The 288,358-nt window shown below is 43.1% G+C and overlaps 7 protein-coding genes across 9 annotated transcripts in view; 1 reads left to right on the forward strand and 6 right to left on the reverse strand.

Annotated features, from left to right (window-relative positions):
• Nucleotides 1-73,819: 73,819 nt before the first annotated feature.
• Nucleotides 73,820-106,442, reverse strand: LOC311147925 (EF-hand domain-containing protein D2-like). Its single transcript, XM_084184770.1, has 4 exons — nucleotides 105,885-106,442; nucleotides 76,551-76,698; nucleotides 76,108-76,242; nucleotides 73,820-75,813 (listed from the first exon to the last, which is right to left on the reverse strand). Exons 1-4 carry the CDS (start codon nucleotides 106,178-106,180, stop codon nucleotides 75,682-75,684), a joined length of 711 nt encoding a protein of 236 aa, XP_084040896.1. The 5' UTR covers nucleotides 106,181-106,442; the 3' UTR covers nucleotides 73,820-75,681.
• Nucleotides 106,443-117,226: 10,784 nt separating this feature from the next.
• fhad1 (forkhead-associated (FHA) phosphopeptide binding domain 1) lies at nucleotides 117,227-166,556 on the reverse strand (the record flags this gene model as incomplete). The annotated part of the gene is made up of 28 exons (XM_084184760.1): nucleotides 117,227-117,400; nucleotides 118,560-118,640; nucleotides 119,583-119,751; nucleotides 121,881-122,107; nucleotides 122,558-122,653; nucleotides 123,749-123,828; nucleotides 124,206-124,356; nucleotides 126,297-126,423; nucleotides 126,794-126,953; nucleotides 127,651-127,757; nucleotides 129,202-129,316; nucleotides 144,143-144,425; nucleotides 144,895-144,981; nucleotides 145,177-145,275; nucleotides 145,781-145,851; nucleotides 146,170-146,353; nucleotides 146,637-146,789; nucleotides 147,110-147,196; nucleotides 147,363-147,452; nucleotides 147,872-147,976; nucleotides 148,092-148,163; nucleotides 149,224-149,354; nucleotides 149,453-149,576; nucleotides 159,991-160,218; nucleotides 165,108-165,205; nucleotides 165,408-165,675; nucleotides 165,901-166,107; nucleotides 166,461-166,556. The coding sequence occupies 28 exons, from the start codon at nucleotides 166,554-166,556 to the stop codon at nucleotides 117,227-117,229; spliced, it is 3,870 nt and encodes a 1,289-aa protein (XP_084040886.1).
• An 18,671-nt stretch (nucleotides 166,557-185,227) lies between these two features.
• On the reverse strand, nucleotides 185,228-188,002 carry ela2 (elastase 2). The gene is made up of 8 exons (XM_084184766.1): nucleotides 187,948-188,002; nucleotides 187,541-187,629; nucleotides 187,271-187,368; nucleotides 186,967-187,092; nucleotides 186,446-186,582; nucleotides 185,991-186,136; nucleotides 185,647-185,799; nucleotides 185,228-185,308 (listed from the first exon to the last, which is right to left on the reverse strand). The coding sequence occupies exons 1-8, from the start codon at nucleotides 187,982-187,984 to the stop codon at nucleotides 185,291-185,293; spliced, it is 804 nt and encodes a 267-aa protein (XP_084040892.1). The 5' UTR covers nucleotides 187,985-188,002; the 3' UTR covers nucleotides 185,228-185,290.
• A 4,733-nt stretch (nucleotides 188,003-192,735) lies between these two features.
• Nucleotides 192,736-195,719, forward strand: LOC311147922 (chymotrypsin-like elastase family member 2A). Its single transcript, XM_084184767.1, has 8 exons — nucleotides 192,736-192,822; nucleotides 193,147-193,235; nucleotides 193,585-193,682; nucleotides 193,965-194,084; nucleotides 194,390-194,526; nucleotides 194,768-194,913; nucleotides 195,157-195,309; nucleotides 195,632-195,719. Exons 1-8 carry the CDS (start codon nucleotides 192,783-192,785, stop codon nucleotides 195,647-195,649), a joined length of 801 nt encoding a protein of 266 aa, XP_084040893.1. The 5' UTR covers nucleotides 192,736-192,782; the 3' UTR covers nucleotides 195,650-195,719.
• Nucleotides 195,720-223,358: 27,639 nt separating this feature from the next.
• On the reverse strand, nucleotides 223,359-241,909 carry LOC311147924 (transmembrane protein 51-like). The gene is made up of 3 exons (XM_084184769.1): nucleotides 241,758-241,909; nucleotides 230,165-230,617; nucleotides 223,359-226,468 (listed from the first exon to the last, which is right to left on the reverse strand). Exons 2-3 carry the CDS (start codon nucleotides 230,545-230,547, stop codon nucleotides 226,087-226,089), a joined length of 765 nt encoding a protein of 254 aa, XP_084040895.1. The 5' UTR covers nucleotides 230,548-230,617; nucleotides 241,758-241,909; the 3' UTR covers nucleotides 223,359-226,086.
• Nucleotides 241,910-250,506: 8,597 nt separating this feature from the next.
• Nucleotides 250,507-255,110, reverse strand: LOC311147920 (kazrin-A-like). The gene is made up of 5 exons (XM_084184765.1): nucleotides 254,858-255,110; nucleotides 254,432-254,533; nucleotides 253,291-253,457; nucleotides 252,113-252,293; nucleotides 250,507-251,399 (listed from the first exon to the last, which is right to left on the reverse strand). The coding sequence occupies exons 1-5, from the start codon at nucleotides 255,068-255,070 to the stop codon at nucleotides 251,241-251,243; spliced, it is 822 nt and encodes a 273-aa protein (XP_084040891.1). The 5' UTR covers nucleotides 255,071-255,110; the 3' UTR covers nucleotides 250,507-251,240.
• A 20,193-nt stretch (nucleotides 255,111-275,303) lies between these two features.
• Nucleotides 275,304-288,358, reverse strand: part of LOC311147918 (kazrin-like) — a 196,225-nt gene continuing 183,170 nt past the window's right edge. Inside the window, exons 3-8 of one of the 3 annotated variants that reach the window (XM_084184762.1) lie at nucleotides 282,948-283,084; nucleotides 282,553-282,723; nucleotides 282,232-282,315; nucleotides 279,260-279,452; nucleotides 276,870-277,006; nucleotides 275,304-275,966 (exon numbers count right to left, since the gene is read on the reverse strand). In XM_084184762.1, the coding sequence (XP_084040888.1) occupies nucleotides 275,796-275,966; nucleotides 276,870-277,006; nucleotides 279,260-279,452; nucleotides 282,232-282,315; nucleotides 282,553-282,723; nucleotides 282,948-283,084 (893 nt within the window). In that variant the 3' untranslated portion in view covers nucleotides 275,304-275,795. The remainder of the gene's footprint in view (nucleotides 275,967-276,869; nucleotides 277,007-279,259; nucleotides 279,453-282,231; nucleotides 282,316-282,552; nucleotides 282,724-282,947; nucleotides 283,085-288,358) is intronic. The other 2 variants (XM_084184761.1, XM_084184763.1) reach the window with 2 other exon arrangements.

Genomic DNA, 288,358 nt, shown 5'->3' on the forward strand with positions numbered 1-288,358 from the left:
CCATAACGTCTCTGTTAAAGGGGGGTCCGGTGCGCTTGCGGTGGTCAGCTGAGGCGGACAGGGCATTTGGGAGACTGAAGGACCTGTTTACCTCGGCGCCGGTGTTGGCGCATCCGGATCCCTCTTTACCGTTCCAAGTAGAGGTGGACGCGTCAGAGGCCGGGATAGGGGCCGTTCTTTCCCAGCGTTCTGGCACTCCACCTAAACTCCGTCCCTGTGCGTTCTACTCTAAGAAGCTCAGTCCGGCGGAGCGGAATTATGACGTAGGAGACAGGGAGCTGTTAGCCGTGGTACAGGCCCTAAAGGTGTGGCGGCATTGGCTCGAGGGGGCTCAACACCCTTTCCTCATTCTAACTGACCATCGTAACCTGGAGTACATCCGGGCAGCTAGGAGACTGAATCCTCGCCAGGCTCGCTGGACTATGTTCCTAGCCCGGTTTGTGTTTAAGATCACATACATCCCTGGGTCCCAGAACGGGAAGGCAGATGCTCTGTCTCGGCGGTATGACGCAGAGGAGAGGTCAGTTGAGTCCACGCCCATACTACCGGAGTCTTGTCTGGTTGCTCCGGTGGTGTGGGAGGTTGATGGTGAGATCGAGCGGGCGTTACGCACCGACCCGAGTCCTCCACAGTGTCCTGTGGGTCGGACGTACGTTCCGCTCGAGGTACGCGATCGCCTCATTTGTTGGGCTCATACGTCCCCCTCCTCTGGCCATCCGGGTATCGGCCGGACAGTGCACTGCCTTAGCACGAAGTACTGGTGGCCAACGTTAGCTAGGGATGTGAGGATTTATGTCTCCTCCTGTTCGGTGTGTGCCCAGTGTAAGGCGCCCAGACATTTGCCCAGGGGTAAGTTACAACCCCTGCCTATTCCACAACGACCCTGGTCCCACCTCTCGGTGGATTTTGTTACCGACCTCCCCCCCTCACAGGGGAATACTACCATCCTGGTCGTTGTGGATCGGTTCTCTAAGGCCTGTCGTCTCCTTCCCATGCCGGGTCTACCCACTGCCCTACAGACCGCTGAGGCTCTGTTCACCCATGTCTTCCGGCATTACGGGGTACCCGAGGATATAGTGTCTGACCGAGGCCCCCAGTTCACCTCTAGAGTGTGGAGAGCATTTATGGAACGGTTGGGGGTTTCGGTAAGCCTTACCTCGGGGTACCACCCGGAGAGTAATGGGCAGGTTGAACGTGTCAACCAGGATGTGGGTAGGTTTCTGAGGTCATACTGTCAGGGCCGGCCGGAGGAGTGGGCGAGATATGTGCCCTGGGCCGAGATGGCACAGAACTCTCTTCGCCACTCCTCCACCCAACTAACCCCTTTTCAGTGTGTGTTAGGGTACCAGCCGGTGCTGGCACCATGGCATGAGAGCCAGATCGAGGCCCCCGCTGTGGATGAGTGGGTGCGGCGCTCGGAGGAGACGTGGGACGCTGCACACGTCCATCTGCAGCGTGCCATACGTCGACAGAAGACGAGCGCCGACCTACACCGCAGTGAGGGGCCAGTGTACGCACCTGGAGATCGAGTCTGGCTCTCAACCAGAAACCTGCCCCTCCGCCTGCCCTGCCGGAAGCTGGGTCGGCGGTTTGTGGGGCCATTTAAAGTACTGAGGAGATTGAACGAGGTGAGTTATAGGTTAGAACTACCTGTTGATTACAAAAATATTAACCCCTCGTTCCATGTGTCTCTCCTCAGGCCGGTGGTAGCTGGTCCACTCCAGGACTTTGAGATTGAGGAGACTCCTCCGCCCCCGTTGGACATCGAGGGGGCTCCGGCGTACACCGTGAGGTCCATCCTGGATTCTAGACGCCGGATGGGGGGTCTTCAATATCTCGTGGAGTGGGAGGGGTACGGCCCGGAGGAGCGGTGCTGGGTGCCAAGGAGGGACGTCTTAGACCAGTCCCTACTGACCGATTTCCATCGGGGTCATCCTGCGCGCCCTGCTCCGCGTCGTCCGGGTCGTCCCCGAGCTCCGGGTCGGCGCACGGCTGGAGCCGCGCGTCAAGGGGGGGGTACTGTCACGGTTTCGGCCGAGGCTGCTCCTCTTCCTTGTTCGGGCAGGCTTCGGCGGTCGTCGTTTCCGGAGTACTAGCTGCCACCGTTCTATGTTTCATGTTCTTTTGGTTTTGTCTGTTCATAACACCTGTCCCTTATTTGTGTCTTAATTGTTCCCTTATTTAGTTCGTGTGTTTGGGTCAGGTGTTATGCGTGATTGTTTGTTGTCAGACTGCCTCTGTATGGTCTATTTTCTCTCGTTGTTGGCTTGTCCCGAGAGTTCGCACTGCGTGCGCTTTTTCATGTGTATTTTCGCACTGTGTTGTGCGTAATTGTTTTGCGCCACCCGGTTGGGTAGGCGACTGTTTTGTTCACGTGTGGAACAGTAACATAAAAGACGGTTGAAGTCATCCTGGTTCCTGCGCTTGATTCCTTTCCACTCATCTACACACACCACTCTGACATCTATACTCTCTACACTCGCCAGTTTTAGCTTTAGCCAGCACCATCTTTAGATTAGCCTTAACGTCGGTAGCCCTGCCCCCTGGTAAACAGTGTATGATCGCTGGGTGATTCGTTTTAAGTCTAATACTGCGGGTAATGGAGTCGCCAATGACTAGGGTTTTCAATTTGTCAGAGCTAATGGTGGGAGCCTTCGGCGTCTCAGACCCCGTAACGGGAGGAGTAGAGACAAGAGAAGACTCAGACTCAGACTCCGACTCGCTACATAATGGGGAAAACCGGTTGAAGGTTTCTGTCGGCTGAATGAGCGACACCGGTTGAGCATTCCAACAGTATTTCCCTCCAGAAGCCATGAGAAAGTTGTCCGGCTGCGGGGACTGTGCGGGGGGATTTATACTAACGTTACTGTCTGTACTTACTGGTGGCACAGACGCTGTTTCTTCCTTTCCTACACTGAAATTACCCTTGCCTAACGATTGCGTCTGAAGCTGGGCTTGTAGCACAGCTATTCTCGCCGTAAGGCGATCGTTCTCCTGTATATTATGAGTACAGCGACTGCAATTAGAAGACATCATGTTAATGTTACTACTTAGCTTCGGCTGTTGAAGATGTTGACGAACCATGTCCAGATAAAGCGTCCGGAGTGAAAAAGTTGAATAAGGGAAAAAAGTTGCGATGGAAAAAAGGAAAATAAAGTAAAATTGGCAGCTAAAACGCACAGGAAAATGACTCTTCTGTCTCGGGATAAAACGTCCGGGGTGAAAAAGTTTAACAAAAAAAGATGAGTGAGGACAAAACTAAAAAGTTGGTAAATTTGTTGAACACAGAGATTGATTAAACGTTTATTAAAAGTAAAACGTGAATAGTTTGGCAGGTAGCCAAGTAGCAACAAACAGCACGGAGACAATGTGGAAGCGAGACGGAAGTCACGTGTCGATCTGAGAAGTCACGTGTATACTGAGATCATGTGACAAATCATGTGACACTTAGATTGCACACAGGTGGACTTTATTTAACTAATTATGTGACTTCTGAAGGTAATTGGTTGCATCTTATTTAGGGGCTTCATAGCAAAGGGGGTGAATACATATGCACGTACCACTTTTCCGTTATATTTTGTTCATTTCACTTCACCAATTTGGACTATTTTCCATTACATGAAATCCAAATAAAAATCCATTTAAATTACAGGTTGTAATGCAACAAAATAGGAAAAACGCCAAGGGGGATGAATACTTTTGCAAGGCACTGTATTTAAGCAAAACAACAGCTGAAGGTAGGCAACTTATTCAGCCTGACTGACTGTCATTTCAATGCTAGCATTAGCCCCGCTAGCTCGCGATTAGCATGAAGAAACTGAAAAGCTCACATAAAGCAAATTGGCCAGTGACAACCTTGTAAAACCTTTGCTAACATCTACAACATATCAGCTTTCGAACAGAGTAGACTTTAATGTGCACGTTCACTTAGTTCTTGGAATATTTACATTCCATCAAAACCTATTAGGGTAAAATAACAACTTCAGGCATATACCCAGTACTATGTACTACTGCTTCCAAGGAATAGGGTTCCCATTCCTTCAGCTTTATTTTCACACAATTGTGTCTTGCAGAAGGGAACCATGAAGAGGAGCTTGGAGTGGGCAAGGAGGAGGCTGATAAAGCAGCAGAGAAGACCTGATTCATCAAGTATCACAGTTAATTCTGGTGATTCTCACCTGGTTGGTATGCACAACATGGCAAGGTATGCAACATTAAGCCCAATCAAATATCCGATGTTATTAAAACATGTATCCCAATGTACGGTCGAGCAACGTTTAATGTCAGTTGTGTGTTAATGTTATGAACTACAAACAATCTATGGTTCTTGGAGTCAATGAATCAATTGAAAGTGACTACAATTAGAAATTATTTTAAAACCACTGTGCCAGTAAAGATTACAAAAAAAAGGAATCTGCTCTTATGGTTCTGTTAAAAAAAATTCTGACACTTCAATCCGACACTCTTGTTAATGTTTGACGTCAGGCAAAACGTCTTCAGCCACCGTAGGATGGAGAGCCGCTGGTTGGCATTTTTGACTGCAGTGTCTGTGTGGGTGTACCAGGAAAGGACATTAGAAGTTAGGTCCCCATGACATCGAAGCTTCTTACCATCTCCACTGCAGCCCAGTCGATATCGATTTAAAAAACTGGAACAATAGATATCGTGTAGCACATTGTAGCAAAAATTCACTGGAACAACTCCAGTTTGCCTATTGTCCCAACAAATTTGTCAATTATGCATTTTACATACATCAGAGTGCATTTTCTTTTATAGCTCTGCTTTCAACACCATCCTGACCCACAAACTGGTTAGCAGACTCAGGCCTCTGGGTGTAAACCCTGTAATAACACATTTTATTTTTTACATTATCACAAGAATGTGGATCCCCAGAATGGACCCAACACCTAAACATGCTGACAACACTACCATGGTACACCTGATCACTAGTGATCATGAGTACATGAAGGAGCTGTGGGACCTGACATAATGGTGATAGGACAACAACCCCAGCGTAAGCAAAACAAAGTGGATGGTGAGACTTAATGACCATTCTCCCATCTACTGTACACTGACATGGAGATGATCAGCAGCTTCAAGTTCCTGGGCACCCTGATATCATTTTCCGCCCAGAGTCACTTCACTCAAAAAGTCCCACCAGTGCTTCTCCACTACCCTTATCAACTTGCTGCACCATGACCTATGTACCAACAAACTGTCTGTTTTTATTGCCATAACACATGTAAATGAAATGTTGTCCATATTTACTGTAAGATGTATTTATGGTAACATTGCACATATTGTAATGCTCAGTTTACCCACTCTACTAAGAAATCATACATTTATTAAAATATTAAAGCTGCATTACTGTGTCAAATTGATTCTGGTTGGTTGTAATGTTTTTAAAAACTTTCACTACACAACTTTTTTTTGCTGATGGCCGATCCTCTCGGAAACTTTCATAATAGATAAATCCTTTTGGGACACATCGCCAATCAACATTGGCTGCAGTATTCCGAACTGTAGTAGGTAGTCATGCAATAAACATTTTGGATAATTCCCCTTAAATTAATTCCCTTTAAATGACACGAAATGTTGGTGACTGTAGAATTCCACTCTCCATTTTCTCCCTTAAAACAATTCTGCATGTATTTGCATGTATTTGCTTCCGGGAAGAAGCACCACCGTCTCCTGTCCCGGAAGCACCGCAGTCTCCTGTCCCGGGAAGCACCGCAGTCTCCTGTCCCGGGAAGCACCGCCGTCTCCTGTCCCGGGAAGCACCGCCATCTCCTGTCCCGGGAAGCAACGCCGTCTCCTGTCCCGGAAGCTCCTGTTGGTGTTGGTACTGTGCCTTCAACTTCTGAGTGTCTGGCAGCAAACAGGTCATGCATTGTAGTGTTTTGTAGTCTTTGCTGTGCAAGGCAAACCCTAACAAAAATGTGGAGAGGGGACTGGTGCATCTCAGTCCTTAAACCATGATGATTCCACTGGTTGCAGAATTCTGTTAAGTCTCTATTGATTCTCGGCAGGTACATGTAATGCAGAGCCCAGAGGTACATTGAATTGTCCACATCCACAATGCCCTCGCTCTCAAAGAAATTGAACAGGCCATGGTAAACATTGGTCATACCACGCCACAGGTCACCCCATAGTCTCTCAATCCGCTGATTGTGCGTGCTCCTTCCTCTCAGAGCACTGCCTCTCCCAGAGCCTCTGAAAATGTTCATGAACAAGCAGACAGTGTTGTTTTCTCCTCCATGGTCCGTCCTAATTCTGGAGGGAACGCCATATCTGGAGACAGCATTCATGAAGCAATCCATTACAGTACTGCTGCGATTGTTGCTGGAAACACAGAGAAACACAACGAGGCGGCTGTACCCATCAATGCCACCATGTATGACTATCCTCCACCTAAATCAGAAAATACAGCACTGGTTGATACAAAAGCTGAAGACACATTAAATATACAAACATCACCATCCTCCTTTACCACTTAAATGCAGCATCAGGTTCCTGCAGTATATAACAAAGCAGCAGACCCTCTAAAGCAGGGGTGTCAAAGTCAAATGGACGGAGGGCCAAATAAAAAATTTAGCTACAAGCCGAGGGCCGGACTGTTCGAATGTTCATTGAAAAATTTTTAAATGACGCATATAGTCTAGTGAACCTAATTGAACCTACTGAAAACCTAACAAATATATTCCAATATGATCAGATAAATAAAGCAATATTTTCTTATGGCTCTGTCAGTAATCTTTAATTTTCAACAGACACAAAAGACAAATTTCCTTTATATAAAAATCCCCATAACATGAACATTAAATGAAAGAAACCGGTATTCAAGGCACCATCAGTAGCCTATATTTTCTATTTTAGCAAAAGTGGGCTAAATTTACTTCAAAGAAAAAAACAATAATAGCAATTTTCTATCATCCACTCAACTGAAATATTTTTAAAATATAATTGGATTGAAATACAATAAAATAAAGTGCAAAAATCTATTAATCAAAAACAACACTTTGTTTAAGGAGAAGTAACATGCGGTGATTCAAACCTTTGGCTCTGATAAAGTTAACTGTGCGCGTGATGATGCTCATTACATGCTCCATTTTCAAGGCTTTACCGCACAACGCTTCCTGGTGTATGATACAATGATAAGCTGTCAGCTCACCTGTCGCGTTTTCCTCTTGCATCTTTTCCCGTATCTTCGCCACCAGTCCGCTCCTGTGTCCACACATCGCAGGTGCTCCGTCGGTTGTCAAACCCACGAGTTTTTCCCAAGGCAGCTCCATCTCATTTACACATCTTGACACCTCTTCATACAAATCATGCCCCGTAGTTGTGCCATGCATAGGACGTAAAGCCAAAAACTCCTCTGTCACGCTTAGGCTGGAGTCCACTCCGCGGATGAAAATTGACAACTGGGCAATGTCAGAAATGTCGGTGCTCTCATCCACAGCCAAGGAATATGCAATGAAATCTTTTCCCTTTTTCACAAGCTGCTCTTTTAGATTGATGGACAACTGGTCTACTCTCTCGGCAATGGTGTTTCTGCTCAGACTCACATTTAAAAAGAGTTGCCTTTTTTCTGGGCAAACTTCGTCACAAACTTTAATCATGCAGTTTTTGATGAAATCCCCCTCCGTAAATGGCCGGGCTGATTTAGCGATCTCTTCTGCCAAAATAAAACTGGCCTTGACAGCAGCCTGGCCTTGTGATTTGGCTTTTTTGAACAGAGCCTGTCGAGATTTGAGGCCTCGTTTTAATTCCTCTGCCTTTTGTAGCCTTTGTTCCATGTCCATATTCTTGTTTTTGTCCGCGTGTTTCGTTTCATAATGTCGTCTCAGATTATACTCTTTCAGTACCGCCACACTTTCTCCACACAGAAGACACACAGGTTTTCCAGCTACCTCCGTGAACATATACTCCGACTCCCACCTTGTTTGAAACCCCCGGTTCTCAGTGTCCACCTTCCGTTTTGCCATTTTTGATGGGTATCTGAAAGTTAATTTTACTGTGATGCTGACGACTGCTGTGCCAATAAATATTGAAATGAAGCAGCCTACTGCTCGGTGCGTCACCGTTGCATTGTGGGAAATGTAGTATTGGTGCGTGTAAAAGATCTGCGGGCTGCCGGCTTGCTGCGGTCTGCGGGCCGGTTCTAATAATAAATCAAGATCATCCCAGGGGCCGTAAAAAACCTTCTCGCGGGCCGGATGTGGCCCGCGGGCCTTGACTCTGACATATGTGCTCTAAAGGCTACAACAATGGTTTGTTCTAGACTGTTTCCTGCAGCGGAAGATATGTGATTACAATATCTTCTTCAATTGGAAAAATAACCACATTTATCTTGATAAGTCAAGAGGACAGACTCTCCTGTTGTTTACACTTAGGCACAAATACTTTGCTCCAACAGTTTTTACCTCAATATGAACATGTATGTTAATTTCATGATGCAGATATTCTATCAATCACAGAAGTAGCAGAAACACAATACAATAATTATTATCCACATGAGTGACATACGTATGGTATCAAGGGCCATTGCTTGCTAAACTGAACTGTTAGTTGTTGATGAACAATTTGAGATGTTACAATGTACAAATTCTCACCAGTGATATAGATAATTCTGTCTATCACAAAGATACATCTACCTTATCAGTTTGTGGTTTCCATCAAGGTGCCATAACGAGTTTGGTCCAGCAACACGGTATGACCTATGCAGCCTCTGTGACATGGCTCTGAGGGCAGCCGCCCTTGGGTTAACACAAAGCATGCTGTCCCTCACTCTGCGTCTCTGCACCCGGATTCCCAATGCCCTTAATTGTGCTCGAACAGCCTCCGGTCCAAGTTTGTTGTTCCCAGCCACCAAGTCCTTAATCTTTTCATCCAGAGCCAAGTCTGACATGTCAGGTGCATGTGACAGAGCCAGGGATGAGGTAATGTATATCATCATAGTAATTTTAAAGTCCTGTCTTGATTGTAGTCATTATAAATTGTTTGATTGGTAAGAAACTGGAAACCATATATCTAAAGTATTTGTAGTTTATAGCATTACTCCAAAGCACAACTGACCTTAGACAACATTTGACTGTCGATCGGGACACGTAGAATATCTGCCATCTGAGGCACACTAAAAGCACAGGACATCAGAAACCTCAGTTGCTCGAGTGATGGCATAACAAGGTGCACCTCTAGCTCCTCTCCAAGTCCGAGGAGCCCAGTAACCGGAACTGGCTGTAACAATAATACAACACCGTGTTTAGGCTACTTAATGTATTGTGACACCGCCCACCCCCCTCATTCCAACTGTCACAAATGGTGGCCAAGTAATGTTTTTATAATATTGGATTTTAAAGCCAAGACATAAATAGAAATGTTGACCAAGAACGAATACAATGGGCAGCAGGAGAAAGAAGAGTGTAAAAAAATCTACGGCCTATCAACATTACCTGGTTTGATTGTTCAACAGTATGCCCAACCACACCCACTACAGTGCTGCTTACCTGGTTGTGCATGCCAGCCAGAGGTACGAATCTCCTGAATGAACTGAGATACTTGATCAATTAGGTCATCTGCTGAAGCAACATTTATCAGCCTCCCCCTAGCCCACTCAAGGCTCCTCTGCATGGTTTCCATTCTGCAAGATGACACTTTTGTGAAAATAGAGACTATGGGACTGCGATTCCTGTTCAAACAGTGCCATAGTACTAACGTTAATGTTCCTGGTTTATGTCTGAAGTTGTTAATTTCTACATCATAGGCTTAGATGAAATATTAATATTTCAAAGGGTATTCAAAAGTAATATCTGTGCTGTTGGAAAGCTGATATGTTGTAGATATTAGCAACGTTTTTACAGGGTTGTCCTAGGTCAAATTAGCTTTATGTGAGCTTTGTAAATGTTTTCATGCTAATCGCGAGCTAGCGTGGCTAAGGCTAGATAACATTGACATTATAGCTAGCCAGCCAGCCTGCCTGAAGTTTTAGACCTTCAGCTGTTGTTTTGCCTAAAAATACAAAAACATGTTTGACGTCAGTACTCCTCGATAATAAGTCACTTTTATGTAGCTAGTCTTAAAGCATAGCCATGTCATGTTTCAGTGGCTGTAAAAGTTAACAATTTACATGTTTTTTCGAGCAGGACTGTAAAAATGTCACAAGACGGCGCCGTTCACTGCGGCTATGGCCGGGGTTTGAGGCTAAGGAACGTTAGCAAGCTAACTAGTAACTAATTTAGCAATCCAGCCATTTAAATACCAGCATTCATTAAAGTATATATATATATATATATATATATATATATATATATATATATATATACTACATTTACTAGCTACAGTGGGGAGAACAAGTATTTGATACACTGCTGATTTTGCAGGTTTTCCTACTTACAAAGCATGTAGAGGTCTGTAATTTTTATCATAGGTACACTTCAACTGTGAGAGACGGAATCTAAAACAAAAATCCAGAAAATCACATTGTATGATCTTTAAGTAATTAATTTGCATTTTATTGCATGACATAAGTATTTGATACATCAGAAAAGCAGAACTTAATATTTGGTACAGAAACTTTTGTTTGCAATTACAGAGATCATATGTTTCCTGTAGGTCTTGACCAGGTTTGCACACACTGCAGCAGGGATTTTGGCCCACTCCTCCATACAGACCTTCTCCAGATCCTTCAGGTTTCGGGGCTGTCGCTGGGCAATACAGACTTTCAGCTCCCTCCAAAGATTTTCTATTGGGTTCAGGTCTGGAGACTGGCTAGTCCACTCCAGGACCTTGAGATGCTTCTTACGGAGCCACTCCTTAGTTGCCCTGGCTGTGTGTTTCGGGTCGTTGTCATGCTGGAAGACCCAGCCACGACCCATCTTCAATGCTCTTACTGAGGGAAGGAGGTTGTTGGCCAAGATCTCGCGATACATGGCCCCATCCATCCTCCCCTCAATACGGTGCAGTCGTCCTGTCCCCTTTGCAGAAAAGCATCCCCAAAGAATGATGTTTCCACCTCCATGCTTCACGGTTGGGATGGTGTTCTTGGGGTTGTACTCATCCTTCTTCTTCCTCCAAACACAGCGAGTGGAGTTTAGACCAAAAAGCTCAATTTTTGTCTCATCAGACCACATGACCTTCCCCCATTCCTCCTCTGGATCATCCAGATGGTCATTGGCAAACTTCAGACGGGCCTGGACATGCGCTGGCTTGAGCAGGGGGACCTTGCGTGCGCTGCAGGATTTTAATCCATGACGGCGTAGTGTGTTACTAATGGTTTTCTTTGAGACTGTGGTCCCAGCTCTCTTCAGGTCATTGACCAGGTCCTGCCGTGTAGTTCTGGGCTGATCCCTCACCTTCCTCATGATCATTGATGCCCCACGAGGTGAGATCTTGCATGGAGCCCCAGACCGAGGGTGATTGACTATCATCTTGAACTTCTTCCATTTTCTAATAATTGCGCCAACAGTTGTTGCCTTCTCACCAAGCTGCTTGCCTATTGTCCTGTAGCCCATCCCAGCTTTGTGCAGGTCTACAATTTTATCCCTGATGTCCTTACACAGCTCTCTGGTCTTGGCCATTGTGGAGAGGTTGGAGTCTGTTTGATTGAGTGTGTGGACAGGTGTCTTTTATACAGGTAACGAGTTCAAACAGGTGCAGTTAATACAGGTAATGAGTGGAGAACAGTAGGGCTTCTTAAAGAAAAACTAACAGGTCTGTGAGAGCCGGAATTCTTACTGGTTGGTAGGTGATCAAATACTTATGTCATGCAATAAAATGCAAATTAATTACTTAAAAATCATACAATGTGATTTTCTGTATTTTTGTTTTAGATTCCGTCTCTCACAGTTGAAGTGTACCTATGATAAAAATTACAGACCTCTACATGCTTTGTAAGTAGGAAAACCTGCAAAATCGGCAGTGTATCAAATACATGTTCTCCCCACTGTACATATATAAAATTCTCCCTTGGCCTAATCAGACATACAATATTAGCGACACATAGGCCTAAGTTACTTGCACTGCTGTCTCAGTGTCTGAGCCTCCAACATAGCTTCATAGCCATAAACAGATCCGTCCTCTGTGTTAGTGTCACGCCCTGGCTCTGGGGACTCTTATATGTTGAGCCAGGGTGTGTAGGGTCTATGTTTTGTGTTCTATGTTCAGTTTCTAGTTCATGTGTTTTCTATGTTGGCCGGGGTGGTTCCCAATCAGAGGCAACGTGAATCAGCTGTTGCTTTTGTCTCTGATTGGGAACCATACTTAGGCAGCCTTTTGTGCACTTGTCATTTGTGGGATCTTGTTCCGTGTAGGTTTGTGTATGACCGAGGACTTCACGTTTCGTTTTGTTGTTTTGTTATTTGTATCGTGTTGCTAAGTACACTATTAAAGAGATGTACGCATATCACGCTGCGCCTTGGTCCACTCATTATGACGATTGTGACAGTTAGCTAGCTGATCAACTTTATGATTAAGTAATAATAGTATTTAAAAAGAATCAACATTGTTAACGTGGACTGAAGGGCATCAAGTCCAGGATTATCGGAGCGCATAAGCTGAGTGCAGTCATTTAGGGTCTGTTTGCAGCGGATAAGGAAGTTCCTTCTCGCCCTCTTCAATTGTGGTGTTGTTGCTTCAAACTGACTGTACACCGATTAATGAAATCTTTTTGAAAGGAGGACCTAGGGAAATTGGCAAGTAAAATTAACACATTAAAGAACGCCTTAAGTTAGCGTGTGTAGGTGTATATTTAGCAGCTGTAGGCGTTAATTTGACGTGTGCAGGACCGCTTGCAGCCATTTATTTAGCACATGTTGGACCGCCTGCAAGCACATTTGCACGCGCTTATTTGACGAGTGTAGGCACTAACTTAGCGCGTGAAGGTGTTAACTTAGCGGGTGAATGCGTTAATTTAGTGCCTGCACCTGCTTACTTTACAAGCATAGCATTAAAAAGATTGCGTTTTGACCACGTGCTTTATGAGCCTATCAGCGTTCCATAGTTGAGAGCGCTGCAGCAGGCAGCTGAGTTATGGAGAGAGAGCAGCATGCGAGCACATCTTGACAACTTTTTACCAGTTGTAGGTAGGCTATTTAGATTGGCCATTATGGAGACACCTAGCCTATTTCCAACCGTTTTTCCATAAAACATATTAACGCACTAGAACTTATACAGTGCCTTGCAAAACTATTCATCCCCCTTGGCGTTTTTCCTATTTTGTTGCATCACAACCTGTAATTGAAATAGATTTTTATTTGGATTTCATGTAATGGACATACACAAAATAGTCAAATTGGTGAAGTGGAATGAAAAAAGAACTTGTTCTGTGTGCAATCTAAGTGTCACATGATCTGTCACATGATCTCAGTTTATATACACCTGTTCTGAAAGGCCCCAGAGTCTGCAACATCACTAAGCAAGGGGCACCACCAAGCAAGCACCATGAAGAACAAGGAGCTCTCCAAACAGGTCAGGGACAAAGTTGTGGAGAAGTACAGATCAGGGTTGGGTTACAAAAAAATATCAGAAACTTTGAACATTCAACGGAGCACCATTAAATCCATTATTAAAAAATGAAAATAATATGGCACCACAACAAACCTGCCAAGAGAGGGCCGCCCACCAAAACTCATGGACCAGGCAAGGAGGGCATTAATCAGAGAGGCAACAAAGAGGACAAATATAACCCTGAAGGAGCTGCAAAGCTCCACAGCAGAGATTGGAGTATTTGTCCATAGGACCACATTAAGCCGTACAATCCACAGAGCTGGGCTTTATGGAAGAGTGTCCAGAAATAGTTATGCACGCTCAAGGTTTCTGTTTATTTGTCTTATTCGTTGTTTGTTTCACAAATTTCTTAATTTTTAATTTTCAAAGTGCTAGGCATGTTGTGTAAATCAAATGATACAAACCCCCAAAAAAATCAATTTTAATTCCAGGTTGTAAGGCAACAAAATAGGAAAAATGCCAAGGGGGGTGAATACTTTCGCAAGCCACTGTATAACGGCGAGAAAGCACTGGAAAACGACTTTAGGCGCACTAGAGCGCTTTAGATACATTCGCTCAGAGGTGGTTTAAAGAAAACTGCATTCTACTGTCAACGTTTCTTATGGAAAACTGTATCAAGGGAAGGGTTTTAAGCATGCTCAGTTCTTGGGTCTCCAGCCTGCTGCTGTGTGAGTGGAAATTTGAAATGGAAGTTAAGGAACTCCTTCGTGTGCTTCTGTTATGGGAGTAAGTCTACAATGAAACTGACATTAAATGTGGGGAATGATACATTTGCATCTGTTGGCCATCAAGTAGGCTATTAAATTCTATGCCATTGTAGGCTACTGTATAGACTATGATTTATACAATAAATATGTTAAAATGATACCACTGGAGTCATTGCAAATCAATATGTGCCACTTGTGAACCCTACCAGGAGCTGGCAAACAGATTTAATAAATAGCCTATAACTTCAGTTTGTTGTTGTAGCCTTGTGTTATTCTGCAATTATTAATGGCCATGTTTAGTTGTAAACATGTTGTAAGTTATCAATTGTGATCATGGTCACAGTTCTATCGCAAATGTATCATTCTCCACATTTAATGTCGGTTTCATTGTGGACTTTTCCCTAAAATTAGATGTTGTCCTATCAGGGTCTATAGGTGTCAAGGCGTGCTGTAGGTGCAGTGGCGGAATCAAATGCAGGACGCAGACTGATAATCCAATAGACTTGTATTGAGCCGAAACACGGCAAACGGACAACACTTGCCCGAAGGCGAAATACGCACGAAGGCGAAATGGAAAAAAACAGCGCACAAACAGGTGCGATAACTCCAGCGCAGTGGAGAGAAGCTCAACCGAGCGAAAACACGTCTGACAACAAACAATAATACACAACACCTGACACACACAACGGGAACTAAATAGGAAACTAATGACACTAACTGAAAACAGGTGTGACAACACTCAGACAAAAGCAAACGAATATGAAACATACAACGGTGGCAGCTAGTACTCCGGAGACAACGAACGCCGAAGCCTGCCCGAACAAGGGAGAGAGGCAGCCTCGGCCGAAACCGTGACAGTACCCCCCCCCTTGACGCGCGGCTCCAGACGTGCGCTGACTCCGGCCTCGGGGACGACCCGGAGGACGCGGAGCCGGGCGCGTCGGGTGCCCACGATGGAATTCCGTCAGGAGAGACGGGTCCAAAATGTCTCCCCTCGGCACCCAGCACCGCTCCTCCGGACCGTACCCCTCCCACTCCACTAGATACTGGAGACCCCCCATCCGACGTCTCGAATCCAAGATGGACCTCACGGAGTACGCCGGTGCCCCCTCGATGTCCAATGGGGGCGGAGGAGTCTCCCTGATCTCACTGTCTTGGAGTGGGCCAGCTACCACCGGCCTGAGAAGGGACACATGGAACGAGGGGTTAATACTTTTATATTCAACAGGTAGCTGTAATCTATAACACACCTCGTTCAACCTTCCCAGGACTTTAAATGGCCCTACAAACCGCCGACCCAGTTTCCGACAGGGCAGGCGGAGGGGCAGGTTCCTGGTAGAGAGCCAGACTCGATCACCAGGTGCGTACACCGGTCCCTCACTGCGGTGGAGATCAGCGCTCGCCTTATGACGTCGGAGGGCCCGCTGCAGGTGGACGTGTGCAGCGTTCCATGTCTCCTCCGAGCGCCTCGCCCACTCATCCACCGCAGGAGCCTCGATCTGGCTCTGCTGCCAGGGTGCCAGAACCGGCTGGTAACCTAACACACATTGGAAAGGGGTTAGGTTAGTGGAGGAATGGCGTAGGGAATTCTGGGCCATTTCGGCCCAGGGAACGTACCTTGCCCACTCCTCCGGCCGGTCCTGGCAGTATGTTCTAAGAAACCTGCCCACATCCTGGTTTACACATTCCACCTGCCCATTACTCTCCGGGTGGTAACCCGAGGTGAGGCTCACCGAGACCCCCAACCGCTCCATAAAGGCCCTCCAGACTCTGGAGGTAAATTGGGGACCCCGATCAGACACAATATCCTCGGGTACCCCGTAGTGCCGGAACACATGGGTGAATAGGGCTTCGGCAGTTTGCAGGGCGGTAGGAAGGCCCGGCATGGGGAGCAAACGACAGGCCTTAGAAAACCGGTCCACAACGACCAGTATAGTGGTATTCCCCTGTGAAGGAGGAAGGTCAGTAAGGAAATCCACCGAGAGGTGGGACCATGGTCGTTGTGGCATGGGCAGGGGTAGTAACTTACCCCTAGGCAGATGTCTAGGCGCCTTACACTGGGCGCACACCGAGCAGGAGGAAACATAAACCCTCACATCCCTTGCCAACGTGGGCCACCAGTACTTGGCACTAAGACAGTGCACTGTCCGGCCGATACCCGGATGTCCAGAGGAGGGTGACGTGTGAGCCCAATAGATCAATCGATCCCGAACCTCGAGCGGAACGTACTTCCGACCCTCCGGGCACTGTGGTGGACTAGGGTCGGTGCGTAACGCCCGCTCGAGTTCAGCATCGACCTCCCACACTACCGGTGCCACCAGACACGACTCCGGCAGTATGGGAGTGGGCTCCACGGACCTCTCCTCCGTGTCATACCGCCGAGACAGCGCATCTGCCTTACCATTCTGTGACCCAGGGATGTACGTGATATTAAAAGTAAACCTGGTCAAGAACATATTCCATCTTGCCTGGCGAGGGTTCAGCCTCCTCGCCGCCCGGATGTACTCCAGGTTACGGTGGTCCGTCAAAATGAGGAAAGGGTGTTGAGCCCCCTCAAGCCAGTGCCTCCACACCTTTAGGGCCTGTACCACGGCTAACAGCTCCCTGTCCCCTACGTCATAGTTCCGCTCCGCCGGACTGAGCTTCTTAGAATAAAAAGCACAGGGGCGGAGTTTAGGTGGCGCGCCAGACCGTTGTGAAAGCACGGCTCCTAGACCGGCCTCTGACGCGTCCACCTCTACCTGGAACGGCAAAGAGGGATCCGGATGCGCCAGCACCGGGGCCGAGGTAAACAGGTCCTTCAGCCTCCCAAACGCCCTGTCCGCCTCGGCCGACCACTGCAGACGCACCGGACCCCCCTTCAAAAGAGACGTGATGGGAGCTGCCACCTGTCCAAAACCCCGGATAAACCTCCGGTAGTAATTCGCAAACCCCAAAAACTGCTGCACCTCCTTCACAGTGGTTGGTGTTTGCCAATTACGCACGGCCGACACCCGGTCTACCTCCATCTTCACCCCTGACGCAGACAACTGATACCCCAAAAAGGAGACCGACTCCTGGAAAAACAGACACTTCTCTGCCTTCACATACAGGTCGTGCTCCACCAGCCTCCGCAACACTCTACGCACCAGGGCCACATGCTCGACACGGGTAGGCGAGTACACGAGAATGTCATCAATGTACACAACCACCCCCTGCCCCTGCATGTCCCTGAAGATCTCATCCACGAATGATTGGAAAACTGACGGAGCGTTCATCAACCCGTATGGCATGACCAGATACTCGTAATGGCCCGAGGTGGTACTAAAGGCTGTCTTCCATTCATCGCCCTCCCTGATGCGCACCAAGTTGTACGCGCTCCTGAGATCTAATTTAGTGAAGAAACGCGCCCCATGCAACGACTCAGTCATGGTCGCAATCAGCGGGAGTGGATAACTGTACTTCACCGTAATCTGATTGAGACCACGGTAATCGATGCACGGGCGCAAACCACCATCCTTTTTCTTCACAAAAAATAAACTCGAGGACGCAGGGGAAGTGGAAGGCCGTATGTATCCTTGTCTCAGAGATTCGTCTATGTAAGTCTCCATAGCTTTCTTCTCCTCTTGAGACAGAGGATACACATGGCTCCGTGGGAGCGCAGCTCCTGCCTGGAGGTCTATCGCACAATCTCCCTGCCTATGGGGCGGCAACTGCGTCGCCCTCGCCTTACTAAACGCAATAGCCAAATCCCCATACTCAGGGGGAACGTGCAATGCGGGCACCTGGTTTGGACTCTCCACCGAGGTAGCCCCTACGGAAACGCCCAAACATCTACCCACACACTGAGCAGACCACTCCATCAGAGCCCTCTCCTGCCACGAAATGGATGGGTTATGGGTACTCAACCAGGGCATGCCCAGCACCACCGGATACGCAGGAGAGTCAATCAGGAATAGCTGAATCATCTCCTGATGACCCCCCTGCGCACACATCCTAAGTGGCGCCGTGACCTCCCTGATCAAGCCCGTACCCAACGGACGGCTATCTAGGGCATGAACGGGGAAAGGAACATCAACAGGAAGAAGGGGAATCCCTAACGCTAAACAAAACTTTTTATCAATAAAATTCCCAGCCGCGCCTGAATCTACCAGCGCCTTATGCTGGGAATGAGGTGCTACCTGTGGAAACGCACAGGCATACAAAAATGTGCAACAGAGAGCTCTGGGTGAGTGGGGCGCCTACTCACATGGAGGGAATCCCCAGTGCGGGACCTGTCGTCCTCTCCCCTAGGAGGCCATCCCCAGCACCTAGCCGCGGTGTGTCCTCCCCGACCACAGTTGGTGCAAGGGATGGACCCCCTAGTAAGCCGACCCCTCCTCTCTCTAGCGCCAGCGCCCCCGAGCTCCATGGGGCACGGCTCGGAAGCGCTGGAGGGTGAAATGGACGGACCCCCCTCGGAACGCCCGCGGGTAGCTAGCAGGTTATCCAGCCTGATGGACATGTCGACCAACTGGTCGAACGTGAGGCTGGTGTCCCTACAGGCCAGCTCCCGACGGACGTCCTCTTGCAGACTACACCTGTAGTGATCGACGAGGGCCCGATCATTCCACCCTGCATCTGCCGCTAGAGTACGGAATTCGAGGGCGAACTCCTGAGCACTCCTCCTCCCCTGCCGGAGGAAGACCAGACGCTCCCCCGCCGCTTTCCCCTCCGGGGGATGGTCAAACACCGCCTTGAAGCGGCGGCAGAACTCGTTGTACGTGATGGTGTCCGCGTCGATCCTCCTCCACTCCGCGTTGGCCCATTCCAACGCCTTCCCGGACAGGCAGGAGATCAGGGCGGACACGCTCTCATGTCCCGAGGGCGCCGGATGCACGGTGGCCAGGTACAGCTCCACCTGGAGAAGGAAACCCTGGCACCCGGACGCGGTCCCCTCGTAAGCCCTCGGGAGTGAGAGTCGGACTCCTCGGGGTTCTGGTGCGGGACTAGGCTGACTGGCCGATGGTGCTGGCACGGAGGGTGGCGGTGGAGGCGTCCCCCAGCCTCGGATGGTGGTGATCACCTCCTGCAGTGCGGTCCCCATCTGCAGGATCTGGTCCCCTTGCTCCCGGACCCTGTCCTCCAGAGTCGCCTGGGCTGCTGCGGCTCCTGCTGATTCCATAGGTGGTGTATTATTCTGTCAAGGCGTGCTGTAGGTGCAGTGGCGGAATCAAATGCAGGACGCAGACTGATAATCCAATAGACTTGTATTGAGCCGAAACACGGCAAACGGACAACACTTGCCCGAAGGCGAAATACGCACGAAGGCGAAATGGAAAAAAACAGCGCACAAACAGGTGCGATAACTCCAGCGCAGTGGAGAGAAGCTCAACCGAGCGAAAACACGTCTGACAACAAACAATAATACACAACACCTGACACACACAACGGGAACTAAATAGGACACTAATGACACTAACTGAAAACAGGTGTGACAACACTCAGACAAAAGCAAACGAACATGAAACATACAACGGTGGCAGCTAGTACTCCGGAGACAACGAACGCCGAAGCCTGCCCGAACAAGGGAGAGAGGCAGCCTCGGCCGAAACCGTGACAATAGGCTACCTGCATCTGAACAAAAATATGAATGCAACATGTAAAGTCTGATCCCATGTTTCATGATCTGAAGTAAAAAGGTCCCAGAAATGTTCCATACACACAAAAAGCTTATTTCTCTCAAATGTACAACCCTGCTAGTGAGCCTTTCTCCTTTGCCAAGATAATACATCCACCTGACAGGTGTGGCATATCAAGAAGCTGATTAAACAGCATGATCATTACACAGGTGCACCTTGTGCTGAGGACAATAAAAGGCCACTCTAAAATGTGCAGTTTTGTCACACAACACAATGCCACAGATGTCTCAAGTTGGCATGCTGACTGCAGGAATGTCCACAAGAGCTGTTGCCTGAGAATTGAATGTTAATTGCTCTACCATAAGTTGTTTTAGAGAATTTGGCAGTACGTCCAACCGTACTAATAACCACAGACCACGTGTAACGACGCCAGCCCAGGACCTCCACATTCAGCTTCTTCATCTGCAGGATTGTCTCTAAGACCAGCCACCCGGACAGCTGATGAAACTGTGGGTTTGCACAACCGAAGAATATCTGCACAAACTATCAGAAACCGTCTCAGGGAAGCTCATCTGCGTGCTTCGTCGTCCTCTCCAGGGTCTTGACCTGACTGCAGTTCGGCGTCGTAACCGACTTGAGTGGGTTAATGCTCACTAGCACGCTGGAGAAGTGTGCTCTTCACGGATGAATCCCTGTTTCTGAGTGCAGACAGCGTGTATGGCGTCATGTGGGCTAGCGGTTTGCTTATGTCAACGTTGTGCATAGAGTGCCCCATGGTGGTGGTGGGGTTATGGTATGGGCAGGCATAAGCTACGGACAACAAACACAATTGCATTTTATCGATGGCAATTTGAAAGCACAGAGATACCGTGATGAGATCCTGAGGCCCATTGTCCTACCATTCATCTGTCGCCATCACCTCATGTTTCAGCATGGTAATGAAAAATGTATGCACTCACTAACTGTAAGTCACTCTGGATAAGAGCGTCTGCTAAATGACTAAAATGTAAAATGTAATGCACGGCCCCATGTTGCAAGGATCTGTACACAATTCCTGGAAGCTGAGAATGTCCCAGTTCTTCCATGGCCTGCATACTCACCAGACATGTCACCTACAGGATACTCTGGATTGACGTGTATGACAGCATTCCCGCCAATATCCAGCAACTTTGCACAGCCATTGAAGAGGAGTGGGACAACATTCCACAGGCCACAATCAACAGCCTGATCAACTCTATGCGAAGGAGATGTGTCGCGCTGCATGAGGCAAATGGCGCTCACACCAGATACTGACTGGTTTTCTGATCCACTACCCTACCTTTTTGTTAAGGTATCTGTAACCAACAGATGCATATCTGTATTCCCAGTCATGTGAAATCCATAGATTAGAGCCTAATGAATTTATTTCAATTGACTGATTTCCATATATGAACTGTAACTCAGCAAAAGCTTTGAAAACTGTTGCATGTTGCGTTTAAACTTTTGTTCAGTGTAGCTCAGCAAACCATGGAAAAGTTGAATTGCAATTATAAACCCAGATTTTAGTCAGTAGCCTATTCCTATTGAAATAGGAATAGGTATGCAGATATGCAGTTTATATTGGTTGGGAGTCTTAAAGGATGTCACGCCCTGACCTATAGAACTCTTGTTTGTTGAGTCAGGGTGTGGAAATCTATGTTAATTATTCTATGTTTAGGTTCTAGTTAGTCTATTTCTATGTTTGGCCGGGTATGATTCCCAATCAGAGGCAGCTGTCGCTCATTGTCTCTGATTGGGGATCATACTTCGGTAGCCTATTGCCTACTGTGTATTGTGGGATCTTGTTCCTGTTAGGCTGGTATGTGTATAGCCAGAGTACTTCACGTTACGTTGTTTCTCGTTTTGTTGTATGTTTATTTAGTTAATAAACATGTACGCTTTTCACGCTGCACCTTGGTCTGACCTGTCTCTCAACAAACGTGACAGAAGATCCCACCAAACGAGGACCAAGCAGCGTGGCCAGGAGCAGACACCCTGGACACAACGGGAGGCTACGTTGGTAGATGTCCTCCTCGGTTGGGGGAAAATCACAGAGGAGGAGGCCGTCCGTTACGGTAAGGCAATGAAGGAGGAAGCCCGGGTAGGAGAGGATCAACGGCGACATCAACGGTGCCGGCCGAAGAGGAAGCCCGAGAAGCAGCCCCAATACATTTTTTTTGGGGGGGGGCTCACGGGGTGGACGACGAGGCAGCAGGAGGCCGGGAAAGGGCTGACTATCGAAGAGGAGGCCGCTATTTTAGAGGTCCTCCAAGACCTGCGGATCGAGAGTCTGAGAGAGGAGGCCACCACGTTACGGGGCTGTTAGCTCAGAGGGAACAGGAGTTATCCGTTCAGAGGGAGGCGCTACAGGAGGCTCAAAGGGAGAAGGAAGTAGTGGAGGCACGGAGAGAGGAGCTAGTCAGGCAACAGAAGGAGCGTGTGTTCATTGAGGAACCTAGGTATGCGGAGATACGCACTGTGTCGCCAGTGCGCATTCACAGCCCAGTGCGTCCTGTGCCAGCGCCCCGCACGTGCCGTGCGAAAGTGGGCAACCAGCCAGGACGGGTTGTGCCAGCTCTAAGCTCCAGACCTCCAGTGCGCCTCCACAGGCCGGTACGGTAAGCCCCGTAAAAAAATAAGAACAATAATGTTGATAATGTAAATAGGTATTTTCACTGTGGTATAAAAATGGTATGGTATGTAGGTCCCCTGTAGCTCAGTTGGTAGAGCATGGCGCTTGCAACGCCAGGGTTGTGGGTTCGTTTACCACGGGGGTGGCCAGTATGAAAAATGTATGCACTCACTAACTGTAAGTCGCTCTGGATAAGAGCGTCTGCTAAATGACTAAAATGTATGAAGTGCTCGAGCTAATTCTATATGAAAAGGAAGATGTTGAGATAATGGGCATAATGCCAACCCAGAGATGGCGCTAGTGGGGCACCTATCTAGGATAGATAAACAGGTGCATTATGAGTGTCTGATTAGGATGTCGTGACCTGTAACATGTAATACCTGAGTAAAGGATTATGCTTGCATTTTACCAAACTCTCCGACGTGAGTTATGGACATACGCATATTAACACACGTTCCCTCAAAACTTGAGATATCTGTGGCATTGTGTTGTGTGACAAAACTGCACATTTTAGAGTGGCCTTTTATTGTCCCCAGCACAAGGTGCACCTATGTAATGATCATACTGTTTAATCAGCTTATTGATATGCCACACCTGTCAGGTGGATGGATTATCTTGGCAAATCAGAAATGCTCACAAACAGGAATGTAAACAAATATGTGCACAACATTTTAAAGAAATACGCTTTTTGTGCATATGGAACATTTCTGGGATCTTTTATTTCAGCTCATGAAAAATGGGACCAACACTTTACATGTTACGTTTATATTTTTGTTCAGTGTATGATGTGGCTGTGTAACGTATACACTAGGAGTCAGGAAGCAGGTGCAGAAGGTGAGTTTAATAATGAGAATAAGCAGATAAAGAAAACAGGAGAAGCATACTGAACGTAAACAAAACCAATACTGCCTGAAGACTGAGGCTACTAAGGACTAAATAAAGGGGAAGTAATCAATGTAATGATGAAGTCCTAGTGTGCATAACAATGAGGAGCAGGTGTGCGTAATGATGGTTGCCAGCTGTGCGTAATGTGGGTTGCCAGGTGTGCGTAATGTGAGTTGCCAGGACCGGTGGTTAATAGACAGGCGCCGGAGAGTGGGAACGGGAGTAGGTGTGACAGTGGTAGGTAGACCAGAGCGAGGGATAAAACTGCAAGATTTAGAGAATCTGTTAACAACGACCATAATAGTGGTAAAACCATCAGATCAGTAACAAGTCTATGAACAAATGTGACCAAGGCCACTAAGGCATGGGAAGGTTAAGTCGTTTCCCTGCTGGAGCGTGCCGGGGAGATTTGGATTGGATACATACGGTGCATGAGTTGACATAGTGGGCGATGTCCTGCGCCAAGGTGGGTCATCAGTATTTATCGGAGAGGGATTGGATGGTGTAGGTGATAACTGGGTGTCCAGTGGTGTGGGACGTGTGCCCAGGTCAACAGCCGATCTCTCACCCCCGTGGGGATGTAGATGTGCTCTGGAGGGCAGGTAACATGAGCGGGTTCCTTCTCCAGAGCCTGGCGGATGTCCACATCTATGTCCCAACACACAGGGCCAACGATACGAGAGGACAGATTGATAGGCTGGAGGGCACTCACAGGACCCTCCACCAATGTGGAACCACAGGGTGCGGGAAAGCAGAAAGAGGGAACTGGAGTAGGCATGACAGGCTGACCATGCTACTGATTTCTGTGTGTGTGTGCGTGCTTGCAAGTACAAAAAAACATGTTGACTCACCCTACTTGTAGAGAACCACCAATGCCATCCTCTTCTTTCATATTGCCGAAACGGTCTATGAATCAGTCATACAGTAGCCTATACTCTTTTAATTTTTGTTGTCATAGGCTCCTGGCTAAAATGCTTGATCACTAGCCTAACTTCCTTTCAGGGGCAACAATGAGCCAGCTAGTTAACATTAGCCTACTACATCTAGCTACATATTGAACTTCCGTCCTCTCAGGCAAGGGGCAGAATGTATGAATTTATGGTTGGATCAGAATCAACGTTATAATCATTGATTGGCCAGTACGGAGAATTAAGTAAAACCACAAGTGGGAAACTCGACTATCATCCCTCAGCTCTGACTTCTCCCACATGCTGACCTCTGACGTCATCTACTAAGGCAGGGGTGTCTAGAAAAATTACAACATTGTATTCAAGTCAATTATTAAATCTTTGGTCGTTGTGGGAAAGACGCATCCTTAAAACATTTGTAACAACTGCTTGTAGTTCTGAGCCAACCTGGATACTAAGGAGATCCTGAGGGAAATCGACCAGTATCAACAGCTTTATGCCTTGGAGGAACAACATATTCCATCGTGGAAAGATCCGGCTACCTCACAAAATAACTCTAACCCGACAAAAAAAAGAAAGACAGATTAATCTACAGACACGGACGATTTACTTACCATTGAAGTAGAGGATAGTGCTCTTGCTGGAATCCATGCAACACTTGAAAAGTTGTGTGAGGAGGTAGCAGGGCTGAGGGGGAGCTTGGAGTTTAGTCAGAGTGAAATTCTCACGCTCCAAGGAGAGAACAAGGCACTCACAGCCAAGGCAAAAACCCTCGATTCCAACATGGATTGTCTACTCAGGGAAAACAGGGTGATGAGGGAGTCGCTACTAGACATACAAACACGAAGCGTGCATGAAAATCTAATATTTTCTGGTATTCCTGAGGACACATCCAATAACCAGAGGGGGCGATCAGAGTTCATGCAATCTGCCTTGAAACTTCCTCTTGAGACTGTAAACAAGGTGGCTTTCCACCAAGTGTACAGACTTGGAGTTCGGAGCGACAAGACCAAGGGTTCCTGACCTATCATCGCAAAATTCTAACACTACCAACAAAAGGAGCTGATCAAGCAGGGGAAGGGAGCTTAAAGGGACCAAATTCGGTCTCAATTACCAATTTCCCCGGGAGATAAACGAATGTCGCAAGAGGCTGCATCCTGTACAGAGGCAAGAGGGAGAGGGGTAAGCGTGCCTTTCTCATTGTGGACAAACTCTTTATAGACGGACAGCTCTTCAGAGACAGCTCCATAACACGATGGCTGTACTAAATTCTACGGGGACGTCAGGTTACAGTAAAAAATTATGGGGACTGTAAAAATATCTGAACACTATGAAGTTGATATGCGCACACACGCACTCAAGTACACACTCGCTTACACATACGGACGCATACACACACACACATTTGATCTCTCTCTCTTTCTCTTCTCTTCTCTCCCTCTCTCCTCTTTCTCTCTATTGTCAAGAACCTTTCTATAATTTGTATATGTTTTTTGTTTGTCTATCTTTTGTATGTCTTTGTTTACAACAAGCAATGGGAAGATATCAGAACAAGGACATTGGGGAATAATAACATATTGTACGGGATACATTTGTACTGTAGTGAAGCCATCTCTATAGTAATGCAAGGTCTCTTTCATAATCATGTGAAACGTCAATTGCTATGGAAATGCTGGGATGTGTTTTTCTATGAAAATGATGTTTAATGTAATTATGATGCAACTATGATGGTGATACGATATGGATTACAATTATCATCTGGAATATTAAGGCTATACTCACGTCATGTTACACACAGACACAACCATGCAAATTGGCTGGGTTATTATTTATTTAGACATTGCACATTTGCTCACAGGCAGACAGGCAAGGGAATAAAACAAATGTTGCTAGAACCTGTTTCTTGATTTCTAAACATCAGACATTTGAAATCTCAAATTTTGACCATCATAGTACCTCTTATGGCAGTAACTTTACAAGCACTAATTATGGTCAATTTGACTGAGAATAGTATCTAGTTATGGTAAGGCGTGAAATAAGTATAGACAGTTATAATTGTAACAGGTTAGCAGATTATAAAAAAAGAAGATCAGTCTTTACGGGGCTAAAATAAAAGGAATATAACATATACTGTTTACAGGAAACTCACTCTACATCCTTAGATTAAGTTTTGTGGAAAAGGAATGGGGTTGTGAAATAATTTTCTGTCATAGACAAAGGAACTCAAAAGGTGTGATGATATTTTAAAAAAATCGATCTGAATGTGCAAATACTCAGGAATGATTCACAAGGAAGGTGGATCCTTTTGAATATGAAAGTGGATGAAAAACAGATTTGGCTCATGAATCTATATGGTCCAAATCAGGATGATATTTATAACAATTTATTGAACTTACAGGCAACAAACGATCAAATAATTATGGTGGGAGACTATAAAACAGTGTTAAGTAACTAAAGTGTGTAGCGGTAGGACGGAGTCAGGCGCAGGACACAGAGCTAGTAAACAATGTACTTTACTCGTGAAAATAAATGAACATAATCTCCACGTAGGGAGTACAAATCCCGCTCACCAGTCGATGACATCAAACATAGAACAAACACGCACACAACACAGTGGGAGCCAGAGGGTTAAATAAGGAACAAATCATGAACATAATGGGAACCAGGTGTGTACAATAAAGACAAAACAAGTAGAACACAGAAACATAGATCGGTGGCAGCTAGTACTCCGGTGACGACGAACGACGAACGCCGAAGCCTGCCCGAGCAAGGAGGAGGGGCAGCCTCGGCTGAATTCGTGACAGTACCCCCCCTTGACGCGCGGCTCCAGCCGTGCGCCAACACCGGCCTCGGGGATGGCCAGGAGGATGCGGAGCAGGGTGAGTCGGATGACGACGGTGGAAATCCCTCAACATGGAGGGATCGAGGATGTCCCTACTAGGGACCCAGCACTGTTCCTCCGGTGCGTACCCCTCCCACTCCACGAGATACTGCAGGCCCCCCACCCGACGCCTCGAATCCAAGATGGAACGGACCGAGTACGCCGGTGCCCCCTCGATGTCCAGTGGAGGAGGAACCTCCCGTACCTCAGACTCCAGGAGTGGACCAGCTACCACCGGCCTGAGGAGAGACACATGGAACGAGGGGTTAATACGGTAATCAGGAGGAAGCTATAACCTATAACAAACCTCGTTCAATCTCCTCAGGACTTTAAATGGCCCCACAAACCGCCGACCCAGCTTCCGGCAGGGCAGGCGAAGGGGAAGGTTTCGGGTCGAGAGCCAGACCCGGTCCCCCGGTGCATACACTGGGGCCTCACTGCGGTGGCGGTCGGCGCTCGCCTTCTGTCGCCTGATAGCCCGTTGCAGGCGTACATGGGCAGCGTTCCAGGTCTCCTCCGAGCGCCGAAACCATTCAGCCACCGCAGGTGCCTCGATCTGGCTCTGATGCCATGGTGCCAGGACCGGCTGATAACCTAATACACACTGAAATGGAGAAAGGTTAGTGGAGGAGTGGCGGAGGGAGTTTTGGGCCATCTCTGCCCAGGGGATGAAAACCGACCACTCCCCCAGCCGGTCCTGGCAATAGGACCGCAGAAACCTACCCTCATCCTGGTTTACTCTCTCCACCTGCCCATTACTCTCGGGGTGAAACCCTGAGGTCAGGCTGACCGAGACCTCCAGACGTTCCATGAACGCCCTCCAGACCCTTGAGGTGAACTGGGAACCCCGATCAGACATTATATCCTCAGGTATCCCGTAGTGCCGGAAGACGTGTGTAAATAGGGCCTCCGCAGTCTGTAGGGCCGTAGGGAGACCGGGCAAAGGAATGAGATGGCAGGACTTAGAAAACCGATCCACAATGACCAGGATCGTGGTGTTCCCTTGTGACTGGGGAAGGTCTGTAACGAAATCCACCGATAGGTGTGACCACGGCCGTTGTGGAACATGTAGGGGTTGTAATTTCCCTCTGGGCAGGTGTCTAGGTGCCTTGCACTGGGCGCACACCGAGCAGGAGGAAACATAAACCCTCACGTCCTTTGCTAAAGTGGGCCACCAGTACTTCCCACTAAGACAGTGCACTGTCCGACCGATGCCAGGATGACCAGAGGAGGGTGACGTGTGAGCCCAATAGATCAATCGATCGCGGACATCTAACGGAATGTACATACGACCCTCTAGACACTGGGGGGGAGTGGGCTCCGTACGTAACGCCCGCTCGATGTCCGCGTCAACCTCCCATACCACCGGTGTCACCAGACAAGAAGCCGGAAGTATGGGAGTGGGCTCCATGGACCTCTCCTCTGTGTCATACAGCAGGGACAAAGCGTCTGCCTTAACGTTCTGGGAACCTGGTCTGTAAGAAAGGGTGAACACAAAACGGTTGAAAAACATGGCCCACCTTGCCTGGCGAGGGTTCAGTCTCCTCGCCGCCCGGATGTACTCCAGATTGCGGTGGTCAGTCAAAATGAGGAAAGGGTGTTTAGCCCCCTCAAGCCAATGCCTCCACGCTTTCAGAGCCTGGACAACAGCTAACAGCTCCCGGTCCCCCACATCATAGTTGCGCTCCGCCGGGCTGAGCTTCTTCAAAAAGAAAGCACAGGGGCGGAGCTTTGGTGGCGTACCCGAGCGCTGAGACAGTACAGCTCCTATCCCAGCCTCGGACGCATCCACCTCTACTGTGAATGCCAAGGAGGGATCCGGATAAGCCAGCACAGGAGCTGAGGTAAACAGGGCCTTCAGGTGACCAAAAGCCCTTTCCGCCTCAGCTGACTACTGCAGTCGCACCGGTCCCCCCTTCAGCAAGGAGGTAATGGGAGCCGCTACCTGACCAAAGCCCCGGATAAACCTCCGGTAGTAGTTGGCAAACCCTAAGAATCGCTGCACCTCCTTAACCATGGTTGGAGTCGGCCAATTACGCACGGCCGAAATGCGGTCATTCTCCATCTCCACCCCTGACGCGAACAGGTGGTACCCTAGGAAGGAGACGGACTGTTGAAAGAACAGACATTTCTCCGCCTTGACGTACAGGTAATGTTCCAACAGTCGACCAAGCACCTTGCGCACCAGGGACACATGCTCGGCTTGTGTAGCGGAGTATATGAGAATGTCATCTATATACACCACTGCACCCTGTCCGTACAGGTCCCTGAAAATCTAATCGACAAAGGATTGGAAGACTGATGGAGCATTCATCAACCCGTACGGCATGACAAGGTACTCATAGTGCCCAGATGTGGTACTAAATGCCGTCTTCCACTCATTCCCCTCCCGGATACGCACCAGGTTGTACGTGCTCCTGAGATCCAATTTGGTGAAGAAGCGCACCCCGTGCAATGACTCCGTCACACTAGCAATGAGAGGTAGTGGATAACTGTACTTAACAGTGATCTGATTGAGACCGCGGTAGTCAATGCACGGGCGTAAACCTCCATCCTTCTTCTTCACAAAAAAGAAACTTGAGGAGGCAGGTGAAGTGGAAGGCCGAATGTATACCTGTCCCAGAGATTCGGAGACATATGTTTCCATAGCAGCCGTCTTTTCCTGTGACAGAGGATACACATGACTCCGGGGAAGTGCAGCGCCTATCTGGAGATTTATCGCACAATCCCCCTGTCGATGGGGTGGTAATTGAGAGCCAAATTGGCATATTCGGGGGGAATGTGCGTAGTGGAGACCTGGTTTGGACTTTCCACCATAGTTGCACCTATGGAAACACCTACACACCTCCCCGAGCACTGACGTGACCATCCCTTGAGAGCCCTCTGTTGCCATGAAATAGTGGGGTCATGAGTGGTTAACCAGGGAACCCCCAACACCACTGGAAACGCAGGAGAATCGATCAGAAAGAGACTAATTGTCTCCTCATGACCCTTCTGCGTTTTCATCCAGAGTGGAGCTGTGACCTCCCTAATCAGGCCTGACCCTAAAGGGTGACTATCTAAGGCATGTACAGGGAAGGGCACATCAACAGGAACAATAGGAATCCCTAATCTACGGGCAAATATACGATCAATAAAGTTCCCAGCTGCGCCTGAATCTACGAGCGCCTTATCCTGGGAATGCGGGGAAAACTCAGGAAATTCTATGTCAATACACGTGCGCAACAGGGAGCTCTGGGTGAGTCGGGTGCCTACTCACCTGGGAAGGTCCACCAGTGCTCTGCCTGCTGCCTTGACTCCCTGAGGACCCTCCCCAGGACCCTCCCCAGCACCGACCCTCTGCGGCCACAGTTGGTGCAGGAAACGGCCCCCCTTCCGGTCTCCCTGAGAGCAGCACCTCCGAGCTCCATCGGTGTAGGGTCGGTGGTGCTGGGGGATGGAATGGACGGACCCCGATCCGGACGTCCGCGGGTGGCCAACAGGTTCTCCAGCCTTATCGACAAATCCACCAGCTGGTCCAGGTTAAGGTTGGTGTCCCTGCAGGCCAACTCCCGACGAATGTACTCCCGTAGGCTGCATTGGTAGTGGTCAATCAGGGCCCTCTCATTCCATCCCACACTGGCTGCCAGGGTCCTGAAGTCCTGAGCGCTCCTCTTCCCCTGTCTGAGGTGGAACAGATGTTCCCCCGCTGCTCTCCCCTCCGGTGGATGATCAAATACCGCCCGGAAGCGGCGGGTGAAATCTAAATAGCGCACAGACGCCGCGTCTATTCCTCCCCACTCGGCGTTGGCCCACTCGCCGCAAACACGCACACAACACAGTAGGAGCCAGAGGGTTAAATAGGGAACAAATCTGCGCATGCTCTGAGGACTTGGCTAGGGATGCCATCTGGGCTTAAATGTCTTACTCACATCGGCCACGGAGAAGGAGAAACCACAGTCCTTGGTAGCGGGCCGCGTCGGTGGCACTGTATTATCCTCAAAGCGGAAGAAGAAGGTGTTTAGCTTGTCCGGAAGCAAGACATCGGTGTCTACGATGTGGCTGGTTTTCCTTTTGTAGTCCGTGATTGTCTGTAGACCCTGCCACATACGTCTCATGTCTGAGCCGTTGAATTGCGACTCCACTTTGTCCCTATACTGACGTTTTGCCTGTTTTTTATTAATTTGCGGAGGGAATAACTACACTGTTTGTATTCTGCCATATTCCCAGTCACCTTGCCATGGTTAAATGCGGTGGTTCGCACTTTCAGTTTTGCGCGACTGCTGCCATCGATCCACGGTTTCCGGTTACGGTAGGTTTTAATAGTCAGTGGGTACAACATTTTCTATACACTTCCTGATAAACTCAGTCACCGTATCAGTATATATACGTCAATATTATTCTCTGTAGCTACCCGGAACATATCCCAGTCCGCGTGATCAAAACAATCTTGAAGCGTGGATTCCGATTGGTCAGACCAGCGTTGAATAGTCCTTAGCACGGGTACTTCCTGTTTGAGTTTCTGCCTATAGGAAGGGAGGAGCAAAATGGAATCGTGGTCAGATTTTGCGAAAGGAGGGCGGAAGTGGGCCTTGTATGCATCCCGGAAGTTGGAGTAGCTTTGGTCGAGTGTTTTAGCAGCGCGAGTACTACAGTCGATGTGTTGATAGAACTTCGGCAGCCTTTTCCTCAAATTTGCTTTGTTAAAAGCCCCAGCTACAATAAATGCAGCCTCAGGATATGTGGTTTCCAGTTTGCATAAAGTCTAGTGAAGTTCTTTGAGGGCCGTCGTGGTATCGGCTTGAGGGGGGATATACATGGGCATGACTATAACTGAAGAAAATTATCTTGGGAGATTATGCGGTCTGCATTTGATTGTGAGGTATTCTAGGTTGGGTGAACAAAAGGACTTGAGTTCCTGTATGTTATCACAATTACACCATGAGTCGTTAATCATAAAACATACACCTCCACCCTTCTGCTTCCCGGATAAATATTTATTCCAGTCTGCGCGATGAACTGAGAACCCAACTGGCTGGCCCGACTCGGACAGTATATCCCAAGAGAGCCATGTTTCCGTGAAACAGAGTATGTTACAATCTCTGATGTCTCTCTCGAAAGAAACCCTCGCCCTGAGCTTGTCAACTTTATTATCCAGAGACTGAACATTAGCGAATAATATACTCAGAAGCGGTGGGTGGTGTGCACACCTAAGTCAGACTAGAAGACCGCTCCGAGTACCTCTCCTCCGGCGTTGTTTTGGGTTGGCCTCTGGAATCAGTTAAATTGCCCTGGGGGGTGCGAACAAAGGATCCGCTTTGGGATAGTCATATTCTTGGTCGTAATGCTGGTAGTGCTGGTGAGTTACCGCCGCTCTGATATCCAATAGTTCTTCCCGGCTGTACGTAATAACACAAACAATTTTCTGGGCTAATAACGTAAGAAATAATACATAAAAAACAAAATACTGCAACGTTTCCTAAGAGCTAGAAGCAAGGCAGCCCTCTCTGTTGGTGCCATTTTAAAGAACCGCAGCCCTCTCTGTCAGCGCCATTTTAGTCAAAGTCTACTGGACGACAATGGATGGAATATGGAGAAAAATGCACTAAATTCTTCCTGAATCTCCAACACAGGAACGCTACCAAAAATTATTTGTAGAAACTTGTTACTAAAGACAGTCATCTATGATTCTCAAAATTATATTTAAAAGAGGAAGCTAAATATTTTAAGCAGATGTTTTCTTTTCCGTCTCATCCTCACCCTTTGAATGACAATTACTGTAAGGAATTCTTTCCAAATAATAAAAAAAATTGAAAATTAACAAATGTACGAAAAGATCAGTGTGAAGGCCAAATTACAGAGGAATAACTTTTTGAGGCTATTCAATCCTTTCAGCTTGGAAAAACCCAAGGGCTTGATGGTATGCCGGTAGAGGTATATCAAGCCTTTTTTGATATACTCAAAGCTCCATTATTAGCTTGTTTTAACTACTCCTATGGAAATGGTAGTGTGTCAGGTACTCAGCAGGAAGGTATGATTTCACTATTATTAAAACAAGACCCAGATGGCAAATATACAGTTGAAGTCGGAAGTTTACATACACTTAGGTTGGAGTCATTAAAATACTTTTTCAACCACTCCACAAATGTCTTGTTAACAAACTATAGTTTTGGCAAGTCGGTTAGGACATCTACTTTGTGCATGATACAAGTCATTTTTCCAACAATTGTTTACAGACAGATTATTTCACTTATAATTCACTGTATCACAATTCCAGTGGGTCAGAAGTTTACATACACTAAGTTGACTGTGCCTTTAAACAGCTTGGAAAATTCCAGAAAATGATGTCATGGCTTTAGAAGCTTCTGATAGGATAATTGACATCATTTGAGTCAATTGGAGGTGTACCTGTGGATGTATTTCAAGGCCTACCTTCAAACTCAGTACCTCTTTGCTTGACATCATGGGAATATCAAAAGAAATCAGCCAAGACCTCAGAAAATAAATTGTAGATCTCCACAAGTCTGGTTCATCCTTGGGAGCAATTTCCAAACGCTTGAAGGTACCACATTCATCTGTACAAACAATAGTACGCAAGTATAAACACCATGGGACGACGCAGCCATCATACCGCTCAGGAAGGAGACGTTCTTTGGTGCGAAAAGTGCAAATCAATCCCAGAACAACAGCAAAGGACCTTGTGAAGATGCTGGAGGAAACAGGTACAAAAGTATCTGTATCCACAGTAAAACACGTCCTATATCGACATAACCTGAAAGGCCGCTCAGCAAGGAAGAAGCCACTGCTCCAAAACCGCCATAAAAAAGCCAGACTACGGTTTGCAACTGCACATGGGGACAAAGATTTTACTTTTTTGGAGAAATGTCCTCTGGTCTGATGAAACAAAAATAGAACTGTTTGGCCATAATAACCATTGTTATGTTTGGAGGAAAAAGGGGTACGCTTGCAAGCCGAAAAACACCATCCCAACTGTGAAGCACGGGGGTGGCAGGATCATGCTGTGGGGGTGCTTTGCTGCAGGAGGGACTGGTGCACTTCACAAAATAGATGGCACCAAATGGACAATGACCCCAAGCATACTTCTAAAGTTGTGGTAAAATGGCTTAAGGACAACAAAGTCAAGGTATTGGAGTGGCCATCACAAAGCCCTGACATCAATCCTATAGAACATTTGTGGGCAGATCTGAAAAAGCATGTGCGAGCAAGGAGGCCTACAAACCTGACTCCGTTACACCAGCTCTGTCAGGAGGAATGGACCAAAATTCACCCAACTTATTGTGGGAAGCTTGTGGAAGGCTACCCAAAATGTTTGACCAAAGTTAAACAATTTAAAGGCAATGCTACCAAATACTAATTGAGTGTATGTAAACTTCTGACCCACTGGGAATGTGATGAAAGAAATAAAAGCTGAAATAAATCATTCTCTCTACTATTATTCTGACATTTCGCATTCTTAAAATAAAGTGGTGATCCTAACTGACCTAAGACAGGGAATTTTTACTAGGATTAAATGTCAGGAATTGTGAAAAACAGAGTTTAAATGTATTTGGCTAAGGTGTATGTACACTTCCAACTTCAACTGTAAAGATCCAGTCTATCTAAAAAACTGGATGCCTCTTACACTTCAATGTTGTGATGCAAGAATACTAGCAAAATGCAGCGCACTCAGAATTAAAAAGGCTTTACCAGGTATTGTTCATCCTGTTCAGACAGGTTTTTTATATTGGAGATAATATACAGCAACTACTATAAATAATAGAACAACATGAAACATCTAAGAAGCCAGGCCCGGTATTTATAGTAGATTTTGAAACGCCTTTGATAAAGTAGGACTGGATTTTAGCTATATACAGCTAATATATGGCTAATTTAGGAAAGGGCCAATTTTAGCTACAGTGAGGGGAAAAGGTATTTGATCCCCTGCTGATTTTGTACGTTTGCCCACTGACAAAGAAATGATCAGTCTTTTACTTGAACAGTGAGAGACAGAATAACAACAAATAAATCCAGAAAAACATATGTCAAAAATGTTATAAATTGCATTTTAATGAGGGAAATAAGTATTTGACCCCCTCTCAATCAGAAAGATTTCTGGCTCCCATGTGTCTTTTATACAGGTAACGTGCTGAGATTAGGAGCACACTCTTAAAGGGAGTGCTCCTAATCTCAGTTTTTTACCTGTATAAAAGACACCTGTCCACAGAAGCAATCAATCAATCAAATTCCAATCTCTCCACCATGGCCAAGACCAAAGAGCTCTCCAAGGATGTCAGGGACAAGATTGTAGACCTACACAAGGCTGGAATTGGCCTGGGGCTCCATGCAAGATCTCACCTCGTGGAGTTTCAATGATCATGAGAACGGTGAGGAATCTGCCCAGAACTACATGGGAGGATCTTGTCAATGATCTCAAGGCAGCTGGGACCATAGTCACGAAGAAAACAATTGGTAACACACTACGCCGTGAAGGACTGAAATCCTGCAGCTTCCGCAAGGTCCCCCTGCTCAAGAAAGCACATATACAGGCCCGTCTGAAGTTTGCCAATGAACATCTGAATGATTCAGAGGAGAACTGGGTGAAAGTGTTGTGGTCAGATGAGACCAAAATCGAACTATTTGGCATCAACTCAACTCACCGTGTTTGGAGGAGGAGGAATGCTGCCTATGACCCCAAGAACGCCATCCCCACCATCAAACATGGAGGTGGAAACATTATGCTTTGGGGGTGTTTTTCTGCTAAGGGGACAGGACAACTTCACCGCATCAAAGGGACGATGGACGGGGCCATGTACCGTCAAATCTTGGGTGAGAACCTCCTTCCCTCAACCAGGGCATTGAAAATGGGTCGTGGATGAGTATTACAGCATGACAATGACCCAAAACACACGGCCAAGGCAATAAAGGAGTGGCTCAAGAAGAAGCACATTAAGGTCCTGGAGTGGCCTAGCCAGTCTCCAGACCTTAATCCCATAGAAAATCTGTGGAGGGAGCTGAAGGTTCGAGTTGCCAAACGTCAGGCTCGAAACCTTAATGACTTGGAGAAGTTCTGCAAAGAGGAGTGGGACAAAATCCCTCCTGAGATGTGTGCAAACCTCGTGGCCAACTATAAGAAACGTCTGACCTCTGTGATTGCCAACAGGGTTTTGCCACCAAGTACTAAGTCATGTTTTGCAAAGGAGTCAAATACTTATTTCCCTCATTAAAATGCAAATCAATTCATAACATTTATGACATGCGTTTTTCTGGATTTTTTTGTTGCTATTCTGTCTCTTACTGTTCAAATAAACCTACCATTAAAATTATAGACTGATCATGTCTTTGTCAGTGGGCAAACATACAAAATCAGCAGGGGATCAAATACTTTTTTCCCTCATTGTATGCCTGGATTTAAAAAAATTCGGTGAGTCTCTTATAAAATTTGTAAAAGTAATGTATAGCAATCCCAGGTGTGAAATAGTAAATAGCTGCTACTTCTCAGAGAGTTTTGAATTGTCAAGAGGAGTTAAACAAGGGTGTCCGCTGTCACCATATCTATTCGTTATGGCCATCGAAATGCTAGCTATTAAAATCAGATCAAATAACATTCGAGGATTAGAAATCCAAGGCTTAAAAAGAAAGGTGTCTATGTAGGCCGATGACTCAAGTTTTATATTAAGTCCGCAAGCTAGGTCCCTGCAATTTCTCATTGAAGATCTAGATAACTTTTCTGGGCTCTCTGGACTAAAACATAATTATGCTAAGTGTACAATAGTACGTATTGGCTCTTAAAAAAATACAACTTTTACATTACCCTGCAGTTTACCTATAAAATGGGCTGACGTTGAAGTAGACTTACTTGGTATTCACATGACAAAATATATAAATGAGCTCTCCACAATGAATTTCAATAGAAAACTAGTAAAAATAGACAATATCTTGCAACCATGGAGAGGCAAATACCTGTCTATTTATGGAAAAATTGCACTGATTAAAGCCTAAGTCATTTCTCCGTTTAATCACTTAATTATGGAGCTGCCTACTCCTGGTTTCATTTTTCAAATCATACGAGCAAAAAATATTTAGCTTTATCTGGGATGCTAAACCAGACAGGATAAAGCGTGGCTATCTATATAATGAATATGAACTGGGTGGGTTGAGATTATTAAATATAAAAGCACTAAACCTCTCTCTAAAAGCTTCACTTATACAAAAAATTTACTTGAACCCTAAATGGTTCTCAAGTAGATTACTAAGAAAAGCTCATCCATTGTTTAAAAATTGCCTTTTTGCCTTTGTGCAGATTGCCATGTCTCATTTTCGATTAATTGTATCTGTCTTTCAAACAAGCATTGCAGAGCTGGTTACAATTTCAATTTCATCCCCATGAAAAGATAGAACAAATATTACAACAAATATTATGGCTGAACTAAAATGTGCTGGTTGGATGTTTGAGCATGGAAAATATGTTTGAAAAGGTTATTTTGTTTTTAAATGATATTGTAAATTGGAATGGTAGAGTTATGTCTTTCAAGGAGTTATCAGAATTGTATGGAAAGGTATGCTCAATCCAAGATTACAATCAATTGATTACAGCATCACCCAAAAAATGGAGGAGGAAGATGGCAGCAGAAGGAGGTAGGGAACTGGTCTGTCTGCCCAATATAAAGGATCAAAACTGTAGGAGGAATACAAATAGCATAAATAGGAAAGTATACCAGTTTCATTTGAGGACCAGGATGTTGACAGCTGTGCCATACAGATTGCAAAATAGTTGGGAAGAGATTTTTGACGTACCGATTCCATGGTACAGGGTGTATGAGTTGATATATAAAGTGACGCAAGATTCAAGACTTCGTGCTTTTCAGCTAAAATTATTGTACATTTTGAATATTTGGGACATACAATCATCGCAGCTCTGTAGATTTTGTGGTGAGGATACAGAATCAATAGACCATTTGTTTTGGTATTGCCCTCAGGCAGCCTGTTTCTGGACTCACGTTCAGGAATGGCTGAAAAAGCATAACATTAATCTAAAATTGACCCTAGAAATAGCATTGTTGGGAGATCTGGAGAGACCTGGTCAGTCAATTACTAATACTCTTAGTCAAAGTATTTTTCTTCAACTCGCAATCTGTGGATTCTATTCGATTAGATAGATTAAAATGGTATGTTAAACAGCATAGTTGAAAGATATATGGTGTGTAGAAATCCGAAGAGGGTGGCCAGCGGGGTTTGGGATGTGGAATTGGAGACAAGTGGGAGTGGAGTTGCTGGGCGGGGGATAGAATGACGGTCAAAGATAAAAGTTAAAAAATAAAGTTAAAATAAAACAAAACAAAAAGTAAATTTGATGGAATTATTTTATATCTTATAAGGATTTATTTTTCTAGGGGGGGGAAGGGGGGTCGGATGGTTGAGGGTCAGCTCTCGGGGGAACTGTGGGAGGGATCTTGGAGGGCTGGCGGTTGGGAGCTTGGGCCGGTGGCTGATAGGTTGCTGGTTCGGGTCCCCGTTTTTTTGACCTTGTGGGAGATCTGTCGACGTGCCCTTGAGCAGGGTGTTGACCCTGGTTACTTCTGTGGGTCGCTCTGGATGGGAGTCTGTTAGATGACTTATGTAATGTTAATGTTGATTGTATGTTATAATATTCAATAAATCTCCATCCAGGACTAATTTAGGAGAGGTCAACAACTCAATGAGATGCAACAATTCAAGTTTTTTTCTGTCAATGACATTTGGATTTTGTTGTGATGTGATTGGTGTGAAGCCAAATCCAAACTGGCTTCCCTTGAAACTTGTTTTGGGTGTGCCAGGACCATTCACAGTTGAGCTTGCTTAGTTTAGCTCAACGCTGATTGGCTATTATTTAATTAAATGTTTTATCAAGGAAAGCCAAATGCTCGCTGGCTTCCCTTGCATTCAATCGCAGCAACAATATCATACTCTTTTTGACCAGACAGGATCAGATAGATGGGCTACACATACAGAGACAGAGGGGCACTGTTTCGCTCACTCGGATGCTTTCTCTTGTGAGATACATTCAGCCTCTTGTGAATTGAAGGAAAATTATGAAACACAGAGAGACAAAAGATACATGTGTATGTTTCTTTTTATTTTGTTCTTGGAATTCTTACCTGTCCAGTACAAGCAGATGGTGAAACATCTTCATGATGACATGGGTCATGTTGGAACAGAGAGAGTCCTCAGTCTGGCACGAGCAAGGTTCTACTGGCCATTTATGAAGAGAGACATTGAGGAATATGTAACCAGACGCTGCCGCTGTATCAAGCAAAAGAAGCCAGTCACACAGAGTACCGATGGGCATCATCACCACAAGTTCACCCCTAGAGGTAGTCTCTATCGACTCCATACATCTGGAGGCCAGCAGAGGAGGCTTCGAGTACATACTGGTCGTAATAGACCATTTCACGAAGAAATCGCACAATTGATCCAACCAAGAACAAGTCTGGAAGAACAGCAGCTGAAAATACATCCCAAGGTTCGGATAATCTCCAAGTTGCACCACGATCAAGGTCAAGAGTTTGAGAATGAAATCTTCAAAACACTGCCGCAAATGACAGGAGAGGGTCACTCAAGGACATCTCCCTATCACCCTCAGGGTAACCCGGCCAAAAGATTAAATAGGACCCTACTTCAGATGCTGAGAACGCTTGAGGAAAAGAAGGAGGACAGGTTGAAAGAGCATCCTCCACAAGTTGTACATGCCTACAACTGCACCAGACATGAAGCGACTGGATACTCACCTTTCTACTTACTGTATGGTCGCCAACTGCACCTACCTGTAGACTTGTTGTTTGGCCTGGCAACAGGAGAGGAGTCATGCACACCTAAGGTTATGCTGAAAAGTGGGCTGAAAGAATGACCGAAGCATACAGAATTGTGTCCGAGAACAGCAAACAGTCAAGTGCAAGAGGCAAAAAGTACTACGACCATCACTTGAGGGGAGTGGTTCTGCAACCCGGCGATAGAGTCCTCGTTTGAAACTTGAGCGAGAGAGGTGGTCCTGGAAAGTTAAGATCATACTGGGAAAGGACAATATATGTAATGAAAGAGCAAGAGTGACAACCCAGTGTACAAAGTCTGTCCAGAGACCGGTGGGAACAAGACCCGTGCCTTACACCGGAATCTCCTGCACCTAGTCAACAACTTAACTGTAGACTTACCGCCGCAGCCCACACAGACAAACCCACCTAAAGAGAAAAGGGGAAAAAGCATAAACAAAAGAGCTGAACAAGAGAGAGAGAGCTGACCCAAAACAGTGATACAACAGACTCAGACGACGAAGGCTCAGGAGCACATTACTGGCTGAGAATACCTGCAAGAAAAGAGCAAAGAATAGACAATGTGAGACTTACCTGTGATCCTCAGAGAAATCCAGCCCATGTAGGACCCACACAAGACAATGTACCTACCCGAGTTGTTGCAACCAAAATAGAAATCCGAAGACCAGAAGACTCTGAAGGAGAACAAGAAGAGGAATACTTACCTGCTGAACCAATACGGTCAGACACAGAAGATGGAACTGGACGAAGAACACCGGTAGAAGAGAGAAGACACATAGTGAGCCCCCAACTAGTTAACACTCCGGTTGAACAGGCTAAGAGGTCCACACGTGAGAGAAGGCCTGCACAGATGCTCACTTACCGGACGCTAGGTCAGCCATTCTACCAGCCACACACCTCAATCAACACTGTAGAGGTTTATGGGGTACCACCTACGACAGTCTGGGGAATTACACCTTACCACATTGCACAGCCCTACTAAACCCTACCTTACCCCACACTAGTACCTTACCATATTGCCACTTATGTATTAGGAAAGCAATAAATAATCTAAAGTGAAGCACTTATACTTGAGATGTAAATAAGGGTTAAACGTCAGGAGCCATTTTCTTTTTGTCAGGGAGCGTGTGACACACACATATATGTATGGTCATATTTTTTATGTTTTATTTTGTTTGTTATTTTATGGGGACATCCCTTGTAACCATTTCTAGGCCTTCCAGGTATTTGCATTTAAAGTAATGTATATGATTGCTGCCGCTAGGGGAGATGTGACGTCAATGGGGAGTGTTAGTTAGATTGTGAGGTCTTGGAGGTTTCTTCTTCAATCTTGGAGAATACCTACCACTGAACACTACTAACGTTTCTCCATCTCGTCATTTTACCCTGTTGATTCAGGTACAGTGGGGGAAAAAGTATTTAGTCAGCCACCAATTGTGCAAGTTCTCCCACTTAAAAAGATGAGAGAGGCCTGTAATTTTCATCATAGGTACACGTCAACTATGACAGACAAATTGAGAAAAAGAAATCCAGAAAATAACATTGTAGGATTTGTTATGAATTTATTTGCAAATTATGGTGGAAAATAAGTATTTGGTCACCTACAAACAAGCAAGATTTGTGGCTCTCACAGACCTGTAACTTCTTCTTTAAGAGGCTCCTCTGTCCTCCACTCGTTACATGTATTAATGGCACCTGTTTGAACTTGTTATCAGTATAAAAGACACCTGTCCACAACCTCAAACAGTCACACTCCAAACTCCACTATGGCCAAGACCAAAGAGCTGTCAAAGGACACCAGAAACAAAATTGTAGACCTGCACCAGGCTGGGAAGACTGAATCTGCAATAGGTAAGCAGCTTGGTTTGAAGAAATCAACTGTGGGAGCAATTATTAGGAAATGGAAGACATACAAGACCACTGATAATCTCTCTCGATCTGGGGCTCCACGCAAGATCTCACCCCGTGGGGTCAAAATGATCACAAGAACGGTGAGCAAAAATCCCAGAACCACACAGGGGGACCTAGTGAATGACCTGCAGAGAGCTGGGACCAAAGTAACAAAGCCTACCATCAGTAACACACTACGTCGCCAGGGACTCAAATCCTGCAGTGCCAGACGTGTCCCCCTGCTTAAGCCAGTAGATGTCCAGGCCCGTCTGAAGTTTACTAGAGTGCATTTGGATGATCCAGAAGAGGATTGGGAGAATGTCATATGGTCAGATGAAACCAAAATATAACTTTTTGGTAAAAACTCAACTCGTCGTGTTTGGAGGACAAAGAATGCTGAGTTGCATCCAATGAACACCATACCTACTGTGAAGCATGGGGGTGGAAACATCATGCTTTGGGGCTGTTTTTCTGCAAAGGGACCAGGACGACTGATCCGTGTAAAGGAAAAAATGAATGGGGCCATGTATCGTGAGATTTTGAGTGAAAACCTCCTTCCATCAGCAAGGGCATTGAAGATGAAATGTGGCTGGGTCTTTCAGCATGACAATGATCCCAAACACACCGCCCGGGCAACAAAGGAGTGGCTTCGTAAGAAGCATTTCAAGGTCCTGGAGTGGCCTAGCCAGTCTCCAGATCTCAACCCCATAGAAAATCTTTGGAGGGAGTTGAAAGTCCGTGTTGCCAAGCGACAGCCCCAAACCATCACTGCTCTAAAGGAGATCTGCATGGAGGAATGGGCCAAAATACCAGCAACAGTGTGTGAAAACCTTGTGAAGACTTACAGAAAACGTTTGACCTGTGTCATTGCCAACAAAGGGTATATAACAAAGTATTGAGAAACTTTTGTTATTGACCAAATACTTATTTTCCACCATAATTTGCAAATAAATTCATTAAAAATCCTACAATGTGATTTTCTGGAATTTTTTTCTCTTTTTGTCTGTCATAGTTGACGTGTACCTATGATGAAAATTACAGGCCTCTCTCATCTTTTTAAGTGGGAGAACTTGCACAATTGGTGGCTGACTAAATACTTTTTGATAACAAGTTCAAACAGGTGCCATTAATACAGGTAACGAGTGGAGGACAGAGGAGCCTCTTAAAGAAGAAGTTACAGGTCTGTGAGAGCCAGAAATCTTGCTTGTTTGTAGGTGACCAAATACTTATTTTCCACCATAATTTGCAAATAAATTCATAAAAAATCCTACAATGTGATTTTCTGGATTTTTTTTTCTCATTTTGTCTGTCATAGTTGACGTGTACCTATGATGAAAATTACACAATTGGTGGCTGACTAAATACTTTTTTTCCCCACTGTATTTGCATGAAAATAGCGTTTAACAGTTCGCAAGCTTGATGCTAACTAAATATAGCTTGGCTAAGCACTATTTAGGCTAGTTGGTTTCAGTCAATGTTATTTTACATGTCAGTGGTTTATAATGTAATGGTTGTAGCATTGTTTCACGCATTGTTTCACAAAGGCCTCCAGTAATTTATAGATTTTTCAAAATTGACAGTGATAGTACGGTGAGTTATATACAGTGGGGAGAACAAGTATTTGATACACTGCCGATTTTTCAGGTTTTCCTACTTACAAAGCATGTAGAGGTCTGTAATTTTTATCATAAGTACACTTCAACTGCGAGAGACGGAATCTAAAACAAAAATCCAGAAAATCACATTGTATGATTTTTAAGTAATTAATTTGCATTTTATTGCATGACATAAGTATTTGATACATCAGAAAAGCAGAACTTAATATTTGGTACAGAAACCATTGTTTGCAATTACAGAGATCATACGTTTCCTGTAGGTCTTGACCAGGTTTGCACACACTGCAGCAGGGATTTTGGCCCACTCCTCCATACAGACCTTCTCCAGATCCTTCAGGTTTCGGGGCTGTCGCTGGGCAATACGGACTTTCAGCTCCCTCCAAAGATTTTCTATTGGGTTCAGGTCTGGAGACTGGCTAGGCCACTTCAGGACCTTGAGATGCTTCTTACGGAGCCACTCCTTAGTTGCCCTGGCTGTGTGTTTCGGGTTATTGTCATGCTGGAAGACCCAGCCACGACCCATCTTCAATGCTCTTACTGAGGGAAGGAGGTTGTTGGCCAAGATCTCGCGATACATGGCCCCATCCATCCTCCCCTCAATACGGAACAGTCGTCCTGTCCCCTTTGCAGAAAAGCATCCCCAAAGAATGATGTTTCCACCTCCATGATTCACGGTTGGGATGGTGTTCCTGGGGTTGTACTCATCCTTCTTCTTCCTCCAAACACGGCGTGTGGAGTTTAGACCAAAAAGCTATATTTTTCTCATCAGACCACATTACCTTCTCCCATTCCTCCTCTGGATCATCCAGATGGTCATTGGCAAACTTCAGACGGGACATGCGCTGGCTTGAGCAGGGGGACCTTGCGTGCGCTGAAGGATTTTAATCCATGACCGCGTAGTGTGTTACTAATGGTTTTATTTGAGACTGTGGTCCCAGCTCTCTTCAGGTCATTGACCAGGTCCTGCCGTGTAGTTCTGGGCTGATCCCTCAACTTCCTCATGATCATTGATGCCCCACGAGGTGAGATCTTGCATGGAGCCCCAGACCGAGGGTGATTGACCGTCATCTTGAACTTCTTCCATTTTCTAATAATTGCGCCAACAGTTGTTGCCTTCTCACCAAGCTGCTTGCTTGTTGTCCTGTAGCCCATCCCAGCCTTGTGCAGGTCTACAATTGTATCCCTGATGTCCTTACACAGCTCTCTGGTCTTGGCCATTGTGGAGAGGTTGGAGTCTGTTTGATTGAGTGTGTGGACAGGTGTCTTTTATACAGGTAACGAGTTCAAACAGGTGCAGTTAATACAGGTAATGAGTGGAGAACAGGAGGGCTTCTTAAAGAAAAACTAACAGGTCTGTGAGAGACGGAATTCTTACTGGTTGGTAGGTGATCAAATACTTATGTCATGCAATAAAATGCACATTAATTACTTAAAAATCATACAATGTGATTTTCTGGATTTTTGTTTTAGATTCCGTCTCTCACAGTTGAAGTTTACCTATGATACAAATGACAGACCTCTACATGCTTTGTAAGTAGGAAAACCTGGAAAATCGGCAGTGTATCAAATACTTGTTCTCCCCACTGTATAATGTGAATGTGTAGAAGTACGGTGATAGTTTTTGAACCTGAGACTTTTTTATTTTTTTTATACTGGAATATGAAATGTGAAGAAGAAATACTACGATAGAGTTGTAATGGATAATTGATTTTGACAACAAAAAAAAGATGAACAAAAGTGAACAATATTTTAATACATCTTGGAGAATGCCTACTACTGAACACTACTAACGTTTCTCCGTCTCATCATTTTACCCTGTTAATTCAGGTATATTATCTGCTGACCACGTCTCAGTCCGAGGCGTGTAACATCAACGCTGGTTGGCTATTTTTTAAATACTTTTTTTGTCAAGGGAGGCCTGATGCTCTCTCGCTCGGCTGCTTTCTCCTGTGAGATACATTTAGTCTCTTGCGAATTGAAGGAAAATTATCAAACTAAAGATAAATTATTTAATAAAACAAATATATATATTGGTACATTTTTTTGGGGGAAGCCTGGCTTCCCTTGGCATACATGAATACACACCACTGAACATGGTGAGATTGTAGACTCCTAAATTGATAGTGCAGTTTGTTTAGCCGATTTTACTGCTAACTAGCAACTTTACATGCTGATAGTGTCTTTGGTATTATTGTGTGTCGCTACACATAGAGAGAGCATAGCATTGTAGATTTTGTAGTTGAGTGGAGCTACAACAGATTTCCACAACGATTTTCCATGTTGCTACCAACCTTATTATAACGCCAAAATGAAACATTTGTTCACAACAAAATGTGGTTCTCACATTAGTGTTATTTAACACTATAAATGAAAGGAATTAGTTGTTTAGGGTGGAATTTTCCTTTAATAATAAAGCACAATTGCCTGAAAATAGCCTAACATTAGTTTTTTGAAGTTCGTCCAAGGCTTTCTTGCACAGAGACTGAGATCCTCTGTCCAACTTTCATCACTCAAACTCTCCTGTGGGATATATCTATAGTTATGCGCAAACAGTATTTATTTACAATTATAAACTGGGTGGTTTGAGCCCTGAATGCTGATTGGTTGAATGCTGTGGTATATCAGACTGTATACCACGGGTATGACAAAAAATGACTTTTTACTGTTCTAATTACGTTGGTAACCAGTTTATAATAGCAATAAGGCACCTCAGGGGTTTGTGGTATACAGTATGGCCAATATACCACGGCTAAGGGCTGTGTCCTAAGAACAGCCCGTAGCCATGGTATATTCGCCATATACCACACCTCCTTGGGCATTATTGCTTAATCATAGCAGTAAAAAATCGACATCCATTGATGGAAAATTATCTGGTGAGTTTAATAAGGGCAAATTATATTTTCTCTTGCGACATATTAATTATTGATGGAAAACCAAATTTTGCTTCATAGCTTACGTCGTTACAAATTACGTCGATATTCCCTCTTAATTCGCTCAATAATGTTATGGAAAACAGGTTTATTGAATACATGTGGCAACTTATCCCTTGCTGCAATTTTTTGGGGGGGAAAGTTTTCAGGCCTTGTGGGCGGATTTTGAGAGATCATTGGGCTAGAAATTTTAGCAAGACCTGGCAACTCTGCCATTCACTACCAAATAGGTGATGAGAGGAAGCCCAGTGGCAGGCAAGTGGGAGAAGATGGCGCAAGATGGATTTTGGCCAACATTCTGCACATTTTCTCATCTATGAAACATTTCATCTCAGGTCAGGGAGGTGACCAAGAACCCGATGGTCATTCTGACAGAGCTCTAGAGTTCCTCTGTGGAGATGGAAGAACCTTCCAGAAGGACAACAATCTCTGCAGCACTCCACCAATCAGGCCTTTATGGTAGAGTGGCCAGACAGAAGACACTCCTCAGTAAAAGGCACATGATAGCCCACTTGGAGATTGCCAAAAGGCACCTGAAGACTCTCAGACCATGAGAAACAAGATTCTCTGGTCTGATGAAACCAAGACTGAACTCTTTGGCTTGAATGCCAAGTGTCACATCTGGAGGAAACCTGGCACCATCCCTATGGTGAAGCATGGTGATGGCAGCATCATCCTGTGGGGATGTTTTTCAGAGGCAGGGACTGGGAGACTTGTCAGGATTGAGGCAAAGATGAATGGAGCAAAGTACAGAGAGATCCTTGATGAAAACCTGCTCCAAAGCGCTCAGGACCTCAGACTGGGGCGAAGGTTCACCTTCCAACAGGACAACGACCCTAAGCACACAGCCAAGACAACGCAGGAGTGGCTTCGGGACAAGTCTCTGAATGTCCTTGAGTGGCCCAGCCAGAGCCCAGACTTCAACATGATCAAACATCTCTGGAGAGACCTGAAAATAGCTGTGCAGCAACGCTCCCAATCCAACCTGACAGCGCTTGAGAGGATCTTCAGAGAAGAATGGGAGAAACTCCCCAAATACAGGTGTGCCAAGCTTGTAGCGTCATACCCAAGATGACTCGAGGCTGTAATCACTGCCAAAGGTGCTTCAACAAAGTACTGAGTAAAAGGGTCTGAATACTTATGTAAATGTCATATTTCCGTTTTTTATTTGTAATACATTTTCAAAAATTGATAAAACCCAGTTTTTGCTTTGTCATTATGGGGTATTGTGTGTAGATTGATGAGGAGAAAAAACGATTTAATCAATTTTAGAATAAGGCTGTAACGTAACAAAATGTGGTCAAGAGGTCTGAATACTTTCCGAATGCACTGTATATAATCATTAACCAGATTACCTCAGATACCAGACTTAGATGATTGATATCTCAGTTCTAGAATGTTGTCATTGATGAAAATTAACCTACAAATCCATTGATATTCAGAATTTACTTTGTTTAGACATCCAGCCAGTATTGTAGTTGCATGACCAGAGACAAATCTTCAAAGGCACAGTATTTATTTATTCGGAATGGTACATGCATTCACACAGTCTTGATTTATAGGATCCTTCCCACTATATGATTAATATGTCAAGTGATAAAATCCCAAGTTATCAATTAAAAGTTTATGGAAAAACTGCACTTGTCCTCATATGAAAATTACAATTGATTAAATATTCTACAGCTGTAATATCATCAATCAAATCCAACTTTATTTATATATCACATTTCTTACAACAAATGCATTTCAAGGTGTTCAAAGTCATGCATTGAAAGGCATGTGGCACTTCACATCCTTCCTCTTGGCAGATCTCAATAGGTGACCAGCAGTGGCGGTCGGTGTCGTTTAAGATGAGGGAGGACGATTATTCTTATTATGAGCATGGCCTTATTTCTATTACAGCATATTGGATGACTGTCATTCATATTCCATTCACCCAGTTCAATGTAACATCGATAGGTTTAGACTACTACATGATACTCAAATTTTCCCAATACTCATCACGAGGTTGCTACATCCTAGCCTATGAATGAAAGTTTACAACGTAGGTGCACACAGGTCGAGAGACACATTTGAGGTGACAGACAGTGACATTCAATACCGCCTTGCACACTCTTGCCTGCATCTAGCTGATATAGGGTGTAATCATTAGTCCAACAGTTACAAACGAGAGTTTCTTTTGGACAAATTCAGGTATGTTTATCCCTATTTTGTTCCGTTTGCTTACGTTTAAGAATCGTTTTAACAGAATCGGTGTAATGATCACACATAAACACAGTTCACTTTCATAGCAGCCACGTTGTATTCCTTCTCGCATCTGCACACTCTCCTCCTCTCACCTTTTCCCTTCACTTGTGGACTTCAATGCACAACACATCAGCTGTCTGTGACCAGGCGAAAACAACTTTCCAAGCCAAACCATATAATAACCACTAACCGCTACACACAGCCTACATTGTTGTCACCATATTAGCTAAAGTAACGTCATAGTCAACATAGCTAATAGAACTAACACGTTAGTAAACCCACTACAATCATGCAGTACAGTGAGTCAGTAAACAGTTTAGCAGTTAGATCCGCGGGCCCCGGTGGCAATAAAAGTACAACCAAAAGCTTACCTTGACCTGGAAGAGTTCCAGTGTTGGATAGTCATAACCAGCTAGCTAACATAGCATCCCTCTGTTTGAGCTGGGTGTTTGAGTAGGCTAAACTAGCTAGCTGCAGTTGCTAGCAAATTGAAAGTGAAAAAATCTGACGAAATATAGCTCTCTCTCTTGCTTCTCATTTTTGAAGAAATTAATTTGTTCAGAACAGTTCAACTATTGTCTTTCTCTCTCTCTCTCTTTGAGTCAACTGCTCATCCTTTGATTGGGTGGACAACGTGTCAGTTCATGCTGCAAGAGCTCTGATAGGTTGGAGGACGTCCTCTGGAAGTCATAATTACTGTGTAAGTCTATGGAAGGGGGAGAGAACCATGAGCCTCCTAGGTTTTGTATTGAAGTCAATGTACCCAGCTACACCATGGTGCTACCCTACAGAGTGCTGTTGAGGCTACTGTAGACCTTCATTGCAAAACAGTGTGTTTTAATCAATTATTTGGTGACGTGAATATATACAGTTGAAGTCGGAAGTTTACATACACCTTAGCCAAATACATTTAAACTCTGTTTTTCACAATTCCTGACATTTAATCCTAGTAAAAATTCCCTGTCTTAGGTCAGTTAGGATCACCACTTTATTTTAAGAATGTGAAATGTCAGAATAATAATAGAGAGAATGATTTATTTCAGCTTTTATTTCTTTCATCACATTCCCAGTGGATCAGAAGTTTACATACACTCAATTAGTATTTGGTAGCATTGCCTATAAATTGTTTAACTTGGGTCAAACATTTCAGGTAGCCTTCCACTATCTTCCCACAATAAGTTGGGTGAATTTTGGCCCATTCCTCCTGACAGAGCTGGTGTAACTAAGTCAGGTTTGTAGGCCTTCTTTCTCGCACACGCTTTTTCAGTTCTGCCAACAAATGTTCTATAGGATTGAGGTCAGGGCTTTGTGATGGCCACTCCAATACCTTGACTTTGTTGTCCTTAAGCCATTTTGCCACAACTTTAGAAGTATGCTTGGGGTCATTGTCCATTTGGAAGACCCATTTGCGACCAAGCTTTAATTTCCTGACTGATGTCTTGATGTTGCTTTAATATATCCACATAATGTTCCTTCCTCATGATGCCATATATTTTGTGAAGTGCACCAGTCCCTCCTGCAGCAAAGCACCCCCACAGCATGATGCTGTCACCCCCTTTCTTCACGGTTGAGATGGTGTTCTTCGGCTTGCAAGCGACCCCCTTTTTCCTCCAAACATAACGATGGTCATTATGGCCAAACAGTTCTATTGTTGTTTCATCAGACCAGAGGACATTCCTCCAAAAAGTATGATCTTTGTCCCCAAGTGCAGTTGCAAACCGTAGGTTGTCTTTTTTTTATGGCGGTTTTGGAGCAGTGGCTTCTTCCTTGCTGAGCGGCCTTTCAGGTTATGTCGATATAGGACTTGTTTTACTGTGGATATTGATACTTTTGTACCTGTTTCCTCCAGCATCTTCACAAGGTCCTTTGCTGTTGTTCTGGGATTGATTTGCACTTTTCGCACCAAAGTACGTTCATCTCTAGGAGACAGAACGCGTCTCCTTCCTGAGCGTTATGACGGCTGCGTGGTCCCATGGTGTTTATAATTGCGTACTGTTGTTTGTATAGATGAACGTGGTACCTTCAGGCCTTTTGGAATTGCTCCCGAGGATGAACCAGACTTGTGGAGGTCTACAATTTCTTTTCAGAGGTCTTGGCTGATTTCTTTTGATTTTCCCATGATGTCAAGCAAAGAGGCACTGAGTGTTAAGGTAGGCCTTGAAATCCACAGGTACACCTCCAATTGACTCAAATGATGTCAATTATCCTATCAGAAGCTTCTAAAGCCATGACATCATTTTCTGGAATTTTCCAAGCTGTTTAAAGGCACAGTCAACTTAGTGTATGTAAACTTCTGACCCACTGGAATTGTGATACAGTGAATTATAAGTGAAATAATCTGTCTGTAAACAATTGATGGAAAAATTACTTGTGTCATGCACAAAGTAGATGTCCTAACCGACTTGCCAAAACTATAGTTTGTTAACAAGAAATTTGTGGAGTGGTTGAAAAACGAGTTTTAATTACTCTAACCTAAGTGTATGTAAACTTCCGACTTCAACTGTATATATTTAACTTTTTTAATGTTTCACTATTTTTATGAAATTCACTGAGGATGATGGTCCCCCACTTCCTCCTCTGAGGAGCCTCCACTTGTTGATAGGTGAAAAGCAACTTGACAGGTGAAAAGCAATATGGTGGAAACCTACCCAGGCCCTGTCACTAATGTGATCATCCAGACCAGGAGAAGAGAAGGGCTGGGTGTATTAAGTAGGAACCAAACGGAAGCAAACTGAAGCCAACAAAACATTGAGGGTCCTACGGTCCTACCAAAAATGATTGTTTCCGTTGCAAAAAGTAAATGGTTTTTCTATGGTGTATGACTAACAAATACACCCCTGGGTGAAGGGTACTCACCTTCCAAGCTACAGAAAGTAACGATAAACACACAATAAGCACACAGCTAGAGAGGAAGGGAGCTGGGAGTCATTAAAGGAAGAAGACAACACTAACAAGATGCACAAAGCTAGTTGGACATAAAGAGCCCAAGACAAGGAACACACACAGCTAGAGAAAAAGGAGACACAATGCCATCAGTTGAAGATGCATTTACTAAAATGAAAAGGAAACATCCTATTTTCCTGGAATAATGCTGATGACACACACAGCCAACATGAAAAGAGGAACATCAATGCTAAGCCTGCAAGACAAAAGCGTCCTCATAGAGCAGGGTTCCCCAACTGGCGGCGCGTGGGTGGTATTATTTGGCCCCCCAAGTTTTCTGAGCAAGAAAACCCACCCACTTATATTTATTTTATTTTATTTTATTGTTGGACATAAAAGACTGTAAAAATACCAAGAAATCAGCTCCAAGTGATTTTCATTTTGGAAATCTGTTCCCAAGTATTCCCACGCATAATAGACATATCTGATCATATACAAATGTAAGCAAGGTTTGAAATTATTTATGTTTTAATCAAATATGTTATCTGTTTGGGCTTCTTACGTTTAATTTGGAGTCTACAAATTATTGTAATTCTGTTCAAGAAAAAATCTGGCTGCGGCTGAATCTAGTTGATGATCCCTGTCAGAGAACAGCGGACATGTGTGTACCCATACCACAGTGTGTATGTTTAGTTATTTGCACTCATTCAGGATAACCCTTAGGAAAAGTATGGTGTATGACTGGTTAATCAAAACATCACGCACACACACACACAACACACTGCACTGAAATAGGAGAGGTATTACTGAGGTGAGATGTTCCAATCCTATCCTGCAACATACCATTTTTCAGGCCCTTTTTTTCACAGCTAACCCCCACACACACTTTGTTTAGTGGTTGCTGTATATTGTCTGTACGTTTAGGTCTGATTACTTTAGTAAACTGCTATATATTTTAGCAAGCACACTCATGAAAAACTTAGGCTGAACTATGCCTCTGAAAAATAAACTGTGCCTCAAACTCGGCCGGGACATACTTTCAATGGTGCTATCCCACTTCTGATACCGTTGTAGTTAATTGGGTGGTATGCGGACCGGGACTCAAACCCTGGTCCCTGTGACTGCCATTCCAAAACCTTAGCCATTATACCAAGAGTCAAGCCAACATTATTAAAAGGCTAAAAGCTCCTTGGGGGTAAAAAATAATTCCTGCTCGCTTGCCTCAATTTTCAAGAAATTAAATCCGTTAGTAAATCAACTTTGTATTGCTTCAATGTATATAACAAGTTGGTGACGGTGGTAACATTTACTGTATTTGTTGACGGTGGTAACATTTACTGTATATAATGTCAAAGTCGCGTCAATTCAAATCTGGTATTAGGAACAAAAGAGGTCAACACGACTTCTAAGATATACTAGTTATTTTAATTAATGCAAAAACCTTCAATGGTAAATATGATGTTTCGTATATACGGGCTCTCTGAGATACCTCGCAGGGCACCCCAGAGAACTAATCCATTGTTCCATGTTCTTGCTCAAATACTCTGACAGAGAGAATTTCCCACTTCTCTGCTGGCCAATTAGAGTAAAGACTTGAGCGTGGTTTAAACTTACTCAGCCAATCCGTTGATGCATCTCTGTTACCAGGCATATGTCCATATCATAACAACCTGTCATAGTGAGAAGAGCCAGCTCCCTTAGACATCATTCCTACGTCCAAGGAAGGTTCACAGATCACAAAGAACCAGTATAGTCTAGCATTTGGAGACACAAATCCTTATCTCACTTTACCCCCTAAAACAGCTCTTCACATCAATCACAGCCTGCCAGGTGTCACAACCTACATTAGCCCAGTCAATAATGCATTCTTTCTAAGTTAGTCATCCCATCAATCCAATTATTTAGAAAATAGAACCCAACAATAACATGTTTTTGACATGGTGGTGACATGTACATAACTTCTTGGTCACAGTGGTGACATGAAGATCAGTGGCGTTTAAGATGAGGAAGGATGATTTTTTTCATGACCAGGCGAAAAAAACTTTCCAAGCCAAACCGCTACACACAGCCTACATCGTTGTCACCATATTAGCTAAAGTAACGTCATAGTCAGCATAGCTAATAGAACTAACGCGTTAATAAACCCGTTACAATCATGCAATAACATTACAGTGTACAGTCAGTAAGCAGTTACACCGGTGGCCCCCAGGGGCAATAAATTAGTAAAACCAAAAGCTTACCTTGACTTGGAAGAGTTACAGTGTTGTGTTGGATAGTCATAGCCAGCTAGCTAACATAACATCCATCTGATTGAGCAGGGTGTTTCAGTAGGGTAAACTAGCTAGCTGCATTTGCTAGCTAAGTAAGTGAAACTGAAAGTAAAAAAAAAAAAGAAATCTCTCTCTCTATTTCTCTCTTGCTTCTGTGATGGAACATTTTTATGTTGGTGCTTTTCTATTTTATACATTTCTGTGTTCTATGTTTGTGCTTTTCTAATAACCGTTTTCTGTGTTCATGCAAGTGAGTGATTCAACGAACCCTCACTATCAGTATCTGCAATTTAGCAGTATGCCCAGACCCTTGTTTTGATATCTCAGTTTCAAGGTCTCAGCTTAGAGAAGAAACCTTGTGAGGTATTGGTCTGTCACATGCATGACCCAGTATTGGTCGGTCACATGAATGAAGCAAACGTTAATGATGAATGAATTATGAATAAGCTAAATCATGCAAATATGACTTGTTTGCAGTATATAAGAGAACTAATGGGACTGCCTGTTAGAGCTTCTGACAGATGTTCACTATAGTGCATTAAGTTTGTTGGAACCTCTCCACCGCACTGACAATAAACAATGATTCATTTAAGATTGCCTTCAAGTGTCCCTGTTTAAGAATTTCCACTACATTTCTCCTTCATTTTGGAAGAAATTAATTTGTTAAACTGTTAAACTACTGTCTTTCTCTCTCTTTGAGTCAACTACTCACCACATTTAATGCACTGCAGTGCTAGCTAGCTGTAGCTTATGCTTTCAGTACTAGATATATTTTCTGATCCTTTGATTGGGTGGACAACATGTCAGTTCATGCTACAAGAGCTCTGATAGGTTGGAGGACGTCCTCCAGAAGTTGTCATAATTACTGTGTAAGTCTATGGAAGGGGGTGAGAACCATGAGCCTCCTAGGTTTTGTATTGAAGTCAATGTACCCAGAGGAGGACGGAAGCTAGCTGTCCTCCGGCTATACCATGGAGCTACCCTACAGAGTGCTGTTGAGGCTACTGTAGACCTTCTTTGCAAAATAGTGTGTTTTAATCAATATATATTTTTTTCGAACAGAGTCAGTCAACACAGTAGCCATTGTGTGCCGGGTGTAGCACGAAGCTAGCTAGCTAGCCGTTCTTCAAACAAAGTCAACACAGTGGCCATTTTCTAGCTACCCAACATGACCAGCTAACTGTACGGTAGTAGCTAATTACAATATACTTGTCCTAGCTAGCCAACGTTGAATCATTGCTGCGTCATGAAAGGAACTTGACACAGACACGAATGATCTGTTTAGTGTGTTATCACACTATTGGTGGTTTGTTGTGACCAAGTGTTTGTGCTAAACTGTGTGTTACTGGATGCTAGCATGCTAGTTAGCTAGTTAACACACTATTGGTGGTTTGTTGTGACCAAGTGTTGGTGCTTAACTGTGTGTTAAACTGTGTGTTATTGGATGCTAGCATGCTAGTCAGCTATGGTGTCATAGTTAGCTAGCTGAATAAAGTGGGTTGAGTCTATTCCTTTAAACATTGAACAACTGTGGTTCACAACAATTCTGATTTCTAAAGGTGGAAGTTGGGAGAGTTTTTGTTCGGGTGGTTCAGTGAAACAATTTTAGTTTCTGAGGTAGAAGTTTTTGGTGAGGGAGGCCCCCCTCTCTCCTCTCCCAGATGCTTAGCTCATTTCATTCCGATCTCCTCTGCATTTTTGTAGCCATTTGCTACAGCCTGTCAACTATGCCTCTGCCTATCCCTGTTCTCTCCTCTCTGCACAGGCTACACAAACAACGCACCACACCGCGCGGCTGCTGCCTCTCTAACCTGGTGGTCCCTGCACGCACCCCTCACCTGGAGTTCCAGGTCGCAGGCAGCCTCTGGAACTGCCGTTCTGCTGCCAACAAAGCTGACTTCATCCCAGCCTATGCCAACCTCCAGTCCCTCGACTTCCTGGCGCTGACGGAAACATGGATCACCACTGAAAACACGGCTACTCCTACTGCTCTCTCCTCGTCTGACCATGTGTTCTCGCATACCCCGAGAGCATCTGGTCAGAGGGGTGGTGGTACAGGAATCCTCATCTCTCCCAAGTGGACATTCTCAATTTTTCCCCTAACCCATCTGTCTATCTCCTCATTTGAATTCCATGCTGTCACAGTCACTAGCCCATTTAAGCTTAATATCCTTGTCATCTATCGCCCTCCAGGTTCCCTTGGAGAGTTCATCAATGAGCTTGACGCCTTGATAAGTTCCTTTCCTGAGGATGGCTCACCCCTCACAGTTTTGGGGGATTTCAACCTCCCTATGTCCACGTTTGACTCATTTCTCTCTGCCTCCTTCTTTCCACTCCTCTCCTCTTTTGACCTCACCCTCTCACCGTCCCCCCCTACTCACAAGGCAGGCAATACGCTTGACCTCATCTTCACTAGATGCTGCTCCTCTACTAATCTCACTGCAACTCCCCTCCATGTCTCCGACCACTACTTTGTTTCCTTTTCTCTCTCGCTCTCCTCCCACACTACTCACTCTGCCCCTACACAGATGGTAATGCGCCGCCGCAACCTTCGCTCTCTCTCTCCCACTACTCTCTCCTCTTCCATCCTATCATCTCTTCCCTCTGCTCAATCCTTCTCCCTCCAATCTCCTGATTCTGCCTCCTCAACCCTCCTCTCCTCCCTTTCTGCATCCTTTGACTCTCTGTGTCCCCTATCCTCCCGGCCGGCTCGGTCCTCCCCTCCAGCTCCGTGGCTTGATGACTCACTGCGAGCTCACAGAACAGAGCTCCGGGCAGCGGAGCGGAAATGGAAGAAAACTAAACTCCCTACCGACCTGGCATCTTTTCACTCCCTCCTCTCTACATTTTCTTCATCTGTTTCTGCTGCTAAGGCCACCTTCTACCACTCTAAATTCCAAGCATCTGCCTCTAACCCTAGGAAGCTCTTTGCCACATTTTCCTCCCTCCTGAATCCCCCCCCCCCCCCCCCCCCCCCCCCCTCCTCTCTCTCTGTGGATGACTTCGTCAACCACTTTGAAAAGAAGGTTGACGACATCCGATCCTCGTTTGTTAAGTCTAATGACACTGCTGGTCCTGCTCACACTGCCCTACCCTATGCTTTGACTTCTTTCTCCCCTCTCTCTCCAGATAAAATCCTGCGACTTGTGACTGCAGGCCGCCCAACAACCTGCCCGCTTGACCCCATCCCCTCCTCCCTTCTCCAGACCATCTCCGGTGACCTTCTCCCCTACCTCACCTCGCTGATCAACTCATCCTTGACCGCCGGCCATGTCCCTTCCGTCTTCAAGAGAGCGAGAGTTGCTCCCCTTCTCAAAAAACCAACACTCGACCCCACTGATGTCAACAACTACAGACCAGTATCCCTTCTCTCTTTTCTTAACCAAAACTATTGAGCGTGCCGTCTTTAGCCAACTCTCTTGCTATCTCTCTCAGAATGACCTTCTTGATCCAAACCAATCAGGTTTCAGGACTGGTCATTCAACTGAGACTGCTCTTCTCTGTGTCACGGAGACTCTCCACACTGCTAAAGCTAACTCTCTCTCCTCTGCTCTTGTCCTTCTAGACCTGTCTGCTGCCTTTGATACTGTGAACCATCAGATCCTCCTCTCCACCCTCTCCGAGCTGGGCATCTCCGGCGCGGCTCACTCCTGGATTGCGTCCTACCTGACCGGTCGCTCCTACCAAGTGGCGTGGCGAGAAGCTGTCTCCGCACCACGTGCTCTCACCACTGGTGTCCCCCAAGGCTCAGTTCTAGGCCCTCTCCTTTTCTCCCTATACACCAAGTCACTTGGCTCTGTCATATCCTCACATGGTCTCTCCTATCATTGCTACGCTGACGATACACAACTAATCTTCTCCTTTCCCCCTTCTGATAACCAGGTGGCGAATCGCATCTCTGCATGTCTGGCAGACATATCAGTATGGATGACGGATCACCACCTCAAGCTGAACCCTGGCAAGACGGAGCTGCTCTTCCTCCCGGGGAAGGACTGCCCGTTCCATGATCTCGCCATCACGGTTGACAACTCCGCTGTGTCCTCCTCCCAGAGTGCGAAGAGCCTAGGCGTGACCCTGGACAACACCCTGTCGTTCTCCGCCAACATCAAGGCGGTGACCCGCTCCTGCAGGTTCATGCTCTACAACATTCGGAGAGTACGACCCTGCCTTACACAGGAAGCGGCACAGGTCCTAATCCAGGCACTTGTCATCTCCCGTCTGGACTACTGCAACTCGCTGTTGGCTGGCCTCCCTGCCTGTGCCATTAAACCCCTACAACTCATCCAGAATGCCGCAGCCCGTCTGGTGTTCAACCTTCCCAAGTTCTCTCACGTCACCCCCCTCCTCCGCACACTCCACTGGCTTCCAGTTGAAGCTCGCATCCGCTACAAGACCATGGTGCTTGCCTATGGAGCAGTGAGGGGAACGGCACCTCTGTACCTTCAGGCTCTGATCAGTCCCTACACCCAAACGAGGGCATTGCGCTCATCCACCTCTGGCCTGCTGGCTCCCCTTCCTCTGCGGAAGCATAGTTCCCGCTCAGCCCAGTCAAAACTGTTCGCTGCTCTGGCACCCCAATGGTGGAACAATCTCCCTCACGACGCCAGGACAGCGGAGTCACTCACCACCTTCCGGAGACATTTGAAACCCCACCTCTTTAAGGAATACCTGGGATAGGATAAAGGAATCCTTCTACCCCCCCCCCCCCCCCAATTGTAAAGTGGTTATTCCACTGGCTATAGGGTGAACGCACCAATTTGTGAGTCGCTCTGGCTAAGAGCGTCTGCTAAATGACGTTAATGTGCCCTTGAGCAAGGCACTTAACCCTAATTGCTCCTGTAAGTCGCTCTGGATAAGAGCGTCTGCTAAATGACTAAAATGTAAATGTAAATGTAAAATTTGGTGATGTGATTATATTTAGTATAGTTCTATCAAAAAAAAATATTTTTATGAAATTCACTGAGGAGGATGGTCCTCCCCATCCTACTCTGAGGAGCCTCCACTGAGTGAGAGACAGTTCATCACTTCCAGCAGATCTCCTTGCTGAGGGTGGCGTTGATCATGCACTGCTTCTCGTGGGGTGTCTAAAACATGGGGAAAAGGGGACATAAAGTAAACATTTCGATGCAGCTACAAATTCAATGTTGTACACTATATTGTATCATATTTGATGAGTTTCTAACCTGTCAGTCCACAGGCTCGATGTGCTGTAGTCTCCACAACTGGACGCTCATGCTCGGATCACACTGGCACAGGATGTCCATGCACCTGATTGTCTGAGGGATGCACTCCTGTTGGACTGGAAAACAAAGAGACATTTGGTCAGTGGTAGGTCTTTTTCAATGCTGTATCCCCATCTTTATCTGGACAGAAAACTCATTGTTTATCATAACACAAACACACCTTGGACAATGTGACAAGTGGTCCCTCAACACCCAGTCTTAAGTCATGAGAACCATACACAAATATGGCAAAAATACTGTGCAGATATATCTACAAATTCATTGTTGAATCACATTTGATAAGTTACTGACCTGTCCTTCCACAGGCTTGATCTGCTGTAGTCTCTACAACTGGACGCTTGCGCTCGGATCACACTGGCACAGGATGTCCAAGACCGATGGCCTGAGGGATGCACTCCTGTTGGACTGGAAAACAAAGACACATTTGTTCAATGCCGTATCAACATCTTTATCTGGACATTGTTTATCATAACACAAACCCACCTTGGACAATGTGACAAGTGGTCCCTCAACACCCAATCCTCATACCTCATTGTTTGTTCTTGTTTCCCAATCAACAGTCTGGATCTTCCTCTTCTGTCATGGTGGATGAGCTACCTTTTCTGGTAAATACAAGGCCATTTCTCTTTCCTACTGGAAAATGGCAGTTGTTTCCGGTCTGCCCATCTGAAAGACAAAAAAAAGTTCATTTTACTAGCTAGCTAAGTTGATTACTAAAATGGTAACATTTATATTAAAATACCATAACTCACAGACTTGACTATAGTAACGGTAAAATAGACTGGGCTTTGGTCTATCTGCACATCTAAAATCCTACTATGTGGATGGGACATTTCTGCTGGGATGGAGGAATTATCTGGAATTCTCAACTAGATGATCAGGACAGTCTAGGGTACCATTTGCCCAAAGAGGTGAAGTATCGCGATGAGCTATATGACTGTACTTCTGATTCTAATTCTCAAGAGGAAAGTTAAAACCCTCAGCCATGAGGTCACTGAGGAGGACCAACAGTGATAGGGGGATCGTCTGAAAGGGACTGACATGCAGGGATGGAACATAAGGATTTGGGGTACTGGCCAGCAGACCAGGATTTCTACTAGCCCGGTAAACATTCAGGTCCTAAATCTTTGCCATGCGATGTTTTTAATGGCAACATTTCACTGCTGTGTCAGGCTAGTTTGGCACATTGTCTACTAGCCCAGTCTGAAAAGTACTAGCCTCAGGCTAGCTTAATTACCATCCCTGCTGACATGTACAGTATGTATAGGTGTAAGGTCACAAGGTATCAGCATGTATGATAAACAGAGTAGCAGCAGCGTAAATGAAGATTGTATGTGTGTGCGTATGTAGACTCAGTATAAATGTGTGTTCATGTTATGTGTGTGTTGGAGTGTCAGTGTGCGTGAGTGTGTAGAGTCCTGTGTGTGTGCATGAATAAAAAATAAATACAAGGGTCAACTCAGATAGTCCATGTAGCCATTTTGTTAGCTATTTAGCAGTCTTATGGCTTCAGGATAGAAACGGTTCAGGAGCCTGCTGGTGTCAGACTTTATGCACCAGCACCGCTTGCCGTGCGGAAGCAGAGAGAACGGTCTATGGCGTAGGTGGCTGGAGTCTTTAACAATTTTCCGGGGCTTCCTTTCACACTACCTGATATAGAGATACTGGATGTCAGGGAGCTCGGCCCCAGTGATGTACTGGAATGTCCGCACCACCCTCTGTAGCGCCATGTGATGGAGGGCAGTGCTGTTGCCATACCAGGCGGTGATGCAGCCAGTCAAGATGCTCTCAATAGTGCAGCTGTAGAACTTTTTGAGGATTTGAGGGCCCATGCCAAACTTTTTCAACCTCCTAAAGGGGAAGAGGCGCTGTCAACTGTGCGCGTGTGGACCATTTTAAGTCCTTAGTGATTTGGACCCCGAGGAACCCGCTACATGCAGCCCCGTCGATGTGGATGCGCCTGCGCCCTGGAATACCGTCCGGCCCCGTGGCCTTGCAAGTGTTGACCTGATTAAAGACCTTACTCACGTTGGCCTCGGAGAGCAAAATGGATCACCCAGTCCTCTAGTTCAGTGGGGAACCTCATGCATGGTATGGTGTTGTTATTGTTGAAGCGTGCATAAAATGCGTTGAGTTCATCTGGCAAAGGCATCATTAGGCAGATCACATTTTTCACATTTTAGTCATTTAGCAGACACTCTTATCCAGAGCGACTTACAGTTAGTGAGTGCATACATTTTCATACTGGCCCCCCGTGGGAATCGAACCCACAACCCTGGCGTTGCAAGTGCCATGCTCTACCAACTGAGCTACACGGGACCGCCACGGCTGGATCTTCCTTTGTAATCCGTAATGGACTGTAGCCCCTGCCACATGCGACTGTGTAATATGATTCCACTTTATTCCTATATTGTCCTTTTGTTCGTTTGATGACTCTGCGGAGGCCGTAGCTGGACTTCTTGTACTTGTTCCTGTCCTCAGACGTAGCCTCAGGGTTGTCTGCCCTGTAATAACATGTTCAGTTACTTAAGACATTGGCACGAACCTAGGTTGTGCATTTAGCTTTCGAGAAAATGAAAGCTGTGATATGTAACTTTTTCGGCGCCCAACCAAATTCACATAGTGAGTTATAGATCTGTCATTCGCATTGAAAGCAAGTCTAAGAAGCGGTAGATATGTTCTATGTGCGCTATTTCTATTCAACCTGTTTAGTTTTTTTAGTGTTTTACTTTCGGTTTGGTACACCAGCTTCAAACAGCTGAAAATACAATATTTTTGGTTATGGAAAATATATTTCACAAAGGTTTAGATGGTACAATGATTATTTAAGCTATACTTGCTTCTTTTGTCACATAAATGTAAATTATGCGAACTACTATAATTTTTGCAACCAGGAAATGGCGGAGCGATTTCTGCATATTGCACCTTTGAGTAGACTGGAACTGACCATAAAAAAAAAAGGTAAACGGCCAGAGTGAACTGTCTTCATTTATCCTCCATCTTTGTCTGCTTCACAAGCGTTCTAAGAAGTCTCTGTGTTGCACCTCTGGGTTTAGAAACGTTTATAGTAGGCCTAGGCTAAACCAATAACATCAGCATATCCCCCCCAAGGTCTGATAATGGACATTCTGTTTGGTAAACCTGCCTTCCTATACTGTAGCCACCACCATTATGGTATGACAAATAACATTTGAAGGCATAACATTATCCAGGCAGCATACATGACATTGAAAATCAGCATTTAACTATGAATAAAGAAAGGCTACTCAATGCATCAAGGAGCTTAGTTCCTACAGTCTAAATTTCAATGACTTCTAACTAATACAAACTTGTATCTTTATTTATTTAGCTTACAAGGTATGTCTATTGTCTACAGTATCAAATGCCAACACACTGTATACTGTAATTGCAATGCTTTAGAAACATCAGATGCATAACTACAGGGCTATTCAAAAGCATTTAAAACACTGTTATGTACTGTAGAATAAGTGAACACAGTTCATTATTTATTTGAATAAAGAAACACAAAATATACCATTATTTAGGAACATAAGTTACTTAATTCATTAACTTATGCATAATATAGCACCTGCCGTGCTTTACAACAACATTTTCATTTGTCTGACATGGGAAAAAGCTAACAGCCCCAGTTTTTTCCCCATCTGACTGAAAAAGACTGATAGAGACACTTGCCTAAACTCACAATACTGATATTGGCTAATTTGAGCTCCACAGCAAAAAGACAAGAAAAGGGTATTGTATACATGATCAAACTCAAAGGACAACATCTACAACTGTCTTTTTTCTACTGCATTTTCCTCCATTCTAAAGTACCCTTTTATATCCACAATTGACTGAATACTGTCCTGAGTCCTAACATCACAACCATAGATCCAGACCCTTTTGACTGACCCATTGAACAGCAATATAGTTTTTTTATTCCCCCACTGCTAGTTCAAATGAGAACATTTGTCAATGTTTGTCCTTGGTTTAAAATATTTCCATGTTCATGGTATCCTTATGCCTTCAAATCGAACCAGTGATATTGTTTGAGTTTCTGACTCTGCACACAAACGCAGTATTGTCAATGTGTGGGACATTAGACGTGGAAGGAAGCCATTTTGGAGAAGTTGGGAGAGAGTCAATGCTGATTCATGTCCTTTCCCAGGCAACATACAGTACAACAGTCTATTCTGTGTCTGTCAGTCTATTCCAAGTCCATCCACACAACTAACTCAAGAGTTTGTGGCCTTGTGGAAAGCCTGGATCTTCTTCAGGTTCTGTCGGACTCTGACAAACTCCAACAGCTGGGCCTCCTCCTGCACTCTCTCCCCTTCGTGCTTCTCCCTCTGTCAGACAGGAGAAATGGAAACAGCACCGGTATAGCATATCAATTCAAACTTTATTTAAAGTTGTCCATAGCATTTTACTGAAAGATCGAGACAAGATGCATTTTGTGTCCGTTTTGTGTTATGAACTATGTTAGACATGAGTTGGAAGCTGTGTCAGGCTCGTGTTCATCAGGGCACACAACGGAAAACGTTTGACATTTTTTGCAATGTGTTACGAAACCAATAACTAGCCTACTGACTTAGCTGCACTCGTTATGTTTAGGGGTCTTAGGCATGGTCTGCATGGTCTGTAACCTGATTTGATGTGTGCATAAAGGTGAAAAGTAAGCATATGCTACCAGGTGTTGAATGCAGTGGAGGCTACTGAGGGGAGGACGGCTCAGAATAATGGCTGTAACGGAGCAATTGGAATGGAATCAAACACATGGAAACCATGCGTTTGATGTATTTGAGACCATTCCACTTATTCCGGGCCAGCTCAGTCATGACTCCCATGGTCGGCCAGTCCAAGCAGAGTATTATTTGTTCAGATGGTGACAAAACATAAATATGTACAAAAAGGAAAAAACACTAGAGGCATGCCAAAAACTAAAGGTAATGCAAAACAAATAGAGGCAGGCTGAGAGGCTTCCTGCCACCTCTCTCACACTGAGTCACAATCGTCTTGATTGGCCCCACCTGTTGTGCTTATGAAGGCTTCCTGGCAGAGCACAGCCCTTGACCTGGTTGGTGCTGGGATGGAGTTTGGAAGTGTATCCTGGTAGTGTTTTGCCTACCTGTGTGCTAAAATTAAACTACCCCCCATACCATAACAAATGGAAAATGTATGTTTCTTATTGGACAAGTACATGTAGTCCTTCCCTGTTTCAGTCTGCTTTCTTCCATTTGTTTATTAATGAACATGACCCAGGTGTGGGCTGTGTGAGATGGGATAGGCTACCGTAGCGTTCCCCACTCACCTCAGTGTTTTTCTGCTGGCGTTTCAGAAGCACTTCCTCCAGCGGAGTCCTGGCCTGGTCTCCCTCCTCTTTCTGAGTCTGCTCCTTCTTACGCCTCTCAAGCACCTGCTGCAGCTCAGGCTTACTGCACAGGGCCTTACCCCTGGGCCCATAGACGGAGAGAGGGGGAGGGAGCGAAGGAGGTGGGGAGAAAAGGAGAGAGAGGAAGGGGAGAGGGAAGGGAAAGGAGGAGGAGATAGGGAAAAGGAGGTGACGTTTTAATAACGTTTGAAGGCTAGGTTTTATGGGCATTATGACACCTCCACTGTCGGGCTCTATTGTCCCTTTTCAGTCAAAACAGGTAACCTAGGAAGAATTAAGTGGGTGTACCCAGAGTCCTTAATACACATAATGTATATTAGTGGCTTGGGGTGTACCTAATGGGTTCATTTTGGAGTGTTAAATACAGTAGTATGTGGCTAGGTACATCATCAAGTGCTTGACTTGAGGATTTGCTAGGCCTATTGGCAATGGTGGAGAAATTATCCAATGGTCATACAGTGCGGTGAAAATGTATTTAACCCGTTCTGATTTTCTCTATTTTTGCATATTTCTTACACTGAATGTTATCAGATCTTCAACTTAAACCTAATATTAGATCAAGGGAACCTGAGTGAAAAAATAACACAACATTTGGATACTTACATGTCTTTCATTTATTGAATAAACAAAGTTATGCCCCCTTACACTCAATAACTGATTGTGCCACCTTTAGCTGCAATGACAGCAACCAAACGCTTCCTGTAGTTGTTGATCAGTCTCACATCACTGTGGAGGAAGTTTGGCCCACTCTTCCATGTAGAACTGCTTTAACTCAGCGATATTTGTGGGTTTTCGAGCATGAACTGCTCGTTTCAGGTCCTGCTTGAGGCAGAATTCATGGTTTTTTCAATGATGGAAAGTCACCCAGGTCCTGAGGCAGCAAAGCATCGCCTAACCATAAACTACCACCACCATGCTTGACAGTTGGTATGAGGTTCTTACTGCAAAATGCAGTGTTTGGGTTTCATCAGACATAACGGGACCCATGTCGTCCAAAAAGTAGACTCAAGACTCCTGGAAGAATCTTCTATATACAGATGAGTCAAAAGTGGAACTTTTTGGACGACATGGGTCCCATTATGTCTGGCAAAAAACAAACACTGCATTCCGCAGTAAGAATCTAATACCAATGGTCAAGCAAGGTGGTGACAGTGTGTTGCTTTAGGGATGCTTTGCTGCCTCAGGACCTGGATGGCTTGCCATCATTGAAGAAACCATGAATTCTGCTCTGTATCAGATCATTTTAAAGGAGAATGTCAGGCAATCTGTGCGTGAACTGAAGCTGAAGCGCAGCTGGGTCATGCAGAAAGAAGATAATCCAAAACACACAAGCAAGTCTATATCAGAAGGGCTGAAAAGCAACACATTTTAAGTTTTGTAATGGCTGAGTCAAAGTCCAGACCTAAACCCGTTTGAGATGTTGTGGCAGGACCTGAAATGAGCAGTTCTGCATGGAAGAAAAATTCCTCCACAGCGATGTGAGAGACTGATCAACAACTACAGGAAGCATTTGGTTGCAGTCATTGCAGCTAAAGGTGGCACAACCAGTTGAGTGTAAGGGGGCAATTACTTTTTCACACAGGGGCATTGGGTGTTGCATAACTTTGTTTATAAAATAAATGAAATAATTATCCAAATGTTGTGCTATTTGTTCACTCAGGTTCCCTTTATCAAATATTAGGTCTTGTTTGAAGATACAAAAAATATTCAGTGTCAAAAATATGCAAAAACAGAGAAAGTCAGAAAGGGGCAAATACTTTTTTACGGCACTGCACTTGAGTAAAAGTAAAGATACCTTAATCGAAAATGTAAAAGTGAAAGTCACCCAGTAAAATACTACTTGAGTAAATATGCTTAAAGATGCACTATGCAGAAATCACTCCGCCATTTCCAGGTTGCTAAAATTCTAATAGTTCACCTGATTTCAGTTTATGTGACAAAACAAACAAGTATAGTGCAGAGAATCATTGTACCTTCTAAACCGCTGTGAAATATATTTTCCATAACCAAAAATATTGTATTTCCAGCTGTTTGAAGCTAGTGTACAAAATCAATAGTAAAAGACGCAAAAATGAAACTTAAGAACTGTCACGCCCTGACTCTGGGGACTCGTATTTGTTGAGTCAGGGTGTGTATTTTTCTGTGTGGTATGTTCTATGTTGCATTTTCTATGTTTAGATCTAGATCGTGTAGATCTAGGTTGGCCGGTGTGGTTCCCAATCAGAGGCAGCTGTAGCTCGTTGTCTCTGATTGGGGACCATACTTAGGTAGCCTATTGGCACTAGTGGGTTGTGGGATCTTGTTCCGTGTGAGGTATGTTGTTTTTCTACCTTGGACTTCACGTTTCGTTTCATTTGTTGTTTTGTCGTGGCGTTTATTCAATATAAATAAACATGTATGCATATCACGCTGCGCCTTGGTCCGTCCCGTCTGTAAACGAACGTGACAGAAGATCCCACTAGACCTGGACCAAGCAGTGTGCCGAGGAGGAGCAGAGAGGATGGACTTGGCAGGAGATGAGAGAGGATCTGGCAAGAAAGAGGGAGGCCCTGATCAGGGTGGAGAGGCAATCCCCCAAAAATTTTTTGGGGGGGCACACGGTGTGGACGACGAGGCAGCAGGAGGCCGCGACAGGGCGGATCCGCTGGTTAGTAGAGGAGGCCACCAGATTACGGGGGCCATTGGTTCAGAGGGAGCAGAAGGAAAGTGTAGAGGCACGGCGAGAGGAGCTGGTTAGGCAGCAGAAGGAGCGGGGGTTAATGAAGGAACCCAGTCCCACTCCTCGCACCAATCAAGTGGTGCGTGTCGCCAGTCCGGTCCGGCCCGTTCCTGCTCCCCGCACTAAGCCAGTGGTGCGGGTTCCCAGTAGGCCCGGCCCGTTCCTGCCCCTCGCACCAAGCCAGTGGTGCGCGTCGCCAGCCCGGCCCGGCCTGTTCCTGCCCCTCGCACCAAGCCAGTGGTGCGCGTCGCCAGCCCGGCCCGGCCTGTTCCTGCCCCTCGCACCAAGCCAGTGGTGCGCGTCGCCAGCCCAGCCCGGCCTGTTCCTGCCCCTCACACCAAGCCAGTGGTGCGCGTCGCCAGCCTGGGCCGGCCTGTTCCTGCCCCTCGCACCAAGCCAGTGGTGCGCGTCGACAGCCCGGCCCGGCCTGTTCCTGCTCCCCGCACCAGGCCAGTGGTGCGCGTCGCCAGTCCAGTACGGCCCGTTCCTGCTCCCCGCACCAAGCCAGTGGTGCGTGTGTCCAGTCCGGCACGGCCCGTGCCTGTTCCACCGGTGCCTGGTCCGGCACCGGTCAGCTGCTCCACTCCGGAGCCAGAGCAGTCCGCTCCACCGGGTTCCAGTCCAGATCCGGTCAGCGGCTCCACTCCGGAGCCAGAGCAGTCCGCTTCACCGGTGCCCAGTCCAGCTCCGGTCAGCGGCTCCAGTCTGGAGCTTGTGCAGTCCGCTCCACCGGTGCCCGGTCCAGCTCCGGTCAGCGGCTCCAGTCCAGACCCAGACGTCAGCCCCTCTTCAGGTTCGGGGTCTCCTACACCAGGGTCCAGACAGGGCTTGGTACTTCGTGGGAGGAAGGAGAGGGGAAGCAGCGCGCCGAGGTCCAGACCAGACCAGGGGCGCAACAGGGAGGCGGAGAGTAAGTGATCGTCACGCCCTGAGCCGGATCCGCCTCCGAGGCGGAATGCCCACCTGGCCCCTACCCTGTTATGTTTATGTTGTGCGGTCGGAGTCCGCACCTTTGGGGTGTATTTTTCTGTGTGGTATGTTCTATGTTGCATTTTCTATGTTTAGATCTAGATCGTGTAGATCTATGTTGGCCGGTGTGGTTCCCAATCAGAGGCAGCTGTAGCTCGTTGTCTCTGATTGGGGACCATACTTAGGTAGCCTATTGGCACTAGTGGGTTGTGGGATCTTGTTCCGTGTGAGGTATGTTGTTTGTCTACCTTGGACTTCACGTTTCGTTTCATTTGTTGTTTTGTCGTGGTGTTTATTCAATATAAATAAACATGTATGCATATCACGCTGCGCCTTGGTCTGTTCCGTCTGTAAACGAGCGTGACAAGAACGGGAAGCATAGAAATATTGCACATAGAACAGATATACCGCTTCTTAGACATGCTTTCAATGAGAATGACAGATCTATAACATATCTATGTGAATTCGTTCGGGTCGCCCAAAAAGTAACATATTGCAGCTTTAAGTATCAAAACTAAAAGTAAATGCTATAAATCATTTCAAATTCTTTATATTAAGCGAACCAGACGGCACAATTTTCTAGTTTTCTTTTTAATTTACGGATAGCCAGGGGCACACTCCAACACTCAGACATCATTTACAAATGAAATATTTGTGTTTAGTGGGTCCGCCAGATCAGAGGCAGTTGGGATAAGTGTGTGAATTGGACCATTTTCCTGTTATGCTAAGCATTCGAAATGTAATGAGTACTTTTGGGTGTCAGGAAAAATGTATGGGAGTAAAAAGTACATCATGTATTTAGGATTAAAAGTCAATGTTGTCAAAAATATAAATAAAGTATTTTTACTAAGGTACTTTACACCACTGCCTATTAGTGATGGAAAAACAGTGGAGAGGTTTGAGGTACACTCAGAAATAGGAACAAGAGTTTTCATGACCAAATAACCTAACCTTTTGATGATTCAAATGTATGTAGCAAACAATTGTTACTCATGGCGATTAAGGTTTCACTTTCACAAATCATTCGCACCAATGGCATAGTGACTGATTCAAGCTTTACAGTATTTGATATCAAGATGGTCACGTTGGGTGGGGTCAGGTCAGCCATTGTTTAAGACAATATCACTTTACTCTGGTTTGGGCTCCCCGTGGCCTAGAAAGAAACAGAGCACCATAGAGGGTATACTATTGCAGTCTGTGAGATTCCGTCATTCATATTTGATGAATCAACCATGGGAGAAGGGATACTCAGGTGAAAGGTAGTGTAGCTCTGCTTTCTAGAGGTTACCGAATAAGGCACCAAATGGAAGAAAATAGAGTGAAACAGGGAGGGACTATTACCTGAACTTGTCCAATAAGAAACGGTTGTTTTCATTTTCTGTTCCAAAGCTTTTTGCTACAGTGTGCCCTAATGACAGTTTGTATTTTTTATTATTTTTACCTTTATTTAACTAGGCAAGTCAGTTAAGAACAAATTCTTATTTACAATGATGGCCTACACCGGCCAAACCCGGATGACGCTGGGCCAATTGTGCGCCGCCCTATGGGACTCCCAATCATGGCCGGTTGTGATTCAGCCTGGAATCAAACCAGGGGGTCTATAGTGACACCTCAAGCACTGAGATGCAGTGCCTTCGACCGCTGCGCCACTCGGGAGCCCGAGTATAAGGAAGGGGCTTATGAACTCCCCTCATATCTATGGTGGTCCCTACTTTTTGTGGGCTAGCAGCAGTTCCTTATGCAGCTCATGATGGGTCCTGGAGGCTTTGATAGGGTTGGCCTGTGGCCCCGAGGGGCCCTCGGCAGAGCTGCTGCGGTTGAACTCTGCTTTGACGCCATTATCTGGAAAATACAGTACAGACAATGTCAACATCCATTCATTTCTGACTAAACTATGACCATATCATGTGCTCTGCTGAAGAGGCAGGGGAAATGGAATTAATGGAATGGAATCAAACGTGGTTTCCATTTGTTTGATGTGTTTGATACCGTTCCATTGATTCCATTCCAGCAATTACAATGAGCTAGTCTTACTATAGCTCCTCCCACCAGCCTCCAATGGTGCCCTGTTATAGTATACCTGTTGAAATGTAAATGTTCAATAGAAATACATGCACATGTGCTGTTTGTATACACATGTACAGTAGCAAGATTGTGTGAAGCAGAAACATTTCACTGATGTGTGATGTACAACCTGAGTATACCCGATACAGCTTTGAGTTTGTAGAATCCAAACAAAAGATGTAGAAATAGTATAGGGAAAAACTGACCTCTGTTGTTGTGGTAGTGGGTGTGTGAATGGGCGTTGTGGTTCAGCGTTCTGGTCCTGAGGCCAAGGTTGGGCGTTCTCGGAAGGGCCGGGGGGTGGGGGGGCACGTTGTGGCTATTGCGGTGAGACGGGGCGCCGTTGGACATCTTGGCCGGAGGGCTTTGGTGCAGGTCAGCGGCTCTGGCGGGGCAATGGGGGTCGGAGCTCACAGGGTGGGGCGTGTCTGTGGACACGGCTCTCAGGGCGCGCACAGGCTTGAGGGAGGACAGCACCTGAGATTTTGCTCGCAGCCACAGCTCCTGCTGCATTCTGGTACCCTGCGGGAGGTCCGTTTGGGGGAGGGGTGATGATAGGTGGATACAGAGAGGAGAGACAGATTGAAATGATAGCGGGGGAGAGGAGATAGGGTATCCCTAAAGCGTAAATCAATAATTCATTCAATCCAGGGGGCAAATGCATTACCCATTCAAATGGATGGTTAGGAAAGAAGGAAAACAGTGGCACTGAGATGACTCTGATGAATGAGATATGATGACAATATTGGCATCAACTGATTATAAAAGGAGAAGAGCATGAAAGGGAGAGGATAAAATCTGAGGTAGCCCACTGGGCAAAAACTTGTTGAATCAATGTTGTTTCCACGTCATAATAAAAATAAAAATAAATCTATGTGATGCGTTGAATCAATGTGGAAAACTGATTGGATTCGCTGAAGACATTTATATTGGGTCTTGAGTCTGATAATTATCTGTACAAAACAGTTCATCTGATAATACCTGTGGAATATAAAAATACTTGCTTGATATGTTTTCCAGTTTCTTGAAATACTTATTCCTTTTCCATTTTAGTAGATGCTCTTATCCAGAGCACCTTATGGTAGTGAGTGCATACATATTCATACTTTTTCGTACTGGTCCCCCATGGGAATCAAACCCACAACCCTAGCATTGCAAGCGCCACGCTCTATCAACTGAGGCACATCATCACATCAGATCATCACAAACCACTTGATGTCTCTTACAATTCCAACTATTGAATCCTGCAAGATACTGTTCTTAATTATACAACTACCTTTTTTTGCCAAAGCAGATGCTATATCGGCCGCTAATACTAGTAAAGGCCCAGTGCACAACTTGTGTTCTTTTTTTCCTTCTGATTTTTCCAGGGGTGCTGCAGCACCCTCAGCACCCTTACTTCCAGCGGATATGCATTTTCTGTTTTCACTTTAGTGAATCTAAACTAGATGTTGAAATGTGATCTGTGCCCAGTGGGATAAATCAAATCTATTGAGTCAGTGAGTGAGGATTTAGATATATTTACACAACTATTTTAAATCAATTGTAAAAATACATTTTTTTTAAATAATATTCTAAGCCTGATCACAACTGGCTGCCAACATCAACAACATCTCAATTCAAACACAAGGACAGTTGTCTATAGTACAATGCATTGTGCAATGCATACACAAACGTATACATTTGTCAAACCTGCATGAATTTTTGTTGTATAGATCTAACAATTGTAGATATTTTGGTAAACATTCCGAACATAGCAACAGAGTAATCACTCAGTAAGTAAATTATTTATTTTGTATACAAAGGTAAAGTAATGGGTTATGACAAAATACTATTCACAAACGTGACTTTCAACCCATTGCAGGACTGCTTTTTCAACACTTGCTAGTTCTAACAATTTGTTGCATCCTTGGCCATTTTTAGCATTTGCTTGAATTTACAACAACCTTGATTACACACCAATGATTTAACAACCAACAAAAACAAAAACAGACCAGAACTTGTGCACAAGTTCCTAGAACTAACTACTCTAGAAAGAGGCTGAATAGTTAATTCCCACCTACCTGAACTGTGCCACTGCTTCATGAAGAACCTCTCGTCTGAAAACAGTAACCATCACCTCTACCTGATTGACAACGATACTATCGAGTGTGCAGTCACCCGAGAGCAGTGAACATGCTACTCTCATTTACCAAACTGCCCTCAAACTGCACATCCTCATTGTCGACACACGAGGGCACTGTTTCACTCAAGCTTTGGTTAGAACGGTGTAATTAAACAATGACAGACAATTAATTTGGAAGGATAAAGGCTGTGACATGACAGGTGTTTAAGTATACAAGTATGAAGCATTTTTACTGTGGAAATGCAAAGTTGGTCCACTCTAAAATCCACTGTAACAGAGAGAATAGATTGCAGATCATATGGTGTTGAATAAAATGTCAAATTCAAAAAGGTTATTTCAATCTCACTGGATTAGAGAATAGCAAGTCCTACACTAACCACAAAGTGAAAATAACACACAAGTAACCACGTTTCAAATGTGTTTTTTTTATTGCCACAAGAATAATCATACATTTTAGTAAGAAAATCTAAAATAAAAAGGTGTATTATAGAATAGCCACATATTTTATCATCATCAGCCTACAAGACAATGTAATAACTTTCATCACAATGTAAAACAGATTAATTTTGATGATGCCTGCAAGTAAAATCACAAACAAAGGATCTGGAAAAATGGAACCTTGAAAAAAGTAGGACAGATCTAAGCGACAGACAAAAACCTGGTGAAAAATATTCAAATATCCAAACTCCTCCAACTTTTCAAACCGAGTCTGGGTCTTAACATGAAGCCTTTGAAGACTGCCATTTAAAGTCAGAGACACAGAAGCATGTGGATGTTTCCCTGCCCTACTGTTACCTCACAGCTGCTGTATTATCATTACAGCCCGACAGAGAGGAGCTAACGTATGGTACAATGTAGCATTACTTTACTATATTGTACCCTGAGCATCACCAGTTCATCATGCTAAATCTAAATCTCCTATTACATGGTCAATAGACTGATTTCCTCGAATGTAATAAAGACAACATTTAAATCCCTGACTTGACAGTGGAATGGTAGGTAGACAACATAAACATTTGGCACAATTTCCCCTGGTAATGATGAAGAAGACAGAAGAAATCAAGACGTGGGAGAAAAAGAAAAAAGAAGAGGAATGACAATAGAGAGAATGACAGAAACAAGTGTGGTCTCCACCGTGTTTCCACTGCACCCTGGCTTGGTCCCAGAACTGTTTAAAAGTGTATTAGGCAACTCCTATTGTGAAGGTTATCCAGCTCATGCTTATCTGGGACCAGGCTTGTTCCACCCCACTTTTTCACTCCGTCAGAACAGGGTGAAGGTACATCCGAAGAGGAGGAGTGACGTAGCGCGAGAATGCATCATGGAATCACATCTCTAGTCTAGTTCACAGGACAGAATAGGACACAGAGCATGGACAAAACTGCATGTCCAATGAACTGTGGAAGAAACCTACAGGTTTTCACTATTGACAACATCTAAAGACATTTGACACAGAATCACTGTTCACAAACTAGTCTCCACATCGGAAAATAAACACTTTTTTCTTAAATCACTCACAGAATTACAACTGGCCAAAACGCCCATCACCAGGAAGTGGAGTAACCAGTGGATACACCATTTTTATTTATTTTTACCAGGAGACCCGCTTGTGGACAACACCCATAATGCAGAACATGTCACAGAACCCCTCACCATACAAAACTAAAAGCATTTTTGTAAATGTATATTGTCATGAAAAAATATTGTATTCTTTATGTACAACCTCTCAGTTGTACTGTGATGTGCTGCCAGATATCACCCGTTAATACCCCTTTATTAACACTACATTGGAAGCTCGCAAACGTATGCTGAAAACGTACAACCATTTCCCTCATTTTATGTTAAACTCTCATTCTGCTCCTTTTTAAAGTAGCTAGGTTGAGTTAAAATGCATTACATTTCCTGGACGGGGGCTAACATGAATGATATGACCAAATAGACTACTTTCTACCACTGTCCAATAAATCGATTAATACATTTGAATTTAGTCTACAGCTGCATTTGCATTAAACAAGGTTTAATTGAAGCATATCAAAGCTCTGTTTTAAGTCAACCCTTTGAAAAGGCCAAATTGATTGCATATCTCAAACTATATTCCAAAACGATAATAGATAGCCATTTACTATACTACAGAGCATTAGAGTGCCACACACTTCATATTGCAACCTCAGTCTATAGTTCAAAGGTGAAGTTATGCATCACTACAGAAAGCATATTTTCACCTCAGAGTTTTGCCATGTGCTCAAAGGGTTGGGGTCTAGTTGACAGCTTGTTGCTTTGAGCAAACGTTTATTTGATGTCAAGTGCATGAATTTACTTAGTTCCATATGCAAAGCTTTGACAATATGGGATTGCTGGATACCGACTGGTCACACATTCGGTTTTACAGCAGGAGCTGGGTGTGAGCAGGGGTGAGTGGTCGACCATTGTTTCAGAAACCCTGTCCTCTAGTATCCCCCTGTATGTGTTGGTTTTGCAAGAAAACGAACTCGACCATCAATTGTCCTAAAAAACCAGACTAAACAGCAGAATGAACAAACATACACAGGGGTACCCCAGGACCAGGTAAATAAAAAGGTTCTCCACCACCATTTGCCTCCCCCCGCCCCCCGATCTACTCTTCTAGAATGGGATCGAGTGTCTGGAAAGAAGTGTGCACAGATGGATTTTCTCTTACACCATAGGTACAACTTTTGTGTCTTTGAGAAAGCGCTTCCTACAGGAAATTACATGTATAGCGCAAAATTGTCACTGGTACCAAGTAACACAATGGATTGGATAAGACCACTTCAGAACACACGTTCACAATTCAGATTCACTGGAATCAACAATAAGTAAATAACGTTCTGTTAAAATGCAATCCTAATTGTTCACAACATCACATTACTAAAAATGCATTCCTAGTTTCATTCACATTCCCCCAGTCACAACAGAAAACACAGAGCTAAAATCAAGACTGACGCTAGAGTGGCACATAACCGTATAATCTACAGGAGAGACATTGCATCACAGATCTATTCTCATCATGTGTCTCCAGCATGTATCCAATCCATTGTATCACAGTTTCTGGCATGGCTATGGCCTAAAATCAGTGCCGGACTGAGAAAGGAACAATGGAATATTAGTCTACTCAACATGACAAGAACAGTAAAACGGTCTCTGCACAACCCTGAATGTGTAGTTCTTTGTTACTTGTCAGGTCAAATCAATGGGGAAATCAGCAGAATAGAACTGCTCCTCTCTCAGGGACAGGGACTAACCCTAGACAGACTACCAGCAACTTGCATATTATGACCAGATTTCAAAATGGAGGCAGAAAGATCACTGGGACACTGACAAAGGGACAGACGGACAAACAGACAGACGGACAGTGGAGGTGGGACAGTTGGGGCTGTAGGAGAGCTGAGGAAGAGGTGGTTATTTGAAGGCCGACTGGAGGTTCTTGAAGGCGGCTTGCCGCTGCTTCTTCTCCTCTGCCTGCTTCTTCTTCTCCTCCTGCTCCTGCCGGATCTCCGCCTCGAATTGGCTGCCTGCATTGACGGCCGCCACCTGTGGAAGGGAGATTTATTACTACTGCTTCATTGTTATCATTTTTGGTTTTGCCTACCCTTCATTTAATCTTATAGGCCTACAAACATCACTAATCAACCAACGTATCAAGTCAATTCAATAAAGTGGTTGTATTTCTTCTTGTTTATTTATTGAAAAGGATCAACATGAATGAAAGGGCAGATAGAAGGGAAACAGTGTAGAAGAGCCATGAGAATGGGATTCTATCTCATGCTTGTGCTGAGGGCAGCGCACAACCAAACTCGGACATGGAGGAACAGAACTTGAACTCACTTTGGCTTCAAAGAAGGTCTTGGCTCCCTTTACTCCCTCAGTGGACACATCAATCTCTGATAGCCGAGCCAGAACACTGAGACCGCTGTCCTCTGCTAGCTCCCCTGCTGCCGACTTCCTGAAGATCAGGAGGAACTGGAGAGAGAGAGGGAGAGGGAGAGCGAGAGAGGACTGTCAGTGGAGTCAGACAAGAATCCATACAGGTTCTCTTTTTGTGATCACTGATCAATATTATTTTTTATATACATATACAAGCAGCAAAATGGATTGCATAAAAAACCCATAGAACAAAAGCAACATCACTAAACTTCATAAAACTTGACAGAGCTTGCACCACTCACTCATCTTCCACACAAATACAGGTGTTACAAGTTATAAGATACAATAGGAAGGGCGAGTGCTTGGTGCCATGTCGTTTCATTCTCGTCTCTGTTTTGTCTCACCTCTCTGAAGCTCAGCTTGTTGTCCAGGTCCTCGTCCACCTCCTTGATCATGTTCTTCAGGCCCAGGTGGGTCTGTGGTGCCTCCAGCTTCTCCATCATTAGCTTCAGCTCCATCAGGTCTATGAAGCCGTCCTTCCCCGCGTCATATCTGAACACATGCACAGAGAGAAAGACGGGTTAGCCTTAAAGCAGTTAGCCCGGCGTAGGTTAAATATGTGTTAAAGGTTTTGTATGATTTCAGCTAGTAGTTTTGAAAGTAGCGCTCACGAGCCAAAACGGGTCCCCCAAAATTGTGCACAATTGTGTACAACGTCATCAATTTCATGTGTTACATCTTATGTTTTATTTTTTTGCAATTCGTATGATATGTTACGAATTTCTAAGTACTTAAGATCCTGTTCAATCTCTTTAATTGACTTCACGTTAATTGACTTCACTTAATTGAAGCACGTTAACATGTTAAGTATTATGCACTGGAATTGGAGTGGTCGATTCCAAATGGCTGTCAATGGACTCAAATAGGTATTCATGGTTGAGCGTCATGCTATTGATGACCACTCGAGGGGGATAGAGCATAATAAAACAGAGCCTTTCATCTCAATCTGACCGCTTCCTTCTCCTGAGCAGTGCTTGCCTCGTCACTGTTCCTCTGAAGTTTCCCCATTTGTCAAATAGTGTTAGCCAAGCTACATGATAACAGAATCATCCTTGGGTGAGTTGCATATGTTGGGAAGCAGACCGTCTTAAAAAGGGGCATCTGCAGCTCAAACAACAAAGAAGCAGTCAGGCCCGCCATCTTTTTGGGTAAACAGCTTAGGGATGGGCCTGGAGAAATGTAACCAGTTTCGAATTCATAGACAGGGCTATGGATGCAAGGACTGACCGTCCATGATAGTTAAAACTATGATTTGAAGCTATGCAGTGTGTTTACAAACACTAGAGTTAGAGAGTTGAAATAAACTCATGGAGGCATTTATAAATTAAATTCTTCATGAATTAATTTTGAAATCCAAAAATTGATGTAGCAACTTCAGATTGCTCCTTTAAAAGAATGCATTTGACTTGGAAATCGTTTTTTGGGTAAAGCCCTAACTGAATATCCTTAAAATCAATAACAAAAAAAAGGATTATCTACTGGCTAATGGCATATATATGCAGATCTTGGCTACATTGTTAAAATCATATTTCAACTGTGTGTTAGTGGCCAGTGGTCAGCTGTGTCATTGGAGTAGCCAGCAGATCAGACCTGCTTGCTTACAGCTGCACTAGGGTCGGACAGCATTCCTGTGTATGTTAAGACACCGCGGAGCCGGGGCAAGATATGGCTCGGAAAACATACCTCAATCCAGGGATGAGAAATGAGTTGTACTCCGAATTGTCCCGTTATCCCAACTGCTACACTGAGAAGATCGAATGACTGCTAGTTATTCACACACGTATCTGCCCTCTCATTGGCTAGAATGGTCCCAACTGATCTCGCCACCTCCTTCCATCTTTGAGGACACATATTTCCATTGTTCTTGTCAACATAATACAAAATCTAACCTTGAAATCGAAAAAGAAAAACCAAAGCCACATACATAGGTTTGGTTTGCTGATAGCAGAATTCGGCTAGGCGAAGTGAACGTATGTGCTCACATACTCCCTTAAAATACCTTCGCTTGAAAAACGAGAAATATTACCGTTTGTCCCTCGAGACGCTGTAGTAATAAGTACACCTTCTCAAAATTGTCAGAATTAATCTAAGATAACTCAAGAAATCTGTAATAAATTGACGGTGTTGCAGAGGTCTTAGTCGCACAATTTTAATGGTTGCAGTATTTCTCAAGTGTAAAAATGTGCCTGAAACTTAGTTCTGTCGTTGAATGACAACAAACACCATTGAAGAATCTCTAGTTGACCAATCACCGACGAAGGAGCGTATACGTCGGCTACTGGACTTTGGACTTAAGTAAAAAAATAGTGTGCTCGAACAGCCCCCCAGAAAACGACCGAACCCCAAAAACGTTACAATTTCATCATAAAATATACAGTACCAGTCAAAGGTTTGGACACCTACTCATTCAAGGGATTTTCTTTATTTTTACTATTTTCTACATTGTCGAATAATAGTGAAGACATCAAAACTATGAAATAACACATATGGAATCATGTAGTAACCAAAAAAGTGTTAAACAAATATATTTTATTACTTGAGATTCTTCAAATAGCCATCCTTTGCCTTGATGACAGCTTTGCACACATGGCATTCTCTCAACCAGCTACACCTGGAATGCTTTTCCAACAGTCTTGAAGGAGTTCCCACATATGCTGAGCACTTGTTGGCTGTTTTTCCTTCACTCTGCGGTCCGACATCCCAAACCATCTCAATTGGGTTGAGGTCGGGGGATTGTGGAGGCCAGGTCATCTGATGCAGCACTCAATCACCCTCCTTCATAAAATAGCCCTTACACAGCCTGGAGGTGTGTTGGGTCATTGTCCTGTTGAAAAACAAATGATAGTCCCACTAAGCCCAAACCAGATGGGATGGCGTATCGCTGCAGAATGCTGTGGTAGCCATGCTGGTTAAGTGTGCCTTGAATTCTAAATAAAAATCACAGACAGTGTCACCAGCAAAGCACCACCACATCATAACACCTCCTCCTACATGCTTTACGGTGGGAACTACACATGCAGTTTCACAAAGACACGGCGGTTTGAACCAAAAATCTCAAATTTGGACTCCAGACCAAAGGACAAATTTCCACCGGTCTAACGTCCATTGCGCGTGTTTCTTGGCCCAAGAATGCTAATGCTAATGCTTCTTCTTCTTCTTCTTCTTCTTCTTCTTCTTCTTCTTCTTCTTCTTCTTCTTCTTCTTCTTCTTCTTCTTCTTCTTCTTCTTCTTCTTCTTCTTCTTCTTCTTCTTCTTCTTCTTCTTCTTCTTCTTCTTCTTCTTCTTCTTCTTCTTCTTCTTCTTCTTCTTCTTCTTCTCTCTTCTTCTTCTTCTTCTTCTTCTTCTTCTTCTTCTTCTTCTTCTTCTTCTTCTTCTTCTTCTTCTTCTTCTTCTTCTTCTTCTTCTTCTTCTTCTTCTTTCTTCTTTCTTCTTCTTCTTCTTCTTTCTTCTTCTTCTTCTTCTTCTCTTTCTTCTTCTTATTCTTCTTCTTCTTCTTCTTCTTCTTCTTCTTCTTCTTCTTCTTCTTCTTCTTCTTCTTCTTCTTCTTCTTCTTCTTCTTCTTCTTCTTCTTCTTCTTCTTCTTCTTCTTCTTCTTCTTCTTCTTCTTCTTCTTCTTCTTCTTCTTCTTCTTCTTCTTCTTCTTCTTCTTCTTCTTCTTCTTCTTCTTCTTCTTCTTCTTCTTCTTCTTCTTCTTCTTCTTCTTCTTCTTCTTCTTCTTCTTCTTCTTCTTCTTCTTCTTCTTCTTCTTCTTCTTCTTGGTGTCCTTTAGTAGTGGTTTCTTTGCAGCAATTCGACCATGAAGGCCTGCTTCACACAGTCCCTTCTGAACAGTTGATGTTAAGATGTCTGTTACTTGAACTCTATGAAGCATTTATTTGGGCTGCAATTTCTGAGGTTGGTAACTCTAATGAACTTATCCTCTGCAGCAGAGGTAACGCTGGGTCTTCCATTCCTGTGGCGGTCCTCATGAGAGCCAGTTTCATCATAGCGCTTGATGGTTTTTGCAACTGCACTTGAAGAAACTTTCAAAGTTCTTGAAATGTTCCGTATTGACTGACCTTCATGTCTTAAAGTAATGATGGACTGTCATTTCTCTTTGCTTATTTGAGCGGTTCTTGCCATAATATGGACTTGGTCTTTTACCAAATAGGGCTATCTTCTGTATACACCCCAACCTTGTCACAACACAACTGATTGGCTCAAACGCATTAAGGAAAGAAATTCCACAAATGAACTTTTAAGAAGGTTAATTGAAATGCATTCCAGGTGACTACCTCATGAAGCTGGTTGAGAGAATGCCAAGAGAGTGCAAAGCTGTCATCAAGGCAAAGGGTGGCTATTTAAAGAATCTCAAATACAACATATTTTGATTTGTTGAACACTTTTTTGGTTACTACATGATTCCATGTGTTATTTCATAGTTTTGATGTCTTCACTATTGTTCTACAAATGTAAAAAAATAGTAAAAATAAAGAAAAACCCTTGAATGAGTAGGTGTGTCCAAACTTTTGACTGGTAGTGTACGTGAACTCTTTAGACTGGGAAGCATACGGTAAGCTTTACAGTCACCATGCACACACTTTCAGTCTGCTGTCCGGTGATTTAGACCATGTTGAGTCACACTTTTACAGGAAGCGGTTCAACTAAGGAGGGGTGGGGTTGGTAATCTTACTCATACACATTTAAGACTAGACAAAGTATACCAAAGTTTCCCCACAAATAGGTCAGCCTATACAGCATATCAACCTCTGTGCAACAGAAAGAGCACCTGCTAAATTTTACCACTCCACCTGACCTTTTACCTTGTCTATGTAGGCTATGCAATCTTGTCTTATCATACCCTGCTGGCCTCTGCTGTGAGTTGTTATAGACAAGAGCAATTGCACAATGAGGAAATTGACAATTGAGACATGCTGCCAACTAAAAGTGCATTCTAACTAGATTTCAACTGTTAGATGACACACACAGAAAGAGACAGAAAGAGCTCGGACTAAACCAGCCTCCAAACAAAAAGGGGAGTTGGACAGGAGCTAGCTGTGTGTTTATCAGTACAGACAGCCTGGCACTGGCAGCCCCTCTGACCCAACGGCCCGAGAGAGGGGGGCCAGTGTACACTGCTGGGGAAACTCTGGGTCCAAGCCAAGACAGGGTGGGGATTGGCTGTGTGTGTGTGTGTGTGTGTGTGTGTGTGTGTGTCTAGGGGTGTGGGGTATGCGTGCAGTACAGTGTGTGTATGCGTGCAGTGTGCGAATCTGTGCTTTTTTGTATGTGAAGCCAGCAGCATACCACCCTGCATCCCACTGCTGGCTTTCCTCTGAAGCTAAGCAGGGTCGGTCCTGGTCAGACCAGATACTGCTGCTGGAAGTGGTGTTGGAGGGCCAGTAGGAGGCACTCTTCCTTCTGGTCTACAGAGATCCCAATGCCCCAGGGCAGTGAAGGGGATATTGCCCTGCGTAGGATGCCGTCTTTCGGATGAGACTTTAAAAACGGGTGTCCTGAATCTGTTTTTATTAAAAATCCCATTGCACTAGGGGTGGTAACCTCAGTGTCCTGTAGTGATGTGCAGTTCACGAACGATTCGTTCTTTTTAAAACAACTATTTTTACTGACTCGAGAGTCATGATTCGTTTTTTTGAGTGACTCGTTCGTTTGACCTGCTAGTGCTGGCCGCAATGAGTCCTACAGCAGGATTAATGCTGCGTTCAAAACAACTGGGAAATCGCTGACTTCCGACTTAAGTACGTTCGAGAAAACGATCTCCGACTGGCAAAAATCGATGAACGGTCATCCAACTCGGAATTCCAAGTTGGGAACTCGGGCCTCTTTGTAGAGCTCCGACTTTCCGACCTAAAGATAAGGGATGTCATGATTTGATCTCATTTTTTTCAGAGTAACCAGTTGTCTTGAAAGCACCATAATATACGCTCCTCTGGCTCCAGAGACGTGCTCCGACCACCAAGCACCAACTGTCTGTCATATGCGCGCAAGAAAATAGACCATGAGCATAGAGACGTCAAATACATGTTTAGAACTGATCATTGATTGCATGGTGCAAGAATTAATGCAATTCATTGAATATTGAATGTTATGATGGACACAGCTTTGTAGAATCAAAACATACACAGCCTCTGCTCAACAAACTCAAACTTGAGAACGAATCGTTTGGGGGGGGGGGGGGGGGCTGCAGTTCGAACGACATTGTGCTCATCACCCTCACAGCAGTCAAGCAATGCATTCCGCCAAGAGATGTTCACAATCTAGTCCGGTTGCGGCTACAACTAGACCTAATTTCAAATGTGTCAAGAAATACATTTATTTGTAGGCCTAGCAATCAAATTTACATTTTTAAAGCACACATTTACAAGTCTCAGTCACAAATGGCAGCTCCAATAAGCCCCCTATGGTTCAAAACATCTGAACGAGAGGCTTTTATAAATCATGACTCAAGTTTTCAGTTAATCTTTTGCCGGTAGGGGATTCTGCATGCTCTGGGCATTACAGACTCAAATTAACGAAATGAGTTGAAAGATTTGTTCTTTTGACTGAACAAGTCAAAGATCTGAGTCAGTAAAAAGAGCCAAACTTCCCATCACTAGTGTCCTGGCTAAATTCCTAACCTGGCCCCTTTCAAATCATGGCCACCTAAATCAACCCGATTCCCAATTGACATATCTCACTCCTCACCTCTCCACCATGAAAGCTTTTGTGTGGTGAGCATTCTGGCACAAAATGGTTGCCGTGCATCACCTAAGTAGGTGCTACACATTGGTGGTGGAAGAGGTGAGTTAGTATATCACTCTGTAAATATGTAAAAGCATTCTGAGCATCTACTGTAGGTGGAAAGGTGCTATATAAATGCAATCAATGCTGTGTGGACGTGTGTGTATATGTATGTGATTGTGTGTGTGCTTTGGGGAGCAGAGTGATGGAGGAAGCACTTCGGCTAAAGGATTGGCTTCCCGTTTCCCCTCGGTCATTATGTCTGAAACCACCTTCTCTACTCTCTCATGCTGAAGTGGTGTCACCATGGCAACGGCACCTTTTATTGAAGACCACAGCGGTCTGGGGTGAGGCCCTTGCAAACAAGTCATGCTTTATTTCTCCTTCCTCCTCCTCTTCCGCGCTCCTTCTGTAGCGTTAGCACCAACCCGCTAACTGCACATGAGAACAGTCATTGACAGAACTGCATTCATGTCTTTGGCTAACTGGGAGTCCTTCATTTCCATCATTCTTGGACTGTAGTGTAGACTACAATGTGAGTCGTGTCAGCAAATATTGATGACAGTTAGCCAATAGAGTCCCTCCAGAGTCGAAGATAACCTGGCTGCCTCATACAGCCGGTGAAGTGGAGGAAAGAGTGGCTTTACAGCAAAGACCCCCCCATCTCTCCAAGTGTTCACAGCCAGGACTGAAGTCCTGGGCCCGTATTCACAATGTGTCTCAGAGTGGAGTGCTGATCTAGGATACATTTTGCCTTATAATTCATAATAAGGTAGGCGGAGCCTGATCCTAGATCAGCACTCCTACTCTTAGACGCTTTGTGAATGGGCTCTGAAGTTAAGGTCTAACCACTGTTTTAATCCCGCATTCCATTGCAGCTCTGAACATTGGTGGGAAATGTCTTGAACACTACGGCAGTGATTTCAGAAACCAACGTCAGTGGCAGGACGTGCACAGCATGCAAACGCTTAACCCGGCCTGGATTCCATTCCTATTCTCATTAACAGGGTGTGTACCATGACAAGTTCCATTAAATAGCTGTGAGGCTGGTTAATGGGGTGTTTACTGTCATAGTTTACATTGATGAGGAAGCTGAAATGTGTAATTCTGTCGTAGAGGAACTAGTCTGTCGTGACTGCAGGCAGAGGTGAAAGAAGTCGGGGAGTACACAGATAGATACAAAGATAGATGATATCAGCCTCTTATTTCCTGTGACACCCCGCCCCTAACAGCTTGAATTATGGTCTTATTCTCAGAGAGAAAAATATCAAAACGCTTTCACGTTTGTGACTTTCCTCCTGAGAAAAGCACTTACAATTCTGCCTACGAGAGAGAGATGGTGTATTATAAATGGATAATTGTCTATTACTAGGTCAGGATGGGTGTAGCAGCATTGCACAGTACTGTAATTGGCACTGTTTAATCATTATCTCAAAATGACTGGGTTGTGGGAGTTCTACTATAGGCCTTGCACCTTTCAAGGAGGATAGCAATGGATGAAGGGAGTATTTGAACAGCACTATACAGTAGATTCCCCTTGTACAGATGTCCTATTATGGGGATTGGGGTTCGTTCAAAGGCCACTCTCATTAACTGACTGTAATAACTACCTTATTGCTATGTGCCTTATTGAGAAGACAGTCACAGACTGAGCTACGGGCTGACTTCTAGAGCCCTGGGAAGCATAGTCTGTCAAATTACATTTGTACCGATTTGAAGACCAAGGGCATCATCATTGCTCTGTCCGTACAGTATGATGTAATGACCTCTATACATAAGGGAAGGTCCATTTGGATCAGACAAAATGGCTCATCACTTGGAAGTTTTAGCTAACGGCAAGGACTTGAGTTGCTAGTACTGTTTTTGGGCCTGATTGTAGGGATTTGAAAGCATTATTTTCAGCTCACCGGAGACTAGCCTTGTTTGTGCCATGTAGTCAGGAATGTAAACAAAGATGTCTGCAGCTCACCTATAAATAATACTGCTATGAGCGAACAGACATTTCACTGCTCATTTTAGGACCTAATTGGATCACAAACTGCAGGGTAGCCTAAATAATTGGGGAAACCTAAAAGATATACCCGTTAGTACCTTGAAGGATGCACAAAGAGAACAATTGTCTCGTTCTTCTATCCCTTATCTCTGCCCTTTGCGCTCGGTTGCATCATACTCCCTCCCTCTGTTTCCTCCCTCTCGTCCACTCGAGGCAAAATCTGGCCCATCTTCATGGCACAGGAAACTTTCAGCATATTCTGTTACTCCCCTAAGGGGTGGCCCCAGTGAAAGCTAAACACTCGCTTATTACGCTCATCTCCAGAGACCCATTGCCTGTATTCACGAGAAATTCCTGTATAGGCTAACATTTCAGGTTTTTACATGTCCAGGTCTACTGCTTTCCCTCAACTCATCTGAACAGACATGTTCAGGTCCTTAACATTCCATACATGTCCATGCTTGTCCATCCTGTGTGAAACCTGCATCTAGCTAATTTATGAAAGTAGAGTAGACAGATGGGCTTAGATGACTCCTACAGTAAAAGTAAAGCCACATTTCATTTTGGGTGTAGGTTTGCTATTCGAGTTTCTTTGCTTAACAAAAGGATGAGGAGAGAATCAAAAGGTTGCTTGAGGTAAAACATTCCCAGTGAAACTAGAGGACTTTCCCCAACTCCCCACGGGAAATGGACTTCCTTTTGTCAGCAGGAGTTATCCTCTGAACTGTAGCCCAAGTTATGTATCTTCCATGATAAGTGAATCAGTCAAAATTCATTGAATGAGAACTTATTGGTCCAAATAGAACTTGGACTTTTGCCAATGCAAGCTGAGGAAACACCAGTAAAGGTGTGATGATGATGATGATGAGGTGGTTGAAGTATCATATGCTGATGATTTAAGCAATGAGCATCATTTTTCACTTGAATCTCAGGCCATGGCCTCTAATAAGACGTGTCTGAGCATTCAGGAAGGAACAATGTCCTTAGCAAAAGAGGAAGTGCAAATGGACCCAACTTCCTTAATCACAGTGGTGTATCTGGCAAATGTAGAAGCAGGAGGTAAGAATATCCCTATTTGGTCATGACGGACTCCCTCGTCTGCACTTGCAAACGTCAAAAGGTTAAGCCAACACCAGGGCTTCACAAAATGTCCACATTCCACCATTACCTTTCAGAGCTAAAAAATGACTAACAGAAGTTTACTACAGTGGGTACTATACTGTAGATGCCTCCAATAGAAATATCAGCCTATACATCTACACTCTTCTTATAGTTAGTTTTTATCTACACAGTTTACAACACAGAAACCTGAATTGCAGTGGAGCTTACATGAGATAAGAACATGAACGTTGGTCTCCAACTCAACCAAAGAAAGTTACACACCAATGACTTTATTGAGTTAAAAGTTTGCGGCAAAAATGTGAGGCTGTGAACACTGATGAGTTCATATGATTAGGTGTGTGACAAGAATGAGAAGTAAATAAGGGTGAACTGCACTGTGTCATTTACAATATGTGTGTTCCACATTGACCCGTGAGAGACCTGTAAGTCTCAGTGAAAGGGAAACGCTTTGGCGTGAGCTTGACACACTTAACACCCCTACTCCAATGAGTTGTGACAAACAGGGAAGCAGTAATCTCTTGGGTAAATCCAGGAAAATCCACAGACCCTGGGGAATGTTAATGTGTTGTTTCAACTCTTACTGCACTTGTTGGTTTAGATACAGAGAAAAAAATTGGCAAATTACATGAATGTTTCTTGCACCAGACAATAGCACATTGATGGCATAGGACCTATTCCTGGAAATGATAAAGCCATGTACATCTACAATAAGAAGGCCAAGTATCGCGTTGAGACTACACTCTAGCTGCTGCCACCTATGACATTCCCTTCTGATAGAGATTACAAGAAAAGCCTCTATCCACCATCTATCCAGGAAATATGCCTGTTCCTGAAGGTAGAGAAGTAGTGGCCAAATGAGTCCCAGTAAAAGGTGAGTATGAATTAGGGAAAGTTGCACAACTGAATGGATTCAACCAAAATGTGTCTTCAGCATTCAACCCAACCCCTCTGAAACAGAGAGGTGAGGGGGGATGCCTTAAATCGACGTTCACGGCGTCGGCTTCTGGGGAGCAGTTGTTGTGGGGGTTAACTGCCGTGCTCAAGGGCAGGCTCGGGGATACGAAAGAGCAACCTTTCAGTTACTGTCCCAACGCTTTAACCGCTAGGCTACCTGCTGCCCCTGGATAAGGCATGTCAGAGATATAAGTGTAGATGGAGCGGTGTGTGTGTGTTTGCATGGAGTAAGGTGGCGGCTTGTCTGGTAGTGTGAGGTGTGTGTGTCTGGGACTCTAATAAACCATGTTAACCTGGTTTAGGGGTCCTGCTCAGCCGGGCACTGGAGTGGGGTGGGGTTAAACCCTGGGCGAGCTGTGTAGGACAGATCGGCTGTCAGGGAGCCCATGGTAATCAACACGGCACACTCTCTTAGGAGAGGGGGGCCCAGGCCCATAAGACAGAACAGAGCCAAAGAGATACCAGTCAATCACAATGAACAAAACAGAGCTATTCAGACAAAAGATACCAGTTTGAATGAGCAGAGGCCAAAAAAAGCTTTAAAAGACAAGACTTTGAGCAGATATAGAGTTGTAATCTTGTGGTCTCCAGTCTCGAGAACACTCAAGACCATACAAAATGGGTGAAAGTCTGGATCTGGGCCTTGTTCAAATTCTAAATAACGTTGGACATTCTGGAGTAGAAGTTCTACAATCTACTTTTAAAAAGTACAGTAGCACTAATGCTTGCAACTTGGCATAAAACTAATCTGGAGAATTTTGTGGACAAAAACCAAAATAAACCCTTGTTAAGAGGGATTTGTTCCTTGTAAGGTTGTGAGATAAGGGGCTTTCTAATTAAACCGTCATAACACAGCAAATCAACCGGTCAGACACAGACGAATGCCAATGAAGAAACATAATAATCTCCATTCTTCTGCAAAACCATGGCCAAAATAATACAAGCCGCTTACAACTATCGGGCTACATAACAATCCAGTCACAAATTTACCTTCTAAAACTTTATTACGCCTTCCTACAAGTTCAGTCTGATTAGGTGAAGATATGCTGTACAGTATCGCACATTAGGAATGTGACAAAAATAGCTTTTTACCACCTGAGGAACATTGCCAAGGTGCGGCTGTTTCTCTCGCAGGCTGATACAGAGAGACTCATCCATACTTTTATTACAAGCAGGCTTGACTAGTGTAATGCTCTCCTGTCTGGTCAACCCAAGAAAGCCATTGGGCAACTGCAAACCATACAGAGTTCTGCAGCGTACTGACCAAGACCAGACGGAGAGTACACATTACACCGGTTTTAAGGTCTCTGCACTGGCTGCCTGTGAGTTTTAGAATTCATTTTAAGATTCTTCTATTGTTTTTAAATCAATCCACAATTGTGCACCCCAATACATGTCAGACATGCGTTTAGGTCCCTCAGGTCCTCTGGCACTGGCCTTTTAACTATCCCAAAGCCTAGGACCAAGAGGCATGGAGAGGCAGCCTTTAGTTATTATGCCCCCAGCCTGTGGAATAGCCTGCCAGAGAAACTGAGGGGGGCCGAAACTGTAGACATATTTAAAAGAGATCTTAAAACGCATATTTTTTTCCTTTTCCTTAGGGTGCTTTTTAGTCACCCAGTTTGTCATTCTTTTTTTAAATCTTATGTTTGTTGTGTAGTAAATATTTCACCTTTTATTTTCATTGTTAGTTGTTTTCCTGTGAAGCACATTGCGTTGCATTCCATGTCAGAAATGTGCTGTATAAATAAAACTTGATTTGATCTGTATAAATAAAGCTTGATTTGATCTGTATGAATAAAGCTTGAAGCAAGTAGTCTATGTACTTGCCTGCAAATAATTTATAATGAAGCCAAAGCAGCCTTGTATTTTTCTACTGAAACTGGCTTTCGATATCAATACTGTAGTCACAGTAAACCCATGTTCCCTGTGGCTAACCTACCTCAGTGTTATTCTGAAAATAACCAGTTCACCCACATCCTCCAAATATAGCCTCAATTAAATGCACACGTAGCAAAATGGAATGCCATAAATGGAATGAATTAGGCTTCCAATGAAATGAACTTCAATATAGTGACGATACATGGCCCATTTCTCTGGGGATATATACCCATGGTTGCAAACCAACTATTTTGCTCATGCAAAACCTTGGAATGCATGAAACACCTAAACCAAAATACATTGTAGGCCTAGTTTAAAAGGGTTGATTTGACTTTCAAGTGAGGAGCTTAGCTAGACCGTAAAGACTACAACATTGTGAGTTGATACAACACAAAACAAAAACTGAAACATATGGTGCAAGTCAAAACATAACTGTTACATGCTTCACTACGCCTAAACCAGCAGTTTACAGAGATCTACTTCATTCCAGGCCACTCCCTCCCTCTGTCTTCTCTCTGCCAATCTTCTTGAATCCTCTGGGCTTAGTCCCAGTTATGTTGCTAGACAACAGCTAACCGGAGCAGGCTTGGGGAAAAGCCTCTCACGCCACACTACAAGCCCAGTTATGACAGCACACGGCATGTCTGATTGACTAAGTGTGTATGCGTGTTAGAGCCCTGTACAGGAATTAATTTTAAGCCCTACCCATGCCCGCGACGTTCAGGCCAGATTGCTTCTGCCAAATTTAAAGATGAACTGATATGTAAAAAAAAAAGTTATGATTCTGATAACAAAATCTGACTACTGTGTGCCGCCATCTTGATAACGTGTCACTTGAATGGTTTGTCTGACAGGCAGCCCAGATTACAATGCATGTTAGTAGTTCTCATTGAGAAGGTTCATTTTTAGAACAATAAATAAATGAAAGTAAGAAGAAAGAATGATAAAATGACCAAAAAAAAAGATAACTGAAAGGTCGGCTAGCTAGCCAGCTAGTCCAAAACCATAGCAAGCTCAGCTATCATTGATGGATATTTAGCTAGCTACTGTAGGCTGATGAAGATTATCTCATAGAATCAAATAACATTTTATTGGTCGCATACACATATTTAACAGATGTTATTGCAGGTGTAGCGAAATGCTTGTGTTCCTAGCTCCAACAGTGCAGTAATATCTAATAATTAACAACAATACACACAAATCTAAAAAAGTTAAAGAATGGAATTAAGAAATATATAAATATAAGGAGTCCGGAGTGTGTGATATATCTAAATACATAATGGGATGTATAGACATTATGTAGAGATTACATACATACATACATACATACACATATATATACACACACACACACACACACACACACACACACACACACATTTCAGATCATCAAACAAATTTAAATATTAGTCAAAGATAACAAGTAAAACACAAAATGCAGTTTTGAAATGAAGGTTGTTATTATTAAGGGAAAACAAAACCCAAACCCACATGGCCCTGTGTGAAAAAGTGATTGCCCCCTACAACATAATAACTGGTTGGGCCACCCTTAGCAGCAACAACTGCAATCAAGCGTTTGCGATAACCTACAGCGCTGTGGAGGAATTTTGGCCCACTCATCTTTGCAGAATTGTTGTAATTCAGCCACATTGGAGGGTTTTCGAGCATGAACTGCATTTTTAAAGGTCATGCCACAGCATCTCAATAGGATTCAGGTCAGGACTTTGACTAGGCCACTCCAAAGTCTTCATTTTGTTTTTCTTCAGCCATTCAGAGGTGGACTTGCTGGTGTGTTTTGGATCATTGTCCTGCTGCAGAACCCAAGTTCTTCCAGGTCCTGACGCAGCAAAACAGGCCCAGACCATCACACTACCACCACCATATTTTACTGTTGATATGATGTTCTTTTTCTGAAATGCGGTGTTACTTTTATGCCAGATGTAAAATGGGACACACACACCTTCCAAAAAGTTTAACTTTTGTCTCGTCAGTCCACAGAGTACTTTCCCAAAGGTCTTGGGGATCATCAAGATGTTTTCTGGCAAAAATGAGATGAGCCTTAATGTTCTTTTTGCTCAGCAGTGGTTTTCATCTTGGAACTCTGCCATGCAGGCCATTTTTGCCCAGTCTCTTTCTTCTGGTGGAGTCATGAACACTGACCTTAACTGAGGCAAGTGAGGTCTGCAGCTCTTTGGACGTTGTTGTGGGGTCTTTTGTGACCTCTTGGATGAGTCGTCGCTGCGCTCTTGGGGTAATTTTGGGTCGGCCGGCCACTCCTGGGAAGGTTCACCACTGTTCCATGTTTTCGCCATTTGTGGATAATGGCTCTCACTGTGGTTCGCTGGAGTCCCAAAGCTTTAGAAATGGCTTTATAACCTTTTCCAGACTGATGGATCTCAAATACTTTCTTTCTCATTTGTTCCTGAATTTCTTTGGATCTCAGCATGATGTCTAGCTTTTGAGGATCGTTTGGTCTACTTCACTTTGTCAGGCAGGTCCTATTTAAGTGATTCCTTGATTGAGAACAGGTGTGGCAGTAATCAGGCCTGGGTGTGGCTAGAGGAATTTAACTCAGGTGTGATAAACCACAGTTGAGTTGTGTTATAACAGGGGGGGCAAACACTTTTTAACACAGGGCCATGTAGGTTTGGATTTTGTTTTCCCTTAATAATAACAACCTTCATTTCAAAACTGCATTTTGTGTTTACTTGTGTTATCTTTGACTAATATTTAAATTTGTTTGATGATCTGAAACATTTAAGTGTGACAAACATGCAAACAAATAACAAATCAGGAAGGGGGCAAACACTTTTTCACACCACTGTATATACACATCAATATTTGAACACGATGGCATTGACTACAATACACTATAATATACATATGAAATGAATAAAACAGTATGTAAACATTAACAAAACTTATAAGATCTCTTAAGCCTGTGTTTACCACAGACCTTATTGTCTGCGTTTATCCAAACACTGCACTAATTTTCCTCATCGGTATTGTCCAACGAACCATGGTGGATTTAGTGCCTACAAAAAGACGCCATTAACATTTCTCTATTAGCTGCTCGTCTGTCTGGCCCTCGCTGCTCACTATGCTGCATGCGCTCTGTGCATGGTACTGCTTGTGTGAGTATCAATAGCAACACCTCTGCTTGCTCTTCTGCTCAATGACGAGACAGAGTCCCCATATTGTTATTTATTTTGCTAATTTGCACCCCAGTATCTCTATTTGCACATCATCTTCTGCACATCTATCACTCCAGTGGTAATACTAAATTGTAATTATTTTGCACTATGGCCTATTTATTGCCTTTCCTTCATAACTTACTACATTTGCACACACTGTATATAGATTTTCTATTGTGTTTTTGACTGTACGTTTTGTTTATCCCATATGTAACTGTGTTAATAATAATAATAATAATAATAATAATAAGTGTTGTTTTTAAAATCGCACTGCTTTGCTTTATCTTGGCCAGGTCGCAGTTGTAAATGAGAACATGTTCTCAACTGGCTTACCTGGTTAAAATAGGTGAAATAAAATAAAAAATTAAAGTTAGCTGTAAACAAGCTACTTTTCGTCACTTTAAACTTTTTTCGGTAAAATAACCTCTCCTGTGGACTCGGACAATGCTAGTCTTTATTTGACGAGTTTGAAGCACTTTTGACACCATGATATGTACTGTGCAGAAGAGCACAAGCAAATGACTCAGCTTCAAAATGTTAATGATCAATTTAGTGATACCCGAGCCCTACCTGTACCCTAGTTATTGATGAAAAAAACAGGCCCTACCTGGCCCTAACCCAGTGAGGGAAAAAAGTATTTGATCCCCTGCTGATTTTGTACGTTTGCCCACTGACAAAGAAATGATCAGTCTATAATTTTAATGGTAGGTTTATTTGAACAGTGAGAGACAGAATAACAAAAAAATAAATCCAGAAAAACAAAAATGTTTGGCTCCCACAAAGATTTCTGGCTCCCAGGTGTCTTTTATACAGGTAACGAGCTGAGATTAGGAGCACACTCTTAAAAGGGAATGCTCCTAATCTCAGCTTGTTACCTGTATAAAAGATACCTGTCCACAGAAGCAATCAATCAGATTCCAAACTCTCCACCATGGCCAAGACCAAAGAGCTCTCCAAGGATGTCAGGGACAAGATTGTAGACCTACACAAGGCTGGAATGGGCTACAAGACCATCGCCAAGCAGCTTGGTGAGAAGGTGACAACAGTTGGTGCGATTATTCGCAAATAGAAGAAACACAAAATAACTGTCAATCTCCCTCGGCCTGGGGCTCCATGCAAGATCTCACCTCGTGGAGTTGCAATGATCATGAGAACGGTAAGGAATCAGCCCAGAGCTACACGGGTGGATCTTGTCAATGATCTCAAGGCAGCTGGGACCATAGTCACCAAGAAAACAATTGGTAACACACTACGCCGTGAAGGACTGAAATCCTGCAGCGCCCGCAAGGTCCCCCTGCTCAAGAAAGCACATATACAGGCCCGTCTGAAGTTTGCCAATGAACATCTGAATGATTCAGAGGAGAACTGTGTGAAAGTGTTGTGGTCAGATGAGACCAAAATCGAGCTCTTTGGCATCAACTCAACTCGCCGTGTTTGGAGGAGGAGGAATGCTGCCTATGACCCCAAGAACACCATCCCCATCAAACATGGAGGTGGAAACATTTACATTTACGTCATTTAGCAGACGCTCTTATCCAGAGCGACTTACAAATTGGTGCATTCACCCTATAGCCAGTGGGATAACCACTTTACAATTATTATTATTTTTTTTGGGGGGGGGGGGGGGGGGGGGGGGTGGAAGGATTACTTTATCCTATCCCAGGTATTCCTTAAAGAGGTGGGGTTTCAAATGTCTCCGGAAGGTGGTGAGTGACTCCGCTGTCCTGGCGTCGTGAGGGAGCTTGTTCCACCATTGGGGTGCCAGAGCAGCGAACAGTTTTGACTGGGCTGAGCGGGAACTATGCTTCCGCAGAGGAAGGGGAGCCAGCAGGACAGAGGTGGATGAACGCAATGCCCTCGTTTGGGTGTAGGGCCTGATCAGAGCCTGAAGGTACGGAGGTGCCGTTCCCCTCACAGCTCCATAGGCAAGCACCATGGTCTTGTAACAGATGCGAGCTTCAACTGGAAGCCAGTGGAGTGTGCGGAGGAGCGGGGTGACGTGAGAGAACTTGGGAAGGTTGAACACCAGACGGGCTGCGGCATTCTGGATGAGTTGTAGGGGTTTAATGGCACAGGCAGGGAGCCCAGCCAACAGCGAGTTGCAGTAATCCAGACGGGAGATGACAAGTGCCTGGATTAGGACCTGTGCCGCTTCCTGTGTAAGGCAGGGTCGTACTCTCCGAATGTTTATGCTTTGGGGGTGTTTTTCTGCTAAGGGGACAGGACAACTTCACCGCATCAAAGGGACGATGGACGGGGCCATGTACCATCAAATCTTGGGTGAGAACCTCCTTCCCTCAACCAGGGCATTGAAAATGGGTCGTGGATGGGTATCCAGCATGACAATGACCCAAAACACACGGCCAAGGCAACAAAGGAGTGGCTCAAGAAGAAGCACATTAAGGTCCTGGAGTGGCCTAGCCAGTCTCCAGACCTTAATCCCATAGAAAATATGTGGAGGGAGCAGAAGGTTTGAATTGCCAAACGTCAGCCTCGAAACCTTAATGACTTGGAGAAGATCTGCAAAGAGGAGTGGAACAAAATCCCTCCTGAGATGTGTGCAAACCTGGTGGCCAACTACAAGAAACGTCTGACCTCTGATTGCCAACAAGGGTTTTGCCACAAAGTACTAAGTCATGTTTTGCAGAGGGGTCAAATACTTATTTCCCTCATTAAAATGCAAATCAATTTATAACATTTTTGACATGCGTTATTCTGGATTTTTTTGTTGTTATTCTGTCTCTCACTGTTCAAATAAGACTGATCATGTCTTTGTCAGTGGGCAAACATACAAAATCAGCAGGGGATCAAATACTTTTTTCCCCTCACTGTATAATGTAGGGGCCCCTCGAGCTTGGGTCGGATAGCAGAGCTCTAATGCGTGTGAGAGGGAGCTGCTGCAGTCCGTGGAGAATTATGTAGAGTGGATTAACCTGAAACATAGCCCCATTGAACAAAAAAGCATGTGAAGCGATGACTTCACTAAGCCAGATTGTTATTGTCATGCTATTGGCTCCTAGTAGGATACAGTAAGGAGAAGAAAAAAAACACATCAGCCATAATCTTGGTCTCAAATCTGTACTATTGACTTGGAATGTAGAATAATGACTTTTGCTAAACAGCCTTGAGCATAACTGAAGGACGGTACATTTTTTGCCAGGTTTCTTCATGACAATCACGCTCCAACAACTCTATTTGACAAAAAACTCTATTTGACAAAACCAACCACAGCGGATGGAGAATTGAATTAACAAAAAACACTGAAATAACAGCACCATGTTGTCAGCTAATATTTTGGAAGCTATACAAAATGCATTTATTAATGTCTACATTTGTTTTGGCCACGTTTATTCTATTACAGACACCTTAATGCATACTTCTAAAGTATATTATGTGAGCTAAACATAAAAAATACAAAAATCCTTCAAGTATAATTTAAATGCATGTCATTTTGTCCTTGAAACATTTAAATGAAATAGTGTAGAGTGCCAATATGGCCGACCGGTGGCTTCAAAGGCTCTCATTGGCCAATACATAACATCAGCAATACAGGGTTTATCTACATTATTGTGCGGTGCCCACAGCTGCCAAGAAAGTCTCATACATTACCCATAGCCCTCAGGCTATGAGGCAACTGGGCCAGGTGATCAACATGCCAACTGTGAGGCCTTGAGTGCTCCACATTTTAAATGTTTTACATTTTAGTCATTTAGCAGACGCTCTTATCCAGAGCGACTTACAGTTAAGTGCATACATTTTTCATACTGGCCCCCCGTGGGAAACGAACCCACAACCCTGGCGTTGCAAGCGCCATGCTCTACCAACATGACATCACATCCCCCTCAATGACATCATGAAGCACATTAAAACATTGTATGATCCACAAAATATTTACTGTAGCTGCATTTTCATCTAAAAGGTACAAGACTGGCTAAGAGAAGTCTAAGTGGGGTTTTCGCCATACTGCTTTCACTTAGCCAGCCCTTTAAGAAGATCCACAAAGAGGGGAACTCGACAAGGGAATAGGGAAAAGATTACGTTTTTTGATTTAATTTCAGTGTTCTCTGTATCGCAGAGACCCTCTTTCGAGTGTCAAGTGACAGTGGGACTTCCGGCCAGATGCAAGCTCGGACGATAGTAGTAGGCTGGGTCAGGGTCATGGGAAACTGGAGAGCCCAGCTTAGCTTTGGCCTCCACTCTGCAGCAGCAGCAGCATCTGCTTTGAGTTCAACGAGGCAGTGCTCAGTCAGCCTCTAGTGTGACATGACGGGTGAAATGGAGCTGAAAAACAAACTGGGAAGTAGAGCAAGTGGCTCTTTATGGTTGGAGTTGAGACAAATGACTTGTAGTATTTTAGGTTTAGGCCTTGGAGGCTCTGTGAGACGGACATCCTTCACACCTTGATTTCGTAGCCAAGATAAAAACAATGTATTGAGGGAGGTTGATCATTAGCCAAGTTAAAATATTAAGGCATTCCTACACTGATAATACACTATTACACTGATAATAGGGCTGCCTTCATAACACGGACTCAGAGCATCACTACGGTGCGTTTTATCCAGTGTGGGTGGTGTAAGCACTGCACTGGTCCTGGATGAGTTTGGCATCCACTTCATAATGGTTAATGGTGGAATTAGAGTTGGGAACCTGATATGTCACCTGTTTCATACAGAATCGCCACCATGAACGTCAGAAGGCAGTACGAGACAGAGGTTTCTGGCTCCGATTCCCTTGGTGACAGATGTTCCATGTCACATCTGGAAATCGGATACGGGACAATCCATTTAGGGCAAGGGAGAATGTGTTTGGGTAATACGCTGGGAATGGCACATTCCTTTCTGGTACCGCCACTACCAGCTCTCCCCTCTCTGCCGGATGTCAGGGGATTAATGACCAGGTGACTAATTGTGTTGCTGTTAAGCACACCGATTGGATCAGCCCCGACGTGGTTACAGATAGATAATGTGAGTGGTTATTTTTAGCATGGGCAATGAAAGCGTAAGTAACATTGGCCTTTGGGATGGTATTGTGATGGTGGTGGCCAGGGCTGGACAGTTAGGAGCTGTGGGCATTGCACTTAGGATGCCATCAATCAACTATCTATTTTGCAGGGTACTCGGAGGGGGTATAGGAATGGCTAACCACCAAACCCTCTCCATCGTGAGAGACAGGGCAGAGTTTACATTGCCGTTGACAGGTTACGCCATTAATCATCTATGTGATAGTGTATAAGTGGGAGTTCAGCTTCTAAAATAAAAATAAATGTTATGCTGATGAAAGCAAGAATTCTTCAACAACTAACTACCATGTTAAAAGGAAAGCAAGAGGCAGGGATAAACATAAACAGTGGTCATGGAGAAGTACTGAAAATAAATAGGCCTATATCCCTAGACTCAAAAATAAGACATTTTGCTCCTCTGGATTGAAATAGGGTATATAGTTCCCAACTCCCATCAGCCAGACAAATGCTGCACTCCTTAACATCAATGGAAGTCTGGCTGTGGCACTTCAGGGTAGATAAGACCTGAAAATCATGACAGCCTAACCCTAACCCAATAACCTGCCAGCAAACCCCCTAACTGGGTTGTGTTCATTAGGGCATGGAACCGACAATGTTTTAAAATGTTTTCCAACAGAAAACGAAAATGAAGTCCTGGTAGTCCCTCCCCGTTTCAGTCAGTTTTCTTTGGTTTGGTGCGCAATGAACATGACCCTGGTGATTTTACTTCAGAGTGCTATACTACGTACGTGGTTTGAAAAGTTAGCGAGGTAACTTTGGTCAACTCAGAGTTCAACTCGGAATAACCGGTACCATGAAAGTAGCTCACTTTTTAGCCAGGTAAATATCTATGGCAACGAGAACTAACTTGCTCTGGGGAAGGCTAACTCAGGGCTAACTCCACTTATCTTGAATGAAATGTCTGAACTGCGAGTTGAGGACCAATGAAATCTGACTCCTTCCCTCTCACAAAGACTTGAGGAAGAAGACTGATTAAATATTTTATTAATCAAATGTTTTTTTGTTTGTTAGTCATGTTACAATACCTATTACATTACACATTTAGTAATGACAGAATGCATTTGAAACTTCACGCACAGTAAAACGTAATACAATTATTTTATCAATAGGAGTGAATGCATTGCACACCAAAGACGGCACTTCAACAAGCCTATTTCACATCATAGCCTGCTGAATTTGCAAGATAACCTTTTTCATTTTGATTTCGGCACAAATAAAAATGTGGCACTGACTCGCCCATGGATTGATGTTTCAGAATTGTCTCAGCGTTCAGCATTCGACTAGACACGTGCGACATGCACGCACAGTTACAAGCCTGCTAGAGTTAGCGGTAGCCGGACAAGCAATATCCACCATCGTAGTACGGATGAAGCCTGAGCAGGAATGTGAAGAGAACTGAAGCTGGCTAGCTTTAGAAAACCCTGAGTAGATCTAGATTTGATCGTAGTATACCCCTCAGGGAGGCTGTGAGTGAAGATGGGCTACATGAGATGGGAGGGAATTTGGTGAAGGGGTAGTATAAATAAACAGCATTAAGCTAATCTCTCTGGGGAGTTGGGAGGGACCCCCACTTAATGACGGGGGATAGAACCAGCAGGCCCTCTCCGAAAAGACAATAAGCTCCTCTTGTCTCATATGTGGCCACAGCAGGGGTACAGGACGAGACTCTATTAGATGAGCAAGAAGGTAACGCCAGCTAGACTCTTGTGATACAGTCCTGAGGCACAAAATGAAATGGTGATCCGATGCCAATGCAATGGATCATTAAGCAAGCAGCTTTCGTCCTCACCCCGCTCCTCCGCACACTCCACTGGCTTCCAGTTGAGGCTCGCATCTACTACAAGACCATGGTGCTTGCCTACGGAGCTGTGAGGGGAACGGCACCTCCTTACCTTCAGGCTCTGATCAGACCCTACACCCAAACGAGGGCGTTCATCCACCTCTGGCCTGCTAGCTCCCCTACCTCTACGGGAGCACAGTTCCCGCTCAGCCCAGTCAAAGCTATTCGCTGCTCTGGCACCCCAATGGTGGAACAGGTTCCCCCACAACGCCAGGACAGCGGAGTCACCGACCACCTTCCGGAGACACTTGAAACCCTACCTCTTTCAGGAATACCTGGAATAGTATAAAGTAATCCTTCTTACCCCACCCCCCGTAAAAAAAAAAAAAAAAAAAAGTGGGTTGTCCCACTGGCTATCATAAGTTGAATGCACCAATTTGTAAGTCGCTCTGGATAAGAGCGTCTGCTAAATAATGTAAATGTTTTGATTCGACAGTAGCTCGTCATGTGTCAACTGATTTTCTTTTTAAAAAGTAGACAGGCTTGGGAGGTTGCCTTTGGGTTCTATTGCTCCCCACTAGAAAAGGCCCCTAGGTGAAAAACTAGAAAGCTTTTTGGTTTGTCCAAATCTTGAAGCTTTGCACACTCATGGTATTCTCTCAACCAGCTTCATGAGGTAGTCACCTGGAATGCATTTCAATTAACAGGTGTGCCTTCTTAAAAGTTAATTTGCGGAATTAATGAGTTTGAGCCAATCAGTTGTGTTGTGACAAGGAAGGGAAGGGTATACAGAAGATAGCCCTATTTGGTAAAAGACCAAGTCCATATTATGGCAAGAACAGCTCAAATAAGCAAAGAGAAACGACAGTCCATCATTACTTTAAGACATGAAGGTCAGTCAATCCGGAAAATGTCTAGATCTTTGAAAGTTTCTTCAAGTGCAGTTGCAAAAAAAAATCAAGGGCTATGCTGAAACTGGCTCTCATGAGGACCGCCACAGGAATGGAAGACCCAGCGTTATCTCTGCTGCAGAGGATAAGTTCATTAGTCACCAGCCTCAGAAATTGCAGCCCAAATAAATGCTTCAGAGTTAAAGTAACAGACACATCTTAACATCAACTGTTCAGAGGGGACTGTGTGAATCAGGCCTTCATGGTTGAATTGCTGCAAAGAAACCACTACTAAAGGACACCAATAAGAAGGGACCTGCTTGGGCCAAGAAACACGCGCAATGGACATTAGACCGGTGGAAATCTGTCCTTTGGTCTGGAGTCCAAATTTGAGATTTTTGGTTACAACCGCCGTGTCTTTGTGAGACACGGTGTGGATGAACGGATGATCTCCGCATGTGTAGTTCCCACGGTAAAGCATGGCGGAGGTGGTGTTATGGTGTGGGGGTGCTTTGCTGGTGACACTGTCTGTGATTTATTTAGAATTCAAGGCACACTTAGCCAGCATGGCTACCACAGCATTCTGCAGTGATATGCCATCCCATCTGGTTTGGGCTTAGTGGGAGTATCATTTGTTTTTCAACAGGACAATGACCCAACACACCTCCAGACTGTGTAAGGGCTATTTTACCAAGAAGGAGAGTGATGGAGTGCTGCATCAGATGACCTGGTCTCCACAATCCCCCTACCTCAACCCAATTGAGATGGTTTGGGATGAGTTGGAAAGCAGAGTGAAGGAAATGCAGCCAACAAGTGCTCAGCATGTGGGAACTCCTTCAAGACTGTTGGAAAAGCATTCCAGGTGAAGCTGGTTGAGAGAATGCCAAGAGTGTGCAAAGCTGTCATCAAGGCAAAGGGTGGCTATTTGAAGAATCTCAAATATATTTTGATTTGTTTAACACTTTTTTTGGTTACTACACGATTCCATGTGTTATTTTATAGTGTTGATGTCTTCACTATTATTCTACAATGTAGAAAATAGTAAAAATAAAGAAAAACCCTTGAATGAGTAGGTGTGTCCAAACTTTTGACTGGTACTGTATATTGCTACAGCATTCTGACATATCTAACCATACCACCCATTGTTTCAGTACATTAGCTTCTCTACTGATATAACAGACAGTCTGCCAGACAGTATTTTTGCTGCCTGGCCATCTTTATCTGCTTACTCTCTGCTAGACAGGGAAGGGGGTTTAATACCATCTATCAATCTAGCGACCAGCCCAGCGTCATCTCCATAATCCCTACCAGATATGTGGACAGAACAGCAGCTCAGGGGTGTATTGAGGGACGTATAATACTCTGAATGTTTCATATAGAAATACCATGAATAGAGCTGATACGAGTCACTATTCTATCTGACAATAATTTATGTTCTACACAATACATTTCCATCTGAACATTCTGTATGCTAACGTTATGTCCATCTGAACAGACCCCAGGTCTCTGAGGCAGGTCCAGTGCTGGTTGGCTGTACTTTGACCACTGGTAGCCAATTCCCTGGATTGGTTGCTGGGCGGTATCAAAGTAATTATCACTGCTAAATAAGGTTGAGTTGATGCAACATAGGGTAGCCCAACAGTAGTAGGCTAAAAGGAAATGTAAGCTTATACCTTGCAACATTGTGGTTGATACAATGTGTTCCTGAGATTGTACAATGAACTGGTACTGTAGGCCAGTGAAAGCCTGCCTACTTTACAATACAATTAAGGTAAAAGCCTGCAGGCTCAATAAAAAAAACAAAAAAATGTCACTGGTGATTAAACATTTATCATGTGAGAATCAATAATGAATATGATTCAAAACAAAGGATATTAATTGTGTGTTTCGAGATGGATACCAATTATGTTGTTGTCACACTTAACAGCACAGGAAATACAATCACGGGTGTCGACTCCACCTGATAGGTAAGAAATTATAAGCTTTGTTTTGGCAAAGCTCTTGGAGTCAGTATAATCGTAACCTAGGGAAGTCAGAACAGCAGAGGGGCAATTCCACCGTAACCGAGTGATGCTGAGACTGATTGCAAAGTTAAACAAACCATACTCCTCTATGCACAAGGACTACTTTTAACAATTTCCACAGATAATTTACAAAAACACATTTCCTTGAAGAACAGTGCAGAGCAAAGTTTGTTAACAGAATGACTGTCTGTGCTGTTGGTGCCGTCATTCTGTTAGTAAACTTTGCATCTGAGTCTCTGAATCACTCCGTTATCGTGGAATTTCCCTGAGACATTTTACATGACAGACATGAAAGGAGAACCTCTATAAAAATCACCTGCCACACATTGAGCGCTGTAGGCCGTATAGAAAAACAGGAACTCAATTGAAGCCGTGAGTTGCATATACATGTTCTGTTCCTAACACTATCATTATCCCATCACAAAGGTTTATTGTTGTATATTGTCGATCAGATCATAATAAGGAGTGAAAAACAGACATTGTTCATTTCTATCTGAAATGTCAGCTGTTTGGCTACCACAAGAGAAGGCTTGGAAATAGTGATTGATGACGAATCAACAAAAAGGTTATCAATAGGGTCTTACAATACCACATAGGCCTAACTATATTGCAAGTACCAAGCAACACATACATTCTCATGTCATTCTGGTTCAGGTATCACCATGCTTGAGGCAACAATGTCAATTCCTGCACTATCAAAAAGTAACCATGTGTAATTAAGTCAAAGAGTTGTGTTAAAAGCTTAATATTTCAAAAGGTCCTATTAAGTTTGAATCAAAGGTACATGTGTACCTCGTCCAAGTGTTTTATCAGTCTTTTAAGGTCAAGGACAATGAAGTGGAATACAGGCAAATGTAGATAATGAGGGTGAATATAACCTATTGTACTGTATACAGCAACTACTGAGAGTGACAGCACACTGAGGACGTAAGAAGAATATCAGGTAGACATTGCATTGATTGGACTGAAAATACTGAGTACGTAATGAGTAGCTTACACTGAGTATTGGGTATCAAAGTGGTAAGTGCAAAGCATGTGACCTCTTAAAAGAGGTCAGGGCAGTATGCCAGGACTGAGTGAGTGTGCGTGTACCCCATGCTATCCAATGGATTCCCATACTGTGTCCCCTATAATACAATATCCTTTCTGCTCTCTAATATGCTGACAAGCCATAAGGTACAGTAACAATGTTATGGGCTCAATTATTTGCAAGTAGCTGTAAGTAACCTGAGTCTCTTAGAATTTAGAGTTTTGATTTACAGACCAATTCAATGGTGTCTGAAATGTAAACAAATAGGTGCTGGCCCAGCTCCATTGTAGCTATTAAGTCCTGACAGATCTTGTCAAGCACTGCTTAACCACACACACGTGCACAGACACACGCGAGCAGATACACACGCGAGCAGACAAGCAGAAACGCATGTACATGAGTGGAAGCCATTAGGATACAATGAAACATCAATAACAGGTATCATACAAAACCAGTTACTTGAATGTTTTGAGTAACAAATTAATGCCATTGACAGACCTGTGGCAGAGCTGTGAATTTGTTTTGCTGATTCAGCAGTAAGCACAATGGCAACTATGCATGAGGGCATTTCCATGTTAAAGGACCCCATGAGCACCAATGTGAAGTTCATAGGAACTTGTCAAATCTAGTGTCAAATGAAAGCAAAGAGTAATTTATTTATTTATTTATTAAGGCATATAAACATGTTTCAACCATTTCTTATCCTAAATATTTGGAATAAGCAAAACTTTGATTTCTGGTCAAACATGGAAAATGGGTATTGATAACATCTACCAGAAAAAGTCTTAAAAAGGCATTAGAATTTAGAAATACATAAACACACAATAATGTTGAGGTAAAGACCCCTGCCAACTAATAAACACATTTAATTTGGGGGAATGCATTTGCCTTCTGTAAGTTTAAGAAATATTTCCTAGTGGCTTGTCATTTTGTTACCAAAAATCTACATAATTTCTCTCCCTCATGAGGAGGGAGGGTTATGAAAGTTCACAGAATTAACAAGTAAAGGTAGACCTACCAATTAGTTAGTGTTTTTACTGATCCTTTTGTTTAGGAATTAATAGTAGTCACAAACCCCAGTAGAGTACAGTACAGTAAAGAAAAGTAGAGTATAGTACAGTACACATGAGTAGAGTACAGTATAGAGTAATATACTCTACTGTACGCTACTTTTCTTTACTGAGCTCTACTGGGCTGTGATGTCCAAACTTGTGAAAACAGGCGTCTATGATTGGTACAGATTTGGTCCGTTCCAGACCAACCAAATTTGGTCTTGTTTGGGGGCAGAGACATTAGAATAATAGCAAGTGTGTAGAATAATACCCAAAAATAAAAAAGAGGATATTACATTTTTCTACCTTTGTGTACCTATTCAGGATACATCACCATGAAGATAATGATATTCCTAATTATGCATTTCTGTATAGTACAGATCAGGGACCCATGTTATTATGTTCCTGTCATTAAGTCAAGGTGTCATAATAGCTGACACCCCATTCTTTCTTCAGACATCTTTTAATCTTAATTCCGAGTAGATATTTAACAGAGTTTCTGGAAAACATGGCCACAAACGGAGGGAGATTTTACTGTCATTCTGTTACCTAACTTTGCGTATGCACTGTTCCTCAAGTAAATGTGTTTTAGTAACATTTTCAGTGGTATTTGTTCAAAGTAGACTTCTGCATGTAGGTGTATGGTTTGTTAAACTTTGAAATCAATGGTTTATGTTTGGCATTAATTTAAATGTGAAAAAAGTATTTGCGTAATTACGTTCCCGTGGAATTGCCCATGGTCTGGTCCACTGTATTTTCCACAATAAGCCTACTACAGATTCCTGGGATAATACATTTGTAATCATGTCAATGGCATGAGTGATGAGACAGATTTTTCAGGTCCGATCTGACACTCATATCTCTTGACCAAGTTCTATTCTTGGAACAAGTTCTTCTTTCATCGCTGCTCATTTAACAAAGCGGCTGTTGTTGGTGTGGCCATGGGGAAGCAGAACTAAGTAGTGTGGGACGCTTCCTCTCCCCAAGTTCCCCCTGACTAGTGCACCAGCAACCCCTCTCCCAGACTGCCTAGTCTTTGTAAAGGACAATCTGTCATCGGGTTGGCACTGGGAAGTGGGAACCATCGCTTGAACAAGGGACTTTGGGCACCAACCCCAGAATGGCTTTGACCAAAATCCCCCTTGCCCGCCCTCCCCCTTTCAGCTCTCAACTCTCGGTTGGACATTTGTGTGTTTTTCTATTGGAATTAGTCTGACATAATTGGCGCGGCCACAACAGTACCAAGTACAACAGGGCTGAGAGGAAGGACTGTGTGTGTGTCAGCTCCATACTGCTTTGTGACAAACCCTTACTTACCCTTGTGACAATAAGAGGTATAGTAGAAATGCATGAGTAACCTTGTATCATAAAGGTATGTATATGATCATGTACAAGGTTATGCTATATATTGGCTTGATGCAAAGGTGTCAGATGGCATGTTTATACAGGTTTTTCACAATGTAAGGTTCATGCATGAACCAAAGTATGCTGATTGTTGAGACTAAATTAGTTAGCATGAGAAATAATGATACTATCACAATGACATCCTATACTATGTGCTTAGGCTGAGAGAGAGAGAGAGAGAGAGAGAGAGAGAGAGAGAGAGAGAGAGAGAGAGAGAGAGAGAGAGAGAGAGAGAGACTGGGTGGGGCAGCATTGACACAGCTCTATGAATTCATGAAACCTGTTCACATACACTTGTTCAGAGAATCATAGCTTGAGCTGTTTTAGAGTTTGGGTCACAAGATAACCTCTATATTTAACATAATCAAATTTGATTACATTAAATAGTATATTAAATAAAGACATTCAAGGGGAATTACCAATTGAACAGTGCATCGCTCAACAAGTGTCATGCTTGATTTGCCAATCAACATCTCATACCTGATTGGGAAAGTAATTGAGAGTGATTGATACACCATCATCCTTTGCCCATAAACTATAAATGCCATGACTCTCCCCTATGAACTCATCCTCAAGACAGTGCACTTCCAACATGCTACTAAACATGAACTCACTGTTTGAACATTCTCTCCATATCTTTGATTTGCTTCCTGGAGAATTCCTTGAACTCAGTGTAGGGATTGAAGACCTTCATGCTCGGCTGATGGTGTTCACCCACTCCGTCGTTCAACTCCCCACGCCGCATGAGTTTAGCGCCCAACTCAGAGTCTGCGTTCGCTGTGGCCGCCTTCTCCTCACCCGCACCGTTCTCATGTCCCTGATCACACTCATCAACCGCCACGGGTTCCTCGGCACCGTCTTCTATTTGCAGCCGACGGCTGAGCTTTGACGACAGCTCGTCTGTGGCCATTTTAATGTGTATTTCAAAAGCTGTTGTATTTAACTACAAAACAGATGAGACACCGAGAGCGCATACACCACGGCAATATCTGCGGTCCATAGGCATGCGTCTGTCTCCTGCGTGTTTATTCCTGTGCAGACAGTCAAAATGATGAACGATTCTGGAATGCAAATTATCGTGGAAAATATTAGAATCCTCTTCCAGCAAGCAAGGACAGTGCGCGATTGTACAGCGTCAGCGAGGCGCACGAATATCTCCACTGAGATACGCTGACAGCTAACTACGTATGTTGGCTTTCAACCCCGTCACCACGCCTTTTAAAGGGACGCGCATCACAAAAGTTTCAACGTCACCAAACGTAGATTTTTGCAAATGTATTGCATATTTCTGAGATATGTATCAAAAGCTCTTTACCGTTCACAGGGGTTTTCACCGTTTTGCCATAGTAGGCTATGATGACGGTGCGCCTACAAATAGAATTCCAGGACCCAATAAATATAAATATAGCCCATGCATTGGGTTAAGACCATAATCTTTACAATAATTATATTTTGTGCCAGGCAAGAACAGAATGGTTCACTTCAGACAGCCTACATTACTCACAATGTGTGTCCTAAATTCAGTTATACCTGTCCCACACAGGTGTTCAGAAAAATGTTTAATATGGGAACATTGTCTGACGCTTTACATGTACAGTTGAAGTCGGACGTGTACATACACCTTAGCCAAATACATTTAAACTCAGTTTTTCACAATTCCTGACATTTAATCCCAGTAAATATTCCCTGTCTTAGGTCAGTAAGAATCACCATTTTATTTTAAGAATGTGAAATGTCAGAATAATAGTAGAGGGAATGATTTATTTCAGCTTTTATTCTTTAATCACATTCCCAGTGGGTCAGAAGTTTACATACACTCAATTAGTATTTGGTAGCATTGCCTTGAAATTGTTTAACTTGGGTCAAACGTTTCGGGTAGCCTTCCACAAGCGTCCCACAATAAGTTGGGTGAATTTTGGCCCATTCCTGCTGACAGAGCTGGTGTAACTGAGTCAGGTTTGTAGGCCTCCTTGCTCGCACACGCTTTTTCAGTTCTGCCCACAAATGTTCTATAGGATTGAGGTCAGGGCTTTGTGATAGCCACTCCAATACCTTGACTTTGTTGTCCTTAAGTCATTTTGCCACAACTTTGGAAGTATGCTTGGGGTCATTGTCCATTTGGAAGACCCATTTGCGACAAAGCTTTAACTTCCTGACTGATATCTTGAGATGTTGCTTCAATATATCCACATTATTTTCCTTCCTCATGATGCCATCTATGTTGTGAAGTGCACCTGTCCCTCCTGCAGCAAAGCACCCCCACAGCATGATGCTGCCACCCCGTGCTTCACGGTTGGGATGGTGTTCTTCAGCTTGCAAGCCACCCCCTTTTCCTCCAAACATAACATTGGTCATTATGGCCAAACAGTTCTATTTTTGTTTCATCAGACCAGAGGACATTTCTCCAAAAAGTACGATCTTTGTCCGCATGTGCAGTTGCAAACCATAGTCTGGCTTTTTTACGGCGGTTTTGGAGCAATGTCTTCTTCCTTGCTGAGCGGCCTTTCAGGTTATGTCGATATAGGACTCGTTTTACTGTGGATATAGATACTTTTCTACCTGTTTCCTCCAGCATCTTCACAAGGTCCTTTGCTGTTGTTCTAGGATTGATTTGCACTTTTCGCACCAAAGTACGTTCATCTCCAGGAGACAGAATGCGTCTCCTTCATGAGCGGTATGATGGCTGCGTGGTCCCATGGTGTTTATACTTGCGTACTATTGTTTGTACAGATGAACGTGGTACCTTCAGGTGTTTGGAAATTGCTCCCAAGGATGAACCAGAGGTCTACAATTATTTTTCGGAGGCCTTGGCTGATTTATTTGGATTTTCCCATGATGTCAAGTAAAGAGGCACTAAGTTTGAGGGTAGGCCTTGAAATACATCCACAAGTACACCTCCAATTGACTCAAATTATGTCAATTAGCCTATCAGAAGCTTCTAAAGCCATGACATTATTTTCTTGAATTTTCCAAGCTGTTTAAAGGCACAGTCAACTTAGTGTATGTAAACTTCTGACCCACTGGAATTGTGATACAGTGAATTATAAGTGAAATAATCTGTCTGTAAACAATTTTTGGAAAAATGACTTGTTTCATGCACAAAGTAGATGTCCTAACAGACTTGCCAAAACTATAGTTTGTTAACAAGAAATTTGTGGAGTGGTTGAAAAACGAGTTTTAATGACTCCAACCTAAGTGTATGTAAACTTCCGACTTCAACTGTAGGTTGTATAGGTTATACATTTGAATTGTGTCATGGAATCACGACACCAGATTACTCTACTCTGTCTACTCTATTCATAAATGGCCAGCCAAAATGATCACTTAGTTTGAATACACTCACTTTTAGTAGTGTGCAAAACTCACTGCCCATAAACGTTCAAAGGTATACTTTTGAAATACTGCATAAAAATATAAACGCAACATGCAACAATTTCAACAATTTTACTGAGTTATAGTTCATATAAGCAAATCAGTCAATTGAAATAAATAAATTAGGCCTTAATCTATCAATTTCACATGACTGGGCAGGGATGCAGCCATGGGTGGGCCTGGGAGGGCATAGGCCCACCCACTTTGGAGCCAGGCCCACCCTCTGGGGAGCCAGGCACAGCCAATCAGAATTCGTTGTTCCCCACAAAAGGGCTTTATTACAGACAGAAATATTCCTCAGTTTCATCAGCTGTCCGGTTGGCTGGTCTCAGACGATCCCACAGGTGAAGAAGCCAGATGTGGAAGTCTTGGGCTGGCGTGGTTACACGTGGTCTGCGGTTGTGAGACCAGTTGGACGTACTGCCAAATTTTCTAAAACTACGTTGGAGGCGGCTTATAGTAGAGAAAATAACATTAAATTCTCTGGCAATAGCTCTGGTGGACATTCCTGCAGTCAACATGTTGGGGGGTTGGGGGGTGTAACAGATTAAAGAGTTAGCTGCACTGCCAACATGTGGGGGTATTGTAAATCTGTCTTTGAGGTTATAGTCAAAACTCTGTCTGGCAAGCATATTTAAATGACTCAATTACTTCCCCTCACTCCTTTCAAATAGTAGCCTAGATCTGCTACTCAGTAGCTCTGTACACAGAAAATCTGGTCTACATTTGTGCTCACAAGTGGAATTACGCATTTTAATGGTTCAGCAGATGTGGTGTTTTGTGCAGGTAACTAATTGAAACCCATAAGCAGACTGAGGTCACATTCCCCTGCTCAGACGTTGCATCCATCAACCAATGGTTGCATGCCACTTCATCAACTGTGTCGTTAACTGACATGTTGCTATAACATATGATGTGGTTAGCTGATACAATGTCTGGATAGGTATTTTAAGTAAGTTCTGTCAGGCGTCAGCCACGTCTGAGCAGAGGAACGCGCCCTGAGTCATGTGCTATGACTCACACATGGGAGGCTTGGCAGCTCTGACTCTCCTCTGTTTTCTATGAGGGAGGGGCTGCCTCAGCCAGCAACGCCCACTCTACCTGAGTCATACCATATATGGAGCGAGACGGGAGAGAATAGAGTTGTATTGCATTAGTGGAAACCAAGACTGTTCTCTGGGCAGGTCTGCCGGTTTTGACTAGCAGAAGTGACTTTTCGTAGTAGGTTAGGAGAATTAGCGTGGCAGGTTAGGAGAATTTGGTTAAGGTTAGGAAAAGGATTACGCTTAGCTAAAATGCAAAAATTGTCCCTGAACCGACTCAAACATATCTAGCTACATCCTGCCCTGAGAACGGTCTTGGTTTCAACTAATGCAATGCTGCAAGAAATAGAGAGGATTTCCGACAGAAGAAGGGGAGGTGGGAGGAAAGGTCAAAGCTCATCATACCATGGTATCAAAATCACTGTCGGATGAAAAAGGAATTTAGCCATTATGACCAAAAAGCAAGGAAGTTTTGAAATGTCTTTATTATAATATATTTATTAACAGCTTATAACATATTTAATCAAATTACAGTGATTGTCATTTAAACAATCTCTAAGTGCATCACAAAGAGATTAACAAACAAGTATAAGTACTGATTAAGCAAACAGGGATGAATACTATCAATAAATTGCGATAATAATCGTGATAATAAACGGGAAAACGATAATCATAAATCAACTGAATTAAAAAATTGATCCAAGTACCACAAGCAAATAGAATGAATACTGTATTCTCCATGACCCAGTGCAATAACAAACCTTATTTAATTTAAAACAGTAAAATAAAAACTAGACACAGTGATTAATGAACACAAAAGGCTGTGCATGTTCCTATATCTTTCCTCTAACAAAGCCTTTTCCATTCCTTCTGTCCAGCAACACTGCACTGGCACTCCCCAAAATCAATAATATCAAGGCACAGAGGAGCAACATGTTCAAAAAGATTAATGTAGGAGATTAATTTCTGCAGAGTACATTACACTCTTAGAAGTAAAGAAGCCTGGAAAAACATTTTGGGGTTCTACAAATTGGCACACAGAGGCAACCTTTACAGTTCAAATATGTTATTTGAGTAACCCCTGTGTAAAGGTTCAAACCAGAACCTTTTTGTGATGGGAGGGGTTACATTTTGTACCTTTTTACACTGAACAAAAATATAAATGCAACATGCAACAATTTCAAAGATTTTACTGAGTTACAGTTCATATAAGGAAATGAGGCCCTAATCTATGGATTTCACATGACTGGGAATACAGATACACTACCGTTCAAAAGTTTGGGGTCACTTAGAAATGTCCTTGTTTTCATTAAAATAACATAAAATTGATCAGACATACAGTGTAGACATTGTTAATGTTGTAAATGGCTATTGTAGCTGGAAACGGCTGATTTCTAATGGAATATCTACATAGGCGTACAGAGGCCCATTATCAGCAACCATCAGTCCTGTGTTCCAATGGCATGTTGTGTTTGCTAATCCAAGTTTATCATTTTAAAAGGCTAATTGATCATTAGAAAACCCTTTTGCAATTATGTTAGCACAGCTGAAAACTGTTGTGCTGATTAAAGAAGCAATACAACTGGCCTTCTTGAGACTAGTTGAGTATCTGGAGCATCAGCAATTGTGGGTTCGATAACAGGCTTCAAAATGGCCAGAAACAAATAACTTTCTTCTGAAACTCATCAGTCTATTCTTGTTCTGAGAAATGGAGGCTATTCCATGCGAGAAATTGCCAAGAAACGGGAGATCTCGTACAATGCTCTGTACTACTCCCTTCACAGAACAGCGCAAACTGGCTCTAACCAGAATAGAAAGAGGAGTGGGAGGCCCCGGTGCACAACTGAGCAAGAGGAAAAATACATTAGAATGTCTAGTTTGAGAAACAGACGCCTCACAGGTCAACTGGCAGCTTCATTAAATAGTACCCGCAAAACACCAGTCTCAACGTCAACAGTGAAGAGGCGACTCCGGGATACTGACCTTCTAGGCAGAGTTGCAAAGAAGTCCAGTGTCTGTGTTCTTTTGCCCATCTTAATCTTTCTTTTTTATTGGCCAGTCTGAGGTATGGCTTTTTCTTTGCAACTTTGGCCACTAAAAAGTACGGAAATGTAATTCCTGTTCATCATGTTAAGTTTGTACACTGCAAATTTGTATTTTCCTTGAATATTTATGCATATCACATATTCAAATATAATATTAATAATATTAACATTGCTGATTACATATAGTAATAAAGTGGTAACTATTCCAGCTTTGGGATTTGCATAGGCTCGAGGAACTCATACACCTCTGTAAGCCTAATTGAAGCTACAAAACTGTTAGTGTTCAACCTTAACATTTGATGACAATACAACAGGACACATGAACAGAAATGACATTTACTCCCACGGATGGCCTAAAAATATCTATCTGAAAGCCACACCCCTACTTAGCCACGTTTCCAGTACAGGGTTCCTCCAAGAACATTCTGCTACATTTAAACATGAAAGGTTCCTCCAAGAACCCCTCAACAAACCAAAGGTGCAAATATGAACCTTTGACTAGCAATGGTTCCTTGAGTATCTCTAGGGTTCTTTGAGTCAGCACTAATTAAATGGATATTAATAATATCTTAATTCAATGTTGATACAAATATATTGCTAATCATATCCTAATTCATTCATATTAGAAGAAATTACAGAAATGTTGGGTAATTTGGTGAATCTGATCAAATATCATGTAATTAAACCCTTATTACTAACATGAAATAAGACAATGTGGACACTATGCTGTTCGCTTTTTAAATGATATTTTCTCTAAAATATTTGTGTACTACAAACAAACAAAAGTGAACATGGATGTCCACTTGTCCTAACATAACACCTCACTTCTAACACACTCAGCAATGCAGACTGAAAACAGGAATAAGGGTCTGTACCTGTAGTATGCAGCAGTCTGGAAAGATACAGTAGCTGGTTCCCAAATGTTTTTGTATTGTGATGCATATACAGGAAAGTATTTAGAATGTCTCTTGACCAACCACAGTAATATTTCTAGCCAGCGCCCCTGACAGGTATACTGTCATATGTATACTTTATACTTATTTATACTGTCAGATGTACAGTTGAAGTCGGAAGTTTACATACACCTTACATACGCCAAATACATTTAAACTCAGTTTTTCACAATTCCTGACATTTAATACTAGTAAAAATTCCCTCTCTTAGGTCAGTTAGTATCACCATTTTATATTAAGAATGTGAAATGTCAGAATAATAGTAGAGAGAATTATTTATTTCAGCTTTTATTTATTTCATCACATTCCCAGTGGGTCAGAAGTTTACATACACTCAATTAGTATTTGGTAGCATTGTCTTTAAATTGTTTAACTTCGGTCAAACGTGGGGTAGCCTTCCACAAGCTTCCCACAATAAGTTGGGTGAATTTTGGCCCATTCCTCCTGACAGAGCTGGTGTAACGGAGTCAGGTTTGTAGGCCTCCTTGCTCGCACACGCTTTTTCAGTTCTGCCCACAAATGTTCTATAGGACTGAGGTCAGGGCTTTGTGATGGCCACTCCAATACCTTGACTTTGTTGTCCTTAAGCCATTTTGCCACAACTTTGGAAGTATGCTTGGGGTCATTGTCCATTTGGAAGACCCATTTGCGACCAAGCTTTAACTTCCTGACTGATGTCTTCATGATGCCATCTATTTTTTGAAGTGCACCAGTCCATCCTGCAGCAAAGCCCTCCCACAGCATAATGCTGGCACCCCCTGCTTCACGATTGGGATGGTGTTCTTCGGCTTGCAAGCATTCCCCTTTTTCCTCCAAACATAACGATGGTCATTATGGCCAAACAGTTCTATTTCTGTTTCATCAGACCAGAGGACATTTCTCCAAAAGGTACGATCTTTGTCCCCATGTGCAGTTGCAAACCGTAGTTTGTTTTTTTATGGCGGTTTTGGAGCAGTGGCTTCTTCCTTGCTGAGCGGCCTTTCAGGTTATGTCGACATAGGACTCGTTTTACTGTGGATATAGATACTTTTGTACCTGTTTCCTCCAGCATCTTCACAAGGTCCTTTGCTTTTGTTCTGGGATTGATTTGCACTTTTCGCACCAAAGTACGTTCATCTCTAGGAGACAGAACGTGTCTCCTTCCTGAGCGGTATGACGGCTGTGTGGTCCCATGGTGTTTATACTTGCGTACTATTGTTTGTACAGATGAACGTGGTACCTTCAGGCGTTTGGAAATTGCTCCCAAGGATGAATCAGACTTGTGGAGGACTACAAATTTTTTTCTGAGGTCTTGGCTGATTTCTTTTGATTTTCCCATGATGTCAAGTAAAGAGGCACTGAGTTTGAAGGTAGGCCTTGAAATACATCCACAGGTACACCTCCAGTTGACTGAAATTATTTAAATTACACCTCCCGAAAGGGCGCAGTGGTCTAAGGCAGTGGTCTAAGGCACTGCATCGCAGTCCTAGCTAGAGATCCTGGTTCGAATCCAGGCTCTGTCGTAGCCGGCCGCGACCGGGAGAACCATGTGGCAGCGCACAATTCGTCCAGGGTAGGGGAGGGAATGGCCGGCAGGGATGTAGCTCAGTTGGTAGAGCGTGGCGTTTGCAACGCCAGGGTTGTGGGTTCGATTCCCATGAGGGGCCAGTATGAAAAATAATGTATGCACTCACTTAATGTAAGTCGCTCTGGATAAGAGCGTCTGCTAAAAAAATAAAATTAGCCTATCAGAAGCTTCTAAAGCCATGACATCATTTTCTGGAACTTTCCAAGCTGTTTAAAGGCACAGTCAACTTAGTGTATGTAAACTTCTGACCCACTGGAATTGTGATACAGTGAATTATAAATGAAATAATCTGTCTGTAAACAATTGTTGGAAAAATTCCTTGTGTCACGCACAACTTGCCAAAACTATAGTTTGTTAACAAGAAATGTGTGGAGTGGTTGAAAAACAACTTTTAATGACTCCAACCTAACTGTATGTAAACTTCAGACTTCAACTGTAATTCAACTAAACCTCAATGCTTTTACAAACTCTGTGTGAATGAATATCCTACATTATAATAAAACATAACAGAATATTCCCGAGTGGCGCAGCGGTCTAAGGCACTGCATCTCAGTGCTTGAGGCGTCACTACAGACCCCCACTACAGACTCCCGTGATTGGGAGTCCCATAGGGCGGCGCACAATTGGCCCAGCGTCGTCCGGGTCTGGCCGGTGTAGGCCGTCATTGTAAATAAGAATTTGTTCTTAACTGACTTGCCTAGTTAAATTAAAATAAAAAGTAAATGAGCAGTGAGGAGAGCTCCAGCTTGACTCAGCACTGCTAATGGAAGCCACCGATACTGTGGGCGAGCTAGCTGTTTGCCAAAGCAATAGTGCAAACCAGGGGCACTCTGCTGATTATAAAAAGATTAAAGCCACAATCTGGTGTTTAGTTTCAGCCCAGATTGAACACACTGGAATCTGCACAGGGCCAATTAGCTGGTTGTGTCCACTCAGAAGGGGCTGACTGAGGAGGAGCAGTAATTGCTGAGGTCAACTCATATAATTAGCAACAACTCAACACAGCACTGTGGACTGCCAGCTGAAATCAAAGGCATACCAATGCCAGTGAGTGACATACTCATATTAAAAACAGACAGAATTGATCCTGATTAATGAAAGCAGACAAACTATAATGGCTTCTGGAGATGAATCAGTGTTTTTTCTGTAATGGTCCAGACAATAAAAACAAAAGTGCATAGAGTGACAAACATGTCTGAAAATCGTACCATCTGTTTGTATGCACTAAAATACAAAATCTGGGTCAGTGAGTGAGGAAGACAACAAGCTTTTTTAAGAGTAGCTCTCATTACCTCTTATGGCAGGGATCATCAACTAGATTCAGCCGTGGGCCAATTTTTTCTTGAGCGGACGGTCAGGGGGCCGGAACATGATTAGAAATCATTTGTAGACTGCAAATTGACCGCAAGAAGCCCAAACAGATATTTCACGAAAGCATAATAATTTCAAACCTTGCTTACATTTGTATACGATCACATATATATCTCTCTATTATGCGTGGGATTACTTTGGAACAGATTTCCTATATTAAAATCAATTAGAGCTGATTTGCTGGTGTTTTTACAGTCTTTAATGTTCAACAATAAAAAATAAAAATAAACCTTTTTTATTTTTATTGCTCAGAAAACCTGGGGGGCCAAATAACATCACTTGGGGGGCCGCCAGTTTGGGAACCCTGCCTTATGGGAATTTAGTCAAACAAATATAGAGAGAAACCAAACCATATACTGGCTCTATTATCTGTAGCATCTGCTTTATGTAGAACAATAATTAATTAATATCCTGAATAATAGATTTTGCATATGCACACATACACAATCCCATGCACAGAGACAGACTCACACATAGGCCTACTCACTCACACACAAACACGGACACTGCCATACGTCACAAACACGCACTCAAAACAACACACTGACGTGCATGCTCGCTCACGCTTGACCCTTTCACACCTTCCCACATACACATACGCACGTATACACACACAAACCACTCTCTCATCCTATGCTCACGTGACTGTGTTTGTGACGGTGTGTGCTGCTGTAAGCAAGAGAAGACTCTGATGATGAATAAATGAATCAGCTTTTCTCTCTGCCCACTGCGATAATGGACCGCAATAACCTCGAGGCATAGCGAGGAGGGAGGGAGGGAGGGGGGAGGTCTACTGCAGATAGGAGGAATAACACACTCCTTTTCCTTTGTATCCGCGGTTCAGGGGCATATTCCTGTTGTTAGTGTAGCACTCACACTCCCGAAATAGCCACTCAAATGGACGCCTTGGCCATTTTGTAATTGCTGAGATATCGCAATGACGTGTCAACCAAAATATTATACTGTATCGGCAGAAAAGTCTGTAGAAGAACGCAGAAACGTATTTGTATTGTTGTGCATAAAGACTGCCTCATTTGCCGTGGTGAATGGATGATCAAGAGTGGTGAAGTGATCTGACTAAAAGAATATAGCTGAGGCAGATATAGCCCAACATACTTTTTACATTCAAAGCTCAGAGGGAAGCTGAGAAAAGCTGCCTTTGAAACACACATCATTAACACCCACATGCTCATACATTGACTATTCCATCATCTCTACAGGGACATTCACTCATTACGATGTGGCGCAGAGCTATACAGTATGTAGAATATATGGCTCTGAGGTGTAATAATATGCAGCCACCAGCAGAAACTTCATCATGGCCAGCAGCAGCGGTACAGTATGCGTGATGCAATGAAATAGAATGACTTGAATGGGAACGTCAGTTCTAGTAATTCTAATTCTATGGTGTGATGCACACTAGCTGTGTTCGCTAGTCTCGTAGTGATGAGTGTCCTCTGCCGAGGTGCGGAAAAGCTCAACAGTGAGTGTCACTGTATTTGTAACAAAGAACGGTTGGATGTTCAAGTCAAAAGGACCCTTGAGCCAGTCTCCTTGCCCCTGGTGTTCAGTCACTCCAGTGTAGCGGGGCAGGAGCACAGTACATTAGGAGGGCTCTGTCAGTGGTGAGGCCTGTTGAGGCTGCTGCTGTACAATGGCCAGCTCCAGCTTGGAGGCCATCTTGCTAAACTCCTTCTTCCCCAGCTGCCTCTTCAGGGTCTCCACCTCGTACTCCCTCTTCTTCAGCCTCTCCAGCAGGCTGGACGTCTTCGCTGCCGCCTGTTCAGAAGAAGAATATTTAATTATCCATTTTTCTTACAGTCCATGGAAATGTGTCTTTGGCATTGGAAGACAGGGGCCCTGTTGGAATACCTTCAAAATGTAGCCTTCTTTTCTCATTAATCTGATTGGATAAGTGAAGGTATGGTTTCCACCCTACTGATTTCTCCAATCCAACCATTTCAGATCGGCCATAAGACACTCTGTACTTTATGCTGTCATAAGATTCAGATTCAGATTCAGAGCATGACGTTATGGTTGTCCCAGACAGCCATTCCAATTAAGGTCACACCGGGGGTTCCTCCTCCTTCCAAGGGACAATGTTTTATAGCTAATCTCATGCTATTCTATACATTTTGCCATGAGGCTGAGAGAACATTTCGCAGTTTTAAAGCTAATCTCCTGCTATTCTACACATTTTGCCCTGAGGCTGAGAGAAAATGTTGCAGTTTTAAAGCTAATAACAGGGGCTGCGGGGGTGTGTGCTACGCCTCTGTGTGTGTGTGTGAATTATTAATAGGTGACAGTGAGATTTCTATTGATCTTCAGTGTGGTTGACGGAACTCACACAGCCAGTGGTTGAGGTAATGAGGATCATCAAAAGAGATACAGCCTACTGGAGGTACAGTTCGATGGTTACGTTTACTTTAAACAATAAACTCAGAGTGATTTTTAGCTGCAAGTCAGAACCACCAATAATGTTTTGGGGTAGGACTGGATAGTAGAGACAATATAGGATGACTACAACTATGTTAAATAATCATTCATTAAATATCACAAAGTTCATCTGAAAGCCACTTCCTTGGAACAGAACCAAGCAGACAACATACGCTAGTAAATTGTAAATCTAGGATGTTTACGGTTTGTGGATTGAATCATGCATGACTAAAACAGTGACATCACTGCGTGTAGAGTGAGGGAAAGTATGTTGGGTGGAACAGTATCTGTCAGGAGAAGGATAGGAGCCCAGAATACAGCTAGGGCTTTATAACACCACTGGGTTTCATCTAATGGGTTTTCACAAAGTTACACAATGCAAACGTGTGTGGCTGTATTGTGTTTATATTGTCAAATTAAAAATCAAATTAAAAAATCAGTTGACACGAGTAGCAGAAGAATAGTGTGTCTGTTTGTCTATCCAGCTATGGCTCTGGCTCACCGTGTCGCCGGCCTCAGTACGGACACAGCTGTGAGAGGCTGTCTTCCCACTCCTCCTCTGGATTCTCTCCACACTCACTGCCTGTGGAGAGAAGAGAGAGAGGAGAGGGAGGTATGAGAGGGAGGGAAGTTAAGAAGGAATGAGGGAATAGAGGAGAAGAGAGGGGAGGGAGAAAAGGGAGGAGAGAAAACAAAGGCTGTGTTTAGACAGGCAGCCCAACTCTGATCATTTTTTCCACTAATTGGTTTTTGGACCAATCAGATCAGATCTTTTCACATCAGCTCTTTTTCAGCGCTGATCTGATTGGTCAAAAGACCAATTTATGAAACAAATATCAGAATTGGGCTGTCTGTCTAAATGCAGCCTTAATGACATGCCATAAAGATAGTGCTGTTAATATGAAGCTTATTAAGCTTATGCTGAATACTAGCTATATTATGCTGAAAACATGTTGCTCATACCAATCCTCACCCTGATTCATAGTGACACATTAAGATGAGTCCATCTTACTCATGGATATGGGATATTAAGCTTAAACACAAAGTGAGACCGAGGGGCCACAGTGTACCTTTTGATTACTGATCTGTTTACTTACATTATATTTACATTAACTGCACTATGCTAACAAATAACCAGAGAATGGCCACTATGATGACTGGAATCAAAATAGTTATTATTAACATGTTTGGCCACTCTAAAATCCACTTTAAAAGCATATTGCCTTTTGGCACATACAGTATATGCTGTTGAATAAAATGGCAGTTTTAAAATGTTAGTTCACAATCACACTGGATTAGGCCATGTCCCATACTACTCATACACAGAGTATAAAGACTTTTTAAAGTGTAAAGTTATGACTCCGTTCTACTAGGCTACTTCCTATACCTTATGGCTCTTTACGGCCCTGGTGTTAAGGCCTATCTCCTGGTCCAGCCTATTGTACGTCAAGGTGAATATGTGTTAAAAAACAAATCGTCCCCTGGGTTTGTTGAGTGTTTCACTCTGCTCTACTACTTCTTATACCTTACGGCTCTTTACGGCCCTGGTGTTTAGGTCTATCTCCTGTTCCAGACGGCTCTGGGTGCGGCGCAAGGCCTCGCGGAGCAGGGAGCTCTCCTGGCTCTCCGTCTCCAGCTCGGCCCTCAGCGTATCCAGACTGGCCTGGAGTTGCTGGCCCTCTGCCTGGCTCTCCCTGGGCGGGGGAGGGGAGGGAAGCAGAGGGGGAGGACAGATGTAATATAGACACTTATCAATGATCAAATAACCCTAACTACAATCCCGTTTCAAGTCACTTGAGGCAGGTGGGTTTTCTACTCAAATGAGTCAACACATTACGTAAACTCCAACCAATAAAAGTAGGTCAAATAAATAGTTGAATCTTTGTGTTGCTCCTACAGTAGCATTGCTCTTATAACTTAATAACTACAGTTGAAGTCGGAAGTTTACATACACTTAGGTTGGAGTCATTAAAACTAGTTTTTCAACCACTCCACAAATTTCTTGTTAACAAACTATAGTTTTGGCAAGTCGGTTAGGACATCTACTTTGTGCATGACACAAGTAATTTTTCCAACAATTGTTTACAGAAAGATTATTTCACTTAGAATTCACTGTATCACAATTCCAGTGGGTCAGAAGTTTACATACACTAAGTTGACTGTGTCTTTAAACAGCTTGGAAAATTCCAGAAAATGATGTCATGGCTTTAGAAGCTTCTGATAGGCTAATTGACATCATTTTAGTCAATTGGAGGTGTACCTGTGGATGTATTTCAAGGCCTACCTTCAAACTCAGTGCCTCTTTGCTTGACATCATGGGAAAATCAAAAGAAATCAGCCAAGACCGCAGAAAGATAATTGTAGTCCTCCACAAGTCTGGTTCATCCTTGGGAGCAATTTCCAAACACCTGAAGGTACCACGTTCATCTGTACAAACAATAGTACGCAAGTATAAACACCATGGGACCACGCAGCCGTCATACCGCTCAGGAAGGAGACTCGTTCTGTCTCCTAGAGATTAACGTACTTTGGTGCGAAAAGTGCAAATCAATCCCAGAACTACAGCAAAAGACCTTGTGAAGGTGTTGGAGTAAAATTATCTATATCCACAGTAAAACGAGTCCTATATCGACATAACCTGAAAGGCCGCTCAGCAAGGAAGAAGCCACTGCTCCAAAACCGCCATAAAAAAGACAGACTACAGTTTGCAACTGCACATTGGGACAAAGATCGTACTTTTTGGAGAAATGTCCTGTGGTCTGATGAAACAAAAATATAACTGTTTGGTCATAATGACCAATGTTATGTTTGGAGGAAAAGGGGGTGGCTTGCAAGCTGAAGAACACCATCCCAACCGTGAAGCACGGGGTGGCAGCATCATGCTGTGGGGGTGCTTTGCTGCAGGAGGGACAGGTGCACTTCACAACATAGATGGCATCATGAGGAAGGAAAATAATGTGGATATATTGAAGCAACATCTCAAGACATCAGTCAGGAAGTTAAAGCTTTGTCGCAAATGGGTCTTCCAAATGGACAATGACCCCAAGCATACTTCCAAAGTTGTGGCAAAATGGCTTAAGGAGAACAAAGTCAAGGTATTGGAGTGGCCATCACAAAGCCCTGACCTCAATCCTATAGAAAATTTGTGGGCAGAACTGAAAAAGCGTGTGCGAGCAAGGAGGCCTGTAAACCTGACTCAGTTACACCAGCTCTGTCAGGAGGAATGGGCCAAAATTCACCCAACCTATTGTGGGAAGCTTGTGGAAGGCTACCCGAAACGTTTGACCCAAGTTAAACAATTTCAAGGCAATGCTACCAAATACTAATTGAGTGTATGTAAACTTCTGACCCACTGGGAATGTGATGAAAGAAATAAAAGCTGAAATAAATAATTCTCTTTACAATTATTCTGACATTTCACATTCTTAAAATAAAGTGGTGATCCTAACTAACCTAAGATAGGAAATTTTGTATTATGATTAAATGTCAGGAATTGTGAAAAAAAGAGTTTAAATGTATTTGGCTAAGGTGTATGTAAACTTCCGACTTCAACTGTATTTAAGCAGCTAGTGGGTGACTGACACTGGTCCTCCTGTGTGTAGCTCAGTTGGTTAGAGCGTGGTGCTAGCAATGCCAAGTTCTTGGGTAAAGATTCTGTAGGGATTACATACACATTATAAAAATGTATGCACTCACTATACTATAAATTGCTTTGGATAAAAGTGTCTGCAAAGTGGCACATTTGTAGTAATGTCATGAAAATTCACTATTGAGGAAAGGGATCTATTTCAAGGCCCTGTATTCCCTTGGTTTACCTCCCTACCTGAGAGTAGTCATTTCTCTGTGTTGCTGCTGCAGTAGGGATTCCCTTCGCTGGGCCTGGCTGTGCTGTAGGGCCATGCGGCTCCGGAGCAGCTCCAAGTCTGCGTGACGCAAAGAATACAGACTGGCCCTCTCCTCCTGGGGCAGGTGCTGCAGCGACACACACCCCTGCAGCTGGCCCTCACTCAACTCCAGAGCCTCGCACAGCGCCCGTGCCAGATCCAGGTACTGAGTGCGAGAAAGAAAGAAAGAGAAAGAGAAAGAGAAAGAGAAAGAGAAAGAGAAAGAGAAAGAGAGAGAGAAAGAGAAAGAGAGAAAGAAAGAAAGCAAGAAAGAAAGCAAGAAAGAAAGCAAGAAAGAAAGCAAGAAAGAAAGAAAGCAAGAAAGCAAGAAAGCAAGAAAGCAAGAAAGCAAGAAAGCAAGAAAGCAAGAAAGAAAGAAAGAAAGAAAGAGACAGGGAGACAAAGACAGAATGAGAGGAGTAATTGATGATTAGTTGAATCAAGTAGGTGCTGGGCTAAGACAATAGCCTGCACACCCAGTAGCTCTCTAGGATTAGAATTGAAGAACACTGCAGCCCAGTCACCCATAGATGGCAATGGGGATACATTATGCTAAATGTCATATAGCTGTCATAGCCACCCACACTCCCCCCCCTGAAAGCATCCTTCCACTCACTGTCCTCTCGCTGAGGTCCAGGGCGTCTGATAGGTCCAGTCTGGCTGTGCGCTCCAGGGTCTCTTCCCCCAATGCTCCAGGGAGCGGCCAGCCACTCTAGATTGAAATGATCATATAACATATGACATTACACAATACTACGTTGATAATCATAGTCATCAACATTAAGAGGAATTTCGCAGCAGAGTGAGTATTGGGACGTGTTCATTGAGTGCATTTAACAAAAAAACGTTTTAATATGTTTTGCAATGGAAAAAGAAAATGAGCATTTCTTATTCGACAAGATCAGGTAGTCCCTTCCTGTTTTCATTGTGTTTTCTTCCATTTGGTGCCTAATGAACATAACCCTGGAGTATGGTTATGCAGGCTAATACAGGTGGTTAGTGTCTTACTGTAGATGTGGCCAGGCAACCTGATCTCAGAGCATTTCGTATTATTCGGTACGTAAATCCGACACTCGATTCAGGATGATATGTTACGTTTCATATGGCATGTATTAATTTGTGGGTGTCCATCACCCATTTCGTATGATATGTTACGAATTACAATTCATATTATATGTTAAGAATTTGCAAAACATACAATATGTCACGAATTTGAGAAACATTCAATACGTTAAGAATTCTAGCTAGGAGGCTAACGTTACCTAGCTGGCTAATGTTAGCTGGATAAGGGGTTATGGTTAAGTTTAGGAGTTAGGTTAAAGGGTTAAGGTTAGGGTTAGGGGAAGGGTTAGCTAAAAGAGTTAAGGTTAGGGGAAGGGTTAGCTAACATGTAGTTGCAAAGGGATGTAGCTCAGTTGGTAGAGCATGGCGTTTGCAACGCCAGGGTTGTGGGTTCGATTCCCACGGGGGGCCAGTATGAAAAAAAAAAAAGAATGTATGCACTAACTGTAAGTCGCTCTGGATAAGAGCGTCTGCTAAATGACTAAAAATGTAAATGTAAAAATGTAAGTAGCTAAAAAGTAGTAAGTAGTTGAAAAGTTGCTAATTAACTAAAATGCTAACGTTGTCCGTGATGCGATTCAAACTCGCAGCCTTTGGGTTGCTAGACATTCGCAATTTTGCCTTAAGTAACCATATTTCTTATGTAACCATACCAAACGTAACATCTCATACTAATATGAGTTCCCGGATGTACCTTTACTATGTTACGTTTAGTCTATGAGACCAGGCTGGGCCAGGTGCTTACCACTGCAGACTTCTGGGTGCTGAGTTTGCCCGCCTCATTCCCTGCTTGTTTCTTAGGTGCACCCTGCTGGGTGAAGCACTCTGAGGGAACAAACACTTACCCAAATCTCAGAGAAGAGGAACACTTTGGAGGACACAAAGTGTTATAATGTCTCCTAACTCATTAAATACATATAGAGAGAATGTACAGTGACATTGACCAAGGCATAGAGATAGGGAGCAGCACAAAAACGGCATATTTGAAAAAAATGATTTTCAAAGTGTTAGTCTTATCCCTACTTTTTCAGGGACCCCCTGAATGTTATCTGAGATAATCTGATATGGGGTCTTAGGGCCCCTGGTCACTGCCCTAATTGATCCTGCAATAGCCTTTGTCATGTTCAATTATATCACATGGGAGCAAAACATGCTGTTTGCAGGCTTTCTTTCTATATTCATAGAGTTTTGACCTTGCTTACTCAGGGGCCATGTTTGCTCCAAGGCTCCTATCCTGGCCCTCATCTCTGACAGAGCCTCCCTCTGATGCTGAATCACCTCCTCGTGTCGATAACCTCTGCACTTTGACCCCTGCTTGGCAAGCTCCCCAGGAGCGGTGACAGTGGCCATATCCTGGACACAAAGGGAAGAAAATGACGTTTGAATCATATTCATAACTCATGACAGGCACTTGAGTTTTTCCTCTGAGGGGTCTCGCTCAGGATATCACAGCTCGAAGGTAGAGGTGGGGGACAACACTAAGTGGACTCTGGGTGTAGTCAAAAAAGTCCATTGCCAGGAAGGAAGAGCTGGACGCATCACCAAATGATGGAGTATGTGTATAATGCTGAAGAGTGGTAAGTACAAAGTAGGAGGACGAGTTGAGCCCCTCACTCTGAAGAGAAGACCCCAAAGGTTCAGAATGCAGCTGGACTACGACAGTTGGGAGGTGTCCTTCTATGACTCCAAAGATATGACACCCATCTACACCCTGTTACAATTGATCACTCGTTTTTAGATAAAGCGATTCACACACAGGTGGCGACCGCATCTCACTAACAAATTATTCATTAAGAAAAATATCAATTTATATTTGTATCATGGCTATACATCCACAAATATTCCTTTATGCAATTAAGGTTTCAAATTTGTGTTTTGCACTCTTTATGCGCAAATCATTTGACTGCTGGCGTCTTGCAGGTTGAGATTATTTTTGGCTGTGCTTTATGAAAAGATTGAAGCTGTTACTAGACTATTACTTATGATTTCTTTATGATGCTTTGAGTGAAATCGAAGGAAATTATGTTGACTTGTCAAAATGCATAGAAATGCACCTCCATTGAGTTAAATGACTCAGTAGGTGTGTGACTTGAGCTCCATTCCAGCCAAGTGTCTTTGACTGCAGATCTGTGGTTGATCGTATGAAGCACACTCAGGGACACAACGCCTGTCATTGTGGTCTGTTGTGTGAGTCAGCAAGTTGGAATGCATCCCCTACTGACACAATGCAATGTTCACGATCCTCACTTCACTGTAGTGGGCCTATTGATTATAACACGGGTACTATAACAAGAGTCTGAATGGCTATGTTGTAGGTGTGAGTGAGTGAGTGACACACACACACACACACCACACACACACAGCGGTTGTGTAACAAACACAAGCCTAAATCATGTCTGGGCAGTATGAAGCTGTTGAGGCCCTCTATTTTCCATTTAGAGAGACAAACAGCAGATAAATGAGTGCCTTGGGGAATACAGAGGAGTTGTGCCATGTTGTACTGTACTGTTGTTACGGTTTACGACAAGGCGTTGCTTTACATGCGAGTGTGTTGTCAGGATGCGAGGCACATGTCATTAAACATTAGGATGTACAATGTCATATAATGTATCTCCTGCTTCTACAGTGTCCTGATAGGAGGGGGAACAGGAGATGGTCTCTTCCTCTAAAAATTGATTGTACTGAGTTAGAGGCGTGGTACCACAGCACGAGATCATTATCAGCAGAACCTGTTCAAACTGGCTTGTCTCTGAGGAAACAGAGGCAGCCGCCAGCATTTACTGAACCAGACAACTAAATATCAGACTTCTGTTTTTCAGTAACGTATTCAAGTGTATGTGTGGTGAATTTATGATGCTGCAGATTCATTTTATTCCTCCCTTGCTTTCAGTTGATCAATGTGGCTGGAGAGTGCAATACTCTTAATCTGGTCCCAGATCTGTTTGTCCTTTATAGGGTAGTCAACGCCTATGGTTGTTGTCTGGCATGATAACCACCGTATGAGTTGGCGAAACAGCACATACACATCTGGGACCAGGTTACAAACACCTGGTGTCCCTGGTCTAAATCTAAATCAGCCAGTTCACCAAAAGCCAGCAGACACAGCGGCCCTCGAGGACCAGAGCCGTACAGCACTGGCCCTGTATTCCTAAAGCATCTCAGAGTAGGGAGTACTAGGATCAGGTTCCCCCTTGTATTCACTCATTATAATCTAAAAGGCTAAACTGATCCTAAATCAGCACTCCTACTCTGAGACTCTTTGTGAATATGGGCCTTTATGTTATTCCACTCACCTTTGTGTGTGGTGGTATACAGGTGACAACAGAGTAGTGGACAGGCTGGGTCTGCTCTGGGTTTGTCCTCTGTTCCTTCATCTCTCGCTTTGCCCTGAGACGCTTCTCCAGGTCCACCTGACAAAGCCTGGTAGGACACAACACATTAGATCAAATCAAATCATAAAATGTACGATAGGATACAATGCATCAGCCCTTCGCTACATGCTGGCTGGCTGCTTGCTATCTTATTAATGACCCTAATACAGCTACTACAATATATTTAGTAATTATTTTGTACTTATGTAATTTCAAGGTAAATATATTATTTTAGCAAACATTTCATTATATCGTGGAGAGAAACCATGAGAGAGTTTAAATGTATTGGTACTTCACATTTGTACACATATTATATTACATTTGAGGATTCCACAATACAAATCCAATGTAACCGATGGGGATTGGTAACCTCACTCCTCAGCTTCAAATGTCTCCCCCCGCACCTACCTCAGACCTACCTCAATTCATCCCTCACTTTCTCAAGCTCCTCCCCTTTCTGCTCCACGAGTTGTGACATCAGCATTAGCTTCTGAGTGAGCGTGCTCAGTTGGACCCTCTGATCGACAACCAGAGCCTTAAGCTGCTCCAACTCTAGTTTCTGCTGCTCACTCAGCTCCCCTGCAGAATACACATAGTTAGGCATTCACACACACACACACACACACGCACACAATGCGAGACTGCTATATTATCAGACAAAAATGTGCTTCCGCTGAATGTGATCTGACATATACAGGTAACTGCCAAAATAAAGGAAACACCAACATAAAATGTTGGGCCACCACGAGCCAGAACAGCTTCAATGCACCTTGGCATAGATTCTACAAGTGTCTGTGACTCTATTGGAGGGATGCGACACCATTCTTCCACAAGAAATTCCATAAGTGGGTGTTTTGTTGATGGTGGTGGAAAATGCTGTCTCAGGAGCCGCTCCAGAATCTCCCATAAGCGTTCAATTTGGTTGAGATCTGGTGACTGAGACAGCCATGGCATATGGTTTACATTGTTTTCATGCTCATCAAACCATTCAGTGACCACTCGTGTCCATTGTCATCCTATGGGGGCATAGCCATGATAGCCGATGTAATGGCCATAATAGTGGCCGGCACAGCCTTTTTATTCATGACCCTAAGCATGATGAGATCTTCATTGCTTAATTAACCAAGGAACCACACCTGTGTGGAAGCACCTGCTTTCAATACACTTTGTATCCCTCATTTACTCAAGTGTTTCCATTATTTTGGCAGTTACCTGTATGTAATAAATGAGAAAACCATAATATACTGAAGGGATGGATCAACATGTGAGATTGCACCTGTCATGTCTGTTATCCTGGCATTGGCTGCAGCCAGGTCACGACTCAAAGCCACGATGAGGTCACCCTGGCTACATGTTTCCAGCTGAGACTGGGCCAAGTCTGCCCTGGAGATGAGAACAAGGAAAACTAGAGGAGGCTATTTTAGCTAACAAACTAGGTATTTGGAATGCTTGAACAAAAGTTAAATCTGCACACTGGTATAATGCTCCCTTAGTGTTTACTAGGACGTTCCGACCCCAAAATTCAGTAGAATGTTTGACCATGTTTAGCCTGATTAATCCACTTACTCATAATTCCACAGCTTCACTACGGACGCATGCACATGCACCCGCACACACACGCACACATACACAGTCTTGTACAACTAACCTTGTGGGGACACACAATTCAGTCCTATTCAAATCCTATTTTCCCTAACCCTAAACCTAACCCACACCCTTACTCTAACCCAAACCTGAAAACCTAACCTTAACCCTAACCCAAAACCTAACCCTAGCTCCTAACCCTAACCCTAAAACTAAACGTAGTTCCTAACCCTAAACCTAACACTAATTCTAACCTTAACCCTAAACCCCCTAGAGATAGCCTTTGACCTTGTGGGGACTAACAAAATGTCCCCAGTTGGTCAAATTTTTGTTTGTTTACTATTCTTTTGGGGACTTCTGGTCCCCACAAGTATAGTTAAACACGTCCACGCACGAACGCACGTACACACACACACACACAGAAACAAGGCATTCTATCACCATATTTGAAAGAGATAACTTTCTCTGTGCACACGTTCTTATGATGTAAATTCCTACTTCTAGAGAACTACATTGAATCAGGAGATATTTGACTGTGGTAATATGACCTTTTAAATTAGCTGTAAAAAATAAGTCTGCATGATCATTAATCTAAGATTTAGAAGACACATGCTGTACTGTAACTGTCCTATACTGTGTGTTCAGAAATGGACACCAGGGACTCTCATAGGCTTATCTTTAGCTGGAATGCAGTGGCACACATGGGATGGGTTAAGAAGACCTCAGATTACATTTAGGAATCAGTGCCTGGGCCTTCAGAAGTAATCCTCCGCTTGGTTTGAGACAAGAGGGTAGTTTCACAGACTGATCCCTATATGGATCATATATATGAGAGTCATTATATAAGAAAAGCATGAGTCATATATTTCTGGCCTCATGAATTATTCATGAGTAAAGCACAGTGTGAGTATGGGGATGTTTGCTGAGTGATGATGTCACTCCTTTGTGCAGGATGGAAACAGTGCTTGTTTAAGATGGCAAGAAATACCATGGTGTGAATACACTGAGACAACATCTAAAGTGAATAACCTTACATGAAGAAATGTGGAGGTTGCATAAATTATGATTTACAATCCAAACTGTTGATGTATTGCATCAAACTTACTATATAATGTGGTAAGGTCCCTCTAGTTAAATGTCAGTAATAGTCTGTGCCTATTGGCGAATGTTTCCACTATTTAGTCTCATCAATATTGAGGCCATCTAATTAGTTGAAAGAAAAACTCCAAAAAACCTTCTTTACCTGAGTGAAGTGATAATACCCTCCAGGGCTGCTACCTCTGGGGCCTGTTTAGTCTGTGTCTCCAGGGGACTGGTACTCCTCACGGGCCTACTACTCTCCAGACTCCCCTCCAACGCTGTGGAGAGTTATAATACATTATAAAGACTCATACATGGTTAAAACAAGTTATAAAGCATTACATCTGCATCCTGTAAGTATTTAAGTATCAGATTCTCTGGGTCTTTCCTGAAAAATAGACACCAGCTGGTCAGATTCAACGTTCACTGCAGCTCATCCAGAACCATCTGTACAGGATCACCACAAGGCTCGGTCATCTCGCCTGTGCTATTCACCCTGTACACAGACGACTGTAGGAGCTCGGACCCAGATATTATGTTCATGACACAGTAATAATGAACACAGGCAATCCAGAGGGGCGCCTCCAGGCTGAAATCGACAGGTTTCACTGTGGTGTAGTAGCCAGAACTACCTGGACCTCAATGCAACCAAAACCAAAGACCTGGTCATTGACTTCAGAAGAGACCAACCTACCATCCCAGCGCTGGAGGTTAACGGACAGATAATTAAACAAGGGGACGACTACAAATACCTAGGAACCATCATCAACAACAAGCTCTTCTTTAAAAGTAACACTGAACAAATTCCCTCAAAATGTCAACAACGCCTGTTCTTTCTACAGAAATTGAGGAAGTTTAATGTACATCAATCAATCCTCCAAGCATTTTATAATGCTTTAAAAAATCTATCCCAGCTTTTAATATTGTGGGGTGGTTTGGTGCTCTAGGGAACACAAGTCAGAACCCACTGAACAGGATAATACGAATCAGTGGGAAGGTCATTGGAGCAAGCCAGGAACCCCTCAGTGACATTTATAAAAAACGAGTGAGGAAGAAGGGGGAACAAATAGCCTTTGACATGACACACACACCATGACCAGTATAGCCCCCTACTCTCCGGGCACAGGTGTAGAGCTCTCCCATACAAACCCGAAGAGAGCAGCTTCTAGTTTTGTGCCAACATCCATCAAACTCCTCAACCCTCTCATTTTTCTTTGTATCTATGTGTATGTATAGCCTGTGATTGCATAGAATGCCTCTGATCCTTTATACAGCCTACCAGTTTTTGTGTTCTATGTTGTTATGTGTCCAGTAGCAGTGTGTGGGCAAAATAACCGGGGAAGCCAGAAAAAAAGCTGTGTGTTGTGATAATTGTGCTGTTTGCTCTATAACCTGTTAGTTCATATGCCTTGACACCGTGATATATAGCCCTAAGGCCCGAGACAATAAGAAGACACAGTGGCAGAATAAATTCAATCACACCTTTGTTTCATCACAAAACCGGAGAGCAACCTCTGTCTGGTGAAGTCAACAAAGCATATTGCATGTAACAAACAGTTACATGACCTACAGCATGGTCAAGCAAGTTAATGTTGACGACATTTTCGGACCACTAAACAACTATTGATTTAGAACCACGGAGAGTTTTCGCGAGTCGCAAAGAAAACAGGTGCTGCCTCCTCTATTTCAGCACCATTTCAACTTCAACATCATCAAATCACCTATACTTAGTCTAATACAGTGACAACTAAAAGATACCAAAAACAATTTAGTCCAATCAACGTAAGCTAAATATGATGTGGCTGTCCATGGTTCTGATTTCTGTGTGCCTGTGTGCGTGCACATTTGTGCAAGTAGAAAAAACATGTTGACTCACCAATGCCATCCTCCTCTCTTTCATGTTGACGAAACGGTCTATCACTCTTTTTTGTTGTCCAAGGCTACCTGGCTAAAATGCTTGCTCACTAGCTTAACTTCCATTCATGGGCAATGTTAGCTAGTTAACATTAGCCTTCTAAATCTAGCTACACATTGAACCTCCATCCTCTCAGGCCAGGGGCACAATGTATGAATTAATGGTTGGATCAGAATCGTTGTTATAATCATTGGCCAGTACGGAGAATTAAGTCAAACCACTAGTCCAAATCCCTATCTCCATCCATTTAATTTAGGAAAGGGCCAATTTTAGCTAGCTAGCTAGCCACCGGAGAACAACAACACAACAAGATGCAACAATTCAAGTTGTTTCTGTCAGTGATGAATGCTCTCAATGCAATTTGATAGGAGTGAAGCCAAATCCAAAACTGGCTTCCCTTGACACCTTTTCTGGTGCGCCAGGACCATTCACAGTTGTGCTCACTCAGTTTAGCTCAATGCTGATTGGCTATTATTTGTATTTTTTTATGTATCAATGGAGGCCAAATGCTCGCTGGCTTCCCTTGTATTCAATGCTACGGGCGGCAACAATGTCATACTCTTTTGGACCAGACAGAATCAGATAGATGGCCTACACATAAGGGCGCTGTTTCGCTCGCTTGGATGCTTTCTCAAGTGAGATACATTCAGCTTCTTGCGAATTGAAGGAAAATTATGAAACACAGAGAGACAAAATATTTATTATTATTATTATTATTATTTTTTATATGATTTGGGGAAGCCTGGCTTCCCCTGGCATCCATGAATACACACCACTGTATGTGTCTTGTATGTACCAATTCATCACCACACATGAAGCTCCCTTCCAGGAAATAAAAGTTATTTGCATAGAATTTTGAATAAGTAAAGTGTTACTGAGTTTATTTCACACCCAGTAACACCAAGTATGACTATGCATTGATCATACACTCTCTGGCATTTGAATATCTGTAACTGAGGAAAATATGTGCTTCTAGCATTGCTCTTTAGCGTTGCATTATATGTGACTGTCATCTAGTGACATACAATAGCACTACATTGCATTAAGCACACTACTGTGTCCAGTGCTGTTTAATTTAGACTAAACAGCACTGGGAATTGACCAACAGTGCCTTCAGAAAGTATTCATACCCCTTGACTTATTCCACATTTTGTTGTGTTACAGCCTGAATTCATATTTGATTCAATTGATTATTTTCTCACCCATCTACACACCATACCCCATAATGACAACGTGAATTTGTTTAGCAAATTTATTGAAAATAAAATACAGAAATATCTCATTTGCATCCAGTACCAGTCAAAAGTTTGGACACACCTACTTATTACAGGGTCTTTCTTTATTTTTACTATTTTCTACATTGTAGAATAATAGTGAAGACATCGAAACTATGAAATAACACATATGGAATCATGTAGTAACCAAAAAAGTGTTAAACAAATCAAAATATATTTTATATTTGAGATTCTTCAAATAGCCACCCTTTGCCTTGATGACAGCTTTGCACACTCTTGGCATTCTCTCAACCAGCTTCACGAGGTAGTCACCTGGAATGAATTTCAATTAACAGGTGTGCCTTCTTAAAAGTTAATTTGTGGAATTTCTTTCCTTCTTAATGCATTTGAGCCAATCAGTTGTTTTGTGACAAGGTGGGGGGGGGGGGGGGGGTATACAGAAGATAGCCCAATTTGCTTATTTGAGCTGTTCTTGACGTAATATGGACTTGGTCTGAAAGATTAATTTGTCTCCCAGTGTCTGTTGGAAAGCAGACTGAACAGGTTTTCAAGTAGTATTTTGCCTGTTGCTTAGCTCTATTCCGTTTATTTTTATCCCCAAAAAACTCCCAAGTCCTTGCCAATGACAAGCATAACATGATGCAGGCACCACCATGCCTGAAAATGTAAAGAGTGGTACTCAGTGATGTGTTGTGTTGGATTTGCCCCAAACATAATGTTTTGTATTCATGACATAAAGTTCATTTCTTAGCCATATTTTTTGCAATTTACTTTAGTGCTTTATTGCAAACCGGATGCATGTTTTGGAATATTTGTATTCTGTACAGGCTTCCTTCTTTTCACTCTGTCATTTAGCTAATAATTGTGGAGTAACTACAATGTTGTTGATCCATCCTCAGTTTTCTCCTATCACAGCCATTAAACTCTGCAACTGTTTTAAAGTCACCATTGGCCTCATGTTGAATTCCCTGAGTGGTTTCCTTTCTGTCCGGCAACTGAGTTAGGAAGGACGCCTGTATCTTTGTAGTGACTGGGTGTATTGATACCCCAGCCAAAGTGTAATTAATACAGTGAGGGAAAAAAGTATTTGATCCCCTGCTGATTTTTTACATTTGCTCACTGACAAAGAAATGATCATTCTATAATTTTAATGGTAGGTTTATTTGAACAGTGAGAGACAGAATAACAAAAAAAATAATCCAGAAAAACGCATTTCACAAATGTTATAAATTGATTTGCATTTTAATGAGGGAAATAGGTATTTGACCCCCTCTCAATCACAAAGATTTCTGGCTCCCAGGTGTCTTTTATACAGGTAACGAGCTGAGATTAGGAGCACACTCTTAAAGGGAATGCTCCTAATCTCAGCTTGTTACCTGTATAAAAGACACCTGTCCACAGAAGCAAACAATCAATCAGATTCCAAACTCTCCACCATGGCCAAGACCAAAGAGCTCTCCAAGGATGTCAGGGACAAGATTGTAGACCTACACAAGGCTGGAATGGGCTACAAGACAACAGTTGGTGCGATTATTCGCAAATGGAAGAAACACAAAATAACTGTCAATCTCCCTCGGCCTGGGGCTCCATGCAAGATCTCACCTCGTGGAGTTGCAACGATCATGAGAACGGTGAGGAATCAGCCCAGAACTACACGGGAGGATCTTGTCAATGATTTCAAGGCAGCTGGGACCATAGTCACCAAGAAAACAATTGGTAACACACTACGCCGTGAAGGACTGAAATCCTGCAGCGCCCGCAAGGTCCCCCTGCTCAAGAAAGCACATATACAAGCCCGTCTGAAGTTTGCCAATGAACATCTGAATGATTCAGAGGAGAACTGGGTGAAAGTGTTGTGGTCAGATGACACCAAAATGGAGCTCTTTGGCATCAACTCAACTCGCCGTGTCTGGAGGAGGAGGAATGCTGCCTATGACCCCAAGAACACCATCCCCACCATCAAACATGGAGGTGGAAACATTATGCTAAGGCAGGGGTGTCAAACGTACGGCCCGCGGGCCGGATCAGGCCCGCAAACGGGTTTAATCCGGCCCGCGAGATGATTTAGAAAATGAAAAAAAAAGAAACAATTTTTTTTTTTTTTTTAGGTATAAAAATGCGCTGCAATTTTTCAATAAAATAAACTGCTGTTCCAATTGCGTCCATGGGATGGCGCAATAGCAATTGTGTTAAGCAAGCAAACTGTTTATATCGGGGCAGTGCAAGTAGGTCAAGCACGTGCAGCCAATGAGCTACTTTGTTTTGCCCGCGATATTTATTACGGCTTCTACTTTTAACATTATGTGCTTTGGCACCCTCATTGCCCCAATATGTCTCTGTCAAAAATGAGAAAAGTGGACGCAGAGTGCAGAGTGTTCCAAGAAAAATGGTCATCCTATTTAATCACGGAATTGAATGGGAAAGCTGTATGTTTGGTGTGTTCAGAGCATGTTGCAGTGCTGAAAGAATATAACCTTCGTCGCCACTATGTGAGTCTTCATGCCGACAAATATGACAACTTTCAAGGACAGCGGAGATGAGAGAAGGTGAATGAACTGTTGGCGGGTCTGAAGAAACAGCAGTCTGTGTTTACTCACAGCCGAGACATCAGTGACGCTGCAGTGAAAGCTAGCTACCTCATTGCTAATGAAATCGCAGTGGCTTCAAAACCATTTAGTGAGGGTGAATTTGTAAAAACATGCATGATGAAGGCAGCGGAGATTGTGTGCCCTGAAAAGCGGCAGGCTTTTGCAAATATCAGCCTGACAAGAAACACAGTTGCAGACAGGATTTCCGATCTTTCAGTGGATTTGGACAGCCAGTTGAAGCAAAAAGTAAAGTCATTTATTGCGTTTTCGGTTGCAATTGATGAAAGCACGGACATTACAGATGTTGCACAACTGGCCATTTTTTCATCCGCGGAGTTGATGACACATTGACCGTCACCGAGGAGTTCGTGGAGTTGGTGCCGATGATATTTTTACCGCACTCGTCGGCGTGCTGGACAGGGTCGGAGTGGACTGGTCCCGCGCTGTCAGCCTGGCTACAGATGGTGCGCCCTCAATGATCGGGAAAAAAAGCAGGCGTTGTGACAAAGTTCAGAGAGAAAGTGCAATCTGCAAATGGAGGACGTGATTTTTTGACTTTTCACTGTATTTTGCACCAGGAGGCTTTGTGTTGCAAGTCATTAAAGATGGATAACGTCATGAAGGTGGTCATCCAAACTGTTAATTTCATCCGATCCAGAAGCCTGAATCACCGTCAGTTTGACAGCCTTCTCAGAGAGAAAGACCACATCTATGGCCTGCCATACCACACTGAGGTAAGATGGTTAAGCCGAGGTGCTGTGCTGAGGCGTTTCTTTGATTTACGAGAAGAAATTGAACAGTTCATGGAAGAAAAGGGCAAACCAGTGTTATAATTTCATTCCGCAGAATGGATGCCGGACCTTGCATTTATGGTGGATGTTACAGAGCACCTGAATAACTTGAACAAACAGCTGCAAGGGCGCAACAAAGTTGTCACGCAGTATTATGACAGCATACGTTCTTTCAAGTTGAAGCTGTCATTGTGGGAGACGCAACTTGCCGGTGGTGATGCAGCTCACTTCCCCTGTCTGAAAAATGTGTGCGCGACCCAACATGTGGCAGACATGAAGCGGTTCAAAGATAAAATAACTGGACTGTTACGGGAGTTTGAGCAACGCTTTCAGATTTATGTTTATATGTTTTTATGTTGATGTGCTATTGTTTTTAATTGATTTTATTTTATTTGTATATTTAACCTATTCTTGACTCGGTGGTTCTTGCACTTGTTTGGGGAACAGGATTTCATTATTTTTATCTACATTTCTGCCTGAGAAATGACACCCTGATATAGTTCTGTGATCTGTGATATACTTCTGTGAATCACTGAGGCTTTGTGTGTTATTTGTCCTCAGAACTTTCAAATAACTTGAGGTGTTTTATGATTAATAGTGATGTTGTGCTTTTGGACACTGTCCTCAGGCTCCAGCTTTATGTTTATATGTTTTTATGTTGATGTGCTATTGTTTTTAATTGATTTTATTTTATTTGTATATTTAACCTATTCTTGACTCTGTGGTTCTTGCACTTGTTTGGGGAACAGGATTTCATTATTTTTATCTACATTTCTGCCTGAGAAATGACACCCTGATATAGTTCTGTGATCTGTGAAACAGTTCTGTTAATCACTGAGGCATTGTGTGTTTGTGTGTTCTTTTTCTTTAGAAATTTCAAATAAACTTGACGTGTTTTATGATTAATAGTGATGTTGTGCTTGTACTATTTTGGACACACTGTCCTCAGGCTCCAGCTTTATGTTGTATGTTGATCGTATTAAAACAAAGAAAACAATCTGAAGTTGTTGTTTTTAAGTTATATATACCATGATTTTTCCGGTCCGGCCCACTTGGGAATAGATTTTCCTCCATGTGGCCCCTGAGCTAAAATGAGTTTGACACCCCTGTGCTAAGGGGTCAGCACAACTTCACCGCATCAAAGGGACGATGGACATGTACCGTCAAATCTTGGGTGAGAACCTCCTTCCCTCAGCCAGAGCATTGAAAATGGGTCGTGGATGGGTATTCCAGCATGACAATGACCCAAAACACACGGCCAAGGCAACAAAGGAGTGGCTCAAGAAGAAGCACATTAAGGTCCTGGAGTGGCCTAGCCAGTCTCCAGACCTTAATCCCATAGAAAATCTGTGGAGGGAGCTGAAGGTTCGAGTTGCCAAACGTCAGCCCCGAAACCTTAATGACTTGGAGAAGATCTGCAAAAAGGAGTGGGACAAAATCACTCCTGAGATGTGTGCAAACCTGGTGGCCAACTACAAGAAACGTCTGACCTCTGATTGCCAACAAGGGTTTTGCCACCAAGTACTAAGTCATGTTTTGCAGAGGGGTTGAATATTTAGCAGCTTTACATTTTTAATTAATTTGTAAACATTTCTAAAAACATAATTCCACTTTGACATTATGGGGTATTGTGTAGGTCAGTGACACAAAATCTCAGCTGTAACACAACAAAATGGAAAAAGTCAAGGGGTGTGAATACTTTCTGAAGGCACTGTATATGGATAGGGCTAAAACATTACATTGTGTCACGTCTCCTCCCGTTGCTCCCCTCCGGCGCTCTGATTCGCCGGTCTACTAAGCCACCGGTCTGAGGGCACCAACTCGGCAACACCGAAATGGAAACCCAACGCACCCTAATCACATTTTACATTTTTACATTTACATTTACGTAATTTGGCAGACGCTCTTATCCAGAGCGACTTACAAATTGGTCTCACAAACCATTCAGTGACCACTCGTGCCCTGTGGATGGGGGCATTGTCATCCTATGGCGCACCTGCACCTCATCATCTCATCACCAACCCTATATAGCCCTGGACTGTTCAGTGTTGTGTTGTGTGTGATTGTTAGTGTCATGTCGTGTACTCGCTCTTTGTTGTTCTCTTGCTCAGTGTTAAGTAAACCTTTACATTGTTGATTCCTGTGTCTGCATCCTGCCTCTTCGTATCCTCAGTACTCGTCACAGAATCACACACCAATCACGAAGATGGATGCAGCAGGTAATCCTCCTGGAGTTTCCCAGCGCCTCGACCAGCACCAGCAGCAGATTGCCCAGCTGAACGCCGCCGTGCAGGAAGTGCTCCAAACGCTGCATAAACTGACCATCGCTCTGGTTCCACCTCAGGGAGCGGTGAGTGCACCCAGTCCACCTCCTCCCGTGCTATCACCAACGTCTGAGGGACCCCTCGCCCTGCCGGAGCGCTATGACGGGAAAACAACAAAACGTAGAGGCTTCCTGCTACAGGTCTCACTGTATCTGGCGCATCAGCGTGGGGCATCTCCATCAGACCAAGCCAGGATAGCGCTGGTGATTTCGCTACTGAAGGGAAAGGCGCTGGATTGGGCCATGGCGATCTGGGAAGGAGGTGAGGCCGCCGCGCTTCCCTACTCCACCTTCCTCGCTCGGTTCAGGGCGGTATTCGATCATCCCACGGAGGGAAAGAACGGGCCCCTCGGAACGCCCCGGCAGGCAAACTAGTTCCTCTCCCAGTGCCTTAGCGACCTTGGTCACACCTGTCCATAGACTCCCACGTTCTGACGGCTTCACCACAGTCCTGGTGGTCGTAGATCGGTTCTCCAAATCATGCTGTTTTTTGCCACTAACTGGTCTTCCTTCTGCTCTCCAGGTCGCTGAGGTCCTGTTCCAACAGGTCTTCCGGTATTATGGACTTCCGGAGGACATCGTCTCGGACTGTGGCCCCCAATTCACCTCCTGAGTGTGGAAGGCTTTCCTGGAGAAGATCGGGGCCACAGCCAGCCTCACTTCCGGGTATAGGCCTCAGTCGAATGGGCAGGTGGAGCGCATGAACCAGGAGCTGGGGAGGTTTCTTCGTTTCCACTATCAGGACCGGCAGGGTGAGTGGGCGAGGTTTCTTCCCTGGGCAGAATATGCCCAGAACTCCCTCGTTCACTCCTCCATGGGGCTCACTCCCTTCTAGTGCGTCCTTGGACACCCAGCCAGGGCCGGACAGGTCTGGGACGCCGCCCATGTCCATCTCCAGAGGGCCATTCGTCGGCAGAAGGACCAAGCCGACCGCCACCGCAGTGAGGCCCCCGTATTCCAGCCTGGGGATCGTGTCTGGCTGTCCACTAAAAACCTCCCTCTCCGCCTGCCCTGCAAGAAACAGAGCCCCCGGTTTGTGGGGCCGTTTAAAGGTCCCCCGGCGGATAAATGAGGTATTGTACCGGCTGCTCCTTCCCCCTCACTACCGTGTCTCACCCACTTTTCATAAGTCTCTCCTCAGGCTGGTGGTTCCTGGTCCTCTGGTGGATGCCGTCCCCCAGGGTACACCCCCCCCCCACCCCCCCGCCCCGCCCCTGGACATTGACGGGAGTCCGGCGTATGCGGTGAGGTACTTGCTGGACTCCAGGTTCCGTGGGGGATGGCTCCGTTACCTGGTGGACTGGGAGGGGTATGGTCCTGAGGAGAGGAGCTGGGTTCCGGTTGGGGACGTTCTGGACCCCAACCTAATTTGGGACTTCCACCACCACCGGCGCCCTGACTGGCCCGCTCCTCGTCCTCGGGGTCGTCCTCCTGGTTGGTGATGTCCTGCGGCGGGAGCCGTTGCTCCCCTCCGGGACTCTGATTCACCGGACTACTGAGCCAAAAACATAATTCCACTTTGACATTATGGGGTATTGTGTAGGTCAGTGACACAAAATCTCAGCTGTAACACAACAAAATAGAAAAAGTCAAAGGGTGTGAATACTTTCTGAAGGCACTGTATATGGATAGGGCATTACACTGTGTCACGTCTCCTCCCGTTGCCCCCCTCCGGCACTCTCATTCGCCGGTCTACTGAGCCACCACCTCATCAACACCGGAATGGAAACCCAACGCACCCTAATCACCTCCAGCGCACCTGCACCTCATCATCTCATCACCACCCCTATATAGCCATGGACTGTTCAGTGTTGTGTTGTGTGTGATTGTTAGTGTCATGTTGTGTACTCGCTCTTTGTTGATCTCTTGCTCAGTGTTAAGTAAACCTTTACATTGTTGATTCCTGCGTCTGCGTCCTGCCTCTTTGTATCCTCAGTACTCGTCACACACTGGTGATTTTATGTACAGTTGAAGTCGGAAGTTTAAATACACCTTAGCCAAATACATTTAAACTCAGTTTTTCACAATTCCTGACATTTAATCCTAGTACAAAATTCCCTGTCTTAGGTCAGTTAGGTCAGTTTAAGAATGTGAAATGTCAGAATAATAGTAGAGAGAATGATTTATTTCAGATTTGATTTATTTCATCACATTCCCAGTGGGTCAGAAGTTTACATACACTCAATTAGTATTTGGTAGCATTGTCTTTAAATTGTTTAACTTCGGTCAAACGTGGGGTAGCCTTCCACAAGCTTCCCACAATAAGTTGGGTGAATTTTGGCCCATTCCTCCTGACAGAGCTGGTGTAACTGAGTCAGGTTTGTAAGCCTCCTTGCACACGCTTTTTCAGTTCAAATTTTCTATAGGATTGAGGGCTTTGTGATGGCCACTCCAATACCTTGACTTTGTTGTCCTTAAGCCATTTTGCCACAACTTTGGAAGTATGCTTGTGGTCATTGTCCATTTGGAAGACGCATTTCTGACCAAGCTTTAACTTCCTGACTGATGTCTTGAGATGTTGCTTCAATATATCCACATCATTTTCCTTCCTCATGATGCCATCTATTTTGTGAAGTGCACCAGTCCCTCCTGCAGCAAAGCACCCCCACAGCATGATGCTGCCACCCCTGTGGTTCACGGTTGGGATGGTGTTCTTCGGCTTGCAAGCCTTCCCCTTTTTCCTCCAAACATAACGATGGTCATTATGGCCAAACAGTTCTATTTTTGTGTCATCAGACCAGAGGACATTTCTCCAAAAAGTACGATCTTTGTCCCCATGTGCAGTTGCAAACCGTAGTCTGCCTTTTTAATGGCGGTTTTGGAGCAGTGGCTTCTTCCTTGCTGAGCGGCCTTTCAGGTTATGTTGATATCGGACTCGTTTTACTGTGGATATAGATACTTCTGTACCGGTTTCCTCCAGCATCTTCAGAAGGTCCTTTGCTGTTGTTCTGGGATTGATTTGCACTTTTCGCACCAAAGTACGTTCATCTCTAGGAGACAGAACGCGTCTCCTTCCTGAGCGGTTGTCACGCCCTGGCTCTGGGGACTCTTAAATGTTGAGCCAGGGTGTGGATTTTTCTATGTTTAGTTTTTCTATGTTTTCGTTCTAGATCGTTTTGATCTATGTTGGCCGGGGTGGTTCCCCATCAGAGGCAGCTGTAGCTCGTTGTCTCTGATTGGGGACCATATTTAGGCAGACTGTTTTGCACTAGTCTTTGTTGGATCTTGTTCCATAAGGTTTGTTTTGGTGTTAACCTAGGACTTCACGTATCGTTTGGTTTGTTGTTTTGATCGTGTGTTGAGTACAAATAAAATGTACGCTTATCACACTGCGCCTTGGTCCGTGTCTTCAGTTGACGACCGTGACAGAAGATCCCACCATAAGAGGACCAAGCAGCGTGCCCAGGAGGAGAAGATGGCGATGTCGCAGGTGGGCAAATGGTGGTCTTGGGAGGAGATCTTCGCGGGCAGAGGGCCATGGGCAAAGGTAAATGCCCAGGCAGACGACGGACACGCGAGAGGCAACCCCAAGACATTTTTTGGGGGGGGCACACGGCGTGGATGACGGGGCAGCAGGAGGCAGCTACAGGGCGAATCTGCGGACTAGGATAGGAGGCCACCAGGTTACGGGGGCTACTGGTCATGAGGGAGATGGAGAGTGTAGAGGCACGGCGAGAGGAACTAGATAGGCAGCAGAGGGAGCGGAGGTTTAGAAGGAAACCCAGTCCCGCTCCTCGCACCAAGCAAGTGGTGTGTGTCACCAGTCCGGTCCGGCCCGTTCCTGATTCCCGCACAAGGCCAGTGGTGTGTGTTCCCAGTACGGTCCGGCCCGTTCCTGCTCCCCGCACTAAGCCAGTGGTGCGCGTCGCCAGCCCGGTCCGGCCTGTTCCTGTCCCTCGCACCAAGCCAGTGGTGCGCGTTGCCAGCCCGGTCCGGCCCGTTCCTGCTCCCCGCACCAAGCCAGTGGTGCGCGTCGTCAGCCCGGTCCGGCCCGTTCCTGCTCCCCGCACCAAGCCAGTGGTGCGCGTCGTCAGCCCAGTCCGGCCCGTTCCTGCTCCCCGCACCAAGCCAGTGGTGCGCGTCGTCAGCCCGGTCCGGCCAGTTCCTGCTCCCCGCACCAAGCCAGTGGTGCGTGTGTCCAGTCCGGCACGGCCCGTGCCTGTTCCATCGGTGCCTGGCCAGAGCAATTCGTTCCATCGGTGCCTGGCCAGAGCAATTCGCTCCACCGGTGTCCAGTCCAGCTCCGGCCAGCGGGACCAGATCAGGGGCGCAACGGGGGGGTGTAGAGAGAGTGGTGGTCACGCCCGGAGCCGGATGGGGGGTACTGTCCGCGCCTTTGGGTGGGGGGTACTGTCACGCCCTGGCTCAGGGGACTCTTAAATGTTGAGCCAGGGTGTGGATTTTTCTATGTTTAGTTTTTCTATGTTTTCGTTCTAGATCGTTTTGGTCTATGTTGGCCGGGGTGGTTCCCAATCAGAGGCAGCTGTAGCTCGTTGTCTCTGATTGGGGTCCATATTTAGGCAGCCTGTTTTGCATTAGTCTTTGTGGGATCTTGTTCTGTAAGGTTTGTTTTGGTGTTAACCTAGGACTTCACGTATCGTTTGGTTTGTTGTTTTGATCGTGTGTTGAGTACAAATAAAATGTACGCTTTTTACGCTGCGCCTTGGTTCCACGAGTCTTCCTGTAACGATTGTGACAGCGGTATGATGGCTGCGTGGTCCCATGGTGTTCATTCTTGCGTACTATTGTTTGTACAGATGAACGTGGTACCTTCAGGCATTTGGAAATTGCTCGAAAGGATGAACCAGACTTGTGGAGGTCTACAATTGTTTTTCTGAGGTCTTGGCTGATTTCTTTTGATTTTCCCATGATGTCAAGCAAAGAGGCACTGAGTTTGAAGGTAGGCCTTGAAATACATCCACAGGTACACCTCCAATTGACTAAAATGATGTCAATTAGCCTATCAGAAGCTTCTAAAGCCATGACATAATTTTCTGGAATTTTCCAAGCTGTTTAAAGGCACAGTCAACTTAGTGTATGTAAACTTCTGACCCACTGGAATTGTGATACAGTGAATTATAAGTGAAATAACCTGTCTGCAAACAATTGTTGGAAAAATTACTTGTGTCATGCACAAAGTAGATGTCCTAACCGACTTGCCAAAACTATAGTTTGTTAACAAGAAATTTGTGGAGTGGTTGAAAAATGAGTTTTAATGACTCCAACCTAAGTGTATGTAAACTTCCGACTTCAACTGTACTTTATGCCGCATTTGTTGATAACGAAATCTGAAAATACTCTGGATACATTCAGTAACATGATACGAATAATCCTGGAAAATGTGGAGTAGGTGCAACGTAAGACAAAACAATTACTATGGGTTTGAGTGAGAGGACTAACTGGTGTCTCCAAGTGGCCACACACCTCTCCAAAGTGTGCACAGTTCCTAAGCAATTTCAATGCACTTTTATACTCAAAGATGTGTCTTCAACTAAAAGCACACTTGTAGTTGTTTTGTTTGGAACACAGCCCTGCATCCCCGCCATCACACAATTACTGTTGTTGTTTACACAATCCAAAAATGGCCCATTATAAATCACAGTCTGGGTCAGGTGGGCATCATTTAAAAGCTTGTTCTTTTGTCAACATCACGAGCTAAGTTATAAAATACAATCTTACAGTGCTAGACTTTCACAGGACAATTCAGAGAAACAGATCGTAATTTTGGTGTGCATAGAAAGGAGTCATGCGCGCATTCTTGCGTGTTCAGCTGCAAATTTTCTTTACTATACACAAACATAGGCTCATTCTGTTCAGAACAACCCAGGGTATGAGGCCATGTCATCTTGTAGCTGTACATCAAAACATAGTGATCATAAACGTTGACACTGTATATGACATGAGTTTTGTGATATGGAAATGTGAAGTGCACATTTGGACTCGGGTGTTTGGCTTGCTTGTATGACATCAAAGAGGTATTTATTATAATCCTCAACGTCGCATCTTTCAAAATACATTTAGTCCTCTTAATTTACAGCATTTCCTTCACTCAGAATTTGTTTGGGGTGCAAAAGTTGCCCAATTATCTGTTGTTAAAGCACAGAGATGCCCTGTATCCAGATGCCAATTTTTTTTGCCAGGCTTCTAGGGTTCTCCTATTCCAATGCCTGTGGGAACAAGACCAGCCAGACGGACAGACGGCCAGACAACCAGAGAGCCAGACAGTCCACTCCTGTGACCCCCCCTCCTCACCTCTCAGCTGTCCAATCAGCACTTCCCTCTCCTCCTCCACCTCCTGGGCTCTCTGTCTGCTCTGGACCCAGCGCTGCTCCAAGGCCACGATGGTGTGCGCATGCTGCCGCACCTGCTCCCTGTACTCAGCCTCCCAGACCCCGTAGCGCTCCCTCTCCTCCTCTGCTCCCTTCTCCAAGGCTTCCTTCACCTTATCCTGCCACTCCTCCTCCCTCCTGCCTGCCTCCTCCAGCCTGGTGCAGCACTCGGCCTCCTGGGTCTGCGCCTCCTGCTGCAGTGTAGTCTGGGAAATGAGAGAAATACGTAGAAAGAAAGGAGGATTGTAACATCTGTTTCCTGGTGGACCACTGTGTATGCTAGTTTTCAGTTTCAGTTGTTCTCCTAGTAGATTTATCTTTATGTATCTTTAGCACCAGCTAGTTGTTGTATTACTTGACTGCTTTAAGGGTGAATCCTTTGACAGCTTAATAACACACTGAGTTACAAAACAAACAGACTGATGGAACCAGCATCCACACTGTTCTCGAAGGACCTGTATTTTATTGTGTTACTTTTTATTTAATTTTTTACTTTATTTTGTAAATATTTTCTTAACTCTATTTCTTGAACTGCATTGTTGGTTAAGGACTTGTAAGTAAGTATTTCACGGTATGGTTGTATTCGGTACTGTTGTATTCGGCGCATGTGACAAATACAATTTGATTTGACTAGGAAAAATGTGTCAAAACCATCCCAGCACCTGGCCCCCTCACCTGGGCTTGTCTGAGTGCCTCCAACTCCCCATTCAGCTCCTCCAACTCCTTTTGCCTGGCCTCTTCTTCATGCTGTGCCACAGTCATCTACAATGGAAGTAAGGGGACATAAAGATGTACATCTTTTCCTGGATGTCAACAAAGCGTTGCTATTAAATCCACTTTCCCAGTCATGTACATGCATTTTTATGTCAGTTGTTAATAGATATGGAATGTGTGTGTGTCTATGTGTGCAAGTGTGTGTGAGTGCCCGCAAACGTGCATGTGTGTGTGGGAGCCAACCTGCTGTCTCTGCTGCACCAGCTCCTCTCTGGTAATGCTCAGAATCTCCTGCAGCTCTCTGGACTTTGCATCTCTCTCCTGGAGCTCCTCCAGGTCTACCTGCACCCCAGAAAAGACACAGTGACCATATGACCACTAAACAACCCTATCAGCCACATCATATTTGCAATCTTTCTATACATCACATTAAAACCACTGATGAGCAAATTAGGCCTTAAATAGGAAAACCAACCAATCAAACTCACTGGAAGTTTATTGATAATGAGAGTGATCTTCCATTGGGTTACACATACATCAATGATTGTCCCATTTGTATGAGGGTTCTGGGCCTATTTTCAAAAGTCTCAGAGTAGGAGTGCTGATATAAGATCAGTTGTGCCTTTCAAGATTACATGTAAGCTTATACGTACAGGGATAACCTGATCCCAGAGCTTCGCTCATACTCTGAGATGCTTTGTGTATACGGGGCCTGATGTCTGTTCTTACTGCATTTCCTTTTTTGAACATCTACTCCTGTTCTGTGTATGTGGCTTACAGAGCTGAACGTTCAGTGCAAAAAATTTTTCAGTACGGAGCAAAGTGATAGGGCACTAATTCTACCTACCTTCAGACGTTGAAGCTCCACTTTGTATCCCTGGTGCTCATTGACCAGGGTTCTGATGCCACTCAGGACTCCTGTGGGATACAAAAGGATATTAGATCATATGGACCCCTTTGTGATTTTAACCCATATATGGACCATAGTAGTACTCTAGTCCCCTAGTACCCATGTGTGTGTGTTAGTTAGTTCTCCCTTTAATAATTATCTCTTAATTTAAGATATGGATACGACTTTGCAATATTCCATTATTACAGTGTTTTTCATGCCTTGTCCTGCGACTTTCCAGGAACACTGGAACACTGCTTTACCACATAAATACATAATTGACTACGTAAAGATGTACAAATACAACAAACTAAACAAAATGTGAACAGCTAGATTTTTTAAATCACCTTCAGTGGGATGTGAAGCATCTATCCCAGCTTCCAGTAGGGCCTGGGTGGCACTATGAAGCAGTGGGAGCTGGGTAGCCATTATGGAGAGGACTGAAGCCTGGACCCAGGCCAGAGCTGGAGACACACTCTCCTCCTGTAGTGAGGTCATGGACTTCTCCAGGGCATTTGCCGAGCATGCCTCCTGTAATTGACTCTGATTGAGTGGACAAGTGTGTGTGTGTGCTATTTAGGATGTTTGGGTGAAAGTATCAAAGCAGCATCTCAATTTGCTAGGGGAACACTTGAGACAGACACGTTTCTTGACTGTCTGGTTGAGAGTTGACTTGTGTCACATTGTTGGCTATGCGTTGCATGTACCCTAATTTGTAAGCCACTCCGGATTTCAGCATCTTATAATTGACACATACACACTGTATGACTGTATATCCAAATGTAGGAGTATGCAAATGTCAGGGAGTGAATACCTGACAGGTCTCCAGCCTACTCTTCAGCCTCTCGGTGTCCTCTGCTGCCCTCTCCTGTTCAGTCCTGACCTCCTTCAGTTGTCCTTCCAGCTCCTCTACCTTATTCATCAGGCTCTCTCTCTCTCCTAGCAGCTCTGCCACCTGTTCTAATACCTACAAGGAGCAAAGGTCACAGCCAGTGGCTAAATTATGGATGACCACATTCCTTTGGCTAGCATAGCCATATAACACCCCAAGTAATTTGCGGATCTGTTTCCCCACATTTCTGGTCATCACAAACCATCATGGCCCAACCCAATGTTTTTCAATAAGACGAAAATGGAATTGGAATTCCAGTTTACTTCCTTGACTGAATTGAAATGTACCCCAACCCTGCAAATCTTCACAATATGTAGCTCTCTGGGACATTTTATATACTTTTATGTTATCAATCAGTCTCTTTTCTATACTGTCAACAGAGAGGTCCCACTAACCTGCTGGTCTGACAAGGCATCATGGGAAATGGAGTCAGAGGGTTCAGTGGGTAACATCATCAGCAGCTGGTCACGAAGGTGCTCAATCTGAGACTAAAAACACTATTTCACTCCCTCACTTCTCGCCATTTCAGTTTAAGTCAATCATATTCATGAAATCACACTTTAATTTCTATGAGGAAGGATATTTAAATTGATTTGCGTAATTATCTGGAACTAGAATTAGAGAGGCACTAGAATTATTTGATCTTACCTGTGCCTGCACCCGCTCCAGCTCAGCTTTGCTCTTCTCTTGCTGTGTGTGCCTCTCTGCCTCAGACTCCGCTAACATAGAAGCTTGCTCCTAGAGCACACCATGATAGGAGTCAATCTAGAGCTTTGGAACTACAGTGTATTCACATTTCACAAAAACTATCCCACTAGATCTAACTGCATCATATCCTCCCAATAATATGTTATATGTATCCAATCAATGTTCCTCGAAAAGGGACAAATCCTCACTTGAGATATGTACGCATAACTCAAAATTCACACCGACACATCAACATGATATACTGTATGTGAAACTTTAAATTACACGCACAGATCTCACGTTAGGATTTGTCCCTGTAAAAGCATTATATTTCTATACACTCTTATAAAAAAGGGTTCTAACTAGAACAATAGAAGCTTCTTCTCCTCTGCAAAGAACCCTCAAAATCCCATTCCACCTCACGATGCCGTAATTTTCCTAAACATAAAACCTTGACATGAAGTTCTAACCCCAATCTTCTTCTCCAGTCTGTTTTTTAGTGAGTCCCTCTCTGTTGTTTGGTGCTCCAGGAGCCTCTGCTTATCCCTCAAAGTAACCTCCAACCTCTCATTATTCTGCAGATAACATGAGAGGAGTAGGGAGGGAGGAAACAGAGTGAAATAGGGAGGTATGCATTCTTTATCTATTTACTTTGAAGAATCAAACATGGTCAGAGAAATGGATATCTACCTTCTTCAGTGTTATCACCTCATGTTCATGGTTGAGCAACTCCTCCTGGTGCTTCTTGATTATTTTGGAGAACTAGGGGACAGAAAGACAGAGAGAGAGGAGAGAAAAGCTGAAATGGGCAACAAAGGGCAAGTGGTTGATAGGAAAAGTGGTTAACAGGAAACCTTGAGGCAGATGGATGTCTGTGGCTTAAATATGGCAGACAGAACAGCAACACCTGCATAGCTATAGCACCCCTTATTTCCTTCAACTAGCAAAAGCTAATATGGTGGTAATTTATTTACAGTATTTCTCAGTTCAAGTAATGGGGCCTCACAAAAGATTCTGGTTTCGACACTAAATCATCTCTGCAATCATTCTCAAAGGACACGGATATCATTCAGCCATAGTAAAGTCTGTGGGGATCTAGATGTGATGACTAGCTTAGAAGGAATGCATTAATGATTAAACATAATGGGTTTGTACTGTACTGATATAAATTGTTTCACATAACAAGCTGTGATTCATGTGAGGAACGTTAGGGGGTAGGATGAGATAAGACTTGTATTTCTCACAGACACGAACACTGCCTCTTTGTGATCTGTGAACCGTCCAAGGACGTAGGTACAGGGGAACAGTGTCTATGGGTGATGACTCTACAGGTTGTGATGATAACAAACTTATGCCTGGCAACAGTGTGCAACAGTGGAGCGCCAAGGGCCTGGGACCAGCCTGTGCGCCAACGATTGGCTGAGTAAGTCTAAACCACGCTCAGTCTCTACTCTGATTGGCCAGCAGGGAGCGGGAACTATCTCTGTCAGAGTATTTTAAGAAGAACTCATAACAATGGCTTAGTTCCCTGAGTGCCCTGCGTGGTATTTCAGTGGACCCGTATATACGAACATCATATTTACCATTGAAGGTTTTGCATTAATTAAAATACTAGTCTATTTTAGAAGACGTGTATTGACCTCTTTTGTTCCTAATACCAGATTTGAATTGACGCAACTTAACAAGTCTTAAAATAATTGTAGTCTATAAAAGTTATTACATTTAATTACTTTAAAGTCAAAGGAAAATTAAGAATCTGGACAGAAATAACTGATAATATGAGATTCTGAGAAATATACTCAAAAACAAAAATAAGGGGGACCTTGGTGGCAGTAGCCCCCAGTTGGATGTCCTTGTGTCGGATGTCCTGCCGGAGTCTGTCCACCTCAGACGCCAGTTTCAGAGCCTGCTTCTCCCTCGAACTCAGGTCTCTCTGTAAGCTTCTTACCAGACCTAAATGGATACCACTTAGTCAGACTGACACTGAAATCCATGGGCACACAGGCATGCACATGCCACAAGCGCGTACACACACACACACACACACCAACCTGAGGCAGTGCTGCTTTCCCTCTTCAGTCTCTCCATCTGACCTCTTAGGTTGGACATCTTCAGGTCTCGCTCGGTGACAGTGTGCCTAAACACCTCACTGGAGCCCCTCTGCAGCTCTACCATCTAAACAAAGAATATGTTATAAAAAACAGACAGTCACTATTACAAACTCTCTATACCTCAATGATAACATTGTGGGAAAACTATTTTAGAATTGCACTTTAAGGCACTCCCAGAAACATAAAAAAATCATGTGACATCGTCTGGTGTTGCGGCGAGTACAGAGTTTGAAAATAAATGGCAAAAGGAACATTATTTCCTAGAAACAGAGAGATTTTTAAAGTGAGACTTCGACAGAAAATGCCACAAATCTCCCAAATTCACATACCAGAATACTGTTTGTCTGTCTGGGGCATGGGCTCAGGGAGAGAGTGAAAGGGTCAGAGAGAACGACATCACTCAACATGGTCACAGCGAAGGGCGCGAGAGCAGGGCCAGTGAGATCGAGATCGAGAGCCGAAGGACTGAAGCTACAGATACCACCTACAAACAGAAGAGTGGCCAGACCACCACCCCTGACATCTGGACTGAGCTGAAGGAGCTGAGAGACATGGTGCACAACATGGGATCAAGCACTCGTGGTGGAACAGAAGACTGAACTGCAATGCTCTATCATACTATCCAGGTCTGTGCCCAAACAGTTTGAGCTTCTACTTCTAAAAATCCACCTTTCCAGAAATAAGTCTCTCACTGTTGCCGCTTGCTACAGACCCCCCTCAGCCCCCAGCTGTGCCCTGGACACCATATGTGAATTGATTGCCCCCCATTTATCCTCAGAGTTCGTACTGCTTGGTGACCTAAATTGGGATATGCTTAATACCCCGGCCATCCTACAATCCAAATTAGATGCCCTCAACCTCACGCAAATTATCAACGAACCTACCAGGTACAACCCTAAATCCGTAAACATGGGTACCCTCATAGATATCATCCTGACTAACATACCCTCTAAATACACCTCAGCTGTCTTCAACCAGGATCTCAGCGATCACTGCCTTATTGCCTGCGTCCGTAACGGGTCCGCGGTCAAACGACCACCCCTCATCACTGTCAAACGCTCCCTAAAACACTTTAGCGAGCAGGCCTTCCTAATTGACCTGGCCCAGGTATCCTGGATGGATATAGATCTCATTCCGTCAGTAGAGGATGCCTGGTTGTTCTTTAAAAGTAATTTCCTCTCAATCTTAAATAAACATGCCCCATTCAAAAAATACAGAACTAAGAACCGATATAGCCCCTGGTTCTCCTCAGACTTGACTGCCCTTGACCAGCACAAAAACATCCTGTGGCGTACTGCATTAGCATCAAATAGCCCCCGCGATATGCAACTTTTCAGGGAAGTTAGGAACCAATATACACAAGCAGTCAGGAAAGCAAAGGCTAACTTTTTCAAACAGAAATTTGCATCCTGTAGCACTAACTTCAAAAAGTTTTGGGACACTGTAAAGTCCATGGAGAATAAGAGCACTTCCTCCCAGTTGCCCACTGCACTGAGGCTAGGAAACACTATCACCACCGATAAATCTACAATAATCGAGAATTTCAACAAGCATTTTGCTACAGCTGGCCATGCTTTCCATCTGGCTACCACTACCCCAGCCACCAACTCTGCACCCTCCGCTGCAACTTGCCCATGCTCCCCCCGCTTCTCCTTCACACAAATTCAGACAGCTGATGTTCTGAAAGAGCTGCAAAATCTGGACCCCTACAAATCAGCTGGGCTAGACAATCTGGACCCTTTCTTTCTAAAACTAGCCGCCGAAATTGTCGCAACCCCTATTACTAGTCTGTTCAACCTCTCTTTCATAACGTCTGAGATCCCCAGAGATTGGAAAGCTGCCGCGGTCATCCCCCTCTTCAAAGGGGGTGACACTCTAGATCCAAACTGCTACAGACCTATATCCATCCTGCCCTGCCTTTCGAAAGTATTTGAAAGCCAAGTTAACAAACAGATCACCGACCATTTCGAATACCACCGTACCTTCTCCGCTATGCAATCCGGTTTCCGAGCTGGTCATGGGTGCACTTCAGCCACACTCAAGGTCCTAAACGATATTATAACCGCGATTGATAATAGACAGTACTGTGCAGCCGTCTTCATCGACCTGGCCAAGGCTTTCGACTCTGTCAACCACCGCATTCTTATTGGCAGACTAAATAGCCTTGGTTTCTCAAATGACTGCCTCGCCTGGTTCACCAACTACTTCTCAGATAGAGTTCAGTGTGTCAAATCGGAGGGCCTGTTGTCTGGACCTATGGCAGTCTCTATGGGGGTGCCACAGGGTTCAATTCTTGGGCCGACACTTTTCTCTGTGTATATCAATGATGTCGCTCTTGCTGCTGGTGACTCTCAGATCCACCTCTACGCAGACGACACCATTTTGTATACATCTGGCCCTTCATTGGACACTGTGTTAACAAACCTCCAAACGAGCTTCAATGCCATACAACACTCCTTCAGTAGCCTCCAACTGCTCTTAAACACTAGTAAAACTAAATGCATGCTTTTCAATCGAACGCTGCTGGCACCCGCCCACCCGACTAGAATCACCACTCTCGACGGGTCTGACCTAGAGTATGTGGACAACTACAAATACCTAGGTGTCTGGTTAGACTGTAAACTCTCCTTCCAGACTCACATTAAGAATCTCCAATCCAAAGTTAAATCTAGAATCGGCTTCCTATTTCGCAACAAAGCCTCCTTCACTCATGCTGCCAAACATGCCCTCGTAAAACTGACTATCCTACCGATCCTTGACTTCGGCGATGTCATTTACAAAATAGCCTCCAACACTCTACTCAGCAAACTGGATGTAGTCTATCACAGTGCCATCCGTTTTGTCTCCAAAGCCCCATACACTACCCACCACTGTGACCTGTACGCTCTTGTTGGCTGGTCCTCACTACATGTTCGTTGTCAAACCCACTGGCTCCAGGCCATCTATAAATCACTGCTAGGCAAATCCCTGCCTTATCTTAGCTCATTGGTCACCATAGCAGCACCCACCCGTAGTCTGCGCTCCAGCAGGTATATCTCACTGGTCATTCCCAAAGCCAACACCTCCTTTGGCCGCCATTCCTTCCAGTTCTCTGCTGCCAATGACTGGAACGAATTGCAAAAATCTCTGAAGCTGGAGACTCTTACCTCCCTCACTAACTTTAAGCATCAGTTGTCAGAGCACCTTACCGATCACTGCACCTGTACACAGCCCATCTGAAATTAGCCCACCCAACTACCTCCTCCCTATATTGTTATTTATTTTGCTCTTTTGCACCCTAGTATCTCTATTTGCACAAAATCTCTTGCACATCTAGCATTCCAGTGTTAATACTATTGTAATTATTTTGCACTATAGCCTATTTATTGCTTTACCTCCATAACTTGCTACATTTGCACCACTGTATATATATTTTCTGTTGTATTTTTGACTTTATGTTTTCTTACCCCATATGTAACTCTGTGTTGTTTTTATCGCACTGCTTTGCTTTATCTTGGCCAGGTCGCAGTTGTAAATGAGAACTTGTTCTCAACTGGCTTACCTGGTTAAATAAAGGTGAAATAAATAAATTAAAAAATTTAAAAAATGCCAAAAAATACAAAGTAGACAAGCTAGAGAGAGAAAACGCAGGTAATGTCAGAAAATATGCCATTATGATCAATGAGAAAAATTGATGTAAACTGCATTTCTAAGTTTGTTAATAGATACCAATAGTAATATTTATATTGATAGTTTAGACTGTTGAATGAACTGATGCTTCTTTCCTTCCATGTTATTTCAGGTCAGAGTGACAGCCAGTGAGAGTGGGAACACAGGTAATAAAAATAACACATTGATACAATAAACTTCTATCCTATATTATTTTTGAACTGACGCAAGCCTTCAGTTCCCAGTCAAGGTTATCATAACATGAGCCGTTTAACTCAATTAAAGTTTCTGTTACAACAGCTTTGGAGGACAGACTGAGTGCCAGTGAGAAGGAGGTGGAAGAACTGAAGAGAGAGAATGTAGGTAATGAAAAAATGACACCCAGCAGCCAAATGCACAATGTTACTTTAGGCCTAATCAATAGGTTGATATTCAGTATAATGCACAATTTTGTTGAACTAATATTGAATTCACTTTTATTTTCAGTTCAAATTAGCAACTTGATGAATGAGTGATGGTTTGTGATACGCTAATGCTGATCCAATATCCAGACATGAATATACTGTTGGGTGGTGCTCCCGTTAAAATGGAGATAGCCTTCCACGGCATTGCCCATGCTGTTACAGAATAGCTGGATCATTCCATGAATAGAGTACATTTTGGGTAGTGTAACTTGGTCAAAATAAAGTATTCATTTCACCTAATTTTAACATTCTGTCATAAAGAGCACATGTTCAACTTCATAAAAAACATGTTCTCCCATCTCAAGGTGTAAAAAAATGGCTATAGTAATGCCATTAAAGTAACAGGGTTGACCATAACAGGGTTGAGGTATTCATCTTAAGTCAACCATAAATCCCCATGTGTTAGGGGGAATGGAAGCTTGTTGGTGAGACAGGGAGGGGCAATTGAATGCAAGCTTGTCACTTTAGATTTATTGTTAAAATATTTCTAGCCTATCTATCTATGGGTAACATGGTTGACGTGTGATGCTCGACACGTTCAGTTTTCCACCACAAAACACCAGAAAATTGCCAAAAACAGTAGAACCAGCTCACCTGCGTTTACACTATGATTTGACTATTATATGTTCAATGTTTCTTTTGAAATAATATTTAAAAAGGAATAGTTTCACCATATTAAAATGAGAGTTCGGTTCACGTAACAGGGTTGACCTTAAAATGAGGAACGGACAGAAATTAATCACTAATCATAAATTAATAATAATCTTCAGAAATGACTGTCAAAGCAAGAACATAACTAGGGCTTTACAATGACGGTGAAAACTTGAAGAAATCTTGGGGGTAAGTGGGTTACAATCTCCCTATAATTTGGAAAAACTGGGGACTTTAACAAGTCTTGATTCATATTAAAAATCAGATTTATTGAATTTTGCATACGGTCTATATTAAAGGGCACTACATTTAATATAACAGGCTTTTGAAATTCAATATTGGTGCACAATTTCTACTAAAATATCAAAGGGACAAAAAATTTACTCTATTCGTGTAATGACCCAGCCATCAAATGGCAAAGACAGGAGGTGTGCCCTCTAGCTTTTGTTACACTAGACAAAATGTAGGCAAGCTACATTGTTTATTTTTGTTTATGTTATTTACGTTTTCGACTTTCAAGTCTAGTAGCTAATTATTGTCTTTATGTTATTTCAGCCCTGGTGGCCAGAATGGCAGCCAGTGAGAGTGGGAAAAGAGGACGTTGATCTGGAATAACTCAACTGTTTTGTATCAGTGTGTCTTTTCATTCCGTTTTAGCCTTGGAGGCCAGACTGAGTGCCAGTGAGAGGGAAGTGGAAGAGCTGAAGAGAGCGAATGCAGGTAAACAGCAGGGTTGGGGTCAATTCGGAATTTCATAATTTAATTCAATTAATCCCAACTCAAAGAAATTCAACTGAGACATGAAAGTCTCATTCCTTTGACCCACTGGGCAGAGACAACATTTATTTTTCGTCTAGTTTTGATTTACATTTGGATGAGTTGTCAATTAACGTGAATTCAACATCAAATCAACAAAACATTTCACCATGTCATTGGATTTAGGTAAAAAGTTGTGTGAAAAAAATATGAAATTATTTTACGTTGATCATTTTTTTCAAATCCAATCAGTTTTCCACGTTGATTCAACGTCATCACATTGAATTGTTTGGTTGAAATGACGTGGAAACAATGTTGATTTAAACAGTTTTTGCCCAGTGGGAAATCAGCACAATCTACTTTTTCGGTTTTCCAGTATGAGGTATGGTGATATATGAATACATTTTGAGTTATCAGAGTTATCTCCCCTGTGTTCACAGACAGACCAAAGGTGGCCTTCTCTGTTGGTTTGACTAGGACTGTAGGACCATTCAATGTATTTATTTATTTATTTTTATTTATTTAACCTTTATTTAACCAAGTAGGCCAGTTGAGAACAAGTTCTCATTTACAACTGCGACCTGGCCAAGATAAAGCAGTGCGATAAAAACAACAACACAGAGTTACATATGGGGTAAAACAAAACATAAAGTCAAAAATACAACAGAAAATATATATACAGTGTGTGCAAATGTAGCAAGTTATGGAGGTAAGGCAATAAATAGGCTATAGTGCAAAATAATTACAATTAGTATTTACACTGGAATGATAGATGATGTGCAAATAGAGATACTGGGGTGCAAATGAGCAAAATAAATAACAATATGGGGATGAGGTAGTTGGGTGGGCTAATACTGACACTACACTGGTCTACAATACAATCATCACCATCATTGGCACAGCCTACAACCCAACTACAGGAACTGACCATGCTAATAAACATTGAATCAAGCTACAGTCCAGCATTACTAGTAGTATCTATGAGAGACGAAAAGTGCTGATCTCTCCCTGCTTCCCCTCTGATGCAGGTATCTTCACAGCACCAGTGAGAGGGGTCTACTACTTCAGATTCACTGCCTTTGACTACCGCTCTGATTACAACATGAGTGTTTACCTTTACCACAACGACCAGAAACAGATGAATAACTTTGATCAAAATGATGTGTGTCAAAGTTACATATCTAATGCATTGTCTCTAGAGCTGGAGCAGGGGGGTGTGGTCTACATGCATCTTCCCTCAGGGTGTGGGCTCTATGAAGGTACTATTTATAATCTTCACACCTTCAGTGAGGATGTCATTGCATCTGAGTCAGCACTGTCCCTAATAGATAGTCTACATCCTATTCTCACATATGCACCTTCATAATTCAGATGCTTGTTAAATGGTTTACGCAATACATTATATCTAAAATATATTTATCTAGCTACAGTACCAGCTGATCGGGGATTTCATTATTTAGATGATATTTTAATGGTTCAGCTTCACCGTCAGAAATAGATTCAAAACCTTGTTTCAAAACGAGCAACAGCAATCCTTTCAAGCAGCATGTGCATGGATACAGTCTCACTCTGTAGCAGTCAGAACTATTTTGGTTATTTTAGAAGAGGTATTAGTTACACTGAGCACATCAGAACTGTGTTTAATTGAATGTGGAATAATAGCCTGTCATTAGCTAGAAGTATAAGAAATCATCACATTTTTTCAATGCATGTTTTCAGAAAGGTCGCAGCAGAATCAAACTATTATTACCAGGGTACAGTGGCTTTCGAAAGTATTCACCCCCCTTGGCATTTTTCCTATTTTGTTGCCTTACAATCTGGAATTAAAATAGGTTTTTGTGGGGTTTGTATCATTTGATTTACACAACATGCCTACCACTTTGAAGATGCAAAATATTTTTTATTGTGAAACAAACAAGAAATAAGACAAAAACTAAAAACTTGAGCGTGCATAACTATGTCTCTATAAGCTTGGCACATCTAGCCACTGGGATTGTTGCCCATTCTTCAAGGCAAAACTGCTCCAGCTCCTTCAAGTTGGATGGGTTCCGCTGGTGTACAGCATTCTTTAAGTCATACCACAGATTCTCAATTGGATTGAGGTCTGGGCTTTGACTAGGCCATTCCAAGACATTTAAATGTTTCCCCTTAAACCACTCGAGTGTTGCTTTAGCAGTATGCTTAGGGTCATTGTCCTGCTGGAAGGCGAACCTCTATCCCAGTCTCAAATCTCTGCAAGACTGAAACAGGTTTCCCTCAAGAATTTCCCTGTATTTAGCGCCATCCATCGTTCCTTCAATTCTGACCAGTTTCCCAGTCCCTGCCGATGAAAAACATCCCCACAGCATGATGCTGCCACCACCATGCTTCACTGTGGTGAGAGGTGTTGAGTTTGCGCCAGACATAGTGTTTTCCTTGATGGCCAAAAAGCTCAATTTTAGTCTCATCTGACCAGAGTACCTTCTTCCATTTGTTTGGGGAGTCTCCCACATGCCTTTTGGCGAACACCAAACTTGTTTACTTATTTTTTTCTTTAAGCAATGGCTTTTTGTCTGGCCACTCTTCAGTAAAGCCCAGCTCTGTGGAGTGTACGGCTTTAAGTGGTCCTATGGACAGATACTCCAATCTCAGCTGTGGAGCCTTGCAGCTCCTTCAGGGTTATCTTTTGTCTCTTTGTTGCCTCTCTGATTAATGCCCTCCTTGCCTGGTCCGTGAGTTTTGGTGGGCAGCCCTCTCTTGGTAGGTTTGTTGTGGTACCATATTCTTTCCATTTTTTAATAATGGATTTAATGGCGCTCCGTGGGATGTTCAAAGTTTAGATATTTTTTTTATAACCCAACCCTGATCTGTACTTCTCCACAACTTTGTCCCTGATCTGTTTGGAGAGCTCCTTGTTCTTCATGGTGCCGCTTGCTTAGTGGTGTTGCAGACTCTGGGGCCTTTCAGAACAGGTGTATATATACTGAGATCATGTGACAGATCATGTGACACTTAGATTGCACACAGGTGGACTTTATTTAACTAATTATGTGACTGCTGAAGGTAATTGGTTGCACTAGATCTTATTTAGGGGCTTCATAGCAAAGGGGGTGAATACATATGCACGCACCACTTTTCCGTTATTTAGTTTTTATAAAAAAATTTAACAAGTTATTTATTTCATTTCACTTCACCAATTTGGACTATTTTGTGTATGTCCATTACATGAAATCCAAATAAAAATCAATTTAAAATTACAGGTTGTAATGCAACAAAATAGGAAAAACGCCAAGGGGGATGAATACTTTTGCAAGGCACTGTACACAACGAAAAATGAAAATGAGTGTTTCTTATTGGACAAGTCCAGGTTCTCCCTCCCTGTTTCAATTAATGTACTTTTGTTTGGTGCCTAATGAATACAGCCTTGGTATCAGTGTGCGGACAGTAGCTACAGTGCTTTCGGAAAGTATTCACACCCCTTAACTTTTCCCACATTTTGTTGTGTTACTGCCTGAATTTAAAATGGGATAAATTGAGATTTGTTGACACTGGCCTACACACAATACTCCATAATGTCAAAGTGGAATTATGTTTTTCGAAATGTTACAAATGATTTAAAAATGAAAAGCTCAAATGTATTGAGTCAATAAGTATTCAACCCCTTTGTTATGGCAAGCCTAAATAAGTTCAGGAGTAACAATGTGCTTAACAAGTCACATGATAAGATGCATGGACTCACTCTGTGTGCAATAATAGTGTTGAACATGATTTGTTAATGACTACCTCATCTCTGTACCCCACACATACAATTATCTCAGTCAAGCAGTGAATTTCAAGAACAGATTCAACCACAAAGACCAGGGAGGTTTTCCAATGGGGACACCTTTTGGTAGATGGGTAAAAAAAGCAGACATTGAATATCCCTTTGAGCATGGTGAAGTTATTAATTACACTTTGGATGGTGTATCAATAAACCCAGTCACTACAAAGATACAGGTGTCCTTCCTAACTCAGTTGCCAGAGAGGAAAGAAAGAGTTGAATGTATGTGATAGGGGAAAATTGAGGATGGATCAACAACATTATAGTTACTCCACAATACTAACCTAATTGACAAAGTGAAAAGAAGGAAGCCTGTTCAGGATAAAAATATTCAAAAACATGCATCCAATTTGCAACAAGGCACTAAAGTAATACTGCAAAACATTTGGCTAAGCAATTCACTTTTTGTCATGTATAAAAAGTGTTATGTTTGGGGCAAATCCAATACAACACATTACTAAGTACCACTCTCCATATTTTCAAGCATAGTGGTGGCTGCATCATGTCATAGGTATGCTTACAATTGTTAAGGACTGGGGAGTTTTTCAGGATAAAAAAGAAATGGAATGGAGCTAAGCATAGGAAAAATCCTAGCGGAAAACCTGGTTCAGTCTGCTTTCCACCGGACAGTGGGAGATTAATTCACGCTTCAGCAGGACAATAACCTAAAACACATGGCCAAATCTACATTGAAGTTGCTTACCAAGAAGACAGTGAATGTTCCTGACAAGCCGAGTTACAGTTTTGACTTAAATCTACTTGAAAATCTATGGCAAGACCTGGAAATGGTTGTCTAGCAATAATCAACAACCAATTTGACAGAGCTTGAAGAATTTTGAAAATAGTTATGAGCAAACGTTGCACAATCCAGGTGTGAAAAGCTCTTCGAGACTTACCCAGAAAGCTGTAATTGCTGCCAAGGCACTTCTACAAAGCATTGACTCATGGGTGTGAATACTTATGTAAATAAGATATTTCTGTAATTCATTTTCAATACATTTGCAAAGATGTTTTCACTTTCTCATTATGGGGTATTGTGTGTAGATTGTGTGTAGATGGGTAAGACAAAAAATTGATTTAATCCATTTGGAATTCAGGCTGTAACACAACAAAGTGTGGACTAAGTCAAATGGTGTGAATACTTTCTGAAGGCACTTTACCTGCTCCTTCAACCTTTCGATCTGCTCCCTCTTGTCGTTGATGTCCCTCTCCAGACTGAGCAGCCTATGTTTGATCTCCTGGTCGGTCTGCTGGCTCTGTGTCAGCTGGTGTCTCAGAGCTGACGTCTCATCCCTCATCCCTGCAATCACCCTGTCCTTCCTCTGGGACTCACTCTCAAACACAGCCAGCCTGCTGTTCTCGTCTCCCAGCCGAAGCAGCCTCTCCTCCTAGCCAGAGCACAAGGAAGGAAGAGAGTTGCTAGTGGGTAACCTGCTCTGGGTGTTCTTAACTTTTTTAACATAACGTCTCCACCATAATTTCCTATGACCGAACACGGCGCACACTGACACCAAGGCTTCTGGACATCAGAACAGCGGTCACTACCTCGATTTGCATGAAGATTTCTACTTCAACGAGTCAGCAGCTCTGGATATTCTGCTTACTCCGGATCAGGCCCTAATCCCCGGGACTCGAAAGAGGAAGCAGCGGCGAAAAAGAGGCAGGTATGGTAGCCTCCTAACGTGATTACGTCAGCCAACAAATATACCACAATTTTCCCCTGTTCTTTTGGCGAATGTGCAGCCACTGGAGAACCAACTAGATGAACTCCGTTCGAGACTATCCTATCAACGGGACCTGAAGAACTGTAATATTCTATGTTTCTCTGAGTCTTGGCTGAACAAGGACATGAATAATATACACTCACCGGACAGTTTATTAGGAACACCCATCTAGTACCGGGTCAGACCCCCCTTTGCCTCCAGAACAGCCGGAATTCTTCGGGGCATGGAAGTCAGAAACGTTCCACAGGGATGTTGGTCCATGCTGATGCAATGGCATCACGCAGTTGCTGCAGATTGGACAATGGTACACCACCGCCACCAGCCTGTATCATTGACACGAAGCAGGATGGGTCCATGGACTTATGTTGCTTATGCCACATCCTAACTCTGCCATCAGCATGATGCAACAGGGACCAGGATTCGTCTGACAAGGCAATGTTTTTCCATCCCTCAATTGTCCAGTGTTGGTGATTGCGTGCCCACTGGTGCTGCAACGTTATTTGTCTGTTTGTGGCCTGCTTGTTGCACGATTCTCGTCATTCTCATTCGATCTCTCTCATCAATCAAATAACATTCAGCTCAGACACCCCACAAGAAATGCCATCAGGGGTCTCTTCACAGTCCCCAAGTCTAAAACGAATTCACGGCAACACAGAGTTTACACAGCCATGATCTCATGGAACTCCCTTCCATCTCCAATTACTGAAGCAAACAGCAAAATTGCCTTTTAAAAAACGGATAAAAAAACAACTAATGGAACGACGGGGACTGTGAGGGGACACACACACAAACAAATGCACACACAGACTCACACATTATTGTATTGTTTGTATAATTTTTTTTTTGCATTGTTTGTATATCGTTGTATTTTAAATTTGTGTGACTTTCTTTGTCTATCAGTGTATCAGTGTTTTGTTACTTGTCATTTTTTGTGGATCCCAGGAAGAGTAGCTGCTGCTTCTGCAAAAGCTAATGGGGATCCATAAACAAATAAATAAACAAATAAGCTAAAGGCTAGAGCTGCCGCTTTCAAGGAGTGGGACACTAACCTGGACACTTATAAGAAATGCCGCTACAACCTCCGACGAGCCATCAAACAGGCAAAGCATCAATACAGGACTAAGATCGAATCCTACTATGCCGGTCAGATGTGGCAGGGATTGCAAACTATCACAGATTACAAAGGGAACCCAAACTGTGAGCTGCCCAGTGACGCCAGCCTACCAGACGTTCTAAATGCCTTCTATGCTCAGTTCGTTAGCAAGCAACACTGAACCATGCATGAGGGCACCAGCTGTTCAGGACGACTGTGTGATCTCACTCTCCATAGCCGATGTGAGTAAGACCTTTAAACAGGTTAGCTGGAGGTAGAAGCCTAAGTATTGTTGTCCTTTAGCTTACTCCAATTAAGGGAGGGGTGGTATGGTTAGGGGAGAATAATAAAGATACAGAGCAGAATTCATGGTTCCTTCTATTAAGGCAAGTCGTCCAGGTCCTGAGGCAGCAAAGCATCCCCAAACCATCACACCACCACCACCACGCTTGACCTTTGGTATGATGTTCTTACTGTGGAATGCAGTGTTTGGTTTTCGCCAGGCATAATGGGACCCATCTCGTCCAAAAAGTTGACTCAAGTTTGCCAAAAAGCACCTGGATGATCATCAAGACTCTTGGAAGAACGTTCTATGGACAGATGATTCAAAAGTATAACTTTTTGGACGACATGGTTCCAGTAATGCCTGGCGAAAACCAAACTCTGCATTCCACAGTAAGAACATCATACCAAAGGTCAAGCATGGTGGTGGTGGTGTGATGGTTAGGGGATGCTTTGCTGCCTCAGGACCTGGACGACTTGCCTTAATAGAAGGAACCATGAATTCTGCTCTGTATCAGAGAATTCTACAGGAGAATGTCAGACCATCCGTCTGTGAGCTGAAGCTGAAGCGCAGCTGGGTCATGCAGCAAGACAATGATCCAAAACACACAATCAAGTCTACATGAAAATTGCTAAAAAGCAACAAATTGGAAGTTTTGGAATGGCCTAGTCAAAGTCCAGACCTAATCCCAATTGAGATGTTGTGGCAGGACTTGAAATGAGCAGTTCATGCTTGAAAACCCACACGTCACGGAGTTAAAGCAGTTCTGCATGGAAGAGTGGGCCAAAATTCCTCCACAGCGACGTGAGAGACTGATCAACAACTACAGGAAGTATTTGGTTGGAGTCAATGCAGCTAAAGGTGGCACAACCAGTTATTGAGTGTAAGGGGGCAATTACTTTTTCACACAGGGGAATTGGGTGTTGCATAACTTTGTTTATGAAATAAATGAAATAAATATGTAATTGTTGTGTTATTTGTTCACTTATGTTCCCTTTATCTAATATTAGGTTTTGGTTGAAGATCTGATAACATTCAATATCACAAATATGCAAAAGTAGAGAAAATTAGAAAGGTGGCAAATACTTTTTCATAGCACTGTCTATATTGACAAAAAAAATATATGGGGGTTTGGAAATTATGTAGACAATTACATTTTTTATTTTATTTTACCTTTATTTAACTAGGCAAGTCAGTTAAGAACAAATTCATATTTACAATGACGGCCTACACCGGCCAAACCCGGACGACGCTAGGCCAATTGTGCGCCGCCCTATGGGACTCCCAATCACGGCCAGTTGTGATACAGCTTGGAATCGAACCAGGGGGTCTATAGTGACGCCTCACGCACTGAGATGCAGTGCCTTAGACCACTGCGCCACTCAGGAGCCCAACATTGATAGAAGCCACAATCTATCTGCAGTATTAAAGCTGATCTACCCCCTAATATATATATATATATATATATATATATATATATATATATATATTTTTTTTTTTTTTTTTTAAGGTTAGCGGGGCCAGATGGATTACCAGGATGCGTACTCAGGGCATGCGCTGATCAGCCGGCAATTGTCTTCACTGACATTTTCAACCTCTCCCTGATCTTGTCTGTAATAGCTACATGTTTCAAGCAGAACACCATAGTCCCTGTGCCCAAGGACGGCAAGGCAACCTGTCTAAATGACTATCACCTCGTAGGACACATCTGTAGCCATGAAATGTTTTGAAAGGCTGGTCATGGCTCACATCAATACCATCATCCCAGACACCCTGGACCCACTCCAATTTGCATACCGCCCCAACAGATCCACAGATAACGCAGATGATGCAATCTCTATTTACTCCACACTGCCATCTCCTACCTGGATAAGAGGAACACCTATGTGAGAACGTTGTTCATTGACTACACCATAGTGCCCTCCAAGCTCATCACTAAGGCTTGAACACCTCCCTCTGCAACTGGATCCTGGACTGGTGGTGAGGGTAGGCAACAACACATCCACCACGCTGACCGTCAACACGAGGGCCCCTCAGGGGTGTGTGCTTAGTCTCCTCCTGTACTCCCTGTTCCCCCACGACTGCGTGGACATGCACGACTCCAACACTATCATTAAGTTTGCTGACGACACGATGGCGGGAGGCCTGATTACCGACGACAATGAGGCAGCCTATAGGGATGAGGTCAGTGACCTGGCTGTGTGGTGCCAGGACAACAACCTTTCCCTCAATGTCAGCAAGACAAAGGAGCTGATCATGGAATACATGAAATGGAGGGCTGAGCACGCCCCCATCCACATTGACAGGGCTGTAGTGGAGTGGGTCGAGAGCTTCAAGTTCCTCAGTGTCCACATCTCTAAGGAATTAACATGGTCCACACACACACCAACACAGTCGTGAAGAAGGCACAACAATGCCTCTTCCCCCCCAGGAGGCTGAAAAGATTTGGCATGGGCCCTCAGATCCTCAAAAAGTTATACAGCTGCACCATTGAGAGCATCTTGACTGGCTGCATCACCGCTTGGTATGGCAACTATTTGGCATTCGACCGCAAGGCGCTACAGAGGGTAGTGCATCTGGCCCAGTACATTACTGGGGCTGAGCTCCCTGCCATCCAGGACCTCTATACCAGGCGGTGTCAGAGGAAGGCCCTAAAAATGGTCAAAGACTCCAGCCACCCAAGTCATAGACTGTTCTCTCTGCTACTGCACGGCAAGTGGTACCGATGCTTATAATCTATCATGTTGCCTAGTCACTTTACCCCTATCTATATGTACATATCTACCTCAATTACCTCGTACCCCAGCACATCGACTCGACCCCAGCACATCGACCCGTGTATAGCGAAGTTGTCGTTACTCATTGTGTATTTATGCCTTGTGTTATCTTTCTCTTATTTTTCCATTTTTCTCTCGTAAGCATTTCACTTATAGTCTACACCTGTTGTTTACAAAGCATCTGACAAATAACATTTGATTTGATTTTGTTAGTATGCTGTTTAGAGAGTTATTCAACATGTTTGGTAGTACAAGGCAAACAGGGAAAGGGCTGGATAAATGTAAACCAGAGACACATTTCTATTTTCACTGGGGGAACAAAGGCTTGGGTGAACTTCCACATTGGTATTTTATATAGTGGTTACACAATCACAAGACCACTAACAAGACAGATGCCCACCTTCTCCTGTAAGAGGTGCTGCATGGTCTGAGAACTTTGAGATGCCATTGCTCCGGTTCTCTGAGGGGGCCCGCTTCCTGTGTGTCCAGTCCAACTTCCTGCAAAAACCAAGAGTCTCATGTACAAGTGATGCATTTACACACACCTTCACCTATTGAAACCAACTCAAATGTAAACAGAGGTGCGTTCAATAAGGCATACTGTTCACAAACCTTAGCTAATATAGAGTATCTAACATGGCATCAAATGATTAGACCATGTACGTTGTGTGCTCAGTCAGATACAGTATAATTCAGTCACCTGGTCTGCATGAGGTTGTCCCTTGTTGTTCGGAGGGGTTGCTCTGCCCAGTCCGTTTGGCCCCCGCACTGGCTGGTCGAGCCCGGCTGGGGGGATGAGGGGTGACAGATGATCCCCCCCATACCCATGCAACAGGGACAGAAGTATTGCCAGGTAGTAGAGGGAGCTGGGAGGAGGGGGAGGAGGGAGACGGGGCGAGGGGGGGCTCCTCTTTCAGCTGCAGGGATTTCTGACAGGCTGTCCGGTTGTTCATGGGAGGGCAGGGGAGCTGGAGAGAGATAGAGAGATACATAGAGGCAGGTAGGCTGACACATACAACACCAATGAGGCCATGCAGTTTAACAACAGATTAACACCACTGACCAAATAGATAGGGAATAGTGATAGGTTTTAAAGCAAGCAAAGAGTGGATAACTTCTTACTGCAGCATTGGAAGATATCTAGTAGATAAGAAAGTATGGCCTATATGCACTACAGACTACATAAATCATACCATAGATGGGCTTTCTACAGCTAACTGGTAGGTGGAGCCTCCATAGCCAAAGTGCAGTTCATCGCCTGGGGTTAGACGCACGGCTGCATTGTGGATACGACAGTCGTTGACATAGGTACCATGGGCGGAGTTCAGGTCACTCAGGACAAAGCATGGCTCTGATTTGCTCCACTCGATAATGGCATGATGCTCCTCAACTCCTCCATTCTGTCAATCATGAGCATAAAGCAGTCAATATAATAGTAATTCTGTACAGAAGATCACATTTAAAAATTGATAAAGCCAGCACACGTATTCCAATACCAAGATAAGGACATATTTACTGTATTACTCAGTTCTATATTCTTCAATACAGATGACTATTATTATTATTATTATTATTACCAACATCAATACAGAGGGCTTTCCCACAATCAATCCAGTTTTGGCTGATAGGTGTGTGTCCCGGTAGCCTATCGTTATATTACATTATCGTTATATTATATAAAATAAAATAATAGCATTTTATGTTTTGTACAGACAGAAATTAGGAGTTTGAGGATGTAACATCATGACCTTACCTGTAAACATAAATCGCAATCCCTATGTGTTCCTACTGTAGTGGTTTCGGCCTGGAGTTTAAATACCCACCCCGTTGTTTTCAGGTAACCCCTCATATCCACCTGTAAAGCATTACCAAATGAATAATCTTACCACATATGCACGTAATAGCTCCCTAAAAAATGGACATGAGACGTGCACGTAATAGATCCCTAAAAAATGGACATGAGACGTGTCAGCAACTTCAACTTGGCAATGGCATATTTTGCTTGATAAGTACTGCGACTGTTTAACTTGACTTTGTTTTAAGATATGATTTGAATAAATGATACATTAACATGTTACAATATACAGTATTCTCCCATAAATTAAAGAGACAAACACGTTTTTGAGGCGTTTTTACAATCAAGTGTAAAGGTTTAAATGGAGTCCACCCAAAACAACGCGGGCAACAGTTCTATCCAACTTGAGAAAATATATTATTTTTGAGACACAATTTTTACTTTCCTTAAAACGAGGCAGACAGTCCGAAATGTATCCAATTCATTCAACAGTGGAGAACAAACATTGTAGCCTACAGGTTTGTACATAGAAATCAGCTTGACTTCGGATTGTATATCAGCGCCATGGAAACTATACTAGACTCCGCCCTTGGTCTATTTAACCATTTGTTGCATCTGATGGGTGACTTCGGGGAATCTTTAGTCTATGGAAAAAAACGAATTGCTGGAAAACATGTGGTTCATAAATCTATAATTCCTGGAGAAATGCATAGTAAAATGGTTGACAAAATCAATATTTGATAATTAAAGTAATACATATTTTATTCAAATACTGTAACATGAATCAAGAATATAAATATTTTTTTCAGTATGATTTATAATACATATATATTTTATAGTGCAGGGTTCCCCAACTGGCGGCTCACGGGACGAAAATGGTCTGCAGGTGATTTTATTTGGCCCCCAAAGTTTTGGACATAAAATACTGTAAAAACGCCAGAAAATCACCTCCAAATGATTTTTATTTCAAAATCTGTTCCAAAGTAATCCCACACATAATATGAGATCTTATAAAAATGTAAGCATATTATGTTTTAGTCCAAAATTATATCGGTTTAGGCTTCTTGTGGTGAATTTGCTGTCTACAAATGATTTGTAATTATGTTCCGGCCCCCTTACCATCCGCTCAAGAAAAAAATCTGCCCGCGGCTAAATCGAGTTGATGATCCCTGTAATAGTGTAACGAAAGTATACATAATTGCCCATTATTTTCTTCAAATAATATGTTTCCCTGTTGTGTTATTTTATCCTCACCTGTCTGTGCATATATGTGTGCAGAAGCACTTATCTAATGGCTGCCTAGGTAATCCAAAACCTCTCATAAGCAAAAAAAAATTTTGAAATAATTTAGTACATTCAAAAAGAACTGGGCCAAATATATGGCAAAGAAAAAAATTGCAGGCATTTACAATGCCTTCAGAAAGTATTCACACCCCTTGACTTTTTCCACATTTTGGTGTTTTACAGCCTGAATTTAAAATGTGTTAAATTTAGATTTTTGGTCACTGGCCTACATACAATACCCCATAATGTCAAAGTGGAATTATGTTTTCAAAATGTATACAAATGAATAAACATTTCAATCCCTTTGTTATGGCAAGCCTAAATAAGTTCAGGAGTAAAAATTTGCTTAACAAGTCACATAATATGTTGCATGGTGTCACGTACGTTAAGGAACGGGACGGACCAAGGTGCAGCGTGAACGGCGAACATGTTTATTAACTAATAAACACACGAAACAGTAACCAAAACAACAAACTTAACCGTGACGGTCCAAAGGCTAACACACAAGCCTAAACATGAACATAACAAAATCCCACAACGCAGGCAGGAAAACTGGTTGCCTAAGTATGATCCCCAATCAGAGACAACGAGCGACAGCTGCCTCTGATTGGGAACCACACCCGGCCAAACATAGAAATACAAACCTAGAATATATTCACACCCTGACCAAACTAGCTAGAGTTCTATAGGCCAGGGCGTGACACATGGACTCAATCTGTGTGCAATAATAGTGTTTAACATGATTTTGAATAACTACCTCACACATACAGATAATTGTAAGATCCTTCAGTTGAGCAGTGAATTTCAAACACAGATTCAACCACAAGAAGGGCACCTATTGGTAGACGGCTAAAGAAATAAAATAAAAAACAGACATTGAATATCCCTTTGAGCATGGTGAAGTTATTAATTATACTTTGGATGGTGTATCAATACACCCAGTCACTACAAAGATACAGGCATACTACCTAACTCAGTTCCCGGAGAGGAAGGAAACCGCTCAGGGATTTCACTATGAGGCCAATGGTGACCTTAAAACAGTTACAACGTTTAATGGCTCTGATAGGTGAAAACTGAGGATGGATGAACAAGATTGCAGTTACTCCACAATGGTAGCCTAATTGACAGAGTGAAAAGAAGGAAGCCTGTACAGAATACAAATATTCCAAAACATGCATCCTGTTTGCAACAAGGCACTAAAGTAATACTGCAAAAAATTTGCCAAAGCAATTAACTTTTTGTCCTGAATACAAAGTGTTATGTTTGGGGCAAATCCAATGCAACACATTAGTGGGTACCACTCTCCATATTTTCAAGCAGTGTGGTGGCTGCATCATGTTATGGGTATGCTTGTAATCGTTAAGGACTGGGGAGTTTTTCAGGATAAAAAAGAAATGGATTGGAGCGAAGCACAGGCAAAATCCTAGCGGGAAAAACCTGGTTCAGTCTGCATTCCACCAGACAGTGGGATATGAATTCATCCTTCAGCAGGACAATAACCTAAAACACAAGGCCAAATCTACATTGGAGTTGCTTACCAAGAAGACAGTGAATGTTCCTGACTGGCCGAGTTACAGTTTTGACTTAAATCTACTTGAAAATCAATGGCAAGACCTGACAATGGTAAGTAAAAATACGTGAAAGTACTGTAGTATCTGAGGAATTTATGACTTTGCTAGTGGTTTCAAGTGGTTTTAGAGGATGTTGACTAAGCTTAAAGGCTGCATTTGGGGAGTAGTTCTATAGGGGCACCCTAAAGCTGAGGAAGTCTGTTAGGTGGCCTCCTGGGATTGGTTGGTAGGAAAAACCACCCATATTATATTACATAGGGCATAGGATATAAATACCACAGTTAAGACAAAGGAGGACAGAATAATCATATTTGAGATGGGGCGATTATTCTCCAGATATCGGCAGATATCTGTAAATTGATGCTGGAATACTCTGATATAATAAACCTTTATAATCAAAGTACAGCGTCAGCGGATTTCCTTGTTCTCACAGCATAATTAGCAACGTTTTCTCGACACAACAAAATGGCGACGAGGTATTTGAAACGGAATTGCGTTTTTTCTCAGCGTTCCATTCATGGGCGCCGAGCTGACTTTCGCTCCGAAGTCCGGCAGATAAGGGTGAGTTTTCTCACCACTTTGGGCTCTGGTTAGTTTGTGTGTCTGTGTGCGTTGAATGAATGCACCGTTAAGAACTTGCGTGTGTGCGTTGTTGGTTATATGCTGTGGGATAGGAGTCCGTTCTAAATTTGTTTGCGCTGGTGAACAATGCAAAAAGGGGGGAGTGTCTATAGGGATATTTTGCTTGAATAAAATTCAAGAAGAATAGATTGAAAGGAATAAGGCCAGGGTAAATGTATACATATTAGAACCATTGCGAATCTATGGAAAGCCCTCTTAAGGAGGCGATCATTAGGATGGGCCAAAAATCCTAAAAACACGTTAGGTGTATTTAGGTAAGTCCAGGGGGCTTGAGGCTGTGGTATATATATTTGGTTGCAAATTACCTCTCAACATGTGGTTGACGAATTATATGATTGATGTGACTGCTCATTGAATTTCCGCGGACCTCGTGGTAGCAAAAATTTTGAACAAAGAAATTATACGGCGCAATGGAGGTAACATGCTACATGCTACATGATACATGCTACATGCTGCATGCTACCTTAGGGGTCCATAGGAATGGATTAAGCCTCTTAAACTGTGTGTAGAATAGAGTAGGATTTGTGTCCTATGGTTTGTGAGCTCTGTTAAGTGTTATTGTTTGTCTATGAGGTGTAAAAGAGAGGAAGTACAGCGGGAATGTCTACTTTCTGTTGTCTAGCTTGGAGAGAGCTGGGAGAGAGCTCCATCCACGCTGAAATCGTAGTGGTGTATGAACTACGCATGCACGTGATTTTATGACTCTAGAGTTACGTAGGGCAAATGTGCCACTGTGCTGCGGGGAGACGCAGACAAAGAGAGAGAAGATTTAGAGACTAATAGTGTATTCTGGTTGTTAAATCGGCTGTTGTTTAAAGATGAAACTGTTATCTTGAGACCTATCGAATTGATAGACTAGAGATATGTTGATGGATAAAAAATAATTAAATAAATAAAATAAAATGTTATTGAGCTATTTATACTATTCCTGAGTTAAGTTGTTTGCTTATTTCTTAGCGCGAATGTGACTAGAGGAATATTGAATGGTTGAAATAACTCAGTGAGTGCATAAACTACTAAATTATTGTCTGTTTCTTTGTTATTCTGTCATATGAGAGACGATAAGAAGGAGGAGAGAGAGAGAGAGAGAGAGATGAATTACTGACGTGTACATCACGCGACAGGGTGTGCTGCGACAGAGTCTGCTGCAACAGGATCAAGTCAAATCAAGGCCAGTACTGTTCTGTTTACAAAACTTACCTTCCCATACAGGATATTTTGTGTGCATAGCATATTTGATGTTATGACAATTTGACAGTGTCACACCCTGGCTCTGGGACTCATTATGTTGAGCCAGGGTGTGTTCATTCTATGTGTGTATTTCTATGTTGGCTAGAGTTACTCCCAATCAGAGGCAACGAGTGTCAGCTGTCGTTGGTTGTCTCTGATTGGGAGCCATATTTATACTGTCTATTTTCCCTTTGTGTTTGTGGGTTCTTGTTCCGTGTTCGGTCATTGATACCGTGGACTTCATGAGTCGTTTCTTGTTTTGTATTGTGTTTACACTTTAACTAATTAAAGTATGTTTGTTCATCACGCTGCGCCTTGGTCTCTCCCTGACGATCGTGACAGACAGGGACTTGGCAACAGACTGATCAATTGATGTAATTGCATATTGGAGTTTTTGTGCATGAGTGGGTTTGATTAGAGTTGTGTTGGGAATCGAGTACTGACATTATTCTGTAAATTAAGGTAATTGGGTGCTTATTAAGCAAGGGGTTTGTGAGTACTGTAGTGTTGCTGGATTAGAGGTCTTTATTTTTTGGATTGCTCTGAAGTTGACTACTTTCATTTACTTTCCTGATTGGATGTGGTAAGATTGCCAATAATCAATAATTTGGTAAAATAAAATAAAATAAAATGAATAAATAAATAAATTGATGAATAAATTAATTGATTAATTAATTAATTTAGGGGAAAATTTTTTAAAAAATAGGGAGGAAACCATAAGCTATATAGTCTAAAATAATAAAATAATTTACAATAAAGGAATATAAAAGAGTTGTTACAAGGGGGAAAAAGGACATCAGGACTATGAAAGTAATTACACCTGTTGATATAGTTGAAAATAGTAATCCTCCGTACTCCTGAGTGGCGCAGTGGTCTAATGCACTGCATCGCAGTGCTAACTGTGCCACTAGAGATCCTGGTTCGAATCCAGGCTCTGTCGCAGCCGGCCGCGACCGGGAGACTCATGGGCGGTGTACAATTGGCCCAGCGTCGTCCAGGGTAGGGGAGGGAATGGCCGGCAGGGATGTAGCTCAGTTGATAGAGCATGGCGTTTGCAACGCCAGGGTTGTGGGTTTGATTCCCACGGGGGGCCAGTATAAAAAAATATATATATGTATTCACTATGTAAGTCGCTCTGGATAAGAGCGTCTGCTAAATGACTAAAAATGTAAATGTTAATGGTATTGCAAGGTTATCTGGAAAAGGGAATAAAAGTTGGCCTGACATTGAACAACCATAGCTAGTGGAAGGGACTCTTAACCCTGACGTCATCAACATAATGAAAGTGCTTCTGTCAATTCATAAGGCAGATCAAAAGAAATGGAAAAAAGGGAACATCGTAAAGAGACAAAGAGAGCTGGGTGTTCTTAAGCTGTTTGAAAATGAAGGACAAAAACTGATAAAAGATACCAGCGATAAAAGAAACAAAGGTATAGAGAAAATTGTAAAAGCAGTGAAGGTGACAGAAAAACAAATGACAGAAGTCAGTACACCTTTCTCACATACGGATTCAGCAAAAAGACCCCCACCTTATGAGAAAGAAGTAGAGTTTAAGGACGTCTATCCTCAGCTTCCAGTGATCATTCAGGAGAGTGATTATTGCATCAGAGATTAAGATGAACGAATAATAGAGAGAGGACAAGCAGAAACGACCATAAAAATTAATCCAAACTCCAAAAGTAGGAAGAAAACGAGATGTCTGGAAACTAAGGGTGGAGTGAGGTTCAGGAGGATGGAACTTGAAGATGATGATGATGATCAGAGTGATTCAGAAGAGATCATGGGTGGATATGACTCTGTGATTAGAAGGAAGTTGGCAAGAGAGGAAGGAAGAAGGATACTAGAGATTCGATCTCTGAGGAAAGTGAAGATGGAGAAAGTGATAAAGATTTGGAGATTAAAGGTGCTTTATGTTCAAGAGGATTTTATCCAACAATGACTAGCACAGAAGAAATAGAAAGAGATATAGACCGATGCGTATCATGCCTGGATAAAGCGAATAATTTAGAAGAAGTAAGAGAACTGGAACAACAACTTGAGAAGCTGAAGATACAGAAGAAAAAACTGCTGAGAAAATAATCCCAAGAATTTGAGAAGAATAATACATTGAGGCCAAGGAAAGAGGGCACAAGTAAGAAGATGATGCAAGGTGATCATTCGAGGACAAAACTTAGAATATAAGCCTTTGAAGAATACCGATATGTCAACAACAAGAAAGAACAGGACCAAGAAACTCTCAGAAAACTCAATCAAATACAACTGGGGGGAGAATAAGAAGGAGAAGAAAAGCTTTGGTTATGAAGAATCAGTGTGCACTAAATCAACAATCACTGCCACAGCTTCAACTGAACAAGGTCAAATGCAATTGTACCAGCCACAACTAGTGGTACAAGTTGTTTCATATCCATAGATAGTTTCTGGAAAGAAATAATTTCAGAGGAAGATACAGGAGCAAGTGAAGATCATCTGGAGGACAGGTGAACCCTTATAGGGGCAAGGAGCAAGGATTCTAGGGGTGCCTAGAAGATCCGAAAGGGTGGTGTCAGCTGGTAGCATCAGGACCGGAAAAAAGATCCAACAATTGAGGTGAAAATAAACAATGGACTATGGGAAGTGATGGTGGATATTGGAGCTGCTTTTATCTGTGTTCAGCCTGAAGAGGTTACACATCTCACTATGTAAAATTAACTAAATTAGGATAGGGATTTGAGGGAGTAAAACAGCTGATTCCTCTTACGGAACCAATTGAGCTCTGCTATGAAAATAAATAAAAATTACAATACTCATACTGGTATCAGAACATACACCTATTGCATTGTTGGGAAGAGATGCATTGTGTAAGTTGAACTGTACAATAAGATGTACACCAGACGGCTGTCTGGTAGAAGATTATAAAGGAGTAGGTTTTTGGGAACCATATTGGCATGAAAAGGTTGATTATATCATAGGAAGGAGGACAATCTGTCTGAAAAATAATGTTTACAGGGGGTGACTGTTATTCTTGGTTAAATTCCTACACCAAGAGGTGAATAAGATGTCATACTAGGCTAAAAGATGCTCAGTCGTTTGCCAAGTCTGTGTGTAAAGAAGTCATAAGCAGGTGGGGACTACCCGATCACATATCCTAAAATTACTGGGAAAGGAATTTGTGGATAAATCAGTGAAATGGTTTTTTAAAAAGTTAGGAGAAAAGTCAGATTAAAAAAGTTAGGAAAACTAGGGTTGAAGGAACTCTAGGACAGTCAGCTAAGCTTCAATGTTAGTAGTAAGAGAGAGAGAACAGTGGTGAAGGGAAATTTGAGTTCAGTGGGAAGATAGATATGGTAGGAGTTTAGATCTGTTAGGAGCAGTTGCATTGAGAAAGTATGCGTTGCTGAATTATAAGAGAAGATTGAGGGTGATTGCAGTATCTATATTTACAATTCCCAGCAGGAAGATCAAGGTGATTATAAGTCTATTTTTTATAATCGACAGTTTGAAAGTGAGGGATTAGAGTTGGGACTGAGAGTTAATGTAGTGACACTAGTGGTGATAGATGGAAATACAAGTAAAGAGTTCAAAGCCTTAGGGAGAATGGATGAATTAACAACAATGACATCAACACTTCAGTCTATTATAACAACAGTGAGAAGCAATTCAACTCTTTCAACATTGACAGTTATTAAAGCTATAAATGTATCACATTTGATTACAAGGGAGCCAATCGCTCCAGCACCAAATTTGTTAGGAAAAGACTGTCATTAGGGTTAGGATGGGTGGTACAGCTCATCTTCCTTGTAGATGTGAGAGAAGGAATGTGTAGAGGTGAGATTCCTCCCACATGGAGAGATAATTATGGAGAAGAAGTGTTGTTATGAAGACTAGAAGTAGAAGCTGTGCCCCTAGTCAAAGGAAGTATATTTTGTACAACGATATGAAGTGGAAGAGGGTTATGAGTGATTGCTCATTTATTTTGCGTAATGTTACATGGAAAGATCAGGGAGAATGTATGTGTACTTATCTACTGCAAGCATTAAAATTTGTTCCGGTTAAGAATTATTGGTTAAAAGGCTATTTAACTCGTAAGGTGACGCTCATGATGGAAGATTTGAGGTCTGTTGAAGCTTCCACAGTCACCAATGGAGTTCAGGAGAAGTATATTAAAGTAGCCACTCCAACAGTAAATACTACACAGAGGATATCTGTAACTTTCCCACTGGAAATAGTTAAGGGTGTTAATACATCAACTAAAGCAACTATTTTAATAGTAACTTTGAAAGAGATTAATGGTACGACGGCAATAACAAATGTAGGAAATATGACACAGACACCAACAACAACTTTTCTGAAATTAAAGGATGTAGCAAGAGTGACTCAGGAGTTTATGATACGGATGGAGAGTGCTGTCAATGGTAGTAAGGATAGTGTTGAGATAGGAGAGCAGATGGTAGTAGAGAATGATGTAGATTCTTCTGAAATAGTGCAGAATACTATCATGGAGGTACAGGATGAGTTCTTTGATTTTAATGGAAGACAAGAAGATACATCTGATCAATACAGCTCGTTAGGGAAGAGAGAAACTAAATGGAAGGCATATGGATTTGATTTTTCTGTTTGGAAATTAAAGATGGATGGGCAGGTAGGAATCTTTAGTTCAAGGAGTTAACTCATTCTGTAAGATAAGTGAGGAATCTTGAGGGTAAATGTCTGTTGAGAATTCTAGCATAAGGAAAATGGGGTTGAATCTTAGAAGATAGCTAAACTTCTATCAAGTATGTGTCAATCTCACAATTTTGGTTGCCACTGTCAGTGAAAAGTAGAGGCCCATCTTGGCTTATCGCAATATTTCTAAATTAAATTGTGGGAAACAGTTTGGATAGCAAATGGCTATTGCTGTAGAGAGAAGACAATGAAAAGACTCATCTGTCTTTTAATCATCAAAATTCAACAGTAATTGAGCGAACAACAGTGGCCAAGATGGCGAAGTAGTGCAGTCCTGTTTCTGTCGTGTGTCTGTAAATAGCCTGTAAATACCCTGTTTTTTTGTATTTTTCGTACATATTTCCCTATCAGACTTTTCATCCTTCTACAAAATATACTTTCCTGCAACCCGCCTCACTCAATGTGGAACGGATTCTATTATTGACTTACCTTTTATCTAGAATCTAGAATCTCCAGTTGAAACTAGCTAGCCAGCTAACTAGCTACTTGCTATTAGCCACAGCTAGCGGTGTTTCACCCAGATCATTGGATTTTTTCCGCGGGATTAATTTTAATCACTGGACATTGATCACCGGATATTCGGCCAGTCTGCACAGCGCGTTATCGACCCAGAACATATCAGTTTTTCTGCCGGAATCACTGATTCACTGGACCTTTAACTCCGGATTCATCGCTACCAGCTGGCTACAACAACAACAAAACGGACGCTGTGGTCTGGCTAATCATCCCGAGCTAGGCCCATCTCCCGGCTATCTACCTCTCTATCAACCGGACGGGACCACCTAGTGTTGACACGGAGCCCCGCCGATCCTACACGACTGGTCTGCCGACGAAATCGTCTGATGTGGTTACGACGTTAACCACGAAGATTCCATCCATCTGCTAGCCCTGGCCCGTTAGCACACGTTATCCGTGGCCTCTTACTCACTAAACTGAACTAGCTACTGAACTAGCTACTTGCTATTAGCCACAGCTAGCGGTGTTGCACCCAGAATATTGGATTTTTTTCCGCGGGATTAATTTTTAATCACTGGACATTGATCACCGGATATTCGGCCAGTCTGCACAGCGCGTTATCGACCCAGAACATATCAGTTTTTCCGCCGGAATCACTGAATTCACTGGACCTTTAACTCCGGATTCATCGCTACCAGCTGGCTACAACAAAACGGACGTAGCACACGCTAGCCGTGGCCTCTTACTCACTAGCGCTTCACCACCAGACCTTATGATAACTCAGCTATACAGCTGATATCTGCTGGACTGTTCCTTTTTACGGTACTACATCCTGTTTATGTTTAGCCTCAGCCCAAACATGGTTAGTTTATTGTTGTTTCGGTTATTTCTAATTGTACTACATCACTGTAGACCCCCCAGCCTAGCTAAACCTGCCTTAGTTAGCTCCTTTGTCCCTCCGCCCTTACACTCAGAGACCGACTCAATTGATGCCTCTAGAGATACTATCTCTTTCATTGTTACCCAACGCTTAGGTTTACCTCCACTTTACTCATATCCTTCCATATCCTTGTCTGTACATAATGCCCTGAATCTTTTCTATAACACCCGGAAATCTGCCCCCTTTATTCTATGTACCCAACGCACTAGAAGACCAGTTCTTAAAGCCTTTAGCCGTATCCTTATTCTAGTCCTCCTCTGTTCCTCTGGTGATGTAGAGGCTAACCCAGGGCCTGTAGCCCCCAGTATCACTCCTACTCCCCAGGAGCTATCATTTGATGACTTCTGTAATCGCAAAAGTCTTGGTTTCTTGCACATAAATATCAGAAGTCTACTTCCTAAGTTTGAGTTATTCACTGCGTTAGCACACTCTGCCAACCCTGATGTTCTAGCAGTGTCTGAATCCTGGCTCAGGAAGGCCACCAAAAATTCTGAAATTTCCATCCCCAACTATAACATTTTCCGTCTAGATAGAACTGCCAAAGGGGGTGGAGTTGCAATCTACTGTAGAGATAGCCTGCAGAGCTCTATCATACTATCCAGGTCTGTGCCCAAACAGTTTGAGCTTCTACTTCTAAAAATCCACCTTTCCAGAAATAAGTCTCTCACTGTTGCCGCTTGCTACAGACCCCCCTCAGCCCCCAGCTGTGCCCTGGACACCATATGTGAATTGATTGCCCCCCATTTATCCTCTGAGTTTGTACTGCTTGGTGACCTAAATTGGGATATGCTTAATACCCCAGCCATCCTACAATCCAAGCTAGATGCCCTCAACCTCACGCAAATTATCAACGAACCTACCAGGTACAACCCTAAATCCTTAAACATGGGTACCCTCATAGATATCATCCTGACTAACATACCATCTAAATACACCTCAGCTGTCTTCAACCAGGATCTCAGCGATCACTGCCTTATTGCCTGCGTCCGTAACGGGTCTGCGGTCAAACGACCACCCCTCATCACTGTCAAACGCTCCCTAAAACACTTTAGCGAGGAGGCCTTCCTAATTGACCTGGCCCAGGTATCCTGGATGGATATAGATCTCATTCCGTCAGTAGAGGATGCCTGGTTGTTCCTTAAAAGTAATTTCCTCTCAATCTTAAATAAACATGCCCCATTCAAAAAATACAGAACTAAGAACCGATATAGCCCCTGGTTCTCCTCAGACTTGACTGCCCTTGACCAGCACAAAAACATCCTGTGGCGTACAGCATTAGCATCAAATAGCCCCCGCGATATGCAACTTTTCAGGGAAGTTAGGAACCAATATACACAAGCAGTCAGGAAAGCAAAGGCTAACTTTTTCAAACAGAAATTTGCATCCTGTAGCACTAACTCCAAAAAGTTTTGGGACACTGTAAAGTCCATGGAGAATAAGAGCACTTCCTCCCAGCTGCCCACTGCACTGAGGCTAGGAAACACTATCACCACCGATAAATCTACAATAATCGAGAATTTCAACAAGCATTTTGCTACAGCTGGCCATGCTTTCCATCTGGCTACCACTAACCCGGCCACCAACTCTGCACCCTCTGCTGCAACTTGCCCATGCCCCCCCCGCTTCTCCTTCACACAAATTCAGACAGCTGATGTTTTGAAAGCGCTGCAAAATCTGGACCCCTACAAATCAGCTGGGCTAGACAATCTGGACCCTTTCTTTCTAAAACTAGCCGCCGAAATTGTCGCAACCCCTATTACTAGTCTGTTCAACCTCTCTTTCATAACGTCTGAGATCCCCAGAGATTGGAAAGCTGCCGCGGTCATCCCCCTCTTCAAAGGGGGTGACACTCTAGATCCAAACTGCTACAGACCTATATCCATCCTGCCCTGCCTTTCGAAAGTATTCGAAAGCCAAGTTAACAAACAGATCACCGACCATTTCGAATACCACCGTACCTTCTCCGCTATGCAATCCGGTTTCCGAGCTGGTCACGGGTGCACTTCAGCCACGCTCAATGTCCTAAACGATATTATAACCACGATTGATAATAGACAGTACTGTGCAGCCGTCTTCATCGACCTGGCCAAGGCTTTCGACTCTGTCAACCACCGCATTCTTATTGGCAGACTAAATAGCCTTGGTTTCTCAAATGACTGCCTCGCCTGGTTCACCAACTACTTCTCAGATAGAGTTCAGTGTGTCAAATCGGAGGGCCTGTTGTCTGGACCTATGGCAGTCTCTATGGGGGTGCCACAGGGTTCAATTCTTGGGCCGACACTTTTCTCTGTGTATATCAATGATGTCGCTCTTGCTGCTGGTGACTCTCAGATCCACCTCTACGCAGACGACACCATTTTGTATACATCTGGCCCTTCATTGGACACTGTGTTAACAAACCTCCAAACGAGCTTCAATGCCATACAACAATCCTTCAGTAGCCTTCAACTGCTCTTAAACACTAGTAAAACTAAATGCATGCTTTTCAATCGAACGCTGCTAGCACCCGCCCACCCGACTAGAATCACCACTCTCGACGGGTCTGACCTAGAGTATGTGGACAACTACAAATATCTAGGTGTCTGGTTAGACTGTAAACTCAACTTCCAGACTCACATAAAGAATCTCCAATCCAAAGTTAAATCTAGAATCGGCTTCCTATTTCGCAACAAAGCCTCCTTCACTCATGCTGCCAAACATGCCCTCGTAAAACTGACTATCCTACCGATCCTTGACTTCGGCGATGTCATTTACAAAATAGCCTCCAACACTCTACTCAGCAAATTGGATGTAGTCTATCACAGTGCCATCCGTTTTGTCTCCAAAGCCCCATACACTACCCACCACTGTGACCTGTACGCTCTTGTTGGCTGGTCCTCACTACATGTTCGTCGTCAAACCCACTGGCTCCAGGCCATCTATAAATCACTGCTAGGCAAATCCCCGCCTTATCTTAGCTCATTGGTCACCATAGCAGCACCCACCCGTAGTCTGCGCTCCAGCAGGTATATCTCACTGGTCATTCCCAAAGCCAACACCTCCTTTGGCCGCCATTCCTTCCAGTTCTCTGCTGCCAATGACTGGAACGAATTGCAAAAATCTCTGAAGCTGGAGACTCTTATCTCCCTCAATAACTTTAAGCATCAGTTGTCAGAGCACCTTACCGATCACTGCACCTGTACACAGCCCATCTGAAATTAGCCCACCCAACTACCTCATCCCTATATTGTTATTTATTTTGCTCTTTTGCACCCCAGTATCTCTATTTGCACATCATCTCTTGCACATCTAGCATTCCAGTGTTAATACTATTGTAATTATTCTGCACTATAGCCTATTTATTGCCTTACCTCCATAACTTGCTACATTTGCACACACTGTATATATATTTTCTGTTGTATTTCTGACTTTATGTTTTTTTTACCCCATATGTAACTCTGTGTTGTTTTTATTGCACTACTTTGCTTTATCTTGGCCAGGTCGCAGTTGTAAATGAGAACCTGTTCTCAACTGGCTTACCTGGTTAAATAAAGGTGAAATAATAAAAAAAAAAAAAAAAAATGTTTTATAAGGGATGTTGTATCAGCAACAATCATTAAGAGAGAAAATAATGTAGTTGTGGAAACATTTGTTTAGGCCTAGGTTTAAGTGTTCTTGGTTAAATGAATTACCCTATGTGAATTTGTTAGATGGGAAGGTAAATCAGTTAACAGCGCTTCATGAAGCATTGGAGGTGAAACCAGTGAGGGCTAAAAGCTGTTTTTGTTCTAATAAAACATATGATGGAAAGGGGATGTTTAGGGGAATATCAGATTGTGATGATTATATGATGACTTTGGGTAAGCAGGAACATAAGGTTAGTAATTAGAAATATAATGTAACTTTTGAGGTTTAATTTAGTAAGGGGAGAAGTTTTTGCCTGGTAATGTGACTATTGGGAATTTTAGAGATATTTGGTGGGTTTGTGGTGATAAAGCGTATATATTCTTACCCTATGGATGGACAGGATGTTGTTACATGTTGAAGTTGAAGCTTCCATATGAGGCTTTTACCATTAAAAGAAGGGAAGCTCGGGGAAAGAGATAAATCTGATTCTGAAAGAGAGAAGTTTCATAGTCTGGGAAGCCTACCATTGGAGGATAAGTCTAAGAGAGAAGTGGGGATTTTTCCATGGTATGGTGTAAAATTTGGGAAGATAACATAGATAATATAACCTATAATTTGAAGGGTTTTGCGAATGAAACGATAAGAGGGTTTAACCTTCTGTCAAGACTCAAAGGAGTATTGATAGATAGATATCAATTTTGAATATCCGATCATTTTTCAAATGTTTTTAAATATTAGTGTGATTTTAGTATTTTGTTATGAATCAAAGGGGGGAAATGGTATGTGATTCATTTTATATATCATTTTATATTTTTAGTTGATATTGATGTTTTAATTTGAATGTGTTGTTTTGCAAAAGATACTGTTTGGTCTTTTCTTTTCTTCCAGAAACATATGGGGGAATATGTAGAGGGGATTCAAATACTCAAACAAGGACAGTATGAAGGAGAATATGAATGGACTGGAGGAAGTGGAACAAGGAAGGTGTGGAAATGTTCAGATTCCATCATCGACGTTGCATTGGAAGTTGACACTGCTGAGGAGATGAAGTGTAGTGGACTACATTCCAGTGTCTGCAATGATATATAGACATATTTGCATGTGTAATACATAATTTGTGTCATATTCTTTCTGTTAAATTTTTGTAGAATGATATTTGCTGTTATTGGGTACATGTGGGGATCTCAGATGTTTATGTTTATTTCGTGGATGCTTAGGGATATTGGGTCTAGGCAGGGATAGAGAGAATCCACAGGAGGGTCCGATGGGTCGACCAGCCTGAATGTGGACATTTTTGATTGTATTTTGTTTGCTGAGGCTTTCATGTGTATTCAAATTGCATCATAGTTTCAGATGCATTGATAAAGATTTATGAATTGATCTGGAGTATTTAGGTGGTTGCCTGGGGCAGAGGGGCCGTGAGAGAATTTTACTGTCTTAATTGATTGATGGATATTTGGAAAGAAGGCTGCCAGACAGGTTTTTCGCTCTCACACTCCATAGAGATTTGTTCATATTTCATAGAAATGTATTTACACTCCATAAAGATTTGTTCATATTTCATAGAAATGTATTTACACTCCATAGAAAAATGTGTTTTTGGTTTATTGTTAAAGATACTCAATAAGAGAAATTGTTACTTGTCATAATCCTATTCTTTTTGTTTTCGAGACTTAATTTGTCTCGAAGGGGGGAATATGTAGTATCTGAGGAATTTATGACTTTGCTAATGGTTTCAAGTGGTTTTAGAGGATGTTGACTAAGCTTAAAGGCTGCATTTGGGGAGTAGTTCTATAGGGGCACCCTAAAGCTGAGGAAGTCTGTTAGGTGGCCTCCTGGGATTGGTTGGTAGGAAAAATCACCCATATTATATTACATAGGGCATAGGATATAAATACCACAGTTAAGACAAAGGAGGACAGAATAATCATATTTGAGATGGGGCGATTATTCTCCAGATATCGGCAGATATCTGTAAATTGATGCTGGAATACTCTGATATAATAAACCTTTATAATCAAAGTACAGCGTCAGCGGATTTCCTTGTTCTCACAGCATAATTAGCAACGTTTTCTCGACACAACAGTACTAAGTAGGTTTTTTTGGGGTATCTGTACTTTACTTTACTATTTCGATTTTTTACAACTTTTACATTTACAGTACCAGTCAAAAGTTTGGACACACCTACCCTTTCAAGGGTTTTTCTTTACTTTTACTATTTTCTGCCAAGAGTGTGCAAAGCTGTCATCAAGGCAAATTGTGGCTATTTGAAGAATCTCAAATATAAAATACATTTTGATTTGTTTAACACTTTTTTGGTTACCACATTATTCCATATGTGTTATTTCATAGTTTTGATATCTTCACTATTATTCTACAGTGTAGAAAATAGTCAAAATAAAGAAAAACCCTGGAATGAGTAGGTGTGTCCAAACTTTTGACTGGTACTGTACATATGACGTGGAAGAAGGCTAGAGCTAGTCTTAGAGAGAAGACTAGAGCGAGGGCAAGTAACAGTTCCATGCCCTGCTGACAGCTGTCTGTAGGCATTTATAAGAGAATTATCTACGTGGTCTGCAGCCACTGATAATAGCACGAGATTCTATTCTATATGTATAGTGAAGATTCATATGGTCCATAGCAAGTAACGACTATTTGATGTGGTGGCTATTTGAAGAATCTCAAATATAAAATACATTTTGATTTGTTTAACACTTTTTTGGTTACTACATTATTCCATATGTGTTATTTCATAGTTTTGACATCTTCACTATTATTCTACAATGTAAAAATTAAATAAAGAAAAACCTTTGAATGAGTAGGAGATCCAAACTTTTTACTGGTAGTGTACTTCACTACATTCCTGAAGAAAATAATGTACTTTTTACTCCATACATTTCCCCTGACACCCAAAAGTACTCGTTACATTTTGAATGCTTAGCAGGACAGGACAATTGTCTAATTCACACACTTATCAAGAGAACATCCCCTCTCATCCCAACTGCCTCTGATCTGGAGGACTCACTAAATACATGATGTCTGTGTGTTGGAGTGTGCCCCTGGCTATACATAAACAAATTTAAAAAACAAGAAAATGGTGCCGTCTGGTTTGCTTAATATACGGAATTTGAAACTATTTCACTTTTACTTTTACTTTTAATACTTAAGTATATTTTTTTCAATTACAGTGACTTTTGATACTTAAGTATATTTAAAACCAAATACTTTTAGACTTTTACTCAAGTAAAACTTTACTTGAGTCATTTTCTATTAAGGTATCTTTACTTTTACTCAAGTATGACAATTGGGTACTTTTTCCACCACTGGGTATGCTTGTAATCATTAAGGACTGGGGAGTTTTTCAAGATAAAAAAGAAACTGAATGGAGCTAAGCACAGGCAAAATCCTAGAGGAAAACCTGGTTCAGTCTGCTTTCCATCAGACACTGGGAGATGAATTCATCCTTCAGCAGGACAGTAACCTAAAACACAAGGCCAAATCTACATTGGAGTTGTTTACCAAGAAGACAGTGAATGTTCCTGACTGGCCGAGTTACAGTTTTCTACTTGAAAATCTATGGCAATACTTGAAAATGGTTGTCTATCAATGATCAACAACCAATGTGACAGAGCTAGAAGAATATTGAAAAGAATAATGTGCAAATGTTGCACAATCCAGGTGTGGAAAGCTCTTCGTGGCTTACCCAGAAAGACTCACAGCTGTAATTGCTGGCAAAGGTGCTTCTACAAAGTATTGACTCAGGGCTATGAATAGTTATGTAAATGAGATATTTATGTGTTTCATTTTCAATCAATTTGCAAAAATGTCTGAAAACATGTTTTCACTTCATCATTATGGGGTTTTGTGTGTAGATGGGTGAGATAACATTTTTAATTGCATCAATTGTGAATTCAGGCTGTAACACAACAAAATGTGGAATAAGTCAAGGTATATGAATACTTTCTGAAGGCACTGTATATTGGAGCCATTAATGCAAGTGAGTAAGTTCCCTGCAAGATGTTGATACAGTAACTAAGATACAGTAATACAGTAATTTACACTGATACAGATACTGAAGTATTTTCAAACTGATCATCATTTTGATGACAAGGATGCAATTTGATGGCAAACGTTTCACGTTTCCTTTACTGTATTATGCAGATTTTTAGATGTTTTAAAAAAGAAATACTGACATTTCTTTATGGTACCAGAAACTATTCTACTTACGTTTCACAAAAACTTAGATTAATTTGGAAAACCATGGAGTTTTGAAAAAAGGAAACCAAAGAATGAGATATTTGCAATACATTTCTTTATTTAATGACAGCTTCCCACCACGATACAACCAGATCCACTCTTTAGTTGCTGGTCATCACCTGAAAAATAGAAAAATAAAAAAGAGACAAAGATTTACTTCATATGCCACAATGCAATAGGGAGTATACTTGCATACACTCCAAGGTGATAATTAAATATTACAAGTGTTTTTTTTCCATGGATAGGCTGTTCCAATATTCACACCAGCATACCACTTAAAATGCATACCCAATACATTGCTTCATTATAAATGTATATCTAGCTAGGTTTGGACACCACTTAAAATGCACAATACATTGCTTCAATCTGAGCAGTATGTAGCATTGATATTTTAGGGAATAAGTGTGGAAGTGTGGTGGGAAGGGATAGAGTGTTGAAGTGTTGGGTGTGCACTCACGTTGTTGATCCAGGAAATGTAGGCACTGACGCGGGTGAAGACGGAGGGCTTCTTGGGGTAGTTGCAGCCCATGCTGGAGCCGAAGCTCACCACACCGTGAACGTCCCAGGATCCATCAGAGTTCTGGCAGTTCAGGGGGCCACCGGAGTCTCCCTGCAGGGCAACAGAGTAACACATAACAGTGGTAAGCTCAGGACACTAGAGATTATATTCCAAAACAATTCCTTTCACAAAATAAAGTATCATTCTTTTTCCTCAAGTGGCATTTCTTAGCTCTAGCTCTGTTCATCACTCCACGATAGTGAAATGACAAAACATCAACAAGCTGTAGTAGCATGACTCACGTTGCAGCTAGCAAGGTCTCCATTACCACCAGCGCAGACCATGCTGCTTGTAACAAGGCTGCCCCACCAGTCGGGCTTGGTGCAGTTGGCATGGCTGACCACGGGCAGGAGGGCCTGCTGCAGTATGTCAGCGATGGGGCCTCCGGCTGAAGAGATTAACAAATTCAACAATCCGATTAGTGCCTCTATTGATTCTCATGAAATGTCAATAGTATCTTGAAGGATATGTTGGATGCTCAACGCTCTTTTACAAATACTAACTATATTCAAAATAACTACCATAATAATTAGCAATTGGTTCATCATCCTTACATTTGTTTTTATAAAGTTATTAGTAGTACGTCTGGGTTTGTGGACATTCATATACTTGCAAATGAGGATGAAAATAGGAAATAATATACATTGATATGAGAGAAAAGTGCAAGGGAAACTGATTCATGGTCAACATGACCTACTCCAGAGGCGTCCCCAGCCAGTGACGTAGCAGGGAGCATTGTGGGGCAGGACTGTGCCGGAGTCGGGCAGACAGGCAGCCATAATAGAGTCAGAGAAGGTGACAGGGCTCTGAAGCTTGATCAGGGCAATGTCGTTACTGCAGAAGACATGATGAGCCACCATATTACAGATTAGTACACAGTCATTAATCAATCACATTTATTTATAAAGCCCTTTTTACATCAGCAGATGTCACAAAGGTCAGGAAATGTTACTAATCTCATTCACTGAGGAAAAGGCAGCACTAATTTACTATCTCCAATTTCCAGTTAGAACATATCTAGGGAAATGTTTAATTATATCTGTACAATTGCATCCATCTGTATAAGAAACTTTGGACAACGCATAGCTATGAGAATTGATCATTCATACATAAATTATCTAACAGAAATAGTTAGAACATATTAGTATTTGAATGTAAACAGACATGGGGCCTACAAGGATCAATATTATTTGGGGTGGAAAAAAGTGAAAACCCCACCGGATTCTGTAGGAATCCCAGTTCTCATGGACGATGATCTTGGCGGGAGTAAGAGCCATGGAGCCCTCCTCGTTGTTGCTCTTCAGGTTGTGCTTGCCAAGGTACACCCTGTAGGTGTTGCGGCTGCTGTAAGGCCACAAGAGAACCCACACACAAAGGGTCAGGTCATAATGTTAAAAGTCCATAGATGATACAGTAAGTGAAGCAGTGGCGGCTGGTGCCTTAAAAAGTTGAGGAAGATGATGGAGGAATTTCATAAAATAAAAAGTTAATGGGATGACAATCTTGGACCCATTTGTTATACCTGATGCAGTGAGCAGCGGTCATGACCCACTGGCTGGAGATCAGAGTGGCGCCACAGGTGTGGTGGAAGTTGTCACCAGATTTGTACTGAAGAGACACCTGGAGAGAACAAAGAAACAAACATCAATGTATTTAAATTCAACACAATTCAAATAAGATTTAGTAAAGTGAATTTGAAGACAAATACTACTTTACTACTCCTTTAGGATGTCCAGGGCTTGTTAATAGAGAAGGAGTGATAATAAATGTAAAAATGTAAAGTGGAACCTACCTGCCAGGGCCAGCTGTTCTCACGGACATCATCTCCTCCGACCACCCTGGTGATGATAGGGGGGAAGGTGGGCAGCCCACATCCGTAGGCTGAGAAATAACGAGAAACACACTATACAATTACACTTTTGTATCCCTGACTTACTCATACATCATATTGTATGTCTGTTTATTTTGAAATAGTACATTTCTGCCAAAATGTGAACTTGTCTCTTCTGTATTTCATGTACACGATAACTGATATATTTCAACTTAAATCTGAGAGAATTTCTAAACGAAAACAAATAGGTGGTAATTTAAGATGGAATACAAAGTGGTATTATGTGTTCCCTAAAAGTAAGATAAGGTGAGGGAACAACATATTGTCAAATGTACAGCAAAATCTAAAATCTGGTCAGGATAGCTTACCACCAGCAACAAACAAAGCCAAGATCACGAACTTCATGACGACTGTTTCAGTGAATGTCAGCTCAACTTGCTCCCTTATATAGCTGAAGAGTAGTAGAAAAAACTGTCAGGGACATGTTGCACAACAACGTGTCTAAAACCAGCCAGGAAAACCTGGAAGAAAATCGACCTTGCAGTTAAACATCCAAAAACACATTATCTTCTCAACTGTGTTACCCAGGTTCTGTGAAATTCACAGTGTTGGAAAAGCTACTCTGAAAATATAGTTTACCAAGCTACCAATTACTTCACACTGGAAGAAGTTAAGCTACACTAAAGCTATCCTTAAGAAAAATATAGTTTACTTATTTAAAGTTACTTAGAAAAAAAAGAGTTCACTACTTCCAAACTACTTTATGAAAAAATATTAAATATAAATCTGAAATGTCATAGACTACAAATTGCAAGAACAGATCAATCTGTAGTCAGATGTTAACATAATGTGTGATTTAGCCTATTAAACACAAAAAGTGAGAATTAGGCAGACAAAAAGTGTTTGAAGTGAGATTTAGGACCTTATTCATTTAGTCAGGTCACCATGCAATGGCATATTAAAATGTATGAAACATTGTACTTTAAACGTGCAATTTGGGGAAACACATCAGATATTTACAGTATCTTCTTAAATTATTAGAAAACACATGTACATATACAATCAATATTTTCTATAAAAGTTTAATGTGGTTTTTCAGTGAAGTTCAAAGTTATGGACATCTCAGTGTTCTGAACGACCTCCATTCCTGACATGTTTGTACCTCTGAGGTCCTCCTACTGTATACAGTGGGGGAAAAAAGTATTTAGTCAGCCACCAATCGTGCAAGTTCTCCCACTTAAAAAGATGAGAGAGGCCTGTAATTTTCATCATAGGTACACGTCAACTATGACAGACAAAATGAGGGAAAAAAAATCCAGAAAATCACATTGTAGGATTTTTTATGAATTTATTTGCAAATTATGGTGGAAAATAAGTATTTGGTCAATAACAAACGTTTCTCAATACTTTGTTATATAGCCTTTCTTGGCAATGACACAGGTCAAACATTTTCTGTAAGTCTTCACAAGGTTTTCACACACTGTTGCTGGTATTTTGGCCCATTCCTCCATGCAGATCTCCTCTAGAGCAGTGATGTTTTGGGGCTGTCGCTGGGCAACACAGACTTTCAACTCCCTCCAAAGATTTTCTATGGGGTTGAGATCTGGAGACTGGCTAGGCCACTCCAGGACCTTGAAATGCTTCTTACGAAGCCACTCCTTCGTTGCCCGGGCGGTGTGTTTGGGATCATTGTCATGCTGAAAGACCCAGCCACGTTTCATCTTCAATGCCCTTGCTGATGGAAGGAGGTTTTCACTCAAAATCTCACGATACATGGCCCCATTCATTCTTTCCTATACACGGATCAGTCATCCTGGTCCCTTTGCAGAAAAACCCCAAAGCCCCAAAGCATGATGTTTCCACCCCCATGCTTCACAGTAGGTATGGTGTTCTTTGGATGCAACTCAGCATTCTTTGTCCTCCAAACACGACGAGTTGAGTTTTTACCAAAAAGTTCTATTTTGGTTTCATCTGACATTCTCCCAATCCTCTTCTGGATCATCCAAATGCACTCTAGCAAACTTCAGACGGGCCTGGACATGTACTGGCTTAAGCATGGGGACACGTCTGGCACTGCAGGATTTGAGTCCCTGGCGGCGTAGTGTGTTACTGATGGTAGGCTTTGTTACTTTGGTCCCAGCTCTCTGCAGGTCATTCACTAGGTCCCCCCGTGTGGTTCTGGGATTTTTGCTCACCGTTCTTGTGATCATTTTGACCCCACGGGGTGAGATCTTGCGTGGAGCCCCAGATCGATGGAGATTATCAGTGGTCTTGTATGTCTTCCATTTCCTAATAATTGCTCCCACAGTTGATTTCTTCAAACCAAGCTGCTTACCTATTGCAGATTCAGTCTTCCCAGCCTGGTGCAGGTCTACAATTTTGTTTCTGGTGTCCTTTGACAGCTCTTTGGTCTTGGCCATAGTGGAGTTTGGAGTGTGACTGTTTGAGGTTGTGGACAGGTGTCTTTTATACTGATAACAAGTTCAAACAGGTGCCATTAATACAGGTAACGAGTGGAGGACAGAGGAGCCTCTTAAAAGAAGTTGTTACAGGTCTGTGAGAGCCAGAAATCTTGCTTGTTTTTAGGTGACCAAATACTTATTTTCCACCATAATTTGCAAATAAATTCATTAAAAATCCTACAATGTGATTTTCTGGATTTTTTTCTCAATTTGTCTGTCATAGTTGACGTGTACATATGATGAAAATTACAGGCCTCTCTCATCTTTTTAAGTGGGAGAACTTGCACAATTGGTGGCTGACTAAATACTTTTTTCCCCCACTGTATGATCATGGAAAATGATGGCACAAATTCCATTGGATATTAACCAACATTGTTTTAATTATCATTAATAATGAATAATTATTAATGACATGTACATTTCATTAGGGTGGGCCCCATTCAACTATTTATCGGTTATCTAAGATAAGAATGTCTAGCATTATAAACTCATTAGTATCATATGCCTGTGTTCTGAAAAAACTATAAGGCAAAGCCAAAAAAAGTGATACTAGTCTAGAGATATAATGCAATAATATATATGCCATTCAGCAGACACATTTATCCAAAGCAACTTACAACAGTGAGTGCAAAAATATTCGTATTAGTGGCCCCAGCATGCATTGCTAGCACCATGAGATAAAGTGGAGTTGAACTTGTTTGTTGATCTGGGTTTGTTATATGACCCAGGGTGACCATGGTGGCCCCCTGAACCGTCAGACTGCCGATGGGGCCTGGGAGATCCACAGTGTGCTGAGCTTTGTCGATTTAGGTGATCACTGCAGCTACAACCGCAAGAGGCCCAAGTCAGTGCCTACATTGACTGGATCAACACTGTAAGTGCATTTAGCTCTGTTCACACTGGAGCACTGTTACTAAAACTATGGCCGAATGCTACCTCATGTTCACCATGATTTAGAGATGAAAATCACATGAATCACGCTGAGGGGAAGCATTATGTTTTTCTCTGTCATTTTTTTCCACAGATCATGGCCAACAACTAATGCAACACATTTACCTTCCCACAGTTGTGTCAAGTTGGCTGGATGACCTTTGGGTGGTGGACCATTCTTGATACACACGGGAAACTGTTGAGTGTGAAAAACCCAGCAGCATTGCAGTTCTTGACACACTCAAACCGGTGTGCCTGGCACCTACTACCATACCCCGTTCAAAGGCACTTAAATATTTTGTCTTGCCCATTCACCCTCTGAATGGCACACATACACAATCCATGTCTCAATTGTCTCAAGGCTTAAAAATCCTTCTTTAACCCGTCTTCTCCCCTTCATCTACACTGATTGAAGTGGATTTCACAAGTGACATCAATAAGGGATCATAGCTTTCACCTGGATTCACCTGGTCAGTCTATGTCATGGAAAGAGCAGGTGTTCCTAATGTTTTGTACACTCAATGTATAATGTACAGCCATTTTATTATTATTAGATACTTGGACATGTTTTGGTGAATTAAGTAGTGATGGGCGAAATCTAGTCTAGTCTAGTTTCATTAGAACGTGTTGAACCGTTTCACATGGCATTCTTGGTTGAACCTTTTGTTCTATTATTTACTGTAAGACAAAGGACACTATTTTAGTGGATAATCCAGTCTCCAACCACCCTCCAATTCTTACATGCCCATGAATGTAGTTTTAAAGCAAAAGGCTTTGCTAAACATTGGTTCAACACACATTCTATTACCCCACAGATAAGTATTTGGCCTTTGTGGCTTTTAAGTGACATCAATAAGGGATCATAGCTTTCACCTGGATTCACTCAGTGTATAGCTGGAGAATGGTATAGAAAAACTATTGGGACATTTGCATAACAACCTGTCTGGAAGCAGTTAGGAAAACTTTTTTTTTTTTAAATCAACCTTGCAGATAACCTTCTTCTCAACGGTGTTCCCCAGGTTCTGTGAAATTCACAGCTGTCATGGAAAAACTAATGTTGCCCAAGTTGACTCCTAAGGAACAGTTGTCTGTTAAAACAAATTGAGTCAAACAAATATTAACCAACATTATTAATTAGTATCATTAACTATATCTTTGTGTCTTGAACATTAAAAGAGTGGACAAAGAGAGGCAATACATATGAACACCGTCAGGAGCAGTGCTTTAGAATCTGCATCTGAAACTAAAATGTCAAGAGAAATGTGTATAAAAGGCTACTGGTCATTGGAAAGGGCTATCAGATGTTTTGGACCATAACATAGCTTCTCAATCAAGTATCAACTTTTTAAAGGCGTAGTCCAGGAATAAAATAAACAACATCCTTACACTAGCATACAATACAATTTGATTACATATTACCGTCACACTAAAATACAATATATTATTTTGATTGTGCGGTACCGTACTTACTTTATTTTATCTAGGTAATCATGCATTGGTAATCTACAATGCATGAAACATGCTTCTTTGAGAAGCTGTGAGAAAAGCTTGTCACTACACATATGTTCAATCCAAATATGTTTGTGTTAATATTACACTTCAAGGGGAGTGGAAAAAAGGGGGGTGGGCAATTTTATCAGTGAGGCTGGGCTAGCTGTCCTTAGCTTCACCCCCAGTTTGGTTTTCAGAGTGGGCTGGCTGATGGAACATTTCCCAGAATCTGTTTAATTTTTGTCTTACCTGTACCTCATATACAGTAGCCTACAGTATAAAGCATCCCTGGTGTGAACACACATTTTGAAGATACAAACATGATGAAATTTGTGGTCCTTGCTTGTCTGATTGCTGCTGGTAAGGATTATACTTAAGTGTTTTACTAATAAGAACAGAACACCATACAGTATCCTATTTCTCTTCCATCTTCAGTTAGAATATTGTCAGAATGCTAAATTGCTAAACCTATTGAAAGGCTTGTATAAAGTGACATTGCAAGTGAAATACATAAATGTGGATAGTGTATTCATTAAAAAAATAGTATTCATTTCTAACATAATCAAAATGACTGAAGTTCAAAATGTGACTCAACAGTGTATTGATACTATAGTAGTGCATGCTAGAGAACACCAGTAGACTGAGGTTATATATGAGAGTTTTGAGTGTGTTTGTGCCCTACAGTCTACGGGTGTGGCATGCCCACCTTCCCTCCTGTGGTGACACGAGTGGTGGGAGGGGAGGACGTCAGGCCCAACAGCTGGCCCTGGCAGGTACTTTACGTTAACTCAATGCAGAACATACATAGTGACTGTGATAAAGCTATCCAGTCCTCTCAGATCTGCATAAAGTACATAGGGGGAAGAGGCTAGGCATTGATTTGGAATTGGGCAGATTTAAACAATCATAACAGCAATGTATCAATACTAATCATAACTTGTCAGTCATCAACAATTGCTATCAAACATGTTCACAACCATGTTATATCTTCTGCAATCACTGATTCTGAATTCTCATTCTTATATCAGTGAGATAGAGATTTTACCACAATGAAACCTTAAAGTGTAGGGGGCTTCAAAATGGAGAAATACTAACTATTCTCTACTTTCCTTTGTGTTTAAGATCTCTCTCCAGTATGACAAGGATGGCGAGTGGAGACACACTTGTGGTGGAACTCTGATCTCCAGCGAGTGGGTCCTCACTGCTGCTCACTGCATCAGGTAAGAGAGAGGACAGTAGAATAATAATGTTCAAGAGAGGGGGCACTTGGTGGCAGTCATGATGAGCAGGAAATATAAAATGGGCCACAGTTATGTAATTCAACCTACAATAATAATGTAGTGCTTCAATTGAATATATATTTTTAGTATTTTCAACTGATATCAAGAGCATGCTAGAGAATCTAAGTTTGACAGATGATTTGAAGTTTGGTGAATTGGATATCCAGTGTCACTCCCTCTTACTGTGTTCTGTATCTGTTCTCCTCCGTTATCCTTGAGCAGTAGCAGGACCTACAGAGTGAACCTGGGAAAGCACAACCTGGCTGAGACTGAGGAGGGTTCTCTGGCTGTTGGTGTTGCCAAGATCGTCGTCCACGAGAAATGGAACCCCCTCTTCATCCGGTAAAACCAATGCTAACTTTGCTTTACAGTGGTACAGATTAACTAGACACACGGATGGTAAACAAGAGTAACACAGGAAAGATTGTAGTCTATGACTGAATAGAAAGTTCATTATTTTGGAATGCTTTCTTATGTAGGACTGTAGACTGTAGGGATTACATTTCACAATTTTGATTTGTAATACAGTGTAAAAACGTACACTACAACCTTAATAACTGATTTCACTTTTCAGTTAGCATACTTATGCTAACTGCTAATCAGAAGTCAACATACATCATGTTGATTGTTCTGTGTGTTTTCTGCAGTAATGACATTGCCCTGATCAAACTGGAAACTCCCGTCACCTTCACTGACTCCATCATGGCTGCATGTCTTCCCGAGGCTGGCTTCCTCCTGCCCCACAACGAGTCCTGCTATGTCACCGGTTGGGGACGCACCGTCAGTGAGTGACTGCACCTCTTGCACCATCCTCTCATCATGCAAATTCAAATGTGAACTTCAAACTAAGTGTTTGATGGAGATAGACATTGGGTTGTAAAACTGCAGCTAGTCATAAATGTTTAAACACCATTTCCTAAATCTGGGTGACGAGTGCTCTAAGTCTCTACTTAAAGAGTAGGACTTTAAAGAGAATATCTTTACCTGAGGTAACACGTTGTGTCGTGTTTTTCTTTCCTTAACAGCCGGAGGTGCCATCCCTGACATTCTGCAGCAGGCCCTCTTGCCCGTCGTTGACCACGCCACCTGCTCCCAGAATGACTGGTGGGGCTTCCAGGTGAAGGACACCATGGTGTGTGCTGGAGGAGATGGCATTGTGTCCGGATGCAACGTAAGTTCCATAGAGCACATTTGCAACAGTGCCCCATAACTATGTGATTATGGAAGGCACAAGCACATCATTGCAAAAAACACAATAATGAGTGTTCAAAAGTGATCAAAGTGACACTGGGTCATCCAACATGAAGAGAGGGCAACAAATGGCCCTAGGGCCGCAAGTTTTAGACCCCTAGTCTAGCGGAAGATAGTGCTGTACTGAACTTGTTTGAATTTCTGGTTTTGTCCTTTGACACAGGGTGACTCTGGTGGCCCCCTGAACTGCCAGAATGCTGATGGAGCCTGGGAGGTCCATGGTATTGTGAGCTTTGGCTCTGGGCTGAGTTGCAACTTCCCCAAGAAGCCTACTGTCTTCACCCAAGTCAGCTCCTACATGGACTGGATCAACACTGTAAGTGCATTCAGCTACACATTGGAACACTTTGCCTAGAGCTGTTATTCCACAACCAAACTTTTAGTCGACAACCAAATTTGAATCCACAATGATTTAGATGTAAAAGGTGCCATGGTAAAAATGTGTCTGCAAAACTTTCACAGAGCGAAAGAGAATTTGACAATTTTGTTGATATTTCGAGTCAAGCTGCATGATGTAACAATTAAGAGACTTTTAATCTTTGTTTACAGTATCTACAGTATAACTAGAGATGTTGGACAGTACACATGAATCAGGATGAGGGCACATCTAATGTTTTTCCTTCTCATATTTTCCACAGGCCATGATGAGCAACTAAGGCAACAGAGCTACTTGTTGGGAATCCACTATCACCATGTGGAAGTTCTGCTCGTAAATAAAACATAAAATAAGAATCGTGCTGTTGCTTGATTTAGTGAACAATGCTCATATGTCATACATTGGGAAGTTACAAAATAATAAGTACTACTACACTTGATACTGAGCCACAATTTTAAAGAAGTAACCTGAATCACACACTCAAACATGAACACATTTTTGATCAGCTGATGCAGATTTTTACCAATGAGCAATAATGGCTAAGAAACATCTTGATACAATAGAAGGTAAGCTATTTTCTCTCAAAGGAATGATTGTTATCGTCCTGTTGCCTATGACAAGAGACCATAACAGGGGGAGGAGCCATATCTGCCTGTATGAATAACTGAGCAACAAGTTAGTATAAGGCTGTGTATACAAGAAGAAAAGTTAACAAATCCTGTGATCCATAGTTTATTTTATAGTTTTCATTTATAGTCATCTTTAGGTTGCCTTGTGTGCTGTTTTTTAAAACACGTAAAGGATTGTGAGAGATTCTGCTTTGAGTAGCAATGGGAAAGTTCTGTCACCGAAAATGTGTTGTGTCCCTAGCCCCTTACATATGTGGTTTCCCGAATTGGCTGGTTGAGTTTCCCAGTACTGGTTAACTTTGGGTGACACACCAAACATACAGTACAGTATAAATACAGCCTTGATGTGAATACAAGGGGTGAAGATACAGGCATGATAGTGCTAAGGATTGTTTTACATTTCTGTTTTACATGCAATACAAAATAAGTGGAATATGGATCAACTACATTCAACTGAAGAAATAATCATTTCAAATGTACCAAATGTTAGATTGTTTTGAACAAATCCTACCCAATACATATGCATGTCTTAAAGTGAACTAAAATGTCAGAATATGTCTGAAGCAATAGTGAGACCAATTCCCAATTTCATATGTGGCTTTTAGCAAATAAAATTGACTGGAAAATATACAGTTGAAGTCGGAGGTTTACATACACTTAGGTTGGAGTCATTAAAACTCGTTTTTCAACCACTCCACACATTTCTTGTTAGCAAACTATAGTTTTGGCAAGTCGGTTAGGACATCTACTTTGTGCATGACACAAGTAATTTTTCCAACAATTGTTTACAGACAGATTATTTCACTTATAATTCACTGTATCACAATTCCAGTGGGTCAGAAGTTTACATACACTAAGTTGACTGTGCCTTTAAACAGGTTGGAAAATTCCAGAAAATGATGTCATGGCTTTAGAAGCTTCTGATAGGCTAATTGAAATCATTTGAGTCAATTGGAAGTGTACCTGTGGATGTATTTCAAGGCCTACCTTCAAACTCAGTGCCTCTTTGCTTGACATCATGGGGATCAAAGGAAATCATCAAATAAAAATTGTAGACCTCCACAAGTCTGGTTCATCCTTGGGATCAATTTAATTAATAAGTAAACAAAATCAAGACTTAAGACCACAGACACTTTCAAACACTTAATTCTGGGTTGTACAATCATTCTTGTAAAACCATGGCTTAAGACCTTTGCTTCATACAGTTACACATATGCTTCTACTAATACACGGATCACTCTCAAACAACGTTCTGCTTTCCCCATATTGCAAGGTTTAAAACAAAACAAACATGATAACTTTCTCGATATTGGAAGGCATTGTTTTAATTTTAGTCTACCCTAACAATGTTACTCTATATTTTTATTACCAATTTCTGTTGGATATTCACTTTCCGCTTCACACTTATTAAATGTCTATTATTTTAAGATTCATATGTAATGCTTTGGAGTGATCAATATGTATTAACTCGGCTGGCACTGTCTATCAGTCCCCTGTAGATGGCATGGTGCTCTGTCCATTATAAGTCTCTACCTAGCAAGTTAAACGGTTGAGTAGGTGAATACAGAAAATCATTGGTTCTATTTAACAGGGTATGGGGTTTATTTCTAAATGTATTAACAGGGTGGAGGAAATCTCATAAACGTTTATAAATCAAATCAACTCAAATTTTATTGGCCACATGCGCCGAATACAACAGGTGCAGACATTACAGTGAAATGCTTACTTACAGCCCTTAACCAACAGTGCATTTATTTTTTAACAAAAAAGTACAAATAAAACAACAACAAAAAAAGTGTTGAGAAAAAATGAGCAGAAGTAAAATAAAATAACAGTAGGGAGGCTATATATACAGGGGGGTACCGGTGCAGAGTCAATGTGCGGGGGCACCGGCTAGTTGAGGTAGTTGAAGTAATATGTACATGTGGGTAGAGTTAAAGTGACTATGCATAAATAATTAACAGAGTAGCAGCAGCGTAAAAGGATGGGGTGGGGGGGCAGTGCAAATAGTCTGGGTAGCCATGATTAGCTGTTCAGGAGTTTTATGGCTTGGGGGTAGAAGCTGTTGAGAAGTCTTTTGGACCTAGACTTGGCACTCCGGTACCGCTTGCCGTGCGGTAGCAGAGAGAACAGTCTATGACTAGGGTGGCTGGAGACTTTGACAATTTTGAGGGCCTTCCTCTGACACCGCCTGGTATAGAGGTCCTGGATGGCAGGAAGCTTGGCCCCAGTGATGTACTGGGCCGTACGCACTACCCTCTGTAGTGCCTTGCGGTCGGAGGCCAAGCAGTTGACATACCAGGCGGTGATGCAACCAGTCAGGATGCTCTCGATGGTGCAGCTGTAGAGTTTTTTGAGGATCTGAGGACCCATGCCAAATCTTTTCAGTCTCCTGAGGGGGAATAGGCTTTGTCGTGCCCTCTTCACGACTGTCTTGGTGTGTTTGGACCATGATAGTTCGTTGGTGATGTGGACACCAAGGAACTTGAAGCTCTCAACCTGTTCCACTACAGCCCCGTCGATGGGAATGGGGGCGTGCTCAGTCCTCTTTTTTTTCCTGTAGTCCACAATCATCTCCTTTGTCTTGGTCACGTTGAGGGAGAGGTTGTTATCCTGGCACCAAACGGCCAGGTCTCTGACCTCCTCCCTATAGGCTGTCTCATCGTTGTCGGTGATCAGGCCTACCACTGTTGTGTCGTCTGCAAACTTAATGATGGTGTTGGAGTCGTGCCTGGCCATGCAGTCATGGGTGAACAGGGAGTACAGGAGGGGACTGAGTACGCACCCCTGAGGGGCCCCCGTGTTGAGGATCAGTGTGGCAGATGTGTTGTTACCTACCCTTACCACCTGGGGGCGGCCAATCAGGAAGTCCAGGATCCAGTTGCAGAGGGAGGTGTTTAGTCCCAGGATCCTTAGCTTAGTGATGAGCTTTGAGGGCACTATGGTGTTGAATGCTGAGCTGTAGTCAATGAATATCATTCTCACGTAGGTGTTCCTCTTGTCCAGGTGGGAAAGGGCAGTGTGGAGTGCAATAGAGATTGCATCATCTGTGGATCTGTTGGGGCGGTATGCAAATTGGAGTGGGTCTAGGGTTTCTGGGATAATGCTGTTGATGTGAGCCATGACCAGCCTTTCAAAGCACTTCATGGCTACAGACGTCAGTGCTACGGGTCGGTAGTCATTTAGGCAGGTTATCTTAGAGTCCTTGGGCACGGGGACTATGGTGGTCTGCTTGAAACATGTTGGTATTACAGACTCAGTCAGGGACATGTTGAAAATGTCAGTGAAGACACTTGCCAGTTGGTCAGCACATGCTCGGAGTACACGTCCTGGTAATACGTCTGGCCCTGCGGCCTTGTGAATGTTGACCTGCTTAAAAGTCTTACTCACATCGGCTACGGAGAGCGTGATCACATAGTCATCCGGAACAGCTGGTGCTCTCATGCATGCTTCAGTGTTGCTTGCCTCGAAGCGAGCATAGAAGTGGTTTAGCTCGTCTGGAAGTCTTGTGTCACTGGGCAGCTCGCGGCTGTGCTTCCCTTTGTAGTCTGTAATAGTTTTCAAGCCCTGCCACATCCGACGAGCGTCAGAGCCAGTGTAGTACGATTCAATCTTAGTCCTGTATTGACTCTTTGCCTGTTTGATGGTTCGTCGGAGGGCATAGCGGGATTTCTTATAAGCGTCCGGGTTAGAGTCCCGCTCCTTGAAACCGGCAGCTCTACCCTTTAGCTCAGTGCGGATGTTTCCTGTAATCCATGGCTTCTGGTTGTGGTATGTACGTACGGTCACTGTGGGGACGACATCATCGATGCACTTATTGATGAAGCCAGTGACTGATGTGGTGTACTCCTCAATGCTATCTGAAGAATCCCGGAACATGTTCCAGTCTGTGCTAGCAAAACAGTCCTGTAGCTTAGCATCTGCGTCATCTGACCACTTTTTTATTAATCGAGTCACTGGTGCTTCCTGCTTTAGTTTTTGCTTATAAGCAGGAATCAGGAGGATAGAGTTATGGTCAGATTTGCCAAATGGAGGGCGAGAGAGAGCTTTGTATGCGTCTCTGTGTGTGGAGTAAAGGTGGTCTAGAGTTTTTTTTCCTCTGGTTGCACATTTAACATGCTGGTAGAAATTAGGTAGAACGGATTTTAGTTTCCCTGCATTAAAGTCCCCGGCCACTAGGAGTGCTGCATCTGGATGAGCGTTTTCCTGTTGATTTATGGCCTTATACAGCTCATTCAGTGCAATCTTAATGCCAGCATTGGTTTGTGGTGGTAAATAGACAGCTATGAAAAATATAGATGAAAACTCTCTTGGTAAATAGTGTGGTCTACAGCTTATCATAAGATACTCTACCTCAGGCGAGCAAAACCTCGAGACTTCCTTAGTATTTGATTTTGTGCACCAGCTGTTGTTTACAAATATACACAGACCGCCACCCCTTGTCTTACCGGAGTCAGCCGTTCTATCCTGCCGATGTAGTGTATAGCCCGCTAGCTGTATGTTATCCATGTCGTCGTTCAGCCACGACTCGGTGAAACATAAGATATTACACTTTTTAATGTCCCATTGGTAGGATAACCGTAATCTTAGGTCATCCAATTTGTTCTCCAATGATTGAAGATTGGCTAATAGGATTGATGGGAGCGGCAGTTTACTCGCTCGCCGTCGGATCCTTACAAGGCACCCCGACCTACGTCCATGATATCTCCGTCTCTTCCTCATGCGAATGACGGGGATTTGGGCCTTGTCGGGTGTCTGTAGGATATCCTTCGCGGCCGCCTCGTATTATGTTACTTTATCTCTAGTAACCCATTATACATTTGCGTTGCCCCACAAATTCCTCCTCTACACCAGTGTTCTACTCATACAGAGGTTTAAATATTCACTCATGTTCTATTTAACAGCATATTCGGAAATAGTCCTCTCTTCTTTCATATCTTCATATTCACTTTTCCCTATATACGTAACTACACTTTGGTATTCACATCCACACCACTCCAGGTGCATCCTATGCACCATATGTATCTTCAATGGTTCCCTAGCCTCCGAGAGACTATGTTACAGTGGTCCCAGACCACATAGAAAATTCCCAGAAATGCCTATAGACCGCTACTTCCTATATATTCAAAACAACAATAACACTCGTGCTATTATTAGTTGTCCCAGACTACGATGGCGGTGGTGGACGGAACCCCTAGACAACGTTGTTGATTTTTTTAAAACTCAGCTCACACAGAACTGGTTGGGGTATCCATTCAATCATCTTTCTCACTGGAGCTAGTCCCCTGACAGCTCTCATTCACTCTCTACTTAATAGCTAAATTTCAATCTCTTATTGTCACATTTCAATCAGCTTATTATCCAAATTTCATTCCTTTAAATCGGCTTATTATCAAATTTCAATCTCTTAATATCCACATTTCAATTAGCTTAATATCCAAATTTCAATATCTTATTATCCAAATTCCAATCAGCTTATTATCCAAATTTCAATCAGCTTAATATGTCATATCTCACAATCACACACTATTCCCAAACACACTCAGTAATCTCACTTATTACTCCATGTGCATCCTCAACGATTCTCCTGTCGTTACTTCCTATGGACCATATGAATCTTCACTATACATATAGAATAGAATCTTGTGCTATTATCAGTGGCTGCAGACCACATAGATAATTATCTTATAAATGCCTACAGACAGCTGTCAGCAGGGCATGGTACCGTTACTTGCCCTCGCTCTAGTCTTCTCTCTAAGACTAGCTCTAGCCTTCTTCCACGTCATATGTACAGTACCAGTCAAAAGTTTGGACACACCTACTCATTCCAGGGTTTTTCTTTATTTTGACTATTTTCTACACTGTAGAATAATAGTGAAGACATCAAAACTATGAAATAACACATATGGAATCATGTAGTAACCAACAAAATGTTAAACAAATCAAAATATATTTTATATTTGAGATTCTTCAAATAGCCACCCTTTGCCTTGATGACAGCTTTGCACACTTTTGACATTCTCTCAACCAGCTTCACCTGGAATGCTTTTCCAACAGTCTTGAAGGAGTTCCCACATACAGTGGGGAAAAAAGTATTTAGTCAGCCACCAATTGCGCATGTTCTCCCACTTAAAAAGATGAGAGAGGCCTGTAATTTTCACCATAGGTACACGTCAACTATGACAGACAAAATGAGGGGAAAAAATCCAGAAAATCACATTGTAGGATTTTTTATGAATTTATTTGCAAATTATGGTGGAAAATAAGTATTTGGTCAATAACAAAAGTTTCTCAATACTTTGTTATATACCCTTTGTTGGCAATGACACAGGTCAAACGTTTTCTGTAAGTCTTCACAAGGTTTTCACACACTGTTGCTGGTATTTTGGCTCATTCCTCCATGCAGATCTCCTCTAGAGCAGTGATGTTTTGGGGCTGTCGCTGGGCAACACGGACTTTCAACTCCCTCCAAAGATTTTCTATGGGGTTGAGATCTGGAGACTGGCTAGGCCACTCCAGGACCTTGAAATGCTTCTTACGAAGCCACTCCTTCGTTGCCCGGGCGGTGTGTTTGGGATCATTGTCATGCTGAAAGACCCAGCCACGTTTCATCTTCAATGCCCTTGCTAATGGAAGGAGGTTTTCACTCAAAATCTCACGATACATGGCCCCATTCATTCTTTCCTTTACACGGATCAGTCGTCCTGGTCCCTTTGCAGAAAAACAGCCCCAAAGCATGATGTTTCCACCCCATGCTTCACAGTAGGTATGGTGTTCTTTGGATGCAACTCAGCATTCTTTGTCCTCCAAACACGACGAGTTGAGTTTTTACCAAAAAGTTATATTTTGGTTTCATCTGACCATATGACATTCTCCCAAACCTCTTCTGGATCATCCAAATGCACTCTAGCAAACTTCAGACGGGCCTGGACATGTACTGGCTTAAGCAGGGGGACACGTCTGGCACTGCAGGATTTGAGTCCCTGGCTGCGTAGTGTGTTACTGATGGTAGGCTTTGTTACTTTGGTCCCAGCTCTCTGCAGGTCATTTACTAGGTCCCCCCGTGTGGTTCTGGGATTTTTGCTCACCGTTCTTGTGATCATTTTGACCCCACGGGGTGAGATCTTGCGTGGAGCCCCAGATCGAGGGAGATTATCAGTGGTCTTGTATTTCTTCCATTTCCTAATAATTGCTCCCACAGTTGATTTCTTAAAACCAAGCTGCTTACCTATTGCAGATTCAGTCTTCCCAGCCTGGTGCAGGTCTACAATTTTTGGTCTTGGCCATAGTGGAGTTTGGAGTGTGACTGTTTGAGGTTGTGGACAGGTGTCTTTTATACTGATAACAAGTTCAAACAGGTGCCATTAATACAGGTAACGAGTGGAGGACAGAGGAGCATCTTAAGGAAGTTGTTACAGGTCTGTGAGAGCCAGAAATCTTGCTTGTTTGTAGGTGACCAAATAATTATTTTCCACCATAATTTGCAAATAAATTCATAAAAATTCCTACAATGTGATTTTCTGGAAAACAAATGATATTCCCACTAAGCCCAAACCAGATGGGATGGCGTATCACTACAGAATGCTGTGGTAGCCATGCTGGTTAAGTGTGCCTTGAATTCTAAATAAAGCTCAGACAGTGTTACCAGCAAAGCACCACCACACCATAACACCTCCTCCTCCATTTCCACCGGTCTAACATCTATTGCTCGTGTTTCTTGGCCCAATTAGGTCTCTTCTTCTTATTTGTGTCCTTTAGTAGTGGTTTCTTTGCAGCAATTTGACCATGAAGGCCTGATTCTCACAGTCCCCTCTGAACAGTTGATGTTGAGATGTGTCTATGACTTGAACTCTGTGAAGCATTTATTTGGGCTGCAATTTCTGAGGCTGGTAATGCTAATTAACTTATTCTCTGCAGCAGAGGTAACTCTGAAATGTTCCGTATTGACTGACCTTCATGTCTTAAAGTAATGATGGACTGTTGTTTCTCTTTGCTTATTTGAGCTGTTCTTGCCATAATATGGACTTGGTCTTTTACCAAATAGGGCTATCTTCTGTATACCCCCCTACCTTGTCACAACACAACTGATTGGCTCAAATGCATTAAGAAGGAAAGATATTCCACAAATTAACTTTTAAAAAGGCACACCTGTTAATTGAAATGCATTCCAGGTGACTACCTCATGAAGCTGGTTGAGAGAATGCCAAGAGTGTGCAAAGCTGTCATCAAGGCAAAGGGTTGCTATTTGAAGAATTAGTTTAACACTTTTTTGGTTACTACATGATTCCATATGTGTTATTTCATAGTTTTGATGTCTTCACTATTATTCTACAGTGTAGAAAATAGTCAAAATAAAGAAAAACCCTGGAATGAGTACGTGAGTCCAAACTTTTGACTTTACAGTCGCCTTAGTCTACAGTATCTATACTCTCTACAGTTTCTATAGTCTCGCGTATCTATAGTCTCAGTGTCTATAGTGTCAGTAGTTTATATAATCATAAATGCTTTGGTCTCTATAGGCTCTATAGTCTTGCCGCTTCCCATACATATAGAATAACACCTTGTGCTATTATTTAAGACTAGTGGTACCCTCCTTCTACATCTTTATGTTTAGTTTTATTGGTTTTATATTTTTATTTAATTTTTCTACAAATTCATTTAAATTGACTAATTGAAATCAGTTGCTGTCCCTCTATTGTTCGCGGATGGTATCCTGAGTGGCGCAGTGGTCTAAGGCACTGCATCACAGTGCTAGCTGTGCCACTAGAGATCCTGGTTCGAATCCAGGCTCTGTCGCAGCCGGCCGCGACCGGGAGACTCATGGGCGGCGCACAATTGGCCCAGCGTCGTCCAGGGTAGGGGAGGGAATGGCCGGCAGGGATGTAGCTCAGTTGATAGAGCATGGCGTTTGCAATGCCAGGGTTGTGGGTTCGATTCCCACGGGGGGCCAGTATAAAAAAATATGTATTCACTAACTGTAAGTCGCTCTGGATAAGAGCGTCTGCTAAATGACTAAAATGTAAATGTAAATGATGTGTCTCCTCCTGGGCAGCTCACAGTAAGGGTCTGGGCGGGTCCTCGTCCTCTTTTGGTCAGACGGGAATTACCCTCACGCTTCATAAAATGACCCACCGGTTTTCCTCACAGAACCCCACTGGAAAGCTCCGCAGGCAGAATCAATAATCTCATTCGTGACGCCAAATTGTCGTGGAAATTCTACACAGGGAGTCAATCTTAAATGAATAATTCTTTATTATCAGTGCGCTGGAGAGGTTCCAACCAACTCAATGCACCAAGTACACATGTCGATCAGGAGCTCTCTTCTTTGGGGCAGTCCCGTTATCCCTTATATACTGGTACAGACACGTTACATAGGCATAGCTCATAGGGTTTGTTCCGGCATGTGTCTGGCACTGTCTCTTATCTTAACTTAAAGAACATATTATGGGAGTTCTGACAAATGGTCCTAAGGAGGAGTCATGTCGCCCCCCCGTCATATCTTTACCAAGCACAGGCAGGAACCAAGGATTATTTATGGCACTAAGACAATACGAACATTTTCACGGCTGTCTTTTCACAAGATCAACATTTCCGTCACACCTCCACTCTCTTTGTATTTACTGTTCACAGCCTACGGGTGTGGCCTTGTCACCTTTCCTCTGGTGGTGACACAAGTTATGGCGGGAGAGGACGCCAGACACAACAGCTGGCCCTAGCAGGTGAGAACTAGGCTAGATTCTATTCAGAAAACTGACATCCTTTCCTCGCCCAGTTGAGGAACTGAAAAAAAACTCTTCACCTTGCTTGGTAGGTGTTTAATCTCTCTTCCTGTAGTGTCTTATCTCTTATTACTTTATGGATATAATAAGGAAGACTCCAAATACAAGGATGTGAACTTGAGTTACACATTTACTGAAGTAGCTAGTTAGCAATACAAGAATAACGTGGCACAACACTACGCATGACCAAGGGCGCTCTGTCCTTAAAGGGGACATCAGTAATTAACAAAACATAACATTTTCTCCCTTGTACAATCAGAGTTCACTTTTACCAAACCACAACAACCCAACACATTTCACAGAACTTGTAGTCAATTTTGCTTATTTGATTTGAACTTGAACAGTCTTAGTTTTATTTATTTTTTTATCTAAGTTTGTCTGTCTGGTGGACGGTGACATCATTCTGGGTAGTGCCTTGGATTGTCTGGAGGCTCCTGCACATCCTCAGTGTGTGCTTGCTCCATTATAGCTTCCGCTATAGTAGCACCTTCATCTACATGTTCCCTTCTTTCAGCCTGGGGTCCCTGCACCACTCCACTGCCCTCTACAGCTGTGCCACTCCTAGGAGTTCTCTGTGCCTGTTCTCTCTCAGTTGTTGTGCTGTTTCCCATGGAATGCATTTGGTTAATGTGACGCCACCACATCATGTGTGGGCTCACTTGAAACTGGTAAGATCTGGGTTCCATTTGTACGGTCCCTCTTGTCCATTTCCCTCCCCTTCAGCAGCGGAAGGTAGTCTCGAGGTTAGACCATTGGGCCAATAACAAAAAGGTTGCTTGTTCGAATACCGGAGCCGACAAGGTGAAAAATCTGTCGCTGTGCCCTTGAGTAAGGCACTTAACCCTAATTACTCCATGGCCACTGTACAATGGTGACCCTGGCCGTGACCCCACTCTCAGCGGGTGTCTCAGGGGGAGTTGGGATATGCAATAAACACATTTCCATTACACACTTGTGTGTAACACGACAAATATAAGCACCCCCAAAATGATTATTATTCTGTAGTCTAGCACCATCACTTCCTATCCTGTTTGGAGATTGCGCTCACGGCCACCGGAGAGCATCTTTGCTTGTTTGTTCAGCACTTCATTACACCCGTTTGCTTCATGATGTCCAGCCATGTGTGGAGAGGCCGCCCGAACATCAGTGCTGCTGGGCTTTCATTTGTCGTGGCATGTGGGGTGTTTCAGTATGAGGCCAGGAACTTGATCAGTTTTGTTTGCAAAGTCCCTTCGTTTCATTTTGCTGCGCATAGTCCTTGCTTTAGGGTTTGCACAAAGCGTTCTGCCAGCCTATTGGTGGCAAGGTGGTACACAGCTGAGGTTGAGTGTTTGATTACGTTTACTGGCATGAATCGTGTAAACTTGTCACTTATGACAGCTTGTGCATTGTAGCTTACCAGTTGCAGAGGCAATCCGAAGCGTGCAAACGTTGTTCTGAGGCACTCTATAGTCTGAGCTGAGGTGGAGGAGTCAATGCAAAACACTTCTGGCCATTTGGAATGAGCATTAACTATGACCAGAAACATGTGCTTTTCAAAGGGGCCAGCGTAGTCCACAATAATTCTCTGCCATGGCTCTGTGGGCCATTCCCATGGGTGGACTTCGGCAGGAGCAGGCATGTGAAGGGTTTCCAAACATCCCCTACAGTTCTTTGCCATGTTTTCTATCTGTTGATCCAGACTGGGCCACCAGAAGTGGCTCCTCGCGAGCAGCTTCTATTTGACAATTCTGACATGCCCTTCATGTAGTTGCTGCAAAACCTGATGTTGGCATTACTGGGGTATCATGACTCTCATTCCCCACATCAGAGATCCTTGGTGCGTTGTAATTTTGTTTCTCCGCTGGAAATACTGTGCCAGCTACTTGCTGCCTGTAGCTGACCATCCTGACAGGGTCTAGGTGTATACTTTTGACAAAGTCACATCTTTCCTTGTTTCCCATTTGATAACTGTGCTTGACTTGAGATAAAAGGTATGGAAAATGTCCACTGCATCCACACTCCTTCGTTTTTCTTTTGTAGAGAAGGGCAGTCTGGACAATCAATCTGCGTTTGTGTGGAGGGTCATCGGCTTAAACTCAATGTCATACATACGACCGGCAAGGAACAAGGCGTAAAGCTGTAACCCGGCAGCTGTTATGGCCGGAATGCCTTTCTTTGGACTGAAAATGGAAAGCAACAGCTGGTGATCCATAACCAGCGAGAAACGCTTGACATACAGGTATGTGAGGAATTTCCTGACGCCCCACACCAGCACTTCTTTGTCAATTTGTGAGTAGTTATTCTCTGCATCATTCAATATTCGTGACGCAAAGGCCACTGGCCTCTCTGAGCCATCTTTCAGTGTGTGTGAAAGGACACTTCACTGGCAGTTTGGGGTCGTAATGCATCAGGACATGTTCAGATGTGAGGAGCTGTTTTGCCTCAAGAAACACATTTTCACACTGTGCTGTCCACTGCCATTTCCTTTTCTTTCCAGGAGCTGATTGAGAGGTTGTACTGCTGAAAGGTTTAGGAGGAATCTTCTGCAGTAATTGATCAGTCCAGTGAAAGATCTCACTTGTGTCACATTTTCTACTGTTGTGGTGCCTGAACCACTGCATCAATTTTGTCCTGTGTTTTGGGCAATCCATTGCGGTTGATTTCATGTCCACAGAAGACAATCTTGTCTTTGAAGAACTCACACTTCTGTAAGTTTGAATGTAGTCCGTACTCTTTCATTGTTATCAGGACCTCTTCCAGGTTAGCCAGGTGCTCTTTGTCTGTGCGGCCTGTTATGATCATGGCATCCAGGATACACTGGGTTCCTGGGATTCCTTGACAGATCTGGTCAATAGTTTGTTGCCAAATGGCTGGGGATGATGCAATGCCAAAAAACCAGGCGGTTATACCTGTATAAATCTTTGTGTGTGTTTATCGTCAGGTACGGTTTGGAGCTCTCTTCAACCGTTAGCTGCAGGTAAGCCTGTTTCAGTCGATTTTACTGACGTGTTTCCCACCAGCTAGTGCAGCAAAGATGTCATCCAGACGGGGCAGGGGGTATTGGTCCCCATGCAACATTGAATTCACAGTGACCTTGAAGTCCCCACACTTTCAAACAGACCTGTCTTTCTTTACATTGGGAACAATGAGTGTGGCACATTTGCTTCTGTCCACTTTCGTCAGGATCCCTGTATTTTTTTTATTTCACCTTTATTTAACCAGGTAAGCCAGTTGAGAACAAGTTCTCATTTACAACTGCGACCTGGCCAAGATAAAGCTATCCTGCAAGCGATAGATTTTCGCTTCCACCTTTGGTCTCAGGGACTATGGAACGGATCTGGCTTTGCAGAATTTTGGGGTTGCATTATCTCTCAGTGCGAGTTCGGCTGTTAAGCCTTTTAGTGTTCCCATCTGATCACTAAAAACTGTGTCGTATTTCTTCAGCAAGTGTTCCAGTGTTTGGTCTGTGCCTTTCTCTTTAAGCTGGGACGTGTGAAGCTTTTTCAAGTCACACCAGTTAAGCTTTATTTTGGACAGCCATTCCCTGCCAAATAATGGGGGACAAGTTCCAGGCACAACATACAGCCGTAACTGCTGTGTTTGCTCCCCATAACTCACTCTGACCTGCAACGCCCCCATTGATCTCAATCTCAGTCCTGAGTATGTCTTCAGCAACACATTTGTTTTCTTCAGCTTGATAGCCTTGATGTACTCGTTGTAGACAGTCGTGGAAATGATAGACACTGCATTTTGAGGGGTATGCTTTCGATTTCTGGTGTCACCCATTATGCTACTGCTGGGAGAAGTCACTGTGTTTAACTCCATTGTACCATGAATTGTTCTGCTAGTGCACAGACCCTTTCATTTTCTGTTTTCCTGTATTTTGCTCTGCATGCTCTTTTAATGTGCCCCTTCTATTGCATTTGTGACAAATTTTGTTTCTGAGTCCTCTGCAGTCCTCTGCTTTGTGGCACCTCTGGCACCCCTGTCGCATTTTTCGGCCACACGGGGGCGCTGTCGGCTGCGTGAAAACTTGTGCAGGAACATTCTGAAAGGAGGTCAGTATTTATTTTGCTTTGCAACTCAATTGCATCTTTGGTCGCGATTTCCATAGCTACAGTGAGATCTGTCTATGTGAGCAAACGTTTCTGAATGTGTTCATGTTTCAGTCCACAAACAAATCTAGCCCTTAATGTGTCATTTCAGTTTTTCTCTAAACTGGCAATGCCCGGACAGTTTCTTCAACTCTGCTACATACGTACTACAAACCTCTGGGTAAAAAAAACTATTCTCCTTGCTTGGTAGGTGTTTAATCTCTATTCCTGTAGTGTCTTAGCTCTTATTACTTTATGGATATAATAAGGAAGTAGCTAGTTGGCAATACAAGAATAATGTGGCGCATCACTGCGCATGACCAAGGGTGCTTGGTCCGTAAGGGGATATCAGTAATTAACAGAACATAACAATTCCTATATTATTATCAGTTCTCTTTCAATTATTCGTTTCAATATCTCACTGTTTGATTCACCGAATTTCTAAGTAGCTCAAAGAACCAATCATACACCTCTGATGAGGGAGCCCTGCAGTGAGATATCTCACTCACTCATAATATCAGAACCGGGGTTACGAAAGTAACCTTAAGTTATCAAGAAATGTAAGGGAGAATCTTATCTAAATGGAATCAAGCCCCTGCACTTCACACTTCAACTGAATCTCGACACTCATGACTAACTGTCACAAGAGACTAACTTCAACCTGACAGCAGAGATGCTAACTATCTGTCCTGTCCTCTGTATTCCAGATCTCTCTCCAGTACAATGACATTGGTGCGTGGAAACGTGTTTGGTGGCACTCTGATCAACATCATCATGGCTGCACACTGCATTATGTACTAAACACATCAACTCAAGCCATTCAACACTTTGGTGGCCTTACTTTGGTATCATAACATAAACACAACATTGTTCGCACATGTAATAGCCCTCAATAAAATTTGGTGTCAGTAGATGTTTGACTATTCAGTAGCTTAGCTGTGGTTGGTTACACTTGCACCCTATCCATCAAGAAAACATTAGCTCAGTTTAAATGAATGAATGAATAGAATGACCAATAACCTCCTAATGTGTGCTCTACTCTGTCAATATGCAGCAGTAGCAGGACCTACAGAGTGGAGTTGGGCAAGCACAACCTGAAAGAGACTGAGGAGGCCTCTGTGCCTATGGGCACCTCCAAGATCATCGTCCACGAGAGCTGGAACCCCATCCTCAGCCGGTAAAGTAACTGCTTCCCATTGGGAATTGGGCGAGCGACTTAATGCACACAACCAACAAATAAGATTGTTAACCAGTCAAGCTACAGTACATATCAGGTCTATCTACAGTGAGGGAAAAAAGTATTTGATCCCCTGCGTTTTGTACGTTTGCCCACTGACAAAGACATGATCAGTCTATAATGCTAATGGTAGGTTTATTTGAACAGTGAGAGACAGAATAACAACAAATAAAAACCTATGTCAAAAATGTTATAAATTGATTTGCATTTTAATGAGGGAAATAAGTATTTGACCCCCTCTCAATCAGAATGATTTCTGGCTCCCAGGTGTCTTTTATACAGGTAACGAGCTGAGAATAGGAGCACACTCTTAAAGGGAGTGCTCCTAATCTCAGCTTGTTACCTGTATAAAAGACACCTGTCCACAGAAGCAATCAATCAATCAGATTCCAAACTCTCCACCATGGCCAAGACCAAAGAGCTCTCCAAGGATGTCAGGGACAAGATTGTAGACCTACACAAGGCTGGAATGGGCTACAAGACCATCGCCAAGTAGCTTGGTGAGAAGGTGACAACAGTTGGTGCGATTATTCGCAAATGGAAGAAACACAAAAGACCTGTCAATCTCCCTCTGCCTGGGGCTCCATGCAAGATCTCACCTCGTGGAGTTGCAATGATCATGAGAACGGTGAGGAATCAGCCCAGAACTACACAGGAGGATCTTGTCAATGATCCCAAGGCAGCTGGGACCATAGTCACCAAGAAAACATTTGCTAACACACTACGCCGTGAAGGACTGAAATCCTGCAGCGCCCGCAAGGTTCCCCTGCTCAAGAAAGCACATATACAGGCCCGTCTGAAGTTTGCCAATGAACTTCTGAATGATTCAGAGGAGAACTGGGTGAAAGTGTTGTGGTCAGATGAGACCAAAATCGAGCTCTTTGCCATCAACTTAACTCGCCGTGTTTGGAGGAGGAGGAATGCTGCCTATGACCACAAGAACACCATCCCCACCGTCAAACATGGAGGTGGAAACATTATGCTTTGGGGGTGTTTTTCTGCTAAGGGGACAGGACAACTTCACCGCATCAAAGGGACGATAGACGGGCCATGTACCGTCAAATCTTGGGTGAGAACCTCCTTCCCTCAGCCAGGGCATTGAAAATTGGTTGTGGATGGGTATTCCTGCATGACAATGACCCAAAACACACGGCCAAGGCAACAAAGGAGTGGCTCAAGAAGAAGCACATTAAGGTCTTGGAGTGGCCTAGCCAGTCTCCAGACCTTAATCCCATAGAAAATCTGTGGAGGGAGCTGAAGGTTCGAGTTGCCCAACGTCAGCCTCGAAACCTGAGATGTGTGCAAACCTGGTGGCCAACTACAAGAAACGTCTGACCTCTGTGATTGCCAAGGGTTTTGCCACCAAGTACTAAGTCATGTTTTGCAGAGGGGTCAAATACTTATTTCCCTCATTAAAATGCAAATCAATTTATAACATTTTTGACATGCATTTTTCTGGATTTCTTTGTTGTTATTCTGTCTCTCACTGTTCAAATAAACCTACCATTAAAATTATAGACTGATCATGTCTTTGTCAGTGGGCAAACGTACTTTTTTCCCTCACTGTATGACCATGTGAATATTTCACTATGAAGAAACAGCAGTAATTCCAACCAAATACCAGCAGCAGTAGTTAGGTCACTGCACCAGTAAATACCAACAGTAACAATACAATCACAGCTAGCACACTAAATTACCAGACTTACTAAAGCTACTGTTAATTTTGGAAGGAGATAGCTGTCAGACTATACATCTTTATGTGTGTATTGGTAGCTCATTGGGGGTTCTCCCTGTGTGTCTTCTGCAGTAATGACGTTGCCCTGATCAAGTTGGAGACCCTGTTACCTTCACTGACTCCATCATGGCTGCCTGTCTTCCCGAGGCTGGCTTCACCCTGCCCCACAACGAGCCCTGCTATGTCACCGGTCTGGGACATCTCTACAGTGTGTCTGAACCTTCCTAATTTTGTCTATTATTTTCCTGTGTGGAAACCTGGTTACAGTGGGGGAAAAAAGTATTTAGTCAGCCACCAATTGTGCAAGTTCTCCCACTTAAAAAGATGAGAGAGGCCTGTAATTTTCATCATAGGTACACGTCAACTATGACAGACAATTTGAGAACAAAAATCCAGAAAATCACATTGTAGGATTTTTAATGAATTTATTTGCAAATTATGGTGGAAAATAAGTATTTGGTCACCTACAAACAAGCAAGATTTCTGGCTCTCACAGACCTGTAACTTCTTCTTTAAGAGGCTCCTCTGTCCTCCACTCGTTACCTGTATTAATGGCACCTGTTTGAACTTGTTATCAGTATAAAATACACCTGTCCACAACCTCAAACAGTCACACTCCAAACTCCACTATGGCCAAGACCAAAGAGCTGTCAAAGGACACCACAAACAAAATTGTAGACCTGCACCAGGCTGGGAAGACTGAATCTGCAATAGGTAAGCAGCTTGGTTTGAAGAAATCAACTGTGGGAGCAATTATTAGGAAATGGAAGACATACAAGACCACTGACAATCTCCCTCGATTTGGGGCTCCACGCAAGATCTCACCCCGTGGGGTCAAAATGATCACAAGAACGGTGAGCAAAAATCCCAGAACCATACGGGGGGACCTAGTGAACGACCTGCAGAGAGCTGGGACCAAAGTAACAAAGCCTACCATCAGTAACACACTACGCAGCCAGGGACTCAAATCCTGCAGTGCCAGACGTGTCCCCCTGCTTAAGCCAGTACATGTCCAGGCCCGTCTGAAGTTTGTTAGAGTGCATTTGGATGATCCAGAAGAGGATTGGGAGAATGTCATACGGTCAGATGAAACCAAAATAGAACTTTTTGGTAAAAACTCAACTCGTCGTGTTTGGAGGACAAAGAATGCTGGGTTGCATTCAAAGAACACCATACCTACTGTGAAGCATGGGGGTGGAAACATCATGCTTTGGGGCTGTTTTTCTGCAAAGGGACCAGGATGACTGATCCGTGTAAAGGAAAGAATGAATGGGGCCATGTATCGTGAGATTTTGAGTGAAAACCTCCTTCCATCAGCAAGGGCATTGAAGATTAAACGTGGCTGGGTCTTTCAGCATGATAATGATCCCAAACACACCGCCCGGGCAACGAAGGAGTGGCTTCGTAAGAAGCATTTCAAGGTCCTGGAGTGGCCTAGCCAGTCTCCAGATCTCAACCCCATAGAAAATCTTTGGAGGGAGTTAAAAGTCTGTGTTGCCCAGCGACAGCCCCAAAACATCACTGCTCTAGAGGAGATCTGCATGGAGGAATGGGCCAAAATACCAGCAACAGTGTGTGAAAACCTTGTGAAGACTTACAGAAAACGTTTGACCTGTGTCATTGCCAACAAAGGGTATATAACAAAGTATTGAGAAACTTTTGTTATTGACCAAATACTTATTTTCCACCATAATTTGCAAATAAATTCATAAAAAATCCTACAATGTGATTTTCTGGATTTTTTTTTCTCATTTTGTCTGTCATAGTTGACGTGTACCTATGATGAAAATTACAGGCTTCTCTCAACTTTTTAAGTGGGAGAACTTGCACAATTGGTGGCTGAATGAGAACAGCGCCGGAAGAAGATGGCTGCCGTTTTACAGCCCTCTAACCAATTGTACTATTATGTGTGTTTTTCCGCGTTATTTGTAATTTATTTTGTACATAATGTTTCTGCCATCGTCTCTTATAACCAAAGAGAGCTTCTGGATATCAGGACAGCGATTACTCACCTCGCGTTGGACGAACACTTTTTCTTCAACGAGGCGTTCGCGAAGGATATTCTACAGACTCCCGACAAGGCCCAGATCCCCGTCATTCGCGTGAGGAAGAGACGGAGATATCGTGGACGCAGATCCGGGTGCCTTGTAAGGATCCGACGGCGAACGAGTAAACTGCCTCTCCCATCAATCCTATTAGCCAACGTTCAAGCTTTGGAGAATAAAATGGACGATTTAAGATTACGGTTATCCTACCAACGGGACATTAAAAACTGTAATATCTTATGTTTCACGGAGTCGTGGCTGAACGACGACAATGATAACATTCAGCTAGCAGGCTATACGCTACATCGGCAGGACAGAACGGCAGACTCGGGTAAGACGAGGGGTGGCGGTCTCTGTATATTTGTAAACAACAGCTGGTGCACAAAATCAAATACTAAGGAAGTCTCAAGGTTTTGCTCGCCTGAGGTAGAGTATCTTATGATAAGCTGTAGACCACACTACTTAAGAAGAGAGTTTTCATCTATATTTTTCATAGCTGTCTATTTACCACCACAAACCAATGCTGGCATTAAGATTGCACTGAATGAGTTGTACAAGGCCATTAATCAACAGGAAAACGCTCATCCAGATGCAGCGCTCCTAGTAGCAGGGGACTTTAATGCAGGGAAACTTAAATCCGTTCTACCTAATTTCTACCAGCATGTTAAATGTGCAACCAGAGGGGAAAAAACTCTAGACCACCTTTACTCCACACACAGAGACGCATACAAAGCTCTCCCTCGCCCTCCATTTGGCAAATCTGACCATAACTCTATCCTCCTGATTCCTGCTTATAAGCAAAAACTGAAGCAGGAAGCACCAGTGATTTGGCTAATAAAAAAGTGGTCAGATGACGCAGATGCTAAGCTACAGGACTGTTTTGCTAGCACAGACTGGAACATGTTCCGGGATTCTTCAGACAGCATTGAGGAGTACACCACATCAGTCACTGGCTTCATCAATAAGTGCATCGATGATGTCGTCCCCACAGTGACCGTACGTACATACCCCAACCAGAAGCCATGGATTACAGGAAACATCCGCACTGAGCTAAAGGGTAGAGCTGCCGCTTTCAAGGAACGGGACTCTAACCCGGACGCTTATAAGAAATCCCGCTATGACCTCCGACGAACCATCAAAGAGGCAAAGAGTCAATACAGGTCTAAGATTGAATCATACTACACTGGCTCTGACGCTCGTCGGATGTGGCAGGGCTTGAAAACTATTACAGACTACAAAGGGAAGCACAGCCGCGAGCTGCCCAGTGACACAAGCCTACCAGACGAGCTAAACCACTTCTATGCTCGCTTCGAGGCAAGCAACACTGAAGCATGCATGAGAGCACCAGCTGTTCCGGACGACTATGTGATCACGCTCTCCGTAGCCGATGTGAGTAAGACTTTTAAGCAGGTCAACATTCACAAGGCCGCAGGGCCAGACGGATTACCAGGACGTGTACTCCGAGCATGTGCTGACCAACTGGCAAGTGTCTTCACTGACATTTTCAACATGTCCCTGACTGAGTCTGTAATACCAACATGTTTCAAGCAGACCACCATAGTCCCCGTGCCCAAGAACTCTAAGATAACCTGCCTAAATGACTACCGACCCGTGGCACTGACGTCTGTAGCCATGAAGTGCTTTGAAAGACTGGTCATGGCTCACATCAACAGCATAATCCCAGAAACCCTAGACCCACTCCAATTTGCATACCGCCCCAACAGATCCACAGATGATGCAATCTCTATCGCACTCCACACTGCCCTTTCCCACCTGGACAAGAGGAACACCTACGTGAGAATGCTATTCATTGACTACAGCTCAGCATTCAACACCATAGTGCCCTCAAAGCTCATCACTAAGCTAAGGATCCTGGGACTAAACACCTCCCTCTGCAACTGGATCCTGGACTTCCTGACGGGCCGCCCCCAGGTGGTAAGGGTAGGTAACAACACATCTGCCACACTGATCCTCAACACGGGGGCCCCTCAGGGGTGCGTGCTCAGTCCCCTCCTGTACTCTCTGTTCACCCATGACTGCATGGCCAGGCACGACTCCAACACCATCATTAAGTTTGCCGACGACACAACAGTGGTAGGCCTGATCACCGACAACGATGAGACAGCCTATAGGGAGGAGGTCAGAGATCTGGCCGTGTGGTGCCAGGACAACAACCTCTCCCTCAACGTGACCAAGACAAAGGAGATGATTGTGGACTACAGGAAAAAAAAGAGGACTGAGCACGCCCCCATTCTCATCGACGGGGCTGTAGTGGAACAGGTTGAGAGCTTCATGTTCCTTGGTGTCCACATCACCAACGAACTATCATGGTCCAAACACACCAAGACAGTCGTGAAGAGGGCACGACAAAGCCTATTCCCCCTCAGGAGACTAAAAAGATTTGGCATGGGTCCTCAGATCCTCAAAAAATTCTACAGCTGCACCATCGAGAGCATCCTGACTGGTTGCATCACCGCCTGGTATGGCAACTGCTTGGCCTCTGACCGCAAGGCACTACAGAGGGTAGTGCGTACGGCCCAGTACATCACAGGGGCAAAGCTCCCTGCCATCCAGGACCTCTATACCAGGCGGTGTCAGAGGAAGGCCCTCAAAATTGTCAAAGACTCCAGTCACCCTAGTCATAGACTGTTCTCTCTGCTACCGCACGGCAAGCGGTACCGGAGTGCCAAGTCTAGGTCCAAAAGACTTCTCAACAGCTTCTACCCCCAAGCCATAAGACTCCTGAACAGCTAATCATGGCTACCCGGACTATTTGCACTGCCCCCCCACCCCATACTTTTTACGCTGCTGCTACTCTGTTAAGTATTTATGCATAGTCACTTTAACTCTACCCACATGTACATATTACCTCAACTACCTCAACTAGCCGGTGCCCCCGCACATTGACTATGCAACGGTACCCCCCTGTATATATAGCCTCCCTACTGTCACTTTATTCTATTGTATATATAGCCTCCCTACTGTCACTTTATTTTTACTTCTGCTCTTTTTTTCTCAACACTTTTTTGTTGTTGTTTTATTCTTACTTTTTTGTTTAAAATAAATGCACTGTTGGTTAAGGGCTGTAAGTAAGCATTTCACTGTAATGTCTGCACCTGTTGTATTCGGCGCATGTGACCAATAAAATTTGATTTGATTTGATTAGACTAAATACTTTTTTCCCCCACTGTATATGTTTCCTGGCCCAACCCTGTGGGCATTATGGTTCAGAAACCCTTACCAGGGTATGGGTCAATTCCATATCAATTCAGGAAGTACACTGAAATTCCAATTCCACATTTTCCTAATTGAAACACATTGAAGAAAATCGAAATGGAACTGACCCGAGCCCTGGCTCTTACCTGAGCTTTTGTGATTCTGTTGTGATCCTCAGATGGAGGCCCCATCACTGACATCCTGCAGCAGGTCCTCGTGCCTGTCATTGACCATGCAAGCTATACACAGCCTAACTGGTGGAGGGCCCTGACCACTGACATGTTGGTCTGTGCTGGAGGAGGTGGCGTCGTAACAACCCTGTGTTCACCTTGAAAAAACGTTATGTCAAAAACATTAGAAAATAATTATAAATAAACATTTAACTGATGGAATATGCTGTTTTTAAGGGAATGGGGGTTGGGGGTAATTGTTTAAATTAAATTATTCAAGTGAAGCCAATAATATGGCCTCAATTCTACATTCAAAAGTAGCCCAACAACATTGAAACTTACCATATCTCAGTCCAATACCTTGAGTCATCTTGCACCTTGATTTCACCTAATGTAACTTTTCCATGATGACCCAGGGTGACTCTGGTGGCCTCCTGAACTGCCAGAACGCCGATGGCTCCTGGATTGGTCATGGTGTGCTGAGCGTCTGCTCTGGTCAGGGTTGTAACGTCTCACAGAAACACTACATCTTCACCAAAGTCATATCCCATATCGGCTGGATCAACACTGTAAGTGACCCCAGCTCCTTTTCACTGTGAACACACTTTATACTGTATGTCAAAAACATGTCAATAGGCAATATATTATAGTGCAAATGTCGATAACCAAATGAGAAAGCAACATGGAATAAATAAATGACCTGACCACGTATCATTGGTGTGTCACTTGTGATACAACATCCGTTTTTTTAATGTTCTCCACAGAACATGGTCAAAAACTGAAGAGATAAGTGGACTGAGATACCAATCAACAAAACTAACAAAGTCACAACATGCAGAGTCATTATCATTGTACAAGATTTCTGAACAAAACTCAAATCTATTGTGTTTGATGGCGCCGACCGAGATGGCGGCCTCGCGACTAGCTCTTAGAAAACTTTGCGGTATTTTTTTTTTTCATGTATTTTTTTTTACAGTATTAGCTCAGGAAATGTTTTGTGTCATTACATACAGCAGGGAAGAACTATTGGATATCAGAGCGGCGGTAACAGAACTACCAGCATTATGACCAGTAATACGACTTCCCCGAAGCAGATCCTTTGTGCACTCTCCCCAGAGCAATTGAACTGATTCCAGAGGCCAACCCAAAACATCGCCGGCGGAGGAGAGGCACTCGAGGCGTCCTGCTGGTTCGACTTAGGAGGCACGCACACCACCCACCGCTTCAGAGTATTTTACTCGCTAATGTTCAGTCTTTGGATAACAAAGTTGATGAGCTCAGGGCAAGGATTTCTTTCCAGAGAGACATCGGGGCCTGTAACATACTGTGTTTCACGGAAACATGGCTCTCTCGGGATACTCTGTTGAAATCGGTCCAGCCAGAGGGATTCTCAGTTCATCGTGCAGACAGAAATAAATATCTCTCCGGGAAGCAGAAGGGCGGAGATGTGTGTTTCATGATTAACGACTCATGGTGTAATTGTATTAACACACAGGAACTCAAGTCCTTTTGTTCACCCAACCTAGAATACCTCACAATCAAATGCCGATTATTATCTCCCAAGAGAATTTTCCTCCATTATAGCCACGGCTGTTTATATCCCCCCTCAAGCCGATACCACGATGACCCTCAAAGAACTTCACTGGCCTTTATGCAAACTGGAAACCACATATCCTGAGGCTGCATTTATTGTAGCTGGGGATTTTAACAAAGCAAATTTGAGGACTAGGCTGCTGAAGTTCTATCAACATATCGACTGTAATACTCGCGCTGCTAAAACACTCGACCACTGTTAATCAAACTTCCAGGATGCTTACAAGGCCACCCCCTGCCCTTCTTTCGGCAAATCTGACCATGACTCCATTTTGCTTCTCCCTTCCTATAGGCAGAAACTCAAACAGGAAGTACCCGTTCTAAGGACTATCCAATGCTGGTCTGACCAATTGGAATCCACGCTTCAGGATTGTTTTGATCACACTACGTTCCGGGTAGCTTGCGAAAATAATTTAGACGAATACACTGATATGGTAACTGAGTTTATCAGGAAGTGTATAGGAGATGTCGTACCCACTGTGACTATTAAAACCTAGCCTAACCAGAAACCGTTGCTAGATGGCAGCATTCGCACAAACCAATGCATTTAACCATGGCAAGTTGACCCAGGAATATGGCAGAATACAAACAGTGTAGTTATTCACTCCGCAAGGCAATCAAACAAGCAAAAACGTCAGTGTAGAGACAAAGTGGAGTCGCAATTCAACGGCTCAGGCACAAGACATATGTGGCAGGGTCTACAGCCAATCACGGACTACAAAAGGAAAACCAGCCACGTCGCCGAGACCGACGTCTTGCTTCCGGACAAGCTAAACACCTTCTTCGTCTGCTTTGAGGATAACACAGTGCCACGGACATGGCCTGCTACCAAGAACTGTGGGCTCTCCTTCTCCGTGGCCGACGTGAGTAAAACATTTAAACATGTTAACCCTCGCAAGGCTGCCGGCCCAGACGGCATCCCTAGCTGTGTCCTCAGAGCATGCGCAGACCAGCTGGCTGGTGTGTTTACGGGCATATTCAATCTCTCCCTATCCCAGTCTGCTGTTCCCACATGCTTCAAGATGGCCACCATTGTTCCTGTACCCAAGAAAGCAAAGGTAACTGAAGTAAACTACTATCGCCCCGTAGCACTCACCTCTGTCATCATGAAGTGCTTTGAGAGACTAGTCAAGGATCATATCACCTCTACCTTACCTGCCACCCTAGACCCACTTCAACGCCAACTGCACCGCCCGCAACCGCAAGGCTCTCCAGAGGGTGGTGCGGTCTGCCCAACGCATTACTGGGGGCAAACTACCCGCCCTCCAGGACACCTACAGCACCCAATGTCACAGGAAGGCCAAAAAGATCATCAAGGACATCAACCACCCGAGCCACTGCCTGTTCACCCCGCTATCATCCAGAAGGTGAGGTCAGTACAGGTGCATCAAAGCTGGGACCGAGAGACCGAAAAACTGCTTATATCTCAAGGCCATCAGACTGTTAAACAGCCATCACCAGCACTTTAGAGGCTACTGCCTATAGACATAGACTAGAAATCACTGGCCACTTTAAGAAATGGAACACTGGCCACTGTAATAATGTTGACATATCTTGCATTACTCATCTCATATGTATATACTGTATTCTATACTATTCTACTGTATCTTAGTCCATGCCGCTCTGACATCACTCGTCCATCTATGTATATATTCTTAATTAATTCCTTACTTAGATGTGTGTATTGGATGTATGTTGTGAAATTGTTAGATATTACTTGTTAGATATTTCTGAACTGTCAAAAGCATTTCGCTACACCCGCTATAACATCTGCTAAACACATGTACATGACCAATAAAATGTGGTTTTATTTTATTTGTCATTTCAGATACTGTGTCGGTCGTGTCAGCTCGAAAGGCATGTTAAATTATATTGATAACACATTTTGAATGTACGCAGTAGTAATGGTTTACAATGTTGTTCAAAAGTTATAGGGAAGTAATGGGTCACTTACGGTCTTTTGTTTTACATTTTCTCAATGAATGTGATTAAATATTAAAGGGATGCCAATAGGGCCAGGAGTACACTACCTGATCAAGAAATACTATGGTCCCTAATTATCAAATGTGTATTGAAAAGTTTACAGTACTCTACCACTAGAGGGAAGCAAGGTAAAATCTGTACATGTAAAAGCCAAACAGAAATCCTTATCTTGAGTTAAAGGCTCTCAGACACCAAAGTAATTCTGTTAACAGCGTTTAAGTACAGTAATGACTAACACAGGGTTTTATGGAACTTTTTAAAAGCCAGCGCTTTGAAAATTAGTGTCTTTCTCACAGAGAATGACCTTGAGAACACAACAAAGATTCAACACTGACAAGAGAAGAAGCCAACATTCTCATGCTTTGTTTCCTCTTCATCCAGCTTTACAGTAACCAAGAAAAGGTGAAGAGTATAGTGGAAAAGTACAGATATCCCCTAGCCTGGTCCACAATCTGTTTGTGCCGTCTTGTCAACTGGAAAGACAGCACAACTGGCAAGACAGCACAAAAAGATCTGGGACCAGGCTAGATACAGTGCCTTCAGAAAGTATTCATACCCCTTGACTTACTCCACATTTTGTTGTGTTACAGCCTGAATTCAAAATGGATGAAATATAATTTTTTCTCTCACTCATCTACACACAATACACCATAATGACAAAGTGAAACATGTTTTAAGAAATGTTTGCAAATGTATTCAAAATGAAATACATAAATATTTCATTTATATAAGTAATCACATCCCTGAGTCAATACTTTGTAGAAGCACCTTTGGCAGCGATTACAGCTGTGAGTTTTCCTGGGTAAGTCTAAGAGCTTTCAACACCTGGATTGTGCAACATTTGCACATTATTATTTTCAGAATTCTTCAAGTTCTGTCAAATTGGTTGTTGATCATTGCTAGTGTGTTTGAAATTCACTGCTCGACTAAGGGACCTTACAGATAATTGTATGTGTGGGGAACACAGATGAGGTAGTCATTAAAAAATCATGTTATACACTATTATTGCACACAGAGTGAGTCCACACAAGCTATTATGCGACTTGTTAAGCACATTTTTACTCCTCAACTTATTTAGGCTTGCCATAACAAAGGGGTTGAATACTTATTGACTCCAGACATTTCAGCTTTTCATTTTAAATTAATTTGTAAAAATGTCTACATGGGATATTGTGTGTAGGCCAGTGACATAAAATCTAAATGTAACCCATTTTAAATTCAGGCTGTAACAAAAAATGTGGAAAAAGTCAAGGGGTGTGAATACTTTCTGAAGGCACTGTATCACCTACATTATCTCAACCATATACATTGCAGGAAGTATGGCACTGGCATGCTTAATGATTTCCCAGAAACACATGTTAGCGTGGTTACTGAAAACCAGTAAGTCACAGGACCTATTTGCAATAAAACTGTGGTCTCAATACACTCAACTCCTTTAGTGTCCACAGAATGCAACATTCTGAACACCTCTTGAAGTCAAACATAAACAGACAGAACTCCTCCTACAAAAACATATTTTCACGATACATACAAAAGGGTATTTAGTCATACAAATCAATCATGTTGTTTACAAATAATGTATTTGAAATTATCTGAATTAAAGTTATACATACAGCTGGTTGAGAGAAAAGTCCATTGAACTCATGAACAGTGTTTCTGTTCCACATAAGAATATTCTTAAATGGACATTACACTCCAAAATCTAAGTTTGTCAGATGTTTAATGTGAAGATGGATCCATGTCCAACACCATTGATTGTATAGATACAGCTATATTCATCAATCCCAAATGAATGGAAAAGATGAGCACAATCTGTTTATGAATGGAAAAGATGAACACCATGGTGCTTATCTTGGTGCTGATCTGCTTATGAATGGAAAAGATGAGCACAATGGGCACAATGTTTCATTCATAAACAGATCAGCATCTCAGGTGCTCATATTTCCCATTCATTTGGTGTTGTGACATTATCGTTTGATCTACAAAACCAATGGCTCGGGATGTGTACGTTTCTTAACATAAGGCTCCTTTTGAGGTTTGAAAACATCTGACAAACTTTCATTTTAGAGTGAAGTGTCCTCTTAAGTACAGAACATGGTATGAACCACTGATTCCTCACAGCCAAAAATGGTCCCCCACACACACACACACACACACACACACACACAGACTGAGGTACATACAGCACTGCCTAGGCATGACAACTACAAATACCGTCAACAATATTGTAAGAACAACCTTTATTCAGAGCAGATACAAAATTGATATAAAACTAAATGTACATGACGCGCATGCTATTTTACATGTACAAACTGCACTGAACAAAAATATAAACGCACATGCAGCAATTTCAAAGATTTTACTGAGCTACAGTTCATATAAGGAAATCAGTTAATTGAAATAAATTAATTTGGCCCTAATCTATGTATTTCACATGACTGGGCAGGGGTGCAGCCATGGGTGGGCATAGGCCCACCCACTTGGGAGCCAGGCCCAGCCAATCAGAATGAGTTTTTACCCACAAAAGGGCTTTATTACAGACAGAAACACTCCTCAGCACCCCCTGCAGGCAGCATGACAATTGCACGCTCCCTCAAAACGTTACATCTAAGGCATTGTGCACATTTTAAAGTGGCCTTTTATTGTCCTCAGCACAAGGTGCACCTGTGTAATTACCATGCTGTTTAATCAGCTTCTTGATATGCCACACCTGTCAGGTGGATGGATTATCTTGGCAAAGGAGAAATGGTCACTAACAGGGATGCAAACAAATTTGTGCACAACATTTGAGAGAAATACGCTTTTTGTGCGTATGGAAAATGACTAGGATCTTTTATTTCAGCTCATGAAACATGGGACCATCACTTTACATATTGCTTTTATATTTTTGTTGAGTATAGTAATTTAGCAATTCAATTCTCCTTAAAAAAGCCTATTCTTGTTCTGTGTGCATAGGTATGCATTTTGTGAGCATTTGCTAGTTTATTAAGTGTTCACTTATGCAAAGAAGGCTACTGTTGTGTACAGTTTGTGTTCCCACCTAAAAGTAGTGAATAGTTGCTGAACAGGTTCATCAACATGACATCAGAAAATAGCATCCGTATGATAAGAAAATAACATTCTAGAATTCCAAACACTTAATGGATTCGCTAATTTCCATTCTCTCATAAGCATGAAACAGACAGACTAGAAAGATAAAGGCACTGAAGTCTTTTTGCTCCACTAAACAAAATGGGGTCAAACCATGGACACCAGAATTTCATTCTCTGAAAACAGTGCTGCCAGTCAAGGAGCTAGTGAAGATTAGTTCAAGAGTGATGAGTGAGTGAGCAATGGGTGCCATTATCCCAGCTCCCAGCTGCTCAGAGAAAGTCCCCCCTGTGTTCTCCTCTATTGAGCAAAAAAAAAAACAGCCAAGGAAAAGAGCTGGACTACACTACTGCCTTCAGAGCTCATCCCCATTTCACCATGACTACAGTGCAAAGGCTTCTAACTATCCATGAGCCTCGGTCTCTCTCTCTCTCGCTCTCTCAAGAGCCTTGGTCTCTCTCTCTCTCGCTCTCTCAATTGTCCTCTATTGACGAGCAACACAGGCAGCAACACACAAACACTGTCTGAGTAAGACGGCCATTGAGTCAGTCGCCAAATAACACCTCTCCCAAAATGTGAGGAGTAGCTGTCTAAGTTGCTGTACAGAATACAAAACTTAGACATGAATAATACTAATACATATAGCACACGTGGCTGACTGGACTGAGGATGAAGATGGAACTTTAAATAATATAGCAGACAGATGAACATAACAAAGTATGGTCAACTGCATACAAAGGAGATTTGGACCAGAGTAAGTATTTGTTGTAAAGTAACAAAGGCATCAAAGACAAAGCTGAGTATTTCCCCCAATAATATTGATCCTTTGAACCGAGCTTCAATGTCCCTGTAAGCTTCAATGTCCTTGTAAATCAGTCGGAACTCGGATGTGTTCCCTCTGTCCAGCAACATTAGTGTTGACCCAAAGTTCTAGTCAAATCCCAGTGCCCCACGTTTGGAACTGTGTTCACTGCCCTTGAGTTGCAGGTCTAAAGAAAAGTCCTCAGCCAGGTAGGCATGACAAGTGTCATCGAGATTATTTAGCCACGGATGCATGACAAGGGCCATCTGATCACATCTATAGTAGCACTGCACAACCAATCCACGCATAGTGGACCGCAGTGGCTGCAGTTGCCTGCTTTGAAACCTAGAAGGTGCCAAGTCTCAGAGCTCGGGCGCTTTATCCTCATACATTGGTGGTGGAGTGAGCGGCTCAATACTGATCCCTCCCGGTGGCTGAGAGTTATCCATAAAGAGCTTCTCCGATTTAATCCTCCGGATCTTAAGGGGAAGGAGCTTGAGACTTGTTCGCCCAGTGCGGCGGTTAGGAGCAGCAGCAGCGGAGGAGGCAGGGTTAGCGGAAGCGGGTGTCGTCTGGGTGACCTCTGACCCTTCCAGCTCAATCTGCACACCGTCCACCAGGTCGTCGTAAGAAGGCAGCTGGGAGGAGCTGTGGCGCAAGTTGCTCTGGCGTATGGGGTACTCGCCACTGCCTACCACTTCCTCGTAGCTGGGCACAGTGTACCTCTGGGCTCGATCCTCTGCCCTGTTGACATTCATACAGAAACACACAGACAGACATGAGTAACTATGCGCTTTCAGAATGGATTGTGTTTGTCTTCTATATTGTTGATACTGTGTACTGTAGGCTATGCAGTGTGTGCTGTTAAATACAGTCCTGATGGCTTTACATGGCTTTATTGCAACAGGTGCCCAAATAAAACAGGTTATGTGGGGTTTACGTCATGGGGCTTGAACTGAAAAGTTACTTAACAAAGCACTGCAGAGAAATTCAAAGAAGCACTAAAACATGGGTAAGCAATGTAAATAGCAAAGGACCAGTGTGGGTGCTGGCTTTTGCTCCAGCCAAAGCAAAGACATTCACATGATCGAACTAATCAACTAACCACAGTGAACAAAAATAAAACGCAACATGCAACAATTTCAAAGAATTTACTGAGTTACAGTTCATAAGGAAATGGGTCAATTTAAATACATTCATTAGATCCTAATCTATGTATGTCACATAACTGGGGAATACAGATATGAATCTGTTCGTCACAGATACCTTAAAAAAAGGAAGGGGCATGGATCAGAAAATCTGTCAGTATCTGGTGTGGCCACCATTTGCCTCATGCAGCGCGACACATCTCCTTCGCATAGAGTTGATCAAGTTGTTGATTGTGGCCTGTGGAATGTTGTCCCACTCCTCTTCAATGGCTGTGGGAAGTTGCTGGATATTGCCGGGAACTGGAACACGCTGTCATACACAGCCATCCAGAGCATCCCAAACATGCTCAATGGGTGACATGTCTGGTGAGTGTGCAGGCCATGGAAGAACTGGGACATTTTCAGCTTCCAGGAATTGTGTACAGATCCTTGCGACATGGGGCCGTGCATCATCATTCTGAAACATGAGGTGGTGGCGGCGGATGAATGGCACGACAATGGGCCTCAGGATCTCAACAAGATATCTCTGTGCATTCAAATTGCCATCGATAAAATGTGATTGTGTACGTTGTCTGTAGCTTATGCCTGCCCAAACCATAACCCCACCGTCCCCATGGGGCACTCTGTTCACAATGTTGACATCAGCAAACCACGCAGTCTGCCATCTGCCCGGTACAGTTGAAACTGGGATTCATCCGTGAAAAGCACACTTCTCCAGCATGCCAGTGGCCATCGAAGGTGAGCATTTGCCCACTGATGCCAAACTGCAGTCAGGTCAAGACCCCGGTGAGGATGACGAGCACGCAGATGAGCTACCCTGAGACGGTTTCTGACAGTTTGTGCAGAAATTCTTCGGTTGTGCAACCCCACAGTTTCATCAGCTGTCCGGGTAGCTGGTCTCAGATGATCCCACAGGTGAAGAAGCTGGATGTGGAGGTCCTGGGCTGGCGTGGTTACACGTGGTCTGTGGTTGTAAGGCCGGTTAGACGTACTGCCAAATTGTTTAAAACATTGTTGGAGGCGGCTTATGGTAGAGAAATTAACATTAAATTCTCTGGCAACATCTCTGGTGGACATTCCTGCAGTCAGCATGCCAATTGCAACCTCCCTCAACACTTGAGACATCTGTGGCACTGTGTTGTGTGACAAAACTGAACATTTAGTGGCCTTTTATTGTCCCCAGAACAAGGTGCACCTGTGTAATGATAATGCTGTTTAATCAGCTTCTTGATATGCCACACATGTCAGGTGGATGGATTATCTTGACAAAAGAGAAATGCTCACTAACAGGGATGTAAACAAATGTGTGCATTCGGAAAGTATTCAGACCCCTTCCCCTTTTCCACATTTTGTTACAGCCTTATTCTAAAAATGGATTAAATAAATACAAAAATCCTCAATCTACACACAATACCCGATAATGACAAAGTAAAAACAGTTTTTTTTGAAAATGTTGCAAATTTATATCAAATAAAAACCCCAGAAATACCTTATTTACATAAGTATTCAGACCTTTGCTATGAGGCTCGAAATTGAGCTCAGGTTCATCCTGTTTCATCCTTGAGATGTTTCTACAACTTGATTAGAGTCCACCTGTGGTAAATTCAATTGATTGGACATTATTTGGAAAGGCACACACCTGTCTATTTAAGTTCCCACAGTTGACAGTGCATGTCAGAGTAAAAACCAAGCCATGAGGTCGAAGAAATTGTCCGTAGAGCTCCAAGACAGGATTGTATCGAGGTACAGATCTGGGGAAGGGTACCAAAACATTTTTGCAGCATTGAAGGTCCCCAAGAACACAGTGGCCTCCATTATTATTAAAAGGAAAAAGTTTGGAACCACCACCTCTTCCTAGAGCTGGCTGCCTGGCCAAACTGAGCAATTGGGGGAGAAGGGCCTTGGTCAGGGAGGTGACCAAGAACCCGACGGTCACACTGACAGAGCTTCAGAGTTCCTCTGTGGAGATGGGAGAACATTCCAGAAGGATAACCATCTCTGCAGCACTCCACCAATCAGGCATTTATGGTAGAGTGGCCAGACGGAAGCCACCCCTCAGTAAAAGGCACATGACAGCCCGCTTGGAGTTTGTCAAAAGGCCCCTAAAGGACTCTCAGACCATGGAAGAAACCTGCCACCATCCCTACGGTGACGCATGGTGGTGGCAGCATCATGCTGTTGGGATGTTTTTCAGCAGCAGGGACAGGGAGACTTGTCAGGATCGAGGGAAAGATGAACGGCGCAAAGTATATAGAGATCCTTGATGAAAATCTGCTCCAGAGTGCTCAGGACCTCAGACTGGGGCGAGGTTTCACCTTCTAACAGGACAACGACCCTAAGCACACAGCCAAGACAACGCAGGAGTGGCTTCGGAACAAGTCTCTGAATGTCCTTGAGTGGCCAAGCCAGTGCCCGGACTTGAACCCGATCGAACATTTCTGGAGAGACCTGAAAATAGCTATGCAGCGACGCTCCCCATCCAACCTAACAGAGCTTGAGAGGATCTGCAGAGAAGAATGGGAGAAACTCCCCAAATATAGGTGTGCCAAGCTTGTAGCGTCATACCCAAGAAGACTTGAGGCTGTAATTACTGCCAAAGGTGCTTCAACAAAGAGTAAAGGGTCTGAATACTTATGTAAATGTGTTATTTCAGGTTTTATTTTTGCAAAGATTGATACAGACCTGTTTTTGCTTTGTTATTATGGAGTTTTGTGTGTAGATTGATGAGGGAAAAAACCAATTGTATCCATTTTTGTAAGGCTGTAACATAACATGTGGAAAAAGTCAAGGGGTCTGAATACTTTCAGAATGCACTGTAAATAAGGTTTGTATGTGTATGGAACATTTCTGGGATATTTTATTTCAGCTCATGAAACATGGGACAAACACTTTACATGTTGCGTTTATATTTTTGTTCAATGTAGTTGAATCAGCTGAACATGTGTTAGAGCATTGGCAGACACCAAAACCTGCTCCTATACACCAGCCCTCGTAGATTAAAGGGCAATATTCATCATCTCCAGCACCACCCCAACATCAATAAATATGAGAATGGCAAGTTTTTATTATGTTTTGTATTCAAAAAGATAGAAATAAGTGTTTCAGATGACATCATCCGGAAACACTGATGGCGTCATCTGGTGTGCATAATGCGATGTTAAACATCTAGGAGCAGTCAAAAGGTTAGTAAAGTAATAAAGAGATTGCCCACCCCTGCACTGAACCCTGAGAAAACAAACCTGCTGAGGTCATTAATTAGCTCAATAACTAACTCAGTAGCTACAGTACTCACATCTCTCCATCCTCCTCACTGGCAGCTACGTTGCCTGCCCCCAGAGCCTGGGCCTCTAGGAGCGCCTGCTGCTCCCGCTGCTTGTTCCTCATCCCCAGGCACAGGGACAGCAGGAGCATGGCCACCCCAGCCCCGACCAGCACAAAGGCCACCGATGAAGTCCTCCCCCTAGTGTCCGGTTTCGGGTTCCCTCCTCCGGTGCCACTGCTGTTGTTCCCGGCCATGTCGGAAGGCACCACAGTCCACACGATCATGACAATGCCCAGGGCCACCAGTCCCACCCCCAGGGCACACAAGGCATACTGAGAACCTGTGTTTCCGGGACTGTTGTTGTGGTTGCTGGCAACAGGGGTGTTCGGGGGCACCTCAACACTTGAGTGCATTTTCCCCAAAACGTAGGTCCACCTAGTGTTCAGCTAGGTCAGCTAGCTGCTTCACACCTGGGGTCAAAGACTGAGGAGAGAAACAGTCGATTAGGGCACAGATAGAACACTGATACAGTAAAGAGGTTAATCTGTGGGGTTAACAATAGCATTCCAATACAAATCCAAATATAAGAGTAAATGGGGAAAATGATGGCATAGATAGAGAATTGTTGTTCCAATTACTTCAACATAGGATAATTTAAAACATGAAAATTATCTGTGAAAAAAGCACACATTTACCCTACACCTCACAATAACAACGCATTTCACTATTCCCTTGCTTTTGAATTGGCTTCACTTTCAATAGATCATACAACTAGAGTTCACATGCTGGGTGGGCAATATGCCTTTCCTTTCCTACTTGAGTGAATTCCTTTGTTTAAGATGATGTGACTGCCTGCAGCTTCTGTCTCCTGAGAACATTAGCACCTACTTGACAGAGCCAATACTTACTGAGTTGGAAAACTCCATTATGCAGCCTTTTTATTAATAAGGTGTGTTTTTATGGCAATATTTTACAGCACAGACTCCCAGGTACAGGAACTTCTTGCACAATGTCAAGTTGTTTAGTAGAATTAAGATAAGGAATGCCATTCAAAGCCGTTTTACAGGAATTTTATTTGGAATATCACTTTTCTGGACATTGGATGAAGTCAGTATATTTTGAGGGGCTTTCATAAAAAATAGAATATTCACTCCAGGACTATTCACAGACTGTTGATAAACACTCTTCTCATCTTTATTTCAAAAATAGTACTGCCATATATGACAAATTCATTTCCGCATATATTTTCCAAAATAATCTTAGATAGAACACCATTTTCAAGATATAAAATGTTTCTGTAAAGTCTGAAGAACATCCCATAATAAGCACACAAAATGTAGTGAATGCACAATCTTCTGAAGCGAAGATAAGATACATTATTATCCATCACATCCACAACCGTTATGGATATCATAACGCTAAAAAAGGACACTGACAATGAAAAGACAAACCAATACTAGACCATGTAAAACCTTGATGAAAGTTAGCTTTACAGAGAATGTTTCAAGATGATCCGATGGAAGGTGCATGTCTTACAAAAACTTTTCCTAAAAAATTTAATGGATGTTACATTGCCTGTCCCAGTCTCCCCCCTCCCCCCCACCCTATATTTGACCTTCCCACGGTATTGCCCGAATATGGGTGCTCCTGTGTGTCTATCTTTACGAGAGCAAGAACAGTTACTCATAATAAAACCAGACATGCATTTTGCAACCCAAGTCACCAGTTTAGAAAAGCCATTTACCCTCATGACAATTACCTGCTTCAGTTAGCAGTTAGTTAACCATACTGTAAGTCCTTAATGGTTATGATCAGCAGTTATTCATTTTATAGGCCTAACCGCCAGCGGGACGAGCGGCGTTTTGCAATTTAAAACGGGATTTGCATCTCTTCCGGGTAGCCCCCATTCAGAGGACTCCTATAAGCCCTCGGCAAGCCATCTAGCCATGAGTTCATTTGAAAGACAATAGCAAGGAATTTTTCTAAATCACAAATATGGCCTGCTACCTTTCAGGTAACCATGGCCAGCCAGTGGCCGCAAGCTGTTTTTGTTGTTATTAAAACCTTCCATTTGTTGTGATTTATTTGCAAATTTAAAAACACAATACAACCACACGTGAACATAATGCATTTAAAATAATTGAGGATGACACAAATGTATATACTTAAAAATGTACAGTTTAAATAGATTAATGATATATTGATTATGCCCCAAAATAGCCTACATTTGCTAGTATGAAAATGTATGCACTCACTACTGTAAGTCGCTCTGGATAAGAGCGTCTGCTAAATAACTAAAATGTAAATTGATTTAATATAGGATATTATATTTGAGGAAATACAAACTGTTTCGTTCTAGGAAATAAAGGGTTTTGCTTTATTGAGAGATGCCAATCACTAAACCACCTCATCCACTTGAAGAAAAGTCTTGATCACTGTCATTAAGGGTGAAATTGTCCATTGTCATGAAACCAATTCTAGCCTATTAGGCCATTAATTCATAGCCTACATGTAAATGTCATTACTAAATTGCATTGCTTCAACCTATGTTCAAATCGAAGCCACATCCAATGTTGCAACTTGCAATGTAAGTAATTAAGCCTGCATTGCTAAACTGTTGGAATCCATTGCCATTTAATTGGGAGGATGTTAGCCTTTTGAACTGTGACCAATAATAGTGAGAGTAAAATCGATCTACCCACTTTTGAACCTCCTTTGACAAAGTAATGTTAATTGCGTTAAGGTTTTTGATATACAGTGGGGACAGAAATTATTGACAACCTTGTTAAAGATCAGAAATAATGACTGTATAAAATAATTGAAATACTACGCTATATTGCATGCAAAAAAAAAAAAGGGGGGGGGAAATTATATTATTTTATACTAATACAATTGCTTGGAGAAATACATTTTGTTTAACAAGTATACACTACCGGTCAAAAGTTTTAGAACACCTACTCATTCAAGGGTTTTTCTTTATTTTTACTATTTTCTACATTGTAGAATAATAGTGAAGACATCAAAACTATGAAATAACATATGGAATCATGTAGTAACCAAAAGAAGTGTTAAACTAATCAAAACATATTTTATATTTGAGATTCTTCAAATAGCCACCCTTTGCCTTGATGACAGCTTTGCACACTTTTGGCATTCTCTCAACCAGCTTCACCTGGAATGCTTTTCCAACAGTCTTGAAGGAGCTCCCACATATGCTGAGCACTTGTTGGTTGCTTTTCCTTCACTCTGTGGTCCGACTCATCCCAAACAATCTCAATTTGGTTTAGGTCGGGGGATTGTGGAGGGCAGGTCATCTGATGCAGTACTCCATCACTCTCCTTCTTGGTAAAATAGCCCTTACACAGCCTGGAGGTGTGTTGGATCATTGTCCTGTTGACAAACAAATTATTGTCCCACTAAGCCCAAACCAGATGGGATGGCGTATCGCTACAGAATGCTGTGGTAGCCATGCTGGTTAAGTGTGCCTTGAATTCTAAATAAATCACAGACAGTGTCACCAGCAAAGCACCCCCACACCATAACACTTTACGCTGGGAAATACACATGCGGAGATCATCCGTTCAACCACACCGCGTCTTACAAAGACACAGCGGTTGGAACCAAAAATCTCCAGTTTGGACTCCAGACCAAAGGACACATTTCCACCGGTCTAATGCCCATTGCTCGTGTTTCTTGGCCCAAGCAAGTCTCTTCTTATTATTGGTGTCCTTTAGTAGTGGTTTCTTTGCAGCAATTCAACCATGAAGGCCTGATTAACACAGTCTCCTCTGAACAGTTGATGGTGAGACGTGTCTGTTACTTGAACTCTGTGAAGAATTTATTTGGGCTGCAATTTCTGAGGCTGGTAACTCTAATGAACTTATCCTCTGCAGCAGAGGTAACTCTGGGTCTTCCATTCCTGTGGCGGTCCTCATGAGATCCAGTTTCATCATAGCGCTTGATGGTTTTTGCCACTGTACCATTGACTGACCTTCATGTCTTAAAGTAATGATGGACTGTCGTTTCTATTTGCTTACTTTAGCTATTCTTGCCATAATATGGACTTGGTCTTTTACCAAATAGGGCTATCTTCTGTATACCTCAAATATAAAATATATTCCGATTTGTTTAACACTTTTTTGGTTACTACTTGATTCCATGTGTTATTTCATAGATTTTATGTCTTCACTATTAGTCTACAATGTAGAAAATAGTAAAAATAAAGAAAAACCCTTGAATGAGTAGGTGTTCTAAAACTTTTGACCGGTAGTGTATTTCTTTCTTCTTCAAAAAATATCAGGGTCAAAATTATTGACACCCCTAAAGATTCTTATAAATAAATTAGTCAAAAGTTTAGTATTAGGTCCCATATTCCTAGCATACAATGACTACATTAGGCTTGGGACTAAAAACTTGTTTTGGTTGTGTTTCAGATTATTTTGTGCCCAATACAAATTAATTATGAATAAAGTATTGTATAATTTGAGTCACTTTTATTGTAAATAAGAAGATAATATGTTTCTAAACTCTTTTACATTAATGTGGATGCTACCATGATTACGGATAATCCTGAATGAATCGTGAATAATGATGAGTGACAAAGTTAGAGGGTCAAAGATCATACCCCCAAGACATGCTAACCTCGACTGTTATTAGTCATGGTGAGAGGTTAGCATGTCTTGGGGGTATGACTTTTGATACCCCCAAGTATCAAAAGCATACTGCATCCAAGAATAAAAAGCATAAAGCATCCAACAAGTTTGAAGAGTCACAAGCTTGATGCTAGAAATATGGGACCAAATACTAAACTTGGCAACTTTATTTATAAGACACTTTAGGGGTGTCGATAATATTGACTCTTTGAGAAAAAAAATTACTTGTCAAATTTTTTTGGGGGGAGCATACAATATAGCTCAGTATGAATTATTTACTTTATACAGTCATTATCTTTTTCAAGGGTGTCAATAATTTGGGACCCCAATGTAGGCTACAGTCTAGGATTCATACTCTCAATCCATCCAATAGAGAAATGCACACTACGAACAGTAGTTGGTGGCACATTTACGTTAGTTAGCTAGCTAGCAACATTGACTAAAGTTATATGTACATTCAAAAGAGAAAGAAACCCCTTTATTTATGTAATCTGGTGTGTCTTTCAATTAGGGCAATGGCCAGCCCGAGCATCGTATTCAACACAGCACCATGTGGATGATAGCCATGGAGGTATGTACAGTCGCTTAGCCCAGATGAGACCTTGCCTATCTGTTTTGTCTTACACAGTATTTACTTAATTTGAACGGAAGGTTATTGTTTCAAACAGGGCCAGGAGTGAGACACTACAACAGACCAACGGTGCCAAGTTTGGGCTGTAGAAATTAAGGTAAGAACATACCAACTTAAATGTAAATATCTGCCATCTTTACAGACTGTCATAATAAATGTATATAAATTATAGGGGGTGGGGGCGGGAAATATGTTTAAAATTGTGTCATTTCTAATACTTATCCTGCATTTAATAGCTTAGGTTTCTGGCTGTAAAGGGTGCCAAGGACCCATCTTGCAATTGCCAAAACCTGGACTGGGGCAAGGGATAAGCCCTGTTTCAGGGCCATGTTTCTGAAGACCATTCATCACAGTAAGTTTTGATAATATTAAAATGTGCTACACTTGTTTTCCCTACTTTTAAGTAAATTCTTAAACTCATGTGTAAGACCATGCGCGATTCAAATGTAACAAAATGTTATTTCTCTGTGTATAGGAGCAATTTGGAGGAACCCTGCAACCCGGGATGCCATGGATGAGGGGGTCCAGACTCAGGTCATCCGTTACCTGAAAGGGGCCTCGGATCGTGAAGGAGGGAGTAGGCTGCGCATAGGGGAGAGGGATCTGCTGCAGTGAGGTCAACATCAAGTCTTGGACCACCTGTCTCAAAGCCAGCCTCTAACCCCAAGCCACAAGACTGTTCCAACAGCTGAACCCTGGGCTTACTACTGCACTTACCATTTACTCATATTCTGTACACACTGAAATGACTTTAGTCTACCAGACCAATGAAATAGTTACATCACCTTACTGAACTACTAATGTACAGGGCCTTCGGAAAAGTATTCAGACCCCTTGACTTTTTCCACATTTTGTTACGTTACAGCCTTATTCTAAAATGGATTAAATAAATAAAAATATTTTTATGAAACCAAGATTGAACTCTTTGGCCTGAATGCCAAGCGTCACTTCTGGAGGAAACCTGGCACCATCCCTACGGTGAAGCATGGTGGTGTAGCTCAGTTGGTAGAGCATGGCGCCTGCAACGCCAGGGTTGTGGGTTCGATTCCCACGGGGGGCCAGTATGAAAATGTATGCACTCACTAACTGTAAGTCGCTCTGGATAAGAGCGTCTGCTAAATGACAAATGTAAAAAGTACAGTTGAAGTCAGATGTTTACATACACTTAGGTTGGAGATATTAAAACTCGTTTTTTCAACCACTCCACTAATTTCTTGTTAACAAACTATAGTTTTGGCAAGTCTGTTAGGACATCTACTTTGTGCATAACACAAATAATTTTTCTAACAATTGTTTACAGACAGATTATTTCACTTATAATTCACTGTATCACAATTCCAGTGGTCAGAAGTTTACATACACTAAGTTGACTGTGCCTTTAAACAGCTAGGAAAATTCCAGAAAATGATGTCATGGCTTTAGAAGCTTCTGATAGGCTAATTGACATAATTTGAGTCAATTGGAGGTGTACCTGTGGATGTATTTCAAGGCCTACCTTCAAACTCAGTGCCTCTTTGCTTGACATCATGGGAATATCAAAAGAAATCAGCCAAGACCTCAGAAAAAGAATTGTAGACCTCCACAAGTCTGGTTCATCCTTGGGAGCAATTTTCAAATGCCTGAAGGTACCACGTTCATCTGTACAAACAATAGTACCCAAGTATAAACACCATGGGACCACGCAGCCGTCATACCGCTCAGGAAGGAGACGCGTTCTGTCTCCTAGAGATGAACGTACTTTGGTGCGAAAAGTGCAAATCAATCCCAGAACAAAAGCAAAGGACCTTGTGAAGATGTTGGAGGAAACAGGTACAAAAGTATCTATATCCACAGTAAAACGAGTCCTATGTCGACATAACCTGAAAGGCTGCTCAGCAAGGAAGAAGCCACTGCTTCAAAACCGCCATAAAAAAGCCAGACTACGGTTTGCAACTGTACATGGGGACAAAGATCGTACTTTTTGGAGAAATGTCCTCTGGTCTGATGAAACAAAAATAGAACTGTTTGGCCATAATGACCATCGTTATGTTTGGAGGAAAAAGGATAAGGCTTGCAAGCCAAAGAACACCATCCCAACCGTGAAGCACGGGGGTGGCAGCATCATGCTGTGGGGGTGCTTTGCTGCAGGAGGGACTGGTGCACTTCATAAAATAGATGGCATCATGAGGAAGGAAAATTATATGGATATATTGAAGCAACATCTCAAGACATCAGTCAGGAAGTTAAAGCTTGGTTGCAAATGGATCTTCCAAATGGACAATGACCCCAAGCATACTTCCAAACTGTGGCAAAATGGCTTAAGGACAACAAAGTCAAGGTATTGGGCTCCCGAGTGGCGCAGCGGTCTAAGGCACTGCATTTCAGTGCTTGAGGCGTCACTACAGACCCCCTGGTTCGATTCCAGGCTGTATCACAACCGGCCGTGATTGGGAGTCCCGTAGGGCAGCGCACAATTGGCCCAGCGTCGTCCGGGTTTGGCCGGTGTAGGCCGTCATTGTAAATAAGAATTTGTTCTTAACTGACTTGCCTAGTTAAATAAAGGTAAAATAAAATAAAAAGTATTGGAGTGGCCATCACAAAGCCCTGACCTCAATCCTATAGAAAATGTGTGGGCAGAACTGAAAAAGCGTGTGCGAGCAACGAGGCCTACAAACCTGACTCAGTTACACCAGCTCTGTCAGGAGGAATGGGCCAAAATTCACCCAACTTATTGTGGGAAGCTTGTGGAAGGCTACCTGAAACATTTGACCCAAGTTAACCAATTTAAAGGCAATGCTACCAAATATTAATTGAGTTTATGTAAACTTCTGACCCACTGGGAATGTGATGAAAGAAATAAAAGCTGAAATAAATCACTCTCTACTATTATTCTGACATTTCACATTCTTAAAATAAAGTAGTGATCCTAACTGACCTAAGACAGGGAAGTTTTACTAGGATTAAATGTCAGGAACTGTGAAAAACTGAGTTTAAATGTATTTGGCTAAGGTGTATGTAAAATTTCGACTTCAACTGTAAAATGTTTTTCAGCAGCAGGGACTGGGAGACTAGTCAGGATTGAGGCAAAGATGAACGGAGCAAAGTACAGAGCGAGCCTTGATGAAAACCTGCTCCAGAGAACTCAGGACCTCAGACTGGGGCGAAGGTTCACCTTCCAACAGGACAACAACCCTATGCACACAGCCAAGACAATGCAGGAGTGGCTTTGGGACAAGTCTCTGAATGTGAGACTTGAGTGGCCCAGCCAGAGCCCGGACTTGAACCCGATCGAACATCTCTGGAGAGACCTGAAAATAGCTGTGAAGCAACGCTCCCCATCCAACTTGACATAGCTTGAGAGGATCTGCAGAGAAGAATGGGAGAAACTCCCCAAATACAGGTGTGCCAAGCTTGTAGCGTCATACCCATGAAGACTCGAGGCTGTAATCGCTGTCAAAGGTGCTTCAGCAATGTACTGAGTAAAGGGTCTGAATACTTACGTAAATGTGATATTTCCGTTTTTTAGCAAACATATCTAAAATCCGGTTTTCGCTTTGTCATTATGGGGTATTGTGTGTAGATTGATGAGGGGAAAAAACAATTTAATCAATTTTAGAATAAGGTCGTTACGTAACAAAATGTGGAAAAAGTCAAGAGGTCTGAATACTTTCTGAAGGCACTCTATACTTCCATTCATTTTTTCAACTGGTACCGGGGGACCTTCAGACGAGTTTTGTGAGGCCTGTGGGCGTCCTAGAGCAAAACAACCGACATGTACGTGTTTGTGAGTCTCACCTTTTCACAGAGGGGTCATATTAGTGTGTAGCCCAAACTGTTCGGACACTACAGACAGAAGTTGTCAGATCAACTTCAGACAAGACCCAAGACGCTTGTGGGGGTCATAGAGCAAAACGAAGAACACCATCGTGTTTGTGAGAGTCTCATCTTTCATCATAGTTTGAAGGCCAAACCGGTCGGACGCTACAGATGATTTTGCGAGGAGACTGATTTTCGGGATGTCTCATGGTCTGACAAACACCACTCTAGCTCTGTCACCTTTCACCGCAGATGCGGAAGTGCGATACATTTCTTATGGGGGGCGCAGACATCGACTTTAGGGGGTTCAAGTGACATCAATAAGGGATCATAGCTTTCACCTGGATTCACCTGGCCAGTCTAAGTCATGGAAAAGTTCAAAATGTTTTGTACACTCAGTGTATAAGAGGTGACTGGGAGTAGGCATGACACTGGCTTCACGCTGAAAAAGCGTCTTGCCCCCAACTGGCAGCCAGTTCCGGTCGGGAGAAGGGCGGCTGGGCTGTGTGAGGAAAACGGCACTTGAACAGCAGGAGCATGGCTGCCGCGTGACAATACGGCCTATTGTGGGTGCCCCGTGAGTTAGGCTGATGGGCAAAAAAGCTGTCGCACAGCACTCTATTGCTCTGGTTGGACGTCTGCCTGCCGAGTCCTCATTGCTATCATCTAAAAGTAACTTCATTGAGTTACAGAGTAATTTTTTTATATGCTTTAGGATGATTTAGAAATGACTTGGCGCGAAAATGAAAAGAGGGACCTTACATCAAAACCTCATCATAGTGAGGATATTAATAGTGAGATGTCCAATGCCATTTTGTTTCAATATTTCATTTATTTGATTAAAATAAGATACCCAGACTTCAGCTTTTAAGAGTTAATTAATCATCCACATTACCTAACTTTGCTTTTTTGTGTCAGCAATTGGACATTGTTCTTCGGGGGGGTTAGTTACCCCACATTACCCTATGCATGCTCTGATACCTGCAATCTGACAGATTACAAATTGCTATGGCCAGCATGTCAGCAAAATAATACTTTTGTGTGTATGTCTGGACTTGCTGAGAGAGAGAGAGAGAGAGAGAGAGAGAGAGAGAGAGAGAGAGAGAGAGAGAGAGAGAGAGAGAGAGAGAGAGAGAGAGAGAGAGAGAGAGGAACAATTGATATACAGTACCAGTCAAAAGTTTGACACAGCTACTCATTCCAGGGTTTTTCTTTATTTTTACTATTTTCTACATTGTAGAATAATAGTGAAGACATCAAAACCATGAAATAACACATATGTCACAACACAACTGATTGGCTCAAACGCATTAAGAAGGAAAGGAATTCCACATATTAACTTTTAAGAAGGCACACCTGTTAATTGAAATGCATTCCAAGGTGACTATCTCATGAAGCTGGTTCAGAGAATGCCAAGAGTGTGTAAAGCTGTTATCAAGGCAAAGGGTGGCTATTTGAAGAATATATTTTGATTTGTTTAACACTTTTTTTCAATTCTACATGATTCCATAGTTTTGATGTCTACACTATTATTCTACAATGTAACAAATAGTAAAAATAAAGAAAAACCCTTGAATGAGTAGGTGTGTCCAAACTTTTGATTGGTAGTGTAGAATTACTAGGACACTGAAGAATGTGTGGTATGACCAACACCCCACCCCACACTGTACAACTAGGCCTAAAAGTAATTTCCTTGAACAGTCAATGTGTAACCTAGCCTCTTACATCTGGCTGGTTGTACACGGTTATGTGTAACCCAAAGTTGCACAAAACTGTGCCACAATGACATAAGGAAAATACTTCGAATAACTTTAAAAGGCTTGTTGCAATTTCAGAATACCATTTCAGGTGTCTACTCTCAGCATCTTAAAATGTTCAGAACTCTATTGCCAGCCCATTGGGAACTGTTAAATATAACTGTCCCCACGTTTGTGTAAATAAAAGTGTGTGTGTGTGAAAGAGATGGAACGAAAAAGTTAGTCTCCTTTGCAACTGTATTCGATTTGTTCTGTTTTTTACAGAATTACATTTTGGCAGACATTTGAGGTAGCATTGATTTTGTCAACCTCTGAAGTTCTCTATCCATTACGACTTGTATGTCTTTCTAAAGATGTGTAGAAGTTAGAACCAAACAAAGAACAGAAGTAGCCGACACATGAATGTAGTGCCCTGTTGACGTTGAGAAGTAGGCGTATGGAAGAGAAGTGTGATGAAATTATAAAGTATTTAGGCACAGACAGCCACATTCCAGGGCATTGATAGACCACAAAAAAAATCTGTTGAGAGAGGTAATCTATAGTCTAGTGTAGTAATGTGTATAGACGCCACATTTTCCTAAATTAGATACTTAGCCCAGCTATAACGCTGGTTACACAGCCGTGTGTTCTGAAAACAAAGAAATTAATCCATACTATTCTCGTTCTAATATTGAGACTATAGCCTACTACTACGCTAAGTATGAATCAAAGGTACTGAACGGAGAAAAACCAAGGTTTGTAAAAATGAAGACAATATCATGCAATGGGTGGAAGATAGACGCCCTTACCTTTGCATGTTGACGATACATTCCAAAGTGTTTTCTTTCTTCGAAGTTGTTCACCCGCGATCAAGGGAATTACTGTATGTCAAGCCACATTTCTAACCAGAAACTTTCTTCGACGGACCTAGACGAATTAGCTGGACACGTCACGAAAACAATGCGCGCGCTTCAATGGGGCAGAAGGCGGTGTGCCAGATCGCTGGCAACATTGGACGGATTCGATTATGCTGAACCGCGGGGCACTGGTCTATGGCCCGTAATGTGAACGACGGAAGAGCGCTTTTCTCAAATGAACAGAAATCTGCGTCGCTCAGTCATGTTGTCAAAAGGCAGCGTGGTGCATCGTCCAGAAACTTACAACCTACAACCTCTTTACCATAAAATATAGACTATGTTTGAATTTTCAAACGAGGTTTCATTGGGAAGGCAGATAAAGCTGGTATAGCAATCACTTTTTCATGGGAAAACACAGAATCCTACTCATTACTAAACGTGCTTAGTTATATCACTTTAGTTCTGAGCCGACTTCGCAAAGTGGGGCACCTGGCTCACGCTTGGGAGGCAGCGCGGTTCCAAGTCGGATGCAATCAACTTTCAGTCAGTGCAAAACACGCTTACACGGCCGCCCGATCGAGATTAATCGAGCCCCCTCACTGACAATAAACTACCATGTGGGGAATCGGAAGTGGCTCGTTTCAGCTAGTTTTGTCTTGTTCTATATATAAACAAAAATAATAATACAAAAATCTTGTTATTGATACCATGTCTTGTTTTGAGGTGTTTTGACTGATGTCACGTCTATGCTAATATGGCTAAAATTCTCTAACTAGCTAACCAACAAAGGTAACAATGTATTAGAGAGACAAGTGCTCATTGTGCAAATGTATTTATGTTTTCAATAAACATTGGTGACAAAATATAGTTAATATGTTGTCAACAATCTAAACCTGTGGTATTCAAAATTTTCAGCTAGGACCCCATTTTCTCTCAAGACCCCACCCACCACAAATACTTATTTCCCTAATTAAAATGCAAATCAATTTATTAAAATTTTGACATGCGTTTTTCTGGTTTTTGTTGTTGTTAATCTGTCTCTCACTGTTCAAATAAACCTACCATTAAAAGTATAGACTGACCATGTCTTTGTCAGTGGGCAAACATACAAAATCAAATATTTTTTTCCCTCACTGTATAACGTGAACATCTAGCAACACAAAGGTTGCGAGTTCGAAACTCATCACGGACAATTTTAGCTAATTAGCAACTTTTCAACTACTTACTACTTTTTAGCTACTTTGCAACTACTTAGCATGTTAGCTAACCCTTCCCCTAACCTTAACCCATTTAGCTAACCCTTCCTCTAACCCTAACCGTAACTATTTTAGCTAACCCTTCCCCTAACCTGAACCCTTTAACCTAACTCCTAAACTTAACCCTAACCCCTAGCCTAAATAATGTTAGCTGCCTAGCAACATAACCAGAATTCGTAACATATCATATGTTCAATCTGTATCGCTGAAGTGTTCCAGATTGTGAAATAAAATTGTAAAAGTAATTTCCGATTGAGCCGACATTTGCAGTGTTTACCGTGAATGTAGCCTCCGCTAATGCAGGAACATTGCCTTTAAATTTAAATCACACTGTAACGCTGAACTTCTGCGATATGGGTGCACCGGTCTATGGGCCGTGACTTGAACGGGCAAAAGCGGTGAGGGAAGGAAAATAAAGTGTTTTTATGAAAAACAATCTCTTTGCATGTGAAAACACAGAAACTTACTCATTACTCCACATGCTTAATCTAGCCTAGGCAACGTCACTTTTGTTTTAAGCCGACTTCGCCGTGGGCTTTGAATAAGGCACCTGGCTCACGCCCAGGAGACAGCCCGGTTCCAAAACAAATGCCATCACCATTCACCCGGAGAAAACTCCTCCCACTGGGCAACCCAGGGGCCAGATAATCCAATCCCCTCCTTGTTATACTCTGTTTGCAAACAAAGTAAATGTAAACAAACACTGTATGATAGGGATGTGCCTCTTTCCCTTTTCAAGATGATTCGATATGTGTCTAGATACATGGGCTCCGATAAAATAGAGGAACAATACATTTTCGTTTGAAATGATTCTGTGCGATTCGATTTGATTAGAAGAACGAATCAATGCGATCTCTAACTTGATTGAAATGGCTTCTTGGTAGCCAACTTTATAAAATTGCTAGGTGGCTAGTAGTATTACAGAGAAACAACAACAAAACATTTAACAAAAAAATACAATATTATTATTATACATGTTTATTTTAAACAGGATAAATCCGAGGGGGCACATGCCCCTATACCCACTATGGGCATGATGCCTCTGGGTATGACAGTTTAACTAAGCTCATGAGCCATTTATAAGTTATATTCTTCAAGAATCAATGGGTATATATATCATACATTTATAAATCCAAACATGTATGTAGCAACTATCCACTAAGCACGGACCGACCCAGATGTCTTTTTTAAAAATGAAAGTAGATTTTTGGTCCGAACCGGACCTACTCTGAACCAATCATAGACGTCTATGTTGAATTCCGATTTGGTCTGGTCCGGACCGGCCTTTATTTCAATGTCCACAGATGTCTAGACCGGCATTGATTTGGCCCAAACATAGACGTCTATGATTGGTTCAGATTTGGTCCAGTCTGGACCGGCCTTGATTTGGACCAAATATAGACAGCTATAACTGGTGTGGTCTGGCCCGGACTTGATTTTGCCCAATCATAGACATCTATATTTCACAAGTTTGGACAGCACAGCACAACACAGTAAAGTACAGTACAGCACAGTAGAGTATAGTACAGTATAATGTATTGTATTGTACCCTACTTTACTCTAATGTATTCTACTCTACTGAATTAAACTGTACTGTACTCTACTGAATTAAACTCTACTCTACTCTACTGTACTGAATAAAACTCTACTGTACCGTAGCATACTGTACTCTACTGTGCTCTACTGTACTGAACTTTGCCGTACAGTGCTGTTCAAACTTGTGAAACATAGCCTAGATGTCTACGATTCGTTCAGATTTGGTCTGGTCCAGACCAACCAAATTTGTATTTGCTTGGAGATGGAGCTCAATCGAATAATAACCAGCATGCTTTGCACGTTTTCTTTTTTACATTTACATTTTGCTCATTCGGCAGACGCTCTTATCCAGAGCGACATACAATCAGTGCATTCAACTAAGGTAGACAAACAACAGCATATCACAGTCATACAAATACAAAATATTTCTGTAACCGTTGCTGAGAATGTTATTGTAGTTGAAATGGTCTGTTGGTTTATTGTGTAGATTGAACTACTTTAAACATCATTGCATGTGACAGTTGAGAGCAATAACACTGTATATATTTGATGTTGCAGTCTTCAGTTGGCTCCTCTTTCCAATATTAAATTGATAAAAAAAGTATTATTGTCATATAATTAGTGATGGGAAGTTGGGAAGGCTCTTTTTACTGACTCAGATCTTTTTGACTCGTTCAGTAAGAAGAACGAGTCAGTAATGCCAAGAGCATGTAGGACCCCCTACCGGTGAATGATCAACTGAAAATTTGAAAGAGTCATGATTCTATTTAAAGTTTAAAGTTTTAATGTCACGTGCACAAGTCTCTTGTTTACATTATGTTCACCATAGGGGGCTTATTGGAGCTATCATTTGTGACTGAGACTTGTAAACGTGTGCTTTAAACAATGTACATTTGTTGATTGCTAGGCAAATAAGAACATTTTTTGATACATTTGAAACAAGTTCTAGTTGTGACCGCAACCGGACTAGATTGTGAAAGACAGTTGGTGGATTGCATCGCTTGACTGCCTTGAGGGTGACACACATCGTTTGCGAACTGCAGCCCCCCAGACGATTCATTCTCGAGTTCGAGTTTGTTGAGCAGAGGCTGTGTATGCTTTGGTTCTACAAAGCTGTGTCCATCATAACATTCAATAATCAATTAAATGCATTCATTCTTGTACCTGTGATCAATTATCAGTTCTATACATGTATTTTTCTTCTCTATGCTGCCTGCAGCATGATCTATATTCCTGTGCATTTATGACAAACAGTTGTTAGTTGGAGCACGTCTCTGGAGCCGCTTAGCCGGAGGAGCTTGTATCAATCTGTAGGACTCATTGTAGGACTCATTGCGTCCAGAAAAACAAATAATGACTCTCAGTAAAAAGAGTTGTTCAAAAAGAATGAATTGTTCGCGAACTGCACATCACTAGATACAATATAATGCTTACTTCATTGAGAATGTATGGGCAATTGACATTTGGCCATAGGATAAATTACCAAAAAATAGGTATTTTCAACATCTGTAAATTAAGTATTTTCAACTTTCATTCAGAACCGAAAATGAACCGAACTTCAACTTCTGGATAATATGGATTTTCAACATCTTTCCAACGTCATTTGCCTTGCTGGGTAAGGATTCTAGCTTTAACATACACACATTTTGTGTTGAGAATCATCGGACTCTAGGACAGGTATTTTGAATGCTACAAACGAAAGAATGTTGAACTCATTGATTTATTTATAAGCATAGTGCAAGAGAGCACAAGGGTCATTTCAATAATTCGGTGCCTTTGGAGAAGTGTAACTTCGTCAAATATTTTTTTTGTTTTCACCATATTTTTTCATTCTGTCATAAAGAGCACATGTTCAACTTCATAAAAACGTTTTTTCCCATCTCAAGAGGTTATTAACAAAAAAAAGACTATTAAGTGCCAAAGAAGGTAACAGAGTTGACGATTTCTTCTTAAATCAGCCATTAATCCCCTTTGTGACAGGGGGAATGGAAGCTTGTTGTGTGCAACAGGGAGTGCCAATTGAATGCAAGTGTCACAAGAAAAAATATGTAATTGATGAAATATTTCTAGCCTGTCTATGTGTAGAGTTATGCTCCACCCACTCAGTTTTCATTTTAGAGACACACTAATCCAGAGCAATTTACAGTAGTAATTAGGGTTAAATACATTGCTCAAGGGCACATCAACAGAGTTTTCACCTAGTCAGTTCAGGGATTGGAACCAGCAACCTTTTGGTTACTGGCCCAATGCGCTTAACCACTAGGCTACCTGCCACCCCGTTTTGTGGTCTTTTCCATCACAAAATACCAGAAAATGACCAAAAAGAGTAGAACCAGCTCACCTGCGTTTACTCTGTGATTTGACTATTAGATATGTTATTTTTTTAAAGGAATAGTTTCACCATATTAAAACGTTCAGTTCACTTAACAGAGTTCAGTTCACTTAACAGGGTTTACCTTAAAATGAGCAACAGACTTAAATGAATCACACATGAAATAAATAATAATCTTCAGAAATGACTTTTTCAAAGAAAATAATTACTAGGGCTTTACAACGATAGTGAAACTTGGAGAAATGTTGGGATTAAGTGGGTTAAAATCTTCCTAGAAGTGACACAGAGTTGACAGAGGGACATGTCAAAATACCAATTTTTTCAATTTAATATTGGTGGACAATTTCTACTTAAAATATCAAAGGGACAAAAAAAAGCATAATGCATCATCATTTTGATAGTTAGGCTACTGTAGGCAACATTAAACCAAGTTCAGTCAAACAAAAATGTAACTTGCACTGTCAGACAAGGATCGCCAACCAATGCATAGGCTACCTCTCATTTGTTGGAGTTTCTTAACCATCAGAATTCCACAATTAGAAACATAACTTCTACCATATCAGAAAATGTAATTTTTTAGGAGTAAGAATAACTTACTATATAGTGAAGTGAATTTGCTAAAGATGTACAAAATGGCAACACAATTAGCCTACATAAGATTAAAGGTCTTGGTACTGTATGGTTGCCCTATCCCCCTCTTAAAACCTAATTTGATCAGGTGTTGTAGCACACCTGACATTTAAATGCATCTGTGGCGTTTACAGGTGAATACAATTTTCATGAACACAAGAAAATTGCCTTTAAAAGCTACATTGTTGACAGCGCTCAACAACATATGATCGGATTGAATCCTGGATTGAATCTCATATTTTTGTGCTTTTCAGTTCAACACTACATTGTTTAACCCAAAAGGAATTAGTTCAGATAGTTGATATTAATTTATGATAGATATGAGGCAATGGAATGTAGATTTATATCCTTGTTTGCTTACAGAGTTTATATCAATACAAACAGCACAGAAGGGCAGTTCCTCTTTCCAAATAGGTCAGTTTTTACCCAGCTAGCACATTTGGTTCCTTGGAAGTTCTGGCAACTAATGTTTTTAGTTTCAAATTGGTTGTGGGAACGAAGCCATACATTTCCTGACCGGTAAAACTGAATGTTTTTCACCTGTTCTGATAACATTTATTTTTAGGTTGCAGGGAGGTTATGAGAACATTTTACTCTGGTTCCTTGAAAGTGTTCCTGTGAGGTTTTATTAACGCCAAGATAATGGAAATTATAGGTTCTTTGGAGGTTTTTGAATAACTTCCTTAACATTTTCACTGAATGTTTCAATAAGACTTTTATAACACTTCTATCTTATTTTGGGTTAACTTTATTTTAAACTCCAAGCACAGATAGGACACATGGAAATTAATTTCTTCAGGTATTAAGCATGCAAACACATACATTTTTGTGTGTGACACAGCAACAGTGAGATTCAAACCTATAATCTTCTGTTCTCTCTATATGGAATTAGTCCACTGCACCACCAGATTGGAGCTAGCATGCTATGTTGTTTTACGCATATGAAACGCGCACTTATTAAGATCACTTGTGGCCAATTAGTGGGCATGGCCAACACACCTGCTCAGTTGGTAGAGCATGGCGTTTGCAACGCCAGGGTTGTGGGTTTGATTCCCACGGGGGGGCAGTATAAAAAAAAATTAAAAAAAATGTATGCACTCACTAACTGTAAGTCGCTCTGGATAAGAGCGTCTGCTGAATGACTAAAATGTATAGAGGATAGAGAGAGTTTTGTTGATGCTGAGAACGGAATGTATATCTTTTTAAATAACATTCTTAGAACGTTCTGTGAACAATACTTTCGTTTTCTTGTGGTTTTTTAGACTTTGACTTTACCAATCAACATCCATTTTCTCATGGGAACACAGAGTGTTGGTCTGGCTAAGATGCAAGTAGCCCTGGCCAGACAAACAAACACCCTGCTTCCAACACACATTTTCACTTAGCCAATTTTGACTGTGCAGCTTGGCCATATAGTGGGAACCCAATAACAATGCACTTATTACATACTTCCTTACGTCTGTTTTTCTAAAGAAGTAATGTATAATTAACATAATCTATACCAAACATTGAGGTTGAGTAGGGAGAGTGAATAGACCAGGCTAGACAGACACGCCATAAGATAAACAGCACGCCAACACTTCACTGTTACATTTTAGTAGACGCTCTTATCCAGAGTGAGTGCATACATTTTCATATTGGCCCCCCGTGGGCAACGAACCCACAACCCTGGCGTTGCAAGCGCCATGCTCTACCATCTGAGCTACAGGGGATCACCATAATGACAAAAACAGAAGCTGCTCTGTTGATTATGGTGACTTTGTAGTATTGGGGAAGTAATGCAGCATCTGGGTCCCAAGGATTTTTTTCCCCTTCATATGATACCTATTCTGGTTCCTGTTGCTATCCTTCCTGTTCCGGGGGCACCACTCAGACAGAGGGAGGAGAGGAAGGCCACAGCGGAGGAGGGCTGATATTGCTCACTTCTTGGAGCTGGCAATGTCTATCAGAGAAATATGCTCAGCCTCAAAATTGCTTCGAATATTTCCAGTGTATTCCCCTAAAACATTGGGCACCTTCCATATGGTCTTTATTACAGTCACACTGTGCAGATGATCAGATCTAATAATGCTGTGTGTGTAACATCTCAGGAACTGCACTGATAAGATAAAGACGACCTGGAACATAACCATTGTTTTGTACTGCTAACATCCTCTCATACTTATAGCCGACACACCGCAAAGACAAAAAGCTCAAAGTAGTGGGTGTCCACGGTGTGTTAGCGATCACCTGCTGGGTGTCGACAAACAGTGGCTGTTTGTGCTGTTTCAACATGTAGAATTGTCGGGAAATGAACAGAAAATGATGGCCAAAATTCTAGTCAGAGGCAAAAGGACAGACATGATCACCGTAGTTTACATGGCAGATGAATGGGTTTGTTCTACACAATGCATTTGCACCCTCCTGAACAGGTCCCTGGACATCCCATAATAATGAACCTATGTTTATTCGGAAAAGGGTGGGTGGTGCCAATGAGGGCTTGGCCCCCTACTGCAGTCAGTCAGTCAGTCAGACATATTCACAGCATGCAGCCGGGCAGAGGTTGATTTAATGCCTCTGTTTGGGCTGCGTCATTATAGTGTAACCACGGAGATGCAGTCATCCTGAATTAGAGGAGGAAGTGACATCATCAAACATGGACAAGGGCCACATTTTCCCCACAGAGCACTATTATGAGGGAGGGTATGAGAGATGACTCATTGATGTACTCTGTGGACCTGTTCTTCAACTGTTACTCCCAGAATGCACACACACACACACACACACACACACACACACACACACACACACACACACACACACACACACACACACACACTTCCTCTTTAGAATAGGCATCTTTATTGCATTCATTCATTCATTCATTTCATTCTCCCCAGCCCATTGTTTTCTACTTGTTACTACTCATGTCTGTCATTGAAAATAAATCATTTTAATAACCCATGTGCCATGTTAATGGTTTTATTGAATGTATCAAATGTCACGAGGGAGTGTTTAATTTTAGTTTAGACACAACAGTGTAAATTAACAACTGAAAGACTATCAAACATTCAGTATTTTCTTTGTTAATACAACTTCAAGTTTAAGTTTTCATCTTCGACAATGTCCATAGTCCCAGTTCACAAGGCATCTGAGAGAGTTTCTGTAACACCATGATTGAATTATACATCAAAAAGACATTTGTTATAAATCTCACTTGAATAGTTTTATTTTGTTAGTTTGCTTTGAATCAGGAAAGTACCCTGTACACAAACACATGACCATATTTCCTCAGTAGCTCTTCTCATTGCGAAACAGGCCGGTCGTCAATAAGAACTACAAAACACCAACTAATCGCTGAGCCATTTCCTGTTTAAAAAACCTTTGCACATAATGCAAATAGAAAAATAAAAGCCTATTCAGTTTAAGTTTGTTTCCATGGGATAGACGTGTGTCCTCACAAAGGTCAGATTATTCGACAAATACCAGTGAGAGATGTAAAGAGTTGTTCTTAGACTATAAATGAAAAAAATATTCCTTCTCTCTCCAAAATAGTGTATTATGACCAACAAAGGCTCCATCATTCGAAAAATACAGTAAACATCACTCGTCTGGCATCCCACAAAGCACTGGGGTCTTGTGCCGTACTGTAGACACAGCTGTCACCATATTACACATCGATGACATCACATGTCGATGACCTCACACGTTGGTGACCTCAATGCCCGAGTGTTTGTGGATTGGACTCCCCTCTGTCCTGGGCGGAGCTTCGTCACAAGCCTCTCTCGGCAGTGAGCCGTAGCTGCTATGACAACTCAAGTCCCGCCCACTGTGGGCTTTGGGGCTGAACCCTAAAGGAGGCTGGGGGTGGGAGGAGAAGGAAGTCAGGCCCTGTTCAAATACTTTGAAAATGCATCCTTACTTCCTCCCTTTCTTGAAGTCATCACTGAACTGACCTGTTTGGAATGGTGAAAGCTAAATAGTGGAACCTGCTTTCACCTATCCAGTTATGTTAGATCAGTGGTTACTCCAAGGGGAAGGAAACAAACAAGGCTTCAATTAGCTTTCCTATAGAGTAGGCCTATAGCCCAAGGGAGATACGTCTTTACTGTGTAGCCGATATCCTCGCTTCCTCAAGGCTTCAAACTGAGAATATCGGCTACACAGTTATGACGTATCTCCCTTGGGCTATAGGTTTACACTATAGGAAAGCAATTACAAGAGGAACGAAGAGAGACATTCTGGCTTCAAGGCCTTTTTCAACACAAGAAAAACCTGAAAAAAAAACATTGCTACAGGAATGTATTTGATAGTGTCAGTGCACATTGAAGGGATAGTTCAGAGAAATTACATATATAGATATTTGTTCCCTTGCCATGAAAGCTGTCTATGGACAAGGAGCGACTGCAATCCACACTTTGGGTTTGTTAAACTAGCCACGACCAACTAATGCTAATTATTAGCATTGAATTTAGCTGAACTATCCCTTTAATCAACATTCTATTGTTTACATTCAAAAGTGACAGAGTTAACAAAATAGCTAATTTTCGTCCGTAGTCTAGGGGAGTGCCCACCTTGACGGCCCGTCTCCTGAGGGAGCCTTCGTCGTCCGGGTGTGTGTGGCGGCTGGCGGAGCTGGTGGGCCGGCCCAGGGAGGCATGCCGTAAGGGTGTGGGTGGGGAGGCGTGGCGTAGAGGCGTGGGCGGGGTGCTCATTGTCCCCAGCCTATCATGGTCTTGCTGTAGACCTCTTGACCTAGGGTGTCAGTGTCAGGAGGGAGGGGAGGAATGGGTACATTATTGATTGATTAGGTACAGATTATTGATGAGTAGATTCCTTACTGATTATGTAGTTATTTAAGCAGCCGTTCTTAGCCGGAGTGTCTTGCATGTGATGAACCTCTCCATTTTGCACTCTGAATCTGGCCTGACTTGCATCTTTGAAATGGATCGGTGTCCTGCACACGTGATCCCACAAGTCCCCTCTTTAATTAGGTTAAGCAAGGGATGTTGTCTACTCATCCCTATTAGCAATGATAAGCTGTCACATGGTCTCCAGGCCATGTTGTCCACATTGACTCGAGGAGAGATGACATCATCTTCACATGACCTACCTAAGGCCTTCCCTGACAATAAGGCCGCCATTTAATCAACTGCCATTTAAATCTTACAGAGCCTGAGAGGGATGCAGACAGGTGGACTTCCACTCTGTCACTTAACCCAGCCATACTGCAGAGTGGGGATAAACTTAGATAAACAATACATCTTCACCCATACTCTCGCCCTGTCTGTTTCTCTTTTCTTTTCACTTTGATTCTCCCTTAAATTACATCAATTTAATCTGACCACATTTCCCTCATGACTTTGGTCTTAGCTGTATCTGTCCCTCTCTTCCTCTAATTTCTCTCTCCTCTCAAACTCACTTGTTCTCTCTCTCTCTCTCTCTCTCTCTCTCTCTCTCTCTCTCTCTCTCTCTCTCTCTCTCTCTCTCTCTCTCTCTCTCTCTCTCTCTCTCTCTCTCTCTCTCTCTCTCTCTCTCTCTCTCTCTCTCTCCTCTCTCTCTCTCTCTCTCTCTCTCTCTCTCTCTCTCTCTCTCTCTCTCTCTCTCTCTCTCTCTCTCTCTCTCTCTCTCTCTCTCTCTCTCTCTCTCTCTCTCTCCCTCCCTCTCTCCCTCCCTCCCTCCCTCCCTCCCTCCCTCCCTCCCTCCCTCCCTCCCTCCCTCCTCTCCCTCTCTCCCTCTCTCCCTCCCTCACCTGGCCGAGCTGATGAGGACATTCATCTCCTCGGTGAGGTGGCGGCGAATCATGTGCTTGTTGCCGGGGATACCCAATGCCGTTGCCATGGAGTCTGTGTTGAAGGAGGGGTCTAGCACCATGACAGCACCATGAACTCCACTGTTCTGGAGACTGTCAGCAAACTCCTATACGGGTTGAGGAGGGAGAGGGACACATGTTCTTTTTTGAAGAGTTCCTAAATGATTAACATACTTTTTAAAAAATGTTTGTAAATAACAGGGTCGTCATTTTAAATAAGAATTTGTTCTTAATTGACTTGCCTGGTTAAATAAGGTTGAATAAAAATAAAATGGAAATTATGTGTACACATTTGTTGTATTCCAGTGGAAGCTTCCAAAGTGAGACAAAAAAAAAATAGCTGCGAGAATGCATGCTTTGGATTAATTTAATCCATTCAAACAATGGAGATTTAAAAAAGCATACTAACCCAAAAAGCATTTTCGCTGTGCACGCATGCAGTGTTGTTCTATCTGCCTACAGTAACCCTCAACATTGAATATTTGATTGAATAGTGGTCTGACTGACAATATTGACTTGGGCTCTTCAGATGAAAACATCTTTGATTTTCATAATCGTTCTGAACAAAATGTAGTTAATATCAATGGAAGGGATATCATAAACAAAAGCTCCTGACTACTATCCATTTATTGAAGCCGTGACTCACTGTGCGGTAACCACAGAGATGACGAGTGGTTCAGAATCGATCACAAAGGTCCTTTCCTTTATCTCTATCCACAGACAGGGATAGTGTCAATAAACCTGCCGCCATTTCCTACACTCCCCCATGCATATAACAACACATAAAAGCTCTCTGTCTATTATCAATAAACACGCTATGATCTATTAGCATGATTTGAATTGGTTTGCAGTATGCACAATTCTGTTTTAATGTATACTTTGCATTGTGTATAGAATGATTCATAACCATTTGTAAGCAAATGTAACCATTTGTAAGCTTTTTTCAGGTTAAATACTGACACCGGTCAGATCTTATCATAAGTGTCAAAGATTGATCAATGAGGACTGAGTGTAAACGTCAGATACCATGTTCTCACAGTACTTGAGTGTGCCAGTGTCATTGGGAGGATAATGACCCCACCTTAAGGTCAATGTCTCGGACCCACTTGACGACACGATGACACGTCCATACCACGGGATCCAGGTTCTGATGCTCACACTGAGCCCGTCTGGCCTGGAGGGCCTGGAGAGGGTTGAGACGCACGCACACGCACGCACGCACACGGACACGCACACGCACACACACACACACACACACTTAATTTGACATTCAAATTAACTTTACTTTCAACCACAGATCACAGAAACATCCAAAAGTCGATGAGTACATAACACAATGTGTGTATGTTTGTCCGAGTGAATGTATTGTGGCCAACATGCATACACACATACATATCTGTAACATGTATGTCTGTATGTAAGCTTAGGGCACATTTGAACATGTAATATATTGGTAATGTTTATGTATAGTATATACAGCATGGATTGCTGTTTGCACGACACCTACCTCCTTATCGAAGTGGAGCGTGTGCAGCAGCTCGATGCCCAGCACCAGGCTGGCCTGGTGGGCCTTCTTGGTGACATTGAGGGACCTCTCAAGGTCCCGGCGCGTCAGAGAGTTGAGCATGCGCCCATCCACCAGGTGTGTGTGGAAGGCCTGAGAGTACTGCGGCAGCCCTACGTCGCTCAGCCAGGCCTTGGCCACCCAGTGGTGGTCCATGTCTGCAGCCTTGGACAGCCTGGAGTGAGAGGAGAGAAGAAAAGAGAGAAGAAAAGATGAGAAGAGATGAGAGGAGATGGGAAGGGATGAGAAGAGATGGGAAGGGAAGGGATGAGAGGAGATGGGAAGGGATGAGAGGAGATGGGAAGGAATGAGAAGAGATGGGAAGTGATGAGAGGAGATGGGAAGGGATGAGAAGAGATGGGAAGGGATGAGAAGAGATGGGAAGTGATGAGAGGAGATGGGAAGGGATGAGAGGAGATGGGAAGGGATGAGAAGAGATGGGAAGTGATGAGAGGAGATGGGAGGGCATAGGCCCACCCACTGGGGAGCCAGGTCCACCCACCGGGGAGCCGGGCCCAGCCAATCAGAATGAGTTTTTTTTTCCCACAAAAGGGCTTTTTTACAGACAGAAATACTCTTCAGTTTCATCAGCTGTCCGAGTGGTTGGTCTCAGACGATCCCGCAGGTGAAGAAGCCGGAAGTGGAGGTCCTGTGCTGGTGTGGTTACACGTGGTCTGCGGTTGTGAGGCCGGATGGACGTACTGCCAAATTCTCTAAAACGACGTTGGAGGCGGCTTATGGTAGAAAATGAACATTCAATTCTCTGGCAACAGCTCTGGTTGATATTCAAATCAAATCAAATTTTATTTGCCACATGCGCCGAATATAACAGTGAAATATTTACTTACAAGCCCTTAACCAACAATGCAGTTTTTTAAAGAAAAATGTAAAATTAAAAAAGTGTTAAAAAAAACGAACAAAAAAAGCTAATAACTAAACAGCAGCAGTAAAATAAAATAACATTAGGGAGGCTATATACAGGGGGGTACCGGTACAGAGTCAATGTGCGGGGGCACCGGCTAGTCAAGGTAATTGAGGTCATATGTACATGTGGGTAGAGTTAAACGACTATGCATAAATAATAAACAGAGTAGCAGCAGCGTAAAAGAGGGGGATGGGGGGGCAGTGCAAATAGTCCGGGTAGCCATGATTAACTGTTCAGGGAGGTTGATTAGCTGTTCAGGATATTCCTGCAGTCAGCATGCCAATTGGCCACTCCCTCAATTTGATTTTTGTTGTACTTTTACCTCTCCAATTGGTAGTTAACGTCTTGTCCCATTGCTGCAACTCCCCTACGGACTCAGGAGAGGCGAAGGTCGAGAGCCATGCGTCCTCTGAAACACGACCCTGCCAAGCCACACCGCTTCTTGACACGCTGCTCGCTTAACCCGGAAGCTAGCCTCACCAATGTGTCGGAGGAAACACCGTCCAGCTGGCGACCGAAGTCAGATTGCAGGCGCCCAGCCCGCCACAAGGAGTCGCTAGAATGCGATGGGACAAGGAAATCCCGGTTGGCCAAACCTTCCCCTAACCCGGACGACGCTGGGCCAATTGTGCGCCGCCTCATGGGTCTCCCGGTCACGGCCGGCTGTGACACAGCCCGGGTATGTAGTGACGCCTCAAGCACTGCGATGCAGTGCCTTAGACCGCTGCACCACTCGGGAGGCCCCACTCCCTCAAATCTTGAGACATCTGTGGCATAGTGTTGTGTGACAAAACTTCACATTTTAAAGTGACCTTTTATTGACCCTAGCACAAGGTGCACCTGTGTAATGAGCATGCTGTTTAATCAACTTCTTGATATGCCACACCTGTCAGGTGGATGGATTATCTTGGCAAAGGAGAAATGCTCACTAACAGGGATGTAAACAAATGTGTGCACAACAGTTTAGCAAAATAAGCTTTTTGTGCATTTCTGGAACACTTTACATGTTGCGTTTATATTTTCGTTCAGTATAGTATTCTGGTTGAAGCGACAACAGATTACCAGGTGAGGACATTTGTTTCTGGTCACTAAGGAGACGTCTACAAACTTCAATTTACAATCAGTATACTACCTGACCATGAAAACAATACAAACGTCAGCCTAACGTGATTGCAATCAGTTTTGCTCTCTGGGGTGTAAAGAGTATATCCTCCATGTTGGACCTATATTCCCAGACAGTGGTGTTGGGGTCAGTTCATTCCAATTCCAGTCACTCCAGGGGTTGAATTGAATTCCTATGGGGAAATCCATGTCCAATTCAACATACAGGAGCTAGCCTGGAATTGACCCCAACTCTCCTTGAAAGTAATAACATTCTAATTCACATTCTGGTGTTAACTGCGTTGGAACGCTTGGTGGCAACGGCTCGAATTCAAAATCTGTGTTTGCCAAACCCTGTATATCTCTAGCTCTGATTAACATTTAACCTTGTTTACACTAGTGTGCCTGTCACATATGGTGTTATGCAGTTTGTTAGAATAGTGTTATTCATGTTTGACCATCTAACACTAGATGTAGCAAACAGCTACTGTATATTTGTGAAGTAGTAGAGTAAACCTTCAACTGCTGATCCAGGGTCAAAAATTATTTTACCCTCCCAATGTTTAAGGTTAGGATTTGGGGTTGGGTAATCTGATGCTAGAGCTGTTTTTTGTGTGAGAGGGAGTATGAGGAGCTGAGCATCTCACCCCCTGCCGCTCTCGGCGTCCCTGTAGTCCTCGATGGCCAGCCGGAGCTTCCTGCGGTGCATAGAGCTGGTTACCCCTAACCCCAGCTCCAGGTCCTCATCTGACAGGCCTAGCAGCACCTGCAAAGGGGCCAAAGGTCAAACCACATTCTATTGGACCTGTAGTGGATTTCCAGATTGTGATTTCACAAGTACCTTTGATTTACGCAGCAGCATGTACCGTATGGGTGGAGTTCCCTTGACGTGACCTATTCAGTTTTGAGAGCAAACCTGGCTGAGAAGTCTCCAGGCTCCAGCGCACGCAACCAATCAGTCAATTTCTGTATCAAATGTCAACTCCCTCCACCGTCAGGACATGCTGATGTGAAAATCAAATGAATCCACCTCTGAAAGAGATATCCGGAAAGCCACATGGGTTTGATTGAATACTGGCCTAAGTCTTCCTACAGTTTGACGTCATCTCGGGTCATACCTTTCCACTCTTCACATTCTCTGAGCAGGCGCGAATATACATGGGCATCGCCATGACGACCTCCAGCCAGGCCTGCACGGTGCCCGCCCTCCACAGCGACATGGGCATGCCACGGGCAAGCTCCACCTGCTGGAGGCGGTCCAGCTGATCCTCCCCGTCCGAAAGGCTGAGACTGAGGCGAGTGGGGCTTGAGAGACTGTCTGAGTCTGGATAGGTGGGCGAGGGGGAGTGGGAGGAGAAATATGAGCAGGGTGATTTTGGAAGGTGAGAGAGTGGTAGTAGGGGGGCAGTGGGTTTTCTATAAGAACAGACAAGGATCATAGTAACCAAAAGGAGACTGAGAGCCCTTGCTCTACTGTTTGGCTGCAGTTTATGAGACAGAACTTTGGAATGATATAACACACTTTGGCTACTTGACAGCTCTTGTGCATAGCCCAAGCCAATAGCTTGCCAAGGCTCAAAACAGTTTGTAAACAAACTATTTGCAGTTTCAAACAAATGTATGAAGTATTTACAAAGTCCATGCAAATAGTAGCTGTTAAACACTGTTTGGCCATTACGTTAAAGCTGTTAAACACCACTTGGCCATTATGCCTCATCTGTCAATATTAGCCAGCAAGACCAGCTCCTTGACAACAGAGAGGAGCAAACCTGCAGCGTAATAACAATATAGTATTGTACTTTGTAGGAGTGCAGTCTCCCTCAGAAGCATTATCCTCTTTGCCTTGTTAGTGAATACGCCAGCAGGTGGCGGTCTAAGGCTTCTTTGGCATGAACTTCTACTGTATAAACGAATGGTATCGTCCCTCAGTGCAAAAAGGTATTATCGTTAAAAGATGTACAACATACAGTGGGGAAAAAAAGTATTTAGTCAGCCACCAATTGTGCAAGTTCTCCCACTTAAAAAGATGAGAGAGGCCTGTAATTTTCATCATAGGTACACGTCAACTATGACAGACAAATTGAGAGAAAAAAAATGCAGAAAATCACATTGTAGGATTTTTAATGAATTTATTTGCAAATTATGGTGGAAAATAAGTATTTGGTCACCTACAAACAAGCAAGATTTCTGGCTCTCACAGACCTGTAACTTCTTCATTAAGAGGCTCCTCTGTCCTCCACTCGTTACCTGTATTAATGGCACCTGTTTGAACTTGTTATCAGTATAAAATACACCTGTCCACAACCTCAAACAGTCACACTCCAAACTCCACTATGGCCAAGACCAAAGAGCTGTCAAAGGACACCAGAAACAAAATTGTAGACATGCACCAGGCTGGGAAGACTGAATCTGCAATAGGTAAGTAGCTTGGTTTGAAGAAATCAACTGTGGGAGCAATTATTAAGAAATGGAAGACATACAAGACCACTGATAATCTCCCTCGATCTGGAGCTCCACGCAAGATCTCACCCCGTGGGGTCAAAATGATCACAAGAACGGTGAGCAAAAATCCCAGAACCACACGGGGGGACCTAGTGAATGACCTGCAGAGAGCTGGGACCAAAGTAACAAAGCCTACCATCAGTAACACACTACGCCGCCAGGGACTCAAATCCTGCAGTGCCAGACGTGTCCCCCTGCTTAAGCCAGTACATGTCCAGGCCCATCTGAAGTTTGCTAGAGTGCATTTGGATGATCCAGAAGAGGATTGGGAGAATGTCATATGGTCAGATGAAACCAAAATATAACTTTTTGGTAAAAACTCAACTCGTCGTGTTTGGAGGACAAAGAATGCTGAGTTGCATCCAAAGAACACCATACCTACTGTGAAGCATGGGGGTGGAAACATCATGGTTTGGGGCTGTTTTTCTGCAAAGGGACCAGGACGACTGATCCGTGTAAAGGAAAGAATGAATGGGGCCATGTATCGTGAGATTTTGAGTGAAAACCTCCTTCCATCAGCAAGGGCATTGAAGATGAAACGTGGCTGGGTCTTTCAGCATGACAATGATCCCAAACACACCGCCCGGGCAACGAAGGAGTGGCTTCGTAAGAAGCATTTCAAGGTCCTGGAGTGGCCTAGCCAGTTTCCAGATCTCAACCCCATAGAAAATCTTTGGAGGGAGTTAAAAGTCTGTGTTGCCCAGCGACGGCCCCAAAACATCATTGCTCTAGAGGAGATCTGCATGGAGGAATGGGCCAAAATACCAGCAACAGTGTGTGAAAACCTTGTGAAGACTTACAGAAAACGTTTGACCTGTGTCATTGCCAACAAAGGGTATATAACAAAGTATTGAGAAACTTTTGTTATTGACCAAATACTTATTTTCCACCATAATTTGCAAATAAATTCATTAAAAATCCTACAATGTGATTTTCTGGATTTTTTTATTTTATTTTGTCTGTCATAGTTGACGTGTACCTATGATGAAAATTACAGGCCTCTCTCATGTTTTTAAGTGGGAGAACTTGCAGAATTGGTGGCTGACTAAATACTTTTTTCCCCCACTGTATTAGGTCATTTATTCAGTAGCAATAATCACATAACTCATCAGAAATACCAGGGTTATGTAGTCCTTATAATTGAAATAAGAATTACATGCATGATTATCATTTCAAGGTTTTTGTCATTCAGGCTTATACTGTAGCAGATGATCAACTATTATCTCTTTCCTATCAGATTCATATAGCTTTTTTCAATCACCCACCCAACGACAATGCCGTAATCTGTCTTCAGTCCTGCTAGAAAATTGCTGGCATTTCTTTTTCTGGCACCAAATGAATAATGACTTATAATTACATTATGGATAAGAGCCTAGTCATATCCCAAGGTAAGGACACAGAAGAATGGAGGAATTGTCCTGCTAGCTTCTTGAAAGGGCCTCCACTCTCAATGGCTGCTTTGTGTTTACACTTGGTTGCATAATAAAGATGCTAAAAACATTGAAACACAACCAAACTGCTAATAGGTCAGTAAAAGTTCAAGATTGACATTGCCACTGTCTAGCAGACACTTTCTGTATCCCCTCCGCGATAGCATGTACTGTTGCTCAAACAACCTAATAATTGGCTGCGAGCTAGAGTAACGCACAAATTTGAGCAGACTTTCTGTTTAGGTGCGTGTTTATAATACCCTATACAGTGGTGTGAAAAAGTTTTTGCCCCCTTCCTGATTTTTTTATTTGTTTGCATGTTTGTCACACTTAAATGTTTCAGATCATCAAACAAATTTAAATATGAGTCAAAGATAACACAAGTAAACACAAAATGCAGTTTTGAAATGAAGGTTGTTATTATTAAGGGAAAACTAAATCCAAACCCACATGGCCCTGTGTGAAAAAGTGATTTCCCCCTACAACCTAATAACTGGTTGGGCCACCCTTAGCAGCAACAACTGCAGTCAGGCGTTTGCGATGATTTGCAATGAGTCTTTTACAGCGCTGTGGAGGAATTTTGGCCCACTCATCTTTGCAGAATTGTTGTAATTCAGCCACATTGGAGGGTTTTCGAGCATGAACTGCATTTTTAAAGGTCATGCCACAGCATCTCAATATGATTCAGGTCAGGACTTTGACTAGGCCACTCCAAAGTCTTCATTTAGTTTTTCTTCAGCCATTCAGAGGTGGACTTGCTGGTGTGTTTTGGATCATTGTCCTGCTGCAGAACCCAAGTTCGCTTCAGCTTGAGGTAACGAACAGATGGCCGGACATTCTCCTTCAGGATTTTTTTGGTAGACAGCAGAATTCATGGTTCCATTTATCACAGCAAGTCTTCCAGGTCCTGAAGCAGCAAAACAGGCCCAGACCATCACACTACCACCACCATATTTTACTGTTGGTATGATGTTCTTTTTCTGAAATGCGGTGTTACTTTTACGCCAGATGTAATGGGACACACACCTTCCAAAAAGTTCAACTTTTGTCTCGTCAGTCCACAGAGTATTTTCCCAAAGGTCTTGGGGATCATCAAGATGTTTTCTGGCAAAAATGAGACGAGCCTTAATGTTCTTTTTGCTCAGCAGTGGTTTTCGTCTTGGAACTCTGCCATGCAGGCCATTTTTGCCCAGTCTCTTTCTTATGGTGGAGTCATGAACACTGACCTTAACTGAGGCAAGTGAGGCCTGCAGCTCTTTGGATGTTGTTGTGGGGTCTTTTGTGACCTCTTGGATGAGTCGTCGCTGCGCTCTTGGGGTACTTTTCGTCGGCCGGCCACTCCTGGGAAGGTTCACCACTGTTCCATGTTTTCGCCATTTGTGGATAATGGCTCTCACTGTGGTTCGCTGGAGTCCCAAAGCTTTAGAAATGGCTTTATAACCTTTTCCAGACTGATGGATCTCAAATACTTTCTTTCTCATTTGTTCCTGAATTTCTTTGGATCTCGGCATGATGTCTAGCTTTTGAGGATCTTTTGGTCTACTTCACTTCGTCAGGCAGGTCCTATTTAAGTGATTCCTTGATTGAGAACAGGTGTGGCAGTAATCAGGCCTGGGTGTGGCTAGAGGAATTGAACTCAGGTGTGATAAACCACAGTTGAGTTGTGTTATAACAGGGGGGGCAAACACTTTTTAACACAGGGCCATGTAGGTTTGGATATTGTTTTCCCTTAATAATAACAACCTTCATTTCAAAACTGCATTTTGTGTTTACTTGTGTTATCTTTGACAAATATTTAAATTTGTTTGATGATCTGAAACATTTAAGTGTGACAAACATGCAAACAAATAACAAATCAGGAAGGGGGCAAACACTTTTTCACACCACTGTATATAACCTTTTCACACAACTGAGCTAAACCAAGCCATGCCAAACTGAGCTTTACTGCACTTGTCTGGTTACACAGACTATAGTTGCTGGAAAGGGCAATGTGAAAACAAAATATCAGAGCCAGCACTGAATGGTTCGGGTCGGCACGATGGTGTGAAAAGATTATTTAAGTGGAGCAGTTGTGTGAGGTACCTCTGGGACCCTCCCACACAGTCCAGATGGCTGCTTCAGTTTAACCAACATGGGAGGGAGCCAAGAAGGGCACCACAAATTCAAAACAACCAGCCTCCACTGTCCAACAGCCATTTGAAGAGCGACCCATTGCCATGGAGGCGGGCCAGTCTGTCTGCGTTGGGAGCAGTTTGTGCGTGACACTGTGAAAATGTTTCATCACACCCTGCTCAACACTCACTCAGTGTTTTGAAACATTAATACCAAAGGTGATGCACCTGGATTTATGTATTGATGTGATATGCTGTACTATAAACAGATTAATAACAGTCATTGTCCTCAAAAAATGTAAACAAGAGTCTCACTTGTGAAAGTGTCTACAAGTGTCTACAACCCCTATTAATGAATATGAAAGCTAAGGGCTACTTATAAAACAGATTCTATTATCCCGTATTGACCCTCCATGGAGATATGCGGTACTTCCGACTTTTGTGATAAAGCTTATCAAATTAACGGAGACATTGGAGACAATCCCACTGGGCACAAGCTGGTTGAATCAACGTTGTTTCAAAATAATTTGTCAACGTATTGTGATGTGGAAGCTACGTGGAAAAAAGTATTCAACATATACTGTTGTTTTTAGGGTCAAATTTTAACCACAGGATTATGTCATCATGGTAATCACATTTCATCATAGACACATTTTATATAAAATATGTTGAATTTGTACATTTAAAACAACGTCAGATCTTCAACGTTATATCCACTATCAGAAAAATAACAGTAGGCTGGGAAGCACTTCCTACTGGAGAATTTATTTCTCTACAGCTACCCTTTGGTTTCCCATCCAAGCCCAACCCTGCTTAGCTATTATGTTTGTCACTGACTATTACCAATGTGCTATCATGAGAATGATTGCTGAGAGATCTCAAAGACATTCCAAAGGGTAGGTTTAACAGAGCAAATGAAATGTAACCATACTTTAACACTCATATATCATCAAAGATGCTATTTAGGCCTTAAAAGCTATTGTGTCAATTTAACCCAGAATTCAACTATAAATAGACAATATAACAGGCCTAGGGTTTCAAGCTCTGGTTGATTTCAAATGGAATGATATTTAGTCACGTTGAATTGTGTTTGGTTTTCAACGCAATATCTTCTGCTTGGATAGTTCCATCTGTGCCACCTGACTTAGTCTGGCTTTAATTCCAGTTTGTCTACAAATTCATAATTGATATGTTGGATTCACGTCTCCATCTCAACCAAAAAACTAAGTTAATGAATAGGACTAAATCAAATCAAACTTTCTTTAAAGTGCATATAAAGTTTGATTTGATTGGATTTAGTCCTATTTAGTCATGGAATAAAAACCAGACTAAGTTAGTGGCACAGATGGATCTATCCAAGCTTTAGGTAAATCTCCTTCAAATGTTGATATTTGGTTGCGTTGACAACAAACACAATTCAATATCACTTTTGAAATACAATAAATAGCCTATTAACTTGTCGACAAGTTTGATATACAAATAATGTTGGTTTCACATCTCCAACTCAACCAAAAATAAAAGTTAAAGAATGGGATTGAATCCAATAAAATCCAGCTCCGGTTATTATTTTGAAATGTGCATAAAAAACCCTCCATGTAGGCTATATGCCCATCATGGAACGCAAGATGAGATGATCCGGTGACACTCCTTTTTAGAAACATTTAAGTTATTTTCCTGTAACAATTGCTTGTTTTCCGTTTAGTTTGATAAAAAAACAAGCTCTTATAGGCTACCTTACCCTCTTAGAAAAAATGGTTATTTGGGGTTATATATAGAACCTTTTGGTACTTTGGACGAGATTAAAGAACCCTTTACTAAAAAAGGTTCTATAGATAGTGTACAAAACATTAAAAACACCTTCCTAAAATTTAGTTGCACCCCCTTTAGCCCTCATAACAGCCTCAATTCGTCAGGGCATGGACTCTACAAGGTGTCGAAAGCGTTCCACAGGGATGTTGGCCCATGTTGACTCAAATGCTACCCAGAGTTGTGTTAAATTGGCTGGATGTCCTTTGGGTGGGGGACCATTCTTGATACACACGGGAAACTGTTCAGCGTGAAAAACCCAGAAGCGTTGCAGCTCTTGACACACTCAAACCGGTGCACCTGGCACCTACTACCATACCCCGTTCAAAGGCACTTAAATATTTTGTCTTACCCATTCACCCTCTGAATGGCACACATACACAAGCCATGTCTCACTTGTCTCAAGGCTTAAACATCCTTTTTTAAACCTGTCTCCTCCCCTTCATCTACACCAATTGAAGTAGATTAAACAAGTGACATCAATAAGGATGGACACTGCATTCACCTGATCAGTCTATGTTGTGGAAAGAGCAGGTGTTCTTATACACTCAGTGTATATACCCCGTGAAGGCAAAGAACCTTGAGGGTTCTATCCCTACCCCAGCATGTAATGGGGATTTTAGAAATCAACAGCTAACAAAAGCTAACCCAGTCACATCAAACTCTGAAATGACAGCTAAGATTCCCTTTTAATTTGTTTTAGCTGTTTTCCATTAATGATGCTGCTGCATGATTTCGCCTGATCAGAAAAATGGCTAGCTAACGTCTGACACCGCTAGCTCTCTATGGCAAGGGGAAGATCAATTCATATTTTGCAAAATAGTTGCCGAGGTCTGAGTGGCAAACAGCAAGGTTCATCCAAACCTGTGCTGTTGCAAACGTAATGCTAGCAGAAGTAAGAGGAAATAACGTGTTTAAGAAAAGCATACACTCTTAGATAAAAAAGGGGTTCTATATAGAACCTTTTGGTCAATAAAAAATTTAACTGCCATTCCGATTAAAAAAACCAACTGCCAATCCATACCAGCAGGACAACGCAAGAGGACGGGGGTTGAACCAACTTGCAAGTAGTCTACCAATAAGCACGTTATTTTCCAATGTATTAAGGTAAGCAAAGTTGATTGTTTAATTCAAATATATGAAGCCAAAGTCATATGATAAACTATAGGCTGGATAAATAAAGTTAACGGTTTATTCGAAATTTTAGCGCGTTTAAGTTAGCTAGCTAGCTAACTTAGATAACGTTAGCTAAACAGAAAAGACCCAGCCTGACATTGGCAATTCGTTAATTGTTAATTTTATTTCAGTGTAGAGTAAATTGAGGGGACTAGCATATGTTTCATGAAGCCATTAGAAGACTGTTTTCTGACTGAGAGGAGGTTTGTATAAATTATCATCACATTACTTTTAACACACTATCTATGTTTTGCTCAGTCTGGCAGTAACCCAGAACTATCAGAGGCTGAATATCTATTTGTCGGCTGCTGCTGACAACAACTGTATGTAAGTTGTTCTTCTATGTCATAATAATTATGTTTTCATCAATAGCGGAGCGTGGGTAAAATCACTGGGGAAGCCAAGCCAGAAAAAAAAGCCATATTACAACATATGTGTTGTGATCATTGCGTTGTTTGCACTATAACCTGTTGGTTCATATGCCTTGCCATTGTGATATATGCCTAAGGCCGAGACAATAAGAAAACATAATGGCAGAATAAATTCAACCACACCTTTGTTGTAATATGGCATTTTTTTCTTGGCTTGGCTTCCCCAGTGATTTTATACACGCACCGCTACTGTTAAAATGTGTAGAGGGGTGTATTGCAAAGTAGACAACTATCTTTGATAAACTTTCAGATAACTGTCAGCACATAGACACACCGTTTAATTACTAAATATATATTTCTTTATGAACTAGGAAATAAGGAGTTTTTTAAGCCTATTTTCGAAAGTTAGGACATTAGAATCTAACTTTAAAAGAAAAACATAATTCTGCTACAGTATGCAATTGCAAAAATACTATCTGTTAAAGAAAATGTGTAATTATTCTATTCTATTCCAATAACGGGTCAACTTGAAGCAGGTCTGGATTTAAAATGAGCATGTTGGTAACATCTGCAACCCAACTTGATAGCACAGGATCATGTTCATTAGGGCACAACAGAAAAGGCATCTCTTGTGATAGCCTCTCCCTGTTTCAGTCCATTTTCTTCCATTTGGTGCCCAATGAACACAACCCTGTTTTTAGGAGGCTAAATGTGCTGTCGAGAAAGAATGGAAAGTACTGTAGCATTGGGTGTAAAGTGTACACACGGCTGCTTCCTGGGTTACGAGACTGTGTTGCAAGTCCAGGGGAGGTCAGAGGTCAGGCAGGGTGGCAGTAGTATTAGAGAGGTTAGAGGTCATGGGAGAATGTTACTGACACTGTGTGCTCACATACAGTACGGGCTGCTTTCCAACAATCTCAAATGGCACCCTTTCCTCATCTCTGATCTCCTTTATGAAAAACGCTCAAAAACAAATATGAGATCAGGTTGAAATCAGGTCTTGTCTAATTGGCCATGAAATTAAGGAGTCAAGGAGGACAAGCAGCCATTTGGGAGAGTTGGGACAGGGCCCTGTCAAAGATGGACTCCGACGGCTGGGGGAAGCTACCACTCTTGTGACAGAAGATGGCAGCCCCCAGCACGACAAGAGGAATTAGGAATAAAGCCATAACACAAACACACAAACAAACAAACACAGGGAAGAGAGGAAGGCCACGTGGAAATTCAGTGTTATTTATTTTATTTTAAAATAATTATTCTCATTTAGATCTTTCGCATATTTTGTTGCCATGCCATTAAAAGTTCTTCACTATGCCCTCCAGTGCTAAACATATTCTAGTCCTCATGGCTTGAGCCTCAGTTGAGACCAATTATTTGACTTTAAATAAAACTCTAATAGTAATTTCAATAGTGTTTCATAATTTACAAAAAATGAAAATACTCGACCATGAAATGAGAGGGAATTTTGTTGCAACATAAAATGATATAATGGTCATCTGATATGCCGTTCCAGCAGGAAAGGATACTTTAATATTCCGATAGAAATTCCGTAAAGCTATTCAGTTTTTTCAGAATATTATTCAGTTTTTCCAGATATTACTTTTGATCTAAGGACCCTGAATAATAACTTCAATAAATTGACCCTTAATTACACCGTCAAGAGTGAATCATAACACTCTCCAAGCAAAACAGTTATAACTGCTTATGTCAGCCTATGTAGACTACCAACCAAATGGCACATGGTATGCAACCTGTGGTTGTTGACATAAGCGTCTGTGAGTGAGATGCCTATGAATGAGATACAATTTGTATAGGGTCCCATACATAATAATCCTCTAAATGCTTATTGGGGAACCTCCAATTGCTAAAGCGGCACTTTTATTTTAATGAGTGTTCCTATTTCTTTCCATTCTCTAGCAGATAGGATGAACCGTTAGCCAGCAGTCATTTAATGGGGGTTTCCTATAAAGCAAAGCAGACTTCTGCAGGTTTCTGCTCAGGGAAAAAGGGAAAAGATACTAATTTAATCTAATGTGTTTTGTTCCCCAGGGTTTTTTTTTCAGTCAATTTCAAATTAGAGCCACTTGTTACAGTGAAACCATGACAAGCTTGTAAGCTATATCATGTTTTAGAGCTAGAAGTATATACCATCTACTTGAGAATGGCATCAATTTATTTTGCAGAAAGTTTGGAGGACAATGGTCATTTAGAGACAAAGCGGTCTGAATTATTTCTGATTTCCCTCTTAACACTGTGATAATCCTGGTAATTAAAATAGGATTAAAACTCTAGAGCCGACTTGCTCTCTGGAAGCTGTTGAAATGTTGAACTTAATACCGTAACATTTTAGGAATCCCCCTGAATATGAATTTGAGGATGTCCATCAGGTGAAGAATGAGAATCACATTTCCAATACTTTTTTAAATGTATTTTTTAAAAACTAGTTTGACAAATAAATTACAGGAGGAAGAGTTATCAATGCCTATTTAAGTGTCACGGATTCAGCCGAGGCTGTTCCTCCTTCCTGCTCGGGCAGGCTTCGGCGTTCGTCGTCCCCGGAGTACTAGCTGCCACCGATCTATGTTTCGGTGTTTGACTTGTTGTATCTGATTGTGTACACCTGTTCCCCATTATGTTGTATTGTATTCCCTATTTAACCCTCTGTCGTGCATTGTGTGTTGTGTGTTATTGTTTTGTGTCATCGACAGTGTACCGGTTGTTAGTTTTCTCCGTTGTTTGGAGACTGTTCATTTCACTGGCGACTTTTATTAAAGTACGATTTCCAGTAGCTCCGTGTCCTGCGTGTGACTTCGCCTACCGCATTTCACTGTCGCCGTTTCTGACAGAATAACACACCACCATGGAGTCAGCAGGATCGGTTGTGCCTAGGGGATCACTGGAGGAGCGCATAATCCTCCAAGAGGCCAGGATCCAGCACCTGGGTACCACCATGCATGAAGTGATGGACACTTTGAGGCGATGGGAGAGGGGAGGTTTGCCCACACCTCCTCCTACGATGCAACCACCATCAGCCATACCCAGCAGTCCATCTCCGGAGTCCAGTGGGATTCGGCTCTCGCTCCCGAGGGCTTATGATGGCACCGCGGCCGGGTGTCAGGGGTTCCTACTCCAGGTGGAACTCTACCTCGCCACCATTCACCCGGCGCCCTTGGGATACGAGAGCGTGTCCGCCCTCATCTCCTGTCTGTCCGGCAAGGCGCTGGAGTGGGCCAACGCCGAATGGGGTGGGATAGACGCAGCTACGGTCAGCTATGCGGAGTTCACCCGCCGCTTCCGGGCAGTATTCGATCATCCCCCAGAGGGTAAAGCGGCGGGTGAGTGTCTATTCCACCTTAGACAGGGGAGGAGGAGCACGCAGGAGTTCGCGCTGCACTTCCGGACGCTAGCCGCCAACACGGGATGGAATGAGAGGGCCCTCATCGACCACTTCAGATGCAGCCTGAGGGAGGACGTGCGTCGGGAATTAGCCTGCAGGGACACCAACCTCAGCTTTGACCAACTGGTGGACATGTCGATTCGCCTGGATACCCTGTTGGCTACCCGCGGACGTCCAGATTCGGGGCCGTCCATTCCATCCCCCAGCACTTCCGAGCCGACCCCTATGGAGCTCGGGGGTGCTGGTGCTAGGGAGTCTAGTAGGGAGACCAGGAGGGAGGCTGTCCCCTGCACCAACTGTGGCCGCAGAGGACACACTGCTGGTCGGTGCTGGGGAAGGTCTCCTAGGAATCGAGGCAGTGGGCGACGCACTGATGAGTCTTTCCTGGTGAGTAGGCACCCAACTCACCCAGGGCTCTCTGCTGATCATATGTGTATTAAAGTGGTGTTTCCCGAGGTTTCTCCTCACTCCCAGCATAAGGCGCTAGTCGATTCAGGCGCAGCTGGGAATTTCATTGATCGTCAGTTCACCTATATGTTAGGGATTCCTATCGTGCCTGTTGATGTGCCCTTCCCCATTCATGCCCTAGATAGCCGCCCGTTGGGGTCTGGGTTGATCAGGGAGGTCACGGCGCCTCTCCGGATGAGAACGCAGGAGGGTCATGAGGAGATAGTACGGTTGTATTTGATTGATTCTTCTGTGTTTCCCGTGGTGTTGGGGCTTCCCTGGTTAACCGCTCATGACCCCAACATTTCATGGCAGCAGAGAGCTCTCCAGGGATGGTCTGATCAGTGTACTGGGCGGTGTTTAGGCGTTTCCGTAGGGGCAACGACGGTGGAAAGCCCGAACCAAGTTCCCGTCTTGCATATTCCACCTGAGTACGCCGATTTGGCTCTCGCCTTCAGTAAGAGGAAGGCGACTCAATTACCACCTCATCGACAGGGGGATTGTGCGATAGACCTCCAGGTAGGCGCTGCGCTTCCACGTAGTCACGTGTACCCTCTATCTCAGGAGGAGACGGCCGCTATGGAAACCTACGTCACCGATTCTTTGAGACAGGGTTACATACGGCCGTCTACTTCCCCTGCTTCCTCAAGTTTCTTTTTTGTGAAGAATAAGGAAGGGGGTTTACGCCCGTGTATTGATTACCGTGGTCTAAATCAGATCACCATCAAATACAGCTATCCTCTTCCTCTGATTGCTAGCATGACGGAGTCATTACACGGGGCGCGATTCTTCACAAAATTAGATCTCAGGAGCGCGTACAATCTGGTGCGCATTAGGGAGGGAGATGAGTGGAAGACAGCATTTAGTACCACCTCGGGTCACTATGAGTACCTCGTCATGCCATACGGGTTAATGAATGCTCCTTCAGTCTTCCAATCATTTGTGGACGAGATTTTTCGGGACTTGCATGGACAGGGTGTTGTGGTATATATTGATGACATCCTAATATATTCCGCTACACGAGCCGAGCATGTGTCCCTGGTGCGTCGAGTGCTTGGTAGACTGTTGGAACATGACCTGTATGCGAAGGCGGAGAAATGTCTGTTCTTTCAGGAGTCCATCTCCTTCCTGGGACATCGGTTGTCCGCGTCAGGGGTAGAGATGGAGGTTGACCGTGTTTCTGCTGTGCGTAATTGGCAGACCCCGACCACGGTAAAGGAAGTGCAGCGTTTCTTGGGTTTTGCCAATTACTACCGGAGGTTTATCCGGGGCTTTGGACAGGTAGCGGCTCCCATTACCTCTCTGCTAAAGGGTGGTCCGGTGCACCTGCAGTGGTCAGCTGAGGCTGATATGGCGTTTAAACGCTTGAAGGACCTGTTTACCTCGGCTCCGGTGCTGGCGCATCCGGATCCCTCTTTGCCATTCCAGGTGGAGGTGGACGCTTCCGAGGCTGGGATCGGCGCTGTGCTGTCTCAGCGCTCGGGTACGCCACCTAAACTCCGCCCCTGTGCTTTCTATTCTAAGAAGCTCAGTCCGGCAGAGCGCAATTATGACGTGGGGGATAGGGAGCTGCTGGCTGTGGTTCAAGCCCTGAAGGTGTGGAGACATTGGCTTGAGGGGGCTAAACACCCTTTTCTCATTCTGACTGACCATCGTAACCTGGAGTACATCCGGGCAGCGAGGAGGTTGAATCCTCGCCAGGCAAGGTGGTCGATGTTCCTTTCCCGCTTTGTATTTAAGCTCACATATATACCAGGGTCCCAGAACGCTAAGGCAGATGCCCTGTCCCGACTATATGACACTGAGGAGAGGTCCATTGAGCCCACTCCCATACTCCCGGAGTCGTGTTTAGTGGCACCGGTGGTGTGGGAGGTGGATGCGGAAATCGAGCGGGCGTTACGTTCCGACCCTACTCCTCCACAGTGTCCAGAGGGTCGGAGGTACGTGCCGCTCGAGGTTCGCGACCGGTTGATATACTGGGCTCACACGTCACCCTCCTCTGGTCATCCAGGTATTGGTCGGACAGTGCACTGCCTTAGTGAGAAATACTGGTGACCAAACTTAGCCAAGGACGTGAGGGTTTATGTTTCCTCCTGCTCGGTGTGCGCCCAGTGTAAGGCGCCTAGACATCTGCCCAGGGGGGAGTTACAACCCCTACCCGTTCCACAACGGCCGTGGTCTCACATATCGGTGGATTTTGTGACGGACCTTCCCCCCTCTCAGGGAAACACTACGATATTGGTCGTTGTGGATCGGTTTTCTAAGGCCTGCCGCCTCATTCCCCTGCCAGGTCTCCCTACTGCCCTACAAACTGCTGAGGCCCTGTTTACACACGTCTTCCGGCACTATGGGGTGCCTGAGGATATAGTGTCTGATCGGGGTCCCCAGTTCACCTCTAGGGTCTGGAGGGCATTTATGGAACGTCTGGGGGTCTCGATTAGCCTTACCTCAGATTTTCACCCCGAAAGTAATGGGCAGGTGGAGAGAGTTAACCAGGATGTGGGTAGGTTTCTGAGGTCATATTGCCAGGACCAGCAGGGGGAGTGGTCGGGATATATTCCCTGGGCAGAGATAGCCCAGAACTCCCTCCGTCATTCATCTACTAACCTGACACCTTTCCAGTGTGTGTTAGGTTACCAGCCGGTTCTGGCACCTTGGCATCAGAGCCAGATCGAGGCCCCTGCGGTGGACGAGTGGTTTCGGCGCTCAGAGGAGACGTGGAATGCTGCGCACGTTCATTTGCAGCGTGCCATCAGGTGGCAAAAGGCGAGCGCCGATCGCCACCGCAGTGAGGCTCCGGTGTATGCACCAGGAGACCGGGTCTGGCTCTCGACCCGAAACCTGCCCCTTGGCCTGCCCTGCCGGAAGCTGGGTCGGCGGTTTGTGGGGCCCTTTAAAGTCCTGAGGAGATTGAACGAGGTATGTTATAGGTTACAACTGCCCAGGTATTATCGCATTAACCCCTCGTTCCATGTGTCTCTCCTCAGGCCGGTGGTAGCTGGTCCACTCTAGGAGAATGAGGTCCGAGAGGCTCCTCCGCCCCCGCTGGACATCGAGGGGGCTCCGGCGTACTCAGTCCGGTCCATCTTGGATTCGAGGCGTCGGACGGGGGGCCTGCAGTATCTCGTGGAGTGGGAGGGGTACGGTCCGGAGGAACGGTGGTGGGTCCCCAGGAGGGACATTCTAGATCCCTCCTTGTTGAGGGACTTCCACCGGAGTCATCCAACTCGCCCTGCTCCGCGTCCCCCTGGCTGTCCCCGAGGCCGGGGTCGGCGCACGGCTGGAGCCGCGCGTCAAGTGGGGGGTACTGTCACGGATTCAGCCGAGGCTGTTCCTCCTCCCTGCTCGGGCAGGCTTCGGCGTTCGTCGTCCCCGGAGTACTAGCTGCCACCGATCTATGTTTCGGTGTTTGACTTGTTGTGTCTGATTGTGTACACCTGTTCCCCATTATGTTGTATTGTATTCCCTATTTAACCCTCTGTCGTGCATTGTGTGTTGTGTGTTATTGTTTTGTGTCATCGACAGTGTACCGGTTGTTAGTTTTCTCCGTTGTTTGGAGACTGTTCATTTCACTGGCGACTTTTATTAAAGTACGATTTCCAGTAGCTCCGTGTCCTGCGTGTGACTTCGCCTACCGCATTTCACTGTCGCCGTTTCTGACATTAAGCTATGTATGAAAGTTGTAAAACTAATATTTTAGAACTAGCTGACTCCCTAACTCGTTTTGGCTCTCTAGCCACATTTATACCTGCTTCTAACATGCGTAATTTGTCATGATCTTGTCCTCATTCTGATTGTGCCCACATTTGTAGACAGGTGTAGACAATTAAAAGACGCATTGTGAACAGATTTTGATCAGATCTTATAAGTGTAAACGTGCAAGATCAGGACAAGATCGAGACAAAATTAGGACAAAGGTCGCATGTTAGCGGTAGGTATAAGCGGGACTACTAAAATGTCTGCCTTATTCATTATCAATGGCGAAGGTGCATAAAGATGACGGCCACCTTGTACTTACCACAAATGCCTCGTTTGCTAAGTTCGCCGTACTGTACATTGCTCTCAGTTACTGTTTTTTTGTTATGGGCGCAGCAATAAAAGTAGACGGCAGCAATAAAAAAAACTGAACAAGTAGCCTAGATTGTGGTGATTTACTGGCATATTGAACCATGTCGCGCTCCGTAAGAATTCTGTAGGTAGTGCTAAAACAATTACATGTATGCACCTTCGCCATAAATGTCAAGAGTTTGCCAAGAGTTTATAACCTTCAGAAATTGTATCAATCCCACAGTTGCCATGCATTTAGGAAACAGGTAGCTCTATGCATGCACATCTGACATGCTTGGATCAGGGACGATAGAATTGTTGGTCGATTTCCTCAGTTTTCAGCTTTTTTTGTCCTGTGGGGGATGGCCTCGTGATGATACGTTTTTCTGAGCCCATTTTAGAAATACAAATGTTTTGGACTTCAGGTTGGAGTCGATTAGTATTCTGACATCTTAAAGGAGCAATCTGCAGTTTAAACAATAACAAAGCATTTACCCCACTGCTGTTTTGGTAAAAAGCTGAGGGATGGGGCTGGATAAATTTAACCTCTCTCAAAATCATGGACAGAGCAATGGATACAAGGACTGACCATCCATAATATCAACATTTTAGTTTTAACCATGTTTTGAGGCTATACAGTAAACTTAAAATTACATTGTTTACAAAACAAAGTTATATTTTGGGTTCTGATGGGGTACGACAGTTAAGCTAAGCTCATGAGTTATATTCTTCAAGAATTAATGGATATACATAATTAATTTAAAAGTCTAAAAATTGATGTAGCAATCGCAGATTGCCCCTTTAAAAATTAGATTTCAACAACAGTCAAGAAATGTATTTGAACTTTCTTGGTGATTGGGAGGATTATGAAGATATGGGTATTTAGGGAGTTTTAGACATCAGATCACAGGTTGACTAGAGGTTAGTTGAGGAGTCTGAACGTTGACTACAATAAACTTTCCTCAAAATGGCCGCGTGGAGGGAATGGACCAAGCAGGACAATGAATGGGGAGTATAAGTTAAACAAAAAGCAGGGTGGAGGTAAAAAATGTTGGCAAAAAAAAGAAAAGGCATTCAGGGCAAAAAATACATTTACAAGCACAAAGTGCACAATGACTGTTATTTACACATACAGCAGTCCTTCAAGTTTCCAGTTATCGAAAACAAAAGTTACAAATATAAAGACAATTAAGAGAATCAAATACAGCCACTTTTTGCTCTGCAGATACAGTAAACATCCACACGTAGTAAGGATCCCAGCTGTGGTTACACTGTCCACTCCATTTACAGTACTGTATATACAAATACAATTTGCTTGTAATATTTTACACTTCAGTGACGCAAGATGCACCTCAGGCTTCTCACATGGCCTCCAACCATGGACAGGCACACACACGTGCACACACACACACACACACACACACACACACACACACACACACACACACACACACACACACACACACACACACACGTATGGTCAAACACACGCACACACACACACACAGACAGAAAACAATCTTACGCATCACCACTCAGGGCTACAGGTGGGACTCTCTGCCACCTTTTTACCAGTCTGCATCTTCCTCTATGTAATAATCAGGAGTTGAAGTACCATCAAACAGACCCGGGTCCATTGACTTCCGCTGCTTGCCCCGGGCGAAGACGCGTGACAGAGAGCCCAGGCCCATCTTCTCTTTCTTCTTCTTACGCTTCTGGTCCTCCAGATCCTCTAGTGACTGCAGGGAGAGAGAGACGAGGGATCAGAGAGAATGAGATGAGAAGAACAGAAATATACAACACATAGCGAGTGAAGGAAGGAAAGCCGTAGAGAGAGAAAGAAAGAGAGAGAGACAGAAAGGGATGAAGTGATACTGAGTGAACTAGCCAGGCATGTGTCTGTTATCTGATAGGCAGCACACTCAAAGAATTTAACACATGAAGGGAGAGTGGGAAAACCACAGTTGAAGTGGCTAGAATAACGTCAACATAACTGGAACCGATCTAACGCTAGCCAGAAACCAACACACCAGCCCAATTTTGATAATCTGTCCCCCAAAAAATTATCCCATTCGTAACGCAACTCTATGTAGGGAGCTATCCCAAATAAAACCTACTTTTTAAAAGTCTAAGTCTGGCTGTTCTGGTGAAACTCCCTCAACTACAGCACAAGGGGCATGCTTTCAGCGAGGGGGAGTAGAGTAGCCTGGTCCCAGATCTGTTTGTGAACGACCATGGGAGTTGGCAAACCAGCACGAACAAATCTGGGACCAGGCTAAGAGTAGAGTAATCTCGGAACCCAGAACCAAATGTTGCGCCAGCCACTGGATTTGGTTCTGGGGAGCGTTGAGATATTTGAGATAACACCCACTTCTCTGAAATCCTCTTGACCATATGGGCCCAATGAACCCCTCCCCTTTCAAAATGTGAAAGATTCCACAGATGCCAGGTGTAGAACACCCCTGTGAAATTATGATTCTTCCAACTAATCAGTGATGCAAAAACCAGCGTCTCTCTCATATCCCCTATTTTCCAGCCAGACATAACTTTAGATAGAGATGTTGGGAGAGATCAGGATTAGAGTAGAGTTGTGAAGGAGTTGATTACTTGAAGGGGTGTGGCGGTGGGTGGGCAGCTCTTACATTACAGAGGGAGTGTGTCCGGTGGCGGGGGGAGTTGATGTCGCTGGGGGTGGATGAGCGGTCGCCCTCCAAGGCCGAGGCATCTGAGATGATGGAGGGCTGGCGGGAGTGACATGGGCTCACCCTGACTGCAGCCACTTGGGGGCAAAGGAAGAAAAGCGGAGGACAAATGTTGAAAACAGGTTTGAAACAAGTAAATGGGTTGTTGACGGTAAATGTACAAAAAATGTCAACCTCATATTAATCTCCAGCACCACCCCAACATCCACATGGGAACATGATGGATTTCTATGTTTTGTGGTCACAAAGATAGAAGGTAAGTGTTTCTGATGACATCACAAGTAAACACTTTTGACATCATCTGCTGTGCATCATGTGATTTTAACTGACTTTGAGCAGGCAAAGGTTATAGTAAAGTAAGACGCATATACAGATTTGCTTGTTCAAAAGTTACCATGCATCGTGACATCAGGAAGAAATCGGACATCACATTGCTTGCTTAGCGATTCCCGCTACCCCGATTAGGCCCATACCTGGCTCAAACTCGGGACCTATTCTTTGCTAACACACGTGACCGCCTTCCTTGAGAACGCTCAAACAGTTTGAGCCACCCGAAAGGTACCAATTTGATGGCTCCATCTGCAACATTTTATGATAGCTATGGAGTGAGCTTACGGTACGTTCTTAACTCAGTTACACATGGGTAACAGTCCCACCAGTGTCGTCCTTTGTGTGTGTGTGTGTGTGTGTGTGTGTGTGCATGCATGAGTGTGCATGTGTGTGTGTGCGTGTATGTATGTACAGTACCAGTCAAAAGTTTGAATGACCTACTCATTCAAGGGTTTTTCTTTATTTTTACTATTTTCTACATTGTACAATAATAGTGAAGACATCACAACTATGAAATAACACATATGGAATCATGTAGTAACCAAAAAAGTGTTAAACAAATCAAAATATATTCTATATTTGAGATTCTTCAAAGTAGCCACCCTTTGCCTTGATGACAGCTTTGCACACTCTTGGCATTCTCTCAACCAGCTTCACCTGGAATACTTTTCCAACAGTCTTGAAGGAGTTTCCACATATGCTGAGCACTTGCTGGCTGCTTTTCCTTCACTCTGCGGTCCAACTCATCCCAAACCATCTCAATTGGCTTGAGGTTGGGTGATTGTGGAGGCCAGGTCATCTGATGCAGCACTCCATCACTCTCCTTCTTGGTCAAACGCCCTTACACAGCCTGGAGATGTGTTGGGTCATTGTCCTGTTGAAAAACAAATGATAGTCCCACTAAGCGCAAACCAGATGGGATGGCGTATCGCTGCAGAATGCTGTGGTAGCCATGCTGGTTAAGTGTGCCTTGAATTCTAAATAAATCACCGGCAGTGTCTCCAGCAAAGCACCCTCACACCATCACACCTTTTCTCTTCCATGCTTCACGGTGGGAACCACACATGCTGAGATCATCCGTTTACCACTCTGTGTCTCACAAAGACACGGCGGTTGGAACCAAAAATCTCAAATTTGGACTAAAGGACAGAGTTCCACTGGTCTAATGTCCATTCCTTGTGTTTCTTGGCCCAAGCAAATCTCTTCTTCTTATTGGTGTCCTTTAGTAGTGGTTTCTTTGCAGCAATTCGACCATGAAGGGCTGATTCACACAGTCTCCTCTGAACAGTTGATGTTGACATATGTCTGTTACTTGAACTCTGTGAAACATTTATTTGGTCTGCAATTTGAGGTGCAGTTAACTGTAATGAACTTATCCTCTGCAGCAGAGGTAACTCTGGGTCTTCCTTTCCTGTGGCGGTCCTCATGAGAGCCAGTTTCATCATAGCGCTTGATGTTTTTTGCGACTGCACTTGAAGAAACTTTCAAAGATCTTGACATTTTCCGTATTGACTGACCTTCATGTCTTAAGTAATGATGGACTGTCGTTTGTCTTTGCTTATTTGAGCTGTTCTTGCCATAATATGGACTTGGTCTTTTACCAAATAGGGCTATCTTCTGTATACCACCCTTACCTTGTCACAATACAACTGATTGGCTCAAATGCATTAAGAAGGAAAGAAATTCCACAAATTAACCTTTAACAAGGCACACCTGTTAATTAAAATGCATTCCAGGTGACTACCTCGTGAAGCTGGTTGAGAGAATGCCAAGAGTGTGCGAAGCTGTCATCAAGGCAAATGGTGGCTACTTTGAAGAATCTCAAATATAACATATATTTTGATTTGTTTAACACTTTTTTGGGTACTACATGATATGTGTTATTTCATAGTTTTGATCTCTTCACTATTATTGTACAATGTAGAAAATAGTAAAAATAAAGAAAACCCTTGAATGAGTAGGTGTGTCCAAACTTTTGACTGGTACTGTATGTGCCTCACCTTGTCTGTCTGTGGGGTGGCCTGTGTGGACGTGGTAGAGGGTCTGTTGACTCTGCCGGATGGCTGCAGTGAGGGGCAGGTCCGCGTGCATCACCCACTCCTGGTTGTTGCCGTTGACAACTGCCTCTGTGGGCATGGCTAGAGACTGGCGCTTGGGCACGTCCTTGGTCAGGGTCGCTAAGGACTGTTTTGCCTAGGAGGGAAGACACGCACACACACACACATCAGCCCCATGCAGCATTACCATTGCTTATTTTACAATATTTTCCTACACAAGATGGCTATTCATGACTCTTCCCAAGTGTGTGTGTGAACGTTCATAATGTATGTGCGTGTGTGGGTGCGCTCAAGTGTGCGCACGTATATAAACAGCCCACTACAATAGTGACACTGCTGTGTGGGTTTTGGTCTCTGTTGGGCTTTCTCGTCTGTCTGTGTTTCATGAAAAATTCAGCCGTACGCGTGTTCCCCTTTGATGTGTGAAATCTCTCACTGACGCTCCTGATGGAGTGCTGAGAGATGGACAGAATAGCTAGTGGAAGTGTTAACAGCCAACATACAGACAGAGAAAGAGAGAGCGGGAGTGGGTTAGAGACAGAGGTGGGCGAGAAGTGGGGGAAGATAGAGAGAGAGAGGATGTGAGAGAGGGAGCGATAGAGAGAAAGAGAGGGAGAGAGAGAGGGGGGGAGTGGGGGTAGATAGCGAAAATGAGTATATGGGGAAAATAGAAAGAGAGCGAGGGAGTAAGAGAGTGAGAGAGATCATCATCATCATCGTCACCCCTAGGGTTGCAAAGCTAACGGTAATTTACCAAAGTTACTGGAATCTTCTGTAATTTTGGTAATTAACAGGTAATTTATGTCAATCTATGGTAACTTTAGTAATTTATACTTTTATAACTTTATTCATATATAGTATTCATTTTTGATATATGTGTCCATATTGTCCATGAGTTTCTGGTGGATAGACCATATGGTACAAGAGAAAATAGCCTAATTAATGAAAGAAGCATCTAATCAACAATGGCATTATTTTCAATTAACTCTGCAACTCTTCCAACTAAAAACTTTTTTCACAACTGCCACCAGTTTGGTACCAAAACATCTGACATAGTAAAATAAAGAAGTGTGTAAAACATTTTACAAAGCGTATTTGATGCAGGAACCCTCATATTAAACACCAATGTTATTTGCCAAGTTGATGGTTTATATTTAGGATAATGTTTTACAACTCTGTCATTCAATTTTTTATTTTGAAATAATCTTATTTGATTATGTTATATACACTGAACAAACATATAAATGCAGCATGCAACAACTTCAAAGATTTTACTGAGTTCCAGTTCCTATAAGGAAATGGTCTGGTGAGTATGCAGGCCATGGAAGAACTGGGACATTTTCAGCTTCCAAGAACTGTGTACAGATCCTTGCGACATGGGGCCATGCATTATCATGCTGAAACAAGAGGTGATGGCGGCGGATGAAAGGCACGACAATGGGCGTCAAGATCTCGTCACGGTATCTCGGTGCATTGAAATTGCCATCGATAAAATTAAATTGTGTTCGTTGTCCGTAGCTTATGCCTGCCCATACCATAACCCCACCATGGGGCACTGTTCATAACGTTGACATCAGCAAACCGCTCGCTCACACTGCCATCTGCCCAGTACAGTTGAAACTGGGATTTTTCAGCATGTCAGTGGCCATCGAAGGTGAGCATTTGCCCACTGAAGTCGGTTACGAAGCCGAACTGCAGTCAGGTCAAGGGGCTGGCGTGGTTACACGTGGTCTGTGGTTGTGAGGCCGGTTGGACATACTGCCAAATTCTCTAAAACAACGTTAGAGGCGGTTTATGGCAACAGCTCTGGTGGACATTCCTGCAGTCAGCATGCCAATTGCACGCTGTGGCATTGAATTGTGTGACAAAACTGCAAGGTGCACTTGTGTAATGATCATGCCGTTTAATCAGCTTCTTTATATGCCACACCTGTCAGGTGGATGGATTATCTTAGCAAAGGAGAAATGCTCACTAACAGGGATGTAAAGAAATGTGTGCCAAAATTTGAGAGAAAAAAGCTTTTTGTACATATGGAACATTTCTGGGATCTTTTATTTCAACTCATGGAACATGTGACCGACACCTTACATGTTGCGTTTATATTTTTGTTCAGTGTACTTTACATGTGATAAGGCCACACAGAGGGCCAGAGATAAGTACAGCCACCTGTGATAATCTCAATTATCCAAAAGAGCCACTAGATGTCTTGTGATAAATTACATAAAATCCTTGAAAGTTACCAAAATGCTGGTACTTTACTGGTAAACTGTGAAAGTTTCCAGTACTATACCCTCCCTTTGCAACACTAGTACACCCATCCTCATCCTAATTATCATCATCATCATCATCACCAGTATCACCAACAACATCACCTTAATCACCCGTTCACAATCCTTAGACATGCAGGACAGAGTGCTAAGCATTTCGCTGGTCAAACCATGAGCCCTTATGTGGAACTCAGATGTTAGTTCATTAATTCATCAATGCAGTTTTCTAACAATTACACCAGATGATCCTTCTAGTCACTCCGAGTTAGATGAAACCAAGAAAAGGGGTCAATCAGATTGAGAATATTCAAATCATTCACAAATCGACTCATTGGCATCAACCAGGGGGTTAGAGATACACGTGCATACCAGAACTGGTTTCAAATAGTATTTGATTGCACGAGCCTGCGTGGAGTGCCAGAAGGACGGGGTTGGCGCTTTTCTGGACTATTAGAATGGTTTCTGTTGCGCCAGGCAAGCTCAATAAAACACAACTAAAGTATTTGGTGGATTTCAAATACTATTAGAACCCAGGACTCCCTAAATTAATTTCACACTGGAGAGAAGATCAGGGGAATGTCAGCACGCTTTGAGATAGAGCGAGGGGAGGGGGTCACAAAGAGAGGCGAGCAAGGGGGCCGTTCTTACCGACATGACCCTAGGGGAAGGCTCCCTGTTGACGGGGCGATCAAACACCCAGTATTCCATTTTCTGTGTCACATTGTTACTTATCTGAGGGAGGAGACAGGGAGGGCACACACACACATACACACGTTGAGAGGGGCTGCTCTTCTCGGTGTGTGTAGAAGGAGTGTAATGGTCCAGCAACAGATGTAGAACAGCTCTGGGTTTCTTACCCTGGCTTGCTGAATGGGCTCGACCGTGTATGTGTATTTTCAGGTGTTTATTCTTTTGAGTGCTTCTGTATGTGTGTGCTTCCATCTGTATGTATGTGTGTGTGTGTCTCACCATGGCCAGCTCGGCCTCCAGCTCCTTGATCCTGTTCTCCTTCAGGTCCAGTTGGGAGCGCAGGGCACCGGAGTGCTCTGTAGATTCCTTGGTCTGCCGCCGTAGGTCCCACTTCTCCCTCTCCAACAGGTCCTTTTCCTTAGCCAGCGCCTTCACCGCATCCTCACTCTCCTGACAGACACAGAGGGGGGGGGGGGGGGGGGATAGTGGGAGATAGAGGGGTAGAGAGAGGGGGAGAGTAAGAGGAGAGGGACACACATTCATTAATCTATTAAATTACTTACAATGACATAACAGGTTAATGACAATCATTATACAACTTCTATGATGCGTGCACTTTGTATCTTAATTACAGCTAACAAAGCCTTCCCAGCATTGTGTGTGACGTGTCATACTTTTCTGTGCTGTTCGTAGTTGCGGATGAAGTCCCGGAGCTGTTCCTCTCGGCTCTCCAGCGTGGCGTAGAGCTGCTGCATCTGGTTGACCAGATCTGCTTTCTCCGCCTTCAAACGCTTCCGGTCCGCCTTCATTGCTATGAAAACAATAAGAGAGAGTCAGTTAGCATAGCTTCTATACAGAGGAGCTATGTTCATTTCTATGGTGTCAATATTATTGTCACAGGTGTACAGTGTCCATATTAGGATAGTCTCAGTCTCAGAAGGACTTTGTTCCATTCCAAAGCAGAGTTGAATATCTACTAATACTACTAATAATATACAGTGAGAACACTAACTACAGTACCACATTCGTTGAACTGTGCGAAAAGGCAAAGTACACAAAAGCACAACGCACTTCTTTTAAAATTCAGTTGGGGACAAATTAGCTGTATATTGAGAGATCCTTTGATAAGCCTGATCTTGCATGTCTACTGCTGAGTGACAGCTTTTTGATGGAAAAGTGAATTATAGATGAACCTTTATGACAATCCCTTCATCTCAACTGCCATTTAAATCTTACAGAGCCCCCTTCTGTATTTTCTCTTTCTCCTTTCTCTCTCTTTCTCTGCTTTATTGGCATGAAAAACATTGTGTCAATATTGCCAAAGCAACAATGTATATAATAAAATAATATAGAATAACACATAATGATAACAATAATACTAATAATAAGTAAATTACTACTTACTATGCAGATGTAATTATTCAGTGTCCCTCAGGCTATGGCAGGCAAATACATATTTGGCTGCAAGAGGAGCCGTTGCTCCTTCACCCATGACTGTTTTTTGTTTTTCCTCTGGGTTTAATAAGTTAAAATTTGGAATAAATGTAGTAATAATGAATCTCTTGGTGAGGAATATTTATCACAGTAAAGTAGAAAGTGCATCTCTGTTTCTACCTCCCCTGTCGTGCAGTGACCTCATACACACTCCTCTTTGGGTAGCCATGTTTTTTTATGTCTGCCGGTTTCTATTGCCAATTGGTGGTCACTCAGCCTGTGCTTGGTAAGGATCTGTCTCTGCTTCGTATTTCTGACAGAGTAGAGATAATCAGCCAATTCAAATTCTCTGTTCAGAGCCAGATAGCAATTTAGTCGGCTTTGGGATTTTGTTTCGTTTTTCCAATGTTGTAAATATGAGACCTTTGATTGGTTCATGATTTTGTTTATTTGAATTATTTCTTTTGAAGCAGTGCTGGTGTCAGCTTGGTTGGTTAGGTCCAATACCAGCTGACAGAGGGCTCGTTTCTGGGCTCTAAATTGGAGACTTGAACTTGGACTTGAATATAGGTTTAGCCAAAATTGTTATGATCTTTTTTGTACATTCATTACCACTGGAAAGTGGGCCAATTCTGCCCTACATGCATTAGCTGGTGTATTTCTTTGGACTTGAGAATTTTTTGACAGAATTCTGCATGTAGGGCTTCAATTGGATGTTTGTCCCACATTTTAAAGTACAGTTTATTGAGTGGCTCCCAAACCTCACTTCCGTAAAGGGCTATTGGTAGGATTACGCTGTCAAATATTTTCGTCCAAATTCTAATTTGGATGTTGATTTTGAATAATTTCATTTTTATTGCATACAATGCTCTACAGGCTTTTTAAAGTTTCCCGATGCAGATATGGTCAGACCAAGGTATGAGTAATTTTTAGTGTGTTCAATTATGGTGTTGTTCAGGGTGAATTTATATTTATGTTTCTGACATCTGGGGTTTTTCTGGAAAATCATGATTTTCGTTTGATTTATTTACTGCCAGGGCCCAAATATGACAATATTGCTTTAGAATGTTAAGGTTCTGTTGACGACCTTCTTTGGTTGGTGATAGAAGAACCAAATCATCAGTATATAGCATGTATTTTACCTCTGTGTCAAATAGTGTGAGTCCTGGGGCTGAAGAATGGTCCAACATGTCTGCTAATTCATTTATATAAATGTTGAAAAGGTTTGGACTCAAACTGCAGCCTTGTCTCACACCTCGACGTTGAGAAAATAATTATGTTCTTTGGTTTTTGATTTTTATTGCACACTTGTTTCTGTGTACATACATTTTATTAAGTCATACACCTTACCACCAAGCTCACTTTGGAGAATTTTGAAGAATAGCCTTTCGTGCCAAATAGAATCGAATGCGATTTTAAAGTAAATGAAGCAAGCAAAGATTTTGCCCTCTTTTTTTTGGTGGATGTGTTTATTAATTAGTGTGTGTAGTAGTACGATGGTTGGGGATAATTGTTATTTTTTTCTTGAAGAAAGGTTTGAATTATTGAATTCAAAATGCTACAGAAAACCTTTCCCAAGTTGCTGTTTACGCATGTTCCCGTGTAATTATTGGGGTCTGATTTGTCTCTACTTGTGTGGATAGGGGAGATGAGCCCCTGGTTCCAGACATCAGGAAAGCAGCCAGAAGTTAGTACCATGTTGACAATTTAAGCACAGCATTTTGCAACTCAGGTATGCTGTTTTTCAGCATTTCATTTCTGATTTTATCTAGACCACAAGCCTTCATTGGTTTTATAGATTTTAGCTTTTCATTTAGTTCTTGTTGGATTATTGGGTAATCTAATGGATTTTGGTTGTTTTTAATGACTAATTCAAGGATGTTCAATCTTTCTTGAATTTCTAATTAGTTATTTTGTAAGTCTTTTTGTGGGATGTTTTTGTATAGATGATCAAAATAAGTTTTCCAAATTCCTTCATCTTGTATGGCTAATTCTTGTTGTTTTGTCGTGCTTAAATTTTCCCACAGAATTGATATTGGTCAATTGCGTTTTCAATTTCATCAAGTGTATTATTGGTATAATTCCATTTCTTGCGTTTCAGTGTATGTTTATTTTGTTTCAGAGTTTCAAAGTATTTATAGCCTAGCTCCGGGTTGTTTTGCTGCTTATGTTTATCATTTGACATTTGTCTTAGGTGTTTTCAAATTGTTTTACATTCGTTATCAAACCATTTTTCAGAAACATTTTGTTTTTTGTTTCTGATGTTGTATTTCTTTGGTTTTCTCAAATTTGCTTTTGATGCTCCTTTTTGGAATATGCAATTTATATTTTGAGTAGCCAAATTGACACCTTCTTTATTGTTTTGGTATTGTGAGTTATTGAAGACCTGTATATAGTTCATCATTTCATTTGAGTTCAATGTTTCAATGAATTTCTCTGCACTGTTTGGAGCCCATCTGTACGATTGGTTCATGTTGTAGAGTTTATTGGGCTGTATTGCTGGTTAATTTCTTCAGAAACACGTTGATCTGACTGTGATCTGACAATGGTGTCTGTGGTCTGACAATGAATGCACTAATGGAGGAAGGGTCGATGTCAGTGATGGCATAATCGACTACACTTGTCCCAAGAGCTGAGCAGTAGGTAAACCAACCTAAAGAGTTCCTTATGACTTTACCATTAAGCACGTTTTTGTTCAGTATTTGGTCAGGACGGTTTCTATTATTTATAATAGGGCTACTGTACAAGGAGGGGTGTCCAAATATGTGGTGGTTACCTCCCGCATCAGCGTAGCCAGGCTCAGAACCTGTTCTCGCATTGAAATCTCCACAAAGAAGCACTTTACCCTCTGCCTGAAATTGAAGGATTTCTGTATGGAGATTGTCAAAAACCTGATCATCATAATATGATGAATCTGAAGGAGGACCATAAGCTGCACATATGTATACATCATTGTCACAATAGATTGTACCTTTGTTAAGTTTTAGCCAAATGTTGCTAGTACCTTTTTTCATTTCATTCAGTGCTAAGTCCTGCTTATAACACCTGAGTCCCGGCCCCATTTAACATTTTTATGTTTGATTGATGGTTGTAAACTTTCTCTATAGCCTGAAGGACATTGAGTATCAATGTCTCCAGGACACCATGTTTCCAGTAGGATTATGATGTCCTGTCCCTTGATGTTTTTAAGAAATTCTGGATTTGTTGTTTTAGAGTATAGGCCCTGGATATTCCAAGAGCTGATAGTTAATGATCTCATTTATAATAAGTGATATTCATTGATTTGTGTAAAGTACATTGAAAGATAAAAATAATATATATATATATATACAGTGGGGGAAAAAAGTATTTAGTCAGCCACCAATTCTGCAAGTTCTCCCACTTAAAAAGATGAGAGAGGCCTGTAATTTTCATCATAGGTACACGTCAACTATGACAGTGAAAATAGATTTTTTTTTCTCCAGAAAATCACATTGTAGGATTTTTTATGAATTTATTGGCAAATTATGGTGGAAAATAAGTATTTGGTCAATAACAAAAGTTTCTCAATACTTTGTTATATACCCTTTGTTGGCAATGACACAGGTCAAACATTTTCTGTAAGTCTTCACAAGGTTTTCACACACTGTTGCTGGTATTTTGGCCCATTCCTCCATGCAGATCTCCTCTAGAGCAGTGATGTTTTGGGGCTGTCGCTGGGCAACACGGACTTTCAACTCCCTCCAAAGATTTTCTATGGGGTTGAGATCTGGAGACTGGCTAGGCCACTCCAGGACCTTGAAATGCTTCTTACGAAGCCACTCCTTCGTTGCCTGGGCGGTGTGTTTGGGATCATTGTCATGCTGAAAGACACAGCCACGTTTCATCTTCAATGCCCTTGCTGATGGAAGGAGGTTTTCACTCAAAATCTCACGATACATGGCCCCATTCATTCTTTCCTTTACACGGATCAGTCGTCCTGGTCCCTTTGCAGAAAAACACCCCCAAAGCATGATGTTTCCACCCCCATGCTTCACAGTAGGTATGGTGTTCTTTGGATGCAACTCAGCATTCTTTGTCCTCCAAACACGACGAGTTGAGTTTTTACCAAAAAGTTATCTTTTGGTTTCATCTGACCATATGACATTCTCCCAATCCTCTTCTGGATCATCCAAATGCACTCTAGCAAACTTCAGACGGGCCTGGACATGTACTGGCTTAAGCAGGGGGACACGTCTGGCACTGCAGGATTTGAGTCCCTGGCGGCGTAGTGTGTTACTGATGGTAGGCTTTGTTACTTTGGTCCCAGCTCTCTGCAGGTCATTCACTAGGTCCCCCCGTGTGGTTCTGGGATTTTTGCTCACCGTTCTTGTGATCATTTTGACCCCACGGGGTGAGATCTTACGTGGAGCCCCAGATCGAGGGAGATTATCAGTGGTCTTGTATGTCTTCCATTTCCTAATAATTGCTCCCACAGTTGATTTCTTCAAACCAAGCTGCTTACCTATTGCAGATTCAGTCTTCCCAGCCTGGTGCAGGTCTACAATTTTGTTTCTGGTGTTGACAGCTCTTTGGTCTTGGCCATAGTGGAGTTTGGAGTGTGACTGTTTGAGGTTGTGGACAGGTGTCTTTTATACTGATAACAAGTTCAAAAAGGTGCCATTAATACAGG

The sequence above is a fragment of the Coregonus lavaretus genome (genome assembly GCF_964263955.1).
Source record: "Coregonus lavaretus genome assembly, chromosome: 20".
In the NCBI taxonomy this organism is placed as follows: Eukaryota; Metazoa; Chordata; class Actinopteri; order Salmoniformes; family Salmonidae; genus Coregonus; species Coregonus lavaretus.

Coding starts and splice junctions, on each gene's coding strand:
- LOC311147920 (XM_084184765.1), bottom strand. CDS start 255,070: ATGGACCACCACTGGGTGGCCAAGGCCTGGCTGAGCGACGTAGGGCTG. Junction 254,534..254,857: donor CGCTCCACTTCGATAAGGAG/GTAGGTGTCGTG, acceptor AACCCTCTCCAG/GCCCTCCAGGCCAGACGGGC. Junction 252,294..253,290: donor GTCCTCATCAGCTCGGCCAG/GTGAGGGAGGGA, acceptor CTGACACCCTAG/GTCAAGAGGTCTACAGCAAG.
- ela2 (XM_084184766.1), bottom strand. CDS start 187,984: ATGAAGTTCGTGATCTTGGCTTTGTTTGTTGCTGGTG. Junction 186,137..186,445: donor TGGCTGGGGACGCCTCTGGA/GTAGGTCATGTT, acceptor TAATCTCTTCAG/CCGGAGGCCCCATCGCTGAC. Junction 185,800..185,990: donor GAGACCTTGCTAGCTGCAAC/GTGAGTCATGCT, acceptor GTTGCCCTGCAG/GGAGACTCCGGTGGCCCCCT.
- LOC311147924 (XM_084184769.1), bottom strand. CDS start 230,547: ATGCACTCAAGTGTTGAGGTGCCCCCGAACACCCCTGTTGCCAGCAAC. Junction 226,469..230,164: donor AGTGAGGAGGATGGAGAGAT/GTGAGTACTGTA, acceptor GAATGTCAACAG/GGCAGAGGATCGAGCCCAGA.
- LOC311147922 (XM_084184767.1), top strand. CDS start 192,783: ATGATGAAATTTGTGGTCCTTGCTTGTCTGATTGCTGCTG. Junction 194,527..194,767: donor CGGTTGGGGACGCACCGTCA/GTGAGTGACTGC, acceptor TTTCCTTAACAG/CCGGAGGTGCCATCCCTGAC. Junction 194,914..195,156: donor GCATTGTGTCCGGATGCAAC/GTAAGTTCCATA, acceptor CCTTTGACACAG/GGTGACTCTGGTGGCCCCCT.
- LOC311147925 (XM_084184770.1), bottom strand. CDS start 106,180: ATGGCCACAGACGAGCTGTCGTCAAAGCTCAGCCGTCGGCTGCAAATA. Junction 76,699..105,884: donor ATGGAGAGAATGTTCAAACA/GTGAGTTCATGT, acceptor GCATGTGTTCAG/ATATGACGCGGGGAAGGACG. Junction 76,243..76,550: donor ACAAGCTGAGCTTCAGAGAG/GTGAGACAAAAC, acceptor CTCTCTCTCCAG/TTCCTCCTGATCTTCAGGAA.